The sequence below is a fragment of the Anthonomus grandis genome, chromosome 2 (genome assembly GCF_022605725.1).
Source record: "Anthonomus grandis grandis chromosome 2, icAntGran1.3, whole genome shotgun sequence".
NCBI lineage: Eukaryota > Metazoa > Arthropoda > Insecta > Coleoptera > Curculionidae > Anthonomus > Anthonomus grandis.
In genome coordinates this window covers 23,055,830-23,342,512 of record NC_065547.1, presented here as the reverse complement: position 1 = coordinate 23,342,512, position 286,683 = coordinate 23,055,830, and the positions used below count along the sequence as shown (strand labels likewise).

Below are 286,683 nucleotides of genomic sequence, written 5' to 3'. Positions count from 1 at the left end.
CCTTAACCTAGATTGCGGATTTTATTTTATTTGCTTTGCTTCCTGAATGATTTAATTATGGCCGATAATTATTATTTATATCGATTTTGCCACTATTTGAGGGCTCACAGCAATCATAGTACTTAGTGTTGACTCCGTTGTCTATAATATTCGATTCTAAATTTCAGTTCAAAAACAAACATTTTAGTGTTTGATTTTCAATTTCTAGTAAACTGTCCAGTGATTTCTTTCCTCTATAATTTCTTTTTAGCTGCTGCAGTATCTGTTTACGATAATTATGGCAACACTGTAAGATATAATTTTTTTAGGTCTACAGTTGTAGCAGGAGCAACATCAGAGGTCGTATAAACTCTTAGTTATCAGACATAATTGTATATTTTGTTTTTTACTTTTAGGATTTAATAGCTCATGTAAAATGAGAAACATTAAGTCTGGGGGAAACATACACATCAAGGGACATGCCCCTCAAGAATTTAAGAATATTGCATTAATTTTTATATTCCTAGACTAATTCATCATTTTAATCCTTTGTAGGATCAGTTGTGATCAGAAGTGCTAGTTTACAGACCAAGCTTGATGGATTTAGTTTCTTCTCTACCATTTTAGTTTTAAGTTGTTGATATAATATAATATAATACATTTTAATATAGTATAGAGTCCATAGTATAGTTTATTTTAAAAATTATTACTATAAAATATGTTAATTTAAAATTTAAAGTATTTTTGCCAAAAGTTAAAACATTTCAGTAAGCTAGTCGACAATAAGATATTTGATAAATATGATGGAATTTTTTTAATTTCAAAACTGTCATCACAATGATTTGTATAATTTTCAAATTGTCTTTGAAAACTACTCAGCAGTAAGCTGCCTCAAAATATTTATGGAATATTTACTTCTTATGGCCATTATGATAATGCATCACCCATGGGATTTTATCAAAAAGATCCCTAAACAGTTAAATAAAAATTAAAATAAATACACATATTTTTTAGGACTATGTGTTTTATATATTTTGATTTTAATTGTTAAATAAAAGTTTGTTATTTATATGGTGATTTTTTCTTGAAAATCCATATACTTTTAGTTGTTTATTGCCTGGCAATCTTTATCATCTACCCACTTGGTATTCTCAGATCCACATATTTCAATCTCCTAAGTAATGTATAATTGGCTGTTTAAATGAACTTCAAACGTTCATTGATAATTATTATATTATAAAAATTTTAAATTATTGATACCTATCATAGGAATATGACATGTAAGAAGTAATTTCACACTAAATTTTAATATAATGCCATAAAAAACATCTATAAAACAAGCTAAAATAAAAATACCAAGAAAACTTTAAAGTGTTATCATTAATAATAATGCCAATATTTTTGGATGGTTTAATGTTTTATATAAAACATTAAGTATTACACGGTATATATACCGTACTCACTCATGCACTTGTACTTATTTACTAAAGAAACTTAGAGTCCTGAGGATGACTGGTTTCTGTTTTTTTTTTAATTTCTGACTCCATGTCTATTTTCATGTCAACTGTCTATTTTCATGTTATTCAAAATCTTGATCACGCTGTAAATATATATAAAAAAAATCATTAATTTACTAATCTATAACAGCTACAAATATTTATTGAGCATCTTTTATATGCACATCGTATTTCTTTTTTGATCTAAAATATAAATGCTTAACAAAACAAAGTCCTATATTAGCAAATATATAGGTCAGAGATGCCAAATCATTCAGTCGGTAACTACCGCTCATACAATCGGCAGAACGAAGACACGACGACGTTTAAAAGTGGTTCGAGCATATAAAAGTATTGTGATTAAGCTCCCGTTTAAGCGTTTTTAACAAAAAAATGAGCAGTTCCTCAGATTCTGAAGAGGATGTTATGATTGCAGTAGCCTGTGCTAGAAGCGGTAGAAAAGCGAAATAGATAGCCGGTATTCGTTGTGGGACACCCTGTATAGAGTTAAATAAAATAAATTATAACATAACATTCCAACGTGCATAAGCTGTCTTTTTTGTGTATTTTTGTAAAAACATAAATTATATTTAAAGCAAGAGTTGTACACCACTTAACACCAAAACGAGAACTTTCACACTCGCACATTTCGCCGACCAAGTTGGCATCCTCAGATAATTAAAACTGAGTTTTAATAATTAATAATTTGTTTATCATACAATATTCTAAAACTGCGAACAGCTTCGATTAAAATTTCGTTTGATATATTTATCGAATCAACGGTTTTTAAAATTGTTGATTCGATAAATATATTTTTAAAATTTTTTGTTTATATTATATTATATTTATGTTTATAAAATTTTTTGTATATATATTTTTAAAATTTTTTGGTTTTTAAAATTCTTTGAAATAGTTCCTCACTCTATGCGAAAAAATGCTAAGATAGTCGCAGGCTTTCGGTGCAATCGGCAAAAGTTGCCCTCCCCACAATATGAGATCGTCGCCGGAGAAAACCGAACCAATTCAGTGCGCGCGGCCCCATTTAAATACATGTGAAGCAAATCCGGCCGATTGTACCGACCGTGCCGAGACGGTCGATGCGTAGCCGATCGAGAGTTCTAGCCGTGACACTGGTTTCGTGGCGTCAAAATTGAAGCCGAGATTTGGTGGCGCACGCCGTACAGTGGAACGACTAAGTGAAGATACCGCGGGACCTAATATTTTACATTTTACAAGATAATATATTTTTTTTATTATTACGTATTTTTAGGTATATGATAAATGTTTTAAATATTTTTTATTATTTATTTTATTGGAAAAATATACATAAACGGTGTTTCAAATTCGTCTACTCTCAAAATACGAAAATGGATAATTTACCCCAAAGTTGCACATTATTTACTTGTAAAAGAATATGCCATATAAAAAAATATATATATTATATTTTATGTGGTTTTGAAGATTATCGAAAAAAAAAATTTTCAAAAACTTATTCTTTACACTTTTGTGGGTTATCTTGGTTGCTATGGGAAAGTTTTTGCATTGCTGTATTACTTTTTCGTAAAAATGTTAATGCCGAAAACAAAATTAGGTAGGTACCTACGCCAAATTTTTGTTGCTTATTTAAAAAATCGAAAATTTGAATGATTCCGAAGATAATCAAAAAAAACCAAAAAAAAATATTTAAAATCCATTTTAATTTTTTCTGAGCTTAAATAGGAATGCAGTAAGAGGTAGTCATTATTCTAAATAAAATTAAGATTGTAAAATGTAAGTTGAAAATAAAATTGTTAATTTACCCACCTAATTTAAATACCGAATTTTTATTCTTTTTAAAACTCAAATCGAGTATCAAAATAGTTTGGTAGTTTAAAATTTTAAATGCGTAACCTTACTATAAACTACAATAATAACTGCAGTAAAATATTATTTCGAATCAACGCAAAATATGTGCCGCAGCGCGGAATTTTTGCCATCGCGATGCGGTCGTCGCCTCGCATGATTTCGGCTTCTGTTGTGAGGTATCGATGGAAGCGGGGATAAGTGTCCAGGCTAGAACTATCGATCGGCTACGGTCGATGCCGATTCAGTGGGCGCCGTGCTTAATAGAATGGACCAGCCGGTCCTATCCCAGTGCGAGAGAGCATGTGAAGAATGGAGCTACATTGGGCAAATTTTTATTCCTCCTTAAGTCCTTATTATTGCTCCCCATAGACATTCAGAAAATAGAAGAAATTTAGAAAGTGATATTAGAAGATGACCAATAACGATGAAAATGTAATAAAAAATTATTTGTTAAGATAAAGATGTGTTTTATCTTAACACATCTTTATTTAATTTTGATTTCACTTATTCTATATCTAATATTAACTTTGATTTAATTTATTCGTAATAATTATTTTAACCAATATTTTATGACGAAATAAAAAATGAAATTTGAAAAAATGAAAATGTTGATGGTTATAGATTTTTAAGATTAGATCGCAGTGCAGGCAGAGGCGGAGGTATTGGTATACTGATTTCAAATTCAATTGAATTCGAGCAGCTACATTTAAATTGTTCGTCAGTACTGGAGGAGGTATGGCTTAAAATTAAACTTAAAAACAAAAACGTTATAATAGGCACTGTATACAGGCCTCCTTCAGGTTCTGTCTCAGATTTTCTGGATACCCTTGAGAATAGTTTATCACAACTTTATACAAATTGCCATGATATTATATGTGGTGGAGATATAAATATAGACCTGCTAAATATAGAGGACACAAAATCACAGAATTTCAAGAAAACAATTGAACTCTTTGATCTAAAACAAACAATTAATAGTCCAACTAGAATCTCAAATAATAGCTCAACACTAATCGATATTATTTTGGTTTCTACGCAGAAAGCCAGGCAAGATTTTTACGGTACTAATAAAGTAAATAATCTCTCTGATCATTATTTAGTATTTGGTCAGTCTTATTTTAAAAATGTAGTAAACACGTACAAATCTATAAGGTCAAGATGCTTAAGTAAAATAAATAAACAAAGCGTGCTCGACTGACTGGCTGTATCTCCTTTAAATAATACTTATTATATAAATAATCATGTGTTGAAAGTTGATTTTTTTACTAATACAATACTTATTTGATCAATTAGCTCCTTATAAAACAATTAACTATAAACATAGAAGCCAGCCATGGTGTACTTATGCTGTTCAATGTTTTATCAAGCAAAAGGATCAGGCTTATAACAAATTTTAAAAAAATAAAACCCCTCTAAATTGGAATTACTATAAATACATTAAAAACGAAACTACTAGTATTATAAATAGAGAAAAAAGAGCCTACTTAGAACACTTACTAGAGAATAACAATGGCAACGGAAAGATTTTATGGAAAACTCTCAAGAATCTTAATATTTTAAACAAAAAGTCCAGTGATACCATTCCCAACAATCTTAATAACCCGAATGAAATAAACAATTTTCTCAACAAACCACCAGATCCGGACTTGATTTTATTATATACTACTAGTACGGCAAAAAACTTTATTGAGCTTTTTTCTTTTAGATTGACGGATGAACAGGAAGTTTACACTGCCTTATAATCAATAAAATCAAATGCCGTTGGTCCGGATGGTCTAAACAGTGAAATGCTAAAATTATGCTGCCCTCAGATTCTAAATATTTTAGTTAATATTTATAACTCGTGTATTCTCGTATCTAAATTTCCAGACTCCTGGAAAATTACTAGGGTTTTTCCGTTGCCAAAAACTAAAACCGAGCCCACAAACCTTTCAGAATTAAGACCCATATCCATTTTATCACCCTGCTCGAAAATATTTGAAAAAATCTTAACCGCTAGAATAATAGAACACCTGAATAAACACAATATCCTTCCCTTGAGACAATCGGGATTTAGAAAAGGTTACAGTTGCTGTACAGCATTGTTGGACGTGGTTGATTCAATAATGTCAAATATAGACTCTGGAAACTCATGTGTTTTGATATTGTTAAACTACACAAAAGCGTTTGATAAGGTAAACCACCAGGTCCTGTTCGCTTTGCTATTGCATATTGGATTTTCACAGAGTGCTGTCGATCTAATTAAAAGCTATTTATCTAATAGGGTTCAATATGTAGAAACTGATAAGGGATGTTCGGACAGAGGGTCGCTACACTGTGGTGTTCCACAGGGCTCCGGGCTATCCCCGTTACTATTCTGCATATACACCTGTTATCTCACACATGCCCTTGAACACTGTATTGATTATAGATTTGCTGATGATAAACAATTATTATACTCTGTCACACCTAATAGCATAGCACAAACTCAACTTAACATAAATAAAGATTTGAATCAACTAGTTCGAAACTCAGAAAAACACCACTTAAAATTAAACCCTTTAAAAACTAAAATACTTGCTTTTGGAAAACAAAAAATTGACTTAGAAAACCAACTTAAAATTAATTTAAATAACTCAGAGCTTACCTTTGAAAAAAAATCTAGGAATTTGGGGGTAATTTTAGATACAGATTTAAGATTCAGCGAACATGTATCTGCGTGTATACAGAGGGCGTATGCAAATTTAAAGCTGTTATATCCACATAGGCGTGCACTAAGTCAAAAACTAAAATTAACATTGTCAGATGCTCTTGTGTTAAGTCACTTTAATTATTGTGATGCATTGTATGGTCCATGGCTAACCAAACAGGATAGGGACAGGATACAGCGAGTTCAGAGGTCGTGTTTGCGGTTTGCATTTGGCATAAGGAAGTTTGAGCCAGTAATTCACAAACTCAAAACTTGCAATTGGTTGGATATGGAAAATCGCCGTACATTTCACTCCGCTGTCTTATTCCACAGAATAATATTTAATAAAAGTCCACCATATTTGTACAACAAAATAAAGTTTAGAACAGATGTTCACAGCTTAAACCTAAGGTATAGGCACAGATTACTTCTCTGGAGGAGTAATCTGTGGTATAGAGGCTTAATATCTCCTCCTTTCCATAAGACTGCCTTGTTTGCAAGATCTTTCTCTTATAATGTTTACCTATTATACAATCATATTCCTCTCGAAATGAAAATACTCACGCCAACAAAATTCAAATATCTATATAAAAATAACTTGCTAACACACCACTAAGTCTTGTTGTTTTTTATTTATCTTTTTTTTTCATACGGTATAGTGTACTTGTGTTTTGGGTAGGTACAAACGTCTACTATAAGTATAAGAACTAGGAACTATTAGAATGTTTTAGGTAAAAACAGTGTTGTAATTTACTTGTGTTGAAATTATAAAACTACATACTACTTATGATTTGTAATTGTGCTAACATTGAATCTATATATTAATTTAATATTCTTTGTTGTTAGTTACAGTTCCAAAATTTTTACGGAGTTTATTCAATATCAGTTTTACTGCCTTAAACTCCATTTTGCAGTAATACATTTATTATGTATGAAGAATGTATACCAATAATGCATTGTAAACTTGTAATATTACTGGCAAATAAATGTATTTATTATTATTATTATTATTATTATTATTATTAAATTCTTCAATTCTTGTCTTTTATTTCTATACTAAATAATTTGAAAAATATGGCATTAAAATTCTTTAAAAAAATATTAACTATGGTTCTTTAACAAAGCATTTTTTCAATTTTAAGTGTTTTTAATTTGTTCGTCACTCTTTCTTGCATAAAAACTTAAATAAGAATAATTTTGTATTAATTAATAAAATGGACTTTTGATTTTTTTGTAAGTTTTAGAATTTTGTTGACTTCATTGAATGGGTATAATTCCATATAAAGTCTAATGATCGTATGCGAGATGTTATACCCACAAATATTACTTATATTCAAAGGTATATAAAGTATCTTAAAATAAAACACAAGTAATGAGAGATTTTTATTATAAACTTTTTTATATAATGTGTAGGTATGGTTTTTTATTATTAGGATGACCAAAACTTAAGTGCTTAAAGTTTAATGAGCGTAGGTACTTTTACTTTAGTACGTTTAAAAATATGTACTTAAAATAGCTTTCTACATACAATAAATACATATAATAACTGAAAATGTCTATTCACAAAGAAAATCTCACCATGAGTAATCCAGCAACAAGGTGCCTTCCTTTTGCGCTTTCAGTCTCAACTTTGACGTTTTCTGCCTGTAAAGCTTCTGCGGTATATCCTGGCTTACCATCAATTGAACTATACCATTTGTATAATGTTCTTGGATGAGGTAAGGAATCCTTTCCATACATGTTTCTGACAAAGTCATAGGCTGAAGCTAAATAAAAATGGAGAGAAAGGGCAAAAGACTTTAACTCAGGGCTATATTTCCCTCTGCTACTCTTCTTAAGTTGCCTAAACAGCATCTGTTTTTGTCTTTTGGGAAAACCCTCCTAAAAAGACATGCAAGATATATAGCAACTACAAGTATAATTTATAGCTACAACTACAATTTCTGTAATCCATTTACAATAAAAGATAATTAATTTCATTATTTTTTATAATTATCATTTTTGTATTGTAAAAAACAATAATTATTACATTTTAATTATTTTTATTGTTTTACACGAATAAATTTAATGAATAGAATAGTTTAATTAGTAAATAAACTGGGTCTCGCCTTCTCCTAAAATATAGAGTTATTAGAAATAGGTATATTTTCATATTATAATTATCAAGTATTAAAAAAAATAACAAAAATCTTCTAGGACATTAAAATACCTTTTTAGACCTGGATTTTTCACTGCAGTTGGTAGAGCATCATGGATTTTTTGAACATTTGCAGCTAATGCAGATAGTTCTTCAACCTGCTCCTCAATTAGTTCCACCTCCATTGGTTCAACAACATTATAATCTGAAAAAATAGCTACAGTAGTTTCAGGTCCCTGGTTTTCGTATTATAAAAAAGGTTAAAGAAATAATTTGACATACTATACAAGTAATTTATATGGTCATAATAAGTATACAAATATAATTTAATAATATATAGCTCATACATGTATACTCAAGTGTATATTTTATATATTTTGCCTTTAAAACTTTACCTTCTAAAACTTCATTCCTCTTTAAAATCCTTCGTTTTAAATTAGAAGCTTTCTGCAAATGTTTTGGGAAATTAAAGACTGTAGGAACAACATCTTTTTTGAGAATTTTGCTTCCATGGACATTAAGCTTATAATCCGACTCCAAGAAATGTTTTTCACAAATTGATGCATTTTTGGGGTTATAGTCTTTTCTTTTTATAGCATGTAGCCAAGCTTTACGCAAATTAACATCAGTTATAGGTGTCCTGAATCAAATGTCATTTTTAATTAACATTAAAAGCAAACAAATATCATCAAAATTAGCAATAAAACACTTAAAACAGTAAAATATAATTTGTACTATTATACCCAGTGGCGAAGCGTGAACTTTTTTTTCGGGTAGACAAACAATAAAAATCGTTAATCAGAAAAAAATGTGTATTCAATATTATTCACTCAAATGAAATAGAGAATGAAAGCGCATGAAATATTAACTCAAAGAGAAAAATTATGTAGTAGTAAAAAAAAAATAATTACTACTAGCAAAAAAACACAACTAAAATACAATTGCCAATATCGAACAGTCGTTCATAAATAATCAATAAAATCTTCACTAAAAAACCTTTTCTATACACCCAAAAATAAAAATACTAATTATTAAATTACTATAGCACCCGCCTCCCACCAAATGCCAACATACCATGAAATAATTTGACATTGCATATTTATCAAAACAAAACAAAACTGAAGATGTATTGCGGCCGACCAGATCATGCGTGTCCATAAACAATACCTCAACAGCATAATAAAATAGCTGGTCGACTTCGATAGACAAAAGCTCGAATGTCTTTCCCGCGAGTAAATTTTGCATACGTAGAGGCTGAATGCTGATGTGGCCGGACCTCTGTAGCCTGCTTGATGCGTATTTGGTTCGATTAGATGCTCCAAATTTCGGAAGACAAATATCAATGTGTCTTCCTGGGGCTCGTATACATTAATTGGGTGTCAGCCCTGTATTTTTATTTTAATCGTTGCGGCAGGCGGGGCGCGCCTTCGGATTAATCATGTTTAGATACTATATAATAATAGTAAGGACAGCGACTACGTTTTGTGTTAATTTTTTTTAAATTTTAATTCAACAATTATATAAAATAATTACATCATAAATTAATGACAAATAACTGGATAATTTTGGGTAGGCAGTGTCTACCTTGTCTACTCGTACGCTTCGCCACTGATTATACCTGTGAAATTTGCTTAGTTATAGCAGCACAAGATAGAACCAGTTTGTCTTTATTTCAAGCTTCCTTTGGTACTAGAAGGCAAACACTTCTAACTAAACAAACAATCATAGGAAACACCGTTTAAAATAACGACTCTCAACTTGCTTTTGCCCAAATTAGCTCCTACTCTTTCTCGGATCTCTCTCTCATATATTGGAGCCAAAAAATTACACGGCGCGTAATAAGTGGGTGCCCGTCTATTCTATTATGTCAGAGGGTCGATACCAGACGGCGGCACGGACTTATAAAATACCTGGACTGCTAATGCATATGGCCACGATACCCAAAAATGACCACTGCATGGTGGCCGCCATTTTTATAGTGGTTGTGTCCTTTTGATGTTGGTCACTCTGAAAATTTTTAGTGTTGCCAACAAAAAATATATTAAATAACGGTAATGAAGTTGACGATGCTGACGTTTGACGTGTGAGTATAGCGGATTGCCTAGTTTTTGGCGATTTATAAACGACGCTTGGGTATATCGTCTGGAACAGGCGATGTATCTTTCTCCTTATTTAATATTTAATATCTTTATTTAAAGATATTTGGTTCAGTTTCTCAAAACCGAATTATTGTAAATTGTCCGTCTGTGTTGTTTATAATAGAATAATATATTGAGTTGTTGACAGAATAATATATTTTTACTATATAAACCCTTTATAATTACAAGCCCTCATAAAATCATCTATATTTTGATTTTTATAGATCGTTGTACCTATTAATGTGGAAACTCTGTACATGGAAGGAAAGTAAAACTCGTAATAGTAAAAATAGAAAGAAAATAAGTGTTTTTAACTGAATTTGTTAAGTAAATACAAGCAAAAATTTAAATGAATATCATGATTTTCATAGCATTAGGATTTATAAGATTCAAGATTATCAAAATAATAAAACAAATATTTTAAAGTGCATGCACCTATTCCAAGTTGATTGAAACTTTGTCTCATTTTAGGGGAGGATTACTTTCTTTCATAAATTTTAACGAAATTCTTAAAGAAGTACTAAAAAAATCACAGATCTAACGCAACTATCTTAAATTCTTACCTATACGTAACTTTCTATTTTGTATTTTTGTAAACATAACCTCTCAAAAACTTTAATTGTTTTGTTTCCCTACAGTTGGCACAACTAAAATTTGTCAGAGTGACCAACATCAAAAGGACACAATCACGCAAAATGGCGGCCTCCTAGTAGTGGTCATTTACTTTTCATTGAATTGGCAGTCCGGTATATTTAGTTCGTGGACGGCAGTAATTATAGGACCGCGATCCGTCAAATGTCATTTATCGTGACGGATAGTTGACAGGATCACAGCTGTTTACTGTTTATGTTTGTCGGCTTTTGTTTTGCTTTTACCAGTGCGATTTATTTCCCTTTTACGCGTTGAGTTTTATCTGCTTTGAAATACTATTTTGGATTGCTTTATTTTATTTAATACGTTCTGATTGGTAAAGTCATATACGATGGGTTTCTTTTGCGAGTCTTGTGGCAAATTGTTTTCTAATAAAAGCAATTTCATTAAGCACCAAAAGAATGTTCATAATGTTATAACTGAAAATCAAGTTATGAAATATGCAATGGATGCAAAATTATTTAAGTGTTTAGAGGGATGCAATATCTCTTTTAAACATAATATGGACTTAAGATGCCACCTGGACCAACAACATAAATTAAAAACTGAAGTTCAAGACTCAAGAGAGAACTTTTGCTAGTTATACAGGTACGTAGACGCATTTTTTATTTTTCATTACTATAAGGTTGTATTATCTCTTATGGTTTACTACATCAACCGAGGCTCCTTTGTCATCCCAAGGCAGCTTTGTCAATTTAGACACTAGTATAATATATTTTGTTGAAAAACACCTTCACATAAAAGTTTTGTTATATATACAAACAAACTATTTCATCTTCTTTCTTTTCATTCAAACTTTTTCAGGGACTGTATTGGTATATCAAAAGCGGCTAAACCCTTGAGGTCAGTTAAAGTAGAAAAAAGTTGCCAAACATAAACCTCATTATGAATTTCCTTTTGTTATTGCCAAATTTTTATTACATTCAGAGAGATAGAGTGTAAAATACACCTAAAACTATTTTCTTTAATATTTTGAAATCTATTAATTTTAAATGCATCATGTAAATTAGAAAGTTTAATTTTTTTTCACCCTAGAACATATAGTATCTTTAGAATTGTCAAAGTTTAGATAATGGAGTATTAAAAGTTATTTATATTATTTTTAATGCCTAATTCCACCCAGTATAACCTTACAAATCATATTTCCTTGGTGAGGTGATAAAGTAGCCAAGACTTGTAAGACTGGAGTAACATTGTTAACCTATTTTTTTATTAGCTTTTGCATTATCTGTGTTAAGGCCATATAACACATCAATATTTTTGGGCACATTTCTTGTCCCCTTTTGTGGGCCCATAAATATTTTGAAATATTTTTGCTCATTCCATACACAATATTTTGAGGCTGAGTCTTGCCTTTTGCTACCTTCATGCAAAAGGCAATAGACCCGATAACCATGGGGATCTAAGACCCATGGGTACAGCACTATCTTGTCGTAAGAGTAATCTACCAACTGTGGTGTAGTTCTTATCTATAAGTTTCTCAAACAGGGCACATTCACTGAACATACACCATTTTCAATGTGAACTTGAGGACAGGCCTTGGCCACTGCAGCCTCCAAAACTAAATAGTTACAATTTTTATAAAAATATTTTGCACATTCCAAACACTTTTTATCTCTCTTGGCAGAAAATTCATATAAAAAATGGGAACAAGTTTGTTACAAAAAATGGGCACAAAATGTTATTGTTTTATACAGCCTTAATAGTAGGATGGGCATAGTAGAATGAGTGCCAAAAACATAACAAATTAGACATGTTTAATAGTAGGTAACCTCAATGATTATTAATACTTTTAGAGTTTGTGACTTGGCTGAAAGTTGAGGAGAAGAATCAGGATATAAGATATGAAAAAACAACAGGCACAAAGATATGAGATGCTTCATTGACAGAAAGGATCTATTTTGGGTGTGTTCAATCTGGTTAGTAATGTTGTATTGTACTTGTATTAGGTGGACAAGAATCAGGAAAGAAGATTTTTGTAATGAAATAAATTATACAAAAAAATGGATAAATAAGACTTTATACAATATTAAATTAGTTACTTAACTACATATCTATTTATTTATTTTGTTATGCATTGCAGTATTGGCTTTTTCTTATAATAGGTAAGCAGCCTAAAGTGCCTGAAAACGATTTAAGAAGAACTTCAAAAAGCCAAGGGTCCTGCAAGTTGAATGCTGCATGCACAAGTCAAATTATAATTAATAAAAATACAGAAACTGGAGAATGTTTAATGAAATATTTTACTTCTCATTATCGACATGGTAAAGACATTCAGCATTTAAGACTGTCAAAGATTGCCAGAAAAACAGTAGCTTCTAAGCTTTTAATGGGAGTTTCATCTGAACAGTAAGTTTAATATTGCTATAAGTAATAATATTAGACATATATCTATATGTATACTAATAACTTATCTCTATACCTTTTCTTATATATAAATATTTTCTTTTAGTATCATCAACTCAACACATGATAAGATCTCCGAAAATTTTAAGAAAAGGATGATCTGCTCACAAAAGAGGATGTTAAAAACATTAAAATGTCCTATAATATCCATCTTAGGGATGGTTATCTCCACAAAGATGATGCTACCAGTGTTGACTTATGGGTGAGAAAATTAGAAGATTCTGGGCAAACTCCAGTGCTTCTGTATAAAAGGCAGGGAGAATTCAAAATAGTAATAAATTATTAAGAAATGATTTTTGTTTAGTTATAATGAATGAAAGTCAAACTGATATGTTAAAAAGGTTTGGTACAAACATTATTTGTGTTGACAGTACACTGAAAAAAAAACCGAAAATATTACCTTAATAAATATTTATTTAAATCTTTTTTATTTCCACTGAATACAATTTGTTTCAATAAACTAATTCTTGCTTGTGTCAAATAAATGTATGTATTTGTATAATTTTAGTCATTAGTTTGAATATATAATATTTTTAATGTTTTTATTTAAGACAAATAATTATTTATTTAAACTAAATTAAAAAATGAGAGGAGTTACTCAGTTCATTTTATCAAATAATCGTGTTTTTAATTTAAATATATTTATTAAACACAAACAAATAAGTTTAAATACAAATAACTCAATAGGTACTTTTTCAACACTCAATCATTAGAACTACAACAGGAATCCCCCACCCGAAGCGCAATTGGGGGTGCGGACCGGCCGGCCGGCAGGTCGCTGTTTGCTTGATACTGGGAAGAAAGTCACCCATAGATTTTTGTCAAATCGTAGTTTTTCATCAAATTCACCATTATTTATTCGCTCTTTACGATTCATTTAATGTTTGTTTGTATTTTATATAACCTGTGGATATGCGCATAACTTGTGGATTGTGTACCTAATTAACAGTTCCTATTATGGAAATGGAAACCTTTTTGGACCAATGTGGCGTGGGTCATTTGTGGCCTATATTTCAGGGTAAGTACTTACATATAACCTTAAAAACTTTTGGTAGGCAATCGTATTGTATGCATATTAATTATAAGATCTTAAAAAACTTAATTGGTTTAATTTCACGTTATTTATTAGCTCATGATTCCTAGTTCTTTTGGCCAAATATGGCGTCTTCCACGGCGTTTTGCGGTCTTCCTTTATCTTTTTTTGTGTATAAAGATCATGTGTACCGGATCACACCTTTCAAATAAAAATGTATTTGATCTAAATAAATGGTATATAAATATTCAGTTACAATAAAAAATTATATTGTCAGAATAAACTACTGTTTATCCTAAATATAATAGATTATTTCAACTAAATAAACATTTACTTGGTTTAACTATTGAAGTACTTGTGTATAATCATAATACAATTATAGTAATTGGCTTTGTTTTAAATATAAAGTAGATTTACACACAACAAAATAAGTTATATTTTGCATCATTTTTTAATTTAATTAAGACACATTGAAAAAAATAAGCTAAAACAATGTTATTACCACATAAAAGACTATTCTCTTGAATACATATTTAATTTAAAGAAGGAAACAAAAACCTAATTTTCAAACTGAATAAGGTGATGTGGTGCAAAACTTTTTTTGTTGTATTGGTTCTATATAAGTTTAAAGCATATGTATTTTGCTTTTAGAGAATATTCTATAAAAAGAAACTTATTTCAGAGCATCATATATAGACGACCTCGATGTCCTACAGAGCATTAGCGAAAATGATCCAACAACCAACCACAGAAAAATTAAGAAGTGATGAGGTCACTAAAAACTATTTAATGTTTTTGGTTTTGTTGTCTTGTCTGTATTTTTTAAAGTTTTTATGTACAAACGATGCAGCTAACCGTGCTACCATCGTTGGTACAAAAGTGTATTTATTTTACCTCATAGTGTGGTATTTCGAATCCTAATTTTTTGTTACATTTGTAACATAGAGTAATTAGTTATAGGAGTCGATAAAAGTGTCGACTCCTTGTTATTATATTTTTCTATATTATAAGGATTAAAAATGTTTATGTTTTATTTTCTTATGGTTTTTGAATCTTGCAAATTTAATGTTAACTAGACTATTTTGCAGTTTAAAAATATTTCAGTTTAATAATAAAGAAGTATTATTAACATTATTTATTAGTATTTTTTCTATATACTTACCTTTCCTTATAGTTCAAGGTTTGTAAATTATTATTTTTGGGTACTTTTGTTTAGTACTATTTATTCTTTTTATAACCCATATTTTATGGTAATTATACCTATGTATGTTTTAGCATCAAAATTGTTATCCACAAGGGATACCGGATTTAAAAAATATACGGTAATTTTTAGTAGAACCCTACAGGAATTAAATTTTAGATATGCAACCAAATAACTAATTTATTTATATTAAATAATGAAAATCTGGGTTCAAATAAATTTTAAAAAAATGTGCACTTAAATGTTTCATCCAAATAACAAAAGTTATTTAAACTAAATCATCCATTATATATTGCAAATATTTCGTCTCTCAAACTAACTATTTTTAAGGTAACATAAAATACATTACTTTATTGAATCAAATAAATTATACATTTTTAGAAAAAAAAATTAATATTTAAACCGAATAAATGTACATTTCACTTAAACAACACCTGTAGTATTTTAAATAACACATTTGTTCAAATCAAATACACATTTATTGGACGACTGTCCATTAAAAAGTAGGTATGTATTTATTTAAATACATATTTATTTGATACAAATAATTTAAGTAAAAACGATTCAAATACATTTAAAAAAAATTTCAAATAAATGTTTGGCCATTATCGAACAAATATTTCTTTAAAATAACTCCAAATTTTTTTAGACCAAGTAATTTTTTTTTTCAGTGTACCCACGGCCTTAACTCCTATGACTTTGAATTAACTAAAATACTGGGAATAGATGAATTTGGTCAGGGTTTCCCTACTGCATTTGTTTTCCAATAGGCATGATACCTATGTAAATGACATATTTTTCATGGAAGTACAAAAAGTGGTTGGGACCATCAAGGCAAAAGTGCTTATGTCAGATATGACAAATACATTCTGCAATGCATGGAAAACTGTTAATGATGTAGTTAATTTTTAACTTTTTCGCTCATGGCACATTGATCGAGCGTGGCAACAAAATTTAAGCAAAGTTTCTGATTCTGATACTCGTAAATGGGTATATAAAACATTAAAATACCTACAGTATATACCAGACAAGACAGAATTTTTATCGGAATTCCTAAAATTCTTAGAAATTTTGAATAGCAAGGTGGAGACCAAAAATATGTATAAATATTCAAGCATGTATGTATACATATAATGTATAAATATAAGCGTGCTGTATGTTACATCTGTGGGGCTAAACCAAGAGATTCCTGTCGCCCATTATTTGTTAGGCTGGGCATACACACTGTCTTCTCCCTCTACATTCAGGAAGTGGCCTGCTTACTTTTTGCAAATCGCTTTAAATTTATAACCCCAAATCCAAGATACTTAACGCGTCAAGTGAACGATCTAAATCTTCCAATCCCCTCCTCCACATTAACTAAAAAATCTATTTTCTATGAGGGAATCAAAATTTTCAATCGTTTACCAGGTGGAATCAGGGAGGCAACATGTATTGACACTTTTAAACGTAAATTGAAAATACTTTTGACCGAAAAATGTTACTATTCACTGGATGAATACTACGTCGACACATTCTAATTTTCCCTAAGTGTAAATTTACAGTATTTGAATTTTATTTGATTTGTTTGTATGGTTAGAATTCTTTGCTGTCTTATACTTGAGGGGATAATTGTAAAATTTAATTTACTTTTTATGTATTTTTTTTCTGCTGTTCTCTTTGTATTGTTTTCTGATGTTTGTTTTAGAACTCTAGTGTGTATGGGGTGTAGTGGTAGTAATTTAAGGTAGGTTTGTTTAGAACAATTTTTCTTTGTTAACCTTTGTGCTACCAAGCTTTTGAACGTACGAGTAGTACCAATGGGGTACATATTGTACCCCCTTGGTTGTTCTTATTTTTTTTTCAAGTATGGATAGGAAAATCTTACTAAGCATAAGGAAATATCAAATTTTATTCAAAATAAAGCATTTTATTCAAAATAAAGTTATTTTTATTGAACATAATAATATGAATATAACATAAATCAATTTCAATTGTCATTTTGATTGCACCTGTTACAATAATTAGTTTTTTTTTGATGGCCGTGATTTTTACAAAAAAAATTCTTGCACTTTTCACAATAAAGCCGGCACTTTTTGTCATCCTTTCTGGGGCAATAATGGCAGCGTCCAAATGACCCTTCTGGATTTGGCGGCATAGGCAAGATTTCTTGAGGTAGCACTTGATTCATAGCAGATATAACTCTTTTTGGGAAGCCGTTTAGATTTGTCATTCTTCTGGCTACGTGCGGTTTTATGAGGGCAAGTCCTACGTCAAGTTAAAATAATCTCCTGTTGTTCATTTGTTTTTTTTACAGTCTGGAAACTTTTTTTTCCATAGTGAATATGAATTTACGCCAGCTATATCAATAATATTTTGGAAAAGTACAAATGGATACCTTTTTGTATTTCTTTTTACACTTTACTGATTGACCAATTTGTTCATAGTATCTATGGCCCCTTTTGTATTATTATAATGGAGTATCATGTCTGCTTTGAAGTCATTCTCTATTCCACTTATGGCCTTATCATGATGTTCGGTGCTCAATAAAATTACGGCATTATTACTTTTGTTCACTTTTTTTCCTCATAAGAGGAAAGAGTAATAAATGAGGAGAATGCAAATACAGAACTTTTCTCTACTCGGCTGCGATTGGGCAATGGGGCGGGAGGAATATTGGCTTTGTTTTTCCTCAATGTTCCGCAAAGTGTTATACCGCGTTCATATAGTTCCTTACCAAGCGGAAGACTAGTAAAAAATTGTCCGTGGTAATTCCAGAACCTCGCTGAATACCCTGTACCAAATCAAGGACAACCCTTTTACCTTGTTGTTTTTCTGGAACATTACCGTCTTTACCTGAATAAATTTGGAAATTGCAGGCATATGATATCTCACAGTCAACCATTGCCCATATTTTTAAGCCATATTTCGCTTGGTGATACACAAGCGGGGTACAAATTGTACCCCAGCCAACAAAATTGATTATAATTAAAAAAATATTAATTGTAATTAACCGATTATGATTTTGTTAGTTGACTAAGGTATTGTTAATGGCAATGATAAAAGGACAATACATTTGAAGAATTAATCTTTCAAATATAAGTAATTATTTACGTGTGGGGTATAGCATGTACAGTCAACAAAATTGAAAATGTCCCTCGCTCCGTGGCTCTTTACCCATTTACACGTAATTTAAGCACAATTTGCCTACACTGTATGAATGAAGAAAGTATAGCGGTATTTTTCGGAAATAAGTAACGGGGGCTGATGCGGGGGCTTATAACATTGTGTGTTAGGTTACCATTGTAAATTTTAAGATCTATTTTTAAGGAGGGTTTTTCATATTAATTCGTGGCACGGGGATGCAGGTAAAATGTATAAGGTGGTAATTATAAATAAATTTGATGGTAAGTAGTATTGTACTGTCTTTTGTGCCTCGAGTCTATTTACGTGTTTAATTTTTTTTATTTTTTAAAGTGTTTTTTGTAATATTTTTTCATAATGCCAAGATTGCCTGGACAGAGGGACAGTACCATGGAAATTCGTACTAGAATTATTGTTATGCATGAGATGGGTGCCACCTTACGAGAAATAGCAATGGCTACGGATCTTTCAGTAAGTTTTTTTTGTATGCATTTCGTTTAAATTTGTTGTTAGGTAAAATCTATTTAAACTAAACTATGAAATTCGTCAAAAATCTTCAAAAATTCTCTTTAACTTTCATTTAAAAAAAAAGGTGTGTTTTTATACGGAACCAACTTTTTTTGATATCCCGAAATAAGCTAATAAATTTAATAGACCAAAAACGAAAATTATTATTTCATCGTCCCGGGAATCTATTCAAATAGGAGTGATTTCGAGGGTAATTTATAATTTTTTCATTAAATTTTTTATTTAGAAAAATAGCTGAAAATTACATATTTTAAGTTTAATTTATCGATAGATATCTAAAAAAGTTATAAAACTTACCTATATTTTTTAACAAAAAAAAATATACATGTTATTGGGTCTATCAAAATAAAAAATGTTTTTGTTTTATTTTTAAAGTAAAATCATTTTACATATGATTGATTGTTTTTTTTGAGGTAGTATTTTTTTAAATCCAAGCAACCCTTATACATGGTGAGTTTTTTAAAGTGTTGCTACGCGATATCTTGAAAACATTTAAGTTTTTTCTAAATATTTAAAAAACGAAGGTATAGTTTTTTTTAGACTATAAATGAATTTAATGCAGTACCATATCGTAAAAAAAGTATTAATGGGTTTAAAGGTTTCTCAAAAACGGTACTCGAGTGTAGTATAGATTGGCGATATTTTGAATTTTAAATTTAATATCTGACTCACTACTGCACCAGTTGAGGGTTAAGGGGAGTGGCCCTATTAAAAAATGTTTATTAAAATAATATTTAGTCCAAAACGCACCATGAGCCAATCCACTACCTATTTATGGCATTATTTGTATCCATCTAGTATATTTTTATATCTGTATTATTATTGTATTTATTATTATACCTGTGAATGGGGTTTTTATGCTAAATTTAAGCTTTACCTCGTTAATTATATTTATTCGATTTAGTAATATGATACATTATGTATATGCATTTTACGATATTAGACTGAGCATAAGCTTTGACATAGGTAATTTACGAAAAAGAAGAGAAGAATTCTATCGCCTGCTTTTATTATAATTTAAAATTTTAAAAATTTAATTTTGTCTCTTCGCGCCGGTTGTTATTTTTAAATATGAAGGTTTTATAAAACTCATAGCAAACATTTTAATCTGAAATATTTTCACTTTGAAAACTTTGTCAATATTTTCGCTTTATTTGCTTTTCACCATAATATATTAAAAAAAGTTGTCATAGAAATATATTTTGACGTAACGCTCTGAATGTTTTAAAAAAACACCAACAAATAATATAAAATTTTATTATTGTTAAGAGACGCTGTTATTGCTTTTTTAGTACCTACTTTATTCTTAATAATAAAATATTTACTGCTATTTTGTATCTATACCTATACATATAAGCCACCTCTTTGCTAAACTGTTGTCACTAACCTAATAGTATAATAGATATCTATTTAATTAATTAATACTAATTACTGCATTTGCTTTTAAACAGGTCAAACAAGTTAGACGCTGGATCCAACGTCAAGAGGCAGAAGGGCATGTAGAAACCGGACAACATCCTGGAAGGCAACCTGTATTGACCGAAAATATGAGAGAAGCTATTGTAACCCAAGTAAGAAATAACCCTTTCACAAATAGCCGGGTGGTCAAAGAAACCATGAACTTGGATGTTAGTATGCAAACAATTAGGAATACTATTCGTTCAGCTGGAATAAATTGTAGCCGATGACCAGCCAAAAAGGCCAAATTAACGGTCGACAACGCAGAGCGAAGGCTTAGGTTTGCTCAAGAAAATATTGACCGAGACTGGTCAAATGTGGTATTTACCGACGAAAAAACGTTTTCTTCAGACATAAGGTCCCATCAATTAGTGTGGAGACCTACAAGTACCAGATATGATTCCCATTATGTCCAAGAAACTGAAAAAAGCGAGAGAATAACATTGTCATTATGGGGTTGGATGACCCAAACTGGACCCGGAATGCTGGTAACCACGCCACCCCGAATGAATTTCACGGACTACGTGGACATTTTGGAAAATTCTTTTCTGCCTTCATACAGAATATTATATCCGGCTGGACCAATATCCTTTATGCACGATAATTGTCCAATTCTTACCTCCCGTATGGCGAGAACATAGTTTGAGGAACATCCGGAATTTAATTTAATTCCATGGTCATCCAGAAGCCCCGACTTAAACCCCATCGAAAATTTGTGGGCTGAAATGATGAATTCTTGGGATACTTTTAATCAAGGCCAAATTAGATCGAAGGAAACGTTACTAGCCCACGCTCAAAAAGTTTGGGAATCTTTCAGAGGGAGGCCCGATTTTAGTAATTACGCGGGATCAATTCGGAAAAGGCTGCAACAATGCATTGATGCAAACCAATACCAAATGCACCCTGTGATATTAAATAATGATTGTTTAAAAAAAAAGGTTAAAAAGGCTATTTAAAAGTTTAAATAAAAAAGATTTAAATTGTAATTATACTTACTAAAGCTTGTTAGGAGTAGTGTTGAATGTTATTAATTGTTATTAAGATGTTATACATAAGGAACTGTAATTTGTCATTAAATAGGAAATAAAATTTTCGCTTTGAAACTGACCTTTGATCCATTACTTATATGTTTTATAAGGTTTAAAAAAAAGTAATCAAAAAAAGATACGGGACTACTACAATTAAAGTTTAGTAATTTAAGTTAACTTCGCTTCAATAAAAAAAATTTAAAAAATAGTTTTTTATCCAAGAAGAAATCACGAGAGTGCCTTCTTTACAAACGGAAATTTTACTTTATTCATTTGCCGAACAACATTTTGGGTTAATCGAACAAGTGGGGACAATTTTGAACAGTTTTTGTAAAAACAATGTCCACTTAACTTGATAATGAGTAAAAAAAATTCAATAATGTAAACTAACTTTCTTAATATGCAACTTTTACTATACGAGTATAGGCAATTTTTGGTATATCAACTTCTTTTGACGAGTTCTACACCCTGTATTTTTATATAGGTATACTTATAAATAAAATGTGAGGAAAAAGAAAGAAAAATCTTAATTTTTTTCCCATAGTATGGTAGTCCTTAGTACAAGTACTTAGTTTTACTACGCTGGACAGGGTATTCCAAAATAAGTAGTTTTGGTAGTATCTCAGCTCGTATTACGTTTTTAATGCTAGGAGGCGGTGCTAACCATAGCGCGCTATTTTTTATGAAACCTTTAATGCCTTAAACACGTTTGAGTTCGCGTTTTTCATTTCCTAGACACAGGATGAAAGAGAAAAATCTCAACATATACAACATATACCTATCGTTTCTGCTGTAGAACTTAAAGTTTCTATTATTATAATGTTTCCTTTTTTTATGATTACCTATATTTTGGTTTACACTTACTGGTTGCTGCCAGAATTAAAAAAACTATTATTTTAACATAGAATTACATCTGTTTGTTTACTTATTTTTAAATACACAACATATATTTAAAAATAAAAAAAACAAATAGGTATTTTTTTAAATTATATTATTTTATACAATAACGCACACTTTAAAAGTAAAAAACAATTTAAAATTTGGATTGGTATTTTTATTTAAGTTGCATTTTATTTTTCAAATGTTGAGTGAGTAATATAAAGTAATACTTTGATAAAAAAAAAATTCAAAGAAATCGATTAGGATTTTTATGTAATGCATAAAAATGTAAAAACGATTTTTTTCTATTTATTTTGTCAACAAGCAGCATTTGACAACAAAAATATAGGTTATGAAAGATCAAGCAAAAAAATAATAATTTGGAGTTAAGAACTATAGTGTCTCAATAAAAAAATAACTGAAAGTAATTTCTCAAAAGTGATGAACCAAACAGAATTTTGAAGAGCGCATTTAGCCAACGTATAAAACACTATAGTGCATGGTCCTAAAAACTTTACATAAGGAAGAAAAACAAACTGATTGATTTTTTTAATATCAGCTTGCACAGCCACAAAAATATTCGAAACGTCCCATTGCAAAAACCCCATCTACTGAAAAATTAGTTCCGTCACCCCTTCCTATTTATACACGACTAAACTCGATCGATATACACCCTACCGCCCGCCGTACGCTACCTCTTCCAGTCAAAAGCCATGTTGCCAAATTGTAAGGCAACGAGTCCGAAAGCAGATGCGAGGGACATTTTCAAATTTGCCGACTGTACCTTAGCAAAGGTTAATAACAATAAAGCATGTTTTTTTTTTATCTTCAAGAACATTATTTAAACAATACATATAAATGGGCACATTGCTATCGTAAAAAAACTGGAATTAATACGAACATGCACATAGAAAGTATGCACCATATAATTAAATACATATATCTAGATGGCAAAAAAAGTGAAAAGATTAGATAAGTCCTTAAATGCATTACAAAAATTTGTAAGGGACAAGACAATCGACAGAATAATTAAATTGACGAAAGGCAAATCCACCGATTATACTAGCAAGATTCATGCCAGGCAATGTAGTGCAATAACAATGCAGTTCTATCTATGCTTATCTATCTATGTATATATCTATGCTTCAGTGAGCAAAATTTTATTAATCAAAGAAATAACATGCCCGACTAAAGAGGGCATAAGTGGTAATACTGAAGTAAATAAGCTTGTAAAGCTGTACTTCAGAAATACTAAGGATTGATAGTGTTACTGCTGAAATAAAATCTTCATCCTTACAGCTCATTGAAAATATAGAAAATCAGCCCCAGAAGCTAGAAAATTTACAACTTATTTTAAAAAATCTGAAATCTGCTGTACTGTTGACATCCTTGGGTGCTGAACTGATGAAAATTTATCCTTCCAAAAGGGATTATCTGAGTCGAATAAGCCTGAAAACAAAAAAATAATAAACCAAGTTTTTTTTTCTACTAAAAGAAAAACAAACAAAAATATCCATTATAAGAAGCCTACAGAAGATGAGACAAAAGTGATAAAAGAATATTTAACTTCATCAGAGGTTCATATCACTGATCCACATAATGATCATTTGTACTAATGTTTTTTTTTTTTTAAATTGTATAAGTAATAGGTATTGTAATATGTATTAAAGTTTGTAATTAATTGATACATGTATTTATTACTTATTGTGATTCATTTAGTTTCAAATTTCTGTGTTCCATAATATAATAATTATTATAATTAATTATTATTCATTGTTTTTTTTTTTCTAACACAGAAAACATAAACATTAAACAGCTGAGCTGGGCAAATGCCGTCACTCGTCACTGTCAGTATATTGACAATTGACGGATCGCGGTCCTATAATTACCGCCGTCTACGATACCCAGGGTCGAGAACGCAGCATATGTCGTTTATCAACAACGTATTAATAGTCCGCGCCCACTGTTATTTAATCAATATAATGCTCGTACATATCTCCTGGAATTCCGAAGGAGTTTTAATAATTTTGTGTCTAGATATTAACAATGGCTGACTAAATCGGTTTATAGTAAGTATAAACTTTGTCAAACTAAGGTTTTTTTATAAAAATTAATTAAAAAATTGACTTCCAAGGATTTGAATTAAACTCTTTTAGTAAAGGTCTAAACGGATTTGAGATGATTGCAAACCTCTACAAACGAAAGTTTTTTGGTTAAAAATTATTGAGTTGTTAGATATTCTAAACAGCTATAACTACCAAAGAATATGGATAAATCGTTTCCTCATAGCCATTAGGAGTTATAGGCCTTAATATTTTTAACATCTAACAATTCAATAATTTTTTACCAAAAAACATTTGTTTGTACAGGTTTGCAACCATTTCAAATGCGTTTAGATATTTATTATATATTATAGAAAACAGATTAATGCAAATCCTGTCGGAGCCTTTTGTATTTTCTAAATATTTGACTTTTTAATTAATTTTCACAAGAAAACTTTAGTTTGTAGAGGTCCATAACCACCATAAATCCATTTATAGTCTGGCAAGTGGATCTGAAACAGCGGCAGGAATGTGGGCCAAAATATTCGACGTTGCCACGTTTAACCTCAAAACGTAATTGTGCGGGACTTACTTTCCAATAATATGCAATATAAGATTTTTTAAAATCACAAGATATAGAGGGTAAAATGTTAAGAATTATAATCTAAATAGTTATTCCATTTTGGCTTTAATACGCAATTGTTTTACCATTAAATATGGTACAATTAAATCTTTGTCCAAAAAATTGATCATGTTTAGTAAATCTGGCAACATTACGTTACACCTCAACGTTCCTACTTCTACACCTCTACTTCTTGTATAATAGGGGTCAGCCATTATGAACCTGAACGCTTGTGATTGGTTTCCCTCGCCGCACGTGTTTTTGTTATGAATGATTTCGACAGTTCATTGGACAGCGTATTTGTCACCTGTTTATAATGCTTGCTGCCGTTTCAAAACATTGATTACTATGGAAGGGTGGACAGTGGCGTAGGTTTTGTCATTGATTTTTGGATTCCGTTTATTTTATATGTTATTTATTATTTTGTTTTATTTGTGGCTATTAATTAAAAGAACTGATATTAGTGTTGTGTATTGTAATTTTCGTAGGTTTGGAGTTTCACTGTTTTATTACTTACATGAAATACCTAATATTTAATTTTTTAGTTTGTTTTATTATTATGTCTACATATATACGAATAATAACATTTATTATAATGAATAAATTCACTGAGGGTAAGGTCCTTCATAGTCAATCGAGGGAAGTGATAGCAAACGTTTACAGGTAAGTTATAATAATTTATTTAAAAAAAAGTGAAATACATTGTGCCTCTTAAAAAAACAGTAGTTTATATTATATTTTATTGCTTTTTGTATACCAACTATGCATTCAAAATGTTGTTATTAGGATTTGCGATGAAGAAGCTGCAAATAATTCGATGAAATTGCCTCTTAAGCGTAAGCTTGATCGCGTTTCCCTTTATACCGGAGTCTCCGTATCATCTGTGAGAAAAATTCACAAGGAAGATGAAGAAAGGCGACAAAATAACCCTGATGAAATGTTAGCCAGTCCAGGGAAAAAACGGCCACGGAAAACTGTCGTCGAAAAAGATGACAGTTTTCATTTTCAAATAGTTAGGCATTGTATCACCAGATTTTACCTGGAATATAAAGTGGGTGGTTCCGACAACTAGAAAGTTGTTAAGAAAATTAAAAGAAGAGGCAAATTTTTCTTATTCCAGGGAAACGCTTCGGCTTTCATTAAAGTCAAATGGCTTTTTTTGGCGTAAGTGTCAAAATAAGAGGAAAATCTTAATGGAGAGGCCCAATATTCTTTTCTGGAGATACAAATATCTTCGCGAAATACGAAAATATCGTGAAGAAGGCCGAAACATTATTTACTTGGACGAAACTTGGGTGGATAACGATTTGACGTTCAAGAAATGTTGGCAGAGCGATACGGTTACTGGTGGTTTAAAAAAAAATTAGTTCAACGGGTAAGCATACAATACAAAACAGTGTGTATAAGTTACAGTCATATATTTTTTCACGGGCAAGGACCCGTTAAATTTGAGAAATATATATATTTTAAATGATATTTTAGGTCGGCTAATAATTGTTCATGCAGGTTCCGACAAGGGTTTTGTGGACAATACCTGTTTAATATTTAAAGCCGGATTGGCCACAGGTGATTACCATGGCCAAATGAATAGGGAAAATTTTACTAGATGGCTCACGGAAAAACTTCTCTCAAATATACCTGCCAATTCGGTAATAGTGTTAGACAATGCTCCTTATCATTCGGTGCAGGAGGATAAAACCCCAACAAAATCCTCTTTAAAAAGAGATATAATCGCCTGGTAAACTAAGAAAGGTAGCTATAACAACTTAATTAAGCCTTTTGAACTGATAAATTTTAAATATATAAATGTACGTACATAATATGTGTACGTACATACACGGTGAGCTAATGAAAACTTTCAACCCTAGTTTCTTCAGATACTTTCTTTTAAAAAAAATTTTTGATAATCGTTTTTTGTCTTCAGGCGAACAAATTTATTTGGTATTTTCAATCCCTTCACTCTAACCCCCATGCTGAAAAAAATGGGGTGGAATAAGGTTTATTCTGTATATTATTAAGTATTACATATACTATATCTTATAGATATAGGTCACGATGCAAGTGCCAGAAAATTTGATCTTTTCGATTTAGTTTTACGCCACAAACCACCTGGAGACCAAAAAAATTATATAGTAGATCGGATTATAACGTCCCATGGGCATACTCCATTAAGAAAACCGCCTTATTTATACGAGTTAAACCCAATTGAATTAGCTTGGGCAAGACTCAAATTTTTAATAAGAAGTCGGAATACTACTGGCAATTTTAACATTACAACCTTAAAGGAGGTTACTGAGGATGCTATATCCTCGATATCCGAAAATGATTGGCAGAAATTTTGCTAGCACGTCAGAACTGCGGAGGATAAATTTTGGGAAACTGACCAAATCATGGAAGAAATCGAGCCCCTTGTCATCACAATAGGAAATGAGGACAGTGACACTAATGGCAGTAGTAGTAAATACGATAGTGAATACGAGGCTGAAGGTAAAGAAAATGAGCTCGCCTATTTCACCAGTAAAACAAACAACATGTTTAAGTGAGACTTAAAAAAAACATTAATATAAATAACAGTAAACGAAAAATTAGGTAACTTATTTACCTTATATTTTTCTCAAATTACCTTACTTTTTCGGAAATACCAAAAAGAGTGAAAATTTCGCATAAAAAATTCCCGTTCCTAGTTTAACCAAACTTTTATCAAACGCTTATGCTGTTCGTTTTTTATAATCTGTACCAGGTGGCTCATTTTAGTCGATGTTTGACTTTTGTTTTGTTTTTTTTTAATGACCTTCAAAATACACGTATTATTGCAGTGACGTGGCCCCCTGTGACCTTAGCAGCTTTTGTTTAAACTTTGTTTTTAAATTCGGCTTAGCAACAGAGATATTTGCGTGCGACCCTGTATACAAGGTGTTCCACAATCAACGTCACAGGCTAGAACTTTTTTATTTTTAAGTATATTTTTTTTAATATATTTTTAATAGCTATAGGAACACTACCCAAAATTAATTAAAAAAACTACCCCCGACAAATTCATTTTTGGGGGATGTATTTATTGGGGGTAGTTTTTTTTAAGTAATTTTGGGTAGTGGTCCTATAGCTATTAATTTTTTTTTTAAATTTTTATAGTTAAAAATAAAAAAGTTATAGCCTGTGACGTTGATTGTGGGACACCCTGTATACCAAAAAAAAAAGAACTTATTTCTAAAACCATAAAACATACAAATGAATAATTAATTAGGAAAATTTATTTTGATAAATTTTAAAATTATTTTCCTTAAATCGAATTTAAATAGTTTCACATAATACCACACGCCACTGTCCATTTTATGAATGAAGTCGGCCATGTTGTCTCCACTACTGCATTCCCCTTACCTCAGGCCGAAGTGTTTCAGATCCGTCTGCCACACTGTAGTTTGATTGTTAATATCTGGACAAAAAATTATTAAAATTTCTGGGGAATTTCAGGATCTAGAAAAAAAACACAAGGTGGCAACATCGGATACTTCTATTCTAAACATAGAGGTATTCTACGTTGCCACGTTGCTTTTTTTCATTAACTTTTTGTTAGGAATCTTTTTTATTTGTTGATTACTCTTAAAGTGTCTATTATTAGTTAGCCAATAAACGAAACTTTTAAGAAGTACATTTTTCACCTCTTACAAAAAAACAACACATTAAAAAAATATTCCGTGGATTAAGAAAAATATATATTGTATGAAAAGTTGGAAAGTTCATTTGATATCATTGTCTAAGAGATGGTAAACTCAAGCAACCTCGCCTATGGCTTGCAGCTAGGCTTATTCTAGGCATTCAATGATCTAGGTTAAGATAAAATATAACATTGTTGAACAACTAGTTGAACACGACATATTCCTATGTATAGTGCCTTTTATTGTTCCATTTATTATTATTTTATTATTTTTTGCTGAGATATACTGTAGTATATCAAGGGGATAAAGATGAATTAAACACTTTTGTAACTTTCCTAAATGCCTTACGCCCTTCATTAACGTTTACTTTTGAAATAGAGGAAAATGAGTCATTACCTTTTCTGGATCTTAATTTAAAACGCTTATATTAATAAAATTATATAATATATATAATAAAATTAAATTTTCGATATATCGTAACCTCACAAGAACTAACAGCACCATCCTTTATAGTTCCAACCATCCCCATAGCCATAAACTTGCTTCGTTTCATTCGTATTTTTCAAGACTTTTTTCAATCTCCCTAGAAAGGACATACTTCATCTCTGAGTTAAAGATCATTTTTAGCTCTCACCTTATTAATACGAGTTTTAAAACTGTACACACTCTAAAATCCTTTATATTGAACTCAAAGGACATAGTACCTCCTGACAAAAAATCGGGTTTTAATCAACTAAACTGCTCCAGTGATAACTGTGGCGTTTTTCATATCGGCCAAACAGGTAGAAAAATCTCCACTCGTGTTACAGAACATTGTAAAGAGATCAAATCAGTTTGTAAGAGGCTAAAAAACGCAATCTTTGCCCTTCAAATATAAAATCCAATTTTGCTAGACACATACATCTCAATAACCATAACTTCGATCCTCTTTTAGACACCAAATATTTACATTTCTTCCATAAAAGTATTAAACTAGATTTACTAGAAATTGTATAGATAAATAGAGCGATACTACGATACTAAATAATACGAAATAGAACGATAATAATGGTATTACATGTGTCAATGATCAAATAAATCATTGATTTCCGCCATCTGTGGCCAACTTATTGAAATCTATTTTTGCAAATTACAGGTACCATAATTTAACTAAGGCCCATGCTATTGTTTGAAAATTTATAAGGTTCTTTTGTTCTCAGTTCTTGTTTACAAAACACTTATCGTATTGTCGTAATAATGTAATTTTAAAGTTTTTGTAAATCTATGTTTGGTCCCATTCTCATGTATCTTAATGTAAGTTTTATGTCCTCAACGTCCAATTATTTGTTAATTAATTAAGCTTTTTATCATATTGTGGGTGCCATTTTTATTGATTTTTAGTCGTTTTAACCTTTTAACCTTGTCTAAGGCACTAGATCTGTAAGATGTATTGACGGAATCCCTTAATTTGTGTAAGTAATTTTAATACCTTTTGTAATTAAATAATTTGAATCTACCGGGTGGTGCGTAGCTGAGCGGAACAGGAAAACCCTTGTAAATTTTAAGGCGGTCAATTATTGGCTTCCCTGAACATTTTATAGAAAAAATGTAAGATAACCTTTTGAAGAGACCAATCTGGCAAACCCTTGTGCAAAGTTTCAAAAAATTTTAATAAGCGAATCTTGAATTATTTAATTAAATGTAATTGCAAAATTAGCAAATTTTCGGTTCAGGTAAAACCAAACGGGCACCAGTAAAATGAATATTGTCACTGACGTGAGGAAAAGTGTCAATAAATCAGTGAAAGTCGATATTTGAAAACAAGTATAAATTATTCAATCGACGAAAAAATAGTCATAATTAAGTGGCATTCTGCGGGAAACAGTTTTAGAGCAGTGTCTGAAATGTTTTCAGTTTATTTCCCCACTAAGTCCATTCCGTCCATTTCAATTATTAAACGTATTATCAATAAGTTCGAGTCCAAAGGTACCGTACTAAATAATTGTAAATGTTGAACTCAGGATATCGAAAATAGAGCCGAAGAAAGAGAGAACAGAGATCTTAATATTCTACTGAGTATGGAGGAAAACAAGATGGTTAGTACGAGGGTTCTTGGGCAAGAGGTAAACATCATACAACGGTATTGCGCACTTTAAAAAAACACAAATATTATTCGTATAAATTCGAAAAACATCAAGAGCTGCAGGAAGGAGATGAAAAGCGAAGAATGGCATTTTGTTTTGAAATGATGGAAAGAGCAAATAATGATAGGAATTTTTTAAGAAATATTTGTTTTACCGATGAATGTACATTTACCCTCAACAATGAACCAAATGTTCAGAATTGCCGGTATTGGAGCCAAGAAAATGAACATCGCTTTGTTCATACTCGGACACAATATCCTCAAAAAACAATTACAAAATCAAATTGGACCCGCCTTGGAAGAAGTTGTTCAGAAAGATTAAATGACCTGGTACCAAATGGATGGTTGCCCAAATGCATGTAATTTTCTATTATTTTTAAACAAGTTATTGTCTTTTATTTTATTTTTTCACACTTAGTAAAATATTAAGACTTCTGTTCTCTCTTTTTTCGGATCTATTTTCGATATTCTGAGTTAAACATTTACAATTATTTATTGCAAGTTGTCTTTAGACTCGAATTTACTAACAATAGGTTTAATGGTTGAAATGGACCAGATAGGCTTGAGGGGAAAATAAATTGAAAATATTTCAGATACTGCTATTATTTTAATTAAATTCTAAGTATGATAAAATTATTTTTTTAATAATCAATAATAATAATTGTTATCTTAATTAATTTCATCGTTATATTAAATAAAAGTTTAGATAAAAAAGTAATGTTAACGTGTCTTACTTTGAATGTATGGTTGTGAGATTGATAAAACGAAAAAAAAAACATTTCTTGTATTCGGCTGTACGTCAGATGTGACAAAGCCTTATAACAAATTGTTTGCTGGTGGCTGGTTTTACCTGAACCGAAAATTTGGTAATTTTGCAATTACATTTAATTGAATAATTCAAGATTCGCTTATTAAAATTTTTTGAAACTTTGCGCGAGGGTTTGCCAGATTGGTCTCTTCAAAAAGTTATCTTTTTCATTACTGTTACATTTTTTCTGTAAAATGTACAGGGAAGCCAATAATTGACCCCCTTAAAATTTACATAGGATTTCCCATGTTCCGCTCGGCGACACACCACCCGGTATATCTTATAAGTTTCCTTGGTTCTTTTAGTATCCCTGATGATGGACATGTTATATGTCCGAAACATGTAGGATTATTATTTTTTTAAATCAATTTAGTGGAGGATGACCGAAATAACTCCACTGCAAGAATGGACTACTTCTTCAATTAATTATTTATTTCAGTCTTTGAGAACATGTCCGAGACTATTATTATGATATTAAAATTTGTGTTGTATTATAAATTGACAGTGTTAATTAAATATTGTATTAGAATCCTTGAAATCATTATATAATAATTATTTTTCAGATGATTCAGTAATATGTTTTTGTTTACGTAAAATATTTATTTTTATAACATAAAAAATATATAAAGGAAAAGTGTTGAAAAGAAAAAATATTGATAACAATCTGTTTTAATCGAGTGGGGTACCCGCAGGTTGTGATATTTAATAGTTTTTTCAAGTTGGGCCTCGTTTTAGCATTCAAATTTTCCGCGCTTTATTGAATTCAAAATTGGTGCCGGATTTGACCACGCCTCCTTCCAATCTTTCAATCTGATTGGTTACACGGGTTGCCAATAGTTATGGCTTACAAATGGCTTCAGTAGAGGGCCAAAATTTCTTCGCGTCAACAAGGCAACCCGCATTTCCCTATATTTGTGTTCTGTGATACGTCTAGTTCCAATATCTGAAGACAATCCAAACTTGTTCGGATTTTTCGTGTGTTTATAAAATTAATTAAATAAAATATATTGACATGGATGTAGAAAAACTAATTAACTCCATTTACAATCACAAATGTTTGTGTGATCGGAAAGATTCAAGTTATTACTTACGAGATGTTCAGCGCATGGCAAAAAATACCCACATAAATGGAAATATCTCGTAAGTAATGTTATTAATATGGTTATTAATAATTAACAGATAGATTAACAGTATTAATAATTAAGTTAATTATATTAGTTTAGTAGTTTAAATTATAATTATTATTTAAGTGTTATGAGAAAAATAATTTTTAAGTGCATCCTTGATGTTGTAAGCTCTCGTTGTAGTTCTATTCTCTTCTGCAGCCATGAAGCTGTTTTAAATTTTAATTTCTGGCTGTGGTATTTCTATAGGCAAATGATAAATACCTTTCTTATCAATTATAATGTTATGAAGTAAGCATATACATTTTATTATGACATCAGCACGATTGGGATTTACTTCAATTGCGTTTAATAATAATCCCCAATTGCTGCTCAAAATACCCAAGGCACACTTAATAATTTGCCATGCATTTGTTAAGCGTTTGTTAAATATTTTTTCTTCCGATCCCACATTTCTTTGAGGGTGGGGACGCATGAAATATGTCTGTATCGATTAAGCTTCATCAGCAACTAAGAAGGGAAGCAAAGCTATGTCAGTGCCTGGTAATACTTTTTCCTGGCTGGCGTTGAGAGCACCACTTTCCAATTATCTTGAGAGATTTGAATAAAAGAATATTCCACCGTTACTCTCTTTGCCATAGGTTCCTTCGTCTATACAAATAAATCTCTAGTTTGCATCTACAATAGTTTGCAATACATTTGAAAAAACTGATTTAAAATTACTGAACGTGTTTCTAAGAGACTGCAAATGATTCGGATATCCGATTTTTAACCGTTTTTAAAGAACATCCCTAAACAGCGTAAATTAATGGTAAGAGCAAAACTGTAACAAGTTCTTATAAACGAAATGTTGTACCTCCTGTAGTGAAACCAATCTACCAGTTTCGACCCAGTTTAATTTTGATTTCAGTATGTCACAAAATATTATTATAATTCAGCACAAGGACAATTGCAACGAAAATCACAATTCTCAACAGGTGCTCTCCCTTAGTATATCACGTAATTTAATCAGTTCAGGGAAGAGTAGACTGGATAGTACACTCGACTCTTCTACCCATCCTTAAACAATTTTACTCTACTCTACCGGTTTGTTTATTTACTATACCAATATAAACACACTAGATGTTTTTGGAAGAGGAAAGTATTTTTATGCTTCTTTTCGGTCATTTTAAGTTCAAAATCTTTTAATGTACGAAACAAAATTAAGGGGACGGAAAGTGAAACCATGAAGTTAGTGGAAAAAGTATACAAAGAACATGAGTGTATATGGATTATTAGCCCGTCCAACTATAGAATGAAATCCGCCGCCTATGAAGATATAGTCAAATATATGGCAAGTAAGTAGGGAATCTTTATTTCTTATGTTTGCTTTTTCTTACATTTTTCCTGTAGATATACATATTATTACGGACTTTAGTTAGTAAAGGAAGCCAGGAAGCTGCACCTTCAATGCTGAAATAATTTTTTAAACTCGAATTCGATTTGCTAATTTTATTGCTCTTTTCGCTGAATATCTTTCCATCCTTAGAAAAACTCGGTAACTTCTGCTCTCCATTGATCAGGGTTTATAGACCCAGTAGTGATATCTTCTTCATCTACAGAGTCACGTGGTAAATATATAGTAGGCGAGATCTTTCGTATTTAGTTGTGAAGGTCGCATGCAGCCAGTACAATTTTAGTGTAATTCTTTGATCAAAATCTCTACTTAAACGATAATTAAAAACTTCCTCCTGCATATTAAGCGGCCTGCGTTAATTATTATATGGTTTTATCAAATAATGTCGCAAGGAAAAGGCAGCGTCGCCAACAACACAAAATGCTGCAGGTAGTAATCTATTTTCCAACAAATTGCCTAGTGCACATTTTTGGTAGATCTTACAATAAAATTAAGATCTCTGGCTGCCAATACACACAGTAAAATAGTAATTGTGGTCTACTAAAGCCATTAGCACGACGCTGTAAGATCTTGAGATCCTTTGTAATTAAAATACCGGCTTCCAGAGCCGCAAGGAGATGAGAGAGACAAGCAAAGATGTGGAGCATACTTAGAAAAGTGATGAAGAACCAGAACAGGACAATACTGAAATATCTATAGTCAATACTTCCTTGCAAGACCAAAAAAGATCAATATCGGCCTCAGTACAATCACGTGTCTAAGTAGCACCATCACCTGCCTCTTGTTTAACTTCAAAAACTAGAGGTAAAATAGGCAGCTTGATGACTTAAGGTCAGTGGCTTAGAACGTTGAAAGGCTAGAATTAGTAAACAACAACTTTGGTTAAGTTTAACATACGCACAGGGGCAGGGGGATGTTTTGTTTACAAACATATTGATTAATTCTTTGTTGTCAAGTTTACACACATTTTCAAAAGACGAAATTTTCAGCTATATATCAACACATATAGTAATGTTAATTTTTTAACTTATTGATATTAGATTTTCGATTAAAAATAAAAAGTAGAAATAAATATATGTTATTCTAATCGCAAGAATAATATCTTCAAAGTCATATGGTTAGAACCTTTGGTGTGACGCTCAAATTACGAAACAGTTTTACCACTAACTTTAACCATCAACATCGTTAACGAAACACGTGTCGAGAGTAAAAATAAAGAGTTTTGGTTAGTTGTAAAATTGTCTCGTAATTTGAGCATCTTCAAAGCAAAAACCGCCTCTAAAAAATTTGAAATGGCAACACCACAGGCAAAAGCTGATATCATCTTGCGAAATGTCATCTTGACAAACGTCTTTATGCTTAGATTTGGCATAAGTGAAGTTCTGTGCTTTTTCTTTAGTTTCTAATTGAAAAACGAGAACGGTTAAGTCATTTCAATTTTTTTATGAACTGTTACGATAGTAAAAAGTTGTGCCGTTTGTGCCGCACCATGGGAAAAAGCGATTTAAGCTGATCTTTTCGCAAATAAATACCGATATTGTCATAACATCATATCAAGGATCAACCGTCGTCATAAATGTAGAATAATAAAAACCTATTAAGAAATCTAGGTATAATAAATATAAAATATTTAATTTCTATAAAAATGCTTTTTATTAGATTCTTTACTCTAGTGAAGTAAGTTAAAAAAGCGCATAAAGAGTTCATAAACGGTAATGTAACGGAGTGTTTTATCATATTTTATGAAAAAAAAAGCTTTTATTTATTATTAAAATTTTATTAAACTTTGTTTTGAGCCTGTCAAAACGAGTGACAAATTTTTATAATATTATAAAGTGTGTTTTTTGCCATTTCTACATAAGTATTTGGCATCATTGCATCAGAAATGTTGCAAACAAACTGCCCATAGTTCCACGGCAATACTAATTCTTCTAGCCTTTTAATGTTCTAAGGTTTAGTTTAGTGGTAAATAAATTGAAAACTAAAAATCTTAATATTTAGCCCGAGTGCCAAGTAAGCGAGAACGAAGCATTTGGACAATATGCTACTACGTGTTAGAACAGCCAAAACAGGAATCTGTTTTATTACAAATCGATATACAATTGTTGATAACGAAGTATCGACTAAAGTCTTCACAAGCCATGGAGATAAACAGGGGCATCTCTCCTGCTAAAAGAGAAAAGAGGCAGACGAAGATATTTGATGAAAATATGTACGCCACACAATCTGAAGATGAACAAGTGTTCCAGCAAATATTACCACGTAAGTCAACATCAAACAATGGATACAGTGGACATGGGGGCCATTCAGCAACATACTTGCCAAAGCTTGAGAGCTACCAAAGTAATTTCGTATTTGTTTAAAATAAAAAGTTGAAATAAAATAAAATTAGAATTATTGTATTATTTATTTATTTAAACGTACCTTAAGGTATTCATTTAAGGCCTCTATGATTGCTTCACATACTTCAGAAACAAAATTACTTATTGCTGGTTTTTTTGAGACTCGAAAGACGTTGTAAGGTACGATAGCTATTATCTGGTGCCATAAAATTTAAAGCAATTTGTAATGTAACACGTGCTAGTATTGCATTCCTCATGAGTATGTCGCAATTAAATTCAGCAATGTTTGAAAATTAAAGGTGTAATTATCAAGCAGATCCTATATTCTTCTGAGTCTTTTATGGCCAATTCTCTTAGAAGATTAGCAGATGCTCCCAATTTATTTCGTCTCAAAATCCAATCCCTTATCCAAATCCTTTTTTGCCTATTAGTTTCTCTTCTAAAATTTCCTTCACTTCATTTAATAAAACACTTGCAGCTTGCACTCAACATTTTTAACAGCTCGGTATTTTTGCGTAAGCTGCTTGTTCATTTTGACACACTACTCTAAATATCCTTTTAAATTCCTAGAAAATATGAATATAATTACTCTACCAAAATAGGGAGAGTAGAATATTCTACACCCAAAAAAATCCTATTCTATATTTGAAACTAAAGCCACCCTTGAAAAAATTATCTCAAATTAACTTTAATTATGTTTAAATCTAGTTTTACAACATTGAGATAAGAACGCCTTAATCTTATTTTCAAATGTATGCTTGTCTTCAAATTTAAGGTAAATCTTAATTTAAATTAAATTAAATTAAATTTGTAATGCTTTAAGAACCAGCTATATTTAATATTAGGGAAAATATTGCAGTTAAATCAATTGTCCAAGTTCATTCAAAGTTTCTGTTATTGTAAATACATATGTTCTCACAAATATATTTTCAGTGCCTTCACACAAATATTTGCTATTCTTAAATTCTTGAAATGGACAACAGATTAATTAAATTATATCTCCATTCTCTGCAAGATGCCAAATTATTTCACCCGATATTTGCAATACTTGGATCCAGATAAAGGTAGTATGGAAACATCACGTGGTAACACTCGCTTCGAGCTTCAACCGTATTTAAACGTACCTTAAGGTATTCATTTAAGGCCTCTATGATTGCTTCACATACTTCAGAAACAAAATTACTTATTGCTGGTTTTTTTGAGACTCGAAAGACGTTGTAAGGTACGGTAGCTATTATCTGGTGCCATAAAATTTAAAGCAATTTGTAATGTAACACGTGCTAGTATTGCATTCCTCATGAGTATGTCGCAATTAAATTCAGCAATGTTTGAAAATTAAAGGTGTAATTATCAAGCAGATCCTATATTCTTCTGAGTCTTCTATGGCCAATTCTCTTAGAAGATTAGCAGATGCTCCCAATTTATTTCGTCTCAAAATCCAATCCCTTATCCAAATCCTTTTTTGCCTATTAGTTTCTCTTCTAAAATTTCCTTCACTTCATTTAATAAAACACTTGCAGCTTGCACTCAACATTTTTAACAGCTCGGTATTTTTGCGTAAGCTGCTTGTTCATTTTGACACACTACTCTAAATATCCTTTTAAATTACTAGAAAATATGAATATAATTACTCTACCAAAATAGGGAGAGTAGAATATTCTACACCCAAAAAAATCCTATTCTATATTTGAAACTAAAGCCACCCTTGAAAAAATTATCTCAAATTAACTTTAATTATGTTTAAATCTAGTTTTACAACATTGAGATAAGAACGCCTTAATCTTATTTTCAAATGTATGCTTGTCTTCAAATTTAAGGTAAATCTTAATTTAAATTAAATTAAATTAAATTTGTAATGCTTTAAGAACCAGCTATATTTAATATTAGGGAAAATATTGCAGTTAAATCAATTGTCCAAGTTCATTCAAAGTTTCTGTTATTGTAAATACATATGTTCTCACAAATATATTTTCAGTGCCTTCACACAAATATTTGCTATTCTTAAATTCTTGAAATGGACAACAGATTAATTAAATTATATCTCCATTCTCTGCAAGATGCCAAATTATTTCACCCGATATTTGCAATACTTGGATCCAGATAAAGGTAGTATGGAAACATCACGTGGTAACACTCGCTTCGAGCTTCAACCAATAGCGGACGCGAGTAAATTTAATTTAGGCTCGATTTGGTAACTTTTCATTTTCCTTTTCAAATTGTTTGTTTAATGATTTTCCTTATACGTAGTTTGTGATTTATGTTATTTCCAGTGTTATTTGAGTTATTGAGTATTATTTGATCCCTTCAATGAAATTAATCCTTCCGAGGTATGAAATAAAGATGAACGAACCCAGTTTTCATTTCTCCATTCATTGTTCTGGTTCTCTGTTCAAACTGCTTAGTGATCCATAATATCAGTGCCCGGTATACGTTGCATGGCTGCCATTGCTATCAAACAAAATGGAGCAAATTTTAATTGAGTTCTATACTATGTAAGTCCATTATATTTAATACTAAGTACGTAGGTACTATTTTTTGATAAAATCAGTTTGTTGGGCAAATACCGGATGTTATTTTTTTTTTAATTTAATTTTTTTCTTAATTAGAAGGTTGTTAACTGTTTATTTTATTTTTAAATTTTCTTTGCTGCATGTAAATGCCTCATGAAGAGGCATCACTTTAAAATGTTTTAATGCAAATTCATTCTCAAAACCCTAGAATAGAATATTTTTTTTTGTTATGAATTATTCAGTCCACGTATATTACATGGTATACCTACCTACTCTATAAAATAGAATAAATATTTTTTTCATGTTACTATCAGTTTTTGTTACCTATACTTACGTTGTTATATGCTTCTAATCCATAATGAAATAAGAAGCTTGGCCTATATGTTATTATATTATTGTACGGATGGAGTCCAAAAGCAACGTTATCATTTGTATTAATGACTGGTTGACAAAAAAAGTTAAATATAAAGCATAATATTTTTTTTACCTTACCAAGTTATTAATCAATCTATTGAAGAATTATTGAAAATTAGATAGTGGGTGAAAGTAAATTTTGCCTTTTGTTTTTTTTTAATTGTATCGCGTTTTTCAACTTCGATGATACAGCAAATTTTATGTAATCTTATATTATATTTGGATTAACATCAATATGTTTCCTGGAATAAAATTATTTATCATTGCGGATACATGAATCTAAGCTAATCTTCAGTCAAGATTATTAGTATTAGTTATAGTGCAGTTTTTTTTCCATGTAGAAAAAAAGTAGGCTAGTGAACTCTATATTTTTTCAACAAAAATTTTATATACTCTCATATAGCCCTGGTAAATACCAACATTCTTATCTTAAATGGAGTACCCTGTATGTGATTACATTTTGTATTTTGTACAAAATTATAAACATTTTGAGGTATCACATGACATGCTTTTATTCAACTGTTTTTAAGATACGCGGTTTTGAAAATTGAGGTTTTTATGCAAATATAAAAGCCTCTAAAACTTATTCTAAAAACGGATTTCACTTTTTTATTCTTACTTTGTAATTTCTTTTTTCTGAAAACATACAAAGTATGCTACATGTCAAAAAATATGGAACAAATGCACTTAAAATTGTTTAAGTATCTAATAAAAAAACAAGTATTACTTAAAGATATAAGAAGGTATATTGTAATGGTAAATAAATTGTCAAATATGACTTGTGTGAGTGCGTATTTAAAGTAAATATGTTTCTTTTAAATGAAACTCAACGAATTGAAATTTTTATTTTTATTGGATATGGAGATAAACAAAGACTCTCACAAACTCAAGAAGAAGTTTGTAATTTATTAAGTGCAAAATATCTGGATAGTGAAAAATCGGATACGGCCAGGTCGTTCAAAAATTAATAAAAATACAAGAATAAATGTTTTATTAAAAGTGGAAGATAATCCCCATAATTCGTCTTCTGTATCCTTAAATAAAGTTGTTAGACAACAAAAAACTGTGCGTGTATTGAAGAAAGAAAAGTATCATCCATACAAACTTAGATTACTGCATAAGCTAAAAATATATATGTTTAATTTTTTATTTAGGTATGTTTGTTACATGCCTTTTATAATGTTTTAAACACTTATGGAAACAAAAAAAGCAGGTAATTTTAGGAAATTATTAGGATTTTCAGTTAAAATATTCTTTATACCTGCATCAATTCCATTTTTTACATAAAATGTCTTATTACTACCATACTTTTACTAGTATTTAATTTAGAATGTATTGTAACTATTTTTATGCGTTTTAATTATTTTTGTTTCTGTTGACATTTCAGTATTTATGTTTACATTTTCACATTATAATTAGGATTTAGGGAAATTCAGGTTTCAGCAGCACATTTAAATTCTTAAAAATATTAGATTTATAAGATGAATCGTAGCTTTAAGTGATGTAAAAATAAGGATTTTTTAAATTACTGCTGCGTAGCCTGCAACTCAATCTTTCACCCTAGTTGCCTCGAGCGACAATCTGAGGTTATAAGGTTGGGAGGCTATAAAATTTTGTGTACGGAAAGATGTCAGACAACTTTTAATGAAGAAAAAGGCCAAACTAGGGCCTATGAACAGAAAATTGAGAGTATGATGGAGGAACTTAGGGAAAAGGATAGACACTTAGAGAAAATTCATAGAAATAGTCTGGCTTTTGAGGATGAAGTATTTGAAGCGGAAAGAAAGTTTTCATCGACACTTGATATTCTCAATAAAAAAAATTACGAACTTAGTTACGAGATTGACAATTTTAAGACTAAGGAACATGATCTGAATTTGTTGGTAAAGTCTCTGGAACAGGAAAAAATGGATCTTTCACTCAAAATGGACAAATTAACGGATTTAAATAAGGACCTAATTAACAACATTGACGCTATAGAGTCTCGCATATAAACATCAAATTTCTTTGCTACAAAAAGATGTTGATGAGTATTCTTCTATTAATGAAGGGATGGTGACTTCTATAAGAGTTTTAGAAGCAGAAAAAGAAAGCCACCTTTTGGAGATTCCGCTCTTGAAAACTCAGCAGGTGGTATCAAGAGTCACTGACTTCAGGAATGTGAGGAATCTGACTCAGTGCGTACTGAGATCAATAAACAAAACAACAAACATGATGATTTTCGTCCAAAGCTTCTGTTTGTAGCTGGAAAATGTAATAGATTGTTTCTTAAGCTTTTACGTAACAAAATGGGACATGCGTGTACAACATTCAATATTTTCTAAAACCTGGTTGCTTGACTCGTGATTTGGTACTAACTGCTTCAGCTCTTGCTTCCAATTTTACCAAGAACGATTTGGTGATCTTGTGGCTGAACGGAACATATTCTCCTACATCTATTATAAACGATTTTATCATTCCCTGTAAAAAAACTACTTTCCTCGTTATGACAAGCCCTTGTTTTGGACCAAGTTGCAGTGTTGTATATAATAGTAATCTGTCATTATATAAAGCTTTCCAAAAAAAACAACATTGACCTAAGTCGAATACTTGAATACAATTATGCTAATCATTTTGCTGATTTGGCTTGTATATTACATGGCCACATAAAAAAATATGTTCTAAACCCACTGTATAATTCTAAGCATCTAAAACTAAACAGATCACCTAATTTTGTCGAAAGCGTGGGAACTGCGTCTGAGCGTGTGACTGGTTCTGACTCTTTTTTATAGATGAGACCGTAGAGGTTGAAGATCCCTTTCATTCAACTGCTATATCAAAATTAAAGCATTGTAGTGCATTTTTACTAAATATTCAATCCCTTCGGAATAAGGTGGATGAGCTTCAACTTCTGCTTGCTAATTTTAATTTTCCTGACATTGTTACATTAACAGAACATTGGCTTATACCTAATGAATGTTTTTGTATTGATGAGTATGTACCACTGTCATTTTATTATAGACAAAACTCTCTACATGGAGGGACTGCTGTTCTAATTAGGAGAGATTTTCAAAACTTTTTCTGTACTGTTGATAAGTTTGGTGATGCCTCAGCTAAACGGGTTTTTGAGTGTTCGGTGTGTTTTTGTAAATTGTTTAATATGTACGTTATTTGTATATACTTAGCAAGACTTCGCAAATCTATTGACAATCAATTCATCAGGTCTTATTTTCAGGACTATTGGAAAATTTAGAGGCATCTGATAAAAGTCAGAAAGGAACTGTATTACAATGAGCGCTTAGATTTGTCCGGTAACAGACAGAAGGAAAGTTGGTTAATCATTAACGAATGTAGGCAGTCTTCTCGTCGGCGGTTGGTTGAATCGGACTTGGGGCCCGATGATTTCAATGATTATTTTTCTAATATTGCTGAGAAGTTACTGGAAGCAGTTCCCAGTGACGGCGATCCATTGCAGTATCTTAATCGGAATGCTATCAACCAATCATTCTTTTTCCACCCTGTAGATGCCACCGAGGTCCTTGAAACAATTCAGTGCTTGAAGAATCATAGGTCTTCGGATTCCGATGGTATCTCTTCATGTCTGCTGTCACTTCTGCCTGCGAGCGCTTTAGGTGCTTTGGTTTGGGCAATCAATCAGTCATTTCTTCAGGGCGAGTTCCCATCCTGTTTAAAGGAAGCTATGATTATCCCTCTTCATAAGGGTGGTAGCTTGAACCAACCCTCTAACTTCCGTCCCATATCAGTTTTGTCTACCCTCTTTAAGGTTCTTGAGCGGCTTGCAAAAAAGAGAATTGTCTCTTTTTTGACCAAATACAATGTGCTGTCCCCTAATCAGTATAGATTTCAGTCATCTAAGGGCACGCAGGATGCCATTTTCAGATTCTTGGAGAGTGTGTATCTATCTATGAACTCCAAGGAGGCTGCAGCAGCGGTGTTCTGTAATCTGTCCAGGGCCTTCGATTGTGTGGATCATGGAATACTGCTGTCAAAGCTTGATTTTTACGGATTTAGGGGAGTGGCTTTGGGGTGATTGAAGTCATACTTGTCTGGCCGTACCCAGAGGGTGGTTGCATCTGTATTTTCGTCAGGGATAGCACATCTTAAATGTGGTGTACCTCAAGGGTCAGTGTTGGGTCCTATTCTATTTTTATTATACGTTAATGACTTAAGCTCTCTATCACTGCATGGACTAGTGGTTCAGTTTGCCGATGATACTACAATTCTGTGGCATAACAAAGATCAAAAAGTAGTCAGATCTCTCATAGTAGAGGACCTTCACAAAATTAAAGAGTGGTGCATCTGCAATCAGCTTGTATTCAATGTTGATAAGACTTTTGTTCTGAGCTTTAAGTGTAATGTAAAGGGTTTTTTATTTGATGAGCAGAGCCCACTATATGGTGGGCATTATTTGTCGATTTCTCGGCCTCTTCATTGATGAGAATTTAAGGTTTGACAACCACGTTTTGCGCCTCGCTGCTAAACTTTCTTCTGGTTGTTTTGCAGTCAGGGTTGCCAGGCAAGTTTATTTCGCGTTAATGGACTCTAATATCCGTTATGAGTTGCCATTTTGGGGTTTGTGCTCCAAGGGACTCCTTAACATTATTTTTACTATTCAGAAAAAAGCATTAAGGTATCTGTGCGGTGTTGGTCTGAGAGTCTCTTGTAAACCTCTTTTTGTAGCTGAAATAATTTTAACAGTTTTCTCACTCTTTATATTGGAAACTGCAACACTCATACATAAGTCCGTTAGTCCACCATCCTGCACCAGTCATAATACTCGTCAAGTAAACAACTTATCTCCTCCAATCCCCACCTCCTCACTTACGAGAAACTCTCTTATATTTATTAGTCGTAAAATATTTAATCATGTTCCTTTTTCGATTAGGACTGTTACAGACCTTAAAAAGTTTAGGAGAGAACTAAAGAAATTAATCTTACCAAAAGCTTACTACAGCATTAAAGAGTATTTTAACGACTCATTTTAATATTTAAAATTAATTATATATCTTTTGATCAGATTTATTTTATTTTTTTTTAATTATTCTTGTTTTATGTTGGTTCTTGCCTTTTCTTTTCTTCTTTTTTGGTTTTTTCTTTGATTATATAAAATATGCTTCTATGTACAATCAAAATCGATTCTGTATTCTGTTTTCGTCCTGTATCCTGTATAGCCAAATAAATACTTGTATTATAAATTCTAGGATTAGGAAGCTTTTAGGACAAGTTTGTAAAGTTAGCAAATAAAGTACATTTTGACTTTGACTTTGACTTTTATGTATTTTTTAGCCAACAAAATGCAATCTGCGAAGTCTGCGAGAAGGAGTTTCAGAAAGGAAGTTTCACTCAGAATTTTTTGGCCAGGGATACAAGGAACACATTATAATTTGTCCAATGTGTACCAACGATACCTAGACATTTTCTTATTTTAATAGTTTAAACAAACATTTTTGTTTAATATCCACAAATTTTAGGATTTAATAGCTGATGTAAAATGAAAAACATTAAGTCTGGGGGAAGCATATGCATCAAGGGACATGCCACTCAAGAATTTTAGTTAAGGTTTTAAAGAATGGTAATATTGCATTAATTTTTATATTCCTAGACTAATTCATAATTTCAATCCTTTGTAGGATCAGTTGTGATCAGAAGTGCTAGTTTATAATATTATATAACCATATTTATAATATGATTATAACCAAGCTGGATGGATTTAGTTTCTTCTCTACCATTTTAGTTTTAAGTTGTTGATATAATATCATATAATACATTTTAATATAGTATTTTATATAGAGTCCATAGTATAGTTTATTTTAAAAATTATTATTATAAAATATGTTATTATAAAATTTAAAGTATATTTGCTAAAGGTTAAAACATTTCAGTAAGCTAGTCGACATTAAGATATTTGATAAATATGATGGGAATTTTTTAATTTCAAAGTAATTTCAAAACTTTCATCACAATGATTTATATAATTTTCAAATTGTCTTTGAAAACTACTCAGCAAGTAAGCTGCCTCAAAATATTTATGAAATATTTACTTCTTATGGCCACTATGATGATACATTATCCATGGGATTTTATCAAAACAATGCCTAAACAGTTATTTAAAAATTAAAATAAATACACATATTTTTTAGGATTATAATATGTTTTATATATTTTGATTTTAATTGTCGTCAAATAAAAGTTTAAATGTTATTTATATGGTGATTTTTTTCTTGAAAATTCATATACTTTTAGTTGTTTATTGCCTGGCAATCTTTATCATCTACCTACTCGATATTCTCTGATCCACATATTTCAATCTCCTAAGTAATGTATAATTGCTATTTTAACAGCTACAAATATTTCTTTATTGAGCGTCTTTTATATGCACATCGCATTTCTTTTTCGATCTATAATCTAAATGCCTAACAAAACAAAGTCCTATAGTAGCAAATATATAGGTCAGAGATGCCAAATCTCGCTGTTTAACTACAGGCATCGAAAAATTCGTATTTTGAATTTTGGCGGCACGCAAGCTACGCCTCTGTAGTGCCGGAATGCTCTTATTGGCTGGGCATATTTGTCTTTTAACGTATGCTCTTTTCTCTATGAGTAACCTTTTTGATTGTGTCCTTTCGATGTTGGTCACTCTGACAAACTTCAGTTGTACCAATTGTAGGTAAACAAAACAATTAAAGGTTTTGGGAGGTTATGTTTACAAAAACAAAATAGAAAGTTACATTTCGTTAAAATAGTTGCGTCAGATCTGAGATTTTTCTTGTACATCTTTAAGAATTTCGTTAAAATTTACGCAAAAAAGTAATCCTCACCTAAAATGAGACAGGTTTAATTAACTTAGGATAGATGCATGCACTTTAAAATATTTGTTTATTCCACATTATCCACGTATTAAATAAGGAGAAAGCTATATCGCCTGATGCAGACGATATACCCAAGCGTGTCGTTTACAAATCGCCAAAAACTAAGCGATACGCTATGCTCAGAATTGAAAATATGATCAGTCATATCGAGTCGTAATTTAAGAACATAGAGTAATTAAAAGTATGTTTTATTTTTAATATTATTTATATTTAATATTCATTTCTCTATGTTTAAGAATCCCAATGATGGTTTAAATTTAAAAACAAAATGAAAAAAATACTAGCGTCTGTCGCCTGGAAATCACTGTGCCTCTGCAGTCAGATGTGTGGTGCTACGTTGCCGCTATTCATATTAAAATACCGACTGCATATGTTGCGCCCCGCGCCGGCAGCTCTGAAAGATATTTTTTAAGGTGGTAGTTGGTTAAAAATAAAATAGTTTTGTGTTAATTTTTGGAGGATTCTTTTATTAATTATTTTTTTAAAGGTTATATCGCTACGTACAGGGTACAGTAGGTCATTATGTACCTATTTAAGTACCTAATTTATATGGATTTTTCAGTTTTGGTTATTAATGTTAAATAGTTGTCCTTCCCTATACTAAAATGGGTGACATTTAACTTTAGTGCAATCGGAATTACATTACAAAATTAATTAATATGATGAGAATAACCTAATTTAAGTCAATTTCAAAAAGAAAAAATGAGGAATTTTAATTTTTTATTATAATATTAATGATTTTAATCTGGAACTATTTTTCGACACATTAGTGACAAGCGAAGCGCAAAAATGTTTTGTTCATTCTAACGGGTTTGGGGTAGAGTCCATAAAATGAGAGAATATAGAAGCGTAGAATTCTAGCAGATGTGAAAGAGAGAGATGCATGTATTCACGGTCAAGTAAACCTAATCAGGGAAATATGGGGCCTCCCCTTTATTGATTTTTTGGTTTAAATTTAAGTTTGTGCGCATTTTACGTCACCGGCATATTCTCTCATTTTATGGACTCTAAGGGGGCGCTAAACTTTTAACTCTAAGCCTGAGATGGAGTGAGACTTGATTTTAGAGTTGGATCTCAAAACGGATATCGACCGTGGGTTGGAGCCTCCCATCGGTTGGGTGAGTGTCTTTTGAGCCGCGTATCGGGAATATTAACTTTATTCATTACTTTTTTTCGTTTTCACGCAAAAAATTTAAATTTTCCGCATTTTTTTCCTTTAAAAAATAAAAATACTATACAATACCTCTCGTCTTTAAATTTTCTTCAAAAAACGTTTACTTTTGATTGCACTAATATTAAATAGACCTCTAAAATGAATTAAGAATTGATAAAGGTACCTACTACGATTTCAATGAACTCATAATGTAATAAAATCACATGCCATTCTTTTATTAAACCATTCATGAGATAAATGTGTTGAAAATTGTGCTTGCTATGACTAGGAAACTGTGCAGGATTCTAAAGGTGGTAAAAACATATTGCACTTTTCTGCAACCATTAACCTTTGAATTGCTAATTTTTAGGATTTTCAATTTAACATTCTATATAGGTATTAATTAGGCACAGCTTTACACACGTTTTATGTATATGCGCAATTTGCCATTTTAATATATTAATATTATTAAACCGTAACCCTAATAATATTTACGTCATTATTCTTACTTCTATGCATTTTTAAATGTTGTTTCCAACGATTTCTGATCGTAAACACTTCTTCACAATGCAAACATTTAAAATTGTCAGTTCTAATTCTTAAATGAGGAGCTATCTCTTCCCGTAACTCCGAATGAAATTTCTTGACATGCACTCGTAAATGAGTGGTTCTTGTAAACAAGCGATTACAAACTGTACATAATTTATTGGGTTTGGAGTCCATATTATCACCGTTGTATAACCTACTTAATATGAATAAATAAAAATCAAAAATTACCTTTATTTATCAAACCTACCCAAGCAAAAAAACTGTACCTCGACTAATAATTTTTCTTTATCGCATTCAAAAACATCCTGCGCGCCAAAATCACTTTATATCAATACTTCCTGCCTCCGAAAAATCCTAACGAGAAGTGCGAGTCTGCGAGCGAGCACATGCATGCATAACGACTCACCCAGAATGCGTTTTAATCATAAAATATGATATCTTTGATGAAAGCGGCAACATTGGCTATGCTCTGCCGCGAGAGCGAGCGCCGGCGGCACAAGGAACGGTGGTTCCGCAGACGCTAGTGAAAAAAAATTAATTTAGTTCGTGACAAGTCACATGTCAAATGTCACCGTCGTCAACTTCATTACCGTTATTTAATATATTTTTTGTTGGCAACACTGAAAATGTTCAAAGTGACCAACATCAAAAGGACACAACCACTATAAAAATGGCGGCCACTAGGTAGCGTTCATTTTTGGGTATGGTGGCCATGTGCATTAGCACTCTTCATTGTGTTCTGTGACTGCATGAGCTAAATGATGATGATCGTGATCGTAGACTAGAATTTTTTGAACATTTGATGGAAATGTCTAACTTAAAGGCATTGTTTCATCGGCAAATACTATTTAGTGATGAAGCCACCTTTTGTTTAAATGGAACGGTAAATGGTCACGAAAAATCCCCATTGGATGAGAGAAAATCATACACAGCATCCGCAAAAATTAAATGTTTGGGCAGCGATTTTAAAAAATACAATTATTGTATAAATTTATATACCGTTTATATAGTTGATATTTACCGTTTTTTATACCGTGTATATACAGGGTGTTCATTTGAAAACTTCCCACCACGGATTTATCGAAAACCACTTTAAAAAAAAAAACGCCGAAATACGTCAAAAGGTTTGTCAAGGGGGAACAACTTTCTAACCCAAAATTACTGCACCCTCTGCCCCCCAGGGTCATCCCCTTAAAAATTTTAAATGGCAAGGGGTATCGAGTAATAGCTTGTTTAAAAGGTCATTCGAGGTCTTTTATTTTGACTTTTGATTTTTTAAATTGCTCGGTCGATTCGTTTTCGAGAAAATTAGAAAAATCTGTGTTTATCTTAATTTTTTCAGATAAAAAACAAAAACATGAAAATATCAGTTTTTATTTCAATAAGTGTTCAAAATGTTGCCCGTTTTTGGCCAAACAATGATATAGGCGATGTTCAAATTCCTGACGGACATTTTCAAAAACATGTTGTGGGATATCATGGCAGCTGTCGATGATGCGTTGACGAAGTTCATCCAAACTTTCAGGTTGAGGCGTAAACAGAATAGATTTCAAATAACCCGAGATCTAGCAGGCCATTCTATAGGCCCCCTTCGCACTATCCATTTATCTGGAAACTCGTCGTCTAGCCATTGCCGAACGGAAAGAATATAGTGAGGAGGAGCGCCGTCTTGCTGGAAATATATTTCAGCCTCATCAAGAATAGGGTTTCCATCATCATCGATTTGGTTTTCAATGGATTCAGTGAGAAGCGGATTGATGGTATTTTCCAACATATCCAAATAAATGTCTCCATTTAAATTACCGTTAATAAATAATGGCCCAATCACTTTATTTCCTAAAATGCCTGCCCATACATTAATTTTTTAAGGGTACTGGGTATGCCCTTCTACAAATGCATGAGGATTTTTAGGTTTTTTATTTCCAACAGATCCAGTTTCAGTAAACTTAGTAACAAGGTCCAAAACATACCTATGAAGAGTTATCTTCTCCGGATGTATGGCGTTAAACGTGACGGCAGTTTGCCGAGCACATTGATTGATTTTGGGCACCATAAATTAGAATAATTTCACTAGTGTGTAAAACATTTTGGAAGTAAAATGTTCAATTCAACAAATAAATTTTCACTATTCCAAGACTGTCACAAATTTAACTGACGGCAAAATAAATTCTTTATTTTCCTTAGCAACTATAAATAACTAAGCAGCTATAACAATAAATACAGTTCGCCCAGGATATCTGTGTTGATGAAAAGAATGCGGAAAAAAATTCAGGTTGTTATTTAGTTTTTTCCACTTTTAATCTTCGGAATTGCTGTTTATGTTGGTAGTTTCCCTTTTAAACAACACTTACTGAAATAAACTGATATTTTCATGTTTTTGTTTTCTATTCTTTTCTTCGTGTTGATTTTTCTAATTTTCTCGAAAACGAATCGACCGATTTAAAAAAGTCAAACGACAAAATAAAAGACCTTTTAAACAAGCTAAAGTCGAAATTATACCCATTTGTAGTTACGTCATCCAGGTGAGAAAAAACGTATGGCGTAGATATTTTTGTCAATCAATATTAGGTTAGAAACTTTACCATCGTCTTCAGAAATTAATAGTCTGCTATGTATTTTTATCCGTTCAAAAATTAACAAATGATTTATTTTAGCAGCATATTATTATATTTTGATATTCGTGTATATACTTTCATTCCCAAAAAATTTTAAAAAATCTTGTAGTATTTATTGTATTATTAACAAACTTAATAATTAACAAATATTATTATAATTAATCATAAATAATGGGACATAAACAACAAGTCCGGAACGCACTTCAAATTGAGAATTTGATGGAGCGAGCCGCAGATGCAACAAAATTGAGCACAACAACGATCGCAAATATAAAGAAGAATGGGATAAAATCAGATCAGGATTACGCTGCTCATATATTTTCCAAGCAAAAGACCGCAAAAACCAAATCTACAACATATTTGAAAAGTAGAATTCGGCACGAGCAGTAGACGTAACAAAACCGAGCTTACAAAAATTGTGAATAATGGTATAAAATTATTTTAACTCACTGGGAAAAATTTAAATACTGACAATTTAATTTACTTGTTCATGAAAAAAATGCTGCTTGAAGGAATATGTTAACACATTAAAATGAAAATACCATTCCAAAAAATAAAACATACAGACTCAAAAAAAACACGCCATATTGCATTACCAAGTTAATGAAATTGCAACGATATGATTGAATACTTAAACGACGATCATAAAATAAAATTAGCTAGAACAAAAAAAGCTTAATCAATCTCGTCAGTATTGTCAGAGTCAGAACTGAAATCAGAGATATTGTCTTCGTCATCGTCGTCTTCGTCAGTCATAATCACAAGTGGCAGAATGTCATAGGCATCACACACTTGTATTGCGTCCCAAGCCTTTTCAATTACTTTTTCTGTATGAAAAACATATTTTTGCCAATGATCTATAGAAATTTTTTTATTTTATTACCCTTTCCCATGTAGACAGAACTTCTGAAGGTGACCCCTTAAAATTGGAAATATATTAATCATATTTTCGTTTAGATTCCGACCATACAATTTCAATTGCATTAAACTGGCAATGATATGGTGGCAGTCGCAAAATTTTGTGTCCTAAAGGTTTAACATATTCATCAAGGAAGTACTTTTTTTCAGTAGGGCAGTTTCTGCGTGCAATACTTCATATTTTATCTTTCATGGCTTTTTCTGGAAAGCCAATATTCTTTTTCTTCAACCATTCGGTCAGTCTCTGCTTTGTCCAAGATTTTCTCGGGATTTCTTTTAATAAACCAGAACTTGCATTGTCCATGATTATAAATGACTTTGGGGGAAGATTTGGAACCAGCTGAGTTTTAAACCAGTTTTCAAAGTTTTTCCTGTTCATATTGTCATGATAATCTCCCGTCTTTAATCCACTCTTGAATATTAAAGTTGCACCCTTGATGAAGCCATCTTTGGTTCCGGCGTGGACCACGATATAACGATGACCTTAAAAATAAAAGATAATTCAATTCTCTTCTTTTAGAAATCATTCTTCCAGAACATAAATTTAATATAATTAATAAGTAATGTTCCATGCACATACGAGTAGTGTATGGAGTTAAATTTCCTCATATTGTCTTAGAGAGAAATTATATGAAACTATGAAACAGATGAAATTATGAAGTTAGAGGGCCCTTACAAGGGCAATAGTTTTTATTCAAAAAAAATCTAAAAAGATAACCAGATAATTTTTACCTTCACTGTTTTTCCTTGAATCCGTGTGCTTGGTGTCATCTTGTCAGCTACTACGAAATGATCCCTTGCTAAAAATCCACGTCTCGTCAATGAAAACTGGAGTAAAGCCTTCCGGACGTACATTTCTATTTTTGATATACTCCCTTAAAAAATGGATTCTTTTATGAACAATATTTGGCAAGTCCATCAAATATTTTCTGTTACTTGATTTTTTCCACTTGAAGCCTATATTATTGATCCATCTTCTTAAGGAGTCAATGGAAAACTCAAAATATTCAATTTCTTCCCTGAACTTTTCTCTTATTGTTGCCAATATTACATATTCTTTTCTGGCGTACATAGAATAAATTGTGTCCCGAATTCTATGTTTCAAATATGCTGTAATTTTGGTTTTTGCTGTCTTTTGCTTGGAAGATATACGGGCTGTGTAATTCCGTTTCGGACTTGTTTCCAGTTGAAAAAACGCCAATATATTTAAAATCATCAGCTGCGATTGTTCATTATACCTATTATATCTTTTTTTAGGCATTATCTAACACTTTTCGAAATAACTTTCAAGAACAACTTGACAAACCAATATTTTTTATTGACAGTGACGGATATTTCACATAACCTAGTATATAAAAGATGAATAATCATCAGACACCAATTTTTTTTCAAAAGTTTGTTGTCGCCGCTGTTTGGAATATGCTAAACAAAGATAAACAAAAATGACGTCGTTACAAATGGGTATAATTTTGACTTTATTTACTCGATACCCCTTGCCATTTAAAATTTTTAAGGGGATGACCCTGGGGGCAGAGGGTGAAGTAATTTTAGGTTAGAAAGTTGTCCCCCTTGACAAACCTTTTGACGTATTTCGGCGTTTTTTTTTTTTAACAGTGGTTTTCGATAAATCCGTGGTGGGAAGTTTTCAAATGAACACCCTGTATCCATATACCGTTTTTTCTTTCCATTAAATTCGGACCTGAGACCGATATTTGGAATTTCTTGAAAATGACTTAATTCCAATTCTCCCAATTTCTTTTCTAAATTCAAGTCAGCTTAATATGCCAAATAGATCTACTTGGTTTCAACATAATGGTGCTTCACCCCATTTTGCTCGTCAGGTACGCCAATATTTGAATGCGCCATACGGTTTTTCCCGGACAGACTGGTAGGAGAGGTCCTACGGAATGGCGTGCAAGATCCCCACATCTCACACCCCTGGATTTTTTGTTTGGGGCTATTTAAAATTAAAAGTTTATAAAGAGAACCCGTGCAATTTAGATTATCAAATTTAAAATTATATATGAAATTAGTCAAATTAATGAACATACTCTTAGCAATGTTTTGGATGAGTTTTTAAATAGACACTATGCACACTGTACATTGATTTTTTTGACATTTATTAAATTTTTTATGCTTTCAGAAAAAAGGGAATTAAAAAGTAAGAATAGAAAAATGAAATTCGTTTTTTTTTCAATTTTTAGAGGAATAATTTTTAGAGGAATTTGAATAAGAAACATTTGAAATAAGAAAGTTGGTATTGACCACGGCTACATGAGACACAATACAAAAAATTTTTGGTGAAAAAAATGCGCAACCAAAAATATTAATCGACGTATGCGAGCGTTTTTTCGCATACGCCCTCATTTATTTTTTATCGAATTCGTTCCATATATTTGCCGTTCACTGTGTTATGTGACAAGTTTAAAATACCTAAATTAGCCTTTCAATATACGATTTTATAATAGCCTACACGATCCTAAATAGGCAACCCTTTGTATACCGTAACCATGGTCACCGTATTGTTTACATATTGACATTCTACAACCCGCTCAGACAGCTGACAGTCTCAAAACACTCAAACCTGCGCAGCTGTTTGGAATAAATCCATTCAAGCAAGAACAAAGTGCAATATTTAATTTTCCAAAACAGTATTATCAGTATTCTTAAATGGGTTTTGGTTGTAGAGTAACGGAGCGGATAATTACGGAAATAACATGAGTCAAACCAAATTTTAGTCTTGTTTGTGTCTTTTTATGGGACGAGAGGGTAAGTATTATTACCTCATAATATGTCCTATTTTGACACCCCCTCCCTTATTTTGATTTATATTCATCTGCATGGTATCTATTTTTTTTTCTAGACAATTTTTCCCTTATTTATATTCTTAATTATGTGTTTATTGGTAATAAAACAGTGTCCCAGAAACAGGCTATAATAAATTTTTGTGTTATTTTCCTCTATCAATTTTGCTGCTTACTTCTAATACTCCTAATATCATAGGCAGGAACAATGTTCTTTGTTGTTAACATTAGCAATAATACCATTTTTCTCTGTTTATTTTGGTAATTGATTTTTTAAATTTAAGTGGATATTTTTATGAGTATCATTACTACAGGCAGGTATGTTTTTTTAAAATTATTACTCAAACCTAAATTTTTTCCACAAAAAAACTCACATCTTATTTCACAACTATTATTATATTTTTCCCAACCGACATTTTCTGTGTATCTTAAATATTTATGAACATTGTGACCCAATTGTTTTATGCCTTGTTGAATATTAGCCCTAATTGAATTATTTATTGAATTATATATTTTTGTGTTGATTAATTTTATAAATAAATAAGTTTTAGTCATAAGTTTTATAGTATTTTTTGGGTACATATGTTTCCATTATATATTTCTTGGCTTGTATAAGAGCGCTTCATTTGTTGACACTAATAGATGAGTAAGATTAAATTATAGCTATTACATAAAAAAAAAATCATGCTTTATTGTTATTAACAAAGAAAAATTGTTCTAAACAAAGCTACCTTAAATTACTACCACTAAACTTAACCAGTACACCCCATACACACTCGAGTTCCAAAACAAATATCAGAAAAAAAAAACATAAAAAGTAAATTAAATTCCATAATTATTTCCTCAAGTATAAGACAGCAAAGAATTCAAACCATACAAACAAATCAAATAAAATTCAAATACTGTAAACTTACACTTAGGGAAAATTAGAATGTGTCAACGTAGTACCATAGTTACTTACATGATTTAGATTTTGTTGCATTTATTATAGAGATTAAACTCTTGTACTTGATAGCTTTTATGGATAAAATGTATGCTTCCTAAGCAGTATCACCACAATACTAGCTTCTTTAGTAGGTAAAACACTTTTTCCTTTAACCAAAACTTTTTAATTTATTCTCGACCTGTGTTTTGCTAATGATGTTAGAATTTTTGAGAGACTACTAAAACTTAATTAGGATTACTTAAGTGGCCTTAGTACTTAGCTTTCGATTCAAAATGTACCACCCTTAAACACTTCTTAAAAAAAAGTCAATTTAGATATACAGGAGGTCTTAATTTTATATTTGACAAAGTTCTTTTTAAGATTTCAGTATATTTTTTATAAAATTCTAATGTTACTTCTCCCAAATTTACTTTTTGATATTTCCCTGTTATTTCTGCAAGATAACTTTAAACCTGTTGTTTACCATTTGTTTATTCTGCAGATTGTATTTTTAATAGTCTTACTAGGAGATACTAGGTTTACTTTTTCAGTCAAGATATAGCTAAATTTTGTATATGCCTGGCTAACACCAGTTGGTTCCTGCATACCATGCCAATTGTTAGCTTGATGCCAATTGACAGCCTGTAGCTTCTGAGAAAATTCCTGTATTTGACCTTTTGAAAAAGATCTTACTGTGATGTAGTTGTTTTTCTTGATTTTAATTTCTGGTTGATTTATAGATTTGTTCTGTGCATAATGATCAGATTAAGCACTCTTCTTGGTGACCCTAGTAGGTTTAAATATTGATTGTTCAAAATTAAAAAGTTGATAAGCTTATTTCTTTCCAAAGTATCAAATCTACATATATCAAAATCATAAATGATGGAAGGGCTAAAGTGTTGAGGTCAAAAAAAGATCTCCTCACATCAGCACTGGATTCCATATCTTGGATCTCATGAATCATCCTCTGTAGTGAAAAAAATTTCTTTGAGAAGTGTGCCCTCAAGCCAGAATTGCATAATCAATTAAAATAGTGCATGATAAAGTGTCAATAGTATAGACTTGTCAACAAGTGGTTTTTTTATTTTTTAGAAGTGTGACGAATAAGTTCATTAAAAACTAAAATATTGTCTATATGTACCAAATTGCATTAAAACCTTTAAAGACAATCCACAATAACATTCATAAAATTATTTTATTTTTAGAAAGGATAAAGTGTTTTCAACATACCTACTTTACAGTGAAAGAATACTGGCAATTTAATCTTTGTATATTTTAAATGTTTGTTCTTTTATATACGAAAACCCTGAAATAGGTGTATATGGTGTATAATCATATCACAGTCGTTCAAGACTCTACCAGGTTTAATGTTGAAGGAAACTTACAGATTTCCAGTAGTACTACCAACCTAAACTTTAGGTCATTTCATTAACTTAGTGTAAAAATATACAAAATTATGTCACTACTATAACAGTAAGGATGACAGGAAACAGAAAAACTTTTAATAAGAAATGTATCATTTTCATAGCTCATAATTTCAAAAAGTTTAAAATACATACAGAAATTAGGTTTTCTAGTTAACCTAGGTAACCTAATATAATTACAATAGTAAACAAAAAAATGTTTGTATAATATAAATGTGTATGTAAAGATTTAATTTTAGTCATATATCAGTATATTAGAAAGTATTTAAAAATATACTATAAATTATCAATTTTTTCAATTAATTGATCATTAATGTTTGTTGGCAATTATCTAATATCATACACAAGATAATTATACATATAAATTATGGCAAATAATAAAACTGGGGGACTGAAATAATATACAGAATAGTTGAAATGCAGCAAAATGGTATTAAACTACCAAAAATGATCATAAATTTAGCAATTAATTTCTCTTGAATATCAAGATTTAGAAATTTTTTAAAAAAGTCAGTCCTTTATGATGCTTAGAATGGAGAATACTAGAAATCTGCAGATTCAAAGAATATATATTTTTATCATCACTCAAAATCTTAGAAGAACGGAGGATCAACTCTGTGATGTAACTGCACAGACTATAAGAAGACAATTATTATTTTGATTCAAAGTCAATATTTCACTTTTTACAAACCAAAATTACAAGCAGAGGAGCAGAATTGTCTGGTCCCAATACAATTGATTTAAACTAATAACATAAAAAACTTGCTTGAGTCAACAAAGTTAAAACAATAAAAAAATTTTAACATAGTTTTCTTTATATTTTATTTTCTATTTTAAAAAATGGACCCCTAGGATATGGACAAAACAAATTACACAAATAGATTTAAAAAATTTCCAAAATCTAAAGAGGTGATTAATCCTAATACAAAACTGCTTTTTAGGTTAAATTTTGACTAAAATAAATCACGTTTGAGATATTTCTATAGACTAATTTTAGGTTGTTCTCATAGAAACACATAAACCATAAGGTAGGCAAGACCTTTTGATACCTTTAGTTTAAACCTCTTTAGTTTTTTCTCAATGTGATTATCCATATTAAAATCTTTATATATTCAAAGTGTGGAAGTTTGTTGTGGGATGTTATGTCCTCATTTTTTGAAATATTAAACTTGCTTTAAAGATAGTACTATCTGAAATTGTTGCAATTATATTATATTATTTCAACAGTGACAAAATATTATCTTTAATCAAAATTTAGTTGTTTTATTGGATTTTTTAGGCATGTAAGGCAAAAGATTGGAGTTAGTTCTAAAGTTAAAATTAAAAAATTGTATCTATGTTATTAACCAATATTCCTCATACATAATTGTGGTGTGTGCAACTTCCAAATAAATAATATTTGTTTGATTAAAGGTGGTGAAATCCTGAAGCTGTCCAGGGGACAAAGATATTACAACAAGATATAATGTCACTATAATTGTTTATCTTTTTGGTGTAATAGTTTTTGCTTATACATTTGGCTACATCTAAAAGCTTAGGAGCAATCTTTCATCCATCCACTATTTTATTAGCTATAGACTTTATTAGCTACAATTAATTTTTCTTTGTTAAGATATTAAGTTTTTCTAAAGAAAAGTGACCTAGCTTTTCATGACCTCTTGAGCTCTTTTGGTTTCACATAAATGATTTCTCTGTCGACTAGAAATAGTAACTGCTTAGACATTGTTTCTGTAAATTTTCAGATCATAATAAGATGAATGACTGTAAAAGTCATTAGTGGATACTAACCTCTCATATCACTTATTCCAACAAATTGTTATTCCTGTTATAAAAATAAATAATACTCAGAAAATGACATTTCAGCCATTAACTTAAGTTGGTAGAAACAATTTGTTAGAGAATATGTTCTATGATGTTAATACTGACCCTAACTCATAATATTAATTGCTGTTGCAAATGCTTTCAATAACATAATCAAAAAGGCATATAATTTCATGGAAAAAACATAAGACAACAAATATGAAAGAAAACTGGTTTAATGATTAAGTGCTTTATTTAGCTTTTCTTTCATGTCAAATATTGCTACTAGCATTTTTATAGAATCCATTTAACTGATCCTTATTCCGAATATACTTTTTCAGCGTAAATAATTTTATTGAGATGCTTCTTGACATTTTTCTAAAAATAAAAAATAAAAATGATAAGGACTATTTCTGATCTTTTGAGAGTAAAAAGTATGTTAATACTACCTCCTATAACGAACGCGGTTTTTAATGGATGACGAATCTGTATTAGAAAATACTTACTACTTGCTTGACTGCATATTTACAAAACTGTATCAGCCTTAAAATACTCACATTCTCTTCTATATAATTCTTTCAAAATTCTTGTTCTAAAAATATTCTTAGAGTTTTTGATGGAATCTCATGATTTGACCAAAATTGTATAATCTATACAAATTAAAAAGATATTATTAATCTAATATCTTTTAATTAAGGAAAATAAATTTCTTAATTATTTAATATAATTAAGGAAAAAAGTATATTCTTTATTCACGGGATCAACCCCATTACAAAACAAAGAAATTCAAATAAAAAATAATATTTGAGCCTAACACCCAATTTAACACTTAACAAAAATAATACAGTCAATATGATATGTTGCTACATTATTATATTATACATTACCCACAAGTAATATAAACTATTAAAACAATAACAAATCATATCATAATCATAACAATCCATAAATATTTGAATAAAATTAATGATAAATAAAAATATATATAATATAAAAATAAATATATATATATAAAAATATAAAAATATAATATATGATAAATATAAATCATTTGCTATTAATTAAGATCCAACATTAATCAATAGCAATAATTCACTAATCCACATTATAACAACCAGGCTATGGAAATAACAAAAAAAATAGTAATAATAATCGAAATAATAATATTACCTGATGACACTTATAGATCTTTGAACACTGAAATTAGATTAATTTGCCTCTTAAAACTAGGTAAAGTAATGCCCAATATTTCAACTTCATTAGAATTAATAAATTTAAGTGTTCGTTCAATAGGGAAGTGGAATGCATAATTAGTGCTATGAAATGGTAGTGAGAATGGTAGTTAATCTATTATGCCTAAAATTCCTAGATGGTATATTGAAAGATATTGCACCAAGAAGTTCAGGACAGTTTAACTGACCATTCACCAAATCAGTGTAAACTCTCCTTTGCCTCAGCATTGATAAATCCAACAACCTCCGGGCATCATCATACATGTGATCATTGAGAATCCTCATACCAAGCTTGTATAAACAAAATCGAATAAATTTATTTTTGATCCTTTCTAGGTCAGTACAACAATTTGTGTAAGGGGATCATATCATTGATGCATATTCCAATATCATATTCCAACTGTGATGCAACGATTAGTTATATGTGTGTTAAAGTTTAGGTGCTCATCAAACGAAACACCAAGATCCTTAATAATATTACATGACTGAAGAGAGACACCCTCTATATTGTAAAATGAGTCAAACCTTTTGTTTTTCTTGTAGGAACTTACATTTACTCATATTCAGAAACAGTTCATTGGCAATACACCATTGATTAAGCATATCTAAGTCACTCTGTAATAAAACTTGGTCAGAAGAAGAAACTATTTCTTTATAAAACTTGACATCGGAAAAAACCAAAAAGAAACTGTTTCTAAAGAACTTACTTATATCATTTATGAAAATGATAAATAGTAAGGGAGAACAATGCCTCCCTTGGGGAACTCTAGAGGTTACACTCACACCACTTGATCTAGCATTTCCGATTTTCGTCTATTGAGTCCTGCCTGACAAAAAGTCCCTAAACCAAGCAACCATAAGATTCGAAAAACCAAAATGTTTCAGCTTCCTGAGCAGTATAGTATGATCGACCCTGTCGAATGCTTTGGAGAAGTCGGTGTATACGGCATCAACCTGACCCCTCCCCGCAAAGTCACTCAACAAGTTCCTCTGGAAAACCAATAAGTTTGTCAGAGAAGACATACCGGTCCTAAAGCCATGCTTCCAATTGGTCATAAATAAGACTATCCAGGAGTTTCGGAATGGCAGATTGCAGGCAAACACTTCTGTAATTCTCAATATTTTTAGGTCTCCAGACTTAAAAATAGGTACAGTGTAACTATGTTTCCACAATGATGGAAATAATCCAGTATCCAAGTATTTTTTAAAAAATATAAAAAGAGGATAAGAAACACTGCATACCATTTTTAGCAGAAAATAATTGGGCACACCATCAGGACCCAAACTAAGTTTAGGTGGTAGTTTGAAAATTTTATCGAAAATTAATCCAGTAGATAAAACAGGGTTAGGGATGGATATAGACATGCTCCCGCTCGACTGCTGATTCTCATTGTTGGCCAAACCATTATTACTTTGACTATAAACGGTCGAAAATAATTGAGCAAAACCTTCAGCTATTTGATCACAACCTATCAATTCACTCTCCCTATAATACATTGAATTTGGTAATCTGTTTTATGCTCTTTTACTATTTAAGTTATAACAAAACCGTCTGGGGTCAGTATAGAGCAGCTGATTTTACATCTTGCTCTAAGATTTGAAAAATTGTTATAGTCAGCCACACCATTACTAGTCCTATAACTCCTGTGAGCTATTTTCTTTTGCCTCACCAGAGATCTTAATTCAGCCGAGAACCATACAGGAAACTTGGAAGTTTTATATTTTTTTAGAGGAACAAAAAGAGCCATGGCCATACCCAAAATGTGATAGAACTCTGATACTGCGACATTTATATCGGATGAGTTTAATACCAAATCCCAGTTGACGCCACACAAGTAGTTATTAATACCAATGTTATCACCCCCTTTAAAATCATAGTAAAAGTCTGTATATTCGATCATATGGACATGCTCCCTGCCAATATCTATAACAAAGTTATATGGCTTATGATGTTGTGACTCTGGAAAAAGACTATCGTCAGCCAGTGTTACTGAGGGACTGCTTATGTTGGTAAAAATAAGATCTAGGTCAACAAGTCTATCATTAGTAATAGAAATACTCTGACAGAAGCTTAAATAGGCATAACTTTATTCATCTTATTGTTTGACATATTAACATGAGAGCCCCAAATAACTAAATAAATAAATAAAACATTATATCTATATTCAGTGGAAACCAAAAAAGTCTCTGAGGTTCCTGGTTTAACTTATTTCCAAAACATTAATTTTATTTAAAAAAATTGTAAAACCTTGTTTGTACAATTAGTTAAATGTATGTAAAGTTAAGCGTAATTTCATTACTACTATAAAACGTTTTGTTTTCTTATCCAGTGGCGGTGTATTGGTAAAGTTAAAAATAACGTAATTTTTTGATAATTGTTGATACAGGTAGCTTTCGTCGCTGGTAGCTTAGTTGATTTTGAAAAACCTTTTGTTTTTCATAACTTTATTACTAATAAATATATTTTTATTAAAGATTACACCCATTTTGAAGCTGCTTGAGATAGTAGGAAGTTTAATGAAAAAGCAGGCCGTTTTTCATTCCCAATCGAAAATTGAGATTAGTTTTATTTTTATCCTGCGGTATAACATTGTTTAATTGACAAATTAAAAATGCTTCATTTTTTAATCACCATAAAGGTATTTCCAATATAGTTTTTTAATCTTAATCCACAGGTATTTAAAGTAACAAAATTTTATGATTTTGTGCTATCATCTCTTTTTGCTGTTGTTAATTACTATTAAAAAGCCCATTACTGTTCAATAAGTTTTATTCCTTCAAAATTCAACACAACTCCTATAGTTACCAAAAATGGGTCAGCCCAATGGTACATAAATTATGTAACCAGCACCGTTTATCTAACATTGACTTCCCTTTGTGCTTACGTACACAATAAATATTTTTCTTGGCCTAGAAAATTAAATATTTACTTTCATGGTAACACATAAATATTTTGTAAAGCTTTTATTATATAAAATATTTACTTTAAGGCTACCTAATATAAACATTTTCAATCTATAAACGCACTTATTACATAGGTTAAAAATCATGAAAGATCTAATTACTCTTATTTTAGTAATCTACTCTTACTACTTATTTTAAATTTAGCACAACCTTTCAAGCTCACTTGAAGCTCACCTCTTGAAACTCAGTTTATACTTAATAACGGTTGAGGATAGTTTCACCGAAACGTCGAGCTTATTTTAAAATAAAGACAACGAAAGTTTGAAAATTAGATTCAACTACTTTACCGATGTCTATCACTTTCAAAAACAGATCTTTTAATTTATTTATTTATTTATTGACGCTACAAAATGCTACCTCACCCGTATATAATAGTTAAAATAATTATGCAAGAAATGTTTAAACATAATTAATAATTTAATACAGAATTAAATGATGGCTAATAAATAATAATTAAGTAAACCAAAATCGAGTCTTTTTTTTTTGAATGATATGATTAATGAAATTTCATCAGGCAGATCCTTTTTTTACATCAACTATATATTGCCGAAATTTTCGTATAAAAGAATTCTATATTGTCTCAAGTTACTCTAAAATCAACCACATTTAGTAATTATGTGCAGATAGCTTGACCATTTCAATGTTTGAAAAATATATATACAACTTGAAACTGAAAAGCAATATTTGCTTCTTAACCTTAAAGCAAATCTATTTTTAGTATCAATTTTCAATATTCGGCGAATAGATTCAACATTATCTCAACAATTGATCTTACGAGTATACAAATTTATAACATGTTTAGAGATAAATTCTAAATAAATAAGATAAAATATCCTTATACATACAAAAAAAAAATAGATAAATCCCAATGACGTGTGATACTTTGCGGGATATTAGGACTTAGGGCATGAATTTGAAATCAATCTGCAAATCGGTTTAAGCACTTCTGTGGGTAATACTGGTACACATCTTGTTAAATAATTGTATACACAGTGCTTTCATTTCAAAACGAACCACCGTTAATAACTTCTTAAAAAAAAAAACACAATCTAGATATACAGAGGGACGTTTAATTTTATACTTGACAAAGTTCTGTCAAGCACCTCCTGACCACCAGCTAGGTTAGATTTGTCTTGAATGGGGTACTTTGTGTCCCTCCACTGCTACCCTAGGTCTATTGTGGCTCACTCCTAGGTATTTATACTTTGCCAAGTAAGTCCGTCCTCTTGAAGAGTTCGGTAATTTGATTGGGAGAAATATTGTTAATATCTTCCGTCTTAGGTAAGGCATTGCTGAAGATGGCCTGCCTGATTCTCTCTAGTACTGGACATCTGCATATGATATGCTTTGCAGTTTCGTCTTCCTCCATGCATAGTCTGCATTTGGCGATTTTCGCCAAACCAATCGTATTCATGTGGTGACATAGTCTGCAGTGGCCGGTATACATTGGGACTTTTAGGTATTCCCTGTTAAGTTCCCTTATGGTGTCTGTTATCTTCCTTATTACGTCGGGTATAAAAGCCTTTGGTGGTGTCCTGATAATCCCTCCCAGTAGCACTTTGCTTTGTTGTGCACCAGGTTTGTGATGGTGTGTTTTGCCTTGTTGCAGGCAATCCCTAATGCTGGTAACCTATCAGGTTGGATTCTGCTCCTTTTTTGGCTAGCTTGTCAGCCACCTCATTTCCTGTAAGCTCAACATGTCCCGGAATTTATGTTAGGATAATTTTGTTGCCTTTCCCAAGCAGTATAAGATCGTTTTTGCAACTCCATGTTGCTCTAGATGTGCAGGTAGCGGATTCAAGCATTTCTAGGTTCTGTTTTTAAGTTGCATTTATTTAAGCATTCTTGCACAGATTTCAATCACATGTACTTCGGCCTGAAAATTTGATGAGTGTTTCCCAAGGCAGATAGATGGTCCTTGGGTTAGTGCAGTATATATTTCAGCTCCTACTCGAAAATTGTTATGAAAATTGTGGAGCCGTCGGAATATACTTGGATATCAGCTTTCTCTAGTTCCATCCGTTTCGTCGGTCTGGCATGATGACCTAGTATGAACCTGCGTTTAGCATTTTTCTTGGCATTAGTTCTGATAGCATACCAAGTGTGCTGTGATTGCACACCTTCTCAACCAGTTCAGTTGATTTCATCCAGACTTTGTGTGTTGAGATGCCATTTATGACATGGTGCAGCCTGTAAGTAGTTCTTATAGCTTTCCCCTGCAGGTATATATGCAGAGAGGTCAGTTCTTCCATGGCGGCTGTCGGGGTGGTTCTGATTGCCACCGTAATGAGCAAGCAAGTCTGTCTTTGAAGGCTGTTAAATTTTTTTTGGCCAGTTGTTGTGTTTTGCTCCATTACACCACAGAGCCGTAGGCTATCGGAGGTCTGATGACCTGTGTGTATAACCACTGCATCCGTTTTGGGTTCATTCCCCAGGTTTCCATATAAGATAATTCCATAGGGACAGTTTTGCTTGATTTTTTGGTCAAGATGCAAGTTCCAGTTAAGCTATCTAGGTTACCCCAAGATATTTCGCCTCCATTGCAAATTGGATGGTTCCACTATATACACCATGTGTGAGGAGGAAAAAGAAGGCCAAAAGCGGTGTATACTGCTTTGGGTGGTAGACAACGGTGGTACACAACGTTGCGTGTCAAGATACTACGTTTCAGACAATAGCCCTACGAGACCGTTTTGATATTACGCATCAATTCACTGCCCAATGGTTTGGAGAAGAAGGTAGACCTGTTACTAGGTGTACGCTTTATCGTCATATTCGAGCCTTTGGACTTCTTTTTGCAAACTAGTGTCGTCAACATTTAAACTGGAGCAGAGAAAGGCAACATTGGGCGGCAGATGTCATCGCATAATGTCCTCTTCAGCGAAGAATCGTAACTCTGTCTAGGTATACACGATGGGCCTAGAAGGGTAAAATGCCGCCTTGCAGAATGGCGTGACATTGGATTTACTGTTGAGGGGCATGTACACAGGACTGTTCGGATAATGGTTTGGGGGGCTATTGGCCCTAAGGTAGCCCTTCTCTTTGTTCGAGGCAAGATAACTGCTGCGTGTTAATGTTGATGATGTCCTACAAACTACTTTACTGCCTTATCTAAAGTGCAATCGAAACGTCCCTTTTCAGCAAGGTGAGCAATTGCTCGTCCTACTACGGACTTATTTTAAGAAGCAGATGTTACTGTCTTGCGTGGTCACCCCGTTCACGGGATTTAAATCTCATCGAACATGTGTGGGATATGATGGGAAGGACACTAACCAGCTTGTACCTTTCGCCACAGACTCTGTTACAGCTAATCCACGAAGTTTGAGTTGTTTGGAATGATGTGCCACAACCAGACATCGATCATCTCAGTTTGTCTATGCCTAAACATATATATAAAATACATTCAACTGCAGGATCGTCAAACACATTTTTAATTTTTTCTTATTACTTGTCTATAAAAATTCTTGCAAATGTTATTGTTTTATGTAAGAATCTTGATTTAAGACAACCTCATTGCTACAAAAATTAGGTTGAAGAAATTATTCCTTCTGGGTGTAATGTCCTCAGGAAAACATAACTATTCTTAAAAGGAAATCCCATGGCGGAATATTTCATAAAGTCTAGCCGTAAAACTACATAATTTCAAAATAACAGCTTAAATAAAGCTCAGCTTAAATCACGGTCGATGGTAGGTTAGACTTTTACCGAAAACAGGACATAGGTTTATTTTGAAAATTTGGCATCATAGGTAATTGCTTATGATTTAACGATCTTAAATATTTTTAACGAGATATTGCTGCCGCTTATTCCAAAAAAGAACATAATCTTTGTTATATTTCAGATGAACCACCCTGTATAATTATTTTTCATTTTTTTCAATTTTAAAACATCTCAAATTAAGTAGTTCTTAATGCTCTATCTGCATTCGTAAAAACTTGAAAGTCCTTTGAATTCCTTTGATTCAAAGTCCTCTGTAATGGTTTTATTTTAAATGATACGGGGTTGCTTACCTTTCCTGATTTTACCCCTAAATACGAAAATGATTAAATAATGATTTTTTGGGAACAGTCTGTATATTAGCAAATAATCTAAAAAAACTTAAAATCCCTTTCAAATTATATATGATGTTTCCTCTACTTAAATACTAATAGTTAGGTTCCGGAAATAAAAGTTTCTTTAAAAATCCAAATTTAACATAATGTAAGAATTCATCGAACATAGGCAAGAAACGTTTTAATTAATAATTATATTACGAATAATTGAAATTTAGCGTGTTGGTAATAATATATACGCATAATTTTTGTGTAACCAAATAATAAAAATAAACATGCAGAAGGTTCAATGAATTGTTGCCCCATGAACAACCAATTAACTTATGAAAGTAGGATGAACGTTTATACGATTACCAGCTAATACAATTAACTATAGAATGCAAAAACATAATAATACATTTCAATATTTTTTCAATAAATGTTGTAAAAGGCGACCTTCAGGATATTTTGAATGCATATATTCCGAGATAATTAATTATCTGGTTTTATAGCTTCAATTAGCTTCAGCTAGCTGGTGGTGGTGGTACCATCATCATTATCAAGAATCCTTTAAACGAAGACATCAATTAAGCCTAAGTAATTTTTTTGCTTTTCTAATGGAAACTTAAAAAAAAGGTGTGAAAATAGGCCAAAACATTTTTAATGTCCTATGGTTGGAATTCCTTGGAATATTTTCTGACATATCGGAAATCGCAGCCTCCACGTTATTTCAAATGACAACGGGCCACGGTTGTCAGGACTAGCAGCGAGATTATTGGTCGCTGGTTAATGGCTGTTTTAACGATGTTTGAACAAAAAAACATAAAAAAAGAAGAATGGGTCTCGAATGACCACAGAACACGAAACTAGATAGACTATGTGTTGGTCAACGCTAAATGTGCAAGAAATGTCATGCATGTGGGAAGCCGAAGGGTTCAGACGCGGTAATTTCCTAGTACAGGCAAAATCGCTCCTGAGAATCAACAGCATAAAAAAAGAGCAGCAAGCCACAATTATAGCAAGATAGGAAGTAAGCACACTTGGAAACGCTAAAATATGAACCAACCAGACCGAAATGAAAAATCGACTACTACAAAACACCCCTGAGATGAAAGACATAGAAACAGCGTGGGGCACGCTCAATAATTAGTGGCGGTCACGAAGAAAACACTAGGAAATAAAATCAGGACAGAATAAATAATGATATAATGAGGAATGCGAACAAATCCAGATCGTAAAAACTAAAGTCAGATTGCGGTTGTTATAAGAGGCAAGGAAACTCATAAGGCACAATAAAAGAGCGGCCTATGATAAAGTACCACAGCAACTGGAGGAGGATGCCATAAGGAACAATAGTAGGAGATTTTTCAAGAAATAGTGCAGATGGAGAACGGATATAAACCTATATCAAGCAGTATCCTAAAAAGCTATGGGGCCGAATTAATAACGGATACGGCGGAAATACTAAAAAACAAACTCCAACAGTAAGTATTCTGCTGATGTTGTAACGCCTGGATGTGATACAACATCAGCGGAATGCCTAAAGTATGGAGGCGATATATATATTTCCCATTTCTCTGTTGTGAAGTTTACACATATTGCCCAAAGAGGAACTCTTCAGCTGTACAGAATGTCCCGGAAAATGTGAGAGATCTCTCGGATTCAGGTAGAAAATAACACAACTCCATAAAGAACTACATAATTTAAATATAGAACTAGGAAATGGGAAGCCTTGGCAAATGAATGCAACGATAGTATTATTTATATAGATGATAGTATTATTATATATTATTGTATATTATAAATAGGGAGTCCGCCTGAAATGTATCAACTACAGGGAAATATCGATACTGAACAATGTGCTATTGAGCCGCATATTACCGTATGAGGAGGAACAAATTGGCGACTATCAGTGTGGATTTATGCTGAAGAGGTCAACAGATATTAGTTCTTGATAGTTAGTTCTTGCTAATATTTGGTCACGGTGTCCATTAAGTTTAACTTTATCAAAATTTTATTCGAAGAATTATATTTTCCATTTTATTCAATCTGCTTAAAAATGTGCTAATGTATTATTCAACACTTTAATTTTCGAATATTCACAATTTTTACTTCTGCAATAAATACTCACGTTATTACGTAAATTTTGATATGGATGATATGATAATGTAACTATTTGATAATATACAGGATGATACTTTTGAGTATTTTTGTATCTAGCGGTAAAACTGCGAATTTTAAGCCACCCTATATAATTCAAAAGAAAACTAATGCAGAGAACCTAGAAATCCAAACCCAGCTTTCGAATGCAGGTAAAGTAATAGAAAAGCTTTACTTAGAGTATTTTGAACAAAAAATACTGGAAATTTATTATTTACTGTAAAACCGTTAGACAAGGTGACCCTTGAGAGTGGGAAGTTTTGATAATGTTGTTATTTTCCAACTATGAATAGTTGGCTGTGGATTGTATTGTTAAATTATCTGTCACAGTATGCCATTTAGTAACTATGGAGCAGTGGCCCGGTAAGAAACGTGCTATTGTGATTGAATCCTACTTCAAAAATAATAAAGGTATATTGGCTGCCCAGCGCCATTTCCTAATTTATAGGTCGTCACGGTTGAGTTCTTTCGGCTCATGCTATAAAAGAATGGTACGTAATTTGAAAACATAGGTTCAGCTGTCAATGTCGAAACACAAGGGACCAAGAAAAAGTGTAAGAACGCCTGAGAACTCCGATCGCGTAAAAAAATCTGTAGAGCACAATCCAAAACGTTCAACCCGAAAATGAGTTCAGGCATTAAACATATTATTATGAAAATGTAAATACGTTAATTATTCTGCTAGTTTTTGTACAATTTTATTAGTATTCTGTAGTTAAAGTTGATTCGTAGGGTTTCTTTAGGGTTCTACTTACGTTTGGTCTATTATTTTCATCTATAGTGTTTAGTTTTTAAGTAGTTCATCTTGTTTGAGAGCCCCATTTTGGCCCCAATTTAGGTTATTTAGGTTATATTATTGCAAATCCCTGTAGTTCTAATTTTCTAGAATTTGTATACTTGCTTGCTTTGACTGTCAGTATTCTCCTAAAATTATTGGTCTCTTTGGGCAAAAACAATGAAGATAATTCTAAATATTTCGAAACTGTTCCATCGGGTTTTAAAAAGGACGCGCTTCGTGACAAATCATTCAGTTTTAATTGTTTAGTCAGTTTTTACCTTGGAAACAATTAAACGACAGTCAAGGCGAGTTAGGTTAGTGTTTTTGACGTTGACAATAAAGGTGTGTTCCCGAATTTCGTTACAATTGGTGTCAGAAGTGGGATATTTGGAAGCTCATTTTAGTGGATGCCTTTAACAAGAACTCAGGCCAAGATGGAGACCGAGAAATTGATGGAGCTGCTATTGAGGAAGTTTGACGAGCAAAAAGTAGAACAAGAAGAACGAGAGCGTAAGCAGAGGAAAGAACAAGAAGAACGAGACCGCAAACAAGAAGAAAGAGATCGTAAACAGAAGGAAGAACAAGAAGAACGAGACCGCAAGCAAGAAGAACGAGACCGTAAACAGAAGGAAGAACAAGAAGAACGAGACCGCAAACAAGAAGAAAGAGACCGTAAACAAAAGGAAGAACAAGAAGAACGAGACCGTAAACAAGAAGAACGAGACCGTAAACAGAGGGAAGAACAGGAAGAGCGAGATAAGAAACAGGAAGATTTACTTAAGACAATTAAATCTGACCTGAAGAAAGAAAATGAAGACCTGATTCGAACCATGAAAGATGACTTACTGAATTTAAAAGATAATCTTAAAAAGGAGCAGGAAGAACGAGACAGAAAACAAGAGGAACGAGTTTTACAACTTAAAGGAGATCTGGAGAAGAATCAGAAACAATTAATGACTAACTTTGAAGCAACAGTAGAAGAAGAATTGGGACAAGTACAAAAAAAGATCCAAGAACTAGAGATGAAAGTAAAACAGACCCCTCTTTATCCCGATCCTAGAATGCAAACAATGATGAAAGTAAAGCCACCAAAATTCGACGGCAAAGAAGCATGGAGTACCTATTTAAATCAATTTGAGGCCGCTGCTAGGGGAAATCGCTGGGATAACGAAGAAAAGGCAATCAATCTTAAGCTAAGCCTTAGAGGAGAAGCTACAGAAATATTAAGAATGGTGCCATCTGAGGATCAGCTCAATTTCGACGTACTGGTGCGTACCTTAGAGATGAGATACGGTGAAGCCCATCTACAACAAGTGTACCAGGCTCAATTGAAATCTAGAAGACAACAACCCGAGGAAGGACTTCAACAGTTTGAGGCCGATGTTGCTCGATTAGTAAATCTGGCTTACCCTTCAGCCCCAACAGAGTTCCGAGAACAAATTTCTATAAATTATTTTATTGACGGAGTTCGAGATCCAGATACTAACCACGCCCTAAGGATGGCTCATCATAAAAGTATTTCAGAAGCTTTGGCCCATGGACTAGAGTATGAGGCAGCTTTTCAAGCAACTAGAAGGCAGACACGAATAAGACAAATCAGAACTCCGGAAAGTGATCTCGAAGATCGCCTAAAGAAGATTGAATCATTATTAGCGAGGAAACCTAAAAGACCATTGCAATGCTGGAATTGTAATGAGGAGGGGCACCTTAAACGTCAATGCCCGAAGCCTTTAAGAGATCCAAGGAACCAGGAAAACTTCAACTAGTCAGCTTTATGGGGCGCAAGCTGGCTGGGTGCTACCAAGCCCCACGTATAAGACTAAACCGGCTGCCACATCCTGGAGAGAGCTTGGTAGTACCGGGAAAAATATGCGGCCGTGAATGTGAGATGGTAGTGGATACAGGATCAAGTCATACTATCGTGAAGCCGAACATCGTAGCACACTGTAGGCTTTCAGCACCACCCAATTTAATTCTGGAGTCTGCAAATGGAAAAAGGATCCCGATTCTTGGATTGCATGAAGCTACAGTCACCATTGGCTTAACAACATTTCAACAGCCAGTATTAGTGGCAGAAATCATGGATGATGTCATATTAGGATTAGATGTTATGAATGCTCAGCAGTTTAAAATGGATGTATATAACCGGATATTGACGACGAGAAATGAAGAGATTTTTATGCACCACCTATATGAAGATAAAGTAAATACCAGAGTCGTTAAGTTATTCAAGGATATTACCATACCAGCAAATTCAGAGGTGGTGATTAATGCTACAACTGGAGGAAAAGAGGGAGAAACTGTTTTGATTGAGCCCATGGAAAACTGCAAACTATATGGTAAAGGAATTTTTCCAGCCAAGACTTTATCTACGCAGAAGAAATCTACTGTTTTGGTTCGAATGGTAAATTTAAAAGGATATGATCAACACCTGAAACAAGGAGAGAACATTGGCGTATGCTCTGAAGTAGTGGCAGTCATGAAAAATGCTGATAGAAGTCGTTATTCAAACAGACCTTTTCCTGTATGTTTACAAAACCTATTTGAAGAATCATCTGCCAATTTAACCATAGACCAGTGTAGTAAATTGCGACGTCTTCTTGAAGAAAATCAAGATGTGTTTTCCTTGCACGATAATGACCTGGGAAGAACTGATTTGGTGCAGCATCGAATTAACACTGGAGACAATGCTCCGATTAAACAAGCACCTCGAAGAATTCCGATAGCTAAACAAGGAGAAGTTTCCTCAATGCTTCAAGAAATGAGGACACAAGGAGTGATAGAACCTTCTCAGAGTCCTTGGACATCTCCAGTTGTGCTAGTAAAGAAAAAGGATGGATCCACTAGATTTTGTGTAGACTATCGGCGACTGAATGACATTACCAAGAAAGACAGTTATCCCCTACCAAGAATTGACGACACCCTGGACACGTTATCAGGTTCACAATGGTTCTCAACACTCGATCTAAAGAGTGGATACTGGCAGGTAAAGATGCATCCAGAAGATAAAGAAAAGACCGCATTCTCGACTGGAACGGGACTTTGGCAGTTTACAGTAATGCCCTTTGGACTCTGCAATGCTCCAGCTACGTTTGAGAGACTTATGGAAACAGTTTTACGTGGAATGACTTGGGAATCATGTTTAGTTTATCTGGATGACGTCATCATACTGGGAAAAACATTTGAAGATCATTTAAAGAATATTCAAGAGGTATTTGTTAAACTGCGAGAGGCCAACCTGAAGCTAAGTCCTAAAAAATGTTGCTTATTTCAAAAAGAAGTTCGATACCTTGGCCATGTAATATCAGAAAAAGGTGTCAAGACTGATCCAGATAAAGTAGAGGCAATCGAAAATTGGCCACGACCCACTGATAAACACCAGTTAAGAAGCTTTCTGGGCCTTTGTACCTATTACAGAAGATTTGTAAGAAATTTCGCTAATCTTGCAAAGCCTCTACATAAGCTCACGGAGGACAAAATGGTATTTAGTTGGTCAACAGACTGTGAAGAAGCATTTCAACGGTTAAAAAGAGCACTATGCACATCTCCAATTTTAACATATCCGATTCCTGGACAACCTTTTATTTTGGATACCGATGCGAGTAATGTTGGAATTGGGGCCGTTCTATCACAAAAATATGAAGATGGCGAGCACGTGATAGCTTATTTCAGTAAAACGTTATCAAAACCAGAAAGAAACTATTGTGTCACCAGACGAGAGCTATTGTCAGCAGTAAAAGCTATTGAACATTTCCATAAATATTTGTATGGTCAACGATTTATCCTTAGAACCGACCATGCTTCGTTGAAATGGCTGTTTCAGTTTAAAAATCCCGAAGGACAAATAGCAAGGTGGCTTCAACGATTACAAGAGTATGACTTTACAATAGAACATAGGAAAGGCGCATATCACCAAAATGCCGATGCTTTATCGAGAAGACCCTGTATTGAAACATGTCAACATTGTTTTAAAAAGGAATCAAAACAGCATCCAGAGATATTTACTTGTAATCGTATTGGCCTTCACAGTTCTAAAGAGTGGGATGTAGCTAGTTTAATCCAAGATCAGTGTGATGACCCAGTATTTGGTCTTATTTACGAACTGAAATCTCGAGAAATTTCAAAACCAGAATGGAAAGACATTTCTGACAAATCTCCAGAACTTAAAGCTTATTGGTCTCAATGGAATTCATTGGTTATAAAAGATGGATTATTAAAAAGAGTCTGGGAGAGCGTAGATGGAAAAGAAAAGACATATCTGACAGTCCTTCCTCGAAAACGTATTCCGGAAGTCCTTGAAGCTGTTCATGGCGGTGTCGGCGGAGGACATTTTGGAGTTAGTAAGACCTTGGCAAAAGTGAGAGAACGGTTTTACTGGCTGAACAGTCATCAAGATGTTGAACGCTGGTGCCGACAGTGTGAGCAGTGTTCGTCAAGCAAGGGCCCAAAAACCCGGACAAGAGGAAAGATGATGCAGTATCTTGTTGGTGCACCCTTTGAACGAATTGCCATAGACGTAGCAGGACCCTTTCCTACTAGTAGCTCCGGAAACCGATATGCTCTTGTTGCTATGGATTACTTTAGTAAGTGGCCCGAGGTGTATCCGATTCCAAACCAAGAAGCAACGACAGTAGCTGAAGTGCTGTTCCAGAACTGGATTTGTCGATTTGGTGTACCCAGAGAAATACATTCAGACCAAGGAAGGAACTTTGAGTCACAAATATTCCAACAAGTATGCCAGTTGCTGGGAATCAATAAGACCCGTACAACCCCACTACACCCTCAGTCTGATGGAATGGTTGAAAGATTTAACCGCACATTTGAAACCTATTTAAAGATGGTAGTAAACTCTAAGCAAACCGACTGGGATACCTGTATACAACCATTCCTATTGGCATATCGTTCTTCTATCCACAAGTCAACTGGAAAAAGCCCGGCAAAAGTTGTCTACGGTGATGAACTTCGTTTACCTTTGGACATTATTACTGGAAGACCCCATAAGTCTGAAACCCTTGAGGAGTACGTCGACCATTTACAAGAGCGTTTACAAATTGTTCACGAACAAGCACGGGATAAACTTCATCTAGAAAGTAACAGAATGAAATCACGTTATGACATAAAGGCAAATTCTACCGGTTTTAATCCTGGGGATAAAGTCTGGTTATACAATCCACGGAGGACGAAGGGCAAGTCACCAAAGCTCCAGAAGGATTGGGAAGGTCCATTCAATGTGGTCACCAGAATCAACGACGTGGTGTACCGTATCCAACGACATCCGACAGCGAAGATGAAAATTGTAAACATCGTCCGGCTAGCGCCCTATCATGACTCAGGTGGTCCCATGTTTGATCGGGACGATCAAACTTGAGAGGGGAGCAGTATTATGAAAATGTAAATACGTTAATTATTCTGCTAGTTTTTGTACAATTTTATTAGTATTCTGTAGTTAAAGTTGATTCGTAGGGTTTCTTTAGGGTTCTACTTACGTTTGGTCTATTATTTTCATCTATAGTGTTTAGTTTTTAAGTAGTTCATCTTGTTTGAGAGCCCCATTTTGGCCCCAATTTAGGTTATTTAGGTTATATTATTGCAAATCCCTTTAGTTCTAATTTTCTAGAATTTGTATACTTGCTTGCTTTGACTGTCAGTATTCTCCTAAAATTATTGGTCTCTTTGGGCAAAAACAATGAAGATAATTCTAAATATTTCGAAACTGTTCCATCGGGTTTTAAAAAGGACGCGCTTCGTGACAAATCATTCAGTTTTAATTGTTTAGTCAGTTTTTACCTTGGAAACAATTAAACGACAGTCAAGGCGAGTTAGGTTAGTGTTTTTGACGTTGACAATAAAGGTGTGTTCCCGAATTTCGTTACAATATGTAAGACTTCTTTACTTCGAATATTGTACAAATATCTCAATTTTCACGCATACAAAATTCCAAATAGTTTACGTTTTGCTAAAACTTTCCTTGAGATTGAGATTAATATTCACAATTTGTGGATGTCTGTCGAGATGCACTTTGATTTATCCGGTTACACCAACAAATAAAACTGGAGTTCAGAAATTCCGCAAGAGCTCACGAACAACAGTTATACAGTCCGAAGGTAACAGTATGGTTTGCGATATCATCTTAGAACATTGAAAGACTAGAATCAGTAAACAACAACTTTCTTTGAGTTCAACATGTGCTTAGGGGCAAGGGGATGTTTTGACAAATATATTTACAATCAATATATTCAACAATCTACTTAATGCAGATAACAACATAACTGCAATGACTATAACATACCAGACGATAGACGTAGAAGAGCAACAAACTCCAACAGTAAAACACCTGGATGCGATACAACATCAGCAGAAGGCCTAAAGTATGGAGGAGATATTCAGGGTGTCCGGAAGCTAGATGCAATTCTTTAAGGGGGTGATAGCTGACTTAATTTCAAACATTTTAAGTTAAATATGTGTAGGTCGAAATTTGTTTATAATTTTTTTATGGCAATTTTTGCATTTTTCTCAGGAAATACCAAAATTTCACACTTAAACGGTAATAGAGCGCAAGTTACAATTAGTATCGGAGTTTCAAAGTTTATTTTGTTTTGTCTAATGTGTATTAAAAAAATACGATCAATTTCAAGCTTCTGTGTAAACTTATTAGAAAAAATAGAGATATTGAAACGTAAAAAATAAATATGGAGTTAAAATAAAAATGCTTAGTTTTGGGTTTAAATAATTGTTATAAAAATGCTTTTGTCGTTCAAACCTCTCTAAAAATATACCTAGCTTCTGCCCTTTATTTTAAGATATCACTCATGCCGATGCCTGGCCAATTCTCAGAATTATGGCCTCTTTTGTGCGGCAGATCATGTAAACAAAACTTACTGGATTGGTTTTCTATTATGGGACAGTTCAGGTAAATATTCAGGTAAATAAAAAGTAATAAAAACAAAATTAAGCAGAGGTACCTAATAGTAGATGTACCTATATAGTAGATGTACCTAGTAGTATAATGTAGGGTAAGGGGTACCTAGTAGGTACTTTGGGGTGGGGGTTACAAGTTAGGTACTCGCTTAATAAATAAAAACGTGTGATTTTAGCCTCTTGTTGTTTAGTTTCACTCTCGCTTCTAATCTTGTAAGATTATCAACTTTGTACTGACTGCATCCACTGTTTTTTAAATCGAGTTTCTGCCCATTTTATTAAACAGTATTGTAAAATGGAATTTGCCAACCAAGAGTACGCTGACATTGTCTTCACATATGGACGCGCTAACGGTAACGGAGCTTTGGCACGACGCTTGTACCAGGAACGTTATCCAGATCGGAGGTTACCAAACTTCAGGGTGTTTCAAAACACCTTTTGCCGTCTTACTGAAGTTGGGAATAATCCGGCACGTGGAGTCAACCCTGGCCATAATAATGTAGAGATTGAGGAGCAAATACTGGAAGCTTTTACCGCAGACCCTACTGCAAGCGTCAGAAAAGTAGCTGAAGAACTTGGCCTTTCTAGATGGAAGGTGTGGACGACCATGAAGAAAGATGGATAGTATCCCTTTCATGGTCCGGGGTGCAGGGCTTACAAGAAGAAGACCCTGCAAGACGAATTCAGTTCTGCCGCTTTTTATTGAATGTGGACATCGAGGACCCGTTATTCTTAAGAAGTATCTTGTGGACAAACGAGTCCAATTTTTCCAGGGAGGTTATTACCAAGATGCAATCCGCACTGAAAAAATAAAAATCATTTCAGAACAGATTTTCGGTCAATGTGTGGGCCGGAGTAATAGGCACGACTATTATTAAGCCACATTTTCTACCAGAGAATTTAAATGGTTCCAACTATTTAGATTTTCTACAAAATGATATCCCCGTTCTTCTAGACGAAGCAGGATTATTGGAACGAGAAAGACCAATAATCTTCAGCAAGATGGTTGTCCAGCGCATTGGTCCTTGGCTGTCAGGAATTACTTAGACGACTGTTTTCCGGATGGTTGGATCGGTAGAGGCGGAACCTTTCCTTGGCCTCCTCGATCGCCTGACCTAACTCCGTTGGATTTTTTCATATGGGGCCGGGCAAAGGAGCTTGTGTACACCACCGAAATAAGAATAAGAGAAAAGTTGATTCGCAAAATAAATGAAGCATTTGACAGGATGAAAGAAGATATGACCATAAGAGTAACCACCACCCAAGTAACAAAAAGGGCTCGTGCCTGTATTAGAAATAATACATTGCATTTTGAACATGAACAATAAATAGTTTAAACAAAATTGTGTTTTATTTAACATTAAAACCTAAAATAACCCCACAATCGGGGCTCTAATGCTTAGTAGCTTTATAAGAGGTCTCAGTCTAATAATGGTTGTTTACATGACCTGCCCCGCACAAAAGAGGCCATAATTCTGAGAATTGGCCAGGCATCGGCATGATGATGATATCTAAAAATAAAGGACGTTTCAATGTCTCTATTTTTTCTATAAGTTTACACAGAAGCTTGGAATTGATCGTATTTTTATTAATACACATTAGACAAAACAAAATAAACTTTGAAACTCCGATACTAATTGTAACTTGCGCTCTATTACAGTTTAAGTGTGAAATTTTGGTAAAAAGAATAATGGTATTGAAGTTTGGATTAGTTCGCTGCTGATCTAATAGCCAGTTCGCAAATTGTATTCTACGAGAAAAATCTTCAGAAGTCCATGGACTTTATGTAGATGATATAGGTATAATAGCTGTTTTTATATTATGTTATTCTATTTAAGTAACCAAATGGAAAATTATTTAAGAAGATCCGACTCAGTCTGGATTGAACCAGCAAGGATAATTGTCAATAACTTTACATGTAAGCAGTTATTAGTGGGGATATTAGGAGTGTTGGGATTTTTACTTGTGACGTGAAGATGCTCTCCGAACTTATATAGTTATACACAATTTGTTTCTATTATTAAGAATATTTGAATACTTATCGCTACAAGGTTTTAGCCGTATCTTATACCGTATTTAATTTTGGTTCGTCGGTCTTATGTTTCGTACTAGAATACTGGTGCGAAAATTCTTAAGAAACCAATATAATTTTAAACATTCGATAAATGGCTTTATAAAAACTTGTTTTTTCATTTCAGATGTCCACCATTCGAAAAAGATTTGCTACCTCTGAAAAACATGATGCTCACCACCGAAGCTACAATGACGTCGAAGCTACCTCAAAATTTGAAAAACCCCTTCCTGCGAGCCATTTTATGGCCATACTAGGACTGATCCTCCTTACATTCTCTTTGGTAATAATAATAGAAAAGCAACTACCTAAAGGTTTGACGATAGCCGACGAAGAACAAAACCCTGACAGCTTTATAGCCGAGAGGGCCTACAACATTTTAAAGAATTTAACCAGAATAGGTCCGAGGGTAGCCGGTAGCTATGAGAATGAAGTACTAGCAGTGCAGGTGATAACTGAAGAAATAAAAAATATCATCAGCAAATCACATCCTAATCATGTAGTAGAGTTGGATGTCCAAAAGGCCTCAGGTGCTTTTAATTTGGAGTTTCTAGATGGAATGACCAATGTATACCAAGATGTGCAGAACATTGTGGTAAAACTAGGTTCTAAAATCGCTTCTTCTCACAGTTTGTTAATTAACTGCCATTTTGACTCTGTCCTAGACAGCCCTGGTGCTAGCGATGACGGTGCAGGCTGTGCAGTAATGTTGGAAATATTAAGAGCGTTAGTGCAAGCAAAAACCATTTTACGCCACAATATAATCTTTTTGTTTAATGGAGGAGAGGAGAATTTCATGCCGGCCTCTCATGGCTTTATTACGCAGCATAAATGGGCAAAAGAAGTTCGAGCATTCATAAATTTGGAGGCCTGCGGAGCTGGTGGTAGAGAAGTACTTTTCCAAGCTGGACCGAATCATCCTTGGATACTGGAGACTTATTCTGAAGAAGTGCCTTATCCGTATGCCTCCTCATTGGCACAGGAAATTTTTCAGAGTGGCGTGGTGCCAGGAGATACTGATTATAGGATATTTAGAGATTTTGGAAATGTATCTGGTAAGTTGGTTTCTAGTAATTTAAAGTTCCTTTATAAAGTAAATTCTGCGGAATAAGAAGCTCGACAAAACATATTTTTACTCTAGTTTTTGAGATTTACTTTAATTTTATAACACATTAACATAACTCTTCTTATTTCTAATTTTTGCTACTAAATGCTTGTAGAAACAAACAGAATCTTCCAAAATCCAAACTTTGAGATTATTGCAAGTTGGGTTTTTTGCTGTTTGTGCAACGGGGATTTTTAGCTCTTTCTGATGCTATACTAGAATTATTAAGTTTCGACCTTTAATAGGTTTCCTTAGGATTAGAACACAGCTAGTAAATTAGATATTGATGTTTCTTCTCTTTAGATTTTTCTGGTTTGGCTTTTTACTTTTTGGGATGCTGTTCCAAAAATTATAAAGTTTATTTTTCGACAATCGTACATTGAACAAACTTTTTTACCTGGACATTTCTTCTGAATAGGTCCATAGAAACGCTCTTTTTTAAAGCACTTACTTATGCAAATAATGTTGTAAGTACGTCCAGAATAATAAAATGTATTTGTTAAACTGTGATTTTGGAATGAAACCACAATACGCTTTGAACAGGAATCTCGTATATTATAATATTATACTATAATGAAATGTCCCTATAAAAAGAAACTAATAGAATTAATATTGGGCGATCAAGGTAAACATTTTTTAATAACCTTTTTTTTTATTAGGTATTGTGTACAATTTTGTTGTTTCTTGCATCTAGTTCTTGTTTGCCTCTGCATCTAATAAAAATCTAAATTTCTATTCTTTATTTCACGGTAAGAAATAGAATACGCATCTGTACACACAAATACCTACAAATCTACTTGTTAATTTGACCTACATATATAAATATACCCCCTTTAAATGTACCCCCCTTCAAAATCCAATACCTGATTAAAGTGTTAAAAAGTTAATTTTAAGAGCAAGAAAACATAAAAATCATGGGTGTTTCTAGAAAAAAACGTATTGTTAGTGGTATCGTAGGTTTTTAGCAAAAAATTTCCTTAAACAGTATTCGATTTTATTCGGGCTCTAGGTCGACCCTTATTTCAATCCCACTTCTTGGTGCTGTATCCTTATTTTATATCAATATTTTCAAACCGCATCAACTTTTTCTTTCAGGTTAGCATCAGTCTATCAGGAAAATAGAACAACAACACATACTCAGAGTAAGTGATGTGTAGTGTTATGCTGAATACGTGTTGTTGTTCGACTTGACTTTCTTTATAGTCAATTATAGCTTACAACTGACGAAATTTACTATAGTGTCAATCTAGCAGGTTTGTAAGTTTATTATCTCTTCTTTCTTGTTCGTGCGTTAGGACTCAGTGCTGTTCTTCTTCCGCTGCTTAGTCTTCGGACGCTGATATCCCGTTTTCGTATAATACCGTTTTAGTGGTCTTCCGGAGAGTCTAGAGCTGTTAGGTTTTTTTGGCGATTTTTGCCAGGTTTTTTAGCAATTCTTTCCAAGCTCTTCATTTTGCTACAACATCCAGGACCTTTGCAGATTTCTCTAATTTCCTTGCTTCATTTCCTATCATAAGGTGTGTGTTCCATTATGGTTCATTCCTGTTATTTTTAACATGCTTTTCTCTATCGGTATTTGCCAAGTTAATGATGTTCCTTTATTTGTAGGTATTTCCGTGGTCTCCGCGTCTTCTTCTTTATTGCTGTAAAATTGTTCAAATTTTCCAGTCCTTGATAGTGATCTTTGATATCTGAACTTTTTTCTGCACTCCATACAAATCGTATACCGCTCGTACGTAATTATGTTCTACCGGTATTGTAGGTACGGTTTTTGTTTTTTATCTGCTTAAGTTCTTTGCATCTTGTTTAAACCACGGTTTAGTTTTTTTTTCCAAGTCCTTCCTCTGCTGCATTTAACAGATTTGTTCGTCATTTATTCCATGCTATTTCACTGTTGTCGTCATCAGTTATCCTGCTGTCGGTAATCTGTTCTAGCCTTTGTTGGCATATATGTTTTATAAAGTAATTGGATAGTGCCTTTATATTGAGTTTGCTAGTCGGTTCATTTTCTTTATTTGATAAGTTGTGACTCTTATTTTTGCCGTTACGAGATTTGCTGAACTCGTACTTACGTCAAGTATTTGTCAAGCATTTTATTTGTTTCACTTTGTTATTATATAATCTATTGTGGACTTTTGTACTCAAGTATTTTCAAATTTCAATTTATGTTGAAAGAATGTGTAATAATAATTCATTATTTCATTAAGGGCGCATATCTGTATAAGCTGTTCACTGCTGTCGTTAATTGTTTCTTCATTAAATCAGTTTTTGGCCACCACAATAATTTCATTGCTAATCCTCACATTAAAATCTCCGAATATAATACTTCATCCTGCTGGCACACCGTCAAGAGTTTTCTGCAAGCTTTATTTTAAATATAAGAAAAATCACACTTGATTTATTTTTTAAAATTCGATTAAATCACTTTTTATAATTTTACATGTTATAGGTTTGGATTTCGCCTGGTCCGCCAACGGTTACGTGTACCACACAAAATTCGACTCCATTCAACAAGTTCCGTTAGGTTCCCTACAAAGAACAGGTGACAACATATTAGCATTGGCAAAGGGCATGGCTCAAGGCCATCAACTGTCAAATTCCGATCAGTACAGGGCAGGAAATTTGGTCTTCTTTGATTTTTTGGGAGCCTTTGTTATAAGATGGCCTATGGCGGTGGCCGATGTTATTAACATTTTGTCTGTGATAATTTCCCTTTATACCATTTACGGGAATACCAAGGATGCAGGGAGGTATGATGGTAAGTTTATGAAATGGCAGCTTTAATTTTTTGTAAGTAACAAAAAAATCTTAGAACAAGTATTCAACTTTTGGATGTATTGGTTCAATGATGAAACAGTTTAGAGATGATTTAAACATATTTTAAAACACTTTAATACAGTGTCTTTAACTTTTTCTATAACTAATGTTAATAAGAAATCATATTATGAATATTTCGAATCCTTACTTACAGAGCCATTTGATCTAAAACATTTACTTTTTTCTCAAATATCATACACTATTTTATAGATTTTAAGAAGAAAAAATGTTTTAAGGCTTAATTAATAAAATTACTCTTATTAGAGCCAAATAACGAAATAGTTATTTCAGGTGTTTTCATTTTGTTGAATAAATAAATTTTACATCTCAGATGGCATTATTTTATGTGAAGATGGATTCTGATACCTAAATTATTATATCATGCAAAAATAGTATACAGGGTGGCCATTTGAAAACGAAACAGAGCCTATTTTGGGTCCCTCAGAACATTTGCGAAAAAATCCCCGGACCCGTCAATTTTTGATTCAAGAGGGAAACATTTTTTTGCTACTTTTGCCCCCCTGAGGGCAAAGCCCTAGCGGGGGTGACAAGGGCCCCTAAATATTAAAAGGAAAAGGGGGTCGAGTGATGCCTTATTTTGAAGGTATTTTTATGTGGATTATAACCCTAAAGTTTTAAATCGTTACTACTTGCCTAGTCGATACAGGGGCTAATAAAAGTTACAAAAACATGTCAACATTTTTTATGAAAAAAAATGCTTGTAAATTTAGCAGTTAAATAAATACAAAAAATTTTGTTCTCCTACATTGTGAACCGTACTTTCTGTTGTTTTTTTTTTAATATCCGTAGGTATCTATGCCAATTCTGCAAGGGAACTCTTGGTTATTGTTGAGACTGTTATTATAGCAACATTTTGAAGTTTAATAGTGGTTGTCAATTACTGCTGTCAGATTATAGTGTGTGAAACAAATAGCTCTTTAAAGTTAGTTAGTTACAACATTGAGTGTGATAATGGTTTATTTACTTGCTGAAAGAGTTAAAACAATTTCTCTTTTCTTTGCGAACAATGAAAATGCTAATAGAACTGCCCAGCTCTTTAACACACTACAACACCCTAATCGACAGGTCCATCGCAAGTACATTTTGGAATTGGTTCAAAAATTTAGGGAAACTGGGTCTGTAGCAAAATAAAAAGCGCGAAATGGATAATCCAATGGTGAATGAAGCTTCAGAAGTAGCTATTTTAGGCCATATTGTGCAAGATCCTACACTGAGCACCAGGAAGTTATCAACCGTGTCTGGTATTAAGAGAAGCAGCATTCAGAAGATATTAAAAAAAAAACAAGTTTCATTTGTACAAAATGCATCTCGTACAAGAACTAAACGAAGACGATTTTGATAGGCGAGTACAATTTTGTGAAACTATATCTGAACAAGCCGCCAATGATCCACACTTTCTATTTAATGTATGTTTTTCTGACGAATGCTCCTTTTTCCTAAACGGTACTGTGAATCGTCACAACTGTCGCTATTGGGCTGATTCAAATCCCAGAATATTTCGTGAGGTGCATACACAACATCCTGAAAAATTAAATGTTTGGGCTGGCATTTTTGGTAAACATATCGTAGGCCCCTTTTATTTACCTGGCAATTTAACAGGAGAGATGTACCTGGAGTGATTAGAAAATACAATTCATCCAGAATTAGTGGAGAGACTAGAAAATAACAATGAGTACTTGGAAAATCGTCTAGTATTTCAGCAAGATGGGGCGCCATCCCACTATGCTGCAAGGGTTCGTCAATATTTGGACCAAACGTTTCCAGGACAATGGATTGGAAGAAGAGGAGCTATTGAATGGCCTCCTCGTTCCCCGGACTAGATTTTTTTTTATGGGGCCATTTAAAAACTAAAATTTATGCTAGTCAGCCAACATCGCTAGACCATTTGCGACAAAGATTAATTGATGAATGTTGTCAAATCACCCCGGAAATTTTGCAAAATGTACGGGAAAGGTTTGAATAAAACCTGTATTATTGTATGGAAGTCGAAGGCCAACATTTTGAACATTTACTTGATTGATTTTATCTTTAAGCCCTTTATTTAAAATTATACTTCTTAACATTTTTTGTAACTTTTATTAGCCCCTGTATCGACTAGGCAAATAGTAACGATTTAAAACTTTAGGGTTATAATCCACATAAAAATACCTTCAAAATTAGGTATCACTCGACCCCCTTTTCCTTTTAATATTTAGGGGCCCTTGTCACCCCCGCTAGAGCTTTGCCCTCAGGGGGGCGAAACTAGTAAAAAAATGTTTCCCTCTTGAATCAAAAATTGACGGGTCCGAGGATTTTTTCGCAAATGTTCTGAGGGACCCAAAATAGGCCCTGTTTCGTTTTCAAATGGCCACCCTGTATAATAGGTATGGTAAAATAGTTTATATATAGTGCGTTTATAAATTAATGTGTAAATTCAATTATAATTAAATTATGGAGGTTTTAAAAAAACGCTAATAATTGTATTTAAAGTTCTTGAAACCAATTGTACATTTCATAAGAAAACTAGAATCAAGTAATGCACTCGCTCACGCACATGTTGTTTATCGCGAAATTAGCAAACTGAAATGCGACAATTATAAGAGTTTTTGCCAAAAAACCCTTTCAAAAAATCTTGATGAAATTTTGATTTGTTTTTGGAAAAAGTTACTTGGCAGCCCAATTACTGAATCCAACATCGCAAAGATCTAGCAAGATGATATAACTGGCGCTATATAAGATTGCAAGAAATAGCTCATTTCCGAGACTAACAGACAAATAAAAAATAAAGTCTCTGTTAAAAAAACTGCCAAATGTTGGATTTATAAAAATTTTTACTCATGCATTGCACTGATGTAGTGGTGGACTTTCGTGAAGTCTGAAGTGGAGAACTTTCGTGATGTAGTGGTGGACTTTCGAAAATTGCAATGGTAAAATTGAACATAAAAGAGTCTGTGCGAGGTTGGTAACAAAATATTTGACATCTGATCAAAAGTTCGTTCGTCTGTAAAATCTGATCTGTTAATCAGATTTTCTTGAGAGGTTATGCGATAAAATCTGGATATTCCAATATAGTGTTGGAAGTAAGAAGCAATGTAAAACTCTTGCATTTATAAAAATGGCAACAATAATCAATTTTTTTCGATATCAAAAGCTAATGATAGCTAAAAGGACTGTTCCAGAGGGTAAAGCTGTAGACGAACTTATTTCTTGTAAGACTTATTATTTCACAGTTTTGGCAATACTGGTACAGTAAATTCCTAAGAAATGGTCGGACTTCTGTGTTTATTTATACTGGTGGTAGGAAGTGGATTGATATTCCCTAAATTCGAAATTGCGCATGTAAGATCGTTCAGAAACATTTTCCAAGTTGTCAATTTCAAGTTCCAGATTTTGATGGTATCTATTTAATTTTGAAGATCTATATGTGCAGTTAAAACGGTTGCAATAACAGATTGTGTCAACAATAAAAGATTCGTTCGACTGAGTTTTACAATTAGATCACTAATGAGAGTAAATACAGCAGTGGGCCAAATATAAAAACCCTGAGGGATACCACTTAAGACTTAATTATTAAATGTATTAAATGTACTGACCAAATTTTGAACTTCCTATCCTGACACTTTTTAAACGATCTCGGAAAAAGTCTGCAGAACTTTGGGTAGGAATCTTATTCCATATTGGATAGTGGTGAATTACCTATGAGGGTCTTTAGAAAGGAACCTTAATTGTTGGTAAACAATACATGTTGTATGTTCGTTTTTACCTTTTTTTCGGTAAATACTATAATAGGTATAATTCTCCAATTTCTTCCTCATTTGAGATGGTTTAAGTTTAAATTGGTTTGTAGTGATGAAAACACTGGCGCATGATTTCTTATAGAGTTTTTACCATTCGTTAGGTGTAAATTAAAATAATCGATGCACGAAAATAGTCAACTGATTTATTTACACACTTACGACCACCAGTAATATTTATTTCATCATATTAATGTCCGATTTTAAATTCGCGCCAATATTTCGTACTGCACTTCACTGAATTGTTAACTACTTAACAGTTCACCGCATGTGGGACGTAGCTTTTATACTGTCCGGAAGCTTCGCTAACCTTGCATGCGTCTCCAGAGATGTCATTGTGTCTTTCTGGAATGACGAGGCCCATGTGGTATTGGCGTCGTTGCAAATATCGTCACATTATGTTGAAAACAACTTTTCTATCGTTAAGCAATAAAAGAAACTAGGATAACTATCTCCATTTAATCCCAAAGGTGATGGATATTCATTGAGACTAAATCTTATGAAGGATCATATAGTCGCCTTCGCTCTTATCGTGCGGGTTCAAAGGTCACCACGTAATATGAATCAAATTGAAAAATCAGTGGCTGCCAAAATGTTATTTCCTTGAGAGTTTGACAATACATTGAACGCCGTCATGTGACATATTAAAGCCGCGTATACACCTTAGATCATAATTATTAACTGACGTGATGCCTTTAACGCCGTAAAAATGTCTGCGGAATACTACGTATCCGAGATTCGACATGTAAAACATACGTTGGTTATTTCCTTTCATGACGTGAAAAAGCCCATAAGTATAAATCCCGTTGGGTATACGCCTCATCGGTATATGCCTAGAATCCCCGATATTCTGCTAAGCTGCCAGACATAATATTTACTTTTCTTTTTTGAAAAATTGTCCGAAATAGACGGAATTCTCAATAACAATTTTTCTTTACGCAATAATATCTAAATCTAAGCATTTTATATTTTTTTATGAGATCAAAAATGCCTCCCTAGCCTTTCATTAAAATTGTACATATTTCATTTAAAAATGGTTGTTACCTAAATTTTTGAGAAATTAGTATACGATTTAGCATGACCCTATGTATGTGCATAACATACTAATTTGTCGATTTCAGGGCACAGCGTCTCATTTTTAACGATTATTTCATCTTGTCTTCTTCTTTGTTTATGTGTGATTGTGTTTTTTTGTAATAATTATTGGGAAACTATACATTTTGGTATAATGACAAACAATTAATTTGTATTGTGTGTGATGCAGTGCAGTCAGAGACCAGAAAACTACTTTCTTTGTTTAAAGGCAAGTTCATGTTACAATCTCACTTTTAAAATGACATTTTAATTTTATGATTTATTATTTGTCGTTCGACCCAATCTATACGTTGATGCACAGAAAATTAAAAAAGTTGTATTATTCTTCTTTTATATCAGTTAAAAGTCAAAAAAAAAAAAATAATTAAAAAAAAAACTGGTGAATGCGTTGGGCATTTCTATCTCCCAGCGCATTCACCAATTCATTTATTAAACTTTGTTTAAAAAGATAAATACGAGGCGAGCTACGAAAGTTCTTTAAAATGTCGTTTTCTTAAGACAATTTTTTTTTACACATTACAGGGCAAAAAAAAAGATTAAAAATAACTTAAAAAAAAACTGGTGAATGCGGCGGGCATTTCTATCTCCCAGGGCCATTCACCAATTTATTTACTTAGCTTTTTTAACAGTTCTTTAAAATGTCGTTTTCTTATGAATATTTATTTATTTACACATTACAAGGCAAAAAAAGATTGAAACTAACTATTGAAAAAATGGAGAATGCGCCGGGCATATCTATATTCCAGCGCATTCACCAATTTATTTACATAGCTTTGTTTAAAAAAATTTTTTTTGTACTTTTTAATCATACCTAAATAATAAACGAAATGCAAAAAGAAAACTAATTATTTTAATAACGAAAAATAAGGGATTGCTTAGAATGTACAAGAAGAAGTAGCTAAAGCGCTTGGAATTAGTTTAAGAATGGTGCAAAAGGTTGTATATGAAAACAAGAACAATCTTATTTCCAAGCAGGAAACAACGTGTAAAAGGAAGAAGCCGAAGACTGAAGATTTAAGTGAATGTGTAAAAATCAAGTAACAAATTTGGCTAAAAAAAGAAACTAATTATAACTATCATTATCACTAACAGAGTCGGAAAACTCTTCGTCATTTTCCGAATCTTTTTCAAATGGAGCAATGATCAATGGTTCAACTTGGATATCGAGTACTTTTTCTCTCTTCCACCAGGTTCTAATAATGTTTTCTGTGTGATCCACTGATTTCCGCCAATACTCCTTTGTGATGTGATTCAATGCCTCATTCCAAACAGCTTCAACCTGGTCGGATCTAAGCCCAGCACCCACATGCTTCTCATAATAAGATTTTGACCCTGCCCATATAAGCTCAATGGCATTAAACTGACAATGGTATGGTGGCAATCTTAAAACTTCATGGCCATATTCACGTACTATTTCGTCAACAGCATATATTTTTGGTCTTTTCAACGATTTTGCAATTGAAAGAAGTTCGGATTTTAGCATATATGGCAAGGGATTCTGATTTTCTTTTACTAACCATTCATAAATTTGCCTTTTTCTCCAACTTCCATTTGGTTGTTTATTCAAAATTCTTGAATGATACGACGCATTGTCTAATACTATTAAGGAAGGTTCTTGCAAATTTGGTATTAACTGTACCTTTAACCAGTTTTCAAACATTTCGCAATTCATATTATCATGATAATCCATACTTTTAGACTTAGAAGAAAAAATTAAACTTGCACCTGGAACGAATCCCGTTGAAGACCCGGCATGTAAAATAATAAATTGTTTTCCCTGACCACATCCTTTTTTTCTTTTCACGCTTTTCACAGATTCATCTTGCCAAGATTTTATTCCACTCCCGTTTGAAAATATCCAAGTTTCATCTAAGAATACCACTTTCTTTAACTTTGATTTTTCATTTTGTGTATATTGTCTTAAAAATCCTATTCGTTGGCTCACAATATTTGGTAGTTCACACAAATATCTTCTACTGCAGTCTTTTTTATAGTGAAAACCTATGCTTTTAATTAATTTTGATAAAGCCGAAAGTCCAATTTCCAAAGTGCCGCGTTGCTTTAAAACATCCCGCAGAAATGGCAGCGTTTGTTTTTAGCCTATATAGTTCATAAATCCTATCCCTTACTTCCATTTTTACACATTCACTTAAATCTTCAGTCGGCTTCTTCCTTTTACACTTTTTTTAAAAGTGTTAAAGTTTAAAAAAACGTTGTCAGTTAAAAAACGTTGTCGCGCAAATTGAAATGAAACGTAACTACAAAAGTTTGTCCGTATATCCGATACACCCGCACGATAAGAGCGATTTTAACTATAAATATTTATAGGTTAGCTAGAAGTACTTACCTATCTCACTGTATCAATCAAGTGGAGGTTATTTCATCGAATGTCCGTGTGTCTGTCGATATATTAAACCATAAATCAAATATATTTTTGTTTAGATTTATTCAGGTTAGATTTGTTTTCAATGGAATTAAGTTTGCATCCTTCAATTAGGTTTTGTATCAGTATACATAGAGCTCCGCCTCGACTATTTCTGTCGTTTCTATATATGCAATAACCTGGTATTAATATAAAGTTTTTTCCATCACTCGTTTATGTTTAGAATGCGTAAAATTATATTCGGATGAACTTGGTAGACAATGCAAGTCTTCAGCAGCAAACCGTCCTCGTCACAGTATGATGTATCGCTCGATTTTTGTATGGAAATAAAAGTCGCAGTCAAGAATACGGCTTTAAGAGAAATTGACAATTAAATTGTTATTGAATTTAGACATACATTATCGATTCACTGTATAAAAGTCACTATTCGAATAGTTTTTAAATTAACCAACTTGCTTTCTTTAGGTGTTTCATCAAAAATCTACTTAAATAAACTAACCTGCTGTATGGGAATTATATTACTCTCGTGGGCACTATGCGTACTATTCAATTTAGGCACAGCGGCCTACCTTACTGGCCTTGGACGTACCATGAGTTGGTACGCCCGTCCTTATTGGATTTTCTTTTTATATGTAGTGCCCACACTCGTGATTTCACTAGTGACGATTTTACAACATGCCAAATATTATAATAAGGTATTGTAAAAGTGGAATTAGGCTCAACTGGATTTTGATATTCTATATTTGTTAGGATTTGGAACTATCGCCGTGGACGGTGTTTCAATTGTACTACGATGCATATCAGTCTATTTGGACTATTGTCCTTTTTATAGGTATAGGACTTAGGATTAGGTCTAGTTTTATTGCCCTCATGTGGGTAGCTTTCGCTTCTCTAGGGAATATTTTAAAGTCCAAGCTGTTTGGACGGTGGAGAGGTAAGTCAAGAATTTCTTATTTTCATAGTTATTTTAATACTCTGTTCTTGATTGTAGGTTCAAAATGGATATTTTTACATATTTTTACGGTAGGATTACCGTTTGTTCAACACTTTTATCTTACTATTGGAGCTTTGTATTTGTTTATTCCAATTATGGGAAGGGCTGGGTCAGGTAAGTCACTTCAAGGCTCTTTGCTGTTTATTAGAAAATGCATATACAGGTTGACAACGAGATTACTTTTTATAAATTACGTCAATGATTTAATTATAATTTCGTAGGATTATTATTTTAACTATGCTTTATTGCAAAAATTACTATCAGTGACTGATCTGAGATAAAGTAAAGCAACGCAGAATTCGAATATTTTAATAATTTTCTAAAGAAAGTGAAATTAATAGCAAATATAGTTCTCAGGAGCTTATTTAATAATATTCTAAAAAAACCAATATGGATGGACAGATGCATGACAAGAAATTACTTAATTTCGGTAGAATAAAACAAGTGCAGTAATCAATCAACATCAAGTTGAATCCTAAATACGTATCGCCAACAGTTCAATATGATAAAGGCAGTTATTTTTATGGGGTTTATTTCTCGCGCCTTTATTTCTCGCGTAAAAATTTCTGGTAAAAAGTAGAATCATTATCGTAAATAAATGTTTAAAAATAAGCAATCTTTAAATTGGTTGGAATAGATAAAATCATCAAAGTTTGAACAATTCCAGAAAACATGACTCAAAAATTGTTAGTCTTAATGCCGCAAAACTTCAGCTAGGAATAAAGTAAATTATTAATAAACGTATAGTTTTTATTTTAGTTTTTTGTTACAATACGTATATTGAATACAGTTTTCTGCTTTATTTTTATCTTCGTTAGTATTTACACGGACTTTAGTTAAAGTTTATTATAATGTTGTCAAATTTCCCTTTGATAATGTCTTTTGTATCAAATTTAGCTAACAATTATCTCTTATTCTATTCGAATCCGATTGTCTGTTAAAAATAAGGTGCTTATCGTTCTTACAAAGTCGGAAGAAAGAATATTTTCGTGTCCAAGCCAACCAAATCGTATTATTGTTATTATTATTTACTTCAATTGAGATGATATATTCTAGTGCTTGAATAAGTATAACTTATATAAATGAAATTCGTGTGATAGTATGAGAGTCTTTAATTAACTATACATTTAAAAAATCAATAAACTAGATAATGAATAAAATAGCAAATAGCATATGAATAAATTAAAAGATATACGCGCGGTTTACATGAACGTAGGTGGACTAATTTATTTTTATTTGATTTAATAATTTATTGATAAAAGCTCACAAAACATAATTGAACACCTTCTGACTAAGCTTAATATCCCCATACTAATAAGCAAGTTTGTTTAAGTCTTCCTGCAAAAGTGTCCCAAGTGAATTGTTTTTAGAATGTTAAAGTTAACCACCAAAGCAAAACTGTTGTGAAAGTAATTAAAGATAGTATTTGCGAATAAATTAAAGGCAATCGGAAAATAATTCCCTTATTGAGGTAACAATAATTGCTTCAGGCAAAAACTTTATTTTCAAGTTCTGCTGATGACACATAAGAAACCTAACGATCCAACCGAGAGTAGCCGCACCGATACCTGCATCAAACCACCTACTCAAAAAAATCTCTATGATCAATTTGATCCAAGACCTTTGAAAAATCTTATAGTATAGATTGAGTCAACTTGTTTAAAATCCTCCAAAGCACTGATTAGCCTATTTTGATATGATAACAAATTTGTGACTGTCAATTTACCAGAAAAAGTTGCCAAGTTGCATTATTTTCAAGTTTTATGTTAAGATTTTTTTATTTTATTTTAAAAAGTCTGTTGATGCGTCTCAAAGTATATATTATTTATTAGCAAATAAAAAAAATGGAAAGAGTATATTTTTTAGTTTTGGTATAAAATAAAACACATTAAAAAAATATTTAGTGGATTTAGAAAAATATACATATATTTTATGAAAAATCGGAAAATTGATTTAACATCATTGTCTGAGAGATATGAAACTCAAATACATTGCCTGTGGTTTGCAGGTAAGCTTATTCTAGGCAATCAATGCTCTAAGGACCTCACTTAGCAATGCCACTTAGCCAAATTTAATTTTTGTTATTTCATCTGCCGCCATGGTTTTCCCAAGTAACTCTTAATTCTAGGTAGCCACGCCGAATTCCTCATCGCAGTAATGGTAAGCCTGATGTTCGCCTTGCTTTTCTGCTTCGCGGTGCCTTTAATTCTGCTGGTCAGAACAGTCGATAGAATTTTTAACTTCTTAGTGGCCACATTCCTAATATCGTTTGGTGTTTTACTACTTACTCCCTTGGGATTCCCATATTCTGTTAGTAATGGTATTTTGGCTCCACAAAGATTTATGATTGCGGTAAGTCTGATCTAAGCAAAACTATTACACCTCAATATTATTTTAAAAATGATCTTAGCACACTCAGCGTATATTCCACGACCAATCAGGCGCTATAGTCAATACCTCAAATGGTTATTGGATAGTAGATATGGACATAAACAGTCCGCACACTGTAGATAATTACGTCCCCCAAATGAAAACTGCACACCTGATCGAAAAAGATAAAAATGAATGCGCGGACTATTTATATTGCGGGTTACCATATTTGGTTCCAGTTTTAAATATGATATGGAAGACCCATTGGGTGCCTGGACCCGAACCGAAACTTTTGAAGCCCGTTAATATGACTGTGATCGAAAGGAAGACGGTGAACGGCTTAGAGAGGATTGAATTTGAGATTAGTGGTTAGCAAATATTATTACCACCTAACTTAGTTAAAAGATAATGAGTGAAATTTGTAGGTCCATCTCATATTGGTGCAATAATATCTCCCATTATTGGAATAGAAATAAAAAACTGGAGTATCCCTACACCGGAACCGTTGGCTGGTCCAAAGTGGAACGGAAGGGATAGTTACTTTGTTTTCTATGCCTACGGTTTAGATCCTGTACCATTAAGATTTTGGATAGATTTTAAGGTAAGTAGCGTACTAATGCCAAGAAACTTAATAATGCTATCCTACAGATAACTAATAGTTGTTATATTTATTTATTTATTGGTGATCATACACGAGATATAAGTAAAAAACCCAAAATGGTATCAATAAAAATATATAAATTTAAATAAACATCTACAATTTTTTCACTTTAAGTCGCAATATAAAGTGCTTTCATTTCAAAACCAACCACCAATAACTTCTTTATTGGATTCGGATATTTCGAGATTTGTGGTTTTGAGATAGTTTTTAGCATGTTAAAGACTGCCAATTGAAGGTTGCCCTCGCGCTGGAATTTGAAACCGAAAATACGAATATTACGCCTGTGGAAATATTGTTCCTGAGAGTCTAGCATAGTAGATAGGCGCGAATTTTCGTCTTTTAGATCCTTGAATTCTTGTGCAAGAGTTATTGAGTGTTCTTCTATTTCGCTAAATACTTTGGTGAATTTTTATTTCAGTTTCTTGGTTATGTTTTCGGTGATGATAGCCAGTTGAGCTGTTATGTTTTCGCGCATCTCATCACGAACTATGCGCTTAATATCTTCTAGATCTATTCTCGTTAGCACCATTTTAAATCAAAATTACTAGTTTTATAGAACACTTTTCTTAGAGATAAATAATCACAGCAGGAATAATTGTCTATAAGCTAATCCACAATGTAGCAATTAACTATAACTTTAGCACAAAAAACTCTTAAAATAATTCTACATAGTTGTTGGCGTGTGTTTACTTGAGCAGCGCCATCTCAGCAATTCGGGAGCCCTACTTTCCACCTCATGAATGGTGCAAGAATAACACCTTGCCTCTAAATGGTGTATGCTTTCCTACTCTTTAAAAAAACACTGTGTTACGTACCACATGTAAGTACGACATTGATAAGGTGAGAGTACCAAGACCAACTCACTTTAAAGACTTGGGAGTAATTTTTGATAGCTCACTTTTATTGATTTTGCATATTGAAGATATCATAAAAAGAAGTTATAAATTGGTGGGTTTTGTTGTCATTCTCAATTGTTCTATCTGTAGCATTTAACTTCTGTTCTTTACCCATGAAGCGTACAGGGAAAAAACCAGATATGTCATTTTCACATTAGAGTAAATTGAATTTTAATGTTCAAAACCAATTATTTTTATTTCCAAAACGAATATAAACATATAGTTTACATAAAACAGAAGTTAATATTATTATAAAGTATTATGACTATGGTTTTTTGGTTTAGAAAAACTAAATGCGGCTTTATTGCAAAAAAATCTGCATCACTCAGGGTTTTGCAGGAGCAAAAGCAGCAATGTCACCTGAAACCGACAAAAACCAGCTACTTTTATTTTTGAAATAAAAAAGAAGATTTAATTTTTTGGAATTTTTAATGTTTATTTATCAACATATTATTATAAAGTAAGTTAGAGATGAGCCAGGTTTTGAAAAAATGTCACGGCTTTTGGACTGCAAAACCTCATGAGGCTCATTAGGTCGTTAAACTTGTTAAACTCGTTAAACTAACTAAAGCCTTTAGAATTGGTAATGAACCTGTAAAAAAATTACAAAAATTAATACATCTCATTTTTATTTAAAACTTTCTTATAACTTACCATCATATACTGGAACGGGCAGCAAAAATTCTCCGCATCTTAAAGCTGATTTTCGGTTAAAGCGTTTTCGTATTAATCCAGACAAAACTGGTTCATTGTATGTTGAACGGTAGTAGATAAGGCGGCTATGATCAGATGATGCCACTATTTCCTTTAAAATCTGGATTTTAAATGAGCATTTTTGTATATATTGTGTCTAAAAATGATTTCCAATCCAGTATCATATTTTGTGACATACTCACTACAACAAACGGCGATGGTTTGGAGCGGGAATGCCTAATGACTTCTTTGAACTCTTCCGGGACCTCAAAGGGGCTCTTCAAATCCCACAATTCTTTATTTTTGTCACATTCCAAATAGGAGTGTCTTATAGGGAATGTGATTTTTATTTCATTCAGATTATGAATTCTGTTGTTTACTACAAAATGAATAAATCGAAAAATGGTAAAGTTTTTATTTTGTCCTCCGGCAGAGTCACAGAAGATTGGCAGTGCTTCAACATCGTCGTCTAAATAATTATTGATAAAATGGAGAAGAAAAGATGCAATTTCGTTTGATCCCTTTTTAGCCTCTCCTTCATGATAGATATATAAAATAGATTGACCCGAAGAAAGGACACGTACATTAAAGGCGTACATAGACAATTGGCGTTTATAATACACGTCGTTAGTGGCAATTTTAGGAATTTAAATATTTTTGCAAAATCAATATCTGCATTGATTTTGCAAAAATAATCTTATATATAAAAATATATATATAAAAATAGGGCTTCCTTTTTGTTGCTTTTTTTGCAGCTTTTTTGGCTTGCCTTTTCCTTGAATAAAACGCCTTGGCCTTTCTTTTATGCAACTCGTTCATAACGGTTAATTCTCTAATTAACCGTTATAATAACAACTAATCATAACTAATAATAACTAATCAGTATCAGTCAAACTCTTAAGCTTAATTTGAAATTCATCACACGTTGCGCATGTGTCACTTCTAAGGTATCCAAAAGCAATATTGAATTCTTTATTAAAGATTGTTCTGTATGTTTCATACAAGACTTTGACATTTAGATGCTTTTCCTTAAAGAGGTTAAACATCTTTTTAATTATAAGTTCTTCTGATAAATAGGTCTTTTTTGTATCTTTTAGACTATAGTGGCTCTGACGACCCTTAAAACTTTTGATGTGGTCACATACCAAACTTTTTGTTAAGTCGTCCAGCTTCCTATGAGATGCACTATGCTTTCCACGTCTGTCCTTAGGAGCTGCACCACTTCGTTTAAGGCTTTCCTTTATATAATTTTTTTTTTTTTGTAATCCCATGAATGGAACAAAAAGCTTTGGCACACACCGGAATATCACCATCGCGAACTGGAACTCGATACGCATAACTTATTAACTAATTAAACCAGCTAAATAATAATTTTGCTCATCGTGACAGCTCAGAGCATTAAAATGTCCCAATATTTTTGCTCTTTGCGCCTCATTAAGTACCTCAAAGCATTTTAATCTTGAGCAATTACAAGGCTGTCCAGCTTCATGAGTGGATAACTTCAACATTTTAGAGGCCTCTGACATCCGACCAGTTCTCTTTCTTTTTTTTTAAGGCATAATTTTGTTCTCAACGGATCCCTCCGAATCACTATTAGCCATAATGGTTTATTATTAATCACACAGACAACAAGAAGTCACACTTTTGCGGTTACAATAATACTGGCATGTTTTTTAAAAATGAATATTGCATCAGCCGGTTTGTTTACATGACATCGCTGGTTTTTTCCCTGGACGTTTGGACTAAGCTGGTTTTTATTCGGTACGCTATATTTTAGATACTAATTTACGCAAGACTACGGTGGTTGTTTCCCGGTTTTAGTACTCTAAAATAAGCGTCTTCATTCGAAGTACTCAATGGCGCCTCTACCGAGATTTTCAATAAAAAGTGACATATCTGGTTTTTTCCCTGTACCCTTCACATTCTTCCCAAGTGTAGTCGCCATACTATCAGAACTATATTTAAGAGCTTGGAAATATACAGCGAAAATTCCTTCAATTGCTTTGGTTTAAATGAGAAAGTGTGGTATCCAGAAATCGGCTGCTCACTTGATCGTTTGCTTAAAAAATTTTATTTAAAATCTTTACATGAAAGAATGGATTAGGTAGATTTACAATTCTTATCTAAATTAATTAATGACTTAATTGACTCTCCAGAGATCGTACAACTTTTAAACTTATACACACCTCGGCTGTCAGTCAACTTTTTACTTTGCAAAACCGAGAACCAACATTACAAAATTTTCGCCTATACATAGAGCTTGCAATACATACAATTCTATACACGATCAATGCGATATATGTATTTAACTGTTACTTAGCTAAAATTAGAAGTTTAGATAATCTCATTTTCTGATCTATTTAAGTATTGATTAATAATTTTTATTTTGGTAAGATGATTTAATTTTTATATGTATCTTTTCCACTCTACTACTGAAGGTTCTCTGTTGAGTGATATAAATAAATAAATAATTTTAGATTTTTAAATTGGCACGTAAATAAACAAAATTGTTGTTACTGGAGTGACGCGAACCCGCGAGTCTTTAGAGAAGGACATTCGCAATATAAGTCCATTATATATAGAACAAAGTATTATTGCTTTGTATAATTAATAATAATTCGTCTAGATGATTAAAATAAAAATAACTAGTAAAAAAATCTAAAGCCCAAACTAGAAAAAATCGACCACCAAAAACTTTTTGAAATTCTTTTTCATTAATATAATATAAATTTGATCTCTTGATTTACTAAAAAGTCTATTTTAGGTGCCAAACGGCCACACCGGATCGATCATGGACTTTGCCGTCACCTCGCACTACCTCTTCGGCGATGGTAAGGCGTCACGTGACCTAAAAGACTTCATTAATCAGTTTCCCGATTGGTCGGCGATCAGTTACTGGACCGCTTCGTACGAGTCATGGATCTTATAGAAAAGTGCCAAAGAAGACCCTTTCACTTTTTCATCCCCCGCTCTTTAGATTAGATTGTTGAATAATTGAACTCCTTATAAAGCTTTTTTGAATATGCTTCGATTTCAATTCCATATAAAGACATATCATTAGTTTAACATTGGCTTTAGTAAAATGACGACTGTTTTGGCAAAAAGTTTATTTAGTCATTAGTCTTCCACAAAAATAAGCACGAATTTTTGCAATTTGATTATTTTACTTATAAATCTACTTTTTAGTATTTAAGCCTTTATAGCGAATTGTGATTGTGATCCTAGGCCTTTTTACTTAGGACGATAAATTTTTAGTGTTATGAGAACGTTGCCAGTTAAATAAATTATTGTTAAGAACATTTAGTATATCATTAAGAATTTCAAGGGACGATAATTTAATTTTTATTTTTAATTAGCATGAATATCAATATACGGCTACTCTAAGAGTGGCTTTAGACAACTTTAAAGAATTGGTAACAATATAAGTTCCGCAAGGGGTTTTGGCGCTTCCGTTTAAATTAAATTCAATGTCAAGTTGAGTATATCCTCGTGGTCTCGGGCACGGGCCCTTTTTTGAAGTTTGACAATAAATCATGGCTAAATAGAGAAGTATCACGGAGGGAGAGCTTGATGTTAAATCGCTATATGATATCGTTAGACGTCATCGAGAATGATCTGCCTCAAAAAAGAATGACAGTGGCGGGGTGTGTTACAGTGTTTTTAAATTAAAAATATAACATGTCGACAATACAATATTGAAACTATTCCGAATAATTGTAACTCTAGCAACGCCACAAAAAAACCACATAACTCTACTAAAAATAGATTTAGGAGAATAATGCCATCATATCGCCATCAGAAGGTGAACCGAGAGGCAGATTTTTTATTTATAGGTATCGACGACGAAAGTTATTAACATATTTTTTGGTCATTATCGATATACATGTTATCATATCGATATTATTTGTCGATTTTTTTACTTTTGGGATTGTTGGGTCCAAAAATTGTAATTGCAAAGTTAACAATGCCTGGATCTTTGATGCTTAAAAATTGCCTGGGATGATGAAAAATACATTGTGAGTTGCAAAACAAATGTGTAATTTGTTTTGAGAAACTGAGTCGCGTTAATGAATTTAAATACCCAGACAGGTTTTGTGTACAAGATAAATTATAATTGAGCATCATGGGTTTTGCGTATGGGACAGTTTTTTATATTAGATGTGTCCTGTCATGGTATGGAAGACAATTAAAACGTTTGATAATAAGTATAGATTTTTAAGACGTGTCGATAAACCAACCCATCCCAAGTAATCGTCATCCTGCCGCCCCAACATGAAAGGTCCTATCTGCAAAATGTAGTTTTTTGGGAAATCAGTTTTTTGTTTGTTTTCATTATATAAGAAGAGGTATTTTAGCAAACTCTTCATGGTTTATTTTATATATTAAGTCGGAAAACAGGATCTAATTGGTAAAAATAATTTTGAGATACCTCTTACCAATTAGTAGATTTTTGATTATATTGTCACTTAGGACAATATAGCCTAGTATAGGAAATAGATATTGTTAATATTTTACTTACGAAAACTGTCCTAAATGAAACTAATATTCTAATTTACTAAACGGTTTTATTTATTATACCAATTTTTATTAACTTATTACATATAATAGGTATATAACGAAATGAACATACTAAAAAAATAGAAATATTAATCTATTTCTTCCTCAAAACCGTCTTCGCTAACCGGCAGATCTTCCCAAAATTTCATACGATTTTGAGGAATGTGCGCTTTTAATTTGGATGTAAGATTATTTTTTCGAGCTAAAGCCACACCGCGACATACATTACGAGATTGCGGTTGCGTTAGCGTGCCCTTAACATACTTCATTATGAAAATGTCTTTCAAGTCAGTAAAATCGTTCTCAAATTCTGTTTTGTTAGAAAAAAAGTAATTTCCTCTTTCAAAAAGAAGACAAACCATATCTTTTAAGTAAACGCGAGAAATAAGCTTTTGTAACTTATATTTGGAGGTATAGTCGGTAAAGTTAAAAAATTGTGCAAGTTGCATTTTTATTACATTAACTTTTGACGAATTGGCTTGTTTTACCACTTCACAAAAATCGTCAAAATAGTATACTTTTTTTTTGGTAAGCTCAACTTGGTGATGGAACGAATCGGCTGCCATAAAAGTATGGCCTGGCTCAAAAAACTTAATAGTTATGTTTTGTACAGCAACTTCTAAACCGTTAACCAAATACATAAAGAAACTAAAAAGGGACCAATTTTTATTTTGGCTCGAACAATTATCAAGCCGAATTGTTATATGTTTAATGTCCCTATTTGCCTAAAAAAACGCATAGAAAGTAGAAATGATATCATCTTTGGATCTGCCAGCGATTCCCTCATGCCACAACACAACCAAAGGGTACGTACTGGATTTCTTACCAAGCGAAACGAAGCTCTCATTGTATGCTACTATACGTGGCGTGAAAATAATTTCTTTAAATGTTTCCAATCGGGGAAGCATGATCACCTGAAAATTAACAAACCTGTGTTTAAGTAATTATATGCAAATTCTTAAATAAACATTTTACCTTTTGCAAATCAGCAAGTGGCCTTTACTTTATGAATTTTCCATTTTTTGCACACATCACAGTTGGCAACGTTTTCCGCATCAGATTCATGAGATGTGACTTTTTTGTGTATATTAAATTCTTCGCAGTCCCAGCATTTTTCATTTCCTAAGTTCGCGAAGGATATATTTAGGTCATTAGTAACAATTTTTCGGTATAATTCGTAAGAAAATTCGGTATTTGGATATTTCTGTCGAAAATCCTTGTACATCAAGGTTATATTTATATCACTGGGAAGGTATTTTCTAAGAGGAGTGTGCTCTCTTCTGTAGTGAGATATTGTGGGGTTGAATGAATTAACATGCCCAATAATTGTGTCCCGGTCTACTTTGTGTGGGTGTGATCGTTTTCTTCCATCTTTTTTAGGTACTATCAATTTGGAATCCGTTTTACAAATGTTTTTCAACATTCTGTCATTATCCTTCTCATAGCCCAATGTCGCTAACAAAAATATCTTGTAAACACACACCTTTTCGGCTTTCTCCGATATTAAATTATTTTTATAGGAATAAACTCTTGGTGAAGTTTGCTTTTTAGTTGTACTTGGTTTTTTTTTACTTGGTTCTACGCAGCTCAAAACAAACTGCTTTTGTTGTTCTTTTGGCAATACCCAGTATTGTTTATTAATGTCTCTTTGCCTACTATACGAGATTTTTCTGGAGCAATTGAGTTTGCATTAACATAATCTTTTAACTTCATGAGCTCTTACGTAACTCTCTATTTTTTGTTTCTTCCTTTCAACGAGTGGTTCTTCAAATTTTTTTCTTTTTCTTATTTCTCCAGTTTTTGTATAACGTTTACACTCAGCTTTATAAATGGCTTTATTTATAATATCTTGTAAAATATTGTCCCGAATGAAATCCTGAACAGAGTTAAGTTCGTTCTCTTCTGGTTCTATATTTGACAGATTCTCTTTACGTTCTTCTACTTCGATATTCGAATAACTTGAAGTACTTAAGGTTATCTGATTGGAACATCCGGGGGATAGCAAAACATTGGACAATATGCGTATTTTTTTACTTGGAGGGCTGTATTCGCAACTAGAATCCGACTTATTTTTACTTAAATTTTGGTCGTAATCATTGGACAGTCCTGGCACATAATCCGGATCTTTATCATCTTTTTTGGCTTTATTCTGTTTAGATTTTCTGGCAACATTTAATTTTTCTTTGAGTTGATTATTTAAAGCAAGAAATAGCATACGTTTACATCTACTATTGCTGTTCTGGATACCAGATGCACTACTGCTACTACAAACCAGCATTACAATCAATTATTGCTTAAATATAAGGTGACATTCTTAAACTTACCCTGCATCCATTTCTCGCAATATTAGTTTGATTAAAAATGCAAAAAAACTCACAATGTCTGACAAATAACTGTATAACAACACACCTTTTATTAACAATAATTTAAGGTTGTGTTATACCAGGGGCTTCTGTCATGCTACGCTTAATTGTCCTTACTGATATCGTTTAACACAAAATGCTAGCTTAAATAGTCCTAACTGCATTTTTAAAGTAAAAACGGACATATTTTCTTAGTATATGTGAGATCGGACAATTTATCTTAGCAAACCTGGGAATCTATTCAGTTAGGACAAAACATTTAGGCATTAAATAAAGCACTTAAAACGCATATAGGACAATTTGACTTTGTACACGTATAAATAACTCGTTTACAAATACTATGAGCCAAAAAAGTGAATTTGCCAAATTTTGCAGATAGGACCTTTCTTGTTAGCAGGGCAGCATAGTCCCATGGTTGGAATCTTTGGTGTGACACTCAAATTACGAGACAAATTTACCAGTAACCAAACCTCTTTATTTTTACTCTTGACACGTGTTTCGCTAACGATGTTAACCCATAATCGGTATAGCAGTGGCACCAATGCTGGACAAGTCGACCCTCCTAAGATAGACTGAAGCACCTACAATGAGTTAAGGCACACAGACGGAGCCTATCTCACCAGGAATCTATTGAGCTTAAAACGACGCGAACTTCGGTTAGTTACGGATCTTTTAATCCTAAATTGGCATTTAAGGAGCCACCCAGTCGACGTTGCGAGCAACCAGGAGTTCCGATGATATAGGAAAGAGGACGAAACTACAGACCACGTCATCGGCGAGTGCTCAGCACTGTCATGCGCGCGCTAGGTTCAAATTCTTGGCATGTGGTAAATGCCGGTGACGCACGACGGGTCCATTAGGAGACCTATGTGCATAATATCCACCGGCTGCCCACTGCACTACAAATGTACCAATGTCACATCTTCAATGAAACATATTAATGACATTACTAAAAGGATGAAAAAACAAGAATGACCTTCATCGACGACTCCGACAAGACATTTGATGGAATCTGGTATCAAAGAGTACGCAAATTCTAGCAAGAGTTCTACAAGGTTCACCGTTTCCACTACTGCTGCTCAACATATACCGGGTGACACAGGAAAAGAGAGCACTTAATTACTTATTTACTTTTCAAGATAATCAAATGAAATTTGGTATGTTAATAGAATAGTCATAAGAGCATCTTTTGACATATTCTATTATTTTTCGTTACTTCCGGTTTAACACGAAGTGATACTATCTTTTTCTTTTAAATGGGACAATTGGTATATTATTACGTATTTTGATAGAAAATAATATTCTGAGAATAATGATACCGCATTCGCCACTTTTTGTTTTATACTCATAGAAAAAATCATTTTTTTAAATTTTAGAATCAGGTATCATAAATGCATTGAAAATTTAAATTTTTAATCAAGTAATCACGGAAAAATAATAATTTATATTGTGTTTTATTACTTAAATCAGTCTTTCAAAAATACAGTCAGCAAACATTTCAAATATTAGTAAATATTGAAATTCTTTCAAAAACTATGGCCAATTTATTTGAAAACAAATAATAAATGAACTTGACAAGATGTCGTGTATTATGTCACTCACACAAACTTAAAAAATAACTCAAGAATGCGTCAAAACACAGCCTCCTAGTCAAAAAATCAAAGTCTTCTATGCCATTTCTATTAATTAAACACGTTTATTTATATAACTTAATTTTTTTCTTCTATGGGCTTATTTATCAACCGATTTAAAAAATAATTATAGCAAATTATTGGGAAAAAGAAACCGCGTTTTAAAAATGGTTGTTCCCAATAATGTGCTATTTAAAAAAAAAAAAAAGTAAATGCCAAAATTAATGGTTTGGACATTTTAAATAGACGTGTAAGAGTTAAATCATAAAATGTAATGAAAACTATTTCGCCCTGATTACTTGATTAAAAATTGAAACTTTCAACGCATTCATGGCACTTTATTTTAAAATTATAAAAAGGTATTTTTTCTATGAGTATGAAATAAAAAGTAGCAAATGCAGTATTATTCTTAGATTATTATTCTTAGAATATTATTTTCTATCGAAATACGTAATAATATACCAAGTGTTCCATTTAAAATAAGAAAGTTAGTGTCACTTCCGGTTAAACTGGGAGTGACGGAAAACAACTGAATAAATCAAAAGATGCTCTTAGAATGATTATATCGATATACAAAATTGCATTTCTTTATCTTGAATACTAAAATAGTTATTAAGTGTTCCCTTTTTTTGTGTCACCCGATATATCTTAGACCTTCTATGAAGGAGTTCCAGTTTGCCAATGACATATCCATTACAACATCGGCTTCAAGGAGATAAGGAGAAATTGGCTTCGCTCGCGTCTGTACAGTCATCTTCCACAGCAATTTTCACCGAAGAAGTCCCATATAGAAGGATATGCCTGGTTTGGCCAAACATGCAAAGTCTTCGGGTCAACCTGGACCAACAGCTGAGAACTAGGCTCAAGACTTACAGAATGTGTTTGAGGCCAATCCTCACATACATCCTCTATGTCTATAGCACATATAAGCCTGAAGTTCACAACCAATAATTAAGGCTCAAACCAAACCTTCGTACGATCACCCGAGCATCACATTTTTTGGATAGTCCCACTTGTGCGTCACTACCCTCGATTTTTTTAAGGGATACACAGGAGTCTACAGACTAAAACGCGACTACTATAGCCAGCTCTCAAGGGTTAATAAACACGCAAGTAAAGTCATAAACTAATTTATTTTATAAAAATATATAGAAAAAAAGACTCAATAAATAAGCACCTACATCTACACTAGAACGTAATACATACATTTTAATTTATTATGTTAAATTCTTAGCCTTATTGTCAAAATAATACCATTTTCTATGTAATACATCTACTTCTATAAAATAATATTATGGAGATTGCTTTGTGGCATTTTCAAACCATGGTATGACAGGATCTCCCTCTTTCATCTCGAAGGTGCCAATAATTACATTTACTGCCATTATTACTATATTAACACATAAAATTATATTGTTTGCTTTATTAGCATTCGGACAATGATCCTCTTTGTTAATGTTCAGTGCTGATCCTAGTAGAACACAGAGACAAGCCTGGATAACCTTTAGAAAAAAAAACGAAAAAAAAATCATAAAGAAAACAAATGAATAAAACAAAAAGTAAAAAAAAACCATAAATAAAAACAAAAAAATATATAAATTTAAATTGCGATATCGGCTGGTTTTGAACCTCCCGTCTGGCCCGCCGGACTTCTATGTTTCATTAGTTCAGGTTTTAATGACGGCGATCGCGGCATCTAATCCAAAATTCATTTTGATGACGTCACAAAAGAGGGCGCCAGTGACGAACGCTAATGCAATCTGATTTACGATTGCCACGATCATGTCGATTTTATCGTCATTGTAGGATCGCAATATTGACACTAGGATTGATAGTAGCCCGGCCGTGACCTATAGAGAAAAAATCTTGTAAGAAACAAGGAAAAGTTAAAACAAATTCGGCTGAACAAAAGTAAAATTATGTTCGGCTGATAATTACGACCCATGTTTAGCTTCTGATATAATCTCTTAAATGTGCGGAGGATATAGATGGCACTATAAGAAACTACTTTGTTATCCTATGCAGCTTATGATAATTTCAAGATCAATCGATAGCGCATCTCTTCACCATTTACGAATTTACCTACATATATCGTAAATGTCATCTTATCTATGCGAATATATCGGTTGGCTTCGAGTTTAGTTTAGTCGAATGTTTCAGGTGGTATAATCAAGTCTTGCAATGGTTTGAGTTGTATCAGGATATAATGTGTTATTACTTGGTCTTGTTTGTTTTATGGCGCTGCAACGAGGCTATTTGCTAGCACGATTTGGAGACTCGGGAAAACCGTCAGGTATGTACCCTGTTTTCCGAATCAAAGCGAATAAATTCTTAAATGCACGTTACTGTCAACGGCAAGGGGTAGAGAAGAGATGATTAATAAAGACTTAAAAACAAAAACTCTAGAGTTAATAATATACCGAATTCAGTATTTATTAAATATTAACATACGAAAAGAGGCCAAAACTCCTTTTTAAAGCTGTTAATTACTATTTTAAGTCAGCCCACAAATAGGTTCAAATAACAGCTAATAACAAGATAACAAACATAACGATATAAATAACAAATCAACACCTAAAAAGCAGTAAAATCAACGAACAAAACGCCTATTCAAAACAGAAAACAAATAGAATTTCAGCTTAAAATGGCGAATGAAAACGCGAAGAATGACATCTCAAAAATCGTCCTGTCTTGGTCAAATTTTTTATGCCTGGGTCTTTAAGTCTAAGGAATACAAACTAGCATCAGAACGATATCCAGCAACCAAAATTCTTGGGAATATCTTCTGGAATTCCCAAAGATTTAAATAATTTTTTGTCCAGATATTAACAATGAATAACTAAATCGATAATTAAATCGATCGATAATCGACTAATCGATTTTTTTTTCATAAATAACATTTTTTTGGTATACTGTCCCTTTGCTTAGGGAGCTCGGAAACCTTTATCTTCCCTTTGGTTTTGTTTAAATAATATTGTTTAGAGAATTTTGAAAAATAACACTAGGCAATAGTGATTCTGCGGCCTAAGAGGTTCAAGTCAATTTTTTATAAGACTGGTGTGCTAAATACTAAATCATTATCAGATTTGTAAAATTGGCTCTGATTTTTGAGATAGAGACTAATAACTATTTTACTGAAGAAATCTAAATAAAAATGCCAATATATTTAGAAGATAAAAATTATTGAACTCTTTTTTAAGAATGATACAAAAACTAAAAATATGTATACTATTTACTCAAAACATAAAAAAAAATACAAAAAGTTTTTCCTGTAGGATTTTCAAGCATGTTTTGCTTAGGACATTCCCTTACTGAGAACCAGCAGTAAGTAGTCTGCCATTATGTGGCTGTCCCATCGACCTACCTTGGTATCTTTCTTCCATTATCCTAATGTCCTGGTGAAAACGTTCTCCTTGTTCTTCACTGTAATCGCCCAAGTTATTCGGAAATCTGTCCAAATGACTGTGTAAAAAATGCAGTTTAATGCTCATATTAGCTCCTAATCTCTTAAAATTTTGTGGCATTTTAGCAACTAATTCTGGTGCTTAAATTCCCAAAAAATATTGGACTACTAAAACATAGCTTAGCCATGCTTCAGATTTAATTTCTCTCAGATGGTTTATGAATTCAGTGTCTTTTATAAGAGTACGTATTTGTGGTCCATCGAAAATACCTGCTTTCTATTTTTTCATACTGAGAGCTGTACATTATTGATACACATATTTAAAACAGTTACCAATCTTATGAAGAGCTTTAATAAATTGTTTTATTAGGCCAAGCTTGATGTGAAGTGGTGGAAGAAGGATATTGTCTCGGCTTATCAGTGGATTATGAACCACTTTTTTTCCTACCTCCATAGCTTCTCTCAAAGGCCAAACCTTTCTTCTCCAATGTTTCAAAATTTTTTGCTCGACTATCCCATAGACAAATGAAATAGGGGTATTTAGTATATCTACTTTGCTAGCGTAATAAGATATCCACCATTTTCAAATCGACGCAAACTGACCAGTGATGTGCATATAAAGTCTTTTTTAAAACAATTTTAATATTTTGGTATTCTTCTTTTAGTTTGGTAGTATGACCGATTGGAACCGAAGCAAATATATTTCCATTGTGCAGCAATGCACATTTTAGACTTCTTTTTGAGCTATCTATAAAAAGCTTTCAATATTTAGGCTTATATTCGGGAGGGCCCATATTAATTAAGAGTTCGAAGACATTGTTACAAAATACAAGAATACAGTAACGAAGAAGGTCCTAAAGGATGTAATAGTAACAGGTTGAAGACAGTGTTTTTGTTTTAGTCTGCAAGAACTTTTTTGATAAATTCAAATCACGAACCAAGTCATCCTCTTGAGAAAATCCTCGTGAAAGAAGTTCTACAAAAACTACTTTCTTCGAACTCAGTTTCACTGTCGCTTATTTGATTGTTTGACATCTCTAACATTTTAACGTCATCAATCATCGCTGTGCAATACTGGGGGTTTAGCCCATTCCGCATTAGGACAAACCCAAGTACGTTTTTATACCGGTTAATACCTTTTACATTCACTGCACAAAAATAACAATCATTAAAAGCCAAATTCCAAATTCAAGCCCTTTACGTCCTCCTTGACTTCAGTATCGCAAAGATTCTACACAAGACTTACACACGATATTGGGCACCCAATATTTATTCTTCTGTGTAAGGTTTATCTCAAAGTATGCTTGGTAGGTCTTTTCAAAAAACTCTGTTAGGGTCGTTAACACAAGGTTTACGTGGCAAACTCATATTTTTCACGACAGAAAGAACTTTTATACTTAAAATAAGACATAAACTGATCACTTCAAGGTTCAACAAAAATATGTGAACTGATTCGAGTGCTCACAAAATTTATTTGTGAGTCCTCGAATTAAAAAAAAATACAATTATTTTTTATCTTGTCTCCTTTATCTCACGAAGGACAGCCAATCCAAAAAAAGTAAATGCATATATATAAAAATAAATAACAAAATTAATGGTGCAGATTTTTTTTGTTCCGCAGTGTAATCAATCGTTTTAGATTCTGAACTACCAAAAAAATTAAAAAAAATCTTCTGTTTTAACACTTTTGAAAACCAATCAATAGTACCTATTTTCTGAACTATGAGGTAGGTGTAGACAAATTTAAATCCTAAATGATATGCTATTTTCATTAAATAAGCTGTAACCTTCAAAAGGATTAATATAAGTTATAAATTTACTGTCGATGTTTTACTATATAGATTGGGGAATCGCTTGTTACGCATAGAAAGGTTTTTAGAGGCGAAATACGTCAGTGCGCAGGCATTTTTCAGAACGACGTTAGTGCCTAACTTTGATGGAGGTAACTGCATTACTTGCATTAAAAATTCCTATCAGATATTACGCGAAAGATATATAGAATCACATCTCAAAATGTTTATTAGGCTGTGTATTACATAATAAAGATTAAAGCGTTATTAAAAATAAATATAAGCTCTGATAAAAAAATCTGAATTTGTTGGCCTATTAAATTCGTGTTTGTAAATGGTCTCCTTAAGAAAATCCCAAAAATAAAAGGTATTTAAAGTTAGATCTGGAGATCTAGGATGCTATTTAGTATTGCCAGTCCCACTGATAAGAGGGTTGGAAAAAGTATTCTTTAAACATTCTTTTACAATAACCGCATTATGGGCAGGACAGCCGTTTTATTAAAAATTGGCCGATCCCAGGTCTAGATCAAGGAGGATTTGAACGGCACAAAGAACTTAGCAACTCAAGAAATTGTTGGGCATTTAAAAATACTAATAAAACATCTATAATAAGTTGGGAAAAAAATAAAAGAGCTTTAAAATTCAAGAGCGCAGTATGTAGTACAGTCAAACCGTAGGCCGAAAACTTCATATAAATGAAAAAAATTAGCTGGGTGCTCTGATTTTTTGTAAGTTGATTGATATATAATAATATTATATTTGAGCGATGAGTATTTTCAAGAGCTTTGCTTTTGCCATTTTATCTTTTTTGACTAAATTTTTGTTTTTTTTTTCATATCATAATTTTTGAGATACTAGTCAAATTGAAAAAAAAATAGCTTATATTTAAAGGTACATTTATACCATCTTTTCTCAACCTACTCATTTTGAGTTTTATAGAATTTTTTTTTTTTGAGTATATAAAAGAAAATTTTTTTTTGAGTATATAATAATTTTTTGATAGTCGATATACATATCAGTAATATATAATGACTATAATAATATATAATATATTATCACTCTTTTTAAGGGTTATAACTTTGGCATTTGAACGAAGTTAATGAATTTGTCAAATAAAAACTATTTTCTCAGAGGTTTACTGTCTTTTTTCACTCCTACGACTTGGACTCTAAAAAGTAAAAGGCAGTCTTACGGTATAGCAGTAATCCACAACGAATACCAGTCATCCCCTAAGAAAAATCCTCACCTGTCGGTGATTGCAACGTGCAACACCTATGCAATCAACCGACAAAAAGTCAGCCTCAAATGCTTTTGTTTCTCGATATACAGTTTGACTGTACTAGTGCACTCAGACAGCAAAATGAGGCATACCAATATTATTATCGTTATTGTATAAAAAACGAAAAACGGCAAGTACCTATCGACCGGAGGCGACTGCTCATCGACGAGTGTGTTGTCATTATTTTGAAGAATGTGTAACGTTCAATTCCCCAGCCTATATAGGAACAAAACTATATCAAGGAGTCGACCATAAAAATGTCTAATTTTAGACTGTTTTGGATTTCCTCCTCTCCTATAACCGCAAATGTCCAAATTCTACAATCCTCTCCCCCTTCTTGGAAGTCATTAACACGTTGATGGACGTTACTGCCATAGAAGTATTCTAAAATTCACGCCATGGGACACCTACTGCTATGGCAGTAAAATAAACGCGTATGAAAATTCACTTCTGCCATAGCAGTAGGAATTTGAATATAGATTTACTGTAGTTCAACTAATACTGTCCCACCGCAACTCTTTTAAATTTGGGGCACTGTCCTACTAGTAGGAGAAACTAGTTTGCATAGGCAAGCTGTTTGTTAGTTGAGTGGGGAGTAATTTTGGCGCTCTTACTGCTATAGCAGTAACCGTCTCATTGTTTACTACCCAGTTGTATCTTAACTGTCCCAGAGTTAGCACGTGTTTTTGTTTTTGTGATCTGCGTAATTAGTAATGGATCCTAAAGAGCAACAGAGATTGTTAAAACTTTATGATGAAGTGTCTAGTGATGAATACTGTGAGAGTGATTCTACGGACACGGAAAGGTCGGACCCTTTTGTAGACAGAGACGATGAATTTGATATGAATGACCCTACTTATTAACCCAGAGATAGTGATTTAAGCAGCAGTTCTGAAATTGAGAAGTCAGAGAAAGAAAATATTGAAACAGATACCAATTGTGAATATATTGACACAGAAAATGAGAAAAACGAAGACAAAGACGGTAAGTTTTCCAGTTTTAAACTTTTCTTTGTTTATTGCATGTTTGTATTTTTTTTTTAGATGAATGGGTTGAATTTGTTGAATTTGCTGGATATCCCCAATTTTAACTTTGATCATGATGCAGCGGGAATAAAAATTGACATTACTGCTGATATGAGTTCCCTTGAAGTATTTCAAATGCTTTGGTGAGACCATGATAAATATGGTGAGACCATGTCCAGAACTTCTCGACCACACAAAAAAAAATTCCAGGTCATCCAAATTTGTTTCAATTGAGCCAAGGGAATTTGATATTTTTATAGCTGTGACCCTTCTTAGAGCCCAAATAGGATATCCCGAGCTAAGGAAGGTCTTTTCAGTGGATCCCTTATACTATCACCCTATATTTTCTCACTTTATGTCTGGAAGAAGATATGAGCAAATTCTAAGATACCTATGTTGTTATGAAAATGTAGGTCAAGATAAACTGTACAAGGTACAACCTGTTCTGGGCATTATTATCCAGAACTTCCAAAATGCTTATAGCCCTGAGGAACACTTAAGTTTAGATGAGTCACTACTGCTTTTTCAAGGAAGGCTTAGTTTCAGACAGTACATAAAAAATAAAAGAGCAAGATATGGAATAAAATTTTTCGAGTTATGTGCGCCAAATGGGTACCTATTTAATATAGAAATATACAAAGGAAAAAGTGAAAAAATTGAAGCGGAATCAAAAGAGGATTCGCTTATTTTGCGACTAATGAGTCCATATCTCAATAGAGGACACCATCTGGTGATGGATAATTTTTATAATAGTGCAAAGCTCTCAGAAAACCTCTTAAAACACAAAACTCACACAACAGGAGCAATAGGAAAGGCAATCCAAAAGTTGTGACTTTGAAAAAGTTGAAAAAGGGGGAATACATCTGGAGAAGACCTCGAGGTGTATACGTCTCTAAATGGAGAGACAACAGGGATGTCTTACTTTTAACCACCAAGTATCATCCCAAGTTAATTGAAGTCTCAAATCGCTTTGGCAAGGTACATTTTTTGTTTTTCTAAAATAGGTACACTAATATAATAATATATTTTTTTTTTAAGGTGAAATTAAAACCAGTTGAAGTAGCAGAATATAACAAATATATGTCTGGTGTTGATAGACTGGATCAGCTTGTATCTTACTACTCATGCCCACGAAAAACAATAAGGTGGTATAAGAAAATCATTTTTCATTTACTAGACATTACAATATTTAACGCATTTAATATTTAAAAGAAAAAAGTAAAAAATATCAGAATGATCGAATTTCGAGAAAAGATTATTCGAGGATTGCTCGAAATACCTGCAAATGAAAAAAATGGTAGACTTTTTTTTGAAACAAACAAAAACATTGCTGTACATGACAATCGGCGAAGCAAGACCAGATAAGAATGATACTCCACATTTTCCCGAAAAAATCCCCTTGCCCTCTGAGAATATAAAAGGAAGAACTACTTTTTAAACTGCAAGGAGTGTCTCAAAAAGGACAAAAGGACACAAGTTTCATACAGATGTAAGGGTTGTGAAGACAAACCAGCATTATGTCCAACATGCTTTGAAAGTTACCATTTTAGCCTTAGGAACTAGTTTTTACTTTAAGTTGTATTTTATTTCTTTATAAATGTTTCTCCAAGTTAAAACGTTTTAGAAATTTATACTGCTCTAGCAGTACAGTGTCCCTGTCATAAAGTCAGAAAGTAATGTTGGTGGGTCACAACTGTTATGGCAGTATGACGTCCAAAGTTGTTTTTTTCAAACTTTATCCTATTATATATATATATATATATATATATGGTCAAAATATGACAAAAATCGGTTCATATGTGTCTAAAATATCAATGTGATTTTTTTGGAACATCGACTATGTTCACACTGTTTATCAATGTGTTAATTGACGGGAGTTTCAAAAACTTCGATGAATATGTGCTCGACGGGCGCAAAATTTGAAGTACAAAATTAGAAAATTCCGATGGACGTCCTATTCCAGATATCCCGGAAAGGTATCTCTCTTCCCCCATGTCCTCTTTGACGACTGGGAAAGTTTTGAGAATTATAGTCATTTATATTCTAATAACATCTAACAATTCAATAATTTTTTAGCATAAGCTTCCATTTAAAATTTGTTTAGATATTTATTGTTTATTACAGAAAAAGTTTTCTCCAAATCCTTTATGAATTTTAGAAGTTCATTTCTTATAATTTGACTTTTTAATTCATTTCCACAAAAAAACTTTAGTCTGTACAGGTTTATAACGACCAGATATCGATTTAATTATTCATTGGTAATATCTGGACAAAAGATTCTTCAAATCAAAATCCAATCAAAATCCTTTGGGAATTTCAGGAGATGCCGGCATTATCATTATATGAATTAAATAACAGCGAGTGCGCACTATAATTTGGTCGCTGGCAAGCAACATATGCTGCGTTCTCGATTTGGTCGCTGGACATCGATCGAACAGTAGCTTTACACACATGTCACTAAGAATGGAATTTCGCATGTTTTAGAATAACAGAAAAAGAGCTTCACGGAGAATCCCTCAGCACTTCTCTTTTCATTGTCTCTATTTGATATTAATCATTTTTTTTACCTGCAATCATAGCTCTCAGGGCATCAATATAGAGAAAGGTTAATCTACAACCTGGCCAACCATTCGGTTTAAGTAGAGGTTTTCATTAAAAAATCGGTATTACACTGACCAATGCAGGGAGCCTGATTTTTATAGTGAACCATCCACATGTAGCAGTTTAAGTAGAACTCTGAACTTTGATTAACGTAAAACAATTTCTCTGTTTACATTTTGCTACCTAACTTGTGTATATTCGTTCGGAGCTTGGCGCCTTGACGGTTTAGTGCCTTTGCCAGGCATCCAGGCAACGACATCCGACAGCGTTCAAAAGCCAAGATTAACCGACGTTGCCTAATCGTCAGGGTGCAACTATCATCCTCTATTATTAAGGTGCGTTTACATGTGAACGTGCATTTAGCCACATCCGTATTTTTTGCGCAAGGGAGAAGACTAACCTACATATCGATGGCTTAAACTGTAAACCGGCTAACTCCACTTTTAACAATTTTGAGATTTTGGCGCCAAGCTGTAAAGGACATCTTACTACATCATATATTAAAGCATCTAACTCCCAAAAATTATTACTTTCTTGTAAATCGCGCCGCACGTATACCAGCTATCTCCATTATAGCAAATATCAACATTGCAAAGCGTCTAACTCCCGGCTTAACGGTCATATTCCATGTTATTTTACTATGACTATGCACGTGGCTTGATCGCTCTCGTTTTAGCTCGTATGTATGTTAAAAATTGCAAGTTATTATAAATTAAAAGTAATTTAATTACTTTGTGTTTGCCGGGTAAGTGTTTTGTTATCATTTTAGTAAATTTTCTCTCCGATCCTAGCTTCTATTGAAGGTTTTTTTAGATTACATGGAGTTAGCTGTTTTGTATAATATAAAACCTTTGCTCCAAGTAATTTACATTGGATATAGCCGTTTTTCTAGTTACTACTTTTTTAAAATTTTAATTAAGTAAGGGTCGATTTTACAATTGTCAATATTATTTTATACAAAGCGTGTCAATTGGGTCTTAAAATTAATTTATAAAATAATATTTTCAAAAATTGCTATTTTTAAGCTCTTTTTTTATTAACGCTCATTATTATCCTTAATATTTTTAAATATTTTAACGTCAAATAGATACAGTTTAAAAAATTACAAAAAACGACCTTCAGCGGAAGGCCAACCTTTTTCTTGCTGATCAAAACACGTTATTATAATAGCCGTCATCGATAATATTCTATTTTGGTCACCTGTCAAAAGAAATAACTTTTCATCTGTCAAACAATATAAATAGCAAATGGATGGCATTATTTGACAGATGGAAAGCTGGTATTTTGGCAGGTAACCGAAATAAATTATCGGTGACGGCTACTGTACTTTAAATGTTTTTTTTAGATTTTTTATTCTAAAAATGAGCTCCCGCACAAAGAAAATCATGGCCCTAGCTAAACAAGACACTCAAAATAAGCAGGTGACGTTGATTGACCGTTTGGAAAATGAGCCAGATTTTATAAACTCGCTACCAATTGAATTCATTGATGACCAAAATATGACCCAAAATGATATAATATTCCCTTCTTTTGAGTTCGAATCAGAAGAGTCATCTATTGGAGAAAGATCGGGGTTAACTTTAGGGCAAACATACTATGTCTTAGACAAACTTGAAAATAATTCTACAATGATTATCGATGATCAATCTTCTACATTTTCAATGGCTGAGATGGCCAATTTTCAACCTGATGATTTTCCTAACATTAATTTTAGTAAACATACCCCAGAGAGTCAACCTATAGAGCATAAAGATAATGACGTAGAAAAGCAGCCTCAATTCAGTTTGTCCAATACTGACACGACAACCAATGATAAGTTAGGTAGCAAAATTGACGACAGCGAAGCTTCTTTCGAAGATAATATTAGTGGTGAAAGTGTTTACGCACCGCGTTTAGTAGATTATTCTGAAAGCTCCGATACCTCCGATTTTGAAACTGAGATTGAGGTTTCCAAAAGAAAACGAAGAAAGAGGTGTCAGGTAGACAAGAAAACATGGGTTTATGAGAAGAACCGAAAAAATAGAGAAAAAGGTTTAAAATATTTTGGTAGAAAGCAGCACAATGATACTTGGGATAATAGGGTTCCAAAACCTCCCAGAATCCTTAAGGAGAGGTGCACGTGCAAGTCACAAACAGGAAAAATATTAAGATGTTTTCTTATAACAGAACAGGACCGACGAAATATATTTAAGAAATTTTGGGAAATGAATTGGGGCGAAAAAAAAAATTTTGTTGACAGCTTGATACAGATTATACCCACCAAAAGGCCTAGAGATAGAAAACATGAATTAATCTCAAGAAGAAATTCTTCTGTAATTTACAACTTGAGAAAGAAGGAAGAATTGGTCAGGGTATGTAAAACCCTATTTCTAAACACATTATGCATAGGGAAATGGTGTGTTCTAAATTGGAAAGAGTCAGCAAAAATTAAGACAACAGGGAATCAAAACCAAAAAGAAAATATAAACAGTATAGCAACTACTTCTGCATTATCTAAAAATAAATCATTTAAAAAGGAAAATGAAGCTATGTGTGAATTCCTAAACTCTTTACCGACAATGGAGTCACACTATTGTAGGGAATCAACAGAAAAAAAATATCTTTGGACTGACTGGTCATCTAAAAAATCGGTCTATGATGCTTATGTAAAATGGTGTATTGAACATAATGTAAAAGCCCTACCCGTGTGTACATTTAACAACGCTTTTGATGTTAAAAATTTTGGGTTATACCAACCAAAAAAGGATCAATGTTCGATCTGTTTTTCACATAAACTAGGACAGGTCGACGATGAGCAGAAGTACAATTTACATATTAAAATGAAAGAAGAAGCCAGGAAAGAAAAAGAGTTGTACTTTTATCACCTCGCTCTAATGTTTCCTCATTGTATTACAGAACAAAATTGTGTGTTCATAATTTTTGTTTGTTTAACCTAAAAAGCAAACAGGGAGCATGCTTTTTATGAAACGAAACAGAAGGCGGCTTAAATGCAGAAGAGTTTGCTTCAATTGTTTTTAAATTCTTGCTAGATAAGGTCATCCCTCAAGTAAAAGAAAATGAAAAAATTATTTTGTATAGTGATGGATGTACGTATCAAAATAGAAACGTAACAATGAGTAATGCATTACTTGATTTGGCTATGACCAACAACGTCATAATAGAACAAAAGTTTTTGGAAGTTGGTCATACCCAAATGGAGGTAGACAGCATGCATGCTTTGATAGAGAGACAGTTGAAAAATAAAATCATAAATGTCCCAGCGGAATATATTCCGATTTGCAAAAGAGCAAGAAAAGTGCCAGAGCCATATGACGTCGAGTATCAAACCCACACTTTTTTTAAGAATTTTCGAGACATTAAGTTCCTAAAAGCTATAAGACCCGGAAATATGAAAGGAGATCCACCTGTTATTACTGTATTTGAAATATTTATTTATATTAAAGTAATATTTTTTTTAAGTTACGGATATAAGAGCCCTGCAATATAATCCTAATGGGGAAGTATTTTTTAAATTGAGGTTTGGAGATGAGTGGGATGTCATTCCACAGCGCCGTTCACAACTTGCTACGAAAACCTGGAATGAAATGCCTAGTTTGTACACTGCTCGAAGAAAAATAAAAAAGAGAAAATACGATGATTTACAAGCTCTAAAAATAGTTATTCCTTCAGATTACCACAGTTTTTATGATGATATATTATTTGAGAATTAATGACTGCTTATTTCACTTTTGCTCTAATAAAAAAATCTATAAATGCAAAAAAATCCGATCATTTATTTCGTTTTATTTTACTAAGGAAAAACATCTATCTCCCAAAAAATAATGTTCCTGGGTAGCACAAACCTGCTAACTCCAAATTTTGCTCATAAAGCAAAAAATAAAAAACAAAAAACCTTGTATGTTGTCAAAAAAAATCTTTTGAATTGTAACTTAGACTTATAATAATCCTCGTTTATTTATTTTTATTCTGGACTCTTAAAATTTGTTTTATGATCCTCCTGTAAAATTTAGTTTTTCGGAGCCGGGTTGCAGTCTAAGCCGTCGATATGTCATACAAAAAATTAATTAAGGTGCATAGTATGTAGAATTTGCTACGGTGTAATGCACATTAGTTGTTTTCAGTGTGTGTTTTTTTGCACACAATTTCAAAAGAAACTATGACATGCAGGAAAACGAAAAAAACACAATAACACTAAAGGACGAAATCGGAAGCTCAGACGCTAAAATTGAGAAAGAACAAAACGCAAAGAAAGAAAAAGGAAGAGAATAAAGCTAGAAAAAAAATCAAGAACTCAAACAGCATATCAAACAAAACATGGAAGAGGCAGTAAAAAAAGAGCACATCACTGTCCAAAGTCAATGGTGAACATGATGAAGAAACAGTTTGTCTATGTGGTTTTAAAAATGTATAAGTTGCTGTTTAGGAATTTATAGGAAATTCCTAGTGATTCAAATTAACTAAAAAGATTTTGTGGTTGTAGCACCCTTCTCTAGAAAAAATTAACTTTATGATCCAAACTTCTGGCCTCAGTTACTCAGTAGGCATTAAGAGATTCAACATCACAAAACATAGAGGGTCTTTAAAATATTAGATATTTTTTTGGCAAATCCATAAATTTGTCATCAGGGAAACCAACACACTCAACAAAAAAGACAACCAAAATTCAATAAATTCTATGCACAATCTGCTTGATCAGAAATAAAATCGGCGAAATGGAGGCAATAATAAAATCAAGAACCAAGTATGATATTATTTGCCTCACTGAGCACCATCTTCTCCAGAAGGAAAATTACCTGACAATTTGTGATTATAAAATGGGATCATATTTTTCTTAGAAAAACTGACAAATATAACGGATTAACTATTCTTTATTCTAGCCATGCATGGGAGATAAACTTTCTTCCCCAAATGTCCTGTTTATTAATGAGTTCTTGGATTATTTTTCAATTGACATAATACATGACATCTTCTCAGGTTCAATTATTATTTGCCATTCTAATATATTTGCCACAGAAAGAATTTTAGTGTTTACTAATATTTGAAATGTTTACTGATAGTATTTCTGAAAAACTGCACTTCAAAAGTGGTTCATAATAACGTGCTATTTAAAAGATAAAGTATATGCCAACCCTTATTATACTTGCGTCTTCTGGATTTTTTCTATGAGTATAAAACGAGAAGTAGCAAATGTTGTATCATTATTCTCACAATATTATTTTCTATCAAACTAAGTAATAATATACCAATTGTCCCAGTTAAAATAAAAAAGTTAATGTCACTTCCTGTTAAAACGGAAGTGATTAAAAGTTGCTCTTAACTATACTATCGATAAACCAAATTTCATTTGTTTATATTGAAAAGTAAAAAATTAAGTTCCTTTAAGGTTCCCTTTTTCCTATGTCACCCGGTATATAAACTTTGTACGTTTTATTACGTAATATATTGAAACTCTAGACAACATTATGATTCTTTTTTATGTAGAAGATTTGGTATTATTAGCAGATACTGAAATCAAGATGCAATGCAATGCGCTTGAAATCTTATTTAACAAACAAAAATTGTGCTTTAAAGAAAACTGATCTATCGATTTTCTTCTAAACGACAGTTTAATGTGGTCAAGGAGGTCAAGGAGTACTGCTATATGGATGTGACTTTACAAATCCGTTATTAAGAAGAATGGCAAATAAATGTACGGCCGCAGCGAAACATACATTCTCCTGGACATAATATTGAATAAAATAAAATAAAACTGTTAAGTAAGAGCTGTTTCACATCTAAAAATATAGTTCTCAAAGTTGAAGAATAAACCGAATTCAACAAAAAATATGGAAAATAAAGTAAACTGTTTTTAATGCCTAGAGTATTCCAATATAGTGTAATAAAGTAACCACCTCATTTTTTTTATAATAAAATATTATTATGAATGATCAATTAAAAAAAAATGTATATCTGTGTCTCTGTGTAACAAGCAACAAACAGGTATAGAGTATATACAGTGCATTGACGATGAAAGGAACAAATTCGGCGAAGTCAAACAAAAAAGTTCCTATGAAAAGATGTCCGAAACGTCTTAGATCTTACACTACAGGGTGGTAAAGTTGAAAGAAAAAAAATTCTTTTCTTTTTGAAGAAAAATTCGATAAACTTGATACCCCTGTAGATATTTTTCTGAAACTTGGTACGCAGTTTCTAAGCATCCATAGCGTTTTTCCTATACATGACGTCCCTTCACATCTCCATGGATGATATTACACGTTTCAATGGTTCATAACGGGACATTTTTACGTTCGAAAATACTACAAAAAATATAAATTAGAATAATCTGGTGAATGCAGATTCTGTGGGCAAGACGAGGAAACTCCAGTACACCTACTTATTGCATGCGAGATTGTAGGAAAAATTTGTGAAAATCATGTATCACTGAAATCACCGTCACAGACAGGCAGTATGTTTTAAAACTAGCCATCAAATCGGGGTTCAGAAGGAGCCCAATAGATCTTATATGTCGCAGTGCTATGTTTACTGTCCTAAAACTTTTCGTTGTTATTCAATGATAACATCATTCACTAATATATTATATATCAGTTTTGGGCTAAAATACTGCAAAAAAATCATATAACATTGATTATGTATAAGACATTGTTTGAAAGATAGACAGAAGAGATGTTTTTTAATTTCGGAAAAGCAATCGTGTGAAAATTAAAGCAATGACGTAAATTAATATAGCTTTAGTATATTATCAATACGGCTAGAAGAAATATGAACTGTATTAAATATTGACAAACATTTAATATATATATATATTTGTCAAATATTTAAAATACACAATTTTGATGAGTTTCTCCATTCGCGATTTACTCAAAATGATCTAAGATGTAACAACAATTTTACCCTAATTTTTGGACTCGAATCCGTGAATATGTGGTTAAAGGGGCACGTTCTTTGACCTTGTAAATTTAGGCAGTGCATGTTAATGTATTGCAAGAAATACATAAGATATTCTTAACCTGTTCAAAAATGCAACCGTAACATTCTCACTTAAAAGGAAAAATATTTATTGTAGTTTTTTTTGTAGTGACTCCTCTATTGCACAATCATGAAACTGCTACAATATAATCGATATCAGTTAGAGTCAGTCCTTTCTAAATTAATCTACACGAGATCATATTCTTATCTTATTTTATTGCTGATTTCTTTGTCTGATATCAATCTCAGGGGCTGATTGGAATATTCAAAACCAAAGCCGGAAATAACAATATTAATTACCGAAATAAGAAAAATAAAAATTAAAATAATATCATTAAGAATTATGGCGGCCTTGTGGTCCTTGTCCTTGTTGATGTTCAGTCCTCCTATGATGACGAAAAGAATTGCCACGATCAGCTAAAAAGCGTACAAACAATTATTGACTTAATATTGCGACATCAGGAGGTTCAAAAACAGCATATCTAGCGATGGTGGGATCAAAACAAGATATGACCAAATTTAAAATAGTAATAACGAAAGCGGAAATTGTTGTAATATAGTTTAATAGGTAAGCCATGGAGTGGTAGGCTTTTAGGTGAAGTCTACAGTCTGAAAGTAGATGCAGGGTTAAGCAAAGTACACCCACAAGAACCTTAAAATATCGGCCTTAGAACACAATAATAAAAAATAAGATATACTTACTTGTAAAATAATAGAAATGGTAATTAAGCTTAGCATTAAGCCATAGAACTCATGCTTCTCTCCTACTTGCAAGATGTACTTTAGTTGCGAAGCATTAGCTGTTAGTAAGGCGACATCTAGGAGGCCTTGAGCTATGGTCTTTTTTGTAGCGTATTTGTTTACATCTAAGGATTTCTGAAAAAACAAATGAGTTTATATTTTCTTACTTGAATAAAATAAATATTATGTATTTTTCTCTCTGTCTTCTGATCTAACCTTAAAAAGAGTTATAGTGGTGGCAGCAACAATCCCAACAACATTCCCATCAACATTATGAGAATTATTTGATGCTTCGGCGTCATTTTTTCTGACGTTTGAAGTCATTATAACACAATGAAACAAAACTCTAATAGTTATGCACTGTTTGTTTATATCTGTATATCTGAGAAACTGATGTCTATTTTGATATGATCAATTAATAAAAAAATCTTATCTTTGTTGCAAAAGATTAGCAAAAATGATAAAACAAAGCACAGTAGCATGGCTTACATTGTCCAATCTTGGGTTATCATACTACTTTTAATGATTTTTTTGTTGTCAAACTAGATGAGAGAAAAAGATTAGGATTATAAAACGTATGGTTATTTGACCTATAATAATTATCATTTCTAAAAAGATATGATAATTATGTTTATGATATATTTTGCAAGGGTAATTTAATTTGATTAGTAATTCGCGTGAGTAGAACCACCAGTTCTTTATTCGGAAATCGTACATCCTTTGATTGTTTTATTCATTGTTGGCTAACGCTTGAAATTTAGGTCAATAATATTTTTTACAATACTCTGTACAATGTAAAGATATTAACATTTTTTCCAATTAGAATTTCCAATTATTATTGTTTTCACTTCACAGATGGATAAGAAAGTCTTAGTCATATTCGTAAAAAAATCATTTTAACAGAATCTTGACTTTCTGAATAGTTCCTATTTTTACAGAACATTAAGTTTTAATGTTTATACAAGAGACCATTCAATTAACACTAGTATTGGCGCTCATGGTGAAGGGACAGTGATAGAGGTAAAACAACATTCTAAAAGTAAATATTTGCCCTTCTCCCTAGATTTTAAATAACTTTTTGTATATTTAAAAATATGGCTCTAGGAAATTTTTATTAAATACAGCTTACTGTTGCTTAAAATCAGCTGTTGAGACTAACATGACTTTTAGCAGTATCGTTGATGTTATCGCCGAATACTTGAATGTTGATGTTTTCATTGCTGGAGACTTTAATCTCCCAAATTGGGTATGGCAAACCAGTGATATGGCATTGATTCCCATTGCTAATCAAATAGAATTACTAAAGGAAATTAAATCACTGATCCTTTTTTCGAATATGTGTTCATTTTATAATTCATATCAGTAACAAACAACAACATGACATCTATTTATATGTATTTGATCCTCCACTAGTTTCTCCAGATAGCTCTGACATTTGAAGTTAAGGTATCTTGAAAATTAAGGATCTATTTGGTGGAGACTTTCACTATTAGGATTATAATGGATTGATTGATTTTTTGGGTCAATTTAACTTGTATATCTTGTTTTTTAAGCAGTCTGTGGATACGCTTGATATTTTTTAGGATATATTTCATATGGCAAATGGCATATATGTTCCATCAAACTAGTTTTTGAAAAGAAATTTTCCCAGGTGATTTGATCCAATTTAAGGAATCTAATAATTCAAAAGAGAAGTCTTTATAGGCATAAAATAAAAAGCTAAGAACATTGTATGATTGGAAGATGGTTTACACATATTACTGAGTTTCACACTCCATTTTGCTTAAAAAACTAGTGCACTTAAGAACTGTGAGTATATCCCTCATTGAATTATAACTTACTGATCGTTCTCAGTTTGTCTTCTTTAACATCCAAAATGCAAACTTCAGTTATCGGCATTGGTGTACCACAAGGTTCAGTACCGGATCCTCTTTTGTGTCTAATTTATACAGGCTGTCCCAGCGAAAACGAAACAGAGCTATTTTCGGTATGAAAAAAAAAATGTTTTTCAAAAATCTCGGACACGTTGATTTTATTTTTGAGGGGGACAACTTTTCCTTACCAAGGCACCCTCATACCAGCAACCCCCTTCGAGGGGGTGGAATCACCCCTAAAATCCTAAATGGAAAGAGGGGTCGTATGACACTTATTTTAAAGGTCTTTTAATTCTGAATATAACTGCCAAATTTGAAGTGGCTAAAATTATTTCTCTGGATAAAACAGCTTGTCAAAATTGCGGAAACAGCGAAAATGAAAAAGGTATTATGGACTCTTTTTTGGATAATATTTTTAAAAGAACAAGGAAATCCTATTTTCGAAGGGGTCACTTATTAATTAAGAGGCCACCTAATACCTGGAATCCTTTACGAGGGGTTGAAAGCACCCCTTAAATCTTAAACAGAAAGAGGGATCGTGTTATACCTTATGTTGAAAGCGTTTTCACTTTAAATTTAAATGGTGACTTCTGAGTGACTGAACAACAGAAAATACGTTCTAGAAATGGTTGCTAAATTTAGGGAATCTGGCAGTGTCTTAAATAAAAAGCGTGAGGTTCAAAATGCTGTTGTTGTCAATGAAGCAATGCAAATAACTGTCCTAGGTCAACTTCATGCCGAGCCAGGAATACGTGTCAGAAAAGTACAGGAGTAAGCAAAAGTAGTGTTCATAGGATACTTAAGCATAATAAATTCCATGCTTACAAAATTCATCTGGTGCAAGAACTGAATGAGGACGATTTTGACAGACGAGTGCAATTTTGTGAATCGCTTAGTGATATGATAACTGTTAATCCGCGTCTTATTTACAACATTTGCTTTTCAGATGAATGTACTTTTTTTCTTAATGGCAACGTAAATCGTCATAACTGCCGCTACTGGTCAAATGCCAATCCGGGCCAGTTTCGTGAAGTTCATACCCAGTTCCCTGAGAAGTTAAATGTTTGGGCGGGAATCTTGGACGGCTCCATTCTCCATATTCCTGCATGGAAGTAGGCGGGGCACAATTTGAACATTTAATAAATTGACGTAATTTAAATAAACTTGTTTTATTTAAAAGACACAATAGGAAAAGGGTAGGTATTTCTTATCTCTCCACTTTTACTGGCAGTAAAGATATTTCTTGCTATTTTTATATCCACAAGATATCCATCAGTCACTCAGAAGTCACCATTTAAATTCAGAGTAAAAAGGCTTTCAAAATAAGGAATGACACGACCCCTTTTTCTATTTAAGATTTAAGGGGTGCTTTCAACCCCTCGTAAAGGGTGCCAGGTATTAGGGTGGCCTCTTAATTAATAAGTGACCCCTTTGAAATTATGACTTCCTTATTCTTTTAAAAATATTATCCAAAACAGAGTTCAAAATACCTTTTTCATTTTCGCTGTTTCTACAATTTTGACAAGCTGTCATATCCAGATAAAAAATATTAGCCACTTCAAATTTGGCAGTTATATTCAGAATTAAAAGACCTTTAAAATAAGGTATCACACGACCCCTCTTTCTATTTAAGATTGTAGGGGTGATCCCACCCCCTCGAAGAGGGTTACTGGTATGAGGGTGCCTTGGTAAGGAAAAGTTGCCCCCCTCGAAAATAAAATCGACGTGTTCGAGATTTTTGTAAAAAATTTTTTTTTCATACCAAAAATACCTCTGTTTCGTTTTCGCTGGGACACCCTGTATAAACGAATTATTAAGTTGTTAACGCAGTGGCATACTTATTTTTTTGTTAATGGTTGGGTTGCAAAAGCAATGGTTTTATTCCACTGATCTCTTGGCTAATATTATCCGTGACATGCAGTCAGACTTATTCATGTTATTAAGGCACCTTCTCAGAATACGTCTCTCCTTATTCTTATGTTGGCTAATCATACTTACTTCACATGTCCTATGCAATTTTGAACTGGGATCTAGTTCTTATGCAAGAATTTTTTCAATGTCCTACCACACCATTTAAAACTATTGGAATTTAAGAAGTTTATTTCCAAATTAAAAAAGTATTTCATTAATAAATTAAGGCGTTTTTAATATACACTTTTTCAGCCCATACTCATCCACTACTGAACCTAAGCCTCCCTTGATTGCTTTCATATTTTCCTATTTTACGCTTTCTGAATCCAATTTGTGTGGATCCGTTTATCATCATCGGATCATTTAGTTGGACGTCATCCTGTGCTTTCTGTCTGTCCTGTCTAGGCCTTCAGTCTATCCTCTTGGTTGATCTATTGTCCCGCATTCTCGCAATTGTCCCTCCCAATTCTACTTTAGGATTGCTATTTTTTACTGTGTGCATCACTCTGGTTCTTCTACGTTGTAGCCCAGTGTTTGTAATGTAATCTACGAGGGTCAGTCCCAGCATTGACCTTTCCATTTCACGCTGTGCTACTTTGATGTTCTTTACAGCATTTTTTGTTAATATCAAAGTCTCAGCACCATAAGTTAGGATAAGTAAGACCGATTAATTGAAAACCTTTATTTTCAGAAAAATTGGTAAATCTGACTCTGGCATATGCTTTAAAATCTTATATGCGAACCAAGTTTATCATCCAAGCTATTCACCTAATTAATTCGTAAGTTTGACTATCTCTGCTTATATGGATTTTGTGGCCAAGATACTTGTATGAGGGTGTTCTACTATATCTATGTATACTCTTTCACCGAGTATGAAGTTAATAGTTGGGTTTTCAAATTAATTTTCAGTCTTACCTTATGGGAAGCAGATTTTATATTTGTAGCATGATCATTGCATGGTAATGTGTTAGGCCTTCACCGCTTATTTTTAACTCTAGATTTTCTAAATTTACAGATTTTTTCGCCGAAATAGTTACCCCCTGCCTAGTCCTTTAGTTATTTTGAATTTATTTATTGTTTATATTGTAGCTGTAACATTTATATATAGGCTCCAGTGACGTAACTACTGTTGTTCCATCGAACAGGGGCCCCCTCGCTCCGCTTACTACGGCTGAATAATATCGGAAAATTTTTAAAGAATTTTTGGTTATTTAAATTTAAATTTTTGTACAGAAAGATCATTTTCATTAAGTGTATTGTCAATTGAAAATTAAACTGCACGAAACCTTGAAATTTTTCAGTTGATAAAGGCATTTGAAGAGGCCAAAGTACGAAAAAAAAATTTATTGAATAAGTTTAGTTGTACCTACTGTAAAATTTAATTAATTAAGACAATCATCTTCGGTATTTTTGATTAATACATCAAAACCTATGTAATTTTCATTGTAAAAACATTTGTATTTAATAAACTATTTTGAGATTGAAAAATTATTGTATTTTCACTTATGATTTGCAAGGGCCAAAAAAAAACAGGTCGAGGGTTTTTAAGATTTTTCGAACACAGCAAATTTCAGCGTTGTTCCGCCACTGATAGGCTCTATTACGACGGTCAGTCGGAAAGTCTATTACGACAGTCATTCGGAGAGTGACTTTAATATATGATACTGGTTTATAGTGTAAATATAATATAATATAAAACCTTTTTTTAGTCAGCCAATTTCAGAACATAAAACATGAAATTTATACAAGCCTACGTCAGCCTCCGAAGATGCATTAGAGGTCTTCTATGATAACCTAAATGAAGCCTTAAACATATGTCCTACGCATTGCACCTTACTAGTACTCGATTTTAGTGTATACCAAAAACGAGATAGATTTTATTATCTTTAATAAAAAAAAATTGTCTATGATGTAACAACCTTAAAAAACATTTTCATAAGCAGCGACCATACGATGGTAAGATCAAAAATATTAGAGATATTAAGTGAGATAAATATTTAGAAACAGACACCCAATAACACAGACCTTTTCGAAATAACAATTCGAGTTGAACTAAGAATATAGTAGATACTATAAAACAGGCAGAATAAGCAAATTGTGCTAGAACTAACCAAAGAAATAGAGTAGTAAGTAACAGAATCAAAAACTTGTATACAAGTTAAACTTCCTAAAACTAAAGCAACTTAACAAGGATTAACTAAAGATTCTAATAGCATTACAAGGCCATTTGTAATGCTATCAGAAGAATCAACAATGAAATGGTTACCAAAACAATCGAAACAAGTTCGAGTGCTAAGAAAAGGTACAGATTCTCCAAAGGAAATTTGTAAACTTCAAAACAAAGAAGGCGAATTACAACTAATAAAAAATAAATTTTAAAAATAGTAGATGAATTCTAGAAAGAGGTATACCTTACAGATAAAAGATAAATTATTCGGGATCCGCTTTCCAAGATTTTAATTTATCAGAAATCAGAGAAATTGGGATGCAAAGGCGATTTTTGAAATTAAATACATCAACTCCCCTGAAGACGACAAATTGACCATTGAAGCTCTAAAACTGGGTGGTTTCAATATTGTGTAGTATAAAAATGTGTTATTTATAAATTTATTCTTTCTGAATAAGTGTTCCTTATAGTGTATGTTCGCGCTTAATCGATATACCACTTCGAGCCATATTCAAAAAAAATCGAGTATAATGAAAACTAATAATGCAAGCAGTAATTCACACGTTTAATTTTACTGAGTTTTTGTAAGAAAAAATGTTATGGACCATATTTTTATTTCAAAAATCCCAAAAATGAAGATCTCTGACCATTTTTTCATATTTGCAGGTACCTCTTAAAGAAAAAAATTAAATAGAAAATTTTTTTTTAATGTAATAGGTTTTAAATAACAAAAATGAGTGGCTTAATAAAATCTATTTAAACCAAATAAGATAGTGTATAGAAGTATATAATAAACGTATTTTATATTTCCAAAACTTAATATATGAACGGATATATAAGTTTCATAAAAATAAATTGAAAAAACTATTAAAAGAAAGAAAAAAATATGATTTAATAAAATGAAAACTCTAAGGCTTAGAAACTTGCTTAAGACACGGTTAACATATATATCTATAGCGTAGAAAAGACTATGTTAAATTGACAAACTTAAATAAGGGGATAAGTATAAAATGAGATACAAAAAATAAGAAAGAAGTACTATAAAAGAATATTTTTTTTTTATGAATCGTTCTCCGACATTAGTGAAAAACTAGTAAAGGCATAGTATAGCAAGGCCAAAACCATGGCTAGAACAAATATATGGCATTCAATATTTCCTAAATCACCAAATGAAGCCGAGATAACAAATATCGATGAAATGTTTAAATTAAAGAAACCACCAGCATTAAATAAAAAGACAATACCACATAAACATTAAAAGAAATTTAAACCACCATAATCGATCATCGATTTATTAAAAGTATCGATAAATATAAGATATGGGCATAATATCGATTAAATAACAGCGGGTGTCGACTATAAGTACGTTACTGGCAAACGACATATGCTGCGTTCCCGAATTCTCTTTGCTGGATACTGGCACAGAACACAAAGAGGAAAATTCTTGGTCTGTTTTCTGTGGATACTGGATACCAACCGGACACTAGCTTGACACATTATTTTTGCGGCGTTGACTGGTTCGAATAATCGAAAAAATTTGCCAGATTATAATAACATACTTAATTACACATTTTTATTAATTTTTTACTAAAAAAAAATAGGGAAATAGCTGAATTTTGGTATCCAATACACAATAGATAAATTTACATTTTTAAAAAAAAATGCTTAAAACATTTATTTATTTAATGAAATGATTAAATATCGCTTAGAATAATACTTTATGATTCTTTCCACATAAAATTTTGCGGTTTAAAGATGCATGTCATGTGACAATACAAGCAACACCGGCACACGGACTATTTGCGGTACATCAAAGATTCTAATAGATCTCTGAACTGAACTATACATACATCTTCGATACTATTAGAGTATGACACCTCAACTCGCCTGTGAAAAGAACGATTTGAATTTTTTTTTTGAATATATGTGACCCATTTCAGACTTCTTTACGATTTTTCAGCAAAAATGTTTTTAATTCATTACTTAATTTAAAAAAACGCACTAAACTCACTCAAAATATCCTTTTAATCACATGTATGAAGCTTGTATGATGAAATCGGAATCAATGTCAGCCATCTTACTTGGCAAGATTGACAGGGAGCTGATCGAAATGACGTTATTGACATTGACCGACAGAACATCATTTTAGTTTGTTTTTCAACGTATATTGGAAGCGTGGGTTGGAATTTTTCTTAAAAGGACACTTTTTTTTTTAAATTAATAACTTTTTTCCTTGGAGGTTGTCTTTCAATATCGGGCGTAATGTTTTAATTGCTATGCAGTAATTCCAGGTTTCTGGTATGAAAATATCATTTTATTTATTACTATTATCCTTTTGTAGTGTTAATTTTTAGTCTTTAATAAAATCAAATTCAGTTTTTTCAGGATCAGTTTTTCAGAAGTTTCACCTATCAAAGGTTTAATTTTTAAACTTGATTATTATAAATACATATTTAAAAATGGCTGGCCTCGCATTTTCTTTTCCACAATTAAAAAAATTATTAAAATTTTTCCTGTAAATATCCTTTATGTAAGAATATGTATATTTTAAATGATGTATAAAATTGCCAAAAATAAGATTTTGAAAACCTGCCATTTTGCTATGGGTAGAAGTAATGTAATATTCTAGGACCATAAAGCATTCAGTGGCAGTTTTCAAATGGCGTCCCGCTGCCATTTGGAAGTTTTGCAAAATGAGTTAGAGACCAAAAGAGTATTTAGATGGGTAATGATATGTGCCAAATTTCAAATTTTTATATAAACGCATTTAAAAGGTAAGAGGTGGACGGGGACAAATAAGAGCCGCACGGTATTATACATACATATTAATGTAACTAAAGAACTTTTACTTCAGTCTTGCGGTCTCAAGCGCACACATTTTTTTTGGTCTACCTTTTTTTAAGGGTTTCTTTCTATTTTATGTAGACATCTGTCTTTGAATTGTTTTTTTAAATATTAAATATTATAATTCCAAGATATGCTGTTAGTATTATAAGAGACCAACAAATATATACAAAGTAATATGTTATACAATAATAAGTTGTTCTCATTTTCAAAATGTTTTTATTCAGCAAATGTTACAATAATGCCTATTTGCATAAAAGGCGAAGATTAGCTACAAGCTACTCTTAAACTCTTAACCTTCATCAAACAAAACTAAAAAATAAATAAATTAATCAATTAAATAAATAATAATTGCAACTATATTTATGCATTATAGTTCACTATAAGTACAACAACCAACTTCTATATAAACTAGTAGTCCCCCAATAAACAAGATACCTCATTCCATTGATTATTCCAAAAATAAATTTCTAAAATTTCCTTTATATGTATACAAACTGTCATTAAACATGGATTTTTGACTATTATAAAAAAGAACAATATTGTACGTAAAAGAACGGGTAGGCAGAGCAGTTGAATGGTGCGGCATAGTGAGGGTATTATGTCTAATATTTCGACCATGTACAGTCAAAACAGACAATAAAAACTTTAATAAATACAATAATTTAAGCCATTTTAAATTATAAATGCCTTGACAGCTATAATCAAATCATCATCTTCTTGAATTAAAAATAAATTGGCTACAGGTATTTTGAACATGTTGTAAACGGTACTATGCCTGTTGATCTAAACAGGAAAAATAAACTATCAAACAATAATGGATAATGGATAAAATAAAAGCTTGAGTAAGTTTTTTCCTAGTCTTATAATTAAAAATTAATTTGTTAGCATGAAGCATGCGCATTCTCAAATAACACTTTTTTAGCAGAATACTGATATGTTCTCTGAACCGTAAAGAGCTATCTAAAGTCAATCCAAGAACCTTCATATTATCACAAAAAGGAATTGATGTGTTATTCAGTTGAATTTTAACGGATAAAACAATATTTTTACGAGCATTTTTATTTGAAAATAGTACTATTTTGGTTTTGGCTGGATTAATGACTAAGTTATGCTTATACTTACACTAATTTCTGATAAATTTAAAACCTTTGGTAGGTCTGACGTGTAAACAAGAAATAAAAGAGACCCAAGTATAGATCCTTGAGGTACCCCTGATACTATATGTCTTTGTGTACGATTCCACAGATATGTTTTAAAAAAAGATAAAACTATATTGTTGCACCATGATACTTCAGTTTGGCAATAAGTAAGTAAGTCATGGTCTATTACCTCAAAATCCTTTGAGTAATCAAGCGACATAATAACAGAGACCATAATAACAGAAAGTTTCTTGTCAAGCGCTCGAATTATATTATCAGTAATATTCAAGAGTCCACTAGTTGTGCTATGTTCAGTCCTAAATCCCGACCGCTGAGAAGGAGGTCTATTGTTGGATGTCAGGTAAGTAGCAAACTGTATATAGACCACTCTTTCCAGGTTTTTGAAATTACACTCAATAAACTGACTGGACGTAAATCTTGAGGACTCTTCGGATTGGAAACTTTAGGAATAGAAATGAGAGTCGACTCGCTCCATGCTTTAGGGAAATAACCAGTTAACAAACAACTATTTATTATATTAGTAAAAGGGAAAAGTCAAAACTAATATTACTAAATTTCTTATGCAAATAAAAAATTATTTTCTTAAAGCCATTATATATAAAAACGAAGAAGTCATTAATTACATTTGGGTCAATTAAATTGGATGGAAGTTCAGAATCACCTCCAGAGGATTTAATATTAAGGTGTCTCAAACCACGCCAAAGTAATTTACAAGACTTATCACTTTAAAGGTCTGCTAGATGAGCAGCTTTTTCTCTTCTAATCGAGGCAAGTGCAAAATTTCGGCACACACACACACCTCATAATAAGTCCAGTTAGCTGAATTTTAATCTTTTTTATATTTAATAAGGGCTTTTTTCTTTTCATTTAAAATAAGTCTAAGACTGTAGGTTAAGCAAGATGCTGCTTTCTTACTAATTCTTATGTTTTTGTAAGGAGTATAGATATCAAATAGAGAGTTAATATTTTGGTATAGAAAGTCAACTTTTTTATTTATTTTAGTATGGTTTGGATATAAAACGGCATTTGATTGTGGTCACTAATATGTGAAGTAACGGTCCCACTCTTATAGCAAATTTTTTTTCAATTAACAAAAATCGGGTCTAGGCATGTAGCAGAGTATTTGTAATACGCGTCGGCTCATTTATTAGTTGATCATACCCGTACGAATGTAGTGCAGAATATAAAGAGTTAGCCCGGTTAGGCCTCATCGTATCTATGTTTAGGCCTCCAAATACTATAGAGAAGTCACAATTTACTAATATATATGGATATTTCATCAAGGAAATTCAAAATATCTGAGTCTTAGGAGGTTTATAAATAAAAAGTAGGGCAATTTTATGGACTCCAAATTTGACATATAATTGTAAATATTCAAAGTCTACATTGTTGACGTTGATATCAACTTTTTCAGAATAAAATGTTGATTTAATGTATATACCAACACCTCCCCCGACTCTGTTTAGCCTATCTATTCAATAAAAAGAATATCTCTGCAATTTAACTGTATCAGATGTTATGGAACTAAGTCAAAGTCGAGTCAAAATATACTTTATTTGCTAAGTTTACAAACTTGTGCTAAAAGCTTTTGGTAAGTCAATGCTGTAGTAAGCTTTTGGTAAGATTAATTTCTTTAGTTCTCTCCTAAACTTTTTAAGGTCTGTAACAGTCCTAAGCGAAAAAGGAACATGATTAAATATTTTTCGACTAATAAATATAAGAGAGTTTCTCGTAAGTGAGGAGGTGGGGATTGGAAGAGATAAGTTGTTTACTTGACGAGTATTATGACTGGTGCAGGATGGTGGACTAACAGACTTGTTAAAATTCTTTCGACAGGTATGACTTCAACCACCCCAAATCCACTTCCCTAAATCCGTAAAAATCAAGCTTTGACAGCAGTATTCCATGATCCACACAATCGAAGGCCTTGGACAGATCACAGAACACCGCTGCTGCAGCCTCCTTGGAGTTCATAGATAGATACACACTTTCCAAGAATCTGAAAATGGCATCCTGCGTGCCCTTAGATGACTGAAATCCATACTGATTAGGGGACAGCACATTGTATTTGGTCAAAAAAGAGATAATTCTCTTTTTTGCAAGCCGCTCAAGAACCTTGGAGAGGGTAGACAAAATTGATATGGGACGGAAGTTAGAGGGTCGGTCCAAGCTACCACCTTTATGAAGAGGGATAATCATAGCTTCCTTTAAACAGGATGGAAACTCCCCTGAACCAATTGATTGATTGCCCAAACCAAAACACCTAAAGCGCTCGCAGGCAGAAGTGACAGCAGACGTCTTCACTTTGATATCATAGAGATATCATCGGAACCTGAAGACATGATTCTTCAAGCACTGAATTGTTTCAAGGACCTCGGTGGCATCTGCAGGGTGGAAAAAGAATGATTGGTTGATAGCATCCGATTAAGATACTGTAATGGATCGCCGTCACTGGGAACTGCTTCCAGTAACTTCTCAGCAATATTAGAAAAATAGTCATTGAAATCATCGGGCCCCAAGTCCGATTCAACCAACCGCCGACAAGAAGACTGCCTACATTCGTTAATGATTAACCAACTTTCCTTCTGTCTGTTACCGGACGAGTCTAATCGCTCATTATAATACAGTTCCTTTCTGACTTTTATCAGACGCATATAAATTTTCCGATAATCCTGAAAATAAAACCTAATGAAATGATTGTCAATAGATTTGCGAACTCTTGCTAAGTATCGCAAATTTTGGGCAGATGCTTTTAGTCCCGTGGTGATCCATGGTTTTTGTCTCCTGACCAACCCAATCAGTTGAATTTTTGAATTTCAGATTTCAGTTGAATCAGTTTGGATTAGGGTAGTTGTTTATCGTACAAACATACATACAATGTTATCTTCTAAACATTGTATGTATGATTCATGATGAGCACAAACACAGATCTGCAACGTTCTATAGACTCCAAAATGTCCTACCTATAGAGACCACAGTGTTCTTTATTAAATAACTTTGTTACATTTGCTATCTGTTTTGTCAACATGGTAATTTTTTTAAAATTTTATACATATAATAAATCTATAATAGATTAAAAGCATTTTATCGATGGAATTGTTTATAGAAGTTTTAGTTTTTTCTTGTTTATAGGATATCATAGTTTCATATTTAGTTTGGCACATATATGTATTTTTGTTCTATGCAAACGATGGATGTGCAGCAAAATCATCAAAATTTAACCGTTTACTAATATCATAGGAACTTGTCTAAAATATTTTCAAAGTAGCTCCGATGGCGGCAGGTAGTAAGTAGATGGCAAGACGTCCGCTTCCTTTTTTGAATCATCTTGTATATTTTATTTTTCTATACTATACTAACTCTATTCAGTAATATGTATCGACTTTTCAAAATTTTCTTAAAAATGGTTCTTTATATACAGGGTGTCTCACGACGAATAGACGCGATCGATATCTCAGAAACTAATTTTTCAAAAATTTTGAAAATTTGGCAACATGGCACAGTCGATGGGGGCCACACAACTAAAATATTTTGACAGTTGTGACGTTTCCGGTTATACCGGAAGTAGGTGACAACTTCGTTATTTTAAATGGGATACCCTGTATATTTTTCCATGTTTGGCTTCCACGTGAAATTCTAGGTATATTTTGTGTATAATGTCCTATCCCTAAGTGTAACCGTTTTTGACATATTTTTAATTTCATGTGAAAAACTATGTTTATAAGCCCTAACATAATTGCCGATTACTCCCTTTTAGTAGCCTTTATTTACTGGTTAGTTTTGGTTTTATTTTAAAGGAAGGACCACTTTAAAAGACTATTTTAATAGTTGGCTAAAAAAAAGATTTAGAGGGGTCTGCCAATATTTCGGAAACTATCAATTTTTGGATTAGATAACCTTATATAAAGTTTACCTTCTTTTTAATTATCTTTATGAAAAAATTATAAAAATAAAGGGTTTCCATTTAAAAAAATTGACTTTTAATGATTTTTTCATTTTAATTTTTACTGCTAGTTTTTGACCGCCCTGTATCGTTTTTTTAGTTAAATATTAAAATAGTCTTTTAAAGTGGTCCTTCCTCTCAAATAAAACCAAAACTAACAAATAAATAAAGGCTACTAAAAGGGAGTAATCGGCAATTATGTTAGGGCTTATAAACATAGCTTTTCACATGAAATTAAAAATATGTCAAAAACAGTTACACTTAGGTATAGGACATTATACATAAAATATACCTAGAATTTCATGTCGAAGCCAAAGATGTAAAAATATACAGGATGTTCCATTTAAAATACCGAAGTTGACACCTACTTCCGGTATAACCGGAAACGTCACAACTGTCAAAATATTTTAGTTGTGTGGCCCCCATCGACTGTGCCATGTTGCCAAATTTTTAAAATTTTTGAATAATTAGTTTCCGAAATATTGATTGCGTCTATTCGTCGTGAGACACCCTGTATATATTTTATTATTTCATTCTGAATAGAGTCGGTATCTAGGAGTGACATAAAAAGGAAAAAAATAACAATTTTTGAATATACTTATCATATGGCATATTGTCCTTCCAAAGCCACGGACTCTCAGTTAAACTCCTAGGTTTTCTCCTAAGCTCCTATGGAATTGATCTAGAAATGTTAAATAGCTAGAAATACTTTCTTTTTAAGATTTATTTAACCTTATTAACCAAAACTGTAAAAATGTTTTTACCTACTCCAAAACAAATCAAGTGGAGATAGTCCAGTGGAATTTGAAATAATCAACCAATATTAAGTGACTATAGTAGGAAACCAATAATGTTCTTCTTAACAATGTGCTCTAAAGCTCTTATCGGTTCTTTTCTGTGCATTTATTATGGTCAGGAAGGTCATTTTATTATTAGTGTAATCTCCTTCCTGAATACACTTATGGCAGCCAAAGTAAGTATTGGGAACTTTGACACCCGTGATAAATGCAAGAGCGTCACATATTATTCCTCAACTTTAACGAAATGTTGCCTATTGCCAATAGTTAATCCTTTTATTGAAATAGCTGTTAAGTCATCAACAAGGGAAAGTAAATAATTAATATGATCATTAGGCTTAGCGCCTTGAAAAAAAAAATTTGTAATAAAAGTGGCCAAAAAAAAATGCTGGAAATTATTTTAAAGTTCATTGGTCAACCGCTAGAGGGCGCGACAGCTTCTTTAAATCTTAAAATTGCATTTTTGCCAAAAAACCTCCAATAACGTACACCTCAAAATATTATATTAATATTCTAGGTCTGTCAGTTGTCCAATAAAGTGGTTGGGGGCGTTTTTAGCTTGAATAAAGAAAACAGCTGAAAATCAGCTGTGACTGGACCGATTTTTTTTAAACATATTTTTTTTTAAGTCTATTGTTGCCTTATTTTTTCAACCAAAAAAAAAATTCAAATTACTTTTCCTAAAATCCGCTAGAGGGCGTTGACTTGTGACTAACCCTTTCTGACGGATTATTTCAAAAAACTCAAATGCAACTATATATATTTTTTTACGTCATTAAAAGCGGGGAAGAAAACCAAAGAAACTGGTGAAAACGGCACTTCGATATCACTTGTTAAACTAAACTTATTAACAAAATAGTGTCCATTCGAAAATAAAAGTGATAAAAATGCCCATAAATTACTATTTGCTTACACAAGCTGAATAAACTCGTATTAACTAAGTATTTTTAAAAAGAAACAAACTCAGTAGTGTTTTAGAAAATCCGAGATATAGAATTGATCGTTATACGTTTATTTATTACAGGGTGTTAACTAAATAAAGTTGACCAAATTGGCCTATTTTGGGAAAACTGTGCATACAGTTTATAGTTATTGTACTATAGGAAAGTTTTAAAAATTTGGCACCATACCATACCATAGAAAAATTAATTAAAGATACAAAAATAAAATAATTTGACACTTTTAACAATTTTGATGATACCGGATGTAGATGAAAACTTGCTTATTTTAAATAGAACACTCTATAATATGTTATTTGATATTTAAATTCTACATACAATTTTAAGAAATCTTAGGTGGTACAATAAATAATATGTTATACACATAATTTATTTAGTGCCTCCCCAAATGTTTAAAATGCATTCCATAATTTTCTATGCACTGAAACATCTTTTGTTCGGTAGACAAAGCTGCAGTCTCTACCTCAGCAAATGAGAGAGTCTGCATGCAATCCCTAATCCGGCCAATCATATTTTGTCGCGTCCTAGGTCTTGTTGCAAAAACAATTTCTTTAACTCGACCCCATAAATAAAAATCCAGGCACGTTAGGTCTGGTGATCTAGCCGGCCATGGAAAGGTACCGCCCCGTCCTATCCATCTACCAGGGTAGGTAGCATCTAAAAACTCCCGAACATTTCGGGCGAAATGTGCTGGACAGCCACCGTGCTGGAACATCACTCGTTGGCGAATTTCAAGTAGCACATCCTCTAATAAAATTGGCAATTCCTCCCTTAAAAACTGCAAATAATTTGCACCATTTAGTGCGTTGTTAAAAAAAAATTCGCCGATAATTTGACCTCCTAATATTCCTGCCCAACAATTTAAAGACCAACGGCCTTGATGCTGGACTTCTCGCATACAGTGCGGATTCGTTGGTGACCAGTAATGAATATTGTGGAGATTCACGCCCCCATTGCTGTGAAATGTAGCCTCATCTGTCCACAATATGTTTGAAAGCACCTGAGGATCCTCTACAATCATACCCAAAAGCCAGTGACAATGGTCTAGCCTTCGGTCAAAATCTTGTGCACTTAATTCTTGATGCAGGACTAAATGATATGGATGAAACCTGGAACAAGATGATGACTGCTGATTCAACAGAATAGACCAATCTGGTGCTTTTCGTGTAAAAATTAATTAATTTTACATTTAAAGCATCATCATCAAAAAATGAACTCTCCTTAGGAAAATTAAGTCTCATCGCGTATAGTGAAGATTAATATCCAAAAGATCGCTTACCTGTACTCCTTAAGAATATTCTGAACAGTAGTTCGATTTACTCCCAGGTCGTGCGCTATTGTTCTAGTACTTAAGTGAGGATTAAACTCGACGTAGGCTAAAACATTTATTATGTTGTCTTCGGTGCGTCCCCTGCGTTATCTCCGAAACACGGGCAGCCGAACGCTTCCAGTCGTTCGCAAACGATGTATGATCCGAAGAAAAACTTTTGCAGTAGGATGGCGTCTATCAGGATACTGATGCGCATACACCCTTGCAGCAACTGTGGCATTTCTCATACATTAAAAATAAGTACCTATTATGTCAAACGCCTCTTGGTTTGTGTAAAGCATTGTTAAACAAAGCAATACGAAAAACAGAGATAAAAAGTTAAGGAACAAAAAACTTGAACAAAACACAAAAAACTGGAACAATACGAACAACTGGCACAACACGAAAAACTGGAACAACACGGAAAACTGGAAAAACAAAGTTCACAATACGGCGAACTAACAAGAAAACTATTGGATGTTATTAGCGAGACTTAAAAACGCTTTAACAATCGCAAGAAGAGACGCTAAAATGACATTTAACTGAAATATTTACATATTTTGCTTCCATGGTTACCTGCCACTTTTGTTTCCATAGCCTACTAACTCAACTTTCCTATGCACAGTTTTCCCAAAATAGGCCCATTTGGTCAACTTGGTTTAGTTAACACCCTGTATAAATAAACGTATAACGATCAATCCTGTATGTCGGATTTTCTAAAAGAGTACTATGAGTTTGTTTGTTTAAAAAAATACTTATATAAAAGGAGTTTATTCAGTTTGCCTAAGCAAATAGGAGTTTATCGCCATTTTTATCATTTTTATTTTCGAATGGACACTTTTTTTTTATAACTTTTGTTTAAGAAATGATATCGAAGTGCCGTTTTCACCAGTTTCTTTGGTTTTCTTCCCCGCTTTTAATGACGTAAAAAAATATATATAGTTGCATTTGAGTTTTTTGAAATAATCCGACAGAAAGGGTTAGTCACAAGTCAACGCCCTCTAGCGGATTTTAGGAAAAGTAATTTGAAATTTTTTTTTGGTTGAAAAAATAAGCCAACAATAGACATAAAAAAAAATATGTTTAAAAAAAATCGGTCCAATCATTGCTGATTTTCAGCTGTTTTCTTTATTCAAGCTAAAAACGCCTCCCACCACTTTATTTGACAACTGACAGAAATTTTTGTAGAAACTTTTTTGTGAGGAAATCTTCCTAGAATATTAATATAATATTTTGAGGTGTACGTTATTGGAGGTTTTTTGGCAAAAATGCAATTTTAAGATTTAAAGAAGCTGTCGCGCCCTCTAGCGATTGACCAATGAACTTAACAAAATAAAATAATTTCCAGCATTTTTTTTTGGCCACTTTTATTACAAATTTTTTTTTTCAAGGGGCTACGACTATTAGGTCCTGAGATATCGCCGACGTCCATTCTTAGTTGGCCACCCGGTACAGATAGTTGTTATGTAACAGTGCTCTTTGTCTCATCCCCCTATGTTTTGTCACAGCAACTTAGGTGGTCACCTGGGGTGCTATCAAAATACTTTTAAACTTAGATTAATTCTAATGTATATAATGTCTGTTATAATAAATTATTACATATTACGTATATTATTTTAAGTCTTTTTTTTCAGGAAAATAAATTATTATTAAAAGAAAAGTGTTGTTTTATTTCCATTTTGTAATTGGTGATATGTAGTATATACGTCAAACTTTCAGTTAGTTACTATAATTTCCGTTGCCAAGCGAGAGGACACTAGCTGATTTGCCAGAAGAATTTCTATCAGCTTGTATGCAACCACTACTGCTCTATACTTTTGTGTTTTGTGATGCTAATACTATAAGAAAGGTACACCATTGGCTATCCAAACATAAACAACGAGAGCAGTTGCCAAATACCTTTAGCGACATACAGTCCTACAACCGAGAGAACCGTAACAACGGCTGAGGGGGCAGAGGCGAATTGTGTATGAAATTGGGCTGCCTCAGTGGCGGGCGATATTATTTTTAATTTGATAATATAATTTTTTTAATTAGAATAAATATGATAAATTCATGTAAAACAGTTAAAAATGGACTAATAATTTACACAATGATTAGGTAAAAATATTATGAAACTTATAATAAGGTTATACAAGAAGTTCGTTTTTAAATTAAATATTTATAAAGTTTAAATGGCATATTAAGAGTCAAAAATTGTATCTAGTAAAATTATATTTATATAAAAGGATATATCATATACAATTGTACACTATCGCCCATAAGTAGAGCAACGCCCTAAAATTGCAAACAAAATTAATAGTTCACCCATTACCAAAGAACTAATAGTGCATTTGGAAACTTCAATTAATTACTCAGTTGACGTATTTTGTCGATTTATTCCATAAAGTTTTATAGTGTCTTTTTGGCAGATTTGAAAAAAGGCTTTGAAAAAACTTTTTTCTGTGTGGTTTTAGGTAAAAATGACTGATTTTCATTCAAAGAGCGGTCAAAAATACAGTCCAATCGCGATAACGTCAATTAAATAAAACATACCTCCTGAATATATTTAATATTTGTAAATTTGTCACAAATTTGGTTTCGGATTAATAATTTTTGCTGATAAATTTAAATTTGAATTTCTATCCGAATTAAATAATTTAAGTAAAATTTCACTGTTTTTCCTTTACCATTTTCAGTCATAAAAAGAGAATATTTAAGGCAGTATTTGGCCTATTCACTGACTTGTAACAATTAACATTTTAAATCAACAAATTACCAGATTGTAATATAAAACAGAATTAGCCATTTTTTCCCTATGGATTTTATTTTTTAAAGTAAAAATTAGCTGTCCTATTTTTGTCACTCTTGACTTGTTTTCTAGTTTTGCCAAGTCAATCTAGAACCCTGACATGTATGTGCCAGATTAATAAAGATTAACTCTGTCCACCACACATCCCATATGTACTAGCAATAGGTTTTAAACCGGTTCTTGGTCGACGTTTTCTAAAAAATTAAATAAAATCATATATTAAACAAAAATTAAGTAAATAATAATGCAAATAAATACGTAAGGCTTGTATATAATTTTCTTTGTCGCTTTCTTCGTCAAGTTTCACTATCATCCTTACCACCAGCATTCGTAATAATAAGTTGTTCGACTTCCTCCATTACTTGATCAGTCTCCCAGAATTTATTTTCAATCTCCATGACATGTTTGCAACAGTTTGCCCAGTGTAAAAGAGTTATAGACTCAATTCCGTCCTGGACTAACTGTGCCAAATTACCCGTTGTATTGTGAGATCGAATATAGTTTTTCAGTTGCGCTCCAACCAATTCGATCGGATTTAATTCGCACATGTATGGAGGTGTGCGAAGAGCAACATGCCCATGGGTCCGAATTATTCGGTCCACAACATAGTTTTTTTCATCATTGGGGGGCTTGTTTCGTTGAATTATTTCAAATAATTCCCATTTTCGTGCAGCTGGGTCGTGTTGAATTCCTTAAATGAATAATAATTAATTTAGCACTTATAAAAAATATAATATTTATGGAATTTAAAAATTACCATTCTTGGTGAGCCATTCTGTCATATCCTTTTTAATAGATGATTTGGTTGGTACTTGTTTTCTTGAACTGAGTGGTAGGGTGCATTGTCCAGTATAATTACCGAATTTTGAGGAATATTCGGCAACAATTTTTCTTCTAACCACTTAGTAAAATTGGCTTTATTCATTTGGGCATGATAGTCGCCACTAGCTTGACCCGCTTTAAAAACAAGACCAGCGTTGGGTACAAAGCCACTTTGAGATCCGGCGTGAACAATTACTAATCGACCTGAAAATAGAAGTAAGAAGGAGAAAAACATCTAACTTTTAAATAAAATTATTTGCCGCTGATTCATATTTATTCAAATTTAACTTTATATCGTAAGTTGTGATAAGAAGCAGTAAATAGGGAGAATTTAAAATATTCTTTAAAAATTTTATATTACCTTGAAAATTATGGAGAAATAAAAAAAAATTAACAGTATTCTGAATACGTTTCAGTACAATTTTTAAAATGAGCACACAAATATGCTTACCATTTGCTCTAATATTGCTAACAACATCAAAAACTTCATTGCTTTACCAACATTTTCCGAAAGTTAAGTTATTATCCACCCATGTTTAGTCAAGGTACATAATATTTCTTCCGTCTTCCCTATATTTTCTAATTGCTCTTATATATTTATAGCGCCAATGAAGAATAGCAGGTCGCTCCACCAAGATTTTTCTTTTATTTTGACACTTTCTAAAGTAAAATCCGTTGGCCTTCAAAAGCTTTCTCTGCTATACGGGAAATTCATAATTTTTCGTAACTTAATAACTAATTTACTAACAGTGGGAACCATCTTAAGCTCTAAATAAAAATTGTTGATTGTGCGTCTTATAATTGGAAAGTCGCCAAAATCCCTTAAGAGACAGATTCGAGATTTTTTATTAGGTGGGGAAGAAAGCATCTGATCTGGGTGTTCTGCCTGTCGTTTCATATCTTCTTTATGAATTTGACTTACTCTATCTTTAGAAACTCCAGTATACAGAGCAACTCGATCAATCTTTCTTTTAAGAGGCAATTTAAATGCGTTGGCTAGAGCTTCTTCATCGCAAACCCTATAAACACTTGCTTTTATCTCCCTGGATTGACCGCTTAATGCCTGTCTATGTAAGAATTGGTTTCTTTCCATAATGAATAATTGAAAGTAAAATAAAAATTACTTTAAAATTCTAGAAATAAATATACTATTTTACTTATAAAAATCGTATTTGGTAGCTTAATACATACTTACTTTATTTTCCGCTAAATGCGTAATCAAGGAAAATAAAATATCTAATGTCTTTAACAAAAAAAAAACAACCCACAATAACCAATAATAGAAAAAAAATCGCAAATGACAAGAACAACAACAATAACAATAACAAGAGCAACAACAACAAATAACAGTTAAATATAATCGCAAATTAATAAACGCCGAAATCGCAAAATCGTCCAAAATCTCTACGCGCGCCTATGGCAAGATAACCAGACAAGGAGTCTTTAAACCTAAAATATAGAAATGTATCGCGTGCCAAACAACCATTGTAGGTCACGTGTATGGCTGGACGAATCAGGAGACAGATACGAAACGTCGCCGCTCGGGGCCCGCCTTTACTGAGCACCTGCAAGATCATCTGTGCGGTCTGTTGCCAGCTGAGACACTTTTTCGGGTAATGAAAGAATTATGATGCTGGTGATTTTCGCCTTCGCTGCATAAATCATGTAGATTACGTTTGAGTATTAAGTATAATTTTTAATACAGACTGCGTGTTTTGGTGAAGTGTTATAAAATATGTAATTTTAAGTTAGAAAAAAGTAAGAATAAATATATAAGACATATTAGTATAATAAATTATGAGAAGAAGTGGCAACGTTGCAAAAACGAAAATATTTTTTTGCCGCATTCTTTCCGCGAGGGTTCTTTCAGTTGTAGCACTGTAATATTTCCGGGCAAAATCTACAGCGTTGCCGTTCTGTGTGTAAATTTGGCGATTTAAGGAATCGAAATTAAAAATATTAATTATTATTGGTGATTAGTACAAGAAAATGACAATAATTTATTATATCACTTTATTTCTTTCTGTTAAAATTGGGTCATCACTGGGAACATGGAATACTAAGCATGCTGGTTAACAAAATATCCTCTCTGTCCTCTGTGTAGATGTGGCACTCATTACAAAACACTCAGTATTTATTAATAATATTAATATATATAATTCTAAGTGTCTACCCAAGTATTATTATTTTGGGCTCTAGTAGGATAAAAGAAGAGCAACTCTTTAATGTTTGTATACCTAGTAGGTTGAAATATTAAAACTGGCGTAAAAGAATACATAAGACGCTTCAAAGAGAGATTAGGTTATAGTACAATAATGGTTTCTCTAATAAATATTAGCCATGGGTCCTAGTATAACAATTAAATTTAAAAGTTCATAGACCAAATAACTCGAATATAACAAGATTTTTATTTTTCAACCGTTTTCTGCCCTGACATTAAAAACAAATGACATTTATAACTTAGTTTAGAGTATTAAATTTAAAACTTACGTCTCCTTCTCGACTCATCGGTGCCACAGATACGGACATGTTTCCCAAGAAATTCAAATTCGTTCAGTATACAAAACACATGTAAAATCACTGGCTTTCACAGTAAAACTAAACTAATTAAAATGTTTTATTATAATGGCAATTATTCCATTTAAATCTGTATAAGTGAAATTCAAGGTAGTATATAGTCCGGTATCTGTGTAACGATTTCAACAAAGGAAAAAAATCGATTTTTTGCTGACCAATGATAGTAGGGTTGAGTGAACAATTGGCTATTGCAGTATTGACTTTGTCTGTTTAGAGAATACAAACAAACCAGCTTTTAAATAGTTTATACAGAGACAAAATGAAAAAATGTTTGAAGAGAAGTTGGACCAGGTATAAGAATTCAAATGTAAATTATACTTTTTTTACGTTTTCTTGAAGATGATTTTTGTATGTATATTCAAATAAAAAAATAAGTTTAATAACCTTTAAAATAATTACCTTTTATATAATTTTGATTTCAATTAGAAAATTTGTCTATTATATTATCTCAGTACCGTGGCGAATGATTATTTTTTCCCATGCAACAGGTCATTATTATTAATGTTGTCTAACTACTTTAACCCAAATTACAATAAACGTAACGAAATAGTAAAATCGTGATTTAAGGTACTTTTGCATCTTAGACGAGCAGACTGTTAGTTTATTTATATTCACCTGCCTTTTGTGTCCAATCAATCAAAATTTTGAAAAACAACATCAGTAGATTGAAAAATATTATTGAAAGTCAACAGCAAGCACAATGACTCAGTATAGGTTTAAGGATAAATTTATTGCCAAATAAAAAATCTTAGGTATAATTATTTTTTAATAATAATAAAAGGTCTTTCTTATATACTTCATGGAAAGCAGCATAGTTGCTTAACCAACTTGATATAATGTTGTTTGAATAAAATTCAGCTTTTACGTCACAATTTTCGTTAAAAAAATTATTATCTAACCACTCATATTATTTAATGAAATGTTGTATATGTATTACTTAACTTATTCTTCGCTCTAAAAGGATTTGTGTAAAAAGTGTTCTTGGAACAAGAGCGTTAATAAAATAAAATGAATGAATTACAAATGAAATGGTAACCAATAAAAAGACCAAGTTACATCATGACAAACTAAAGATATAAAATTAAATTAAGGAAACAAATCTAAACTATATGAACATTAAGAATAGATTCGAAATGAAAATTTTAAATGTAGGAATTGCTGTTTTCAGCTTTTATAGAAATATAAAGCTAGTAATTATTCCAAGTGATTTTCTGCTGAGCTTAGAAGACAATGATTTCTAAAGAGAATTGCACAGAGGGCCTATATACAAACACAATCATTTGATAAGTATAGTGAGTTTTCTGCGTTGCGTAGGGAATATAGATAGGTGAAGGATGTATGTTCGCAGCAGTATTTAATTAGAATTGATATTGAATTTAAAGTTAATTCTAAATATTTTTGAAAATACATACAAGATTGAAAGTCTTATCATTCTTTTCTTCAAAACATTATTTACAATTATAAAGAACCCAGCAATGGTCAAGAAATTTTTGTATTATTTAAAAACCCGAATTGTATTATTTGAATCTGTGTATACTCCTGAGGGTCTAGATGATTCAATACTATAGGGTACTATAATACTATAGGGTATACCTGATAATATCTGAGAAAATGTTAACGTCAGAAGTATTTTTAAGGTTAACATTTTTAATAGAATCATCAAGCTTCCACATAAAAACACATTGGGTCCTGATGGTAAACCAAATAGTTATTTAAAGCATTAGTTTACATTTTGATTATTCCTTGAGTTTACTTTTTAATCTATCTTGAGAACTGTAATATTTCCTGATAAATGGAAAAATAGTTTTATATCTCCTTTATTTAAGTGCGGTTAAAGGAATGTTGTTACTAAGTACTTAAAAGTGTTTATATCCAATCGTCAATCCCAAAACTATTGGACAGCCTAGAAAGTGACCGATTGGAGTGGCTGTGTCGAGATTTAATAACCAACAACCAGCATGGCTATTGCACAGGTCAATCTGTGTCACAAATTTATTAACTTATATGACTAAAATTAAAAAATCTCTTGGGAATTTTAAACAAGTGGACTCTATATATTATATACAGATTTTTGTAATGTAAAGTGTTTGATAAGGTAATCACCATACTCTTCATAAGCTTTTTCTTATTGGTTTTGGCGCAGATACTTTTAATTACTTACTGTTCGTACAAAAATTACAATTCGTAGCTGTTTGTGTAATCATAAACAGAGAGTTAAAATGGGATCTTATCAATCAGAATGCATAAAAGTTACTTCTAATGTTCCTTAAGGTGGGCATTAATCACCTGTTTATTTTGTCGTATTTATAAATAAAATTTTTGATTGTTTTAAAAATAGTGAAGCTTTGAGTTTCGCAGATGATTTAAATTTTTTTAAAATAATAAACTGCATACAGGACTAAATACTTTTGCAGAAAGATCTTAGTAGATCTTAACGAATAGTTCAATACTTTTGATTCATTGCAAGGAATAACTTTGAAATATATCTCCAGAATCAGGAAAATATGTAGATATCCTTTACTACTTAACTTGATCATAGTGAGTCCAACTTTAGAGAATATTAGAAAGTCAATTTGACTCCTTTAGATGAGTTTGTGCTAAATTAAAATGTCTGTACAACTTAGTTAATACTACAATAGTGTCCAGATCCACTTAAAATTTCATATATTGACATTGCATCAAGGAATAGAAGAGAGGATTTTATTCCATTCTTTGTATATTTCCACAAAACCAATTATGGATATTATTGTCCTGTAGATAGATATGCAAGGATTTTAAATCAACATCATCTACATTTTTTGAAATAGTATATAATATTTTGAAAGTCAATTAAATAACATTAAATTTAGGGTGTAACATAACAAAATATAATATTTTGTATATTTTCGGGATCATAATCGTCCGTTTTAATGCGAATTGAAAGTTTGTTGTGTAATAAGTCTGATGTTAATAAGTGTTAGGATTATAGTATAAGGAAAATATTTATTTTAAGTTTCAGTGTGATACAATTGTAAGAGTTACTAATTATTATTTTTTAATCTCCTTGATATTACTTAATATTATTTTGATATTTGTAATCTATTAATGGGGATTTTCCGTAAATAAATGGATACAAAAAAATAATACGTCGATAGTGCGGAGGCATGGATGCTGAAAAAGATCAAATTGGATAAGCTTGAGGCATTTGAAAGACACTGTCATCAACGCATATTTCAAATTTTATGGCCGATAAGGTCTTCGATAACGATGAGCTGCATATCTGATAATCCCGAAAGGAGAAGAAGTAATTAATACTTAATAATACTAAAAAAATTAAAAATTTAAATACTTTTATAAAGTAATAAAAGGGTCGAAGTACATATGCTTCCAAAACATAATGGAGGGAAAAATGATAGAAAAAAGGTGCCGAGGAAGAAAAGGACGTTAAGAGATTAGTTTGGATTTGATTGGTTAAAACAGCTGTCAACAAAGTGTGAATTATCTTGATAATTTCCAACTTTCGACGAGGTGATGGAACGTGAAGAAGACAAATTTTCTTCGCGATGTGCGATGTGTTTTTGATTTTGTTTGTTTCTTTTTTTTTCTTCTGCTTCTTCAGCAATTTAAAGAGATAAAATAAAAAATAAAATTTTATTACATATTGTCTCTATTAAGTAAATGGCTATAACCTCAACTATAGCGTTATCTGGTAATATTTCTAAATAATTGTGACTCATCTTGGGAATGTGTATTCTACCTTCTTCCATTTCTAAGTATGACTCTAGTCATTTACAGAATTTACCGTTATACTAGTTTTTCAGTTTTTACACTAAGCTATTTGTATTCTATGTATATTTTCCCTTAAGACCACATTTATATCAAATCAAATCAAATCAAAAATGGTTTATTTGTCAAAATGTACAGTTTTATAGGTCAATAAAAATTACAAAGAAAAAAAAATTACATTGACAAATAGGACTATTCTCTCGATTATAAAACCGTTTTCCCTAGTTAGCACAAGCAAAGAAGGGATGAAAAAGCCCTTTACAATTTACAGAAACAATTTTACAAAAATAAAAATAACGTTTTTATATAGGAATGCAAAGTAAGATATAGAATTAATTAACCTAAGATTTTAAGACAGGCAGCGGCAGTGCGACAACGGACGAGCGCAAGGAGAGAGGACAGACGAGGCGAAAAAAGACCCCAAAAAATAACCCCAAGATGCGTGCATCGGCCTAGGCTATTAAAAAATATACGTATGTATGTTACCGAAAAAGAAAGAATAAAACTAAACGCGGGATTTTAAAATATAATCTCCGAACATTCCACTGAAAATTAGCATATTATATACACACGTATATCTTCTGTTACATGTTACTATTTCTTGCATTATGTTATTATACGCATTATCCCATTTTATATATCACCCAACTTGAATTAATTGCCAATTATTTGTTCCATAAGTAGTTTAGATTTTATTTGACCAGAGAAAGCTCCCAAGGGCATTTGCTTTATGTCATTGTTTAAGCCATTCCACATTTGAACAGCTACATACTTAAAAGAACGTTGAAATGCTGCGCTTCTATGCAGTGGTACGATAAAAACGTTATTTCGTGTGGCATGCGCATGTTCGAATTCTTGAAACGGACTTCTTAAATTAAATGGTTGATTATTATTTACTATGCGATATACAAAATTATACATATGTAGCTTTCTTCTATTGTTCATATTTAATATTTTATTATTATTGAGATAAGGCGATATATGGTTTCTGTAGGGGATACTATAAGAGAATCTCATACAGGAATTTTTGGACTTTTTGTATAATTTTTTTATTTTGTGAAGATAAAGAATTTCCATAGACTACGTCACCATAATCAAACAATGACAAAATAAGACTATCGCACAATAAGTACTTTTGTTTTGCCGATAAATTTCGCTTAAACTTAAAAAGTTTTTTTAAACGTAAATAAGCAGTTTTCGTTTTATTTTTTATGTGTAATTCAAAAGAGAGAGAGCTGTCAAATATAACGCCTAAATTTTTTGCCTCGGAAACAACAGGAATTGAAGTATTATCAATAGATATAGGATTTAAGGATAAGTTATTTTCGAGCCTTTGCCTTATATTAAAGTTGGAGCACATAATAAGAATTTTAGATTTTGTGGCATTAAGCTTAAGATTATGATTTTCTGGGTATTTATGTAGACTAATTAAATCACTATTAAAATTTTGATAGAATAGATTTATATTATTAAGGTGAATTGGAATATAAACTTGGGAATCATCGGCATATTGTTGCAAAGTGGCGTGTTTTATTACTTTGTACATATCAGCCACGTAAATAGAGAAAAGTAACGGCGATACTATAGAGCCTTGAGGTACTCCCTGGTTAAAAGGTGTAAATTCTGAGTAATGCTTTTCAGACTGCCGAACCACCATAACACAACTGTCTCTATTACGCAAATAATCCTTGAAAAAATTTACACCGCTCTCTGAAATACCAATATATTTTAATTTTGCCAATAACATATCATGGTTAATCGTGTCAAAAGCCCTACTAAAGTCCAATAAGGCCATACATGTTGGCTGACCATTCTCCTCATTTACCCTAATATCATTTAAAATACCCACCAAACTTGTAGACGTGCTAAAGTTTTTTCTGAAACCGGATTGACAATCGGGGATAATTTTATGTTTATCAACAAAATTTGAAATTTGATTAAAAATATGTTTTTCCAGAATTTTAAATGATGCTGGTAGAATACTAATTGGTCTGAGATCTTTATGCTCTTTTGGATTTGAATTTTTTGGAATAGGTTTAATAATTGCCCTTTTCCACACATTTGGCGACTTTTGTTAAAGAATACATTCGTTAATAATATGCAATAAAGGACTTAAGCAAAAAGGCAAACACAATTTTATATCTTTTATAGAAATACCATCGATTCCCGTTGCATTTGATTTAATAGTCGAGATTATTTTAATCATATTGTCTTGGTCCAAAAGCTGGAAATTAAGTTTTATATTATTTATGGTATTATTTTGGTAAAATTCAATACATTCTTTACTTGTAGTATCAGGTAGGGTGGAAACAGTATTAAAAAAATTGCCAATATCTGTTGGATTTGATATGTTAGTAGGTAGCTCGTTTTGATATCTTTTTCCTTTGGTTAAGAATAGTTTATCTGCTATTCTCCAAAATTCTTGTCCTTTTTTGTTTGATAATTGATTAAAAAATTTTATTTTTTCTCGTATTATAGCATGTTTTGTGTAGTTTCTTAGCTGTTTATAATATTCAAAATGAGGCTGAGATTTACTTTTCAGATATTTTTTATGAGCACGATCACGTAATTTGATAAGAGTTTTTATATTTTCGGTTATCCATGGACAGTATATTTTCTCTTTAATAATTTTATTTTTAGTCGGAGCATGTGTATTTAAAAGCTGTAAAATGTGTTCATTAAAAAACTTCACTTTGTCATTAATATCTATAAGGCGGTACATCTGATCCCAATTTATAAGCAAACCATCGTTTATAAAATTTTCCATATTTATGTTGTTATAAACTCTGAAAGTCATGATCATTTATATAATTCTACAGTTCCTCAAAGATAGGACGGCTATTTCAAGATGCTATTTTAATCTTCATATTCTGAGTAAAAAATCTTTCTGTTCACCTCCAGATTTATTGCTGTTATAAGCACTCGTATTGGAATTGATTCATTGTACCAGTTATAAATCTTAATTTTATGTAGTGCTTATTTTTTTAAATATTTTTGCGGTGCAGTCCTTGGTCAAGTCTAGCAATGACTTGTTCAATCTATTGTAATGTTTAATGCTGTAATGTTTTAGTGTCTACTTATTCACTTTGTTCTGTTTGCGTAGTTATTAGGTTCGTCTTTTTTATATAAGTAAAAGTTTTATTTTATTTATTTAACTTTAATTCATAAGAGTCTTCTCACACCTTAAACTTTTTTTTTAAATTTAATTTTTATTATAAATTGTAATTTTTAAATTGACAAATAAGGTATTTTTGATTTAATTTGATGTGCCACAAAATGTCCTTATTAGATTAATTTCCCTTTAAGTTTTTATTACAATGTTGTTGATTTATAGGCCCTAATTGACAAATATTCTTTTATAAATGAACTCCCAAATATTTACATGTAGAATTTTCTTACTCCGTATATAAATTTCTGACGTATGCTCCCTTAAATGTTTTTGAACCATAGTTTGTCATATTTATGCCCTGATATAAATTCTATGACTGTATATCCTTCAACTATCTTACTTAACCTTTTTTACTTAAAAATTGACTTTTTCTATCATATCTGTAACTGCAGGAACATCATTGGAGTTGATGGAGGCTATAATATGCCAATTTTGTGCCTCTATTAAAGGATCTCCAGTTTGCTCAGAAGCTCCTTAGACAAATTGCAGCCTTGAGTGAGCCTCCCACAGCTTTTTAAAAAGCATAAGAATATGATTTTATTAGCTCGTTCATATTCGCCTCGGCCAGATCCATGAAGGGCTTCGTTCCTGCTGGTTAAAGAGAGGCAGCTCTTATGTTAAGGGAGTCGGCGATCGGATTTCCTTGCTGTAGTTGTGCCGCTTAATCTAGCTCACTCCGACCCGGTTTTTGGAAAAAGATGCCACGAAGGTGCGATGACTTGACAGCGCAAGAACTGCCAGCACTCTGTGTGCATTGATGTTTTATTCAATAACATTGCTACTGATTAGTTATTCTGCCACCAGGGTATGCTATATATTTCGGTTTGAAAGACCGTTCGAATAGATATACTTTCAAATAGTTATACCCGCCATCCTCATGATATCAATGCCCTTTATGTTGATTGTGTAGTATTTGTTAAATGCAAGGATTTGAATTTTATTTTAAATAGTACATGCTCACAAAACTCCAATTATTTGCCTGTTGCTCGATATCATTCGTAATATATCGTTGCAAACATACACCACAATTAGAGGTGGGAAATTTAAATTTTTTATCAAGAAAGGTCAGCTCGGGGTTATCTCGAGCCTTCAGTAGAGGAAGCGACTTGCTTCTTACTTGAGTGAGCTCTTTGCATGTCCACATTTATGGTCAGCCCAGTAAAGTGGAAGCGCATCAATGTGTTAGCCTAGGTCTTATGATAGCTGTGCAAATCCGCATAGTCCCCTACCTTGGGGGAGAAGCTTCAGGTCTTCTCTATAGTGTGCCTACACTGTTGATAAAAGATATATCCTTTTTGTAATTTCTTGGTTATGTAAGAGTTCCAATTTAAATTGCTCGACACATCACATCGAGGTACTTTATTTCCGAAATATAACTTAATATTGAGCCTGATCCCTTAGGTGTCAGAAGGAATTATTATTGCTTTTCCCTTTTTAATGAGTGGCATTATCTTAGTCTTTTTGATCTTAGCATGACTAAGTCATCTGCATAGGCTATTGTGTAGAATAGCAAAACTATTTTTTTTTTGGAAATGAAAATATTATAAGATTTGAAAGAAGTTTATACTTTTGATACATTGTATTTGCGTTTACAAGTAATAATTACTATATGATGAATTAATATATTATTACTTCTAAGGTACCCTGTATCGCTATTCAAATGAAATGAATAAAATGCGGTTCAAAGCCCCTCGTCTAATCTACCTGTTCTATGCCTAATTTATCTCTAGGTGGTGTGAAAGGCCGCATTGAATAAAGTTATTCTCCAGGTAAAGGTGCAGTTAAATCAGAAAGCCGAGTGACACCAGACCCAACAAAATGAATCAAAAATATTTCTTGTTTATTTGTGTGGTTTTTACGATTTTGGGCAGCGTCTTGCTTCAAGGGCTTAACAGTAATGTTTACATAGAAAAGCAATTGCTTTGTGCATTGGACAAGGCACCATGTGACAATTTAGGGAAACAGATCAAAGGTATGTTTGTATTTTTCAAAGATATTTAAAAATTCGGTACACCTGATATTTCTACCCATTTGTTTGCCACAAGTAAATTTTTTCCTATGAAATTTTTTAAAAAATTCTTAAATTTATTACTAATTTTATAAGTTTTTAGTTTTTAGTTGTACCATATTTATGGAAATTACTCTATAAAATAAAAGGACAGTATCAAGATTGACACGCACATTATATTAAAACTGGAACATTCTAAAAACTGTGAAATTTATAATACCTATATGTTTAAATTTAACTTAAAACGAGAGCAATTTGTCCATAACTACTGCATTGTATATTGCCAATATTGCATTAATTTAATGATTGGCCTCGGTTTATTTTTAATGTCTTGAAAATGTATATAGTATCTTGCACTATATACTTGTTAAGCTATTTATCATGTTATATGCAGTACGCCCCGAAACCCAGGTAAAAATCATAAAATATAGAAGGTTCGTTTTTAAACAAACATCTTTTTTGAATGCATCAAATTATTTCTTTATCGTGAAAGTCAAAATAAAAGAACCCACGTAGTCAACAAGAATATATATTAATATTTTCCTATAGCGCACATCATCAGCAATGTGACTCTACAAAAAATGTTTACAGGTTAAAATCATTAAAATAAACTTCCAGAATAAAGATATAGACTTTCGAAATGGTATGTTCATGATAATATACCGATCGTGTTATCGTGAGGTACGTTTTACCCAAAATAATGGCAACACCGCTTGATCGCGGCTTGCAGGCGGCGGAATTTTTCGTTTTTATTTTTTGAACCGGGAGCCAGCAGACCTCACTTTGCTGCGTTACTTCACGTTGCATTAATAATTTTTGAGCGTTATTTTCGTGTTTTTTTTACTATGGCTGTTTATACCCCCTCCGAAAGAGTTCAACTAATTAAATGGTTTTATGGAGGCAATTCGGCAGTACAGTGTAGAGATTTGTTTTCAGTGACATTTGAGAATAGACCGATTGCTTGTGCAAAAACGGTTTTAAATGTGGTTACATTACAAAGGTGTATGTATGAATGTGTAAATTTTAAGGCAATTATTGGCTTCCCTGTACATTTTACAGAAAAAATGTAAGATAACTTTTTGAAGAGACCAATCTGGCAAACCCTCGTGTGTTCAAGTTTCAAAAAAATTTAATAAGCGAATCTTGAATTATTCAATTAAATTTGCAAAATTACCAAATTTTCCATTACATTACAAAGGTGTTTAGCGAAAGAATCGGTTTATTTGAGCCTTTTATTGAAAAAATGATATGTTGTTAAATTTGTTTATTAGAGTTTTATTTCTGATTTTTTATTATATTTTTATCAGAGTTGATATTTTATTTTTTATTAAAATAACGCTTTAATTTTCATTATGCAAAACACAGCATATTAAACATTTTAAGATTACAATTCTATGCGGGTTTCACACATTGTCATGTCTGTAAAACCCGCATTAGAACAAATATATTAAAAATGCCTGGATTTTCGCGTAATATTTTGGGACATTTTGTCGCCAAACGACGCAGCTCCCACGAAAGTCAGATGTTTACTAATCCCGTCCAGTGCTGCCGCACCGACTTTTTGAAATGTACTAATCAAAAGCAATTAAATGTACTAGATTGTACTAAAATTTACGATAGGGTGAAATGTTATTCGTTTCTCGTAGAAAATCCCTTTTTTGCACTGATAGAATTAAACAGCTATGTTTTTTAAAGTATTTTTATTTCTTTTTATTACAAAAAAAAAACAAAAATAAAAATATAAACTTAAATCTCTAATTCCTTTATAATTGACAAAAACTAAATCTAGTATCTACTAAGGGCCAATTTTACAAGTTCGAGTAAACACCAAACTGAGATTAGCTTGACATTACTAACGTATATTTGATGATATAAATGTCAACAACGTCAATCTAATCTTCAGTTTGGCGTTTACTGGAACTTGTAAAATTGGCCTTTACTAATTTATACTTAGAATAATATTATATATGTATAATTAAGTAATTATAAATAATTATTTATAATTCCTTAATTCGGCAGGAGGTTGCCACTCCCAACAAGCTGTGTTTCTAATAACCTCTTTGGTTCAAAGTAGATTGTGGCATGTTGCTGTTTCTAATAAATTTCTATTTTTTTTAATTAGGTTAAGACTTAAAAATATACTTTCAGCCGCGGCGCTCCCATATGGTAAACACAATATATTTAAAAAAAAAGAATACAGAGAAGGAAATATAGATTCATTTAGAGAGTTTTTTATTAGACCCAATTCAATTACAAACTTCTCTATATCCATGTTTTTTAATCTTTTCAACGACACATCAAAAAGTGAAAGCATCCGCCACTCTAAATTAATTTCTTCATATTTGTCTGTATGAACCATATTAGGGAAATATTTTACAAGGGGAATAATGGAAAGGGCTTTTTTATCGGAAAAAATATTTTGTGGATCTATCCAAGTTAATTTCGTGTATATATGAAATCTTTGTTTTATTTGGAAAACCAATTCTATGTAAAAATTTAGGCAGTTTAAGCGAAAGTTGTGTAATTCGTTTTTATCTATTGGGTTATTTTCAATAGTTTCCTGTACTTTTACCCTAAAATATACCCCCTCTAACGGCAAAAAATTAACAGCATCTTTGATATGAATTTTGTCAATAGGCGTACTGTTAATGTAATTTGAATTTATAAAAATTGTTAGGATTTGTTTATAAACAGAAGAAATTCGGGGCAGCAATTGATGTAAACGGAGCTTTTCTGATTGGAACTCGATATTAATTGCGTTAATTATTTTGAGGCTATAAGATAAAAATGATAAATACATTTTCGTAATTTTATTATTGAAGTGCTGATAATATGTTGTTAATTTTAATTTTTGGGGAAGATTCTTCATAAGCAGTTTCGGTAAAATATAATATGAGAGCATTATACTGCTCTAAGATTCTGTCCACAACTTGTTGTAGCGACAAGCACCTTGTCTCAGAAAGTCGTAAAATTTTATGTGGTTTCAGCTCACAAAAAGCTTGAAATTCTTTTAAAGCATTCATTCTTTTTGAACTGTGAGAAAAGTGAGTATAAATATCTTTTATTAATTCGTCTAGTTCTTTTGGTATTTTAGCACAAGCATAAGATGAACATAAATTAAAAGAATGCGAACTACATCCTACAACGACTAAGTTTGGTAACCTTTTTTTTAAAAGAGCTTGAACGCCATTAAATTGTCCCATCATTGTAGCACAATTATCGCCTGCAAAACCTGCCATATTTTCTATGTTAACTCCTGATGATATAAGGTAATTTGTAAAACATTCGTAGATTGAGACAGCTGTAGAATTATCCTCAAGCTCAAGGAGTCCTAAGAAGGCAACCACAGTCTTGTTTTTAAAATACCTTACCAGAATAGCTAAACATTTTTTGTGTATACATCAGTGGTTTCGTCGATGATAATTGAATAAAAATTTTCATTTAAATCAGCAACGACTTGTTTTTTAGCGTACGGACCAATGCATTCATTAACTAATTTGGTAGTTTTAGTTCTGCTGCAAGAAATTCCAGCGACAATTTTCGAATCTGGACATATAGATGCATGCCAAGTGTATCTTATAAGATCTAAAAGAAATTTTCATGTTTGTTATATAGTTAGTTAACATTTTAGAAATTTTGAAGGACATAGGACCTATAAAAGAGTGAGAAACGTAAGGGTTATTTATTTAATTACTGTTTAGAGAATTATTTCCTATTGTTAGTAGAATCTTATTTCTAGACCTGTGTTTTAAAATTATAATATTAAAAACATTTCGATTATAAACATTATTTGCCGCTAATTGCTTAATTCATGTTTAAAAAATAAACAGTATATTTCTTCGTTATAGCTAAAAGACTTTAAAGAAGTTTTGAGAGCTCTGTGTTAACCTATTAATTAAAAGCTGACAATTTGTGAGAGTAAATAATTAAAATTAGATAGAATAATGTCGTCAGTTTAAGTGGCTTTTTATTTTCATAAATTTTAAAGTAACCAGAACATTTAATAAAGCACCATCACAGATGTATATGTCATGTATATACTGTATACAGGGTGGCCATTTGAAAACGAAACAGAGCCTATTTTGGGTCCCTCAGAACATTTGCGAAAAAATCCTCGGACCCGTCAATTTTTGATTCAAGGGGGAAACATTTTTTTCCTAGTTTCGCCCCCCTGAGGGTAAAGCCCTAGCGGGGGTGACAAGGGCCCCCAAAATTTTAAATGGAACGGGGGGTCGAGTGATACTTTATTTTGAAGGTATTTTTATGTGGATTATAATGAAGCTGTTATGTAATTTTAAGCACGCGCTTCCTAAACACTGGTAAATTTGTTTATGTTGTTATGATAATGTACATAAATAATATTCGTATATTATGTAAACAAATTAGTAGTTTGCTAATAATGTTTTTGTAAACAACTGCTTTTTTTGCCGACTTTGTATACAAGTAAATGTATATATATTTTATAGATTTTAAGGAAATGTGACCTCAAACAATTTATAAAATTGTTAAGTTTTTTGTATGCTTTGTTGTATTTTTTATTTTTATATATTTGTATTTTTTGTTTTGTCTTTGTGTATATTTTGTTTGTATGATTTATTTAAATAATAGCTTTGTCGACAAAATTTTAAATTTTATAATAATAAAGCGTTGATTGATTGATTGGTTGAACCCTAAAGCTTTAAATCGTTACTATTTGCCTAGTCGATACAGGGGCTAATAAAAGTTACAAAAAATGTTAAAAAGTATCATTTTAAATAAAGGGCTTAAAGATAAAATCAATCAAGTAAATGTTCAAAATATTGGCCTTAGACTTCCATACAATAATACAGGTTTTGTTCAAACCTTTCCCGTACATTTTGCAAAATTTCTGGGGTGATTTGACGACATTCATCAATTATTCATTGTCGCAAATGGTTTAGCGATATTGGCTGACTAACATAAATTTTAGTTTTTAAATGGCCCCATAAAAAAAATCTAACGGGCTTAAGTCCGGGGAACGAGGAGGCCATTCAATAGCTCCTCTTCTTCCAATCCATTATCCTGGAAACGTTTGGTCCAAATATTGACGAACTCTTGCAGCATAGTGGGGTGGCGCCCCATCTTGCTGAAATACTAGACGATTTTCCAAGTACTCGTTGTTATTTTCTAGTATCTCCACTAATGCTGGATGAATTGTATTTTCTAATAACTCCAGGTACATCTCTCCTGTTAAACTGCTGCTCTATTTTCATTGTTCGCAAAGAAAAGATAAATTATTTCAACTCTTTCAGCAAGTAAATAAACCATTATCACACTCAATGTTCTAACTAACTAACTTTAAAGAGCTATTTGTTTGACACACTATGATCTGACAGCAGTAATTGACAACCACTATTAAACTTCAAAATGTTGCTATAATAACAGTCTCAACAATAACCAAGAGTTCCCTTGCAGAATTGGCATAGATACCTACGGGTATTAAAAAAAAAGCAACAGAAAGTACGGACATTTTTTTGTACCTATTAATTATGGTTAGGCAATCATCCATGTATCGGACCCATATTATAATTTTATTGTCAGGTAATTATAGAAATTTCAAGCTAATTTTAAAAAAATAGGTAATAGAGGAGAAAGGGAGTTCCTTAAAGCATTGCTTTAAAATAAAATGTAATATGGCAAATGAAGAACTCTTGGGAAGGATTCTCGGAAAATTTTAAATTGGATAAAATATGACTTTAAGCATTGCTTCTTGCCGAAAAACAGATGTAAATAAGTTTTTAATATAAAACTAAAAGATCAGTTTGTCACATGACAGGCATATTTAAATCGCAAAATTGTATGTGAAAAGAGTCATAAAGTAATATTCTAAGCGATATTTAATCATTCAATGAAATAAATAAATGTTTTAAATATTTAAAAAAAAATATATATTTGATTCGTAACATTTGACTACAGACGCCCACGTATTATTTTGTTAGTCGTCTGACATCAGTCCCAGCCACTTAAGCGTGAAAAGTTGCACAGGTCCGGTCTTAAAATTTATTTGTATTTAAAATTTTATTATTCGAGATTTTTAGGTTTTGTTTTATAAAGTTAGAAATTCAGGATAGTTGATAGCAAAATAATATTTAATTTAAAAATAAGATTTAAGTACGTAAAATCAGTTTAACCAAAAATTTTAATTTAATAAGTTTAGTTTTTTGCGCCATCAGTGGGATGTTTATAATAAGTGATGAAAGAATAGGTGGTACAAATTACTTAGGCCCATTTATTCTGTGGATTAAGGCATGAAAGATTTACTTTTTGACACAAAAGGGTAAAATGTTTTGGTTTGTCTTCAAATTTTATATATTTACTTTTTTTGGTATTGAGATTTATTTTTATTTGGTGGTTATTATTATATATATTGGTTATTATATATAACGGGGATTTTGGCTGTCATATTCAATGTCCTTTATTATTATTTTTTTCAAATTTATACATATTATGATATATTATTTTAATAACATACCCATGGAAACCCCATCTCTATATTTAGTACTAACATCTTTCGATAAAAAGTAAATATGTAGTCAGAAAAGTGGAAGTGTATTTTTTTTAAATATACTTTTACATTAAAAACCATTTAGCTGTCTATATTTTATGCATGGAGGAAGAGGCAGACTTTATTTTGTCGCTGAAGGATAAACAGAGCTAGTAAGCTGAAAAAAAAACAAAACTTAAAACTTGTTTAATTAATAAAAATAGGGTTTTCTTACTATGGCAAAAAAGGGACTTTTTCCCAGAGAATGGAGAAAGAAGCAGTCTTTATTGTATCGCTGAAGAACAACAGGGGCAGTAAGCTGTAAAAAACAAAACTTTAAAGTTGTTTAAAAATAGGGTTTTCTTACTACTTAAACTTAAATTCAAGTTTTATTAGGTATCTCCGCAAGGTTGAGACTGAGAAATGTTTGTCCCTTGTCGATAAGGAGTCCTTAACTATCTCTATGGTCAGAACCTCATTGTTTTTGTATTTAGAATACACAACTTCCTTAGCAATTTGGAAATATCCGTGTCAAAAAGGTAATCTAAAGGGGAAAGTTCTGGGGACCTAGCTGGCCATTCTATGGTACATCCCCCTGTCTATCCATCTATTTGGAAAAGTAAAATTCAAATAATCACGCACCTCTCGACTGTAGTGCGGAGGAGCTACGTCTTGTTGAAAGTAGACTTATCTGTAGGTTGAACCGGCCTAACGTCTAATTTCAGGAACAATGCGGTTTCGAAGCATTTTTAAATATTTTACGGAAGTCAACCTGATTTCCTCCCTCAATAAAGTACGAGCCAATTTTGTGGAATCCAAATATCGCAGTCCACACATTTTGGGGAATACTGGGTATGCACTTTCCGCAGCCAGTATGGATTTTCATCGGTCCAGTACCTGCAATTTTGGCGGTTTAAAATGCCATGAAGCATAAACGTAGCTTCATCCGAAAACACAATGTTATTTAATAAGTTCTGATCTTGGTCTAGTATTGCTATGATTGTTTCATAAAATTCGACCCTCCTGTCATCTTCCAAAGTTCTTGCTCCAAGTGAATTTTAAATAAGAATAGAATTTATTTTATTTTAAACCAATGATTTAGGCATGTCAATTTCTTGAGCGGTTTTTCGGAACAAACTGTGGGGATTTTCAACGAAATATTGCAAAATTTCTTTCATCATTTGTTGAGGATTTTAGCCGACCAGATCTAGTCCTTTCTTTAATACTGCCAGTTTCGTCGAACCACTTTACTATTTTCTGAGCAGTTGATAAAGTTAGGTTTCGATTTAGAAATAAATCATTAAATTAGCGACCTCTTCTTATGGTCTAACACGATGTGTACAACCCCTTAACCTTATTAATGTAATTTTTTCGGTTTCATTTAATTGAGCCGTTTTGGACAATATTGAACTTAGCGAAGACGTCAAATCTATTAATGAAAGTCAAAGTGTCCCTGCCACCTGGGACGCAAAAAAGTACCGAGAGTTATAATAATTTAGATTTTAAAGCCTGGTAAGTTAGTTTTTAAAAATATTGATTTTCAATGATGATATTTCAAAAACAGTTCAAGACTGATTTAGCGTGTTATACATGAAATTTGTTTAGAATTTAACATATAATCCAAAACTGCATTAATAAGTTAGGTGTTCTGTTTAAAAACATAAAGTTGGCATAAAGATCTTCTTAACGCACCCTGTATATTTTCAGAAGAAATCTGGAAAAATGCAAAAATGACGTGTCCGAGCCTTTTTTAACCAGATAATTCGTTTACATTTAAATTTTCAAACAATTAAAAATAGGTTCCTCTATTAAAAGTATAAAAAGAATTCTTATGGTATAAATAAAAGAAAAGACGGATATTTACGACGGGATATTTAATATTTTGTTAGGATTTATTAGTATAAAAACTTTTATAAAAAGAATTATTAGGTTTTAATTTTGTCGTTTTCTTAAAAAAATAAAAAAAATTATATATGTACAATACACTTGCATAATAAAATACGCAGCTAATATGTCTAAAGAATATTTAAAACTATAAAAAAATCGAAATTATTAAATTTAAAATCTTCTTTACATAATTATTGTTTTAATTAACATAAAATATTAATAATTTTTAGTTAAAATCTTTCTACATAGAATTCAAGTCAGGAGATTGCGCTGCCCATGGCAATACCTGAATATTGTGGTGATGTAATAAGTTTCTACCGGTTCTTGCAACATGCGGATGTGCATTGTATTGCATAAGCACAACATTTCCACCAAATTCTGTAGCGCGTGGATAAATAATCGATTCCAGAATTTGATGAGTGAAACCTGCTTAGTATTTCATGTTGCCGTGATTACTCAATTCTAACAGAAGAAAATAAAGTGATATAATAAATTATCATAATTAGCAGAAACTAACGTGCATTCTTTACTAAAAAGCAAAAGAAAAAAGTGAACTCATTTAATAACCATAACTGTTTTGTACTATATTTATACTAATCACTAATAATAATATAATTAATATTTTTAATTTGGCTTATTTAAATCGTAAATTTCCACACGTACCGGCAACGCTGTGAATTGCGACCGGAAATATTCTATCGATCTCGATAAAGGTAATTGTATTTGGTATGGTAACAGTATAGGTACTAGTATTGGTTGTTATTATTACTCGATGTTTACGTTTGGATGGTGTACGTTTCGTATGTATTAGTATTAAAAGGATATTTTGAGTGATTTCAGCAAAAAAGAAAGAAAGATTTTTTAAGAATTCTGAAGTGGTCACATGCATTGAAGAAAAAGGACAAATCCTTTCACAGCGGAATATCTTAAGAATATGTCAACCTGGCAACGTCTTCCGTAATATCAGCAAAGGGTTGGGTTGGATATGGAAACTAATTTCAGTTGGTTGCAAATCTCTACAAACCAAAGTTTTTTTATAAAAAATGATTTAATTGTTAGATGTAGACTTTTGTTTGTAGAGGTTTGCAACCATCTAAAATTGGTTTAGATATTTATTATTAATTATATAAGAAGGTTTTATCCGAATCCTTTGGGAGTTTTGGGAGTTATAGCTATTAATTTTTTTTTGTACATCTAACAATTCAATAACTTTTTATAAAAAAAACTTTTATTTGTAGAGGTTTGCAACCATCTGAAATCGGTTTAGAAATTTATTATTTATTACGTAATAAAGTTTTATCCAAATCCTTTAGGAGATTTGGAAGTTATAGCTATTAATTTTTTTAACATCTAACAATTCAATAATTTTTACGAAAAAACTTTCATTTGTAGAGATTTGCAACTACCTGAAATCGATTTAGGTATTTGTTATTTACTTATAACGTAAAAGGTTTTATCCAAATCCTTTGGGCGGTTTTTTGAGAGGTAATAATTTAGATTTTAAAGCCTGGTAAAGTTTTTAAAAATGTTGATTTTCAATTGTGATATTTCAAAAACAGTTCAAGATTCATTTAGGGTGTTATACATGAAATTTGTTTAGAATTTAACATAGAATCCAAGACTGCATTAATAATTGGGGTGTTCTGTTTAGAAAAATAAAGTTGGCATAAAGGTATTCTTAACGCACCCTGAATATTTACAGAAGAATTCTGAAAAAATGCAAAAATGCATAATTGACGTGTCCGAGCCTTTTTTAACCAGATAATTCGTTTACATTTGAGTTTTCAAACAATTAAAAATAAGTTTCTCTATTAAATGTATAGAAAGAATTATTATGGTTTAAATAAAAGAAAAGCCTTTTTTTAAATGTCGATGTTTCGAGAAAATCATCGTCAAGGCACGACGGGATATTCAATATTTTGTTAGGACTTTAGTATAAAAACTTTTATAAAAAGAATTATTTGGTTTTAATTTTGTCGTTTTGTTAAAAAAAATAAAATTATATATGTACAATACACTTGCATAATAAAATACGTAGCTAATATGTCTGAAGAATATTTAAAACTATAAAAAAATCAAAATCATTAAATTTTAAATTTAAAATCTTCTTTACATAATACATAAAATATTAATAATTTTTAGTTAAAATCTTTCTGTATAGAATGATTTGAATTCTAGATTGCGCCGCCATGGCAATACTTGAATCTTGTGCTGATGCAATAAGTTCATGTTGCCGTGATTACTCAATTCTAACAGAAGAAAATAAAGTGATATAATAAATTATCATAATTAGCAGAAACTAACGTTAACGCATTCTTTATTAAAAAGCAAAAGAAAAAAGTGAAATCATTTAATAGCCATAACTATTTTGTACTAAATTCATACTAATTTTTAATAATAATATAATTAATATTTTTAATTTGGCTTATTTAAATAGTAAATTTCCACACATACCGGCAACGCTGTAAATTTCTACCGGAAATAGTCTATCTTCTATCGATCTTGATAAAGGTACTTGTATTTGGTATGGCAACTGCGCTCGATGTTTATGTTTAGATGGTGTACGTTCCGTATGTATTAGCACAGATGTAAATAGCTCCGCAGGATGTAAATAGTGCGGAGCTATTTACATCTGTGGTATTAGTATTAAAAGGATATTTTTTGTGATTTCAGTGCAGATTTTTAACTAATAATAAAATTCAAACCTTTTTGCTAAAAAATTATAAGGAATTCTGAAGTGGTCACATGTATTGGGAAAAAGGACATTCAAATCGTTCCTTTCACAGCTGTTCATCCTTATAGGTGATGTCAGGAATTTCTTAAGAATATGTCAACCTGGCAACGTCTTCCGCAATATTAACAGCTGTCCAGCAGTTGTCGTTGTCGGTTGTCGCCAGAAAAGAAAGGGTTGGGTCGGGTTGGGTTGGATATCTAAACTTATTTACAAATAACCTTTTTTTTGTAGAGGGTTGCAACCATCTAAAATCGGTTTAGATATTTATAATCCATTTTAGAAGAAAGTTTTATCCAAATCCTTTGGGAGTTTTGGAAGTTATAGGCGTTTATATTTTTTAATATCTAACAATTCAATAATTTTTTTACGAAAAAATCTTGGTTTGTAGAGATTTGCAACCATCTGAAATCGGTTTAGATATTTATTATTTATTACGTTATAAGGTTTTATCAAAATCCTTTGGGAGTTTTTGGAATTATAGCCATTACATTTTTGTCTACATCTAACTTTAATAATTTTTTACCAAAAATCTTTCGTTTGTAAAGGTTTCCAACTATCCAAAATCGGTTTAGATATTTATCATCTATTATAGAAAAAAATTTTATCCATATCCTTTGGGAATTTTGGGAGCCTTTTTATTTTTTTAGTTTTTCATTTTTACTTTAGTAGTTCATTTCTTTAGTTGTCAACCAAAAAAGTAACCGTGGTTCTTACCAATTCAACGCTGAAAATCAGCTATTGTTACGGGCATCAGGCATTATTTTCATTACATAACAGGGCTGGGATTCTAAAATCACGACTCGATCTCGATACGATCATGACTTCGAATTCGATCGCGACTAAGTCGTGGCGAGAAAGGTAATTCTAAATTTCAATCGTCGGCTAAACTCGTTTTATTCGATTTGATTTAGGGTTCTTGGTATATATTTGTTATTTTCCCTAATATTTGACAGATGGAAACGTCAATTGTCTTTTCTATTGATAAACACTAAGAATTTATATTTATTTTGTTAATTTTTTTCGCCTCCGTGTATTTTTATTTAAATATATGCCCATATTATTTCTTTATAATAAAAAAAAATTCGTTTAAATCCACCACTACCCATAGGAAAATAATAATTGAATTCATGGAAAATTACAAAAACTTGTTGTATTCATCCACTTTTGGTTTCAATATGGCAACATGGGTGCAATCAATAGGACCTATAACACCAGGGGAATTGGATTTCTCTATAAATGTTAATTTATTAATTTCTCTAATCTCTTATATTTGAAAAACTAATGAATCGGTCAGCAAGGTGATAATTTCAGTAATTTTATGGATCCAACGACTTGCAGTAGTTTGGCTAATTCCAAATTTAAAATCTTATTCAATGCTTCTTTGGTAACAATCTGTGGCATAAAATCTTAAAATACTAAAACTGCCCATTCAATAGTAACTCTACTTCCTCTGCCTCTATTATTAACAGAAGGTTGTGAAAAATAGGGTCGAATTAAATCTATTAGTTGTTGTGTTTAAGAAAGCTTTTTGATATACTAATGAAAACCAGAATTTGAAAGGAGTATGACTATGGTAACCAATAGATAAAACAAATACGTTTAAAAAAGGATGCTGTCACATTATGCACGTATTAAAAAAGGAAAAAGCTATATCGTCTGGTGTATACGATATACCCAAGCGTGTCGTCGACAAATCGTTAAAAACTAGGCAATCCGCAAGACACTCACGACTGAAAATTTTATTTAGAATCAGTCATATCGAGTAATCTTGTCGAATCGTGATTTTAGAATCCCAGCGCAGGGAGCGCGGCCTATAAATTGGTTGCTGGAAACCGGCATATGCTGCGTTCTCGACTTTGGTTGCTGGATATCGATCGGACGCTAGCTTCATAGAGTCACGATCTAACAAGTGGCCATAATATTATAAAAGTCAAACAACATACAGTATCGGACAAAATTAGAGAGACTCGACTACTTACGTCTTTTATGTAAGATAAAAATGATTAAATTCCTCTTTTTGTGCTAAAGGATGTTATGTTTTGAAGTAGTTTAAAAAGGGACTAAAATAAATTTAAAAAAAAAAACATTTCTCAAGATTTATTAGGAAAAATAAAAAAATGCAAAAAATTCTGTGCGACAAAATTAGAGAGACTTATCCTTAAAGTACATTTGTACCCTATACTAATGAAACTAACCTAATACTTTGTCCAGTACCCTTTATTCTGGATAACTTTTTCACATCTATTCGGCATCGATCCAATGAGATTCGAAATTACAGCCGGATCCATTGATTTCCAGGCATTCTCGATTTTTTCAAATAATTGAGCACGATTCCCAATGTTTTTAGTGCGAATCTTTTTCTCTATAATCTCCCAAAGATTTTCAATTGGGTTCAAGTCCGGCGATTGCGGTGGCCATTTTAAAACTTGAATTTTGTTAGCCAAAAACCATTCCTTCACAAGTTTGGCCGTATGTTTGGGGTCGTTATCGTGTTGGAACGTGAATCTTAGCGGCATTTGCCATTCGGCGTAAGGCAACATTACATCTTCCAGTATAGTCCGATATATAAATCTATCCATAGTGCCCTCAATTTTGTGGATAGGACCCATTCCATAACCCGAAAAACATCCCCAAACCATTAAATTTCCACCTCCGTGCTTCACAGTACCAGAAACATATTTTGGATCAAGCCTTTTGTTTGCTGGGCGATGTACGAACTGCGCTCCATCACTTCCAAAAATATTATATTTAGAGTCGTCACTAAACAAAACCTTATTCCAGTCCTTAGCTGTCCAGTAACGGTGACGTGTTGCAAATAACATTCTAGCAGCTACATTTTTTTTTGATAGATGGGGTTTTTTTGCTGGTCTCCTTCCAGGAAACCCCGCCTCCACTAATCGCCGCTGCACAGTCCTGGATGAAACCCCAGGCGCCTCCAATTCAGCCAAAATCTGTGTTGAAGATAGACGCGGATTATTCTGACTTAGTCGTTTAATTCTCCTGTCCAGCAGTACTGAGGTTTTTCTCTTGCGGCTACCTCTTTTAAGGTTTGTCACTCTTCCACGGAGCTGATAATTTTTTATTGTTCTGGAAACCATTTGTTTACTGCGTTGAATTGCTCTTTTATTAATTTTTATGAGCGACCTGAGTTATAGGCTTCTATAATTTTTTCTTTTAGGTCTATGGAATTATGTTTACCACGAGGCATTGCTAATGATATTCTCAAACTAATAAACAGAAATTAAACTAATCGCGACTTCAGCGAAACTAAATACAAAATAATTTTTTATCAATGTTAAAAACATTCTTTAAATAAATGTAAACATGAGCTACAAAAATGAATTGTTGATAATAGAATTCTTGTCAACTCCGGTATATACTGCTTAACAAATATTAATATTATTTCAAGTACAAAAAATTGGAGTTGGCAAATAGAGAAGTCTCTCTAATTTTGTCCGATACTGTATTTGTGAGGTATCTATTAAGTATTGGATAGCTACCAAAATTATGCTTTTTCCGTTGAATTTTTTTCGGAAAATATAAATAAATATGTGTACTTAAGTATAGTATTATAATCTAGCGAATTTTTTGCTTAGTGAAATTGAGAACGCAGCGTATCTCGTTCTCATCTAGCTATATATAGTCCGCGGCCGCTGCTATTTAATCTATATTCAAACTCAAAACGTTTATTTGCCAATATCAAAAATTACAAAATAGTTGTACTTATGATGTAAGTGAAGTTAGCAAATAGGAATGCATCTCAATTATAAAAACCGTTTCTCAAAAGTACCTCTGCAAGAGGCATTTTTAAGTGATACATCCTCAAGAAAAAGCAACAAAAAAGAAAACAAAAAAAACCTTACGTAAGAATATTTTTTCGATACATTTTGATAGTGAGAGCTTAAAAAAATTTAAAAAAATACAATTAATTTATATTTATGTATATACACAGGGCATGGGTAGGCAGCGACTGAATCAGGGAAGCGCGGGAGAAGAAACACATCTAATAGTGTTTGGAATGTGAGTAGCTAAACGGAAATGGTGAATAGATGAGGTTAGTGGCTATTTAAAATGCATAGTATTTTTTGTTTTTCTTCAAATTTAGGAGTAATATATTTTTTCCTTTTTTTATTAGATTTTCCCCGTTTTTCTACTTTAACCTCCATTTTTTTTTAAATTTTTGGCCAAAATGGCGCACAATTAATTTTATTTTAAAGACTAATATTGTCTCATTCAGATTTAGGTAATAACTGAGAAAAATATTTAAAGAAAAACTAATAGTGGAGTAACAAACTTCCTCAAATCAATAGAAAAAAAATGTTACTTCATCTTTACAATGGAAAAAATAATAATAAAAAAAGTTGTGTGGCTTTAAAATGTGTTAAAAAACTTCTCTAGTTAATAGTCTTTCTAACGATGTGCCAAAAATAATTAGGTAAAAAACAAAAAACAAAAAAACAAAAAAGTTTGTCTTCAAGGACGAGTGACCCAATTTCTTCCTAATTGAGCAGGTATAAACTTATGTCTCTTTCTAACACTGCTAAATCTGTTGCGCTATCTCTTTCACCGTTATAAAACAGCTAAACCTATGTAGCCTTTCGTTGATTGGGGGTTGATTTAAAAAAAAACATATTTTTTACTTCAAATCGTTTATTTATAAGTCTTGCTCAAATTGATGGCCATTATTTCTAATACACGCGTAACATCGCTTTCCTATTTTTCTTGTGGTATACTGTAATGTTAGTTCCCGTCGCCTTATTACAAAAGCGTCATTAATTTTTCCTATAAATTGTTCCCTTGTATTTATAGGTTCGAAATACACAAGTTCTTTTGCACGGCCCCAGACGTAAAAATCAAGCCCCGTCAAGTCCGGTGATCTTGCAGGCCATAGGATAGGGCCATCTCTGCCAATCCAAGTATTGGGACATGCATTGTCTAGGTGCTCCTGGATCGCCAATCTCCAGTGCGCTGGGCACCCATCGTGTTGGAACGTCATTTGTCCTTCAATGAGAAAATTTGGAACCCCCTTCAAGAGTTCTGGCAGATCATTTAATAAAAAATCTAGATAATTATCCCCATTCATATTATCCGGTAAATAATGTGGACCAATAAGGGTATTACCAATTAGGCCTGCCCAAACGTTTACTGAGAATTTACTTTGAAAGGACACGACTTTCTTCATTTTTGGGTTTTCTTCTTTTGGGGCCCAATAATGCAAATTATGAAAGTTGGTAATTCCCTCCCTTGAAAACTTGGATTCATCTGTCCACAGTATGTTTTTCAAGAAATCGCGGTTATCCACGTCCATATGTAACAGGAGGCGGCAAAACTGAATGCGTCTTTGGTAGTCGTTCTCTTCAAGATCTTGCACGGGAGTGTAATGAAAGGGATGCTTTCCGTTGGCATGAAGAACAGACCAGACCTTCCATACACTTAGGTTTAGATTGGCAGCTACAGTCCGGATGCTCGTTGTGGGATCTTCGTCAAAAGCTTCCAGAATTCGTTCATCATCAGCAATATTACGTTGTCTGCGAACTCCAAGTTCACGGCGATTTAGACTACCAGTTTCTCTTCTTAAGCGTCTAAAGGTCGTTTCAAAAGTATGACGATTAGGTTGGCGTCTATTGGGGAAACGCTCTTGGTAAATTCTTTTCGCTTCTCGTCCATTTTCATCAGCTCTACCATATGCCATTAGGATATCGGCGTACTCCTCGTTTGTAAAGGCACCAGCCATAGTAGGCAACAGTAACAATAAAACAAAGTTAAAGAAAATGAACAACAAAAATAATATGCGTAGAGCGGAGTTAAAAATACGTGAAGTAGCGGAGAAAGATAAGTCTCGAATAAATAATACTCGTTTTATGGTTAGTGACATGTAACAGTTTAAGGTAGCGGGGCACAAAGGGAGTATCGCCGAATGATAAAGGAGATTATAGCGTAACAGGTTTAGCTGTGTTAGAAAGAGGCATAAGTTTATACCTGCTCAATTAAGTTGCTTTCAAGAAATTGCTTTACGCGTCCTTGAAGACACACTTATTTGTTTTTCGTAAGTTACCTAATTATTTTTGTTACATGTGCATATTGTTAGAAAGACTATTAACTAGAGAAGTTTTTTAACACATTTTAAGACCCCATAACTTTTTTTTATTATTATTTTTTCCATTGTAAAGTTGACGTAACACTATTACACACTACCTAGTTTTTACTATTGATTTGAGGAAGTTTGTTACTCCACTATTAGTTTCTCTTTAAATATTTTTCTCAGTTATTACCTAAATCTAAATGAGACATTAGTCTTTAAAATAAAATTAATTGTGCGCCATTTTGGCCAAAAATTAAAAAAAAAATTGAAGGTTAAAGTAAAAAAAATTGGGAAAATGTAATAAAAAGGGAAAAAATATATTACTCCTTAAATTTGAGGAAAAACAAAAAAATACTATGCGCTTTAAATAGCCAGTAACCTCACCTATTCACCATTTCCGTTTGGCTACTCACCTTCCAAACACCCTGTATATGAATATAAATAATATGATACAGGTATATCTTGCAAAATATGCGAAACGAAAATGTAAGTGTAGACTTGACCCAGTACAGCTACATGAATATGACACAACCTAAATGAAAAAAAGACTGGAAAAAATCCAATTGACATTCATCTCAATACATATTTAATTTTTAGACATCAGACTGTGACTGCATACGCATATTTCTTATGTATTTCTTATACTTATAAAAAGAATAATCTTTAACAAAATGAGGCAAATTGTTCCACAAATGAACTATAACTTAACTAAATGATTTTTGAAAAGCTGCTGTTGTATGTTAAGAAAGTATTAAACCGTCTAGTATTATGGTTGTGTTAATGCACATTGAAAAGTTTTCTTAGATATGGTGACTTTCCTGACTTTAAAATTCTGTACATGAAAGAGTACATGTGATATTTGCGTCTATTTAACATTGAAAGAATAAAATGATTATTAAGATATATGGTAATATGTAAATGTAAATGGTAATAATCAAACAATGATAATATTACAGAGTTGCACAAAAAATACTTGGTTTTACTCGGTAAGTGACGCTATTATCTAAATATTTTAAGCGCATATAAGCAGTGCCAATTTTTTTGTTTATGTGGGCCGAAAAAGATAAAGTATTATCAAAAAGAATACCCAAATTGTTTGCTTCATTAACCACCGGTACTACTGTATTGTTTATTTTAACTACAAAGTCTTGAGGAACATGTTCTATGTTATTTGTATTGGATCCTAGAAATAAGAGACACGATTTTGAAGGGTTAAGTTTCAAATTATGAGCCTTAGCATATATATGTAAATTATTTAAGTCGGAATTAAATTGTATTTGTAAGTGTCCTAAGGAGTTTAATGAGAATGATGTATAAATCTGAGAATCACCTGCGTATTGTTGTACTTTTGAATAAGATATAATATTTTTCATATTAGCAACGTATAATAAGAATAATAAGGGTCCTAATAGAGATCCCTGAGGTACCCTAGTGGTAACAGGAATAAATTCAGATTTTGAGTACAAGGGGTGAGAATCAATCTCCACGCATTGAAACTTGCTGGTCAGGTAGGATCTTAGTAAAGCAATAGAAGTATTAGAAAAACCAAAGAAATTTAATTTAGCTAGCATCATATCATGATTTAGAGTGTCAAATACTTTCTACTAAAATCCAGCAAACATACGGTTGTTAATTGTTTTTGTTCTTCATAGTGCCTAATATAATTCATAAGATTTACCAGACAAGTAGTTGTACTAAAATGTTTCCTAAGCCCGGATTGACATTCAGGTATAATTTTATAGGAATTTGAAAATGCAGTAATTTGATTATATATGTGTCTCTCCAGAACCTTAGACAAAATAGGTAAAATACTAATAGGGCTTAGATCTTTAGCTTCTTTAGGGTTTGAGACTTGCAATTGGTTTAATGATAACCTTTTTCGACAAGTCTGGAAATTGGTTTTCTAAGATACAGGAATTAATAATATATATATAATGCCCGTATCTCCAGAAATTCTCAAAGGAGTTTAATAATTTTTTGTTTAGTATTAACAATATTCCATGTATTACCAATAAATAATTAAATTAATTTATACTAGTTACAAACCTCTACGAATTATTATCTATATACTATACGAAGTCAAATGAAAAAGGATCTATCTCCCAAAACTATTGAACTATTTGGATAAACTCCTATAATATATAACAAATATTTAAATGGGTTTGAAATGGCTGCAAATCTCTGCAAACGAATGTTTTTAGGTAAAAAATTATTGAATTGTTAGATGTTACACATATAAACGGCTATAACTCCCAAAGGATTTGAATAAAACTAATAAAAACTAAATAAAAATTTTTTTTCTATAATAGACAATAAAAACCTAATCCTTTTTCAGATGGTTGTAAACCTCTATAAACAAAAGTTTTTTGGTGAAAAATCATTGAATTGTTACTTGTTAAAAGATATAAACGGCTATAATTTCCAAAACTCCCATAGAATCTGGATAAAGCCTTTTATTAACGTCTAACAATATAATATTTTTTTACCAAAAAAATTTTATTGTAGAGGTTTGCAACCATTTTAAATCCGTTAAAATATTTTTTACCTATAATAGAAAATTTATTTTAGTTTTATCTAAATCCTTCAACAGTTAGATCCTTTTTCATTTCTTTAACATTAGACTTCTTCGATAATTTTCACAAAAAAACTTACTTGTAAAGGTTTGTAACCATCATAAATCGATTTATATCGAGTATGCATTGTTTCATATCTGGACAAAAAATTCTTAAAATCCCTTGAGAATTTCAGATACGGGCATTTTATCAATTAAATAACAGCGGGCGCGGACTATAAATAATTTGCTGGCAAACGACATATGCTGCGTTCTCTATGCTGATATCGATATTATGATATCCTATGTTGCCAAGTTCCTTTTTTTCATTTACTTTTTTGTCAAGATTTTTTTTTTTTTTCAAAATTTTGTTGATTGGTCTCAAAATATATACCTTTTATTAGTTAGCAAATAAAAGAAAATTTTAAAGAGTATATTTTTTAGCTGTTATGAAACACAAGACATTTGCCTAATAAACAGACAGAAATTCTGTTGACAGCTTTATTGACAAAGACGGGGGCAACCATCTTGGGTGGCGGGAAATTTAAACCTGATCTATTGCGCGATATTTAAATTTGAAGTAATTTGCAAAATTACAGAAGTTGATGCGTTAACTGACGAGTGATAGATTTAAATAGAATTTTATTTTATTTTAAAATTAACAATACGCTTATTGGTTTTTAGTAGGTAAGTAGGTAAGTTTCTTCAAGAATTAACGATTATTGGCTTAAATTTAGTTTTCAAGATATTGCTTATTTAGGACATTTAAGATATTTAGATATAAGATACTTATCAAGAATTTTAAATTGGCACGATAAGTATGGGAGTAAATTTTAAATAAAAAAACAAGATTAATTTGTCTTTTTAAATATTTTATTTTTAGATGAATGAAGATAAATTTAACAAAGAGCTTTAAAACACATAAAAATAGTTACAATCATTCTAAATTAAATACTGTAAACTGTAAGTATGGTGTTAATGTTTTATGTAAAAAATGGAATTGTTACAGGTATAAAGCATATTTTAACTGAAAATTCTAATAATTTCTAGATTTTCAGAAAAAATGACCTTTTTTTGGTTTCCATAAGAATTTCAAACATTATAAAAAACATGTAACAAACATACCTAAATAAAAAATTAAACATATATACAATTGTAGCAAAATAATATATATCGACATATTATAGAAAACAACATATAAACTCATATAACAACAGAAATAAATCTAGCTTCTCAGTGTGAATAAATTATCAAAATGTGTGTGAAAAATCATAATGACTAGATTTAACACAAATACATATGTACAAGTTAATAGGCATGCGTTTTTGTTTTTTTATTTTTTTAGTGTAAGCAAATAAAAACAAAATATAAACTGTAATAAACAACTGAACTTAATCCGTGACATGATATAACTATGTACAGCCACCGTCTATAGATTACAAGTTGTAATCTATAGACGGTGGTACAGCATAATATAAATACCATAATAAAACAGATTAAGGCAGTATATTGTGTATACAATATTATCTCCTAATCGGGTTGTAATTATTAAGTTAATATAATTATTAGTATTTTATCCTCATGATTCAAAATACGTAAGTCTTTATTATTAGTAAGTATTGAGAATCACAGTAGTTATGATCACAATCAAGCTTCTAAATAATTCTTTAACGGGTTTTATATTAATCTATAATTTTGCTTTCAGCAAATAACATAATTTTAATTATATCGGTCAGTGAATAACATATCAAAATGTCTCAGGTAATTTAGCTTAGGGAATTTTAAAAATATTTAATCGATAATTAAAATAATTTAAATTCAGCGATTTTCAAAAAGCGATTGAGCTACTTTTTAAATATAAGATATTATCTACTAATATCTTATTATAATTAGCTAAAAAGTTAAAAAACTATAATTATAATAAATAATAAAAAAAAATAATTCTGATTGTGTATCATGAGTGAGGATATTCAAGATTTTTGTTTTTTTGAAGGCATCTTAGATTGTCGAAACTTTTTCTGTTTTTTAGAATGACCAACACATAAAGATTATGGTTGTGAAATTGGCTTTTGATTTTTATCCTTTAAATATTTAAAAATTATTAAGCAAGTGTTACATTGAACAATTTGTTTTACAATGTCATGGTGGTCACAAAAGTCAACCAAAACTTTTTCTCTAAATTGATTAAATGACCATGGTTATCCAAAAATTTGTATAACTTAAAGTGGATTAAGTCGATTAGGGAAATCAAGTTTTTGAGAAGGATATATCCATCTGGAGGCGTCATCATTTTCTTTAAACTGAACAAATAGGTGTTGCGTTTCTACTCCATGTGAATATAAATTTTTATAAAAGGTTGCACAGTTGTCTAGATCCATTTTTTTCAGTAATATTTCATTTTCTAACAAAATTTACTCCTTATTGACAATATCTGGATCTTCAAAGATACAAGGCTGATTATTGCTTTTAGATACTGAGTACATAGAATTATCAGAACAAAGAGTAGAAAATCCCCGAAGTTAACCAGATACTCACAAAAGTCATCTTCACAATTAGAGTTTTTTCAAATAAGCTCCAACAAATTGTAAACAGGTTGGATTTAAATTGCATATACCATGTAGCCTAATTTGCCCAAACATGTTTTCATTTGGGTCTTGATTTAGTTGAGTACTTAAATTGAGATATTTTAGACCGATCTTACTTAAGTTTTCCCATAGAACCATTACTGCCCTTATTTTAGTTTGCCAGCCCTTTACAAATTTATGTTTTTGACTCTCTTTATTCTCTTCCCTATCAATAATTTTCCAATTCCTCATTTTAAGCAACATGGCCGACCAAAATTCCCAATGAGGAGAATCAGCTGACAGTGCACAAAGGTACTTTTTGCCACTACTGTTTTTAAACTATTGAGTGAGTCAAAAAGATTGTCAATCATATGACAAAATTCTGCAGAGTAAATTGCTTCTCATGTTAAAGTACAAATAGAACAAAAAGTTTCGATTGCGGCTACAATTGACTAACTGAGTTGAAGAGCAGCTACCCTAACTTTCACTAAAAAACTGCCTTTAAAATAGAAATGATGTTCTTTAACCTTGAGAAGACACTTATATGTGCTAATGGTATTATCTAACTCAAATGCTAAATGGGTGTAATCCATAGTGGCAAATTTCCCCTTTTCAAATTCAATCCTATTTTTTATGAGATTTTTTTGTATTTGATGAGAGGTGCACTGTCCATTTACAACAAAATGGTAGAGAGTTGGCTTATCATCAGAGTATTCTATAGTTAATTCCCTTAAGGCCGCTATATCATGATGACTTAGAACATTGAAAGCCTTTCAATGTTCTAAGATGATCACAGATGGTTGTGCAGACTTTCAAACCTATTGATTATAAATCTTTTATACAAGAGAATATAAGTTTTTAAAGCCTCAGTTTTAAAGGTGCCCTTAAAAAAATAAGAAACAGGCATCTTGTAATTTTTTCTTAGGCCCCTTACCATAAAAACCAAAGCATGATTTGTTAGATTCACCCAGATAGGGGTCCTGCCAAGTTCACCCAAATCCTTAAAACCAGAGATTCTTTGCTTAGATTTTTCATAAAAAAAGGCCAGAATTTAATCAAACATGAGAGCACAGCAGCGGTCTAGGTCACTCATAGACTCTGCCTGCAACTTAAGATGTTTAAGAATAGACTTAATGTGTCCACATTCAAAGGGAATATTGGAAAGTATGGATTGAAGAGTGAAAGGTGATGGTAATTGAAAAAAAAATCTTAATACTTGTACAGTCTGGGACTACATTTAAAACATGGTGAGTGAGAAAACTTTATCCCTAAAAGACCATCTCCGACCAGAAAGAGGACGGTTTGCATCTTAGAACATTGAACGGCCTTTCAATGTTCATAAAGTTATATGTTTATAAAGTCCTTTATTACCTCACTAAGATTTTCCTCAATAAACTGGAACCTACCATCATTCAGAAGAAACTTAAGCTTAGATAACTTGCACATCACAGATTTATGTACATTGTACATAATTTATTTTTGCTCATCTTAAAGATTATCTTTAGACAGTCCTGCCTTGGCAAGAATGCCCCCATTATTCTTAAGAAGAAAAGAGTTTTTGTCACTATGGTCTCTCTTAGTTTTCAAACTGTAGAAATCAGAGCTAAAGTATATTGGAGTACTATCCAGATTCACAGTGTCTGAAGCAAGGTCTGAAGAGGTGTTTGGTGAATTAGAACCTGTAAGATTTGGAACTGCGATATTGAGGATTTTTGTTCTTGAAATGAACTTAGACCTTAGAACTTCAATGAATACATCTTGAGACACACTTTGGGACTGGGTTGCAAATAGGACTTTTTTTTTCATTAGCGGCCTTTGGGTAATTATGCTCACTTTGCATTTCAATCTTATGTGATGTGTGTGAAGCTAGCGTCCGATCGATATCCAGCAACCAAAATCGAGAACGCAGCATATGCCGGTTGCCAGCGACCAATTTATAGTCCGCGCTCCCTGTTATTTAATCAATATAATGCCCGTATCTCCAAAAATTCCCAAGGGATTTTCATAATTTTTTGTCCAGATATTAACAATGAATACCTAAATCGACTGACGATGGTCTCAAACCTCTACAAACTAAGGTTTTGTTGTGAAAATTAATTAAAAAGTCAAATGGTAAAAAAATTAAAAAGGCTCTAACTCCCAAAATTCCCAAAGGATTTGGATAAAACTTTTTTTTATAAAAGATAATAAATATCTAAATTGATTTTAGATGGTTGCAAACCTCTACAAACGAAAGTTTTTTGGTAAAAAATTGTTGAATTTTTAGATGTACAAAAAAAATTTAAAAGCTATAACTTCCAAAATTCCCAAAGAATTCGAATAAAACTTTTTCATGTAATTACTAATAAATATCTAAACCGATTTCGGATAGTTGCAAATCTCTACAAACGAAAGTTTTTTGGTAAAAAATTATTGAAATGTTAGATGTAGAAAAATATAAACAGCTATAACTCCCAAAACTCCCAAAGCATTCGAATGAAACTTTTTTATACATTTAATAATAAATATCTAAATCGTTTTGACATGGTTGCAAACCTCTACAAACAAAACTTTTTTGGTAAAAAATTATTGAAATGTTAGATGTAGAAAAATATAAACAGCTATAACTCCCAAAACTCCCAAAGGATTTGAATGAAACTTTTTTACGCAATTAGCAATAAATATTTAAATTGATTTTACATGGTTGCAAATCTCTACAAACGAAAGTTTTTTGGTAAAAAATTATTGAAGTGTTAGATGTAAAAAAATATAAACGGCTATAACTCCCAAAACTCCCAAAGGATTTGAATGAAACTTTATTACGCAATTAGTAATAAATATTTAAATCGATTTTACATGGTTGCAAATCTCTACAAACGAAAGTTTTTTGGTAAAAAATTATTGAAGTGTTAGATGTAAAAAAATATAAACGGCTATAACTCCCAAAACTCCCAAAGGATTTGAATGAAACTTTATTACGCAATTAGTAATAAATATTTAAATCGATTTTACATGGTTGCAAATCTCTACAAACGAAAGTTTTTTGGTAAAAAATTATTGAAGTGTTAGATGTAGAAAAATATAAACGACTATAACTTCCAAAACTCCCAAAGGATTCGAATGAAACTTTTTTATACAACTGATAATAAATATCTAAATCGATTTTACATGGTTGCAAATCTCTACAAACGAAAGTTTTTTGGTAAAAAATTATTGAAATGTTAGATGTAGAAAAATATAAACAGCTATAACTCCCAAAACTCCCAAAGCATTCGAATGAAACTTTTTTATACATTTAATAATAAATATCTAAATCGTTTTGACATGGTTGCAAACCTCTACAAACAAAACTTTTTTGGTAAAAAATTATTGAAATGTTAGATGTAGAAAAATATAAACAGCTATAACTCCCAAAACTCCCAAAGGATTTGAATGAAACTTTTTTACGCAATTAGCAATAAATATTTAAATTGATTTTACATGGTTGCAAATCTCTACAAACGAAAGTTTTTTGGTAAAAAATTATTGAAGTGTTAGATGTAAAAAAATATAAACGGCTATAACTCCCAAAACTCCCAAAGGATTTGAATGAAACTTTATTACGCAATTAGTAATAAATATTTAAATCGATTTTACATGGTTGCAAATCTCTACAAACGAAAGTTTTTTGGTAAAAAATTATTGAAGTGTTAGATGTAAAAAAATATAAACGGCTATAACTCCCAAAACTCCCAAAGGATTTGAATGAAACTTTATTACGCAATTAGTAATAAATATTTAAATCGATTTTACATGGTTGCAAATCTCTACAAACGAAAGTTTTTTGGTAAAAAATTATTGAAGTGTTAGATGTAGAAAAATATAAACGACTATAACTTCCAAAACTCCCAAAGGATTCGAATGAAACTTTTTTATACAACTGATAATAAATATCTAAATCGATTTTACATGGTTGCAAATCTCTACAAACGAAAGTTTTTTGGTAAAAAATTATTGAAGTGTTAGATGTAAAAAAATATAAACGGCTATAACTCCCAAAACTCCCAAAGGATTTGAATGAAACTTTATTACGCAATTAGTAATAAATATTTAAATCGATTTTACATGGTTGCAAATCTCTACAAACGAAAGTTTTTTGGTAAAAAATTATTGAAGTGTTAGATGTAGAAAAATATAAACGACTATAACTTCCAAAACTCCCAAAGGATTCGAATGAAACTTTTTTATACAACTAATAATAAATATCTAAATCGATTTTACATGGTTGCAAATCTCTACAAACAAAACTTTTTTGGTAAAAAATTATTGAAGTGTTAGATGTAGAAAAATATAAACGACTATAACTCCCAAAACTCCCAAAGGATTTGAATGAAACTTTTTTACGCAATTAGTAATAAATATTTAAATCGATTTCACATGGTTGCAAATCTCTACAAACGAAAGTTTTTTAGTAAAAAATTATTGAAATGTTAGATGTAGAAGAAAATAAACGACTATAACTTCCAAAACTCCCAAAGGATTCGAATGAAACTTTTTTATACAACTAATAATAAATATCTAAATCGATTTTACATGGTTGCAAATTTCTACAAACGAAAGTTTTTTGGTAAAAAATTATTGAAGTGTTAGATGTAGAAAAATATAAACGGCTATAACTCCCAAAACTCCCAAAGGATTTGAATGAAACTTTTTTACGCAATTAGTAATAAAGATTTAAATCGATTTTACATGGTTGCAAATCTCTACAAACGAAAGTTTTTTGGTAAAAAATTATTGAAATGTTAGATGTAGAAAAATATAAACGACTATAACTTCCAAAACTCCCAAGGGATTCGAATGAAACTTTTTTATACAACTAATAATAAATATCTAAATCGATTTTACATGGTTGCAAATTTCTACAAACGAAAGTTTTTTGGTAAAAAATTATTGAAGTGTTAGATGTAGAAAAATATAAACGACTATAACTTCCAAAACTCCCAAAGGATTCGAATGAAACTTTTTTATACAACTAATAATAAATATCTAAATCGATTTTACATGGTTGCAAATCTCTACAAACGAAAGTTTTTTGGTAAAAAATTATTGAAATGTTAGATGTAGAAAAATATAAACGACTATAACTTCCAAAACTCCCAAAGGATTCGAATGAAACTTTTTTATACAACTAATAATAAATATCTAAATCGATTTTACATGGTTGCAAATTTCTACAAACGAAAGTTTTTTGGTAAAAAATTATTGAAATGTTAGATGTAGAAAAATATAAACGACTATAACTTCCAAAACTCCCAAAGGATTCGAATGAAACTTTTTTATACAACTAATAATAAATATCTAAATCGATTTTACATGGTTGCAAATCTCTACAAACGAAAGTTTTTTGGTAAAAAATTATTGAAGTGTTAGATGTAGAAAAATATAAACGACTATAACTTCCAAAACTCCCAAAGGATTTGAATGAAACTTTTTTACGCAATTAGTAATAAATATTTAAATCGATTTTACATGGTTGCAAATCTCTACAAACGAAAGTTTTTTGGTAAAAAATTATTGAAATGTTAGATGTAGAAAAATATAAACGGCTATAACTCCCAAAACTCCCAAATTGCAAATCTCTACAAACGAAAGTTTTTTGGTAAAAAATTATTGAAGTGTTAGATGTAGAAAAATATAAACGACTATAACTTCCAAAACTCCCAAAGGATTCGAATGAAACTTTTTTATACAACTAATAATAAATATCTAAATCGATTTTACATGGTTGCAAATCTCTACAAACGAAAGTTTTTTGGTAAAAAATTTAAAAAAAATTACACCAAAGTGCGCAAAGAATTTTATTGCTGGGCAGTTCAGTGGGTAAAAACTTAACTGCTTCTAACAACATATACAAATTCCTGGATGAATTTCCAAAAGGATTTTAACTGAGACCACACACTGCTACAAACGGGGCCTATGTAAGTTTTCCTTAAATACAATTAATGAAACCTCCTCGGGTATACTTTCTAGGCATCCTGGTAGCAATCCAGCCAGTGGTTTTAACGTAATTTTTGATAGGACCTTTGTGGAGAATATTGACTGTTGTCTCCTGAAAGAGAGCGATTACCTAAAGGGAAGACCCGGACTCCCTTTGTAGCACCTGACTGTAGTATCGACGACTTAGAGCTACTAGCCCCGATGGTTTAATTCCATACTACTATTTGGCTGGACTTGGATCTTGTATTTCTACTCAGAAATCACTATCTTTGTATTTGTTATATAAAATAAACAATTGGAAAATTATTATGGTCTTTTCATTGGTTAAAATAACTCAATTTAATTAGTTTAAATAGAGAATTTTGCAACATGTCTTAAATCTCATCACTTAAAATGTTTATTATTAATATTAAAAAAAAGTTTTATTCAAATCCTGTGAGAGTTTTGGAAGTTATAGCCTTAAGTTTTTTTAATACATCTAAAACTTCAATAATTTTTTACCAAAAAACTTTCGTTTGTAGAGATTTGCAACCATGTAAAATCGATTTAGATATTTATTATTAGTTGTATAAAAAAGTTTCATTCGAATCCTTTGGGAGTTTTGGAAGTTATAGTCGTTTATATTTTTCTACATCTAACACTTCAATAATTTTTTACCAAAAAACTTTCGTTTGTAGAGATTTGCAATTTGGGAGTTTTGGGAGTTATAGCCGTTTATATTTTTTTACATCTAACACTTTAATAATTTTTTACCAAAAAACTTTCGTTTGTAGAGATTTGCAACCATGTAAAATCGATTTAGATATTTATTATTAGTTGTATAAAAAAGTTTCATTCGAATCCTTTGGGAGTTTTGGGAGTTATAGCCGTTTATATTTTTCTACATCTAACACTTCAATAATTTTTTACCAAAAAACTTTCGTTTGTAGAGATTTGCAACCATGTAAAATCGATTTAAATATTTATTGCTAATTGCGTAAAAAAGTTTCATTCAAATCCTTTGGGAGTTTTGGGAGTTATAGCCGTTTATATTTTTTTACATCTAACACTTCAATAATTTTTTACCAAAAAACTTTCGTTTGTAGAGATTTGCAACCATGTAAAATCGATTTAGATGTTTATTATTAGTTGTATAAAAAAGTTTCATTCGAATCCTTTGGGAGTTTTGGAAGTTATAGTCGTTTATTTTTTTCTACATCTAACATTTCAATAATTTTTTACTAAAAAACTTTCGTTTGTAGAAATTTGCAACCATGTAAAATCGATTTAAATATTTATTACTAATTGCGTAAAAAAGTTTCATTCAAATCCTTTGGGAGTTTTGGGAGTTATAGCCGTTTATATTTTTCTACATCTAACATTTCAATAATTTTTTACTAAAAAACTTTCGTTTGTAGAGATTTGCAACCATGTAAAATCGATTTAAATATTTATTGCTAATTGCGTAAAAAAGTTTCATTCAAATCCTTTGGGAGTTTTGGGAGTTATAGCTGTTTATATTTTTCTACATCTAACATTTCAATAATTTTTTACTAAAAAACTTTCGTTTGTAGAAATTTGCAACCATGTAAAATCGATTTAAATATTTATTACTAATTGCGTAAAAAAGTTTCATTCAAATCCTTTGGGAGTTTTGGGAGTTATAGCCGTTTATATTTTTCTACATCTAACATTTCAATAATTTTTTACTAAAAAACTTTCGTTTGTAGAGATTTGCAACCATGTAAAATCGATTTAAATATTTATTGCTAATTGCGTAAAAAAGTTTCATTCAAATCCTTTGGGAGTTTTGGGAGTTATAGCTGTTTATATTTTTCTACATCTAACATTTCAATAATTTTTTACTAAAAAACTTTCGTTTGTAGAGATTTGCAACCATGTAAAATCGATTTAAATATTTATTACTAGTTGCGTAAAAAAGTTTCATTTAAATCCTTTGGGAGTTTTGGAAGTTATAGTCGTTTATATTTTTCTACATCTAACACTTCAATAATTTTTTACCAAAAAACTTTCGTTTGTAGAGATTTGCAACCATGTAAAATCGATTTAAATATTTATTGCTAATTGCGTAAAAAAGTTTCATTCAAATCCTTTGGGAGTTTTGGGAGTTATAGCTGTTTATATTTTTCTACATCTAACATTTCAATAATTTTTTACCAAAAAAGTTTTGTTTGTAGAGGTTTGCAACCATGTCAAAACGATTTAGATATTTATTATTAAATGTATAAAAAAGTTTCATTCGAATGCTTTGGGAGTTTTGGGAGTTATAGCTGTTTATATTTTTCTACATCTAACATTTCAATAATTTTTTACCAAAAAACTTTCGTTTGTAGAGATTTGCAACTATCCGAAATCGGTTTAGATATTTATTAGTAATTACATGAAAAAGTTTTATTCGAATCCTTTGGGAATTTTGGAAGTTATAGCTTTTAAATTTTTTTTGTACATCTAAAAATTCAACAATTTTTTACCAAAAAACTTTCGTTTGTAGAGGTTTGCAACCATCTAAAATCAATTTAGATATTTATTATCTTTTATAAAAAAAAGTTTTATCCAAATCCTTTGGGAATTTTGGGAGTTAGAGCCTTTTTAATTTTTTTACCATTTGACTTTTTAATTAATTTTCACAACAAAACCTTAGTTTGTAGAGGTTTGAGACCATCGTCAGTCGATTTAGGTATTCATTGTTAATATCTGGACAAAAAATTATGAAAATCCCTTGGGAATTTTTGGAGATACGGGCATTATATTGATTAAATAACAGGGAGCGCGGACTATAAATTGGTCGCTGGCAACCGGCATATGCTGCGTTCTCGATTTTGGTTGCTGGATATCGATCGGACGCTAGCTTCACACACATTCTTATGTGGTGAACATGGTACAGCATCCCATCTAAGTTGCACAGGATTATGTGTATTGTTAAAATCAGAACCAGAAAAATGTTTGGAGCAAACTCGATAATTAGTGACATGTTTAGTCAGACTTACATGACAGATCTTCCTCCAAGATTTTTGTAAGGATGGATTTAATGGAAATTTAAAAAATCTATGATTTCTGTGACTGTCTGGTATTACTAATACACAAACTACTACATAAAGGATATTTGCACGAATATCTTAATCTCAATAACATAGAATAGAAAATACTTGACATTTTCCCAGTGGAGGTCCAAGAATTAAAACTGAATTGTAAAAAAAAAATTTTAAATTGAGAACAGTGAGATATGTCCAAAATAGGATTGAATCTATAATTATACCCTGGAAAATGTATAATACATCCAGATTGCACCTCAACATTATTAGAAAACATTTAGGTATGTCATAATTGAAATTTATCGGTCTCCTGCTCTATGAAGGTGCACAATGATTGGATGTTGTAAAATAATTCTTCAACTTATGACTCAAAAAAACTACAAAAAGCTATAACATTACTTAAAAACATTAAATTGGAAAAAAATCATAAGGACTGGCTTGTCAGTTGTCTTCCACACAAAGAGAACAAAAGAAAAGACAAATAAAAAAAGACAATCGTCAAATACGACAGTTAAAATGTCATTAACGTCACTATTGTCATATTTGATGTACGTCAAAAATTACGTCAATCAGAATCAATCGGCTATCTTGGGTGGCAGACTATAGCTATATTCGAGTGAACGCTGGTTCTGGTTTTGGTTAACCGAAGTGATACCAACCGTATTCGTTTTACATTTAATGACGTCATTGTTTACTTTTGGTCTGTCATATCTCGAACCAGACCGGCGAGGTGGTTATCTGATTTGGTTTGGATTTGTTAGCAAACAGGAGATAAAAGACAAAATTGTTTTTATTGATAAAATTTTTTTATTTGAATTTGAATATACAATAATAAGATCCCACACGGTAGTAATAATTAAAGAGTATTTATATTAAACCAGATAAAATGGAAAATGTACACTTTTTAATTAACGATAAGTCCATATATTATATAGTTATAGAGGCTGATATTTCTACTTGCCATTTACTTCTTACTGGTAGCTTTTTTGGTATTTCTTTTTTACTAAAGTAAATAAAAACTACATACATCATATTACTCTCGGTTACTATACTGCAGAAATAAATGCAGGGCCTTTATTACTCAATAATTTATTTAATAGCCCTTTAAATTAGTAAGTATTTTGTTTTTAATTTTTAGATGATGATATACACTTGACTATTTAAGACAGGTGGCAATGAGCAAAGTGGCCCTTGCTCAGTTTGGTATAAATCCTGAAAATTTTGATGTTGCAACAATAAAAAGAGTTGAGAATCAGCCAAATTCTCTGGAAGCATGAAAGTTAAAAGTAAAGTTTTAATATTAGCCTGTGTATTTGAAACATAACATAAATAAAGCAAGAACCATAACCAATAAAAAAACAGCAGAACCATTGCATTCGGGTGGTTTGGTATTGGTTATGCGTTGACGTCATTATTTGTAACCAAATACGTCAAATATTCTGTTAATAGCGTCAAATAGCTGTCAACCAGAACCAAAACCGGCGTTGAATCGAATACAGCTTATATCGCCCCATCACATTCAACCGGTTTACATCACAGAACACAAATATGTAGAGAACTGCGGCTTCTAATATATTACATCAATTAAAGAAAATTAATTTAGGGATATGTTAACCTTTGTGCAATATCATCATTTTCTTTAAATTGGACAAATAAGTGCTGTTCTATTATGTCATTTGAGTGCAAATTTTTAAAATTAAATTTTTCTAGAATATAACCTGCCATATAAGGTGTAGCATAGTTAGTTTCTAACAAAATTTTATCCATATTGGAAGTCATGTCTAATTCATCAAGTGTTGAATTTATATCAATGTCTAAGTTATTTACTGGTTAATCAGAAGAATAGTGGTGTAAAAATTCCCCAAAATTACCAATTGCTTTTCAAAAATCATCTTCACAATTAATTCTTTTTGACATTGGAGAACTAAGATTATTTATGAACAGTGTTTTTAATGCTGCAACAAATTGTAAATAATTAGGATGAAACACCATGTTGCCTTATGTGACCAAAAAGATTTTCAATAGGATCTTGATTAAGTTTCCTAAGATTTAAATATTTAAATCACATTTCTTGTAAATTTTTCCATAAAAGCATAACTGCGCTTATAGTAATTTGTTAACCCTGTACAAATTTAAATCGATTACTTAATTTTCCTAGGTCCCCATCAATTATATTCCACTTTTTTAATTTTAGTAACATGTCAGACCGTAATTCCCAATGAGGTGAATCAACCGATAATGCATATTGCTTTCAATTGCTATTAATGAATTATGAGGCGTTAAGCTAGTTGAGCTAATAACTAGCTTAAGGAGTTAAGCTAAGTTATTATCATATAATCAAATAAATTATCCATCAAATGACAAAACCCAACAGTGTGAATTGCTTCAGATTTTAAATCACCTGATGAACAAAAAGTCAAGGCCAACTGCCATAGAGTGGCTAAGTTGCCGGGCTGCAACACTAACCTTTATTGCTAGAAAGTGTCATTAAAATTGAAATATTTCTCCTTGAGCTTATTAAGGCACTTATATTAAGGTAGTTACTGCAGTCAGTTTCAGAGGGTTGGTGACCCCCTTTTCTAGTTTTGGACTACATCCTGCAGTAAATGGTGCTACAAGGGGAGTTAATTGTAGGATAATGTCTTCACAAATATGTCTATCCAGAATTATAATGTGAAAATATGTAACATCTCTTTGTCAGATCATTTGCGAATTTCTTTTCAATTTGGGGTGTAGTCAAATCCAAATTGGAGTGTAGAGAATCTCCAGGCGCAGTCTTCAATAATCCGCATCTAATAGAGGACCTATAGTAGGTACACGAGATGTTAAATTCTGATCCGCTAACCTTCTTCGTACGGTATTAGGTGAAACCAAGGTACCGTGAACATCTGCCAATTTTCTTACCAAAGCTGGAGCAGAGGCTGTTTGCTCTCGAAGAACTCAAAGACGAAAATATCAATTCTCAACTGCTTCTTTGGCATCGTTTTCCCTGTCCAGCTCTACTTGAATAAGAACCCGTTTGTCTGAACCTTTGTATTGTATCGCCAACCGTACTGCGTGCCTTTCTGCAATATACCTAATCGGACGACCATAGTCTTGTAGAACAACGGCTTCTGCTTCTTCTAGGCTCGTAAATTTTAATCGTATCGCTTACCCAATAGCTCCAAAACACACTTTCAAAAATAACTTTAAAAACGCTTCAAAAACCAAAAACTATTCAGCAAAATTAATTCTCTAATTCGTTGACAAACAATCTTTTTAACATGCCATGGTCCCATGGAATCTTCTACATACTTCTTTTGTCATAGCAGCCAACTTATTAACTGCAATCTTTTTTGAAATTCTTGCTACTAAAGCATTATTACATTGTTTCCTTTAAGCCATTGCTTTTTCTTTAAGAATACAGATATCGGAATGAATAAAAAAACAAGTTGTTAAGAAAAGATGAAAGTGAACAAAAAGTCAAGGCAGCAGGCAATTGCAAAGGCAATTTTCTAGTTTTGGACTACATCCTGCAGTAAATGGGGCTACAAGGGAAGTTAATTGTAGGATAATGTCTTCACAAATATTTCTATCCAGAATTATAATGTGAAAATATGTAACATCTCTTTGTCAGATCATTTGCAAATTTCTTTTCAATTTGGGGTGGGTAATGCTACTCGTATCTGTTATAGACCCATCACGGAGTAAGGCTTATTTAATTTTTACCGTATTGTTTGGGGGTTTTACCTGGGAAAATGTAGTCATTGACGACAATGTAAACTTCTCTTTTAATTGCTTTGTCGACTCTATTATTGTTGCATACATAAACTGTTTCCCATTGAAGTCTAAGTCAGCTAGTACTGCCAAACGCTCAGCGGCATCAAAATGGTTTGATGATTCTCTCAGTCCTCATATGAGAGACATGCTTTGTTTCTTGAGACAGGTTAACACACCTCTGAAACTTTTTGCACTTACCGAAGTAGATACCGTAGGAAAATCGGAGTTAAAAAGATTGATTTAAATGATAAATTTATCAATCAGGCAAGTAATCGGTCCCAAACTATGTGGAAAGTGATAAAGTTGTTAACTCTTGTTAACTCTAATGTTAAAGAAACCGAGCCTGGCCAAATCAATGTCTGCTTCTTTAATGAAATATTTGTTAATGTTCCTACTAAACTGAAAGAGTCGCTTCCCTCGGGTCATCACAATCCTTCGGATTATTTGACAGGCAGTTGTGGACCCGACCTTTCGTTTACTGAGGTGAGCCATGATTAAGTTCGTCAGGTGATCAATGGTCTGAAAAATAGTAAAAGTACGGATTCCTTTGATCTAAACAGTAGACTTATAAAAACCATAAAAAACTTGATTATGGTACCACTAACAAAGTTAATCAATTTGGCAATTTCATCAGGAGTTTTTCCTAATTGCCCTAAAACTGCCAAGGTAATTTCCATTCATAAAAAGGGGCCTAAGTTTATACTTGAAATTATCGCCCTATTTCGCTAATTCCTATATTTTGAAAGATCTTTGAACCTCTGCTTAAGACACAGATTGAAGGGTATTTTGAACTAAATTCCTTGTTCAGAATTTGTGTGAGAAGGTGCTTGAGGGCTTTGAGGGTGGCGTACACTCTTATGCCCCATTTTATGATTTATCGAGAGCCTTTGATTGTGTTGAGCATGATATTCTTCTAGAAATATTGAATTACTACAAATTTGGAGCCAGTAGTCTTTATTTCGGTCCTATCTATATGATAAAAGTCAGGATGTTTTATTTGGGGGATGTGAATCGCAGGGCTCACAACTGAAACATGGGGTTCTACAAGACTCCATTCTGAGGTCTATTTTATTCTTAGTTTACGTCAACAATCTCTCTATTTGCGATACTGGCTCCGTATTTTATTTCTACGCGAATGACTCCTTCTTTAATTGCTGATGCTGGTGAAGCAAATATTTCTCGCATATCTCAAGAGTCATGTGCAAACTTGTAAGACTGGACTGTTTTAAACAGATTACGTTTGAATGAGACCAAAACCCAGTGGATTATTTTTATCTCGAAGAGAAAAAATAATTGGTTCTTTCTTGCATTTCTCGAATGTAACAGTAAATTTCCTTGGTGTCACTCTTGAAGGTGGTTTAACCTGGCTGCGTCACGTTAAAGAGTTGTCATCCAAATTATCAAGATGCATATTCCTTATCCGTAATTTACCGTCTCTGTCTCAATGGACACACTCAGGATTGCTTATTTCAGCTGTTTTCACTCTATACTGACATACTGTCTTATCAGCTGGGGGCACTTGGTGCACATGTCTAAGATATTTGCATTACAAAGAAGATGTGTGAGGGTGATTGCTCGTTTGGGCTACAGAGAGTGTTGTTAATCCCACTTCAGGAAATTGAAAATTCTCACTGTACCCTGTGCATTTATTCTAGTGTGCCTATTATAAGTTAGGGAAAATGTGACTGCATATGCAACATATGCTGATATCCACATGCCATGGTCCCATGGAATCTTCTACATACTTCTTTTGTCATAACAGCCAACTTATTAACTGCAGTCTTTTTAGAAATTCTTGCTACTAAAGCATTATTGCATTATTTCCTTTAAGCCATTCCTTTTTCTTTGAGAATACAGATATCAGAATGAATAAAAAAACAAGTTGTTAAGAAAAGATGGAGCTTGAAAATTCAGCAGAAAGAATCATTATTCGGTTGTGATTTTTTTTCCACGGGATGTTTAAATGTTTAGAGTAAAATTCAACTTTTTAATAAACCTTGTATAACAACAAATCAGTTAAAAATTTTTGTAGCTTCGATATCAAAAATTATGTTAATAAAACGGCCTCGAACTAGGAAAACGAAGCAAAATATTATCAAAATCGATGCAATACTCAAAAAGTTATTAAGGATTGAATTTGAACCAAATTTTCATTGTCCGGTTAATTTTGTGGGTCAGTGTAGTTCACTCATAGACTTTGCCTGCAATTTGAGGTGTTCCACAATTGGTTTGATTGGTCCACAATTGAAAGGTATATTAGAGAGTATAGCTTAAAAAGTTCTTGGAGATGGTAATTGACAAAAGTAACTTAAATACTTGTTAAGCTGTGGATTGCGTTTAAGAATTGAGAGGGCAAAGGCGTTGTCTTTCATTGACCTCCTACAACCAGAACGTGGACGATTTGTATTTAACAATTGAGAGTTAATGAATCCCTGACGGTATTGATAGTCTTAGGTATTTTAATATAAATATTTCTGCTTTTATAATTAATTTATTCTAACTACGAATTGTCATCTCAAGAGTTTACTTACTTTCAACTTACTTTTCAGTATATATTTAACTTCCATGTTTTGTTCCCTTAAAATATCTTATACCCAATTATAAATCTGGTGGCTTTTACTGCCTTTAAGTAAAGAAGGAATACTGATCATTACACTATGTGCTTGTTTAAGCCGCATAAGGATTATTGGTGATAATGGGTAGATGATAATATCACAAGTTCGAATAAGTTGAGTTTGAAGAACATTTGCTTATGAAGAAATTTGCGACGAGTTTTTTAGAGCATTTAAATCTTTTTTCACTTCCTCTAGCAATCTAGCCATTTAAGGTATCTTTGCAATTAATACTATGAAATCTCCTTTTTATTGAAGTACAGCGATATTCTGGCACATTTTTTACCAATTCTATTTAAATAAGAATCACAGTTGTTAAAATCATTAATTTAGTCCTATTTACATTTCACCCAAATAAAACTTAGTTCATCACCCTCCATAGCAATTGTTGCTGCTTAGTCTTGATACTAAAATAGCACATCTATGGTATGTCTATGAAAACAGCCAACAAAAAGGAATGCTATGGAATGCACTGAACTTTTTTTTGTTAATAGTATCGTTTTCACTGCTTTTTGTTAGTCAATAATTTAGGAATTGAATTATAAAACTTCATACAAAAAAATTACAATTGTATATTCATTATAACACCTAATACATATACACATTAATCCATATAACACTATAACACTCGAAAAAAAACCCGTGTTTCTTGTTAGAATTCACACACATAGTTTAGACTCTTTGATAAAGGAATACCTACCTTTATTCCGTAATCAGTACGCGAATATTGTTTTCTTTACTTGTTTCGGAATGACCTCTGGAGCCATATAAAACTCATAGTTCAAATCATTAATTAAGGTCACTGAATATGAAAAAGTAAACCTTTCAAATAAATATGCATGGTCTGTTTAGATTTTTATACAGTGCAATCTAATTGACATCATTTAAAACATAGGTTGATGTAACTACAGTCAAATAGGTATACCACTAAAATAAATTTGTCATAAAAAAAGTTGTAGAAAAAGCAAAGTCTAAAACACGTGTGGAATACAAATTCTGCGCTAATAGAGTCTTTCCCTATGCCTAACGGCAAGGGTAATAAAAAAAATGTTTGCTCCCCACTGACAGAATTTTATAATATTGGTTAAATGCCCAGATAACTTTTTAAGGCATTTTTTGTAACAGATTTCTAAATTTTTAATTTAGTGAAATATATAAGTTAAAAATATTTATTTTAAGAGTATCTTTGTTTTATGTGTAGTGAAAGTACCTTTATCAGGTTACCAAAAGTCATATATTTGTTCAAATTTTTTTTCTGAACCAGTTTTTCATATCCATAACTCATTTTAAGACCGAGATGTTTACAAAAAAACTTACTATAATTATAAACTATATACAGTTCTTATCTATTTTTTACAGGTTTCTTGCCCGAAGTCATAGGAAAAAACTGCAAATCCTGCGACAATAAACAATTTGCGAATGCTAAACGAATAACCCGGTTCGTCCAGAACAAGTATCCAGCAGTCTGGAATGAGTTGGTCCGGAAGTATGGCGACAATCAAGAAAACTAAACTTAAGTCTTTATAATGTATATATTAAAAAAATAAAACTACAATTTTGTATTCTTAAACAGTCTTTAACAAGTGTTCATATTTCTGTTTGTAAACACCCTGAGGATCATATTTTTTCGAGAGTCTTTCCCAGTCTTTTGTTCGTTTGTTCATCAAGTGCTTTATAACTTTTTCTGTTGTAGATTTTTGTTTATCATTACATTTTGAGCAGCCGCTGGCCAAGGCATCCGGAAGAGTTTCTAAAAAAAAATATTTATATTGTATATCGTCGCTGATCTTACCAAGGGGCGAAAGCGCCAATTTGTTAATTTTACAGGAAAGCGTTTTAAAGAAAATAGGTCCTATTTGGAACACGATTACTTTTTAAATAGTTTGTTAATTATTTTACTGTCTATGGTGTTACGTAGATCAATATACATGCTTACTAAATATATGTGTAAAATTTGAATACTATAATTTATTTACATCTAAAATTGACCCAAATGGACGTTCGCCCATTGGTTAGATTTTTTGAATGTTATATTGGATGTTCGCCTGTTCTATTATACTAATATTCAAATTAAATAAAACATGTAACCGCTCTTTCAGGTATTTGTTTATTCGTTATGAAAGGTAGATTTATGAAAAAATATTGTTAATACAACTTAACAGTAACAACTAGTTTCAGTAAAGCTAACGAAGTAAAGAATAGCAACTCCTATACATCAAAAATTTAATAATATTTTAAAAGTAAACATACACATTTTAACAGTAGATACTAGAGGATAACCACAAAAAAAAATCGAAACATACTAAAATTAAAAACATTTGGCTGTTTATTCATGCGGAAGATCTTTAAAATATTTTTGAAATATTGGATCTTTTACAACCGGCGTAAGACCTGTGCATAAACTAATAAGATCATTGTACTTATCTCGAGAGAGTTTTATCAAGTCTTTGTTTGAAAGAGGTATAGGCTGAGATATCATGATTTCAAGCGTATTTCTTTTAAGTGGCAATACAAAGTAGTTTTCAGCAAGGTGACTCTTCTTTACTAAAAGTTGTGAAATATTGTCTTTGTCTACCATAACCTCCTTTACTTTCGTCCAATCGACATCCTCGCCTGTTTCGAATTTTCTAACCGACTTTATACGAATTTTTTCAGAAAGGGATTTAAAATTTTAGAAGAGGTGAAAGCTGAGCAGGTATAAAGATGTCGCCGGCCAAAGACATAGCTGTTGATACTGAGCTATGGGCCGAATCGCCCTCGCTTTGACCGTGGTTTGTTTCAAAAAAATGTAAACGCATTTTTTTAAGGTTTTTCAAATTTGCTATTGTATGCAGCAGCATAGTAAAAACAATCGTGTTGCGGTTCTGACCGCTGCAACCATCTGAAAAAAGGTATACTTCACGAAGGCCACGATCGTCTAATTCACGATAATAATTTAACACAACCGTTTTTCTCAAAACACTACTATTAACTACAGTAAAAATGGGCTGCGCTACAGAAAGATGTAGGCATAACAGCCAATATTACTATTGTGAGATCTGACAATTAGGCGAAACTCCATTTTGTGCATGTTCGCCTCTTCTATATATCCTATAATGTATTTAGTGTAGCTTACGCCTATAAGACAATTTTGATGTTTACGGGAACTGCTATAGATGGACGTTCACCAGTTTGCTAGATCATAGATACCTTTAAATCTGATCACTTGATGGACCTGACTCCAAAACGAAAAAAATGGCGCTTTCGCCCCTTGGTAAGATTAGCGACGATATGTTACTCTAGTCATTCGCACAAACTTGCATCATAGCAATAAAAGTCGTTTTGTTAATATCCGCCGTTAAGGCCATCTATATGAATATAAAAGTTATCCATCTAGATCGTCGATCTATATATATATATATATATATATATATCGACACTTAATAACTTTTTTACTTTTCAAGATAAACAAATGACATTTGGTATATCGATAGAATAGTTCTAAGAACATTTTTTGAAAGATTCTATTGTTTTCCGTCACTTCCGGTTTAATAGAAAAGAGATGCTAACTTTCTTATTTTAAATGGATTTTTTTCTTCTTATGGGCCTATATATCAATCGATTTAAAAAATAATCATATCAAATTATTAGGAATAAGAAACTGTATTTCAAAAGTACTTGTTGCCAATAAAGTAGTATTTAAAAAAATAAAATAAATGCAAAAAAAAATGGTTTGGACATTTTAAATAGGCGTGTAAACGATTTAAGTCATAAAATGCAATGAAAACTATTTTTCCGTGATTACTTGATAAAAATTAAAATTTTCAACTTTTTTATTTTAAAATTTGAAAAAATGATTTTTTTACGAGTATAAAACAAAAAGTCGCAAATAGAGTATCATTGTTTTCAGAATATTATTTTGTATATATATCGAAATACGTAATAATATAATAAGTGTCTATTTAAAATAAGAAAGTTATCGTCTCTTCCTGTTAAACCAACAGTGATGGTAAACAATACAATATGTCAAAAGATGCTCTTATAACTATTCTATCGATATACCAAATTTCATTTGTTTATCTTGAAAAGTAAAAAAGTTATTAAGTGTTCCCTTTTTCCTGTGTCACCCGGTATAAGGAAAAGGCAGCGACTTCTACCGAGTGTGAAATTTTCTATTTATGTGAAACGAGAATATCAATATACATAAGTCAATATAACGCCTTTCTACACGAGTTGTTATACTACTTCTTAAAATCACCATTTCATATACTAATAAAAATGTAATTCGTGAGAAACGTGTAATTTACCGCGAAATAAATATCTCTTAATGTTTTGAATGACTAGTCAATACTTTTAAATGGTTATATTAAACCAATTTTAATGTAAAAAAGTTGAAACTTGAAATAGAAACCAAATTAAAGACTAATCAGTATTTTAATTCGAATGATCGGTCGTCTTTGCTTTTTTTAATTAGTAGAATTATCATAAAGCGGAACTATGTTTCCAGTATCTAAGCTTTTTATACTACCATTTAATCATTTTCAAAATTCAATTTGTTTCAGTATAACTTCTTATCAGACAGATATTTTTGAGAAATAATCATGCCCTTATTTATTAAAAATTATGGTCCACTAATATTTTATAATTAATTCTTGAAAACACAATGGAGTACCGACAAAAAGTCATTATAAAACCCAGCCGAGCTATGCTTTTATCTGATGATTTTTTATGGTTAAATAAAAACTATTAATTTGAAATGGCCAAACAAAATGACGTCATCGGGATCGAATCGGGATTTACACGGTATAATTAACTTCTAAAACATTCATCAGTGGCAGGTTAAAAATCTTTATGCTTTTATTCAATCGAGACATCAGCAACGTTTTTCTCTTAACGTTTGTGGAGGGATAATTGGGGACTTAAAAATTGGTGCGCTTTTTTTTCTCCTAGAGGTTGACAAAAAAATAATTTTTTTAGGAACAACCTTATCCAAATTACTTCAAAATGTTCCATTGACGACAATGCGGCTAATGTGGATAATGCACGAGGGTGCAACTGTCCATTTTAGCACTAACTCACTCGTAGGCACTTTAACTCGTAGGCAATTTTTGAATGAATACGCTAACCAGCTAGATTTCCCGACTTCAATCTAAACAGAAACAAATAAAGAATTTGTTTCTATTTAGATTTTATCCCTTCAGCTGTAGTTCAGTTTTTTTTGAATATTATATCATCCAGGGTGCCGCAGAATAAGATGCTGATCCTTCAGGGTGTTAATCCTTAGGTGATTTTAAAAAGAAAAGTTCAAATAAAGCTATGTCTTAAGCCCCTTTTGTTTTGAGCTACAGAGTATTAATATCTTAAGAAAAAATCGTTTCTTCGTCATAACTTTATTAACTTCCAAGATATGTTTATGAAATTTAGCACACACACTCAAGTATCAACAGCCATTTTTTGATGTAGGATATTTTTGTAAAGTTAATGTGACCTATCATAAAATATCTAAAATATAATGCTTTGCCCTAAAATAAAAACTATTTTTATAATCCGTATTTACTTTAGGGCAAATTGGATTTCTTCACCATTTTTCGTTCGACATGCCATTACCACGGAAAAAAATTAAACATTTTTATGCATGATCAATTTATTAGTAAAAAAATATATATTTATTTTGTAAACATATGTAAAAATATAAACATATGTACATTATTTAACCATTATAGTATAACAACTCTAATTCTAGAAGTTTAGTGGTATTTTAATAATAAATCTTTTCTAAACATTTCATACAGGGTCTTTAAATTTGGTTGTAAAAGTTACAACTTTCAACACTTTGTAGCTCAAAACTTAAGAAGTTTAGGACAAAGCTTTACTTTAACTTGTCTTCTTAAAATGTTTAGGGATCGACATTCTTAAGGATCAGCATCTCATTCTGTTTTTTGTAACAACCTGTATATTAGCGTTCTATTACTATTTTAGTAGAACAGCATATATATATATATAGTGCGGCGATTAATTCTCCCCCCCCCCCCTCCCCCTTATATCTTTTAAATGCGATTATATAATAATTTTGAATTTGGCACACATGATTAGCAATTTAAATACTACTTTTTGATTTCTACCTCATTTTGCAAAACTTCAAAATGGCGGCGGGTCGCCAAGCTCCCACTGAATGCTTTATGGTCCTAGAATACTAAGTCATTACGTCTACCCATAGCAAAATCTTATTTTTCGCATTTTTATTTTACTACACCTGTTCAGGTGTAATTTATTTGTAGGTGTGTTGTTGTTTGTAGATTTTGAATTGAAATTTAACACGGGACCTTTACTTAAACATGTTAGAAAATGCAGTAGAACCACTAATCCTTGAGATGATGGAAGACAATCCTCATTGTCTCAATTTGAGTTGGAAACAGTTTTGCAACAAGTGAGGCGGTGTCCCATCCGCCTCACTTTAGCAAGAATGGAGTTTAAAGAATATTTGATTAATACTTACCTTAATCGGTAGATTGTCGAGTGCCTACCTACCAGCCAGGTCGCTCGATCTTACACCTCTAGACCTTTTTTCTATAGGGCTACTTAAAACATGAAGGTGTACGTCACCCAGCCAGAATTTATCTTCGATCTATGTCAAAGAATAATTGATGCATGTCGGAATATTATTGTTGCCACATTCTAAAATGTTCGTGAAGAGTTCTTCAATAGATTATTTTTCTATCTTGAAGTTGATAGTGCACATTTTTGACATCTTTTGTAGTGAAATAGTTACATTTCTTTGTTACCTTAAGGTTAATTATTTTTTAAAAATTCGGAAAAAAATGCGAAACATAAGATTTTGAAAGGCTGTTGTTTTGCTATGGGTAGAAGTAATGACTTAATATTACTAGAATCATAAAGCATTCAGTGGGAGCCTTCAAAGGATGTACCGTATGACCTCCAATTCTATTTAATTTCATTTTTTAAAATGGCGCCCCGCCGTCATTTTGAAGTTTTGCAAAATGAGCTAGAAGCTAAAAAGTAGTATTTAGGTTTCTAATGATGTATGCCAAAGTTCAAAAGTTTATATAAACGCGTTCAAAAGATAAGAGGGGAGAAGGACATCGCTGTATAATATATTATGTATATTATACATGGTTTGGGAGAGTAGCTGCACTGCGCATTGTTTTTTCTATATTAAGTAAGTTCTTAGATAGCTGTGAGTTTCTTAATATTTATTATTTTTTTATTTTATGTATTTTTGTCCATATTTTTTAGATGTGAGGTGATCTGTGTAGATGTAGTTCTAGATAAAATTTTTATCATATTTTGTAAGCATTCTTTGTGTAAAATTTTTGATTTTTTTTACGGTTAATTATGATTCGATAGGAGTGAAATATGTATCGCATATAAAATTATATATATTTTATGAGAACGTCACTTAAAGTTTATGGAGGCCTTTGTTTTGTTATTTCACTATTTTTATTAAAGCATAATAGATTAACTTATTTAATGTTGAATAGTGTTTTGATTCTGCCATCAAATTTTATTTAAAAAGGATTCCCATCTCTGTATTATTTAAGCACCATGTCTCCAACCCTAAATGAAAACGTTTCCTGCTAGAAATTATTCCATGAAAAATTAAATTTTATCAGTCACGTTTTTGAGTAGGTTTTTTCTGTAGTTATTGCCATTAATTAATACAATAATGGAATATCTAATCAAATAAAATTTGATTTTACCGCCTTTATTTAGCTACACCGTCCTACCATTTTCATTGGTCAAGTTAGCCATATGAAAATGCCAAATTATTAACAGCTTACGTTGCCCAGCGAGAGGCCGATATCAGATTTGTCATAAGAATTTCTCCGATACTATACCTCTATACCGATAAATTACCTCTTTAGAAAAGGATGATAGTTTATTAAACAATTATTTTTGAGAGAACACAGATGGAATAAGATTGTGAAGTTTTATGATTACAAAAACCATTCAAAAAATTAAAATTATTTTTATTTATTTGAATACAAAAATTTTAACGATGAAATTTGGTCAGCTAATGCCTAGTGGATTTCTTCTAGATTTTTTTACGTTATGTATCATAAAAAACCTTATACTTTTAGTCATATTTTTTGTGTACGTTATATTAACCTACATAAAACAAAAGGTGCACATGTTAAAAAAATCTTCATTTCACGAAATTATCTCGTTATTAATTAACAGAGTATATAAAATTAACAGTTCAACTATTTAGTCTGTGGTCATATTAAGGCATTTTTCAATCATAATTAATAGATTTTAAGTAATTACTAGAAAGTATAATAATAAATTTACTTTAAATAATAAATGCAACACTTGTTGTTAGTGAACCAAATGAAAAATTAGTACCTGCAGAAAATTGACTGGTGCAAATGAAACAAACAAATATAACTGTAAATTATAAATAAAATTTAGTTTTAAATTACAATTTACTACTAAATAATTATTATTCATATAATTTAAAGCTTTTTACCAAGCAGATAAAAAATAAAATTTTCTTTTAAGTATGACACTTTTTAATTTCAAAATTATTTGTATATTCCGGTACGTCTTAGAACACCAAAAACCAAAATATTTGTATCAATTGCAACGTGAAGCGCCCTTTGGTCGCAGTCAAAATGGTATTTATATTGAAGTTTCCCATTCCAAATTATCTATTATTATATATAATTTTTTTTATTATTGTATAAAATTTTAAAAGTAAATCTTTTACAGACCTCTTTTAATATTTTTAAAAAATATTTCCTAAAATATTGCCTTTTTCAGCTTTATTATAATAAAAATAACGCCAAAGAAAAATATTTAATTCTAAAATATGAAATTTGATTGTAGATGATCGAGTTTGAATTTTGAATAGGCAAAATATGGCTTAATAGCATAGAAAATAGTATTTTCTTACTACTGCTTTACTATCACGCAATTCATATTACGTTTAAAGCATTAGAAAAGCGGACTTAATAAAAATTATAAAATATAAAAAATTGGGCATAGAAGCTGATTCTAAAAAAAATTATTAGTAATGGTAAATACGATACGAGTATAAGAAAAGAAAAGAAAGCAAATAATGACAGTGGCAATAAAAACATAGACATTCATAATTTGAATATCACTTATTTTAATATTTTTGATCGTATTAAGCCAAACAAACTATTTTTTCTTTTTCTAATTAAATTTTTCTATTATTTATTGTTGCGTTTAGATCAAAGCTTTCAGTTTGATATTAACTGATAAGAACATAATTTAGATTAATATATACATGTTGTATTATTAATCTATATTAATCAATGTTGTGGCTGTTGCGTTGGTCTGATATAATATTAAGCTGTATATAGTTTGGACAAAAAGTACAAACTTTTATTATTACTTTATCCATTTAACCGTCATTACTCAAGCCTATTTAAGAAAGCCAGGAACAAGCAAACGATTTAAAAAATTAAAAAACATATTTCGAAAACCGGTTATGTACCTATTTTATGTAAAATTTTAAAATACTCATGTTGCTCTTCAAGCAATTCTGCCTTGAAAATTAAATAATGTTGATACTAAATATATAATATCTATTGAATAAGAAGTGACACTGGGTGTCCTATTAAAAATAAGGTCAGTTATGTCCAACAAATGAAGATAAAAAGCTACGAAATATTTAAAAGTAATAAGAAATTTGATCAGAATACTACTTAGATTTAAAAATTAAGGTAAAAACTTGTATTACTCACTTTTAAGTTCCCTTCCTTCGGCTGTACACGGCCCTTCGTCCATCATACATTTAATATAATTAGTCAGCACCCTGTCGTTTTTCAAAATCCGATCTACATCCACATTGTCGTATTTTGTAGTGTATGGATTTTGAGCTAGCGCTATACTAGCTAGTACAACCAAAACTAGTATACTATAGTAGTATTTCATTGTTGAAAATGTACTGAAACTTAATGAACTGAGAATCAATCGTCTTAGTTGCACTTCTTGAGGTTTTATTTTGTATGACGGGGGGGATCCTTAAGAAAGTAAAAGTGGGTACTGAGACATTCTACGAAAAAAGTACGTGTGGTCATTTTTTACAGACAGAAAATAATTGTTTTTCATTATTTAGATAAATCCTAGTTTTAATATAAAGTGTAATAATCAGTATAAAATGTCCTGAAATACTAAAGCAAATTTGAAACATATTTGCTGCTAACATTTATTTAGGAGAATGGCTCGTGGAAATACCAATTACCCCATAAGTGAAAGTTTTGTTTATACTCGACGTTTCAAAGAATTATTTTAAGGCAAACGTTTATTAACATTGGATAATACTTGAAATTTATACGTAATATGTGCGTTTAATTGCATTTTATCCGGTTACAGAACGATTCAGAATTTCCATTCAATTTTTCTTTTTAAATTGGTGTCAACCGGCTTACAATGATGTTATAAGTAAGACATTGGTTATTTTTGCACGGTTTTGCTTTTTATTTAGAGTTCAGGTCTAATAGTTAATTTATACTTACATTTATTTCTTACGTTGCTTTCGTTCTTTCAGTTCTACTTGCATTTTATTTAGTAGTTTTAGCTACTAAATGAAATGCAATATAGTATGATATAGTTTTTATTAGTTTATCCCGTTTAAGGGCAATTTAGGTTATTCGGGTTTTTTTACTGTAAATTCTTATTATTTTATTATTTCAAATGTTACTTATTTGCTTGCTTTGACTATCGACTTGAGTAATTTTCTCTTATTCTCAAATTATTGGTCTTAATCAGCAAAAATCAAGATCAACAGAAATACGCAAATTGTTTGGCAATCTCGTCGGTTGGTAAATTCTGCTTGTGACTCATTGAGTGTACTTTCAAAATACTTGAAGAATATGAACAAGGTATCTACTATGCAAACATATCGGAGTTTCAATGTTTATAAATCTATTAAATATACTGAGTTAAAATGACAATTCTAGCAATAATAATTAAGTGGTTCTTAAACGTATTAAGAATGCTAGTTACTGCAGTGTTATTTTTGAACCTACTAGCGTTGTTCGAATATTTGGGAAGGTACGCAATCTTGTGTTTTAAAATGTATCTAGTCGACTATTGATTGCCTATCAGTTTCGTTCACCGTATGGTGCTACCGAAGCAGCAAATCTAGGAACGACTTATTTAAGCTGCTTGGACTTGGCTTCTTTAACTGAGGTTTTCAGCGATGCTGGAATCTCCGGCTACGCGGCCGTGTTGGTTATTTTTTTTAGACATGGATGATGCTGCAAACTATGTTTTTATTTTTTTTTAAACATACAACAAACAGTGGTGTCATTTAGGTGGTCAAGTGATGAATGATGTACTTAAGGATGCAGACTTGAATTTTCTTACAAGTTAAATTTGATAAACAAATAATTAATTATTTACCAAAATATGTTTTTGAGACAAAAATTAATAAAAAATATATAGAAAAAGCTATTTTGTATAAAAGTACCAACAAAGTTTAATACACGTTATAATGCCAACAAAAAACATGATTAAAATCTGTATTATTGTGATGAATTCATAATCAGTTACATATTTTATTGGGTATTACGTCACTTATAACAAAAATCACTTTAGGAATCACTATCTCACACGCTCAAAAATTTAAAAGAAGAAGAAAATAGACTTATTCACATATTTAAAAGAAATATGAAGTATGAACTGAAATCTATAATGATACCGTTCGATATACTTAATTTAATTTAAGTTCAATTAGTTTTAAATACAATAATTTACTTGAGGTATAATAGATTTTTTATATACCTGGGAGCTGAGGTTTAATCTATTAATCTCTGAGCTTGTTTCTTCTTTTCAATATCCTACCTAACTTTGTTATGAATATTAAAATTAAAAATAGATAAAAACAACGAGAAGACCTAATTTTAAAAAAATACCTAATTTTAACCAAGGTTTCGGTAGTTATATCTACTACCGTTATCAAGGTAATTAAAGTAAAATTAAATTAAATTAAAAATATAAACAAAATATACTTATCTTTCAAATCTCTTACTATATAATACCTTTTTCAAAAATTGAAAAGAAAAAGATTTCAATTTTTGAGCGTGTGAGATAGTGATTTCTAAATTGATTTTTGCTATAAGTGACGTAATTGTTAAGGTTTACTTTAATTAAACACCTCAATCGTTTTGACAGCGTCGAAGTCAGAAGCTCTTGGCGGAGAGGAAAGGTGAACGTGGCACGTTGTTGTCAACTACTAATGCCGTCAAATAAGCCCTCCACCTTCTTTATATATTAAGTGCATTTCTTAAATAAAGAAGTGGTTCACGATGGACATTGTTTAATTCACCTATGAAAATACAGTCCACAAATAACCCTTGCTGTTCCCAGCAGCAGAGACACAACACAATTTGGTGATCCAGCAACAAAACAGTAATACCCAATAAAATAACTAACTCATAACAAACATCATGTTTTCTCATTTTGTGTTCAAGAGGATCAAGTTTTTAAATAAAAAGCCTGTTGCACTTAATTTACTAAAAACTAATATACAAAAAATATGTGGGACAAATTTTAAGATATAAGTACGTTTCACGTAAATATAAAGAACAATTGAAATAAGTCATACGACTTAGTTATCTATGGTAATGTAAGTTCTAAGTTAATAATTTTTTGTAAAATGTAACAACCCATTTTGTCATGTGATTAAATATCCGAAAAACTGTGTAGCCTAGTGAGATCTGTAAAGTACACCTTTTTTGGATGGAAAATATTAAAAAAATAAATGCCTTTAACTGAAACTAGGGGGATGTTAATAGCATTCGAGAAAATATGGAAAATAGGGCACATTTTAAGTTGCGATACAGGCAAATCCTTAATTATCAGCTGTTACCACTATACTTAAAACTAGAAATTTATTAAGAAAAAAATTTTGTTTAAAGACGCCGCATCACGGTTATGCAGGATGTCCCAAATAAGGATAAGCAGTATGGATCTTGGAAACGGTAGAAGATACCGGGTGATATAATTAAAGGAAAGTTGCGCAATATAGTTTCCTTTTATAAGAAAATATTATAAATTTTAAAAATTTTAGAAAAAACTGAAATTTAGCAAAATCGTTTTAAATTTTTTCTGGAGTTATTTGAAAATATATAATAAAATTATTTATTAAATGAATACTTTATTGTTACAACTTTTTCTCGCTTATACGATGACACCTTTAAATTTTAAATATGGCTTTCTGTCTTTGGAGAGCCATTATCAACTTTGTTTTTCCTCGTCGGCGCTATATTGACCATTTGCAGTTTTGAATAGCTCTTTTAATTATCTTTTCAATGAGGTATCTTGTTTTTCGAATAAGGATTTAAGGTCACCCTTATAATATTATATACATATCTCTATTTCGCAAAGCTATTACCAAAATTACGTGTTGGAAATGCAAGTGTGATCACTGTCGAAAAGGTAATTAAAAGGGCTATTTTTAAAAATTTTAAAATTCCATTATGGCGCCCATAAGAAAAATCAACCATTATAATGGAAAGTATATACAGGGTGACCTCTTTGTACAAGCTTCATCCTTTGCCTTATGGTCAAATGATACATCATCTTGAAGCTCTCCAAAAATGAAGACCACAGGGGAAAAACGTGCCAAGTCATTTTTCTATTTTTTGACAGGAAACGAATTTTAAGGTTAGAAACGCTACGATAATTACACATCTTGCAAAATGGTTATTTATTTGCCATCATATTGAAGCTATGACCTTGCTCTATGTCCTCAATGACATTTTGTAATATAATATCAAACTGGTACTTCACCACAATGTGTCGAAGTTTCAAACCCGAATAACTCCGAATACTAGTAAACTCCGAATACTAGGAAAAAAGGTGTTATGTCACTGACTTAGCACGTTCTTTCATTGTATATACTTATACAATGAAAGAAACAAACTGCTAAGTCAGTGGCGATTGATTAATTTATATTGAAATTTTGCTTAAATAATTATTTATACTCTGTTATTTATTTACCAAACATAAAGTATAATGTATTATTTTATTTATATGTAGGTATTTATAAAAGAATGGTTGTTATAATAGAAAAAAATAAAACTTCTCTTCTGGGTTCGGTTCTTATGGGATGAACTGAAAAAAGCTGTAAAAAACTAAGTATTAATTAGGCATGTAATTTAGTGACAATCAACCATAACTCACCAAGCCAAGGAATTGTCTCTACTTGTGTTTTAAATTATAATAAAAAAGCTGACTCTCTGGGGTGCAAAATTTTTTTAACTTCTGCAGGTCCTTGTATTTTTCCAAAGGGATAGGTGTATCATCTGTATAAAAAAAATGACTGATAATTAAATTGTTGCAAAAGTTAAAACGAGCCTACTAACCAAAAGTTGCGACTGGTGGGTGGTAAAACTGGCCGTCGGGTAGCGGCGGACCAGTGATTCTCTTTTTTCTTGGAGGTACAATAATTGACGAGTTCCAAAGACCATTGTAAGTATCTCGATAAAAAACTAAGCGAGGATGTTCCTTGGTAATTTTTAATTGCCGGATGAACGTGTGGCGAAAGTACATTTTTTCACATACATTGTAGATAGAAAATCTGTCCAATTTCTAATCATATAACGATCAACTTTTTCAACAAGAAATGGTGCGGGCTTTAAACGAGCGGTTTCTATGTGTTTTAAGATCCCCATATCCTTATTACATTCCATGTAGGAGTGACCTCGAATGAGGAATGTGACTTCAATGGAGTCAAGCTTGGAACGATGATGGACTAAGTACATGTAAAAATTTGAACACTGGAAAGTTCTTATTCTGTCCGGAGCACGAATCACAGAATATCTGTAAATTTCTAACTTCAGCAGGTAACTTTAAGGTAATATAATCAAATAAAAATGACGTCGTTCGCGTCCTTTTTTCCTACTGTCTCAGGATAAGCATAGAAGAATACTTGAGAGTTTGTGTACAATAAATGAAAATAATGATAACTGCCGGCTGTAGTACACATCATTCGTGGATAAATTCGGCATGGGAAAATTTCTTCCGAAATCCATGCATATTGCTTCTGTGTCTGCCTTTGTTCGACTCCTCAACCTGGCCTGCTTTTTACGTGCGTAGAATACCTCGGCTTTCGCTAGATGTAGTTTTTGTTGAAACATCAAATCCTTAATGCCCTTCTCCTCTTGGCATGCATCAATCTGTACTTTTAATTGGTCGCAGAAGCTACAAGTATCACTACGGAGTTATCCAAAGGATATATTAAACTTGCTGCAAAATATGGAGCGGTAAGTTTCATAAATAGCCTTAACTTGAGGAAATTTTTCTTTAAACATATCATACATTTTTTTCACATTTAACTCGGCAGATAAATAAATTCTCTTAGTTTTATTAAGACTGTAGTGGCTTAATCTAGCCTTGAAACTTTAAATGTGTTCTAAAATTTTGTTTTTAGTTTCAACGCTTAGTTTGTGTCTTCTATTCAAATGTCTGCCGCGTTTATCAATAGGTGCAGTTCCACTCATCTGGAGACTCTTTTGTATGGTTTCTATTCTACGTCTTGTTAAATCATGTAGAGAAACAAACGCATTCTTGCAAACTCGCTCTTCAACTGCTACATTCTCACGAACTATACGCACCTTGTAATAAAACGTTGAAGTTCTCAGGACACTCTCATCTTCCGGTAATCGAGGTCGGCGCTGAGCCACTGGACAAAGAGAAATTAGACCTGTTTAATAGCCTGTTTGATCATTCCAACTTTTTATTAGATTAAACTTTCGTACAATGTCCATTCTTTCATCTGCAGTTATCTTTTCAAAACATCTGTTACATGTAACTGAAGCCTCATTAGCTTGGTAGCATCTCTTACCCGACCCGTACATTTTCTCTTTTTTGTGCTTACTGGCTTTATCTCATGATCTTTACAATCACTCAAATTATTATTGTCCATTGTATTGGTTTTTACTAACGGCAATATCAAACAAAACCTTTTTTACGCGGGTATCGTTAACCTTACTTGCCGAAGATATAAACAACGACTGCCAAATGACTAATTTATATACGCGCAAGATAACGACAAAAGTGACTTAACACGTTTTTCCCCTGTGGTCTTCAAATGCATTCCAATGATATTATAGCAAGCCACATTTTAGAAAATTCCTCTCTGTTTATTAAGAAAACAACATTTTTAACATGTCCAAAGAAATCAAATATTCATTATATAATATATACAATATATATAACATATTCAAATATACTGGAATGAATCAATAAGAAAGATACTTAAATTTCATAAGTTATATCCTCATAAACAGCAAATACTGCAAGAAGTTAAAATTAGTTTAAGTAATGAATTTATAAAGGTAATGATAAGAATAGGTTCCATAATATTCCCTTAAAGAACGCCAATTTTAATTATTCTTGGGGATCTTTAATTGTTATTTACTTTAATGCATTGCTTTCTTGAGGATAAAGAACTTTTAACGACTTCCAACATAATGTCTCCCACTCCATAATGTTCAAGAACATCAACGAGCTTTTGGTGAGACACTGTATCGAAAGCCATAGCAAGGTCCATGAAAACAACTATCAACTTTTCATGATCGTCAACGCCTTGGGCGACCTCTGAGGTAACCTATAGCATCGGTGGTCCTTCTGCCTTCTAAAAATCCATATTGTCTCGACGATTAGATTGGTCGATAATTTTGAATTTTATTTCGTGATTCGGCCTTATAAATTGAAGTTATTAAGGAGACTTTAAAGTGTTCTGGCATTTTTTCCGTTTTAAAGATTGGATTAACTATGTGTTGTAAGGTTAAAACAATAAAAGGGTTAATTAATATCCTGCTGATTATTCCGTCCATCCCTAGACTACTATCTGATATATGATATAAGTTCTTTGACTGAGACTATTGTTAGTTATTAAAATTACCTTTTGTATACATATTTATTAAACTTGGATAGGTCCCACTGGATGGTGTCCTAGGTCACCGAAGTTAACGCTTCTGGATTTCTTCTTGTGGGGAAGTGTAGAAATCTACTAGGGATGATATGATGAAGCGTATACAAGATTCTTTTAGACATATTACGCCTTCCACGCTTCGTGTAGTTAGTAAGATCTGTTGCACGTACGGCTAATTTGTGTTTGAAGCAAAATCTTAGATATTTTGAGCAATTTTTGTGATAGAATTATTTGTAATATTGCTAATTAATGTTGTTATTGTTTTTGGTGAATCCTTAATGTAAGTAAATTTGATGGGACTGATATTTATTTTTCTTTTGGCATTTTCTTACAGGCGATTTCTGTAATTGCAAGTCCGTGTTTGTTTGTGACTCTAAATTTCGGATTTAACCGACTTGGTAAATGTCAATTTGATTTTTTCATTTAAAACTGTTTCTGTTCTAGTTTGTTTTTATACTATACACTTCCAGTATGCTCTCATAATTCTTAAGTAAAATTAAACGTTGCAATGCCTTTGAAAGAAATAAGTCATTTTTCCTTTAAAAACAAATTTTGAGAAAACAGAGATAGTGGCAAATTTATTGACATCAAATTAAACATAAAAGAATGTTTTATTAAAACGAGTTACTAGATACAGGATGTTCCATTTAAAAAAAATTAATTGAAAATGTTTTTATTTGAGTAACGATTTTGATCACCCTAAATAAAAAAAGAAATTTAGGAATTTCAAAAGATAAAATGAACTTAGCCAAGGACTCCACATAGATTTTTTAGAAAGATAAAAAACTTCGATTGTGAATATTAATATCTGAGTGAAACATTGATTTTTGATGATTGAAAAATTCTTTATAACTAGGCAACGTTGCATTTTAGGGGAAAACTGCTTTAGGGTTAAAGAGAAAGTCAAATGGGACTCCCATATCTGTAAAAAATATAGGTAGGTCCATTTAAAAAAAAAAAATAATTATGTACGACGCTTTTTTGGGACACCCTCTATCAACCAAACTAATTTTAAAAAGTGGCTCCTTTAACTTAATGAACATTCCCCCTATTAAAGATTTCTTCCGTTTCAAGGCTTAGCCGTAATCCAGCACCAAGACATTAAATGGACACCCTTTATATAAATGTTTCTAAGATACCACATTTCCGTACAACATTTCTTCTTCATAGTTTTTTTGGTATGTTCATACGTAAATATCATTTTTCAAAAAATTATTTTCGCGTATCTATTATTTTTTAGCAGTGTGTTTCGCAATATAAAAAAATATCCATATTTTCACGAGTTTGAATCTACTGAAACGGTATTTGATCTAGAAGCTGAGATTTAAAGAAACTTACATTATTGTTCTTGTTTCTTTTTATTATAAAGCCCTTTATAAACAACACTTATTTTGATTTTTTGTCAGCAAAATTGTGTATATTATGCAAGAGAAGCAGCTTTTAACTACACTACTAAATAAAATAAATTAATGTATCACCCAAAATAACGACAGTGACTGTTGGCACTTTTTGCCCTGAGTGCAGCCAGTTCCGGCGGCTCTAGTTCCTATCCCGTAAATAGAAAACATGGCGATTATTATTTGGGGAAGTTGATAAATAATTGTATATAAGCAAAACTAAATTTTAAGGAAAGGTAACGTAAAACATAACCTTAACTAGCAACAGCCAATTTTTGAATTTTTCCCTTAAGGCTAAATTCAAAAACCATTGGCAATGCAACAGTGCAGTTTTTTACCTGAACAGAACCAGTGTCGGTGCCGCCCTAGTGCCAATTTTTTTTTCCAATGGAATTCCCTATTAGACCACGCGACGGTGGCGCCATCAACCTTATGGACTAAAATGTCCATGAAGGTACATTTTCGTCCATAAGGTTGCGCATCTTCTCAAATATTTAATCAATGCTATTAGGTACTGCAAAATACTAGTAAAATAAATACGCCAAACATACTGTAAAAAAATTTTAGGAAGAATTTCAAAATCGCATTATTTTCTCTCAAGTAATAAATACATATTAAAAAAAATGGTGGTTGATTTTGAAATGAAAGCACTGTATATATAATGCAAATAGTGGACTACTAGATTTAATTTTTTGTAACAAATTCTATATTAACTACTTAATTAAGTCTGATCACATCAACTCCTGTTTCCAGAAAACTTTAACCACCAATCCTTGAAGTTGTTATTTGATGAATTTTAAACAAGCAAAGTACTGTTACGGATTTCCCGTGAGTTCCATAAATTATATACATTTCTTATTATACTTATAATACGTTTCTTTCTTTGGGGATGCCAAAACCATACTTTATCACCTTGCTGAAATCCTGAACAGCTGCTTTAAGGTCTTATCGGGTCTTTATTCAGGTGCTTGCAATCCTTAGTCGTTCTCTGACCAATTCGTGAACATCATGCAGTTTTATTTTTAAATTGTTCACATGGTCCTCCACTATGATTTCCTCATTGTTTTACGTACCAAATAGCAAGTTATATGGTAAACGAAGTTCTCGCGCAAACAAACCTAGACTGGTGCTAATGAACCCCGTCGTATTATGAGCTACAGACCTGAAGGCCGGCAAGGCAAAAACAATGACGAGTAAAGATCCCAATTCTAATGTTCTTTCACGACTTTGTAAAGTTCTTCGATGTCTTATTGAATCTCTTCATCATGCCATTGGATTACCGATGTAAGTGCCGTGTTTTCTAAATGCCAAGTAGTTCACAGAGTTTCTGAAATAGCGTGGATTCGAAGTTCCGCACTCATTAGAATGGAGCTCTAGAGGGACCCTAACTTTGGTAAAGACATTGTTCATTAAAACTTCAGCTACTGTCACCACTTCTTGGTTGGGAAGAGCAGAGACTTCTGGCCATTTACTAAAAGAATCCATAATGACCAGGATGTACTTATTTCCCTTGTAGTCTCGGGAAATGGACCGGCTATATTAACGGCAATTTTTTTGAGTGGCAGACCTACATTATACTCCTTCATCCTATTCCTGGATCTTATGCTAGTCTTGACTCCCTGCTCATATCGGACATTTTTGGCGTCAAGATATTACATCTTGCCAGTAGATAAATCAGTATCAAAATCAGTCCCGGATTTTATGCAAGGTCGACGACTAATGAGTCCCACTGCGCCCATAGTGCCTTAATTATCAACCCTCTATCCGGAACGTCACTCCATCTCGATCTTGGTCTGGCGTTTTTCTAAAGAATTGCTGATATATCTTCGTCTTCGCGTTGGTCTTTTACTAACCCAGCAGTACTTTATACCATCATTAACATTAAATTTAAGATTTCTTATATATGCCACGCCATCCTATTCATCTACTTTGGCACAATGTTTGCGCTGTGGCTGGTAGACGCAGACCAATAGAAACGCAGATGCTTTATCGAGTCTCCTGGATAAAGCGTCTGCGTCGTTATGCAGTTTATTGGACCGATATGTAATGTTGAACTTCTGCCTAACTCTAACCATCTTGTGACTTGTTCTTCTGCTTGTTTTATCTGCAACAACCATGTTAGGGGTGTATGCTCTGTCCTTATCAGAAACTCTTCTCCATCATTGTAGCGTTTTATTTTTCTACTCCTATTTTCACTAACGCTCCATTAATATTTCATTAATTTCAATAATTATATTAATAATTTCAGTCAACTTCTCTTATTCATATTTCTTTAAATTCACACTGTCAATGGAATACACATTACTACTGTAACGCATCACTCTCCTGGTTTAATTATTCATGCTTTCTGTTGACGGTCCGTCACTCTTCTGGTTGGTCTTAATTAATGTTTTCTCTGATTGGCTGTTATTGACAGCTTAGGCGGGAGGTGGGGTCGTTACTTATTTAGTCGGTACTGCATCCATTTTTCGAGGACTTGTTCCCGTGTGGCAGGTAGAAACACACGTAAAAGGCCAGTTTTTTATTTCCGAAGTTTATGAAGCAGGAAGTGGCTAATATGGTTTGTAATTTATAGTCCTTAATCTTGTTCCTTTATGGAATCGTTTATTTCATAATTCTGGTGCAGGATGCCCAAGATTTTAATGGATAGATAATGAAACTTAGCAAGGTGAGTGTGTCACATTTTTAACGCCATTAATTTTTTATGGACAGTGAATACAATGGCAACCGTTGTTTTAGGGTTTTACTTTTCCGTTTTCCTCTTTATTCTTCTTCAATTATTAATGGCCGCAGGCTTTTGATTTCCCCGGGAAATTGCTGAAAGCGGTGAAGCTGGAGCCAGGACTAGAGCTAGTATTAGAGATTCCCAGTCCTGATAGCTGAGCTACAAATGGCATACATTCACAGCCTCGGTTTTTAAGGCTAGCCGTTCATTTCTTGGAGGAATACACAGGCCAGTTTATTCCATTTATTTAAATATTACTAACCATAGATTTGTCTCACTTATTTAAATTTTTATTAATATACTTTTAATTTCAATTTATTGCTACAAATATTTAATCAATATCATAATTTAATACGTCAATTTTAGTTATTTTTTGTTCAGTATTTTTCATTACCTTTTTTGGTAGTTAAGTAGATATAACCCGGTTAAGGCTGAGATGCCTTAGGTGAAAAGGTTCATGAACTTTCCCCTGCGTACTACAAATATATACAAAAAACTTTAATAATTGCAATTTATTTTTCAAGTGCTGAAATCTACCTAATAACGAAATCATAATCTAAATGTTACTTTTGTCAAATTTATTTTATCATATCAACACTATTCATATTTTAATTCATAATAAATTATTAACATTTAACAGATTAGTAGAACATGAGGTGTGTACATGTCTTAGATGTAAATATAATTTGGTTGTATTGTTAAGATATTTTTTTTGCCTCTTTAAACTTACTTTATCCAGGGTCATTTAATTGTTAATTAAAACCTATATACCAAGTCTTTTTCTTAGTTTTCTCTCATTTATAAAAAAAAACTAAGTGGCGCCCTCTTATTTAATAGTTATAATCAAAATTATATTCTTTAATAGCCATTCGTAAGATTCGAACAATCCCAAGCCTCCAACAATTCTGAGCTACCGTCTGCAAACTCTTGGCAAAATAGTAACACTGTTAAGTTAACGCCACATCATATAGGTTTTTTTGAAAATGGTTAATAGCTAAAAGATCTTTTCTCGTGACACAACAATCTCAACACTCTGCTAAAATACTCATTCCTCGCCATTCTTGACTTGTAAGACCACAGCTCCAATACCCATATTGCTCGCATCTGCACCCATAATTAACTTGTTATTGTGGGTACCCTAATATGAGACTGGAACATAAAGCAGGTTTTAGTCTTCGAAAAATAAGATCGCACTACTACTACGGGAAGAGTCCAAGAAAACTTGGACTTGTTGGAAACAAGGCATGTCTTACATGTAAGTCTTTAATTCGATTAACGTCACGAATATAGTGGAAGCATTACACAGATCAAATGGTATAACATTAAAATAAGAGAGGCCGTTTCCAGTCGAAAACGCAGTTTTCTTCTTGTCTTCTTCCTGAATCCAATTTTTAGATCCAGCATCGAAAATCAGCTTCAACCGCCAAAAGTCGAAAACGTAGCGTTAATTCTAAGAAGTAGGAAACTGTCTTTCTTGATGACATCATTAAGTTTTAAGTACTCCACTTCTTCAAATTTTACCCTTTGGCTATTTAAAGATCTCGCTGTGCTTGGTGATGAAGTGTTTGGCTTTCCTCAGTTCGACGGGAGAAAGATGTTTCCAGTCCTTTGCTAACCCGTCTAAATTCGTATCGAATCTCTTGGTCAAATACGTCCCGCAACCTTCTTCACATCTGGAGAACTGGTTGGTATAAAGCCTCAAGTCTTAAGGGTATCTTGCTTATCTTAAGGTTATTGCTAAGGATGTTGATCATACGCAAGGTATTTACAGGCATTCTCTTGTCCTTGGATCAATCCAATGCGGCTCCTTTTTTCGCAAAATGTTTCTCAAATCTACCAAAAATGATCCTTCACTCGCATTCACTTGCATTGGACAAAATAAACTCTTCTGAATCGAATCTAAGAATATTTAGGCTGATGTCAAATGAGAATATGTGTGTCTAATAAGATCCATTCCCAAAATATGCTCATTTATTCATTCTATATGAGCCACCAATACCTTGTGACTTAAAGTGAGATTTCCCAAGCAGATATGATTTTCTTCTTATCAGTAATGTTCGCTCTCCAGTCTCCAGTTATCGTCCGCAGCATCAATCTCTGAGATAAGAGGTCAATCTTTAGTCTGCGTACTAAGCTTGATGTTATTAGAGACACCGTTGCTCTCATGTCAATCTTATTGGTAACCGGTCTTTCATTAACTTCATAACATTTAATTAAATTTTTAATTTCTCCCTTATTACCCTGATTATTTCTGTAAACGGCTTTTTAGTAGACCATTACTATTGGCACCATCCTTATTTTCTTCGATGGAAACAGCTCTGATCTTTGGCTTGGATTTTTATATGTAGCTTAAATTTGAAGGGCTTTATCCAGCGCTTTACTGCTATTTTTAAATTTGGTGATGCGCATTCGTTAGATTTCTTGATCTCTAACTACGAAATATTGGGCAATAAGTTCATATTGGAATTATTCAGAGGCTTCTGGGTAGGCCAGATGAATAAGGCGTTATATATTTTCCTTAAACTCTTCTCAAGTTTCTCCGGCTTTTTGATGTCTTACGATTGGTACAGTGCTTTGCTAGCTTCGATCTTGGTTACCAAATCTTATCTCTATATCTCATAATCTCGTTGGCGAGAAGCTGGTACTCCCTGGAGCAACTCTGAGTTTACCCCCCGAAGAGCAACTAGCAAAACAGTTGCTTTATCTTCATTGTCCCAGCCATTGGCTATTGCAGTTGATTCAAATTGTCGCCTGTACATTACCTAAGAAGTCTGGCCGTCAAACGTTGAAGGCTTTATATTCTGTGAGATGGTATGACTGCTCAATCCCACCGATGGTTGCCTTCTTATCTGCTTATCGTGTCGCTGTCTCTCTTCGTTCTCTTGTTTTTCTTGTTATCGCCGCTCCTCCTCCTCTTCTTTTCCCTTTCATTCTCGCTTTACCATTTATCGATAAGTTCAGACATGAAATAATTCATTAGGTCTATCTCGGCAGTTTGCTTTGTCGTATTCACCGTGAAAATTTTAAAACTTCTTTCTCTGATCCTCTTTAAACTTCCTCCTAATCTTTCTCTATAATACTTTGTGTTGCAGAATGCTCTTTAGTCTTTTTTATCCCTGTCTGAGACCAATTGTTTCTTACGGATTTTCCATTGCTTCATTAAACAAGCATTAAAATGGTCGTGAGCATCTTTATTTATTTATTTTTAATTTAATATATGTTTTCAATAATAATATTAATATTAGGCGTTTTTGTACACCTGAACCACATAAAAAATTGAGAAAGTTAACCAAAAAAAGGTAATATAAGAATACCAATTGAGAGAAAAAGTTTTTGTTTAAACTTGTTTAGCGGCGTTTTCAAATAACATCTTTCTTGCTATCGTCCTCGTTGCTTCCTGCGAAATCCACGTTTTCTTTTGAGGGCAGTCCTAGTAGGCGTATTCTTGCGATTTTGGATAACTTTCCAGTGGTTTTCTGTTATTTCAATACGTCCTTTTTAGTTTTCTGGCAGCCAATTTCAATTTTGCCAATTTTCTTTATTGGTTCTTCGTTTAGAGCACTCGTATCAACACAGAATGATAAATGTTTATGTATATGAATGTATCACTGCGGTTAATGAATCAGTTGTTGGTTCACTAGCTGCTACATAAACGTCATCTTCATATAGACACAGATTAAAGCGTTACAGATGAAGAAAGAAAATCATCTTCAGATGTAATGTCCCTTGAATGATCTAAGACGTATGGCTCTGAATCCACTAATAGTATTTATTGACCGAGGCACCTTTAAGGATCAGCTTGGAAATCAATTCAGCAACTTCTTCGATTCTGATTGTGATGCTGCTGGGCCCAACGATATCGGTACCAGGAGATACGGGATATCATAAAACCTTCCATCCAATCTTTAAAAGCAATTGGTTCTTGCCTTGATTTCTTTGAGTACCAACCGACAAGATTTTTTTAATACCTGCCTTTAAGTTTTTCTCAAATTGAAATGCAACAGCTCGAATTTGCAGCAAAGTTGTTCACTGAATACTTGAAGAGTGAAAACCAACATAACAATAACCTATAAAAATGAGCTGCTGATTTTACTATGTTAATTCCTATCCATTGCCTAAAGTTTGTGGCGTGCTTCCAAATTTATTCGCTGCACTCTACACTCTGCTTTAAACTTCAATGACTTCTAATCCATTCTTTATAGCATTTTCGTCCAGGAGGAATTATCAAAACAATGCAAGAATCGAGTTCAATGGAATATTTCATTGAAATAAATGCTCACCAAGTATTTTCTCTCGTGAAGATTGTATTTTTTCTGGCGCCTCGAAATTGAGCTTTTTATTGTTCAGACAACGTTAATCGTTGATCATACATGCCTAGTTTACCAGGGGCAAGTAATTTGATTCATCAGTTTAGTCAGAGTAGTTAGTTCACCAAATTCATTCTATAAAACACTGCCATTACACTTATTATTTTATATTGTTATAAATAAATTAATAGCCTTGGTTTCGACCAATCCTTGTTAAAACATTTTTTACTTCTTCCTTGACTATCATTGACATCTTCATCTTCCTTGACATCCTCTTTGCTATTGTGTGTTATGCCTGAGATTATAAGATTTTTGATCATTTTATTGGTTTTTTCCCTATTCATATATGCTTTTAGAACACGAATGTCCATTTTTCGATTATTGTTGTCTTTGCTAATCTTCTGTGTAATATAAGTCATAATTTAATTTGTCGATCTTTTTTTTCTCATATAATTTTATTTTATGGTTTTTTTTATGGCTCTTTAGCTTCATTATATCTGGAGGCAAGGCTGTTAATCTTAGGTATTTTACCTGTTAGCTTAAATGATTTATATCAGAGAAGAGATTTTCGTGGTGGAACGTGATAATTTTTTTAGTAACCTTTGCATATCCAAGCCTTTCTTTTTTCCAGGAGATATTCTACATTTATCTGATAAACGCTTGCACATTGCGAATCAAACCATTTTTTTCGTTCGTCATAATTTATATACTGATTTGGATATATTCCTTGTACAAAGTTCACAGACATGTTTCACCACTAATTGGTAGGTTCTATCTAAATTATTGATACCTCAATACAGCTGCAATTTGCATTAACTAATTACATTTTTAAATTTGCAGTTGGTTTAAGTCTTTAATGGCGATTGATCAGCTGATTTTCACGTCTTTTTAAATAGCCAAATTTAGAAATTGTCTTTAACAACTGATATTCAATATACACATAGTAGCACGAATAATAAGGTCACTCCTATTCAATAACTCGAAAAAGCGTCAAATATTAGGACCAAAATAAATAACTGCTGCCTATTCACAAAAGTGCTTTTCGAGACACGAGTATAGAATTTAAAAAGTAGAGAATATGTTTTCAATGCATATATCTTTGGTAAATCATCAACAAGGATATCTGCGACTCCGATAATATCAGCATCAAATGGACGTAATGCTGATTCAGCAAGTCTGCGGATGAAACCGGTGTAATTTGAAGGTACAACACATTGAAATATATACCATCATCAATTTAAAGCAGCTTCCAAAATAAATGGCTGGCCATCCAAGGAAAACGGAACCGTAGTGAAAAATTAGTTTCACAAGCTTTGCGAATCATTTGGATAAGAATTCGGAGTGAATATTGCTCGTTTATTAGTAACCGTATACCCCGTTTCATTACACCATTTCTTTAACATTAGACTTTTTAATTAATTTTTACAAAAAACAACTTATTTGGTAGGCTTTTGTAACCATCATAAATCGATTTAGTTTTTCTTTGTTTAAAGTCTGGACAAAAAAATTATTTAAATCCGTTGGGAATTCAGATACAGTCTTTATATCGATTAAATAACAGCGGGCGCGGACTACAAATAAACTGCTGACAAAAAATATATGCTGCGTTCTCGATTTTGGTTGCTGGATATCGATCGGACGCTAGCATCACACAAAAGCAAAAATATCTAGAAAGACAACACAAAGTGACAAATGGCAATAATAGAACTGACATAATAGAATTGACGGGCTGCACTCATTACGCGCGCTGTATCGTTTGGCTCCAATATATGAGAGAGAGGTCCGAGAAAGAGTAGAAGCTAATTTGGGCAAAAGCAGGTTGAGAGTCGTTATTTTAAACGGTGTTTCCTATGTTCGTTTGTTTAGTTAGTGCTTTCCTTCTAGTACCAAAGGAAGCTTGAAATAAGGACATAATGGTTCAATCTTGGGCTGCTATAAACTGTATAAACAAGGGGAAAAAAGGAGGAATCAAATTTCACAGGTATAATAGTACAAATTATATTTTACAGTTTTATTGCTAATTTTGATGAGATTTGTTTGCTTTTAATGTTAATTAAAAATAACATTTGATTCAGGATACCTATAACTGATGTTCTTTTTCATAAAGCTTGGCTACATGCTATAAGAAGAAAAGACTACAACCCGAAAAATGCATCAATTTGTGAAAAACATTTCTTGGAGTCGGATTATGAGCTTAATGTCAATGGAAGCAGAATTTTCAAAAATTGTGTTGTTCCTTCTCTCTTTAATTTCCCAAAACATTTGCAGAAAACTTTTAATTCAAAATGAAGGATTTTAAAGAGTTATGATGTTTTAAAGGCTTAATATACCTTGAGTATACATGTATGAGCTATATATTATTAAATTATATTTGTATACTTATTATTGCCATATAAATTGCTTGTATAGTATGTGAAATTACTTCTTTAACATTTTCTATAATTAAACACTTACCCACCCGAAACTATTGTAGCTATTTTTCAAACTATTTTTTGCTATATATCCTGCATGCCTTTTTAGGGGGGTATTCCCAAAATACAAAAACAGATGCTGTTTAGACAACTCAAGAAGGGTAATAGAGGAGTATAGCCCTAAGTTAAGGTATTTTGCCCTTTGTCTCCATTTTTATTGAGCTTCAGCCTATGACTTTGTCACAAGCATATGTGGAAAGGATTCCTTACCTCATCCAAGGACATTATCCAAATGGTAAAGTTCAGTTGATGGTAAGCCAGGATATACTGCAGAAGCTTTACAGGCAGTAAAAGTCAAAGTTGAGGCTGAAAGGGCAAAAGGAAGGCAGCTTGTTGCTGGGTTACTTGGATGAAACTTTCTGGGTTACTCATGATGAGATTTTCTTTACGAATAAACATTTTCAGTTAGTACTATATGTGGAAAGCTATTTTAAGTACATTGAAACCTCCCGATATGGACAACTCCCTTGAGCGGACATTTTTTTTTGTCCCATTGAAAATACACTAAATTCCCATATGCTTTAAGGGACACTCTCTCGGGCGGACGCGGACACCTAAAAGTGGTCCAAAGAACCGCTAAACTTGCATTGGTGCCAGAGCCTGGGTTTTCCCCGATACGACGGTACTCCTCGCATGGCGACGGTTTGTCTGGATGTTTTTGTGTTTTGACTATTTTGTTAATGCATTTGGCTTTAGTTTATTGTCGTATCTTCTAGCGTTATTAGCGTAACAACCGATATGTCGTCGAAACGTAAAGTGCAAATTCTTAAAGAAAAAGTTGACGTAATTGAGATTTTTAATAAAGACAAACTAAGCGTACGCGACTTAGCAAATCGATTTGAAATAGGAAAAACACAGGCAGCTGAGATTATTAAAAATAAGGATGTTTTATTAAGTAAGTTCCACTGAAATATAAATGTGGATAAAAAAAGAAGCTTCCTAAGAGAAGAGAAATATTGACAGACAGTAAGTGCTATGAGTGGTTCATTAGAGCTCGAAGCAAAAATATTCCATTATCAGGTAACATACTTCAATTATTACACATATTACTGTATATTTTACATGTGCCTATTATCTTTTTAGGTACAATTGTCAAAAAGAAAGCCAAAGAAATCTCTGATGGTTTGAAGTATAGAACTTTCAGTGCATCAGAAGGTTGGCTGCAAAAGTTTCGTACCCGGCACAACATTGCTTTTAGAACTATCAGTGGGGAGGCCGCAAGTGTGAACTCTGCCGATGAAAACATCTTGTCAAACTTGCATTGTCTTATTTATTTAATGTAACACGACGTTTCGGTTGGTAAGTATCTCCAACCGTTATCAAGTGTAAACTGACAGCAAACTACTATTCTATAGGCTTATATACTAGATGTGTGCAGCGATGTGGAAGGGAAAGTCATCCGTGAAAAGAGTTGGGGGGGGGGGAGGACACGCCTCTCTCTAGATCCTACACTGTCCTGAGAGTAGAGGCTTCCAGATGTTGGGTATATCGACGCTTGGCTGGCTGAAGATCCTCTGATTCTGTGAAATGAAAGCTGCCTCTACGAACTTCCTCTTCCGCCAGTGCTGTTCCTTGTGCAGAATCTTGACTTCTGACCAATGGATATTGTGTCCATTATGCCACGCGTGCTCTGCTATTCCGGATTTGGAAACCTCTCCTCTTTGGGTCCAGCTGCGATGTTCCTTCGCTCTGATTTCTAGGGGGCGCTTCGTTTCACCTATGTATGAGTCACCGCACTCGCATGGGATCCGGTAGACGCAATTTTTGGTATCCAACATGCCATCTGGTTTGGTCTTTGATACCACGCTTCTGATAGTGGTGCTAGATCTAAAGGCAGTTCTAATATTGTACTTGCTGGCAATGCGTTGGATTTGTTCCGATGTACCCCTAATGTAAGGTATGGGTAGAAGTCTGGTTGTCGTGGTGGCCTCGTCTCTGATTTGATTTGGACGCGTCCTTTGGATGGTCCTACTTATTAGCTTCTTTGGATATCCATTCTGTTGTAGGTCTTTGTAGATGGTATCCACTTCAGTCTTGAGATCCTCGTCGTTTCTACAGATGGTTCGAGCTCTATTGTAGAGGGATCTTATGATGCCTACTTTGGTGGTTGCAGGATGGTTGGACTCATAGTGCATATACTGGCCCGTGTGTGTTGGTTTTCTATAAACTGAAGTTCGTAGATTTCCGCCGACCTTTTTAACGAGGACATCTAGGAAAGGTAGAGCTGAGTCCTTCTCTGTCTCCATCGTGAACTTGATTGTTGGTCTGAAGCTGTTGAGGTGAAGCAGAAACTCCTGAAGTGCTTTTTCCTCTTTGTCCCAGATGATGAAGGTGTCGTCCACATATCGAAGCCAGAGCTTGGGTTTGCAATGGGAGGCATCTATTGCATATTCCTCGAACCATTCCATGAAGATGTTTGCTATTACTGGGGAAAGAGATGAACCCATCGGAAGTCCTTCGTCTTGGGCGTAGAATCTATCCTTGACCTGAAAGTAAGAATTACGAAGACAGATCTCCAAAAGTTCCATCACCCCGTCCAGAGGCAGTGTGGTCCGAGTTGAGAAAGCTGCATCCTTGCTTAGTTTGTCTCGGATTATGTTAAGAGACTCTCCTATGGGTACATTGGTGTAGAGACTTTCGACATCAAAACTCACCAATCTGTCATTGGTCTCGACTTCGATCCCTCCAAGAAGGTCTACAAAGTGGGCAGAGTTTCGCACGAAAGACGCTGCATTTCCCTGGATCGGTCTAATGATCTCCAAAAGGAATTTCGAGAGTTCTGATGTCGGCGAATTTCTAGAGCTCGTGATGGGCCGCAGAGGCATTTGCTCCTTATGAATCTTGGATAGTCCGTATAGGTGTGGAGGTTTGCTATAATGTGGTGTCAACCTGGAGCGTACCGTATCTGACAATGTTGAGGAGTACTTTTTAAGTGCTCTGTAAATTCAACCTTCTATGGTTGTCGTCGGATCCTTAGATAGTATTATATATATTTTATATATATATTTGCCTGTATTCGCCTTTGTTCAAAACTTCCTCAACCTTGTTTTCGTAAGTTTCCAGGTCCATAATCACAGTTGCATTGCCCTTATCTGCAGGAAGAATTTTGATGTTCTTTTCACTTCTGAGATTCCTGAGAGCTGTTTCCTCTTCTTTGCTGATGTTCTGCGAAGGTTTCTGTTTTTTAAGTCAGTCTAGAGCAACCCTTACCTCGTGTCGAAATTCATCGGCCTCAGGACGTGGTAGGTGGATTGATTCTACTGAAGACACTATTTCTATAAAGGATGGTTTTGAGGATATGGCGAAGTTTAGTCCTTTGTTTAACACCTTTTGTTCAGCGGTTGCTGGTTCCGGGTCCGTACCGGTTATCCAATCTGTTTTTGAAGGTGGTAGACAATGGTACAGTGAAAACATCTTGTCGAACTTGCATTGTCTTATTTATTTAATGTAACACGACGTTTCATTTTACAGAATCAGAGGATCTTCAGCCAGCCAAGCGTCGATATACCCAACATCTGGAAGCCTCTACTCTCAGGACAGTGTAGGATCTAGAGAGAGGCGTGTCCTCCCCCCCCAACTCTTTTCACGGATGACTTTCCCTTCCACATCGCTGCACACATCTAGTATATAAGCCTATAGAATAGTAGTTTGCTGTCAGTTTACACTTGATAACGGTTGGAGATACTTACCAACCGAAACGTCGTGTTACATTAAATAAATAAGACAATGCAAGTTCGACAAGATGTTTTCACTGTACCATTGTCTACCACATTCAAAAACAAACTCTGCCGATGCCACGACATTTTGGGAGAAAGTACCATCTATAATTAAGAACTATGCTCCCAAAAATATCTATAATGCTGATGAGACTGGGCTATTTTTCCGAGCAGTGCCAAACAAGACTCTACATTTGAAGCGAGAAAGATGTATTGGAGGTAAATTTTCAAAAGAGAAACTGACTATACTTTTTTGTGTAAATATGGAGGGACAAAAAGAAAAACCTCTAGTGATCGGAAAAACGGCCAACCCAAGAGCATTTAAAAATATTAATGTGAAAGAATTGCCAGTTACTTATAGGTGGAATAAAAAAGCTTGGATGACCGGTGAACTAATGGCCGAATGGTTAAATCAATTTGATAAAAAAATGATGCGTGAAAAACGAGAAATTTTATTATTTCTCGATAATGCATGTTGTCACCCAAAGGATATAAGATTGAAAAATATTAAATTGATTTTTTTGCCTCCAAACTGCACTTCTATTGTACAGCCTTTAGATCAGGGCATTATTACGAGTTTTAAAACATTTTATAGGACAATCATTATTAAAAAACTTTTATTAGCCATAAATACTGCTGAATCAGCCCAAGAATTAGCCAGAAAAATACACGTCCTAGATGCAATTTACCTTATAAACATTGCATGGGACCAAGTGACAAAGAAAACGGTTCAAAATTGCTTTATCAAGTCTGGCATTACACACTCTAATAGTTCAGAAAATAGGGCAGAAAACCTGGAAATCTGGGAAAATGAAGACGACATTCCATTGTTACTTTTAGCTCAAATGTTGAGGAATAAGGATAATTTTGGAATGATAAACAATAATGATATCAACGAATTTTTTAATGTAGACAATGATTTAATATTGGAGCAAATTGATGACCTTCCTCTGGAGGTTTCGAATCAAGAGGAAGTAGTGGTATCATCCGATGAGTCAGAAGAGGAACACGTTGAGGAAGAAGAGGAATTGACTACCTATCAACAGGCTTTTAATATGACGCAACAGTTAAAACGCTTCACTCAGGCTAGGGGTGACCTATCTGCTCTAGATTTACTATCTAAGCTTGATCTTCATTTCCAAGATACTTTGCTCAACAAAAAAATCGACAAACGTCTTTATTAGAATATTTTCAACATAAACAATGATCTTAATTTGTACATGTGTTCCAAAATATTTACATATTATTTCTTACAAAAATCTTTGTATGTATATATGTACTAGTTTAGTTTATTTTCGGTTTGTTATTTCATAAGTTTTTGTTTTGGTTTGTTTTTTAAGTTTATTTTTTTGCAATTATTTTGTAACCCTAATTGTATACTTATTGTCATTAAATAATTAATATTAAACTTGTTTAAAAAAATAACATGCTGTTTAATTTTGCTTCTGTGTGGCCTTTTTCCCTTGGACGGACACCTCCGTTGAGCGGACACTTTTTTAAGGTCCCATGAGTGTCCGCTCAAGAGAGGTTTCACTGTACATATTTTTAAACGTACTAAAATACCTACGCTCATGAAAGTTTTAGCACTTAAGTTTTGGTCATCCTAATAATAAAAAAACCATACCTATACATTAAGTATATAAAAAAGTTTAAAATAAAAACCTCTCATAATGTGTTATATAATATAATAAGATATATAATAAGATACTTTATATATTTTTAAATATAAGTAATAATATTTGTGGGTAAAACATCGCGCATACGATCATTAGACTTTATATAGAATTATAACCATTCAATGAAGCCAAAAAAATTATAAAACCTACAAAAAAAATTAAAACTTCATTTTATTAATTAATACAAGATTATTCTTATTTAAGTTTTTATGCACGAAATAATAGTGACGGACAACTGAAAAACACTAAAAATTTAAAAAAATGCTTTGTTAAAAGAGTCTTAGCTATTAGATACACCTATAATGATGTTGATTTTTTTTAAAGAATTTTTAATGCCAATATTTTTCAAATTATTTAGTATAGAATTAAAAAACAAGAATTGAAGAATTTCAGTTTTTAATTCGTTGTAAAATATTGCTTCAAATAGTTATTACGAATAAATTAAATATAACACATCTTTATCTTATCAACAAATAATTTTTCATTACATTTTCATCATTATTGGTCGTCTTCTAATATCACTTTCTAAATTTCTTCTATTTTCTGAATGTCTATGGGGAGCAATAATGAGGAATAAAATTTGGTCGTATGTCGGCCATCTTGCTTGGCATAATTGACAGGGAGCTGACAGACAGCTGTTGACATTGACTGATAGAACATCATTTGTCATTGTCATACCATTTGAGTAATTTGAGATAATTTGAGTTTGTTTTTCATTTCAATCACAGAACACAAAGAGGAAATCCTTGGTCTGTTTTCTGTGATTTCAATTAATGCAGGCGTGGGTTGAGTTTGCTATTTTTTTTTAAGGATGTTATTTGAAATTCATGACTTTTTTTCTAAAAAGTTCTCTTTCAATATTGGGAGTAATGTTTTAATTGATGTGCAGTAAGCAATTCCAGGTTTCTGGTAAGAAAAATCTGATTTTATTTATTATATTTATTATACTATTATGTTTTTGTATTGTCAATCTTTAGTCTTTAATAAAATCAAATTCAGTTGATTGAAGTTTCACTTTTCAAGTATTTAATTTTTAACTTGATTATTATAAATACATATTACAAAATGTCTGGCCTCTCATTTTCTATTCAACAATTAAAAATTGATTTAAAATTTTCCTGATAATTTCCTTGATGTAACAGTATGTATATTTTAAATGGTTCTGAGAAACATAGTAATAAAATTTTTTTAAATTTCCTTTAGTTCCCATTATGAGAAAAACATGGAGAGCGATATGCAATATAAATTTTATTAAGACTTTGAGCTCTAGATTTTTTTCTGATCAGTTCTCTCCACAAATTTTAATAATGCTGATACTGCTGGCTTTACATTACAATACATATTTATTTAAACATTTATTTTGTCTTCTTTTCACATGAATCATTTAGTAAATTGCTTTATAAGGTTTGCACTGCCTTTTTTTTATTTTATTTCATATATATCATACCACTTCCTGAGTTCACTGAGATGAGACCTAGGTATAGAGACTAAGAGACCTGAGCACCCGGAATGGATCAGAATTAATGTTTTTCTTACAACTTGTGTTTTTTTAAGAGTTTCTTTTTATTTTATGTAAACATCTGCCCTTGAATTAAGTTTTTATTAATATTATAGTTCCAAAATACGTTGTTAGTATTATAAGAGACCAACAAATATATACTATATAAGTGATATATGTTTATACTGAAAAGTTGTTTTCATTTTCAAAGAGTTTATTTTGTTTTGTAGATGGGTATATTGTTTCTTTTCGATAATACTCTGCTAAAGAATTTTTAATTAATTTTAAAATTTTATATTTAAATTATAATTTTAAAATCTGTTTAATTTTTTTTTAGGGAACGGATACAGGTACATATTAAATAAGTATAATTCATCCTCTATTGAATCTATGTGTTAATAAAATGAGGATTGTATTAACCTAATAAGAATGCCTTTAGATGTATGATGAGAAAATGGCACAAAAATTTTGACAACCTTTTCTAATCTGTTTATAATTAGGGTAGTTCAGTGCTAACAAAATACTTTTAAAATTTTTTAGATTAATTCTAATTTATATAATGTCTGTTAAAATAAATTATTGTATATTATGTATATCATTTTAAGTAATTTTTTTTCAGGAAAATTAAATAATAAATGTATTAAAGAAAAACATTGTTTTATTTCCATTTGTCCAATTGGTGATATGTCGTACACTATTGTTAGTACACTGTCGTAGATTATTGCAGTAAATTAACTCATTTAGATATGTAAAATAAAGCTGAAAAATTTTATTTTTGTTCAGATCAATATCTGATCTAACACCTAATCAAAAAGGCCCTTTTCTATATAAGTAACCTTTTTGAGTAGGCGTTTGCTTTAGATATTAAGATTAAATGATAAGATTGTCAGATTAAATGGAATTTGATTTCCCGCCTTAATTTGGCCACGCCTTTCACCATTTTCATTGGTCCAATTAGGCACGTCAAACTGTCAAGTTAGTTACATCAGTTTCCGTTGCCAAGCGAGAGGACGCTAGCTGATTTGTCAGAAGAATTTCAGTTTGTATGCAACCACCACTTTTGTGTTCTGTGCTTCACATGCTCTTTCTCTCACAGAAAAGGAAAAAAAAAGACAAGGAAAAAAAAAGATAGGCGTCAAAAACGTAAACCAAAATAATACCAGGGAAACCGGCAAGAGCCATCGTAGCTACGCCGGTGAACTCAGTGCAAGACATCATCTCTCACACGGCGATGGGACCGATGTCGTCACGCGACGGCCGGTCCATTCTATTATGTCAGTGAATTGAGTGAATAATAATAGATACAATAGTATTTGCATTGTAAACATATGAGGTATTCTACGTTGCAAAGTTGCTTTTTTCATTAACTTTTTTTGTTAAGAATATTTTTTTATGCTCAAAATTTTGTTGATTAGTCTCATAGTATATATTATTAGTTAGCAAATAAAAGAACATTTTTAAGAGTATATTTTTTAGCTGTTGACACCTCGCCTATGGTTTTCAACTAGGTAATTTTTGGGCCTTCTAATATTATAGAGTTCTGACGTCCTCAACAAAATATAGATATATGTTTTTCTAAGAGTTTTTTATTGTTGGCCAGACTCCAACAAGTAGCTGAGGCTATAAAACCTACAACTTCAACGTGGTGTCCATAGAGAATCTTTCTTTTGTAATTGAAGCTAGATTAGAATTAGGTAGCTAGGTTACAATAATTCTTTTATAAGAACGTTCCGTCATAGTATTTGACCGTACTTTTTTGGCATAAATAACATCTTACAGTACTCTACTTTTCTTGCTAAAATTTATATATAAACAAGATTTTTGACATTATCAAAGGAAACATATTAATATTAACATGCTTTTTTAATATTTAAAAAAATAAATAATTAAAATTACACAACTATCACAATAATGAGTACATGAATAATAAACAGAAAAATGTACCTGGATTAATATTAAAACCAATGCAATTTATACACATAGTGTTTACTTATAATTAGTTAAAAAAGGATTTAAATTTATTCCTATCTCTTTTCCATGGCAATAAAAACATATTTTTAATAAAGCCGATCTTCTCAAGTGCAACTTCAGCCACCGCCTTCTCCACTTGTTTTATAGCCTTCACCTGAAAATCACGAAATGGCGATGATGATGAGTTTTGTTAGGTGAAAAATCTTAATATGGTAAATTACATATAAAGCATATTATTAGATTAGTCACTAAAATGGACTTCGTAGTTTATTATTAGTTTATTATTTCTATATATAGCTTATCTATTAAATTATCAAAATCCTACGCACGTAAATTAATTTTGAGCAAATTTCTTCCAAGGATTTTTAAGTAGTGGAAACTATTTTTTACTGTGATATTTTGGTAAAGTTTAAAATGGCGATTAAATGAAAGGTTGTAATTAAGAAAATATCTAAAATCTTCTTTGTTTCATTGATTACTACCTCAAATATTTTGCTAAGGTAAAACACTTTTATAGACAAACTAAAGGGGGTAGCTACGTGTTCCGCCAGCCTAACCTGAGTTACTATCTTAGCATACAAGAATAGTTTATATGTTGCTAGGACATTTTAAGCTAGCACTATTCCCGAGATCAAAAGTAGAATAACAAATAAAAACAATAAACCAACTATTAAAATATTTATAGCACTGGCTTTGCTCGATAAACCTGCATAAGCAAGGCTAGGAAAACCAGTGAACGAGGAAGCTTAAGCAACTAGCAACAACAAAATTTAACCCCATAACATTAACTTATCCGAGATTGAGACATCAACTTTCTGTCTTTCTCACTAGCCACATAGGTTGGTGAGTACTAACCAACTAACTAACGTGAAATTAGTTCCTGTATACATGAATCTGGTAGTACCTGCTAGTTTTAAAGCACTAGCTTGCAAAATCGGGAAATAGGGACATAAGCACCCAATATATGCACATTTCATCAAAATATTATTATCTTCTGTCAGTGTCCATGTAATTAATAACGTTAATATATCTAAACTGCAATATTGTGAAGAAGCATTAATGATAATTCCGATGGAAACCACCAAAATGTGTAACAGATGTCTAAAGTTTTCTCTGAGATACACTAAAACTAAGTAGTTTTATTGGTCTATACGATAAGATACGAGATATAATAAGATAAGATACGAGATAAGGATTTGATCTAAAGACATTCAGCGATATATGGTTATATTCGAACGAACAGTTGTATACATAAAAGATATAAATGAAATTAATTCCTACAGAGACAAGGGAGCTATTAAAGTCTTTGTGAATTATATAGTTTTGTAGAAGAAAAATTTCACAAAAATAAGTAAAATGACCGATTTGCAGCTAGTATACTTTATGTTGGTATGGTATTAGTATTAAAATTTTGCTTTAAGCATATTCAAGTAAACAATGCAGTAAAAAGACAATCTAAGATATAAGTCCAAGCGAATACTTTAAAGATCTCGAAAAATAGCAAAGGTGATGTGATATGTAACCTTTGTTGAGTTAAAATAGACCTCATAACATCTCTTAATTTATTTATGCGCAAATCTCATTGATATATAAAGTCCGTTTAAGTTTTTTTTATATCACTAAAATATAAAAAAAACTTAAACGGACCACTAAACTCGTATTTTTTTTATGTTAAACTCCTTTGTTTAATTACGGAGCAATTGCAAAAAATATTATCTCCTACTAAAATTGTTTTTAAATAGATTTTATACATTTAAGCTCGTATTTGCTGAATAGAATACTTTATCTACTTCCTTTTCTATCTGAGTGCCTTCAACTAAATCTGATACGGTACAGGTCAACAGATCTTAGGCTCGGATTCAGCGACTCCAAACATATACACTAATATTTCTACGTTTCCGTACTATTTCATCTTAATTTGACCTTCAAATGGCCCTGAAACTAATATGATAACAATTAACAAATTAACAGACCTCTAATTTAAAATGAGCGATCTCAAACTATTTGAAAATCTAACACAATATATTTCGCAACTACAACAAGAAAAGAAAGTAAAATCAGTCTATTGCAGCCTTAAAGGAACAATGCAATAGATATAACAACTATAGAGATAACAATACACAAAATGATAAAAGACGGAGTTGTGTAACATTTAATATTACGAAAGAATGAAAAATTCTGTTAGTATGTGATATTATCTTTTGGCATTGAGGAGGATAAACCGTAAGAGGTAAGAAACTAAGGTGATTAGGCGAATTGGAACCTGTTTAAAACTAATTTGGCTTATTATTGTCAGTAGATACTAAGACAGTTCTTAAGAACTTTTTAAAATCACATTAAAGCCCTGGATTATATTTTTTTATGTAGTAATATTATTCATTTTCATCGTTAATAAAAAAACTTCTTTAATTAACTTGTCGCCATTTTAAACCCACGAAAATATTACATGAGTAGATTCTAAGTAAAAAATTATTAAGAATTATCACAAAGATAAAGGCCTAGACAAATTTTTAATTACCACCTCGGCAATTTCAGCCCCAGTTTCCATTACTCTTGACCCTATCGCCCCTAAACCTCTAACCAACCCACTCACCGTAGCCCCTATGTTTAGGTTCACTATCGGCCTGATCGGAATAGGTGGATTAGTGAAAAATGTGTTGATTGGTAAAAGGTTTGGTATTGGCCTGAATGGTGTTGATGAAGGCCTTGAAGATGTTGATGGGGGCGTTGCAGATGGCGATGAGGGCCTTACGGATGATGGTGTTATAAATGTTGTTGAAGGCCTTAGAGTTGTTTGTGAAATTGATGACCGTATTGATGAGGATGATGGTATAAATGGTTTAGATGATGTTGTAGTAATCTTTGTTGTAATTGCTGATGGTAATCCTTGGGTTGTTGTCGTCGAAAATTCTGGTTTTCTATTATCTGGTATCGAGTTGTTTATGCTACAAATATTTTACTAATTATTAACTTCATCGAATTATTTGTATACAGACCTGTTTGTTGCTGCTGGGGAAGCTTCTTCAATGGGTCTGGGTTTTCCGCTCTTTTTGCCAAAAGACGTTTCAAACTTCCTAACAAAAACGTCATTGGGGTCCCATTGTTCCGTCAATTGACTCCATATTTTCGGATACTCTTTCCGCAGTCGCTTTATGGCACGCAAGGCTACTGTGGCTTGTTTTTCACTGCACCTACTGCAATTTGTTTGAAGAGCCTCGGGAAGAATTCCTAAAACCATTTTTTTATAAGTATGAAGCTTTCTGTGTTAAAGCAATTTAACCATTAATATGTGCGGCTTAATTTTCGGGCTAGCCTACTTTTTCCATTTAAAACTTTTCCGTTACTTCTTCCATTTAAGGATTGAATAAATCAGTCCGAGTAATATAATATGTTTCATATTTTTTTTAATGGAGCGAAACTCTTTTAAAAACAATTTACATAATTTTTTTGTCATATATATCTACAGCTTTCTACGGTAATTTTTTTTCTAAATAATATAGGGAATAATATTACATTTTGTAACAGGAATTCCTAATGTAGTATTATTTTATATTTGGTGCCCCCTCTAAAATTTATGCTAGTAATCGAACTCGCAATAGAGCTGGTGTAGGGCGGTGTGGTAGAGTCCAACATACCAGTAGAGCATACTAGCTATGGGAACATGCTACTCCAGGCTGATGTTTTTGCTGTATTGAAATGCGAACAGAAAATCCAAAGCTGCGGATATCGCAACTCAGTCGTATCAATATAATCAGACAGAAAGCCTGTCATTAAAGCTATTACGGCCAAAAAAGTTAGTTCCTTAGTCGTACTAAAGTGGGGGAACTGGTAAAAGTGGGCTGTAGGATTCAGCTTATCTGGGTGCCGAAGCACTTAGGATATGCTGGAAACCAGGAAGCGGATTCCCTTGCTGGACTGGGATCTATCAAGCGGCCGGTGAGGCCTACATTTTTAATCGGTATAGCCAAATGCGTAGCAGTTGCATCAATAAAAAGTCTGCTAAACAAGTGGGCCCTCTGAAGATGTAATCTACTGCGCTTAAGAAGACGCGAAACTCGGCTAGTGACGGGTCTCTTAACTTAAAGGTACTAAAGGCATTAAAGGCACCATCTGGACACCATCGGCATTGTGGATAACCCGGAATGCCGGTGGTGTTGGAAGAAGATCAAATTGTAAACCCCGTCACCGGAGAGTGGCCAGCACTCACGCGCGCTAAGATCAAATTCTTGGGTAACACCTACAGGGTACCAAGCGACTTTAGGTCTTTCGAACCGGAGAGCCTATTGGATTTTTCAAAGCTATTGGCCACTGGTAATCCTCGGTGGGGCAGGTCCATTAGGAGACCTATTTACATAACAACCTCCGGTAGCCCACTGCATTACAGATCTACAATCCAACTCGGATTACTGGGGTACTAATTCATAACTTTCCTTACTTACAAACTCTAAAAGTAATGATAACTAGCCTCTTAGTCATATATTAGGACATACCAATATTACAAACATAAGTAAGCATTTTCTAATCCAGTTTTGTAAGCGGATAAATCATACAATATAAAGATAAAACAAATAGAAAATTAGTATGTTTTCAAGATTTAAATGGTATGCTCCATTACCTATAGTATTTCAGACCGATTTACCTGCCATAAAGATATGCTTAAATAACAGGTCTGGTTTACCCAATCATCTTTAGAACGATGTGTGACTGCAATGATTCTTAACCTTTTTTACTATTTTAAGCTTACGAAAACATTCTTGCTTGGATAACGGGGCACACTATTATAATATGCATGAATATGAAAGAAGCTATGATAAGAAACAATGAGCATGCTCTAAAAAGATGTGAAAATAAAAAATAATTCATTCAAGGCTTTGAATTACTATTTAGTTCATTATAAAAATAACGCAAAATAGATTATTGGTGGAGTGAACTATACTGCAAATGGAGAAAAAACTTACAAAAGATGTATATATCACAACAAATCCCTATAGATACAGGTTTAGGCTCGGTCAAGAGAAAGTCAAACTAGGATCTCTTCTTCTTTTTCCTTATTTTTGAGCTCTCGTCATTTTAGATGGCCGCTTAAATTTATTTCTAACAGTCCTACAGTTTAACGTAACCAATTTTTGTAAAGACAGATACAAACAACCAATCGCCTCGTAAACACTTGCCCACGGTGCCACCGGAGTCGGCAAACTAGATTCTCATCATTAAAATTAGTTGTAAACTCTGAAATAGCTCCGACGTTTCTTGAGGCGACCTAGGAAATACTTTATTCTATACAACCTCTGGAGTATTACATCACGCAGCTGTTATATTTTATAAGAATGGATTAGTATGTAAAATCATATTACCTGGTAAAAAGCAATAAAGCTGCTTCTAACTTATCCCATAACTCTCCTGGTAAGGACTGATCAACAGTAAATTCTAAATACCATCTTTCATCTCTTAATGCCATCTTTGGTGCCTGTCTTTATCCATAAAGGTAAAAGAAGAATATGTTTTCAGGTTTTCAGACAAACGTTTTTGCCTATAGAACCACAATGGTCCTATATTCCGTTCTATATCGACCATATTCCATTCTTTAAAACGAGAAAGAGGCCTTACCAGAAGAGTAATGATTTTGGAATTTCTGTTGGTTAAGCATGTTCATTAAATGATTAAAAAATGAAAAATTGAACATTTATTGAGTGACTTTATTTATTTTAATGTTGGCTTGGAAAGTATACTTTTATAACTTATATTAAATTTTTCGGCGTAAATACATTTATTTGCTACGTATAGGAAGGGGTCTCAGAGACTGATTTTAAGGAAAAGGTAATGAAAAGAAAAGTCATGCGAAAAAGAAGAAGAACGGTATCCCTTAAAAAAATTATAAATAATTTTTCCGATTTGACATATTTTCTTATTGGGTCTTTAGTATTAATTTACTTCTTATTGAATTCTGGAAATCCCTAGTCATCTAATCGTTTTTGTCAATATTTTGATAAAACATATTATGGTAGAAACATATTATAAGAGGTTTTTTAGTAGTGTAATTTCCTAGAATGGTTTTGTATTTTTATAAAAACAATATCATACATATAAATGGCGTCCATAAATATAAATGGTATTCTGCAGAAACCTCGCGATATAATAATTTTAACGCGGCATATCTAAAATAGATAGTTACATATTCGACATATAAAGGGCAATTGAAAATATATGATAGGTAATGATAGTGTTGTTGATTGCTATTTCTTGCATTGTCGAGTCCCTAAATTCTCTGAGACCTAAGGAGATTATTTAAATTTTTTAATAAATAATCTAAACACGATATGTTGATTATAACTCAGCCCACGTTCATAGATTATAAATTGAATACCATCATATTCACTATTCATTAAATTTTAATTAGATATTTGACCAGTTTTTTTAAATAAAATTAACTGTTAGGACTGATTGTTTTGATTAAATGTCATGCAAGGTTATAAGTGACTGAATCTAATACATTTTTTTATAAAATACAATAATTCGAAAAATACCTCTTTTAAAAAATATCAAAACGTTGTTATTTTCATATTTTTAGTGTATTTTACATTGTATGTACATTAAGTATATTGGTTCTATTTGTTTTATTTAAAAATTCTTTTAAGTCCTCACGTCAATCTGATAGTGAAACGCCAATTCTTGTGACAATGTGGTCGCTGTATCTTATGAGAGATCTGCCTCAGCCTTTTTACCTTTCACGCCTCCCTGTATCGCAAGGTTCTCAAGACCGTTTGTTCGAAAGATATGCCCAAAATAGCCTATTATTTGCTCTGTTACCTATGTTCTTAGCCTTTTCTTAATATCCAATTTTTCTAAAATTAAAAAATTTGCTCTGCGGGGTATCCAAGGAATTCTGAGCATCCGTATCCAGCAAAACATCTTCAATGCATCGATGCTTATTTTGTCAGTTTCATTAAGAATCCAATACGCCAACGCACAGACGAAAATTGAGGAAAAAAAAGGCGTCTAACCAGTCTCATTTTCGTTGATACAGTGATTTCGGGACTTTTTAGTCATTGCAATAGCTGATTTACGCTTAGTTCCTTCAGGGCATCTGCTAGATGATTGTAGATCCCAGGTATCCAAGCTGGCTTACAACGGCAATTTTATTTACTATTGTTAGTTGATTTTGGTTGTAGACTCTAATTTTTGGCATGGTCCTTGTATTTGTTCTGGTTATTTTCAGACCTGTCTCTAGGTGGATATTTTCTATGCTATCTAATAGTTGATAAAATTCTTCTTTAGACACAGCGAAAGTCTTTGTGTCATCTGCATACATCAGATTGAAAATCTTTGATACTGCCATTCCACCCATCAGTGATCTTTCGTAAAATTCATTCTCCGTTTATATTAAATAAGATTGGACTGAGTGTACAGGTTTGCCTCACTCCCTTAATAAAGAAATTTCCAGTTGGTTACTTGTTCACCCTGACCCGTTATATAAATTTCTGATAAGTAGAATCAGGTAGAATGGCACTCTTATTTCAGAGAGAACTTGCCACAGCTTTCTCCAATTAACCAGATTAAAGGCTTTGCTATAATCGATGAAGTACATATACGACTATGTCGCGATGTTAAATTTACTGGACTTTTTTATGACCTGCCTTATGTGTAATATTTGGTCTTTAATGCATTCTGGACAAAACCTGCCAGTGCTTCTGGGATTTCAAGTAGTAGAAATAGTTTTAGAACTTTTTTGCTTGATTTCGTCTAGGGAACACTTTTCTGAATTTAGACGCAATTTCAAAAAAGTACCTTGTATTTTATTGATGACCAGTTCTGCCTATGTGCATTGTCACCTAAATTTTTTGGCAGATTTGGTACCCTATATCTACTATACCACTATATGACAATCACATCTAGTGCCCAAAAAGATGTATTATCTAGGCTATTACCAGAGGCTTTATGGGTCTTTTGTCTTTTTATTGCAATTTCAAATTCAGAAGTGAAGTTGTATGTCAATGTTTTTTTTTAATTTTGTTCCACTTGTGCTGATGATTCCTTTACATACTTCTTCATCATCGAATTTCGCAGTATTCCCTCCATCTATTATATCTATAATATGTCTTGACTTCGTTCTGGTGCGAAGAAACGAGTTATCTGCTTTATTTTCTTAAGCATGTCCTTAGTTTCACAATTTTTTTATGTTCTTTAATTTTTTTCCATAATTGCAGCTATTTGAACGCTGTTTCTGTCTTTTTGTTAGAGTCGCTTTATCTCAATATTCATAGACTTTTCTTTCAATCTCTAGCTCTGAAGCTTGTAGTTGTTTCCTTTCTTGTATTCTGTTATAAGTAACATTTATTATTCAGTACTTCCTCTTTCCTTTAGTGTCATTTGTGATGCTATGATTTTATACCAATATATTATTTAATAATGCAAATTCTCAAGGCATGGATTTGTGGTATTTTACTAAATTAAAAATTACATTTCTAAATAAGCTTTAGAAAATTGTGTGATTCTAAATGAGCCAGAAAGTATTCCCCCAAACTAATTCTAGATAAAAGGAATCTTATGACTCTAAAATCTAAAAGGGTGGTGCCAACCAATTTTTTTTTTACAATGTTGACTATCGATAACCACAGTGTTGATTTGCTTCTAGGTTATTTCTTTGTTTTCTAAGATTATTGTTCCAGATCATAGAAAAGTTCCAATGGTAGTTCATGTGCTATTAAAACCATATTTGGATGGATTGATATACGGATAAAGATCAGCTGCACATGATATTAAACTCATGGTAAGGTTTCGGTTCGTAAACTTTTATCAGTTTAGAATGCAAAACCGATGAAGACGACTTATGGAGTACTTCAACAACAACAAACCATCAATTAGATTCACGATTCACGAAGGAGATTGAGAGAGAAAGATCATGCTTCAACTGCCGTTTCTGGATAATCTTATGAAGAATATCTAGAACGGATACTGTCAATATTATCGGTTTATTTTGGAAACATTGCGTCAGCGTTTAGGTAACATTAGTTCTGGCGACTTCGAAGCTATTAATTTATTAATGTGTGTATTAATATACACACATTAAAATGGTCTAGAGGACAAGGAAAAAAATCCGTTTTATATTTAGAGAAAAAAAATATTTCTAAGATAAATTGTGTTTATTATTTGTTGGACATTTTTTTTCGATGTATCTTATATCATTCCCATCATATTAAGTTAATCTTGTTAATATTCTTATTGACTTATTAAATAAATAGTTCAACGGCGTCAGCTTTCACCCAGTCAAGACATGGTTGTTCTTTGTCCTCTCCTTTCATTCCAAACCCATTGCCAGACCCCCTCCCACTCCTAACCGGTGGTTAGCTAATCCTGTTCACGCCGGTAACTAGGCTGGATGATCGTGAAAGAAGTGAAGAGTCGTGCCCCGACACTCTAACTCTAACTCAGTACACTCTGCGGAAGAACAGTAAGAAAAAAAAGGAAGTATAGGTGAAATAGTAGAGGAGACAAAAATTGGTTGAATATCTAGTTGCTCAAACCATTGGTTCACCACCTAAATCTTTTAGTACAGTTTTAGTGCAGTGAGCATTTATTTTAATGCATATTGACTATGTTCGTGCAATATAGTCAATGCGCAAAAGCAACATCTTCATCGGGAAATACAGCTACGAGCTGTTATTATGATATAGGGTCGTATGAACACTCGTAGAAGATCGTAGAAGCTGTAAGTTCTACTATGAGGTGATGTGAGAGAAGGACACATTGGTCCAACAAGAGAAACAAAATCTCTTTATGACATATTCCTATGCATTCAAGTATTACGGAACCGGAATATTAATGCCAACTCGCTAAGAAGTGAGCTTCAAAATATTCATGAGTTAGAGTAACTGCTCAAACATTAAGCAATCATTTTACGGATGAATCAAGGTTTTGTGTACGGCCTGACCCAAAAAGCAGGAAATACGCCTCGCTTGCAAACCATTCATGAAGTTTAGATATGATAGGTATAAGTTTGGATAGTTTTTTTAATTAATCTGCTTCCTATGCAAATTCAGGAACTCATGGTTTATCCACGCGCTACACAATTTGATGAAAAAAATGTAAATATAATAAATTATGTATTTTGTATAGTTTCATATAACATTTTAGTTTGAACAGTATGTATCGACCTTTGTTATTGGTTATTGGCTTCTACGATCTGGAACCGCCTCATTCAAACTCACTGATTTCAGTTTAATTTCAAAAACTTTTTTATTTATTATAATTTTCAAGTATCTCTTTGAATTTTGATATTATCCAAATTGTATCTTTTATCATTGAAACTCACAATACTACTAAGATGATTCACCTACGCATTTCTGAGATACATTTTTTTATCATTCAACTTGCACAACTTCCTTGGTTTTCATTCTTTCATGCTTTCAAGTAAAAATTATCTCTGTTCTTTTCCGAAGTATGTATGTAATGTTGTAACTGTAAATCGATTTTGCAATCTAAAAATTAAATATATTTGCTTACAATCATACAGTACATACTTAGAAACTACGTACCAAATATCTTATAGTTCTTTAATTAAATATAAATAAATAAATTATCTATGCTTTTGTATTTATTCAAAACCTTGAATGTAGGTTCCTCTTTTCTATAGCATACAAATAAAACTTATTCAATCCGTGATATTTTTTCATAAGCCATTGAATATTGCGATTCAATACTGGTATTCCTAAGGAGTGTTAACAATTAGTTTTTTTTTGCAAATAGTTTAACACATTTAGTATTCTATAGTGGAGCTTAAGACATAAATAAACTAATAAAAAGGTCAAATTATTTTATAATATTGTTTAGGTAATCTAAAACAATAAATATTACTAGATAAAACCTACATCAATTTAAATGTTATTCAGCTATAAAAGCATTAATAATTATACTTTATTTGGTGTATTGAAGCAACCGAAATTTCTAGGGCAGAAGCACAAAGATCTTAGCTTTCACGAATGACTGAATGTATTAAAATAAATGAATGAATTGAATAAAATTCAGAATCTTTGACTGTTTTTAGTATATCGGTCGAGTATTATTTCTTTTGATTGTTTGATAATGAATAGATGATAATTAAATAGCTAACTTTGCAGAATAGTTCCTCAAGTAAGGAATTATGCAATTATTAAATATTTCACGTTTTAGTTCCTTGTTAGTACTCAAATTTAAATTAAAATAGCTCATGTTAATATTAGATTGATAATAACGGGACCTCATGATTTATGATGATTTTGTTTATTTCAATAGTTTCACTACTTGATTATTTAAAAGATGAAGCTGGCAGGTTGAACTTCTTATCGACGTTTTTCACTTTTTAAAAATCATTTTTCCCTTAATCCTTGAGTGAATAACATTATTAAAGACATAGATAATATTTTATCTATTAGGTATATTGGTTTTAAGGGGGTTATTATTCTTGGTAACTAGAAATCCATTTTTAGTTGTATTGACCTTATGGTTTGTTGCAGATTTTGAATAAACTAACGCGGGTAATAGCCACTACCAGTTCATTAATTGCATTTTTATGTTCACTATGAATTCTATTTGCATTTCATTTTAGTGGCATCGTTTCGTGGGATGATTATTCGTAATATTGTCTCATTTTTCTAAATCTAAAAACTAGATTATCTAAGCCTAAAGAAGGTATTAACAGAAAAGATTTTATTTTTTATGAATTTCACATTCATGAGGAACACACTTCTTTCCGAAATACACTTCCTCAGGAAATTTGTTAGAAAGGCTTTGAAATTTTTCGAAACTTTAGTACATAAATATATTTGCCTTTTATGTGTTCTATTATTAAGTGATTCTATTGTAGCCGTTGAAGTCACCTTGCTATTTGTCCTTTAGAATTTTTGAGCTTAAGCAGCCATCTCAGAGAAGCATGGTCAGTTCTAAGAATCAATCGTTAGCCATACAAATATTTATAGAAATATTCAATAGCTTTTACTGCTGCTAATAGCTCGTATAATCATACAATAGTTTCTTTCTACGTTTGCTAGCATTTTACTGCATGCTCTCAGTTGCACGTCATCTTTATAATATTGTGAAAGCACGGCTCTGATACTTGCTGCTGGAATGTTGTTAAGCCTATGTGACTTTGGCTTCGGGTAATTCAATAATCGGTATTCTTTTTCCACTTAAGGATTAAATTTGGAAAAGTTAGCCAGATTTACTAATCGAGTAACATCGACCTCAAAATTTTGCAGACTTTCCTAGCTTTTTACCTCACCTATTATCTCATTTTTATTAAAAGATAATAATCACGTGTAACATACAAAATTTTTCCTATTACCAAATTCCCAGGGTTTATAAAGTTTCATAGTGCCTAAAATAGTTATTTATGTAACAAGTGTGTAAAATGATCATTTTTTAATGAATGGGAAACTTGTCAATTTCCATGAATAAAAAAGGGGGATTTTAACCCTTAATTTTAAACTTTAAAGGGGGTGTAACATTCAAAAATTTTTCTACTACCGAAGAATAGACATCAAAAAAATAAAAAATATCAAATTACTTTACGCACTTAAACGACTAAAAATATTTGTTGACAAACTCTAAAATTAATCAAATAAACGTCAAATCTGACATTGACATCTGATGTTTATCTGACATTTCTTTTATAATTTGTCAGAAATTTTGTTGACGTTTTTTTTTTTACGCACTGGTACATAAAGCAATTTTGTGTTTTTGATTTTTTTAATAATTTCTTCGGTACTCGAAAAAATGTTGTATGTTACACGTGTATAACATCCTCTTTTTTTATTCGTGGGAATTATCGACAAAATTCCCATTCATAAAAAAAGGATCGTTTTACACACTTAAACTGTTATTCGGTTTTTACTTCCAATAATTCCACATCTAATCAGAGACAACCAAAGAGACGTGCAACTGGATAGAAATTTTTATCCTATTGTTGTTGCTCTCTTTAATCTGTATATATTTTATTTCGTTGTCTCTCTCTTTCCTTATAAAAGGTGAGCTAAGGTGGCGCCACAATACTAATCTTTCGCAATGCTAAATGTATTTAATTATCAGAGCAGTCAAGAGAAAACATTCTTCCATCTCCGTCTAAATGAATGCAAAATTACGGGATCTAGTATTTCTAAAATTATAATTAAGTACGGCAACAGTGCAATCCTTGCTCAACATGAACACGTGAATTTCAATATGGCTGAATAGTTGTTGTTGCTGATTAATTTTGTTTTGTTTTACATCATTAGTTGAGATTTTGGACGAGTGCTTAAATTTTACGTATTTTATTACCTACCGGATTTAGGTGAACTTGGTTAAGTAGTTTTATACAGATTTTAGTGTTTTGACTTGGGTTAGGAACAGAAATAGGTATGTTCATTAAGGTAATTGTTAAGGCTGTAGTTAAAATAGGTATTCCATGGAGGTTCAAAAGGAAAAATTAAGAAATTTGCAAAAAAAAAACATTTAAAAAAAATAAAAAACTAACATAAATAGTCAAATGAATTTAATTATAATATAACTTAAAATAATTACAAGAATAACATTTCTTCGGACTATCTGTATCGCAGTACTTGCTATTATTTACATGCTAAATGTATTTATTGTTATTTTAAATTTAGCTGTAATCTTTCTGTCTCAGAACATAATTATGATGTTTAGTTTATTTAGTTCCTCAATTTAAATGTTAATAAATTGCATTGTTTTAATTAAAGTCTGCCATCGTGCTGAGCAATTAAAAACATATCAATAACTTTTTATTTGTTTTAATTAAAATCAGCCGTTCTGTCTCATAATTATGATGTTCTGACTTCTGAGACATAACGGCTGATTTTAATGAAAATAAATCATTAAATGCTTAATAGCCGAGGTTTGAATTATGGCGGCAAACGCTATCTGCGCCATCTACGTTCACCTTTCACGAAGAGAGACAAAGATGAATGTAATGAATTAATTCATTACATTTTACTTGGTGAACAAAAATTGGGTATAAAATTGCTATTAAACTACAAGATTAATAGCATAGGTACTATAAATAAATATATTTATATGAATATATAAACTATATATAATATATAAACTGTAAATATATAATATATAAAAGTAAGTAAATATATGAATATATAATATATAAACTGTATGCCAGGACAGATTTTTTTTTAAATATACGTATTTTTAAATACTTCTAAGTTTGATTTTCCATATTTCTAATTTCAGTAAGGTAAACAGAGAAAACCCCATTTGCAAGCTTCTTTGCTTTGATAGAAAAAGTCAACGAATTTGGTATAAATTAGAAAACAGCTGTGAAATCGAGATTCCCTCTTGCCAAAGGACTAATATAGCCTATAAATTTAGCTTTATTTATAAATTGACATGTCGATTATTTGGTCGACAAGTAGTTAGGTATAGAATTTTTAAAACATCTAAAAACTATAGATAATGGAGTATCTGTCATAATAATATATCAAAATGATGAAGATCGGTCGCAAAAGTAACCCAGTGTTTTGTTGTTCCCACTGACTGTCAAATAAGTAATTGGCAACATGGGGAGTTGACACTGTTGACAGTGTGTAAGACAAGGGACAGATGCGAGAACGAACGCCTCTTTCAGTCTGCATGGCAATATTGGCGTCATGGAGTGGATTGTCCGTTTGTAATGAAAGTTTACACTATTCGGCTTATAATAACATTTTCGTATTACGTTTGAATTAAGTTTTACTGTTCACTCAGTGATAGGAAGGATCTACTACGATCTAGCGCAATTCATGGTAAGAGCATATTTATTTACTTTAGTAGAAATGAATCACTTTTTGATAATTTGCTTATTTTAAAATATAATTTTAAGGTACAGCACTACCAGCAGGGATCGAACGCACAAAGAAAATTTAAGACTGTGTTCCACAATAGTTGTGAAGAACAACTGTTTTTCTTAAACGTTTATTTTTTGTTTTGTTTTTTAGACATATACATGTTTTGTTTTATATTTTTACATATTTTTTTTTATAATCAATATATTTTTAGTTTTTATAAATGAGTTATTTTTGCTCCCAAATACATTTTACCAAACAAAAAAAGGGGTCGTGTAAACAACCTAGATACGTCATATTTTGTCCAATACATTCGTAAAATGTCCTAAAAATACGTACTTATGACGTAGAATCCTGCGAAAAGTGGACGTCCTATATACGTCCATGGTACGTAGTACGTCTTTTGGGGTACATTACGTCGTGAAGTACGTACAAAAAACGTCTTTAGTACGTATGTGTGCTGTTTGGGAAGTAATAAGGTTCTGTTCTTTTTTCGTTCTCTATTCGTTTTGTGACCCAATCCAATGCATATATTCTTTTGTGTCTATTGTTTATGAAGCAGAAACTATGACCAATTCAAAAAATAAAACCCAGTAATTATCATTTTCCTCGTGTTTGCTGCTCACTCGACCTTCTGACTAAAGGGAAACTGCCGAATTTATAGTTAGAAGAAGCCTCAGGTATATGAAGAAATACTGTTACATTCCTCAGTCCGGTCATAAGACACCATATCAGTTACGCAGCATGACACCATAAATGGGTTTCATTATTGGGTAATGTTAAATGATTATTTCTTCCCAATTGTCATTGAACTAAATTAATTCTAGTTACCACAGAATGGAGTTAACGTGCTATCGAGTGACAACGAAACTATTTTGATATGGCACAGATTTTCTGATTTTAATTTTGAAATGTTAATACTACTTCGTGCATTGTATTATGGTAATAAGTTTGAATCAAATTCAAAATTATTTTAAAATCAAAAATTACAATGTATGCCCTAAAGTATATGGTACATGTATATTAAATTTAAACCCCAACGAAACTCATAGTATATATATAAGTTAAAGTCATAGTCAATGTATAAAAAAATTAAAAGTAAAATAAGGTTTCCCTTCTTCCTTTCTATATACAACCTAATCAAAGGTCTACATAATTACAATTAATAACATTACGTCTAAAACAAAAAGAGAAATAAAAAAAAATTACTCCTCCATTTTTCCATTTTGCTCGATAAAAGTAAAGATCCAAGCAGATTATCTAACATTTTTTAATATATTATAATTAAGAACTAAAATTTTAAATGTTTATTAGGAATAGTTGTTTTTCTTTATTTTATTTTGGCAACAAATTATAATATTTTGGGGGCAGAAAAACTACAGCTGAATTTTTTGATTATTTTAGTATTTTAAGATGTGTATTTATGTTACAACTACTCTCATATTTATGAAAAATGAAAATGCTTCAGTTTTCCTCCACTTATTTATTAAACATTTAGTTAACTTAAAATTCCCTTACATGTTTCGGACACAGTGATGTCCATCATCAGGGGGTAAAAGATTTAAAATTGTTAACAGGCATACGCCCCAGGGTTTGATTACATATCAAAATCCCTCTATTTATTATTATTGTTTTTAATTTTAATTTTGTTTATTTTTATTTGTTTTTCTGTTGTCAACTTAAAAGAAATGAAACAAAATGAAATTATATTTCGAGTATGCATTTGATATATAATCATTCCTCATGTTACAATGAAATGTTATGTTACAAATTAAACTACTTCGTAACCTACACTTTACTTACAAACAAGAACAGCATTATACAGTGACCGCCTAAAGTTCCGCATAAATTCGATAAAAAATATAGAAATGATTTTTTGAGAAAACGCTCGGACCCGTCGATTTTTATTTTAAGTTGCGCATTATTTCACATACATTTTTGTATACATAGTGGAACAAAAAAAAAGATATGACGTCATCGGTGATTTTTTTAAATGGAATGCTATATTTTTTATTGCATTTATGAAATATGGGTGAAATTCCAAGCAAGTTTCGTATAACACACCCTATCTCAAAACTCAACTGTTTCAAAAATATTTACATTTAACCAACAAGAAAGCAAGTAAATACGTCTATTTACAAATTAAGATAAAATGGAGGATAAAATGTTATAAACTGTGAAAACTCTTATTAATGTATCAAGTGTTCAAACTGATCCCCATTTACTTCTTGACAGAAAGCAAGACGGCTTACAAACTCATGTAAAACACTATCAATTATTTCGGGTGATATACGTCTAATTTCATATCTAATTCTGTTTTACAAATCTTCTACGTTGTTTGGCTTCTCAATATAAACTTTGTTTTTTCAGGTACCCCCATAGAAAATAGTCGCAGGGATTTAGGTCTGGTGACCTAGCCGGCCACTCTATTGGCCTTCTTCGGTCAATCCATCTTCCTGGGAACACTGTATCCAAGTAATAATTACTTGCTATTATTTTACTATTTGTAATTACGGACATCTCGAAAGAGATGTGGCGGTGCGCCGTCTTGCTGAAACCACACATTATCTGTCGGGACAGCAGGGTCTTGTTCATCTGGGTATAGGGCAGCCAAAGCAGGAATAAGATCTTCTTGAAGAAAATTGAAATAGTGTTGTCCTGTTAAGTTTTCTTCGAAAAAGTATGGCCCTATTACTTTATTTTCCACGATACCAACCCAAACATTAATAGATTTACGGTACTGTACGTATGAGCCTCAGTTGCCCAGCGTGGATTTGACACTGACCAGTATCGACAATTTTTCCGATTTACGATACCGTTTAAACAAAAAGTTGCTTCATCCGAAAAGAAAACTCGTAACACAAACTGACGGTTATTATTGCAAATGTTCATCATTTCCTCGCAAAATTGGTTTCTTCGATCAGGATCGTCTTCATTTAATTAGTGTATTAGTCTAATTTTATAAGGGGGTATTCATTTGTTTTTAAGATGCGTCTTCTGACGTTCCAGCTATATTATTATCAACTAAAATTTGTGAAATTGCATTTTTTGGATTTTCTTCGACGGAGAGCAGAACGTTTAATTTTGTTTCTTCAGAAATTTTTGGACGACCTGATCTTGGCAAATCCCTAACATGACCTGAAGTTATGAATTTGTGCTCTATTCTACTAACTGTTGACTGAGAAATAGGATAGTTTGGGTATTTGGCATTAAACAGTTAACTTACTTCTTTTTGCGTGCGCACTCCATCCTCGTACCCTAGCAACATCAAAATTTCAATTCGTTGGGTTTCCGTTAAATTAGCCATAATTTATTCTGATAAAAACTATTTTCAAACTGACAGTGACATTCGAAAATGGAGATTTTTTACAAGTGCAACTATGGAAATAGAAACAATTGGCAGTGTTTATAACATTATTTTTATCCTCGATTTTACCTTAATTTGTAAATAGATGAACTTATTTATTTTCTTGTTATTTAAATGTAAATATTTCGGAAAAAGTTGAGTTTTGAGATAAGGTGTGTTATACGAAACTTGCTTGGAATTTCGCCTATATTTCATAAATGCAATAAAAAATAAATTGCATTTATGAAATTCTATTTATTTTTTTCCATTCCACATTCTATTTAAAAAAATTACCGATGACGTCATATCTTTTTTTTTGTTCCACCCTGTATACAAAAATTTATGGGAAATAATGCGCAAATTAAAATAAAAATCGACGGGTCCGAGCGTTTTTTAAAAAAATCATTTCTATAATTTTTATCGAATATATGCGGAACTTTAGGCGGTCACTGTATAATTTTAAATGCATCACGGCACCTTTAGATTACACTAATAAGTTTGACGATCCATACAAAACTAAAATCTCTTAATTAAATTCTAGTAATTTCAGTGAATAATTATAGTGATGAACTATTAGTTAAAAATAGAAATTTAAGCAATTAACAATATTGAAGGGTAAAGCTTGGGTGGTTCATACCGTTATCAATTTTAAATAAAGACACTGTACAACAAAATATTCTCAATGCTGTAGAAAGCATTTTCAGCAGAATCTTTTTTATAGCGGTGCTATAATCTGGTAGTGACCAAGATCTTTACATGCTCAGGCAACTTCTTCACCTTAGGAAGTCAATTCTAATAGGACCCCCTCTCCTAGTGGTGTAATTATGGTAATACTAGTTATGATTGTATGCAGTATACCGAGCAACCTTTTTGAAGGTAGAGAAGGCACTCAAAAATATCCCTCGACAGCACCGTGAGCACCTCAAGCTCACCAAAAACTGTTCCTAGTATCCTCACAGAACCCCAACCCTGCAGCAATCCAAAGCCTCCTTCTTCGAAGCAAAAACACGAGGCAACGGCCTGAAAGATTCAGAAATGAAAGGACTTAACCAGGCTACTTAAAAAAATATTTTATAAGCCTGGCTGACATGTAGTCAATATATTTATTAAAGCGTAGCACAGGATCCAAGAATTTTTTTTTCTGATTACCCTCTGGAATTGCTCTTATTCCAAAAGTCATATGGACTATGTTATTTTGGTATATCGACAACCTATTACTCATGAACCACTTCATCAACTGACCAGTCACCAGAACCAGTGACTCCATCAATTCCTTAAGGTGACGACCCTGTTTTACCAGGATATTGTCATCAGCAAACTGCCACAGGCCAAATGGCATATTTAACGTCACTAATGTAAATCAAAACAAGATATTCCCCAGTACCAATCCCTGCCGAACTACTGTCTTGTCGAGATACTTTTATTAAAAAATTTTAGTATTTTAGTATAAAATTAATAAGCTGATCGTTTAGCTTTTTAATAATGGTTACATTAATACCATATAAGTCTTTGCTTGGTTTCGAAAATAATTGATGACCTAAAAGTAATAAACGGGATTAGTTGAGTTTAAACAGAATTTAGTGAAAACTACTTGCTTAGAAGTAAAAAGCAATTTGATTAGAAATTCGTAAAGTAACAAGATATTTTTCAGAGAGATTTATCTATATTATTTATCTCCCAAAAATTTAACGTATGAATTAATGCTTTTATTTTTTAAAAGTAATAATTGTAATATATGTTGGAACCATTTTAAATTTTTGTTGTAATATATCCCCAAATATTTAATGAGGTGTACTTCTTCGTACCGATCAAATAAATTATCTACATCTTGAATATTCAGTCTGCTTACGTCATTTGTGCAAAACTATATATTTAGGTTTGCTTGAGTTTAATAGTACTTTGAAGGTATCTAAAAAATGTTTAATGAAAAACACAGCCTGGAATTTTCTCCTTGCTTCTTTCCATGTATTGCCATTAAATATTACGGCTGAATTAATAACTTTCATACTATTTTTACTGTGAACTCTTAAATCATTTATTGCATTTATATATGAATTAAAAACCACTGGGCAAAATACTGCATTCTTTGGTATACTCATCAGTTTTGCCTAGCTCGCTAGTAGAATTTTTTATTTTAATGTGTAGAATTAGAAAACATTTCTTCTAAAACAATAAATTTACTTCTACTAAATTACTACTCAAGTACTTCTACTAACAAAGCAACATTAAAATGTCTAAAAATAATTAATATTTTATCGACGTCATAATATAACGGTATGTCAAAGGGCTTTTAAGTAATTTCTTGTATTTATATATAAATTAAAAGCCATTGGGCAAAATACTCTATTCTTTGGTATCCCCATGTCACTTTTACTTGGCTCGCATCTTTTATTTTACTATGCAGTATTAGAAAACATTTCTTCTAAAAAAATATTTTAGTTCTACTAAATTACTACTTACGCACTACTAATATTTTTTGTGAAATAGTATCTAAATGCTTTAAAAAATCAAGAAATATCACAAGGCATTTTTTTTTGTTAAGTTTAGTTGATATATTGCTTACCAAATTATACATAATATTAGCAGCTTCTATACTAGACGTAAAACCAGATTAACTTTCTCAAAAGTTATTATTCATTGTACAATACGAGATTACTTTTCTTATATTTTTTTTTTTAATTCCAAGACCTTATTTAACATTTATAAAACTGACAATTGATAATTTATTTTAATAATGGCACATTGCCTTTTTTAATTATAAAGTTTACTATATTTTAGAGGTTTAAAATAAATGCATAAAGTGTCTTTAAGATTTAAAATTTTAACTTAACTTCTGTTATTTTAAACGAGTTTTAATTATTTATGAAATTGAATTTGATTGATAATAGATATCTTCAGGTTTCATTGTGCTATATTTCAATTCAGTTTAAAAAAAACCTGGTCCTAACAAGCTGATGATTCCAGCCTCATTACATCTTGTATGTATTCATGACTGAAATATACAATTTAAATAATTAAATCCACAATGATATTATCCCAGAATAAAGCCACATCACATCTTCTGCAAATATTCAGTTTCATCCCATTAAAAAAAAAACAAACTGTTTTGATTTCGGAGAACAATAGGAAATATGTATACTAATATACAGGGTATCCCGGTTCATGTGGGAAATCTCTCGGATTGAGGTAGAACATCGAAAGATAATACCGAACGTTCCTATAAAAAAAATTCCTACAGGCCTTCTCTACGAAGATACAGCCTCCTAAAGGACGCTGCTATAAATTGGTTTTTCATAAATTACTTTTAAGCTACCTGGTAGAATTTAATAAAAATTTTAGGTGGTGAACACTATTAGGGACCTCTTAAAATGACATCCTTAAAATACATTTACGTTGTTTACTTTACCAGGGGCGGACTAGGTTGTACACTTTAATGCGTATATTTTTAACACCCTGTATGTTAAAGTCTAAAAAATATAAATTTGGATACCTTGAACCCTAGGCCAAAAAAAGGTACTCTTGTTCATTATCGATAAAATGAACCGTTTTGGAGAAAAAAAATAATAAACGAGCCAATGTTTTTTCTTTAATTTTTTTTAAATGAGATAAGTACGCTAGTTATTTAAAGAACAGAGAAATTTCGATGTAAGTCATTTAATTTAAAATAATACATGTTCCTAAAAATACAGTGGTGTCCTAAAAAATACTTTTACAAAATAATAAAAAAAAACCTATGATGAGTGTATGTTTTTAAATTTGAAAAAACAACTTACAAAAAAATGTCAAAAACCAAATATGTAAACAAAAGCTAAATTCTTCAATATGAGCAATAAACAATTAATTATTAAAAACTTCATAAGTAGGTTCGACGTGGGCTCCGTGAACTCTAGCATATTCGCGGGCACGACGAATCGAGGACTGCTGCACTCGCCACAATAACCCAAGATTGTTTTTTATATAATCACAATGAAATGTAATTCTTTGGAGCAGTTCTTCCCGAGTATCGACTGGGGTGGAATACACCAAGGTTTTGAGGTGACCCCATAGATAAAAATCTAATGGCGTTAGATCGGGAGACCGAGGAGGCCAAGCAACAGGTCCTCCTCTACCTATCCAACGGTTTTCAAAAGTATTATTTAAGTGGTGTCTTACAGCAAGGCTAAAATGGGGTGGGGCACCATCATGCATAAAATACATATCTCGGCGGGTTGCAAGGGGCAAATCTTCTAATAAATCTGGAAGATTGTTCTAGAGGAACTCCAAATAAAGTTCTCCGTTTAAACGTGGTGGCAGTTCAAATGGCCCAATTAAAAAATTGCCAATAATTCCGGCCCAGATATTTATTGATTGGAATTGATGTTGATGATGAGAAATAATAGTATCGCGGGGATTTTCATCAGCCCATACATGCGAGTTATGTAAGTTTTCAATTCCATTTTTGGTAAACCCTGCTTCATCCGTAAAAAGAATCGTGCTGATAAAGTTAGGGTTATTTCGCTGCTGATCTAACAGCCAATTTGCGAAGTGTATTCTAGGAGCAAAATCTCTGGGCAGTAGTTCATGCACTTTTTGTAAGTGATATGGGAACAACAGTTGTTCTTGAAGTACCATATGTACAATTGTTTTGGACGAATGAAGCTGAGCGGCTAATTTTCGAGTACTCGTTGTAGGATGTCAGCTACAGCGTCTAAAATATTTTCTTCCAATTGCACTGTACGTGCTGTTCTCCTCCGACCACCATTATCCTTTTTTTTTTTAAAACATCCTAAAATTGCATTAAGGAAATTTAATAGTATTACCTCATTAAGTGGAAAACAGAAACCTACCAGTTTCCCTTAGACGTTGATCAACACGATGAAATGTTTTCTAATCCGGAATAATGCGCTTGGGAAATCTTTCTTCGTACAATCTTTTTGCTTCCAATGCAATGCAAGACGCCAGACCATACATAAGATGCATATCTGCATACTCAATAAAAGTAAGCTCCGTATTTTGACGTAATTTAAATTAAAAGTTACCAAAAAATACAAAAATTTAAAAAAATATTATCAAATAAAGGATGAACATGTTGACAAAGATTAGGTTTAAATCATAGGTATTTGCTAAATTTGGAGTATAGTAACGTTTGTAACAATAATGCGTTAAAAAATGCAAAAATTCCGATAAATAAGTCAGGTACAATACAATTGGTTTACATTATTTTTTTAATTTTTTTTATGTTTAGTTTTTATCTTAAGAATAACAAAAAAGAAATAAACGTATAATAAATAAGAAATATTTTGTAAAAGTATTTTTTAGGACACCACTGTATTTTTTTTAAATTAAATGACTTACATCGAAATTTTCTGGTCTTTGAATAACTGGCGTACTTATCTTATTTAAAAAAAATAAAAAAAAAACATTGGCTCTTTTATTATTTTTTTTCTCCAAAACGGTTCATTTTATCGATAATGAACAAGAGTACCTCTTTTTAGCCTAGGGTTCAAGGTATCCAAATTTATTTTTTTTAGACTAACATACAGGTGTTAAAATATACGCATTAAAGTGTACAACCTAGTCCGCCCCTGGTAAGGTAAACAAGGTAAATGTATTTTAAGGATGTCATTTTAAGAGGTCCCTAATACTGTTCATCACTTAAAATTTTTAATAAATTCTACCGGGTAGTTTAAAAGGAATTTATGAAAAACCAATTTCCAGCAGCGTCCTTTAGGAGGCTGTATCTTCGTAAAGAAGGCCTGTAGGAATTTTTTTTATAGGAACGTTCGGTATTATTTTTGATGTTCTACCTGGATCCGAGAGATTTCCCACATGAACCGGGATACCCTGAATAATCTCAAAACGTGAGGTCAATTTAGTAATACTTATTCAGTTAATATTTTGAATAAACTCAGACTCGTAAGCATTAAAAAAAACATAACAATAGCCAGGACCCCTTAATATTCTTTACTAATTTTGTATTTCCTTGATTCTGTCCCTTCCTTCTGTAAAATGTCATTTATTATGATTGCTTTGAACTCTAATCATTTCTTTTATATAGTTATTTTTTTCTTCAAGCTGCTTGATTTTGAATACTCTGTTCAACAACTTCCTGCTCATCAAAACAATCTAATATATAGTTCTCAATTGTTTGACTTCAGTTTAAGTTTTCAATTTTTTGACTGACAAAAAAAAAGCCTCCATTTAAAAGACTTAGACTAACTTAGAGTTTAATTTTTCCCATTGTTATTTGGCTACATACTGGTGAAGATGTTTTACATATGAGCAAACGTGGTTCTCGAAAATTTGTTTCTCTCGAAGCATTTTATTTTTCGTTCATTAATTTTCAGTATGTTTAAAATATTTACAGGCTCCTAAGAGTAAAAAACTACTTCTTCTTGTTTTGATTTACGGCTTTAGCTTGCTTTGTGTAGCTAAGATTAGCTAATGACTTATAGTAGAGGCAGTTTCAACAAATCTTAATAGGTTTCTTCCAGTCCAACATTTCTGTATAAATAGTCGACTAACCTAGCTAGGTTTTTCACAATTATTTTACATTAAACGCAGTATATTTACAGAAATATTTATGCACATATGTTGTTTGATTTCGGTAGAATCTATTTCGATAAAAAAATAATGCATTAAATATTTTGGTTTTTACGATGATTACTAATTTTTTGAGCAAGTAACTTTCTCTATGTTTGTTACTGATGCGATGTTACTAGATCCAGTTTCCTATTAATTAAAGTTAAATCTGGTAAGTATACACTTTTTAAGCGTATATCTTAACTTTAATTTGAATTAATGAATCTTATGATAACCGAACAAATCTGTGTTATAGATCCGAGGGTTTGTAAACGCGTGAGTATACATGCTAAAAACACCTTGGAATTAACTAGGTACATATTAATATAATGGTATGAAGTCAATCATTTTTCCTATTCACAATATTCAAAGCTAAGTCATTCAACTGAATAATTTAATATTATAGTGGTAGGCCTTGGTATATATACTAGATTGTAAACCATACATTATTTCTATATTTTGTATATTATTTAATATTATGTAAGGTTAGTTAAAATCTCATGTGAGAAATTAAACTTGCAAAAACTGTTCTAATATGATATGAGTAATATTAATGTGAATAGCTAGGAATTAAATAATTAATTTGGTATTGAGAAATAAAAACACTTTTACTTTTTGTATAAAACGCTGAAACTGTTTATTGTGTATATTTTTATATTGGAAAGATTAATTGTTATAATTTTTCGTGCATCTGGTTACTCGAGTCTTCATTTTTTTAAATAGAGAAACCATTTAATTTCAATACATTATTAAATTATTAATACTAATTTTACTTTTATATATCTTGATGCTTATAATATTAAGTAAAAAAAGATAATATAATAGACTCCGATTTATATTTAAAACGTGATGGATGAACGACTACTTAAAACCAACAATTTAGTTTTGGTTTATTTCTTTTGTATACCTAGCTAGTAAGATGTAAGGAAATAGTGGAAAAGTATAAAAAGAGAGATTAGAAAAAATATAAACAAAAAATAGATAGGAAATAGTTCCAGCTCGGGCACGGCTAATAAATGCTCCTAGTGCAGATTACCTAAATTTGTACCTCCGTAAGTAGATCGACACTTACTTACTTTTAAATTGTTTTTCTTACTTTAAAATTGTTAAAATATGTACATAAATAAAAAATCAAACATCGCCATTTTGTTTTTGATATTAATGGACGGAGTTTTTACGATTAGGTATACCTAGTCTCTGTTTTTATTTATACTTTTGTTGGTAATGTCAAACAAAGCGGTTTTAAAATTGGTAATAAGTAAGGGCTTAAGTTTATCTTAGTAAATTGCAGGAAATTATTATCATATGGCGTAAAGACAATACATCATTAAGTACCTCTAAAACATTATCAATACATACCCAACAGAACTTAAACTGAAATAATCAAAATTGACTACTCAATTTTCTAAAGTTGACTTCGAATTTTGGATAATTGGATAATAAACTCAATGGTCAGTAAATTAAATACTTAACCCATTTTTTATTATACAGGGTGCGGCATAATTGTCACCCTGTTTTTAAGGCTTAATTAAAGAAATGTTATTTGAAATACAAAGATTTTATTTTTTTATTTTAAAAGTACAACTAAAACATTTTTATCCTATCTGGTTTTGAAGAGAATATCTGGCAAGTGCCGTCCACCATTATCGAAGCACTGATGCAAGCGACGTCTGAAGTTTCGCATAACTCTTGCAAGCATTTCTTGGGGTATTCTGCGAATTTCCAGGCGGATTGCATCCTTTAGTTGTCTAATAGTCATTGGACGATGTTTGAAGACTTCAGCTTTTAGGTAACCCCACTGAAGGAAGTCGCAGGGCGTTAGGTCGGGCGAGTGTGCAGGCCAAGAAATATCGCCTCTCAGGGAGAGCAAATGTCTGGGGAACATTTCTCTCAATACTCGCATTGAAGCTCGAGATGTGTGAGCTGTTGCCCCATCTTGCTGAAACCAGGCATCTTGCACATTGAGTCCTGCAAAGGCTGGGGCGAAAAAATTGTAAATCATTGCTATATAGGGTTCCGAATTTTAATTTTAACGTTCCTTCCGTTTTTCCAGTAACAGCGTGATTTTCTTCTTCAAAGAAGTAAAAGCCGATTATCTCCATTTCAGACACGGCGCACCAAACTGTCACTTTCTCACTATGTAGAGGCTTCTCGTGTATCTCTCTCGGATTATCAGCGGCCCAATACCGAAAGTTTTGCTTGTTTACCCAGCCAGACAAGTAAAAATGTGCCTCGTCACTAAAAAAAACTGCGCCCTGAGGTAAATCTTGAAGCATAATTTCACATGCAGCACGTCGATTGTTCCAATCACGTTCGGATAATTCCTGTGCCAGAACCATCCTGTATGGTTATATCACATCCATATTACTTTTTATTTAATTTGTCTGTAGCTCAAATCATCTTAATCAGTCTGAAGTTAGTAATACGAAGGTACGCGTAAAAATCATCATATATACAGGGTGCCCGAAAATTGTAAAGAATCTTTAGGATGTAGGTAGAAAATAAAAAAATTATATGGAACTTTTTATAAAAAAAACCTATAGGCCCTCCTTACGAAGATACGCAATTATAGAGATGTAGATTACATAACCATAATCAAACAATAATAATATTAAAGAGTTGCACAAAAAATACTTGGTTTCACTTGGTAAGCGACGAGATTTAGATTATTAAATTAAATATTTTAAGCGCATATAAGTAGTGGCAATATTTTTGTTTATGCATTGTGTGTTTATGCAGTAATATCATGTATTGCCTATTTTAACCACAAAATCTTTAGAAACATGTTCTATGTTATTTTCACTAAATCCTAGAAGTAGAGACATAATTTTGAAGGGTTTAGTTTCAAACTATGAGCCTTAACATATACAGGGTGACAATTTCAAGAGTAGCCATGGCTTATAATTTTTAAACCGTAAAAGATATAAAAAAATGCTTAAAACCGTTTCTATAGTAACAAGGGGGAACCAAAATGATGAATTTTTTAGGGATATACTATCATCCCCCTAACCCCCAGAGCCACCCCCTTAAAAATTTTAAATTGGAAGGGTAGTCGAGTGATACCTTGTTTGAAAGGTCTATTAATTCCCTATATTTTGCCGTCTCACTCATTAAAATCAATACAACCATTTCCGAGATATGTATGTCCTTTTAAATGTTAGTCAATTCATTTTACTATCAGAATAAAAATATTTATTCTGATACTAAAATGAATTGTTAAAAGCCAAAACAAAACTCCAATAAATAGTACACTTATACTGAAATTATTGAATTGTCGGAATGGTATTTGGCGATGTAAAAAAAAGGAAAATTTTCGATGCCTGCCATTCTCGAAATATTTGTTGTTTTTTGTTTATTTAAATTTTGCCTTAAAATGTTCAATTTTTGGTTTGGTTAGTAATATCGTGGTTCTTTTTGTGATTTAAAGTTCTCTCACTGCTCTAGTTTTATTTTTACAATGGTTTATACGATCGCCGAAAGAGTTGAAATGATATTTATTTATGGTTCTCAAAATCGCTGTTTTCGTAGAAGTGCCACAATATTTAATGAGAGGCACCCAGATAAGCAGGTTGGGCATTATTACATCCAGAAGTTGGTAAGAAAATTTGAAGAAACTGGGTTTGTAGGTAATATAAAGAAAAATCAGCCAAGAATACTGGATGAAGCAACTCAGATTGAGGTAGGTTCTTGGGCATTTTGCTATGGATCCTGGTATGTCGACTCGTCAAGCAGCAGCTGCCACAGGAGTGTCTCGTGAATCAGTACGAAAGATATTAAAAATTAATAAATTCCATCCTTACAAGCTACAGATTGTTCAAGAACTTGGTGATGACGATCCAGACAGGCGGATCGAATTTTGTGAATTAATGACCCAAAAAATAATAAATGAGCCACGTTTTATAAAAAACATTTGTTTCAGTGACGAGTGCACTTTTTATTTAAACGGTAACGTTAATAAGCAAAACTGCCGTTACTGGAGTGATGAGAATCCCCATATTTTTAGGGAAGGGCACACCCAATATCCCCAAAAAATAAATGTGTGGGCCGGAATTCTAGGGAATAATATAATTGGGCCATTGTTTATTGATGATAATCTAAATGGAGAAATTTATGCTGAAATGTTAGAAACAACTGTTGAGCCTTTAGTAATAACGGAATTGGAAAACCAAAGGGATGAAAATGGAGATCTTGTTCTTGATGAAAATTTATTGCATTTTCAACAAGATGGGGCCCCACCACATTATGTATTGCCTGTTAGAGAGTGGCTAGATAATCATTATCCAGACCAATGGATTGGTATTGAGTGGCCGCCAAGATCGCCAGATCTCACCCCTCTCGATTTTTTTCTTTGGGGTCACCTAAAATCGGTCGTTTTCAAAACGCAGCCTGCCACCATTGAGGAGCTAAAACAAAGAATTACACAAGAGTGCCGATTATTAACAACTGAAGTTTTTAGAAATGTTCGTCAAGAGTTTGAAAACAGATTGTACTTTTGCTTGCAAAATAATGGAAGCCACTTTGAGCATTTAATAAAATAATTAAAGTTCAATGCAGATTTTTATTGTTTTAAAAATAGAATAAACGCAATATTGCAGAGTGTTTTCCTAGTTCTTAACCATTTGTACTAATGTTCAAATGTTAAATATTTTATGACATTTTCAAAATATGTTAATTTTATAAGAAATTAAAAAACACTTAAATAACCTTTAATAAAATATTAAAATTGGCATAACTCTAAAATAAATGCATTGATTATTATAAGTAGGGTCGCATAATATAGGGAATTAATAGACCTTTCAAACAAGGTATCACTCGACTACCCTTCCAATTTAAAATTTTTAAGGGGGTGGCTCTGGGGGTTAGGGGGATGATAGTATATCCCTAAAAAATTCATCATTTTGGTTCCCCCTTGTTACTATAGAAACGGTTTTAAGCATTTTTTTATATCTTTTACGGTTTAAAAATTATAAGCCATGGCTACTCTTGAAATTGTCACCCTGTATATGGAAACTATTTAAGTCGGAATTAAATTGTGTTCGTGAGTGTAGTAAGGAGTTTAATGAGAACGATGTATAAATCTGGGAATCATCTGCGTATTGTTGTAGTTTTGAATAAGATATAATATTTTTCATATCAGCTACGTATAATGAGAATAATAATGGATTCAGATTTTGAGTATAAGGGGTGTGAATTAATCTCCACGCATTTAAACCTGCTGGTCAGGTAGGATATTACTAAGGCAACTGAAGTATTAGAAAAACCAAAGAAATTTAATTTAGCTAGCAGCATATCATGATTTAGAGTGTCAAATGCCTTACTAAAATCCAGCAAACATAGGGTTATTAATTGTCTTTGTTCTTCATAGTGCCTGTTATAGTTCATAAGATTTTCAAGACAAGTGGTTCTACTTAATTGTTTCCTAACCTCAGATTGATTTTCAGTTATAATTTTATAGGAATTTGAAAATGCAATAATTTGATTATACATATGTCACTCTAGAACCTTAGACAAAACAGGTAAAATACTAATAGGGCGAAGATCTTTAGCTTCTTTGAGGTTTGAGACTTTTGCAAATGGTTTAATGGTAGCCTTTTTCCATAAGTCTGGAAATTGGGTTTTCTAAAATACAGGATTTAATAATATCGAGGAGCGGTTAGCTACAGAATGGAAAACAAGTTATAACATCTCTTATTGATGTCTTTTAAAGTAATCTCATCCATAAGATTAAAATTTAGGAAATTGAAAGCTTTGTTATTTTAATAGAGGGAAATTTTTTCTTTGCAAGTGGCGTCATTCAATTTATTAGAAGTAGCAAAGAAGTCATTGAGTACATTTGCTTCAGATAATGCAGTATATTGTAAGCATTTTTTCTTTGTATAATATTTAACTTTTTCACTGTATCCCAAAAGAGCTTTCCAGATGTTTTAGATAAGTTGCGAAAATAAGCATTTTTCTCACGTATGATAGCGTGTTTAGTATTTTTTTTTAATTCCAATAGTACTGGAGACAATTACCACTTTTAGTTTTTAAATATTTTTTATGTGCTTTGTCTCTTAGTTTTATAAGTAGTTTAATGTTACCGGTTGTTCATGGAGTAAAAGACTTACTTTTATTTTTCTTTAGTTTTGTAGGTGCAAATTTGTCAATTAAATATTTGATATTTGAATTAAAAATGTTTAATTTTTTATCTATCTTAGGACAATAAAAATTACATCCCATAGTAAGAGGCTAGCATCATAATTAAAGGCATCTCGATTATTAGAAATATTATTGTAGTCATAAATTCACACAGTGTGAGACAATATCTGAATCTATAAGGCGGTTAATCGCGCTGCCCCCTCTTCCAATAACTCTGTCCTTCGTTACTAGCTTATAACCATTTATTTTATACCTCTGAAGATCTTGATTATAATATAAAGCCATGTTTCCGTAAGGGCAAACATGTCAAATTTATAATCATGTAAATAATTTTGTAGTTCATCATGATCTAAGAAAATGATTTCTCCCGCGTCCGAAGATCATTGAAACCACCTCGCATTGCCAATTGTATATTGAACTTTGTAGAAAAAAACATAAAATATAAAAAATAACTTAACCTAGCACCAGAGTAAGGGTAAGTCATATAATTGACTTACCATTATGTAAAGAATAAGATAAAATATGTGTTACACCCTACTATAATGTAGGTATCGCATCCAGAATAAGAAAAGAAAAAATTTAAATAAATTTCCAATTAATTAATTACTAAAGAAATTGATTTACGAATTATCACTATTCAATCATTCAAATTATATAATTTACATAATAATGACCAAAATATGATTATAAATTATGATCATACTTATAATTATTACTATAGAATACAATTAATTACGGAGAAAATATACTAGTAGTTAAACAAAGTAGATTCTCATAAAAAATAAGCTAATACTTCGTATAATTTAATAAAAATGTTACGTGATGAACAGTACTAAGGACCTCTTAAAACGGATTCCTTAAAAAACATGTACCTTGTTTATTTTACAGGGTAGACTAAGTTGAAATTATTAAATTTTTAACACCTGGTAGGATAAAGACTATGAAATAATAAATATGGATAGCCTAAACTAAAGAAAAGGCACTCTTGTTTATTATCTATAAAATAAACCGTTTTGGACTAACTAACTAATACTAAAGGAACTAAGGAATACTTAGGAATCGCTGTTTTATTTTAATTAAAAAGAACCTTGATATGTTTTAAGAACAGAGAAGTTCCATTTAAAGTTGTTTAATATGAAAAAGTACATGTTTTTAAAAATGCAGTGTCATTCTTAGAAAAGCACCTGAACTAAATTAAAAAAAAAATGTAAACTTATGTTTTTCTTGAAACGAAAAAACAACCTGAAAAAAGAATATAATAAATAAAGAAGCTAATAATTAGAAACAATTAATTAAAAACCTCATCAAGTAAGTTTAACTTGGGCTCTGTGGCGTCTGATCACTCGCAGGTACGTCGAATCCTGGACTGCTGTACTCGCCTGCTGAGATATAAACAGTAACATAATGCATAATATGCTGTCTATTTCTAGACATTGAATTCCAATATAAATTACCCAATGAAGCTCAATCTGAGTCTGAAATTTTCAATTATTCAGACCTATTGCTTCTTTCATTACTAATTTGTTGGTACACACTATTAGGGAATTGAGTAGGGGTGATTCCTTGGTGATTTTATAAAAATTTTATTGCCTCTGTACATTTACTATAACCTTTGACCACACCCTGTACTAATTTTATTTTGCAAACTTTGCACTTTATACAACAGAGTTCCTCATTAAATTAATTTGAAACTTTATGCATTATGGAATTTAAAAAAAAAATTTATATTTTATTTAATAAATTGTGCATTTTTTTATAATCTTTTTATAATATAGTAATTATAATATAGTAATATATGTAAATTTTTTATCTTTTGTTTCTTCTGCCATAATGCTTAGTTGTTGTATCTTTCATTGTTAATTTGTTGATGGTTATTTAATTTATAATATGTGCTAAGGAACATTACTGGTGACTGGAGTATGCAGTAATTTCTTGATGATTTTATTAATTTTTTATTGACCTTGATACATTTACTTTAACTTTTTGTAACACCCTAAATAAATATTAACTTACAAAGTTTGTTTTTCATATAACAAAGTTTCTATTTAAATTAAATTATAGGTTTATATATTATCGAATTTGAAAGAATTTTTATATTTTATTTAATCTTTTAACAAGCGTGTACAACTGTTAATTTTTATTGTATAACTAAATGAATTTTTCGCTATAATCTCTTATAATATACTACTATATTTTGTAAATATTTCTTCTTTCATTTCTGAGACCCAGGCCTATGTATCTAGTAGGAAATATATGAATATTTCAGAAATTATAGTACGCAAATAGAAAAAATGGCAAATCGAGGACTTTATTTTATATGGGACGAAAAAAGTTCCGATTTAACACGTTCTGAATCTGCCTACTATATTTTCTGAAAGAATCACACATTGCCCACTAATTTTAAGTGCACGGTATAGTAGAGCAAAATTCAAATTTGGTGCCATAATCATAAACCCATGTTCACTTCCAGTTAGTACTACTCCTCGACATTCAGAGGGCTCAACAGTCACTTGGCATTCAGTGTTCTACTGGTTCTTATGAGAGTTTCCATCTAAGTATTAATATAAACTTAATACTGGTAAATCAGATCCAACAATATCACTTAAGGCCATTAATGAGTTTTCCACTGTGAGATAGTCCTATGCCAAATTTATATTATGTTTAATATTGCTTTCTTTCTTTCTGGGCTTTGAAATCTGCTCAAACTGCTTATCGGACGTTAAGTTTATAGGTATATGCGGAAAATATTATGACTATATGATTCGCATATTTTATTATTCTTGCTCAAACCTATTTCTTTATTTACCTTCCAATAATAAACACTTTGTTAGTTGCATTTGAATGTTTTTACTGCCATAGGTAATATTAAGAATTTAATTGATGTCAACAAAAATAAAAATAAATCTACATTAATTTCAAGAATTTGTATTAAAAAGCTTCAAGGCCTCGATCGATGAATCCAAAATTACATTAAAAACGAATGAAATGAATAAAAAATTAAAAGAACCCAAAATGTATTTTACTGATTAAAAATCGGATTTCTCATTCCAAGATTGATCAATATTTACCATCTTGCTATCTGATTGTCAGTAACCCTTCATTTTACATTAAATGTTCTTGCTACCAAACTATTAAATAATAAGACTCAACAATAATCTTTTTCTTATTAGTTTTTTTCGACTTAAATCCATAATCTATCAACATTCTTGATTGATCTTGAGCATGTGGATAATCTGGCGGTTCAACTTGCGAAGAACTTATATCTACTACGGAAAAAAAAGCTTTCATTTTATAGGACACAGTTCGCTCAGCCTACTTTGCAGTGGTTCAGTCTTGGATGGTCTTTACGGTTCTTGTATGGGGACATGATCCTGAGGCATCTTATATATTCGGCCTCCAAGACAAAGCTTTTAGAAATGAGGTGGAGCTGAGCTGTGCTTAGGACCGTAGAGAAGTATTTAAGACATTAACAAATTTTACAAATATAAAAAGATATAAAATCAATATTAAGGTCAATCAAATTATACATGGTTATCTTACAAAATAGAGGGTGGATGCTGTAATGCCTTATAAGAAGTTGAAAATATGCCAAACAGGACATAGATACTAGAGTTACTGCTCAATCATTCTATTCGTATGATTTAATACTTTGCTAACAGATTTTGTTCGAAGTCTTTGATTAAAAACTGTTCTTAACAAACACTCTTTTTCGTAAATATTAAATGGTAACGAAATAATGAAAAACGATTACACTGTAGAACATGTTTTTATTTACCTCAATCTTAGTGCAGATTTTAACGTATTTTAACAATTAAGTATTGAGTACGATTTAATTATTGAGTTTAAATTTGACTTGTCAGTTGCAGTTTTCAAACGAATTTAGTAAATTAAAATTTATTGCAGTTCATTTGTGGTACGGTATAATATTAGTAATCAAATAGTGAAAAGCTACTCTCGCCTTAATTGTGTGAGCCCCAAATAAACATTTTTTAATTCTATTCCCATTGTCTGAGTAAAACATTCCTAACTACGCTCGATATTTTATACTTGTCGAGTTACTCTACAATTATAAAATATCGGATTTGGGAAAAATCGAGTTTTGGATGTATGCCAAATTTCGTAATGGGAGCCATAATGGAAGCCAAAACCATAATTGGAGCTGCAAGAAATGCAAACAACCCTTGTGTTCGTAAGAAGTTAGGGAAATATTCTAATAAAATTTGAATACTTTTAGGGCCTCTGTAAATATGTATTATGTATTAAATATTCCAATGTATCATCCAGTGAAATACCTACTCTTATATTTTCTAACAGAACAATACCAGATATTTGCAAACTGTATGCCTCAAAGATCATGGATGTTCTCATCTGCTTAATCGCGTCATCCTGCTTGAAGTTGATTAAGTTATTTATTAAGATTAAGAAAGAGATTAAGATTAAGATTAAGATTGAGAAAGTTATTAATACCCTTCATTCATTGAGTGACTTAGTTTGAGTTTAGGAGATGAATGCTGATCTGCATAAGATCAAGACTGGATTCGACTCTATCTCTATCTGACCTATTTCTTTCAAATTCTGATAGCACAAATATTGCTGCAGAGCCTGTAAGTGTGAACGGCAGTGATATAGTATTAAACGAGATGGCTGTCTGAAACCCTTAGAACCCTAATTTTTTATTATTTATATTTTAGATTTCATTTTTATTTAAAAAACTGCCTTTACCATTTTTATGCTGACGATGCTCAGTTGTATTACTCTTTTCTGCCAGAAGATGCTAAAAATACGGAAGCAAAAATTAATCAAGACTTACAAGCCATATGCGACATTTCTTCAAAACATTTTCTAAAATTAAATCCTTCTAAGTCGTCTGTAATGTTTATGGGTAGTAAACAAAAAATTAACTATATTTTAAACAGCAACACTATTAATATTAAGATGGGTGATGCTAATATTTCTGTTGTAGATAATTGCAAAAGTTTGGGCTTAATAGTGGATAGTGATTTGCGATTTCTGAGCTGAAGTGGTTAAATATGCAAAATTGTAGGGTTGCTCATTCACTTACTTTTTTTTATAAAATTCTTAAATACCGTAGTCCACCTTATCTATACCTTAAGATTACTTTTAGAAATAATGTTCACCATTTGGGCTTAAGAAGAAACACAATTCATATTCCAAGACATAAGACTCAATTATTTAAAAGGTCCTTTTCCTATAATTTTGCATATCAGATGAACTCTTTGGGCATACATTTTGAGTTGGATTTGGTGTCTGTTCAGACTTTTCACAGAGGAATGATGGTGCGTCTGATGAGTCAGCAGCTATCTGCGTAAAATATTGAAGGGTCAATATTGTTAGTTTGGGTATGGGTGAAAACTAAAAATCTGTGTTTAGTGTGGGTAACTAATGTGTGTGTTTTTTTTATGAGAGGTACTATGGTAATGTTCTAAATTTTTTGGGTAGATGTGTATAATTAAACTTAATCTGCTACAAGCACTTCTAAATTTTTTTAGTTAGTTTTTTAAAGTTTTGGCCACAATGTTAAAGACCAGAATCTGCCTTAGCAGAATTCTGAATTTGTTAGCGTTTTATTTGCATAAAATACTAAATGTGTATTTTTTTATGTAGTTATGATGAGTTTGCAAATAAAAATATTTATTATTTTATTATTAAACAAAAAGTCATATTCCTAATTTTCCAAATAAGGGAGGTACAGGAGGATAAAACTGAGACTCTTGAATTGTTTTTGTCCCAGCTAACTAAGAGTCCTTTGGAAATTAATTACATTACCAGAATTGGCAGGAAAACCAGAAATGCCTTTCATTTTATGAGAATCAGACTTAGAGGAAGTACGCAAGGTGCCTCCAAATAAGAGAAACCTGAATATATCTAATAGTTTTTGTAGATGCTGACCTGACCAGTCAGCAACGCCAAAATCTAAACAAAACTAGATAAGATAAGAGATAAAAGACAGGCTAAAAGAAGTTAAGAAGTATCTTACGATTAAGTATACCTATGAAGTTCAAAGAATAAAGTAAAAAAACTTATAGGTGCTCCTTCAGGCTTAGTAGTCTATTGACTTGCGTATTCTATCCGCACCACCTAATGTACGTACAACATTTACAGAAAGGATAGGTCTTGCAGTATCAGTTCACTTTCTAGTGGAGGTGGAGTACTCATAGCAGTACATACGAGCATCAAAAATACTGATTCTTAGCTAGACCTGTAGTTCAATACTAATAGTAATCTTAAAATATGCTTAACTAAAGAAGTGAATATGTTGCATTGGATAGGTAACATCCACCCCTAAAATTTAATCTTGCTCATCTTTTTATACAAGAAACACTGAACTTGAGACAATTGACTGTAATGCTGTTTCAATTTTTATGACATGTTTTGTTTGGAATGAATTATTTTTAAATAAATCCATTAACGATAAATTTGTGATCTTAAAAAGACATTCATTGAAGAAGTTTCCTATTTTACTTTTGATGCCTAGCTCATTTTAAAAAACTTCAAAATGGCGGTACAACCTGAGAAACGCCATTTTGGAAAATAAAATTAAATAGAAATGGGAGTCATGCAATACATCAGAAAATTTAGGATTTTTATATAAACGCATTTAAAAGATAAAAGGGGAAGGATAATAAAGGGCCGCACTGTATACTAAACCCTGTTCGCCGCTTATTTTAATGAAATGTATAGCCAGAAAGTTTGTCATTTCTAATACCTATACAGAGTTGTCTCGATGGTTTCTTGAGGGCGTTCAGCTTTTTATTAGCACGGTCTCTGTTTTTCATCATCAATTTATATTGTTTTATCTTTATTTTTTCCTACTGAAAGACCAGTTACATAACATCAAATCATAAAAATGCTGACAATTCCCAAGTCTATCAGGATACTAAATACCATTCCTCAGATGTTTGAAAGGTTCATCTACGATAGTCCTATGGTTGGAACCTTTGGTGTGACGCTCAAATTACGAGACAGATTTACCACTAATCAAAACTCTTTATTTTTACTCTCGACACGCGTTTCGTTAACGATATTAGCATCTTCGGAAGAAGATTAAAACTAAACTAAAACTAAATCTTCTTATATACTAATGATGTAACTAACAGAGCGGAAAAGGCAACGAAGCCTAACCAAACAAATGTTAAACACTAACTAAACTATATAATTGACTATTAGGGATTGGACCTTAATCCCTGTTAAGAATGTTTTTTTTGATTTTTAAATATTGCTAAACTTTCGTATGCATCTAATTTTCTATTATTATTAACTGGTTTAAGTTATTTTAAGTTGACATGAAAAGTCACATAACTGTGAATGACAATTAAGGTCCTAACGGACTCTCAATTCCTGTACTCATACGCGCAACTATTGGCGGATATGCCATTCATATACCCTTAAAACAGACCCGTCAAGTTATTTTCTTTCATAGCCTTGCACATAGAAACAACTATAGCTTTAACTTATGCCTGATAAAGACAGCAAGACTGGCAAACTAAAACTCAGCCTGCCAGATACAGAAATAATAATAAAGCATTTCTATCCCTTTTTTAAAATTGTCAGTTGTCTTGTGCTCTAAATAATACCTAACTTGTCATGGGCACTACCAACTCATAAAAATATGAAACGTCTTTTTTTGTTGACTAGTTTTTCTAAATTTATTTATTATTTACTTTCACATTTAAATTATTTACAGCCCTACTATTATGTCAATATCCAAACTCTCAACCTAACCCGTACTATGTTCCACTTGATGAAAATCAATACAAATGATCACGGACTCTAGCCACTATACATCATAGGGTATGTACCGTTTTCAACTGTCAGTACAGGATTGTAGGATTGTAATGCGCTGATTTTACTGTGATTTGTCGTTCCGATTTTATACAGCGTGCTGTTTTGTTCCAAAAAAGGAACAGTTTTCAGCACTGTTTTCACAACCACAACATAACCTATAAAACCAAATTACCTGTTTCTGTTTTGTTTTCCGGTACGGTGTTTTGCTTTATTAAAACCAGCCCACATTTGTTAATAAAATAAATATGACTGAAAAAAGCAAGATGGTAAGAATAATAGACGCAGAAAATAATTTTTTACGTAAACAAGAAGATTCAAGAAATCAACATCAACAACACTTCTGGCAGTTTTGACATTACCCCACTATTTTACTGTCCCTACAGTAGCTTTTATCCTCAGTCAATCCAGTAAAGATTAATGATGCCACAGTGACGTCACTGACGCTTTTATGACGTCTTTCAGTACTGAATCAGTAAACTGAAACAAATATCGGAACGACGTCCAGTAAATTCAGTACTGACAGTTGATAACGGTACATACCCATAGACAGATGCCTTGTCATATGTCACTCGGTTAAAAGACGTTTTTTAACAGGAACGGTTTCTTCCTTTTCACTTTGGGGGCAGGTAAAAGCACATGTTTGAAACTTTTATGCTGAAAATCGGAATCGTATGTCGGCCATCTTATGTATAAGCATAAGTATAATAAATCCTACGATGTAAAGAATCCTCTGTGATGTTAAGTTGTATTGTATAACTTGTGTTATATTAGCCTATAGACCTTACTTTATCTTAGATAGGTATGTAATTGCGATTTTTAATTTATTTTATTCTTAAATAAATAAATAAATAAATAAATAAAAGTCAATTCCACACATTTTGCTATGCTGCACAGACAAATTTTTTTCAAAAAAACTTTTATTAAAGGTATGACAATACCTACTATTAGGGCTACTATAGGGGGCTACTATTAAAGATTATAAAGTTGGAGAGGTTGAGGTAGAATGGTAACTGTAAACACATTAGCTCTTACATTATTTTGTTTCCCCATCTGTATTTTATAAATTGTTATCAACGATTTTTTTTTGGATGTATAGATTTATAGAAAACTTTCAAATTACCACTCTGTATGCTTATAGATTTATTGACAACAAGAAAAGCATAACAGTAAGAAAGCCAAGGGCAATTTGACAAAAAAGCTGGATTTACACATCACTTGTCTTCATCAGAACAAGGTGAGACGAAAGTCAAGGGAACCAAAATCTATATTATTGTGATGAATTTTTATACCAAAATGTACCTATTTTATTAAGTATATCCAAAAATTAAATAAGTCTGGGACAAAATTGTCTTTTAAAAATAGAAATAAAATATGTCTTTTAAACTTAATCACTCATTAATAGTAAAATGAATCTTAGGAATAGTTTATCATATACGCAATTATTGAAAGGTCCTTACAAATATTAGATCTATTAGTTAAATACTGAAATAGAATTAAAGTTATCAGTTAAAAACTAAATATTTCAATGAAAATTAATGATATTAAAATGTATAATAGTATATAAAATCCTTTGCGATAAATTGTATATGGGTCAAACTTATAGACCATTACTAAAACCAATCAATGAATATAAATTCTACATTAAACACAATGATTTCTATCAACTTAAAACACATTATGCGTTTGACAATAACCATCGATTTTATTGGGCTGCTTCTTCAATTTTAACTAAAGAAACAATTTTGGAATTACGTAAAATAAAAGAAAGTGCATTTATATTGTTAAATTGACATAATTGCAAATTCACTTGTTAAGTTAATTTTAATAGTACATTCGGATTCTAATGCTGAAAAAGAATTAGAACAGAGCATTCTTGAAATAAATTAGTATGTAATGTGTTTTTTTTGTCATGTAACTTCTTACGTGCTAAATATTAATCTTATAATTTCAATTTAGAATATCCTAGATTTATGAAGTATCAGAATCACATTAGACATCAAAATCATTTTTCATTAAAATGTCCCTTGCTCTCCGCTAGGACGAATATAGTTTCCTCTCCTAAGAGCTGCCCTTATTGGTGTATCCTTTCTGGTAGATACTTACTACTGATAGACTTCCTGAAGATAAACATTGAAACTATTGGGAGGAAGACATCGATGTCTGCTGGACTTATTTCGGTACTATTATAAGCTGGTTGATACTTGATGTAGATTTTAACTCCCCTAAGGTTTTGTGTATTCTTTTTACCGAAAAAACTGAGAACCTCGCAAGTGACAGGTGGCGTTACTCAAACCGCCATCTTTGGTGCTCACATTATTCTCTTTATATTTTCCGCGAATATCAATATTAGTTTATTATTATTTCCTTTCACAGTACTCGCTTGGTTTGTAAAATGTAGTTTCGAAAAGCAAAGCAGTTTCACCAAATACCTCCAAGAATCCGCTGTTTCCCGAGTTCCCCTTGCAGTCACTAAAAAGGAGAAAGGGTGAACAAGGATTCTTCAATATTCTAAAATTTCGAATATTAACCACTTCTACCTACTTCTAGTACACGGAACCACAATAGACTAGCGGAATATCAACATACGATTAGGTCGGAGGTCGCGACAACACAGATATTCAAAACAAAATCCCAAAAGTCTATAAAAAATTTTTTTGCAAATGAAATCAGATACCTTATCCATCATAAGCAGAGAAATACAGACTCGTTGACACTTTGCCTTATGGAGAAGCAGCAAAGATTTTTAGAAAATAATGCACTCCCAAAGATTTAAAAATTAGAATAACGGTAAATCTCTCATATACCGATTACAAGCAATCTGCCAATTTTATTTCTTTAAAAATAATATAATGCTTTATTGTCAAAAAATTTTACAATTTGTAGACAAAGCCTAAGTAAAAATAGAAGAATACACATAGAAAGAAAACAAACATACAAAAGTTTATAAAATTTAACAAAATTATATGAGGTGAAAATACAAACAATAAATAAATAAATTAGTATACACGGTCAAAAGGTAAACAAATCAATAATATATAGCAACACAAGGGCGCACAATAAAATATAAAAAAAAAATTATTTTAGTTTTAATTAAAAAGTGTGTGGAAAATTAAATTTAAGTAAGAATAAAAAAGTCGCTTACTGCAGACAAGGCTCTCTCCAGTAAGTAAGATTTTAATGCTTTGCGAAATGAGGGAAAGGAAGGTATGGACTTTATTTCTAATGGCAGATAATTGTGCATTTTTTTTGTGTTATACAGAATCGATTTTTTGACTAGCTGTTAGCGAGGGGTTGGATGATAAAGATCATGCTCTGCGTTTCTGAGTGAGTAACTGTGAAGTGGCCCTTCTGAAGTAGCTGTAGCGTGCTTACGGATTAAACAAATAGATTCAAATATGAATAAGGAAGGAAGTGTTAAAATATTGAATCTTTTAAAGAAATCCTGGCAGTGGGTTTTACTGTTTAGCCTAAGTGAGTAACGAACAGCTCTATTTTAAAGCTTAAAAATACGTTCAAATTGATGAGTAACGCAACACGTACTTTAGAATGAAAGGGCATAATGGAGATGCGACTCAAAAAGGGCATAATACACTGTTTTTCAGCTAAGAAAGAATCTACTTCTAATTAGGAAAGAAAATACTGACTAGCAATTTTTTTAAATTATATTTTTAGCTGATGTACGTAGGCCTTTTGCGATCCACGGCTTATGTTTTTTTAAATTTGATAGGCTTAAGAGGAAAGGATTTAAACCCTAAACTAGATAATGTTTTTATAAAGGAAGAGAATTCGGTATCAACATCTCCAGAGAGAACATTTCAGTCAGTTGTTTGACAGAGGCTCTTGAAATTTAAAAAATTTTTGTTATAAAAAATAGGGCTCAATTTTCGCGAGGAATTTTTGCCTGTGTTTGACGATGACACAAAGTTTGTCAATACTGCTTCATGGCCAGAGAAACCTAAACTTAAGACAGTACTGTCAACGAGTCCTAGATCGAAAGATGAAACTACATAATCTATGGTGCTGGAGCTAGTTTTAGAAATTCTAGTTAGTGAGTTAATATGCATGACTATAGCAAATGACTTGAAAATCGGAAATCAAATGGAGAGATTCTTGTGAAGCACACGCACTCGAAAAATCAATGTTAAAATCGTCACATAAAATTAATTTGCTTTTTAAAGATAAGGCCTTAAGCAAGCTCAGTAATTCCTGAAAGAGTTCTGTAAACACAAACAATTTTCGTAATAAATCTTATGATAGATAATAGAAAATTCGAATACTTTTTCAGATAGCAGATTATCAAACTTGGTAACTGTTCATTCATCATTATTAGTAGACATTATTATGGTACCTCCATGAGATAAATTACTTTCTTAAAATCTAGCGATTGTTGTATAATTTTTAACAAAAACAGATTCATCAACATTTAATCAATGTTCACTAATGGAAATAATGTCTGAAAAATTACGCTTTTCTAGAAGAAGAAATAATTCATCTGTTTTGTGTCTTAAGGACTGAATATTTATAAGAAAGAAACTAAGCTTGCTCTTAACCAAATTTATAGAGGATACTGGATCCTCTGATCGCTTCATACTAACGAACATTTTTTGTTTCTATTTGGAGAACTACTAGAATAGTAATTGCTATGGCCTTCCCTAATTTTTTGCAGGCGTAGAAGTTTGTCAGATCAAAAGTAGGAACTAAGGGCAGCCAGATCAGCATCCACTTCAGCTTTATTTATCTCATAGGCGTCGTGAAAGCGATAATATAACTTACGAAGGGAACCGACGTCACTCGGTAGGCTCTCATATGCTAATGCCAGTTTGATGCTAGTACAAGTGTGTTCTTCAAAGCAGACATTAGAGGGTTGGTTGTAAAGATAGGCAAAAAACAGCCTAAGAGGTTTTAATATTGACGGACCTCTTATTCTTGCTAAGTAAGTTAATAAGTTCTTTTCTGCATAGCGCCAGATTGGATTGCTGAGTTGGCGCGGGCATGGGTTTGCAGAATTTAAAGCTGGTGACATCATCCATAAGGGTGATGAAGAAGGTGCATAATATTTATTGCCAACTAAAGTGCCTGCTGGCCACATGCTAAGACATTTGTCTTTTACGCCAACTTTAAATTTGGAGTAGGAATTGTCCTTATTTTTTAGCATAGAGAAGCAAAGAATGAAGTTGGTTATTCCTAGTTTTTCCTTTACATAATGTGCAATTTAATTTGTTGAGTAAGAAGGTGGTATTTTAGACACTACTACGTAATGCCAGTCATCTAATTTGAGAGATTTAGGTGTCGGTGGAATAAACACTTTTTCTGAAGGAGCAACTTTTGGGACTTGGTTGTTAGAGTTGCATGTCTGGATGCAAACCGACCTTTTTACAACGGGTTTGCAGACATTCTCCTTTTTGGCCACCGCCGCCATTAATTTTTCCAACCAAACCAAATAGCCTAGATTTTTTTTTATGGCATTACTTTAAAATATTGTAATTGTAAAACAATGTGTTGTTTTATTATATGTAAATTGTCATATTAAAAGAACTAATTATTTACTGACAGATGTGAACTAAACATAAGGCGAGTTCGTAGTTCTATAAGGAGAATAACAGAAGCCAGCAAAGGAATGAGAAATATTTCCAACCTCTGTTGTAAATAGTCTGGCAATGCTACCAGAAAAAAAGGGGCACAAGATCCCATGTTACTTGGACTAAAAAAGATCCTGGGAAAGTGACGAATAGGGTAATTGCGGAAAGCACTAGCCACCGTTCAAGGGTATGCAATGCTCTTAATTTAGCCCTTTAGTTACATATGGCGCTGTCAATTTTTTTTTTTTTTACAAACTTGTCAACTCTGATATCGCACATGGTATATCAGATATAAATATACTCGTTGCATAGACAAGAAATAAAAAATCTTTTTGGGCTCGTCATTGAAAATGCACTAATCTCCCTACCTGCGTACTGTGGGACGAGCCCAGACTCCCAGAGAGAACACTCAAAATAACCTACAGCTATACAAACTTGTGAAAAACTGAGTGGAAACAGTACAGACTAAAATTATACATCACTATCATTCTCAAACATATTCAAAACATTGATCAGCTCAAAAGTGAATTCGATAAGCTCACTAAAAACATTTAACTCATGCGCAACTAACAAACACATTCATTAGGAAACCAAAAGAGAAAAAGCTTTCAAACTACATAAAATATATCGCACATGTAATCCAAAAGTTTCATTATACGAAAAATGTAAATTTTTCAGGAGAGCAATTTAAAGTTTTTGGCAAAATGGAAAGACAAATAACGGTGATTATATTGATAATAAATGAACGATTTTTTTTTATCACAGTGAACGATGTTTTGGCTTTAACCATTTTATTAAACAGAAATGGAAAATAAATTCTTTTATTTGTTTATTTTTTAGTTTTTTGATTTATAGTGTCACTTTTCCATTTATTATATGCAATATTTTTAGAATTTGTCAAAATTTTTCAAACCATAAAATTTAAAAAAAAATAGAAATATGTAGAAAAGCATAATATTATTATATTAAATGAAACATGAAACATTTATTTTTACACACAACTGCTTGAATAAAAAATGATGTAGGTAGGTACTTCTAAAAAATATTATATCTTAACTACTAACTTAACTTAAACCGACCATCTAAATGACTACTTATGCACTGCGAACTTAACCATAGCTTAAAATTTAAACAATCACTGTTATTTTCCATTCAAATTCATACAAAATAGCTGTCGTTTACGTTTAAATTTTAAACTACGGTTAAATTTACACTGTGCCAATAAAAGTTTACATCACTGCTACAGAAATGGCACTAAAGCCAAATTAATGGCTATAAAAACAACTGCAAAAACAAAAAATTAATTCCTAAAACAAAATATTCAAAAACCTGGTAAATACAACATAAACACAACTTTAAATATGGACCGCTTCCATTATGAAAAAACAAAATATTTTCGTTCGGTAAATTAAATATAGTGGGTAATTATCATTACAAAATATTATTATAAAAGGAGTGTATATAGCATTGAAGTATTAAGGAATCTTCAATAAGACTTTTGATGTCTTGTTTTTTTCGATCGAACAATTTTAATCTTTCTGTGTAAAGCTTATTTAATTAAAAACTTTTGCGATTTTGACGTGTTGAACGACGCGCCGAACAACTAATTTGCTTAAAAGTTTGGTCACTGTATGAAGTTTTGTACTATATTTCAATTTGGGTTTGGCTAAACCGTCACTAAACAAAAAATGTCACTATTGCCCGCCACGAGCGTATTAATATTGCGTAAGCCATAATGACACTTGCGCCATCCAGAGGTCTCTAATGTAATTATTCAAGATATTTTGTATAGTGACACTTTTGGATTACATGTGCGATATGATGAAAGACAAAAATCGCGCACGGAAAAATGGCAAAACAATCCACTTGACGAAGACCGACAAAGAGTCAATGAATTTACCAACAGAATACGCCACGACATAGAAACGTCCAAATACGAATGCTGAATACAAAAACTAGACAGATTTACGAGACAACTCACTGGAAGTAGCAAGAAATCTGTGTAAAAAAGGAGAATTCATCTCAGCCATTAATCAAAATCCCGCGATCACAATGCCAAGAAAACAAAGGCACTTTGCTGCCGTTCACAGTAAAGCCCTAGACACTACCTACATGCACAAATAATAACGGCCACTGCCAAGAAATTCATAGAAAAGAAATAATGCACAAACTTACTTAAACCTCAAAACTAACCCCGGCGAAATAAGGAAAGTCCTCAAGCACATCCAAACAAAGCTTTCGGCTCAGTCACGATCCTCCTCTACAATCTAGTCAGAAATCTAATATGCGTTATCAATGCAATAATGTTAATGCAGCATTTTCCACACAATAATAATCTTAATCCTTAAGCCTGCTAAAACTTTTCCTTATCTATCTTCTATCAGCCCATTTCGCTAATAAATTTCTTAGCCATGCCCACCAAACGCATTCTCCACTCGAGGATTAGCAAAGCAGTGAAAACCTAAACATAATACCCGCAGAGCAGTTTGGCTACAGATCGTGTCATAGCAGCATTCTACTGTCAGCCAAGACTGTTTAGGACATATTATCGGGTGTCAACAGATAATATATTTAAGTTTATATATAACATGATATATAAACTCTTCAAGCTCATTTTCCCCGTCCAGCTAACGTCATTAACCCACTCTTACTCAACGAATCACACTTTATAAGTAGGAATCAAAAACTCTTTCCTCACCCAGAAACTTTACTTGAAGGTGATGTCTCTCAAAGCACCGTCTTATCATCTCTTTTATACATAGTTTACACATTTGACATCCCTAAAAGCCCCCACTAGCAAAATAGCCTAATATGTTGACGACACAAATATTCTTTCCACCCGGCTGCAAAATTTATTATCTCCACACAGCTCTCCCTATTACTCCCCTACTACCAAAAATGGAAACTAAAAATCAATCCCAAAAAACAGATTTAATGATTCTTTCCCGCAAATTCAATTATAGCCGCATTTTTGATCATTATCAATAATACCTTAAATAAAATTGAACCAAAAAGTGAAATATGCTGGGATCTCACTTAATCCCAGACTCATACAATACCTCATTTCTCTTATTCAAAAAGTATTCCTAGACCAATAACAGGTGAGTTTGTGGTTGGGCTCCACCCATTAATAGTACAAAACTCACCCCTGAGCACAGAAAACAAGCTTAAATTATACAAAACCATAAGCGGCGGCATGGCTAAGCATGTCGGAGAAATAATGTAGGCTTCAAACCATACAAAACAAAATTCTTAGATGCACCTCATCATCTCTTTAGCCTAGACTATGGGACTTACATAACGTTGCACGACTGGGACTACATATATAGAATATCAGAAAACTTCTATTCCTACATAGTCCAGGTTTCGGAGATTACCAGACATCTCACTAACGTCCGACATAATCTCCAAAATCTTGTAATGCTCGGCATAATTTAGAAATAGGTATTTCATTATAGATTAAAATGGAAAAGTATCGACGCAAAACTGATAAAAATTTCGTATTAACTACAGATTTAATGAACGAATTAAAGGAAAAATGTATGTAAGGGAAAAGTAATTGATCAATCGCAGAATAGGTTAATAGGTGTTACTGAATCAACTTAAAGCAAAACGTTAAAAACAATTGTTTGGTCGATTTAAAATAGATTTTACTGCAGCAATGGAGAAAGCACTAGCTACTTATTGTAGAACCTAAGATAAAACATTCCATGGGCTCACATTTAAGACACTTGCTGACCTTTTACTAAGATCATTTTTTTTCTTGATCTATGAGGCTTTACTGAACATTTTATTGTGATATGTTATTAGGTTTTCTGGAAATAAATTATTTATGGAAAACTGGGTGCTCTTACCGGCCATCACAATATACGTACATAGGCTTATAATCAAGTCCTTGGTTATCAGTCCAATAAATATTATTGCTTTGCCGGAAATAGCATTGGAATATTGTGTTTTGTAGAGTAGGAAAAACTATCTATTCTATTCTATAATTATTCATTAATCGTAAATTAAGCAACCATTGACATAATCAGCCGGTACTGCAGCAGTGAAATGATAATTCTATTAATATCGACTATATAGACAAACGGTATTTCATTGATAGAAAGTACAAAAAATTGAAATTTTGCAACTAACCGTTAACAAATTTGTTTATTTATTCGTAAGAGAAAGTAATTTTCTTAATTAGTTATAAGAAAAAATAAAGATAGAAAAAGATATTGATGTATATTTAGTGTTTTTACATAACATGATAAAAGATGTACGGGACGTTTAAAAAATATTGCATTTTCATGTTGTTAATTTGCAGAAAATTGCAATTATACACTAGCATTTAAAAAATGCTATAAAACCATAGGTCCATAAAATATCCGGTCTGCTGAATCTATTGGAACCTGAATAGGTGTCATTTTTTAAGTTTTAATTTTTGTCCTGAAGTCCCGTATAAACTCCAAATCTATACCTCCTGATCTGAATCTGAACTCTGCACAAACTCATAACACACTCTAACATTTGCTTTTAGTGAGTTTGTAGCGCTTGAGGTGAGTAAATCTGATGTTTACACAGGTGTTGAGGTTGCTGGGTTTGGGTTCAATGATTTTGCATACGTACGGGGTGCATACGTTTCGGGTTTAACGCCTTTAACGGCTTAGGGTATGTGAGTTTGGGCTGTGTGGACTTTAACATTTTAGAAGTAATGATGTATATCTTTGCAATTGATGCTTTTAAGATTTCCGAGTAGTAAAATAAAGTAAGAATGAATAAAAAACTAAAGATACGAAGAATAATAAAAATATCCAAATTTGGCGTTTTGTTGACGAATACAATCAGAATTTTTTTTTTAATTTACTGAAAATCCTGACGGGCTGATATAATTTTGTAAACGGAAGTTTAGCCAGTCAACAAACATATAGTATATATATTATTATTAATTAAATAATTTATTTTATTATATAAAGAAATATATTTTTTTATCATAATTAATGTGAACAAACTTTGAGAGCACAGAGGTGAAGTAGGCATAAACAGATAAAATGATAAAAATCTAAATGATGTTCATTGAACTCGGAATAAGTGCTTTTTAAATTTTGCTTTAAAAGCATAACAGGACAGATCAGATAAATCGATATTTAAAGAATTTAGTAAGTAAGCATTGTCGGATGTAAAAAAAATATCCTATTTCGCAGACGCCATCCATGTGTATAATCCATGTGTTATATCCCATCAACAAGAATTCTATCTATAATTTTTTATTATTTAAGTTTTCTGAAAGAGTAACTTGCTTTCTCTATAAAGTCTCGTGTTATCTAAACTATCAAAGACTTACAACATCAAGACGTGCTTGGATACTTGAACTTTTTTTATCGAGAAAAAAGCAATGAACAATATAAGAACATTCGTGATTTAAAAATAGCATAACGATGATTGCGTTAATACAGAATTCAAATTCATGCTGGTATAATATTTGCATTGGTTGCATATAAAAAATACTTATAATATTTTTCCATCTGGTTTTTCCTAATATTTTTTTTAAAAGCTAGATGATGCAATTATCAATATTTGAACATATTAGTTTATTATACTTAATGATTGATCATAAATTAAGCATAATGATTTTTGATGATTATTGAGCAAATTATTTTGGTCACAATGTAAAAATTATGTTTTTAAAAATTAAGTTAATTTTTGTAAGATTTGAACGTGCGACCTAAAATTTTGCAAAAGATTCTCGTGATTCCATATTAAATAATTAAAAGAAAATAATAATAATATTCATATTATTATTATAAATAGTGATACGCCGTTTTAATCGCTTATGGTGATGTGAAATGCCATTTATATAATAAAATATGAAAAATTAACGAAAAAACCACAATAGCAAATTATTAAGAATTATTTATTAAGAAGTTACGTTTAACCAAGAATATCAAAAAAAAAGAAAAATTTAGTATTTAGATATTTTAACAGTATCGTTTAGAGCCCAGCATTTGATCTGTATTGTTCTGAAGGTAAAGTATTTTCAGCGGAATGCTTGTTTGCAATAGGTTTGTTCTGTGTTTGTATATTCGCTAAGCAAATCTAGACCGGGTTTGATTCATATGAACATCATCTTAGAATATAAATATATTGGTCAAGTTTAGATATTATCCTCAAAATGTTGTTTACTATGTTGATTTGAAATCTCACTGCTAACCATAATCACCCACTCTTATCATATTCTAGACCTAGACACTTAGGCAGACCTTAATATATGTATGTAAAATGAATATAGGCATTCCGTAGCTTTAATAAAGTTTCTTTATCTTTACTTAGATTTCGTGGCCAACCCAGAACATTCATATTATTTAATACATTCACTATATCACAGTGCTGAGAAGAAGACTCTTACGCAATCTTATTTTCAGGTTCTAAACATATTTTTGCTTAAATATAGATATTTTAACTTGTAGTATGAAGTTTGGACTAAGTTATTTACAAAATAATCAGTCCAGTTTTTAGCCATTTCCATTATTTAGAAAAAATGACACTTAACATAATTATACTTTCAATATTTTTTTCATTTAAATCTAAGTATATATGAGCAATTTATGAGTAGCGAATTTATGAGTAGCAAATTTTAAAATTTTTGAACAAATACAGAAAGCTTACAAAAAAATTAGACGACCTTAAAATATTTTGGACGGATGAATGGATAAGATGAGCTTGATGCTTTGGACTTAAAAACATCAGAGACATGGCAACTACATAAAACATAATTTTATAATGTATAGAAACTTGACAATGTATCTATATAATGGTGGCAAAATAAGACATTCTTAAGAGTAAATGACCGTATTGCCTTTTACATCAAAATAATCAGAAAACTACTAACAATCAAATAGTTCATTCAAAAATAAATATTATACAGTATTGACAGTTTCAACAACCATTAGAAACTACCATATTGAAACTACCAGAATAGATCATTACTCTCAAATATTTAAGGGAATTTTCATTAACAGAAATAGACAAACCGAGATAAAAATTTCAAATATTGTATTAAGTATAAGCACCTAACAAATACATTTACAAATAAAAAGTAGATCAATTTTCTCAGAACCCTTTATATCAAAAATTATATTGTTTATTTATGAAAAAAATTAAAAATTCACTTGTTTTCTCCTTACATCTAAGCAGAATGCCACTTCAGTCCATCCTTTTCATTAGATAATTATTGTCAAAGCACATTAATTTTTTGCCTCCTTAAGCAAAAATGACATTTTACCTTTACATTTTTTCTATTTCGCAGAAAAAAATGTATCCCTTTAGATGTTGCAAACTTAATTTTCACTGGTTTATTCATATTAAGTGTCGTACTAAGGTATAATATCGAGAACAAAAAGATATAAAGATCGCTTGTAGTCTGGCGCAATGCTAATGAAATTAATTTTTAAAAACGAAGCATTTAAAATGTCTGTGATTTTTGTTTTACGAAGCGGAATGAAAGTGTTACTTTCTGTCCGTAAAGCAGAAAAAGTGGCTTAATAACAATTCAGTATAGTTATTTCATATATTTATCATTCTCCAATTTCCTGCGTGTTAAATTACTTGAAATCTTAAATATTACTTTCATACACAGATTTAGATCATGTAGTTCATATGTAAAAAGGATTTGACAAACTTGATTGTGAAAAAAATTTTAATTGTGAAACTTTTTTCCTTGTAGTAGCCTCACAGTATAATACAATATTAATAAGTAGGCTTACCAGTATCTGTTAAAGTCAAACACTGATACAAGGGTCAATTTTTACACCTTTGGATGAAAATGATTTATTAGGATCTATCAGTGACATGATAAATAGCTTCCAATAGTTTTAAAATAAGCCATTAAGTCATAGATCTACTAACTATATATAGGTATAGAATTTTTTAACTTCACATTTCCGTAAAAAACTGGATTTTTGTGTCAGTTTTTTAGGTATTTACTTATTACTAAATATAAAGCTATGGTATTTTTTAGCAGTTAAACAAACATAAAATTCTTTTATACTTTTAATAGCAGTGTGTTTCAAATTGAATCAATCTCACTGCCAAAGCTACGCAAAATCTGTAGACCATACAAGTTTTGGGCTACATCCCAACTACATGGAAGGCAGCCTCCGTAAATACGTATTAAAAATAGGATCAAACGAAAATCTGTAGATTTTTTATAACCTAAATAGACTCTTTGCAGAAATAACCAGAGTAACCCGAGGCTGTTCTCAAGAAGGTACGAACTGATGATTTCTCGTAGTTGATCTAATAGTAATAATAATCAAATGGATGTCAAAGTCAAAGTCAAAGTCAAAAAAGTTTATTACCAAAAAAATAGTTATAAATATAATTAGCTACATGAGAAAATAAAATTGACAATTTTTGGTAAAAGGAACTGCTTCGCGATTATATAAAACCGATAGCGCAATTTGCGTGAAACAGGCCTTGAAAACATTATAAATAAACACAAAAAAAATTCCTAATTAACCTAAAAAAGAACAAAACTAAAACTAAAAAAGGGTAGACACAAAAAACGGCAGAGCAATTTGACTGGCATGCGACGGAAGGTAACAAGAATTGACAAAAAAGAACCACAAAAGAAAGATTGGACAGGCCAGCTTTTCTTTGGTCTTAATTGATTTTGCAGTTTATACTACTATGTATCTACTACTAGTCATACTATTAGGCATCTCGTTGGGAGTCGAGAAGAATTTGCTTAACCTTGGTGTAAAATTTATTAAATGACAAATCTTTAATATTATTTGGCAAGTTATTCCACATTGTAACTCCGACAACCGAGAATGACTTGCGGAAGTTACTTGTTCTATGTTGAGGTATCCTAAAATTTCCAACATTACGAGTATTATGTAAATGCGAGAGAGTAGTAAATAACTTATTTAAATCAGGGGGTTGACCCGACTTTATTATTTTATATATAAAGGCATATATGTGTAATTTTCTTCTCCTTTCCATATTTAAAATAGAATTTATGTTTAAATAAGGTGTGATATGCTCCCGATAGGCAGCGCTATAAGAAAATCTTATACAGCTATTTTGCAATTTTTGTATAGATCTAGAAAGCTCAGATGTTATAGAATTAGAATATACGATATCACCGTAGTCGAGTAAGGAGAGAATGAGGCTATTGCAGAGATAATATTTGGTTTTACTCTTTAAAACATTTTTAAATCTGTACAAATTTCTAAGACGCATATAGCCTATATTTAATTTGTTCTTAATGTGTGTCTCAAAAGAAAGGTTAGAATCTAAAGTCAATCCTAATATTTTCACTTCATTGACAACTGGAATTTTTTCTCCATTAATCTCAATATTTATACTTTCATATAAGTGTCTCAGAATTCCTGACTTACAGCCATATAAAATGATGTTAGATTTAGCAGGGTTAATTTTTAAGTTATGCTCATTGGAAAAATTAACTATGTTTAGTATATCCGATTTAATTTTTTGCTCAGAAATATTAAAATTTAAAAAATTTAATGGCATGTATATTTGAGAATCATCAGCATATTGTTGTAATTTACAATGTTCAATACAGTTAGGCATATCCGCAACATAAATCGAAAATAAAAGAGGTCCCAATATGGAGCCCTGAGGAACACCAACTTCTAAGTCAAGATACGTTGATTGCTCCAAACTTCCATTGTTGGTTTTTAACAACACCGAATGTGATCTATTTTTAAGATAGGAATCAAAAAAAGAAACTGTAGATTCGGAACAACCAAAATATCCCAACTTTGCAAGGAGCATTGAGTGATTTATAGTATCAAATGCTTTGCTAAAATCAAGCACCGCCATGCAAGTACTTTGTTTATGTTCTTCAATAAGTCTTATATTATCTAACATTCCCACCAGACTAGTAGTTGTACTATAATTCCTCCTAAATCCCGATTGCGTATCTGGAAGTATACCAAATAAGTTAACAAAATTATAAAGTTGTTGGTGAATATGCTTTTCTAGAATTTTAGAAACTACTGATAAAATACTTATAGGCCTTATGTCTTTTAGTTCTTTTGGATTAGAGATTTTTGAAATAGGTCTTATAAGTGCTTTTTTCCAGATATCAGGATATACATTTGTAAGAATGCAAGTATTTAAAATGTTTAGAAGTGGTTTTTTACAAAAAGGTAGGCAGAGCTTGATATCATTTATACAAAGTCCGTCAGCTCCTATAGCATTTGATTTTATGGTCTTAATTATACCGTTAACCCTTTCTTCATCAAGAAGACTTAAATTTAATTCTTGAATACTATTATTCCATTTATTTTCATTGTAAAAATTTAATTTGGTTTGTGATATATTATTGTTAATTTGGTTAACGCATTGAGAAAAATAATTATTTAGGGCTTCTGGATTACTAAAATTACAAGGCAGATCGGTATTCTTTAATTTAGTTAGATGTAGTTTATTAGCATTTATCCAAAAATCACGATTTTTTTTTGTAGAAAGTGTGTTAAAATATAATATTTTTTCCCGCTGAATAGCATGTTTTGTATAGTTTCGTAATTGCCTATAATAGTTTAAATTTAACTCAGTTTTATTTTTTTTATATTTTCGCAGTGCTTTATCTCGGAGCTTCATAAGCAATTTAATATTGTCTGTTATCCAAGGAGTAAATGGTTTATTTTTAATATTTTTAGTCTTAATTGGCGCATGTTTATCAACTAAACAAAGTATATTGTTGTTAAAAGCCACAAGTTTATCGTTAACGGAATTTAGGTAATATATACTATCCCAATTAAGTCTTAAAGCGTCATGCTAAAATAAATCCGTATTAATAACACTATAGTTCCTACATTTCATTTTAAAATGTCCCTCTTTACTTTTAGGAAACTCAAGACAACAGAATACTAAGTTGTGATCACTAATGGTTTGTGGCAAAGACAACGAACCGACACCATTTATTGGGAAATGCCTATTTATAATAATGACATCAAGTAGGGTACTTGTATTGTTAGATATATTCCATCTTGTAGGCTCGGTTATTACTTGATTTAAATCAAATGTACTTAAGAGCGCTAAAAATCTGTCAGAAAGTCTACACATGTATTATCTGTGGTTTGCGGACGACTGTATCATATAAGTCAAATACACGAATTGTGTTTCAGAACAATCATAGGATGCACTAAAGATAATTGACAAATGATGCAAGATCAAAGGGTTTGTATGTAAATTTGAATAAACTGCAATAATTTCTATTACAAAGCAAAGGATTTATTCTCAAAAGAAGCTTGTCATATAATTCAATCATCTGACGCAGGAAGGTTACATAAATCCCTGCATAAGGCAACTGTCACCTGTTGCTGCGAAACGCTAGCATGCTTGGGTATCATTAAAGCCATCAGAAAAAATTCCAACAATGGCTATAGAGGTACTGCTGGATCTGCTGCACATAGACATACACACACACACACACACACCTTAATAGAAGCAAATGCAAATTAGTTGGATTGTATTTAATATCGTTTCAGACATGGCCAAAGCTTCATAAAAGCGCAAATAACAGGCACTTTTCGGTAAAAATCACAAATTGGCGAGAATAGAAGAGTAGCATTCCAATAAAATTAAAAAAACCGGTCTATAACACATACGATTTAAATATAATTCCAGATTCAGAAAAATTCATAAAAATCTATACTCTCAAATTTATACTCACACCTTTCGAACCTCAACCCAAAGGTAGTAAGGATAATAGTAGGTCTGCTTACAGGGTACTACAAAATAAACATAAAATACCTAATAACCTTAAAAGTCATAGACAATAAACTTTGCAGAGTCTTTCATGGTAAGAAATTAACCTTGGAATGTGTATGGCATCACTGTGAAGGGCTATGCAGGAATTATGTTTAGGCTTTTGGGAAACCATACGCTAGAACTAAGCATGTACTGGACTAAAATCAGGTCTAATACAGTTCGGGGCTACTTCAATAAATCGCTACTGGTTGTTGTAGCATCCAACTTTTTGCGATAAAGCCAACTCTAATCCCTTAATGTAATCTAATTTACAATTTTCTATAGATCTATATAGAAATATATAGATAGTATAATTTTTATTTAAAAAAATACAAGAAATAATCAAAATCTCACTGTAAAATGCTAAATCTTCTTAAAATGATTAGTAATTTTTAAAAGACATTTAACATTAGAAAATAATTTTGTTTCAGAAAGCTTCTCATAAATGTTATTTTTTATTTGCTGTTTTCAAAGTTCAGTGAAAATCAATATCTTTAATGCAAGATAACAAAATCTGGAAGAGCTTCATCTATGTGAAGTCATATAGTTGTTCTTAAGGAAACATTTTCCAATAAAATTAGAAACTCAGTCAATGGCTCTAAAAATGTAAGGCATTTGACAATTATCAACGACACAAGACCACTTGTACTATTTTTTATGATTTTAATTTGGTAGGAGTTGGCATCCTAGTAATAATGTAAATTATTACTATTATAATAGCCCTTAAAGTAAGAAGGGCAAAATGTTTAATGATTACTGAACAATACAGAAAAAGTTTTATTTTTATACCGAATTTAAATCTTCTATGGAAAACGTTTTTGATACAACTTTATACACCTAAAAGTTAATTTTGTTATAGTTAAAAAAAATTTTTTCACTTTCTTTTATAACAATCTTTTCACCAAAGACTCTCCACTCATCACCACTATTTAAACAACCAAACATATTCATAGAATTTACCATAAAGCTTGCCGTAGACAATTTAACAAAAAGTGTTTAAAATTATTTACCATATTTGTGATACAGGTATGTGAAATAATCTGCTTTTGTTTCTATTTTCTCAAAAACAAAGCAAGATACGAAAACAATTTAGGGGATAAAAAAGTGGCATTTTTAGATATTTAGTCCAAACAAACAAAAATTAAACGTCACAAAAAGAGAAAGTGATATACATTTTTTGTCCATACCGTTTGCTAAGCCGGGACGACCTGAAGATGAACTTTGTTCAGAAAATCTCCTTAAAATGATCTTAATTTCTTTTCACCGTGATTAGGAAACACCCTATATAAATTTTTAAAGCCTCATTAATTTTAGTTTGCCCGATAAAGTTTCTCCAATTTAATGTCTCTGGATGGAAAGGATTTGTATATTTCTAAGCCTCTTAAATTGTGTTTAAATTGTAACTAGTAGCATCGTACTATAGATTTGCAATATTGTAGTAGTAGGGCTTATAAAGCTTCTGCTATTTAAAGAACTTTAAAGACAATTAGTTAAACCATTGTTACCTTATTATATTGTTGTATCTGATAATGCTATAAGGCAAAATATGTAATAACTTAAATTAAATTTAAATCTTCTTAACCAAACATTGCATAAAATTACATTCTTGGTGTTATTCGATTCGAGACATTAATTTACTGGAAAAGCGTACAACAATTAGCGCGGGAAAGTCAAAAAATCAAAACTGACAGAAAATTAACTTAATCTCATTCAGTGTGTATAACTTACGTTTCAAATCGACTCCCTCTGGTGGACACGGCCCTTTATTCAACAAACATGCCGAATAATAATTAACCATCCTACGATTATTTAAAATCGCCTCCACATCGATATGGTCATATTTACTAGCGTAGTACTGCACTGCCGGTGCTGCACCGGTCAACTTCAAAATTATTCCGATTAAGACCGATGAAATAATGAAAACCATTTTGACAGTACCACAAACCTACATTTAAAAAATTGGTAATCAAATATCGTATGTATGTTTACGCGAAGAACTGTCGATCGAGAATGCATGCGGTACTTTTACATTTTGCGAGGTCGGTTGTCTTTATTATGAATGCGGTGCTATAGTGGAAGTACCACCGGGGCCAAGATGTTGTTATTTTGATCTGCAAATAAAATCATAATTATCTCTTGTCTTCCTGTCTTTGTTTTGAGATTTATCATGCAGAATTTGATCAGACCTGATATAATTTACGTAGTATAATCCAACTAATAGACGAAGTTTTACGTATTTTATGTACGTATTATAATTA

At 31.9% G+C, this 286,683-nt stretch overlaps 5 protein-coding genes and 1 long non-coding RNA gene across 11 annotated transcripts; 3 read left to right on the top strand and 3 right to left on the bottom strand.

Annotated features, from left to right (window-relative positions):
* Positions 1 to 11,212: 11,212 nt before the first annotated feature.
* Positions 11,213 to 17,468, top strand: LOC126750612 (uncharacterized). 3 transcript variants are annotated; one of them, XR_007665771.1, is made up of 5 exons: positions 11,213 to 11,502; positions 12,711 to 12,833; positions 13,020 to 13,263; positions 13,367 to 13,522; positions 16,226 to 17,468. It is a non-coding gene; the product is annotated as an uncharacterized LOC126750612 (long non-coding RNA). The 3 variants fall into 3 exon arrangements; XR_007665769.1 differs by lacking the exon at positions 16,226 to 17,468 and adding an exon at positions 15,036 to 15,487 and having other exon boundaries at positions 13,367 to 14,338; XR_007665770.1 differs by lacking the exon at positions 16,226 to 17,468 and adding an exon at positions 15,005 to 15,487 and having other exon boundaries at positions 13,367 to 14,338.
* A 36,810-nt stretch (positions 17,469 to 54,278) lies between these two features.
* Positions 54,279 to 98,920, top strand: LOC126750129 (endoplasmic reticulum metallopeptidase 1-like). 2 transcript variants are annotated; one of them, XM_050459638.1, is made up of 11 exons: positions 54,280 to 54,479; positions 78,945 to 79,422; positions 79,483 to 79,872; positions 82,372 to 82,680; positions 90,477 to 90,706; positions 90,762 to 90,945; positions 91,003 to 91,119; positions 93,134 to 93,357; positions 93,416 to 93,743; positions 93,801 to 93,976; positions 98,390 to 98,920. In XM_050459638.1, the coding sequence occupies exons 2-11, from the start codon at positions 78,945 to 78,947 to the stop codon at positions 98,552 to 98,554; spliced, it is 2,601 nt and encodes an 866-aa protein (XP_050315595.1). In that variant the 5' UTR covers positions 54,280 to 54,479; the 3' UTR covers positions 98,555 to 98,920. The 2 variants fall into 2 exon arrangements, with proteins under 2 accessions (XP_050315594.1, XP_050315595.1); XM_050459637.1 differs by having other exon boundaries at positions 54,279 to 54,479; positions 78,945 to 79,872.
* Positions 98,921 to 105,290: 6,370 nt separating this feature from the next.
* Positions 105,291 to 145,211, bottom strand: LOC126750341 (ninjurin-2). 3 transcript variants are annotated; one of them, XM_050459918.1, is made up of 3 exons: positions 145,052 to 145,211; positions 121,943 to 122,116; positions 105,291 to 105,678 (listed from the first exon to the last, which is right to left on the bottom strand). In XM_050459918.1, the coding sequence occupies exons 1-3, from the start codon at positions 145,088 to 145,090 to the stop codon at positions 105,469 to 105,471; spliced, it is 423 nt and encodes a 140-aa protein (XP_050315875.1). In that variant the 5' UTR covers positions 145,091 to 145,211; the 3' UTR covers positions 105,291 to 105,468. The 3 variants fall into 3 exon arrangements, with proteins under 3 accessions (XP_050315875.1, XP_050315873.1, XP_050315874.1); XM_050459916.1 differs by lacking the exon at positions 145,052 to 145,211 and adding an exon at positions 122,198 to 122,369; XM_050459917.1 differs by lacking the exons at positions 105,291 to 105,678; positions 145,052 to 145,211 and adding exons at positions 105,699 to 106,026; positions 122,198 to 122,478.
* Positions 145,212 to 153,832: 8,621 nt separating this feature from the next.
* On the top strand, positions 153,833 to 193,333 carry LOC126750131 (uncharacterized). The gene is made up of 2 exons (XM_050459641.1): positions 153,833 to 154,044; positions 193,118 to 193,333. Exons 1-2 carry the CDS (start codon positions 153,891 to 153,893, stop codon positions 193,267 to 193,269), a joined length of 306 nt encoding a protein of 101 aa, XP_050315598.1. The 5' UTR covers positions 153,833 to 153,890; the 3' UTR covers positions 193,270 to 193,333.
* Positions 193,277 to 201,709, bottom strand: LOC126750130 (ejaculatory bulb-specific protein 3-like). Its single transcript, XM_050459639.1, has 2 exons — positions 201,469 to 201,709; positions 193,277 to 193,508 (listed from the first exon to the last, which is right to left on the bottom strand). The coding sequence occupies exons 1-2, from the start codon at positions 201,656 to 201,658 to the stop codon at positions 193,324 to 193,326; spliced, it is 375 nt and encodes a 124-aa protein (XP_050315596.1). The 5' UTR covers positions 201,659 to 201,709; the 3' UTR covers positions 193,277 to 193,323.
* Positions 201,710 to 228,310: 26,601 nt separating this feature from the next.
* Positions 228,311 to 286,459, bottom strand: LOC126747393 (uncharacterized). Its single transcript, XM_050455979.1, has 4 exons — positions 286,154 to 286,459; positions 231,428 to 231,659; positions 231,025 to 231,376; positions 228,311 to 228,585 (listed from the first exon to the last, which is right to left on the bottom strand). The coding sequence occupies exons 1-4, from the start codon at positions 286,350 to 286,352 to the stop codon at positions 228,457 to 228,459; spliced, it is 912 nt and encodes a 303-aa protein (XP_050311936.1). The 5' UTR covers positions 286,353 to 286,459; the 3' UTR covers positions 228,311 to 228,456.
* Between the last annotated feature and the right edge of the window lie 224 nt (positions 286,460 to 286,683).

Excerpts from the sequence above, each read along its gene's own strand:
- LOC126747393 (XM_050455979.1), bottom strand. The coding sequence starts at position 286,352 with ATGGTTTTCATTATTTCATCGGTCTTAATCGGAATAATTTTGAAGTTG. Across the intron at positions 231,377-231,427 it reads TCCCCAGCAGCAACAAACAG|CATAAACAACTCGATACCAG; the intron begins GTCTGTATACAA and ends AAATATTTGTAG. Across the intron at positions 228,586-231,024 it reads ACCTAAACATAGGGGCTACG|GTGAAGGCTATAAAACAAGT; the intron begins GTGAGTGGGTTG and ends CGTGATTTTCAG.
- LOC126750129 (XM_050459637.1), top strand. The coding sequence starts at position 78,945 with ATGTCCACCATTCGAAAAAGATTTGCTACCTCTGAAAAACATGATGCT. Across the intron at positions 90,707-90,761 it reads ATGCCAAATATTATAATAAG|GATTTGGAACTATCGCCGTG; the intron begins GTATTGTAAAAG and ends TATATTTGTTAG. Across the intron at positions 90,946-91,002 it reads GCTGTTTGGACGGTGGAGAG|GTTCAAAATGGATATTTTTA; the intron begins GTAAGTCAAGAA and ends TCTTGATTGTAG.
- LOC126750130 (XM_050459639.1), bottom strand. The coding sequence starts at position 201,658 with ATGAAATACTACTATAGTATACTAGTTTTGGTTGTACTAGCTAGTATA. Across the intron at positions 193,509-201,468 it reads CGAAGGAAGGGAACTTAAAA|AAACTCTTCCGGATGCCTTG; the intron begins GTGAGTAATACA and ends ATTTTTTTTTAG.
- LOC126750131 (XM_050459641.1), top strand. The coding sequence starts at position 153,891 with ATGAATCAAAAATATTTCTTGTTTATTTGTGTGGTTTTTACGATTTTG. Across the intron at positions 154,045-193,117 it reads TTTAGGGAAACAGATCAAAG|GTTTCTTGCCCGAAGTCATA; the intron begins GTATGTTTGTAT and ends TATTTTTTACAG.
- LOC126750341 (XM_050459916.1), bottom strand. The coding sequence starts at position 122,305 with ATGACTTCAAACGTCAGAAAAAATGACGCCGAAGCATCAAATAATTCT. Across the intron at positions 122,117-122,197 it reads CCACTATAACTCTTTTTAAG|AAATCCTTAGATGTAAACAA; the intron begins GTTAGATCAGAA and ends TTGTTTTTTCAG. Across the intron at positions 105,679-121,942 it reads CCATTTCTATTATTTTACAA|GTTATCCAGGCTTGTCTCTG; the intron begins GTAAGTATATCT and ends TTTTTTCTAAAG.